Source organism: Rhinoraja longicauda, chromosome 31 (assembly GCF_053455715.1).
Source record: "Rhinoraja longicauda isolate Sanriku21f chromosome 31, sRhiLon1.1, whole genome shotgun sequence".
Lineage (NCBI taxonomy): Eukaryota > Metazoa > Chordata > Chondrichthyes > Rajiformes > Arhynchobatidae > Rhinoraja > Rhinoraja longicauda.
The window spans coordinates 589600-872936 of record NC_135983.1 but is presented as its reverse complement, the minus strand read 5'-3'; the positions used below and the strand labels follow the sequence as shown (position 1 = coordinate 872936).

At 45.2% G+C, this 283337-nt stretch overlaps 3 protein-coding genes across 4 annotated transcripts; 1 reads left to right on the top strand and 2 right to left on the bottom strand.

Annotated features, from left to right (window-relative positions):
* Positions 1-27853: 27853 nt before the first annotated feature.
* tor2a (torsin family 2, member A) lies at positions 27854-53465 on the top strand. Its single transcript, XM_078426046.1, has 5 exons — positions 27854-28066; positions 36554-36819; positions 39788-39963; positions 42796-42923; positions 51012-53465. Exons 1-5 carry the CDS (start codon positions 27889-27891, stop codon positions 51254-51256), a joined length of 993 nt encoding a protein of 330 aa, XP_078282172.1. The 5' UTR covers positions 27854-27888; the 3' UTR covers positions 51257-53465.
* A 3158-nt stretch (positions 53466-56623) lies between these two features.
* nelfb (negative elongation factor complex member B) lies at positions 56624-98611 on the bottom strand. Of its 2 annotated transcripts, none has more exons than XM_078425802.1 (13): positions 98511-98611; positions 96336-96499; positions 94213-94312; positions 92069-92299; positions 88963-89148; positions 87931-88043; positions 84292-84394; positions 76501-76596; positions 74126-74268; positions 70668-70774; positions 62990-63128; positions 57935-58043; positions 56624-57511 (listed from the first exon to the last, which is right to left on the bottom strand). In XM_078425802.1, exons 1-13 carry the CDS (start codon positions 98511-98513, stop codon positions 57371-57373), a joined length of 1635 nt encoding a protein of 544 aa, XP_078281928.1. In that variant the 5' UTR covers positions 98514-98611; the 3' UTR covers positions 56624-57370. The 2 variants fall into 2 exon arrangements, with proteins under 2 accessions (XP_078281928.1, XP_078281929.1); XM_078425803.1 differs by lacking the exon at positions 98511-98611 and adding an exon at positions 97818-97991.
* A 14234-nt stretch (positions 98612-112845) lies between these two features.
* Positions 112846-274969, bottom strand: LOC144608395 (protein Niban 2-like). Its single transcript, XM_078426111.1, has 14 exons — positions 274596-274969; positions 206713-206843; positions 196707-196835; positions 170461-170566; positions 167376-167543; positions 161512-161627; positions 159875-159979; positions 153764-153926; positions 152107-152294; positions 142562-142723; positions 127018-127134; positions 120306-120413; positions 117992-118103; positions 112846-115221 (listed from the first exon to the last, which is right to left on the bottom strand). Exons 1-14 carry the CDS (start codon positions 274648-274650, stop codon positions 114536-114538), a joined length of 2346 nt encoding a protein of 781 aa, XP_078282237.1. The 5' UTR covers positions 274651-274969; the 3' UTR covers positions 112846-114535.
* Positions 274970-283337: the final 8368 nt, after the last annotated feature.

The window sequence follows — 283337 nt, the reverse complement described above, 5'->3', positions numbered from 1 at the left end:
CGCCTGCTTACTGACTTCAGTCAGTCTACTATCACCTTAAGAATATCTCAAGGGTTAAAGGACTTATGGCTCAGCAGGATAGCTGCAGCGGGTTTCAGAAGCAGCCACTCAAGTTTCACTAAGGCCAAGAAAGTGAATCACATCATTCCAGTTCTGAGGTCTCACACTCGAATCCAATCTATCAAAGAATTAATTTCAAAATACTACTGTTGATTCATAAAGCACTGAATGGTTTAGGGCCAAAATACATTTCTGATCTTCTGCTACACTATAAACCATCCAGACCTCCCAGGCCTTCTGGGACAGATCTGCTCTCTGTCCCAGAGTCAGAAATAAACCTGGAGAAGCTGCGTTTAATTTTTTATGCACCACATATATGAAACAAACTCCCAGAAAACTGCAGGTTCGCTGCAACATTCAGTTCCTTTAAATCGAGGCTGAAGACTTCTGTTTGACGCTGCCTCTTATTAAATCAAATAATTATTCATTCTAACATTGCACTGTAACCTTTATTCTGGTATTTTATACCTGTCTTATTCTATTTCAGCTTCCTGCTCTTTAATGTTTTATGTAAAACACTTTAAATTGCCTTGTTGCTGGAATGTGCCATATAAATAAACTTGCTTTGCCTTCGGCTTTTACATTCCATGCTTCCCCCACGCTGACCATCCTTCGTCTCCTAATCTCTTGGTTACAAGCTGATAACTGTGTGTAATATGTACGTTTTTCAGGGTCTAAGTAACACATATCCCCCCTTCCCCTCCAGGAGGGAAACTCGGTTAACACACTGACCAATTTATAAAGTATTTCTACAGACCCCATCCTCCCTGGGACGGGTTACTCAATTTAAAGTCTCCAATTCATAAAACTTTCTTACTGGCTTATTGGCTTCTATGTGACCACTGTGTTCCCAGGAACCTTTTTCAGGAGTCCAGACACAAAGGATCTGATAGTGCACTTTTACTCCCTTCAAGGTCCCGGTCAGACCACAGCCACTTACTCAGTTGTTGGATATAATTTCAGCAGGACTCAGCTGTGCTTCCCCAGCCGGGGTGATACGTATCTGGAACAGGGCTACGTGAAGTAATTTGACCCATGTAATTCCCATTTCACCCTGTAGTTGGCCAATTTACTTTTAAGGTCTGATTAACCCTTTCAACTAGTCCGGCAGCCTGAGGTCTGTAGACACTATACAACTATTACTGGATGCCCATCTGGGTACAGAATTCCTTGTTTATTTGACCCATGAAATAAGAGCCGTTGTCTGAACTTAATCGGCTTGGAATTCCATACCTGGGAATAATCTCATTAACACTTCACGACAGTAGAGGCTTTGTTATCCCTTGTCAGGTGAGCCTCAATCCATTTACTAAACTCATCTACAATAACTAATACATATTTATAACACTGACATCTCTCCAGCTCACTGTAGTCCATCTGGAGGGTCTCAAAGGGACCCACGGACAATGGTGTTTTACCCATCTCACAAGGTACACCCTTTCCAGGATTACGTTGCTGACAAATCAGGCAACGATTGCTAATACCTTGAGCCAAAGATTGTAACCGTGAATGCCAGCATGTGGCTAGGAGCATATCACTGGTTGCTTTAGCACCACAATGAGTTGCAAAGTGTATATATTCAATAACCCACATTGCTAAATCATCTGACATACAAGCCTGTCCAGCAGGGGTGATCCACAGTTTAGATTCACAATCAACTGTACACCCGAGCTGTTTCCACAGTACCTTATCCCGGTCAGGAGCGTCCTCCTGTGATTTAATGACGTCTTGGATGGTTGGCATTCCTTTCCAAGGGAGACTTGCTTTTATTTGAGCTTTAAGTCTGGCCCATCATTTTAGGCACAACCACCCGCTGTCCCCGGGACGCCTCTCTAGCTTCCTAAACGGTTCCCTACATCCACCGGTGTTTGACCTGTTGTGTGGGAAGATCATTTCATAACGGAAATCTGCTCTGTTGTATTAGGACAACTAGTTCAGCTGGCTGAGCAGAATGCTCAAAGCTGCTGACTCCAGTTTGCCATCCTGACAACATATGGGGGATTTAGGGACTTCAGGCAATTCTGTGATTCCATTCATCCAAATCAGGAAACAAACAGTCTCCCTTCATTCGGGGAAAGCCAGCCATTGGACTACGTAATCCCTTACATCCATATCCCCAGACCCCATCAGGGTCTTACCAGACTTCTGTCTCAAACGTTTCTCATGAGCACATTCCTTCTTTAACACTCCGGCTGATTTAGCCACTCCCCCTTCAGTAATTCCTATTCCCAATTTCAAAGCATTATCCTGCCAACTTGCCAACACTGAAGCTTCCCTTAATTCTTGACAATACTGTTTCCACAGGGCAATAAGTTCCTTTGCCAGAGTACCCCTATTACTCTTCCAAATTATCTACTGAACCTTCTTAACATCATCCAGAGCCTTTATTCCTTCTAATGGCCAAAAGTCATCCCCTAATTTCTTGTTTAACTCCCCCGACAATTGTCTGAATTGCTCCGATTTGTCAGGATACCGTTCACATAAGATTTGCAAAGCACTGTTTGATTCAGTTGTAGTATCCAAACGATTACCCATCTTGCTGACTGATAATTCAACACAGTGCGTTGCAAATGACACAAATTACACAGTCGCATTCCAAACGTCACAAATCTTAATACCCCCCACAACACTTCACACAAGCTCACACACCTCACAACACTTTCATACACACAATCGGACCCAATCTTACAGCGACTGTAACCCACGCTTTCAGGACTGAAACCTGAACAACGTCCGCACTTTCAGGACTGAAACCTGACCTGTGCCCCACTCTATCAGGACTGAAACCTGACCCAGTGGTATTGATATCGATATCATTTAATTATAGTCGACTCCCAGTGATACCAATCACTGACCAAAATATCTGCCGCTTCCAGTATTCACCAGACTGACCTGATTTCGTCAAGACATCACACAAGAGTTAACGAATGGCCAATTCGTCATCAGACGACAGATCAGAGGAAACCGATGCAGTAAAACAAACCACTTGCATCGGGGGCCCAATTCCTCTCTCTGCCTCCGAGACTTCTCAGCTCCTTGACCGCGAACTCGTGGTAATTGTCTTTTGAAATCACACCGCTGCCACCAAATGTTAAATCAAATTCTTTACCTTCAGTCTGAATAATCACACGTGATACTGGATTAGCACATCAGATTTATTCCACCATGGGGTTCTTCCCGAGAAGATCTCCAGACACAACACTAGTGTCTGAAGAGAGCTCAACTCAGGGCAGGGGAAGAACAACTTCTCCACCATTGTTTACTTTTTTATACAGAAAAAGAGAGGTGTGACAAAAAGAAATCAAGGACCAATTACACATCTAATACAATGACCAATTACACATCTAATACAATTCCCATGGTTACAGAGAAGACAAAATCATTGATACAGGTCACATGCTCAGAAACCAAACCATTAATATAAGTCACATGTTTTTAGAGAAACGTATCAATTTACCTAGAGTGGATTCAAAACTTTTCCTACTTTCACACGCACCCAAATAAGGAGTTGTTACTAAGAAAGAAACTTTCTTATCTCAATAGACGAGCAATCTCGTAGCTGCATGACCTTGCTTTACTGTTTCAATACACAGCACTCGCAGTCAGACAGAGTAGTGGGAGAGGACAATAGCCCATCTCTTCTGTACACTCCTTATCATTCGTAAAGGGACAAACACATTCTGTTCCCAAGGATAACATTTCTGCCACAAGCATCCATCTTACTGCTTTCCACTAAAATAAGCATTCATTTTATATTAGCTAAAACAACAAAAGAAACCATCTCTACTACAACAAAATATAATATCTCTAATTGACTATATCAGCTAATAACATAGATTCTCATTTGCACGTGCCAGTGTCAGGGTGGCGTTGGTGTGGGTTGGGTGTAGGTGCCAGGGTGGGTTGGTGTGGGTTGGGTGCAGGTGTCAGTGTCAATAGACAATAGACAAGCCCTTCGAGCCAGCACCGCCATTCAATGCGATCATGGCTGATCACTCTCAATCAGTACCCCGTTCCTGCCTTCTCCCCATACCCCTTCACTCCGCTATCCTTAAGAGCTCTATCCAGCTCGCTCTTGAAAGCATCCAACGAACTGGCCTCCACTGCCTTCTGAGGCAGAGAATTCCACACCTTCACCACTCTCTGACTGAAAAAGTTCTTCCTCATCTCCGTTCTAAATGGCCTACCCCTTATTCTTAAACTGTGGCCCCTTGTTCTGGACTCCCCCAACATTGGGAACATGTTTCCTGCCTCTAATGTGTCCAATCCCCTAATTATCTTATATGTTTCAATAAGATCCCCCCTCATCCTTCTAAATTCCAGTGTATACAAGCCTAATTGCTCCAGCCTTTCAACATACGACAGTCCCGCCATTCCGGGAATTAACCTAGTGAACCTACCTACCTCAGGGTGGGGCTGGTATGGGTTGAGTTTGTGAAGAGTGTCATTGAAAACATCATATCCATATGAGATGGAGAGATTGCTGTGAGTTTGTGCAGTGGCTGGGTTGACTCACGGATAAAGGTGACACGCTTTACAGACGTAATCAAACGATGTAATCTTGATGGGTTGAGCGTGTGATTCAAACCTGACCAAGGTTGAGCTGAATTGAATTTATGAAGCATGGAGCTGAATCTTTGATGATGGTCAAACCAAGCAACTTTGTTCCCAAAGATAGACACAAAATGCTGGAGCAACTCAGCGGGTCAGGCAGCATCTCTGGAGGAAAGGAATAGGTGATGTTTTTGGTCGACATTCTGATGAAGCGTCTCAACATAGAAACGTGACCTATTCCTTGAAAAGAACACAAGTTCCCAGACTTTAGTTGAGACACATGAGACTGCAGATGCTGGAATCTTGAGAAAAAAATCAAGGTGCCAGAGGAACTCAGCGGGTCAAGCAGCATCTGCGGGGAGAATGGGCAGGCAATGTTTTGGGTTGGGACCTTTCTTCTGAGTAGTGGGGGTAGAAAGCTGGAAAAGAGAGGTATTGATGGAAGCAAAGCCAGGCAAGTGAGAGGTGGATAGTGAAGAGGGTGATTGTCAAATGAGCGGAGATAGTGACAAAGACGAGGTGAAAAGGAGATAAAAGGGTGTCAGATAAGGAAAGGAGGAGTGTAAAGCTGGAGGGATGGATGTGGGTGGAAGGGGATGGGTCTGGGGGAGGGGGTGTGGAAGAGGCTGGGATAAAGGGGAAATGGGGGAATTGGTGTGCGCATGTGTAAGGGGGTGCATGGTTGGGGGATGGTGTGCATCAGTGTAAGGGGGTGCATGGTTGGGGGATATGGAGAATTCAACATTTATGCCATGAGGTTGTAGGAAAATGAGGTGCTGTTCTCCCAGTTTGCATGTGGCCTCACTCTGGCAGTGCAGGAAGCCAAGGACAGAACGTTGGGTCTGGGAATGGGAAGGAGAGAGGATTTTCAATTGGTAAATAGACTGAGTGTTTGGGGAACCTGAATCAGCCATGTAGACAATGTAATTTTGCCCTCCAACCGAGTTGGCTGTGTAATTAGAGCCTTAAAACACAGAAGGTTGGAATGAGACAATGTATTTGGAGGATGAGACCTCTGACAGGGCAAAATCACAATCATCTGCAGTCTGTGCAAGTGATAGTGCAACAATGAAAGGCCTGGGTCAAGTGGATGTGGGGTGGATAGTGGTACAGTCCAGGACCAGAGGATTTGAGGAGGAATTTATTTAGTCAGAGGTGATGAATCTGTGGAATTCATTGCCACAGACGGTTGTGGAGGCCGTCAATGGATATTTCTAAAGCAGAGATGGATAGATTCTTGATTATTACAGGTATCAGGGGTTATGGGGAGAAGGCAGGAGAATGGGATTAAGAGGGAAAGATAGATCAGCCATGATTGAATGGCAGAGTAGACTTGATGGGCCGAATGGCCTGATTCTGCTCCTAGAACCTATAAACTTATGCATGGTTAGAAACACACCACAAAGATCGGTTAAGATGATCAAGACTTTATTTGAGAGCATCAATTGCAGAGATCACCGGGTGCAATCTTAGTGGACCGCTCACTGAACAAAGGTTTGTCTGAAGAACGGTCTCGACCCGAAACATCACCCATTCCTTCTCTCCAGAGATGCTGCCTGTCCCGCTGAGTTACTCCAGCATTTTGTGCCTATCAAAGGTTCGTCTGCTCCTAAAATACAGAATTTTCCTTTGATGTATTGTTTATTGTTGCAGGCACTTAAGCATTTGTCGTTCTTCTAAATGGTCTTATAACAATTAAAAATCACGCAGCTCCAAAAGACATAGATCAACAAACACATCTCAATACCCCATGGTAGAAAAGATACCCTGTTACCCTTTCCATCTCATGTTATAGTTTTAACATTCCATTTGCCCTTCACAATTTGCAGTCTGTGCATGGTTAGTGGGATCAGCACCCGTGCATGGTTCGTGGCATCAGCACCCGTGCAAGATTGGTGGGATCTGCAGTCATGCATGGTTAGTGGGATCAGCACCCATGCATGGTTAGTGGGATCACTAGCCATGCATTGTTAGTGGGATCAGCACCCCTCAGTGGGATTAGCACCCTTGCATGGTTAGTAGGATCAGTACCTGTGCAAGGTTAGTGGGATCAGCACCTGTGCAAGATTGGTGGGATGTACGTCCGTGCATGGTTAGTGGGATCAGCACCTGTGCATGGTTAGTGGGATCAGCACCCGTGCATGTTTAGTAGGATCAGTATCCGTGCATGGTTTGTGGGATCAGCACCCGTGCATGGTTCTTGGGATCAGCACCCATGCATTGTTAGTGGGATCAGCACCCGTGCATTGTTAGTGGGATCGGCACCCGTGCATTGTTAGTGGGATCTGCATCCGTGCATGGTTAGTGGGATCTCTGCAGTCCATGCCTGCTGCAAATAGTCATTGTCCAAAGTGTAGCAGCTTCTTCTTGCAATATTTCCATCCAGTGACCCTACATGATTATTGCAAGGATTAATTTGCTAACTACTGACTGTTGTTTATGCTTTATACTGCAGTTTTTGTGCCTTAATAATCCTCAGTACTTTTTTTTCCCTCCTACACCTCCTGCTGACTGAGTAGATTGTTTATTTTAATCTGTTTATTGATTGTAAAACCTCTTACTGAATCCATGCCAGGAATCTCCTCACTATTGATGTTGGCTCAGTGGCCTGTACCTTAGTTTAGAGATACAGCGCGGAAACAGACCCTTCGGCCCACCGAGTCTGCACCGACCAGCGATCCCCGCACACTAACACCATCCTACACACACTAGGGACAATTTACATTTTATACCAAGCCAATTAACCTGCAAAACTTTACGTCTTTGGAGTGTGGGAGGAAACCGAAGATCTCGGAGAAAACCCATGCAGGTCACGGGGAGAACGTACAAACTCCATACAGACAGTACTCATAATCAAGATCGAACCTGAGTCTCTGATGCTGTAGGCAATTCTGCCACTGCACCACTGTAACGCCCTGTGTAGTTTCACAGTTTATCTCTACTGCCCTTTTTTTTATAAGGAAACATGAGTTATCCTCCCAAATCTTACCGGAGGTTCACAAGGATTCAGAATTCTCCGTCAGAACCCCAAAATTTCCTCGAAGATAGACACAAAATGCTGGAGTAACTCAGCATCTCTGGAGAGAAGGGATGGGTGATGTTTCGGATCGAGACCCTTCCTCAGACTGAGTGTCAGGGAAGAGGGAGATACAGAGATAAGGAAGTGTAAGAGATCAAAAGAGATGCAGATTAACGAAAATGTAGAATCGACCATTGTTAGCGAGGAGAAGGTGACAACAAACAGACAGAGATATAAAGTAATCAGAGGGGCAGTGATGCTGGTCGGAGACCTGGGAAGGGGTAGGGATGGAGAGAGAGGGAAAGCAAGGATATCCTTGGGATTTATCCTTAATGTGTGTCACCCTCTGTCACATCTCATCAGTAGTAACCTCATCAGTAGTAACCTCATGAGGAGTAAATATCACCAACTTCTCCTGGACCACCACATTGAAGCAATGGCAAAGAAACCACACCAACGTCCCCACTTCCTCAGAAGGCTTAGGATGTTCAGCATGTTCCCAACAACTCTCACCAACTTCAACAGATGCGCCGTAGAAAGCATTTCATCGGGATGCATCACAGCTTGGTTTGGGAACAGCTCCATCCAAGACCGAAGAAATTGCAGAGAATTGTAGACACAACCCAGACCATCAGACAAACCAACCTCCCTTCTATTGACTCCACTTACACCTCACGTTGCCTTGGCAAGGCCAGTAGCATAATCAAGGACGAGTTACACCCCGAAGCTAGGCACAAAATGCTGGATTAACTCAGTGGGACAGGCAGCATCTCTGGAGAAAAGGAATGGGTGACGTTTTGGGTCGACACCCTTCTTGAGACCTTTCTTTTAGATGGGTTGGGTTGAGTACATCCTTTTATTTTGTGCTTGTGCCCTCTGGTCTTAGACTCTCCCAATAGTGAAAACATCCTCTTCACATCCACTCTATCCAGGCCTTTCACTATTCGGTAAGTTCCAATGGGGTTCCATCTGATCCTTCAAAACTTCAGCGAGTGCAGGCCCAGTGCCATCAAATGCTCATCATATGTTAACCCACTCATTCCCGGGATCATTCTAATCATCCTCCTCCAAACCCTCTCCAGCACCAGCACATCCTTCCTCAGACCCCGGGCAGCACGGTGGCGCAACGGTAGAGTTGCTGCCTTACAGCGCCAGAGACCCGGGTTTGATCCTGACTAGGGATGCTGTGTGTACGAAGTTTGTACATTGTCCCCGTGACCTGCGTGGGTTTTCACTGAGATCTTCGGTTTCTTCCCACACTCCAAAGACGTACAGGTTTGTAGGTTAATTGGCTTGGTATAAATGTAAATTGTCCCTAGTGTGTGTAGAATAGTGTTAGTGTACGGGGATCGCAGGTTGTCTTGGACTCAGTGGGTTGAACGGCCTTTCTCGTGCTGAATCTCTAAACTAAACTAAATTAAAATATAGCGCTTAAGAAGCTGAATAATAGCTGAATAATAGAAAGGGGAACGGATGTGGTACAACATCACCCAGGGAGGGAACATCCACTGACACAAAATGGGTCAAAATAAGGAATGACTTAATCACTACCAATGGCAACACAATGACATAAAAGCAATCTGGTTCTGAGCATTTGCCAATTGTTGATGTCATTACCTGAAACTATTATTCAGCTTTTGTGTCTGTCTTATCTTCACCAAGTGTGTGTGTGATTGCTGCAATGTCATAATCCCATGCACTGCTCCATGCTCTGAGCTCATCGTTCCCCCCGTGACACTCCCTGCAACAAAGAAAATGCAGTCTCCCAGCCCCCTGCAGGTTCCCCTCGTCTCTCTGTCGGCTCTGACCACTGGACTCCCCTGCTCTATTTTCCACATGTGATGCTGACCCTCCCCACCAGCCACACTATCATTCTGGATCCCACGCGACCCCTCATCCACCGCCCCCTAGTTTAAATCCTCCTGAGTCGCACACGCAACCCTCCCTGCAAGGAAAGGCAAAAGCGCTGGAGTAACATCTGCGTACAAAATCACAAGAGGAGTAGATCGGGTAGACGCACAGAGTCTCTTGCCCAGAGTTGGGGAATCGAGAACCAGGGGATATAGGTTTAAGGTGAGGGGGGAAAGATTTAATATGAACCTGAGGGGTAACTTTTTCACTCAAAGGATGGTGGGTGTATGGAACGAGCTGTCAGTGGACGTGGTTGAGGCAGGGACTATCGCAACGTTTAAGAATCGTTTAGACAGGTACATAGATAGGATGGGTTTCGAGGGATATGGGCCAAATGCAGGCAGGTGGGACTAGTGTAGATGGGAAATGTTGGCCGGTGTGGGCAAGTTGGGCTGAAGGGCCTGTTTTGATGCTGTAAGACTCAATGACTCCATAACTCAGCAGGCCAGGTGACATCTCTGGACAACTTGAACAGGTAACATTTTGGATCTGGACCCGTTTTCAGTGGGGTCCTCACCAGAAACGTCATCTATCCACGTTCTCCAGAGATGCTGCCTGATTCGCTGAGTTACTCCAGCACTTTATGTCCTTTTGTGTTTTAACCAGCAACTGCAGTTCCTTGTCTACACACCCTGCAAGAATTTAGATCCCCCTCCAATTTAGGTATAACCCATTGTTCTAGTACAGATCATTCCTGCCCAGAGGAGATCCCAACGATGTAAGTACTTGCAGTCCCCTCACCACCACCTCACTCCACCAGTTCTACAGCCATGCATTCAGTTGTCCCAGCTTCCTATCCCAATACTCACCAACATGTGGTACAGGGAGTAATCCCGAGATTGCAACCCCTGGGATCCTGCTTGTCAACCTTCCACCTCAACCCTTACATTCTCAGGCAGGACCTCCTCTCTCTTGTCACCATGTCAATGTTACGGACATAGATTATGAGCAGTGGCTGTTCATGCCACTGTTCCACAACATTCAGGAACACACACAGCCACAGAAACACGGCACTGTGTGGAGTTTGTACCTTCTCCCTGTAACCACGCCGATTTCCTCTGGGTGCTCCGGTTCCATCCTGCATCTCAAAGGTAGAATATAGAAGGGTATAGCACAAGAACTGACCCTTCAACCCACAAAGCTTGTGCCAAACAAGATGCCAAATAAAACTGATCTCATCTACTTGTACACGATCCATAACATTTGGGAAGTCTAACATTGACAGGACCTACACAGAAAATGGTAGGGCTCTGGGTGGTATTGTAGAGTGCAGGTGCATGGTTTCTTAAAGGTGGAGTCACAGGCAGATCGGGTGGTCAAAAAGGCTTTTCGCACATTGGCCTTCATCAGTCAGAGTATTGAGTATTGAGTATAAGGTTGTTTACGTATAGGTTTAAGGTGCGGGGGAAAGGATTTAATAGGAATCTGAGGAGTAACTTTTTCACACAAAGGGTGGTGGGTATATGGAACAAGCTGCCAGAGGAGGTAGTTGAGGCTGGGACTATCCCAATGTTTAAACCTGTTAAATATTTTCTCCTTCACCTTAAACCAATGTCCTCTGGTCCTCGATTCACCTACTCTGGGCTAGAGACTCTGCATCTACCCGATCTAGTCCCTTCATGATTTTATACACCTCTTTCGGATCACACCTCACCCTCCTGCGCTCCAGGGAATAGAGTCCCAGCCTACTCAACCTCTCCCTGTAGCTCAAACCCTCTAGTCCTGGCAACATCCTCGTAAATCTTCTATACCCTTTCCAGCTTGACAACATCTTTCTCCTTTAAACTTTGCCCCTCTCACCTTAAAGCGACAATTTAAATGCTAACTGGTCAATGTAAATTTCCAGAGTACGGAGGTGATTGGTAGGATTGTGGGAATGGGAGAATGGTCAATGGAAATGTGGAGCAAATCTGATGGAATTAACGTAGGATTGGGCTTAACTGGTCAGCGTAGACTGAGGGCCAAAGGGCCTGTTTCCCTGCTGTATAATTCAATGTAAGTAATTTTGTTCTGTGGTAGAGCTGCTGCCTTACAGCGCCAGAGACCCGGGTTCGATCCTGACTACGGGTGCTGTCTGTATGGAGTTTGTACGTTCTCCTCGTGACCACGTGGGTTTACTCCGGGTGCTCCGGTTTCCTCCCACACTCCAAAGACGTACAGGTTTGTAGGTTAATTGGCTTGGTATAAATGTAAAACATTATCCCTAGTGTGTGTAGGATAGTGTGTGGGGATCAATGGGCCGAAGGGCCTATATCCTCGCTGTATCTCTAAAACTAAAATTAAATACTTGAATAGGCGACATTTTGGATCGGGACCCACTGGAATCATCACTTTTCCATGTTCTCCAGAGATGCTTCCCAACCAAATGAACTAAACTAAACCTACTTTTAAATCAGCCCTCATCTCCTGACAGTTGTTTACATGGATATTTTGAAATTCTACAGGCATTTGTTGTTTGTCAAACCAGGAAACATAATTGGAGCCAAAATAAATGTCACCCACCCAACTTAATTCAGAAATGTGATTTGCCGATTTGTTTTGTTCTGTCTGCAATCCTTGGATTGCATGATAAAATGTAGCTCGTTCTAGGCCCAAATACAACATTGACTTTACTTTAAAGATACAGCGTGGAAACAGGCCCTTCGGCCCATTGGGTCTGTGCCGACCAGTGATCCTACACACGCGAGGGACAATTTACAACTTTTTTCTCCCAAAGCCAATTAACCTACAAACCTGCACGTCTTTGGAGCGTGAAACCCGAGCACCCGGGGAAAACCCATGTGGTCACGGGGAGAACGTACAAACTCCGTACAGACAGCACCCGTTGTCAGGATGGTACCTGGGTCTCTGGAGCTGTGAGGCAGCAGCTCTACCGTTGCGTCAATGTGCTGCCCTGGTGTTGATTATTTCCCCACACTACTGAATTGGAAAAAAAAGAGATTCAGGTGAATAAACAAGCTGGTCTAATGAATCTAATGATGCTCATCGCATCTTTGTCAAAATACCATTGCGTAAGTGGAAAGTTTTGTGCCTCAGACATCATGGGTGTTGTGTATGCATGTGAGCCTGTGACAGAATGTGACTTGGTTCTCACATGACCATGGCAGTCATCAATCAGTAAAGGGAAACAGGGCCTGTCAGGGGATTTTGCCTCAGTTCCAGCTTCAATATTAATTGTTAATAGAGGCTCCATAAACACTATCCTAGCGATTGTCATTCCTGCACCTTCAAATCAATTGGCTCTAAACTTTTTGCACAGCTAAAGACGATGTGAGCATTTCTTGGGGAGGTGAAATCAATTTCAACCACACTCTTTCCATTCAGTCCAGCAGCAAATCGATGTGGAATTTGCAAACTGCAACTGAACTGCAAGTTCCTATGCCAAAGCTACATATTACAGATGGGGTTGGTGGACTGCAGAGGGACGGTGTAATTTCAGTCATGAACTTTGGCTCAATGCAATCCCCAGCAGACGGGCTACAGGGTCCATGCTACATGTGTTGGCTCATGGTCCATCACTTAGCCCCCCCTGCACACACCATCTCACTCAGCCATTGTACCTGCTGGCAGTGCAGGAACAAGCCTTTAACCAGTCAGCAAAAGAAGAGCTAAGAAACTACCAGGTCACAGCTGCAGAGCAGAAGACCCTTCAGCCCATCGTCTATGTGCTAGCCCTTTGGTAGATCTACCCAATGAATATCACTCCTCAATATACTCAAAATTGGCCTGCATTTGTCCCACTACCCCTCTAAACCTTTCCAAATGGAGCTGTCCAAATGTCTTTTAAATGCTATTAATGTACCTGCCTCAGGTACCTCCTCTGGCAGCTCTGGCTACCTCCTCTGGCACCCAACACCCTGAGTGAAAAAGTCTCCCTTCATCTTTCCCCTCTCACCTTAAACCTATGTTCTCTTATTCTTCATTCCCCTACCCTGGGTAAAATACTCTGTTCATTCACTCTATCAATTGCCCTCATGATCGTATACACCTCTATGAGATCATCCCCATAGCCTCCTGCGCTCCAAGGGATAATGTCCTAGCCTGTCCAACCTCTGCCTGTAGCTCAGGCCCCCAAAATCTGGCAACACCCAAGATGCAGGACAGAACGCCACAGGAGATCCTTCTTCCCTGTGGCAATCAAACTGTACAACTTCTGCCCCTTCTGTCATGGGGCAGACTGACTCACCCCCCACTCCCCAATCTCTGCACATCCTCAATCATTTCCACTCGTTACTTTAATTTCATGTTTAATTTATTTTGTGTTTTTTATGACTGTTGGCAGATCAATTTTCCTCCTGTGATAAATATAACCATATAACCATATAACAATTACAGCATGGAAACAGGCCCGTTCGGCCCTACCAGTCCACGCCGACCACTTTCTCTGACCTAGTCTCATCTACCTGCTCTCAGACCATAACCCTCTAATCCCCTCCCATCCATATACCTATCCAATTTACTCTTAAATAATAAAATCGAGCCTGCCTCCACCACTTCCACCGGAAGCTCATTCCACACAGCCACCACCCTCTGAGTAAAGAAGTTACCCCTCATGTTACCCCTAAACTTTTGTCCCTTAATTCTGAAGTTATGTCCCCTTGTTGGAATCTTCCCCACTCTCAAAGGGAAAAGCCTACCCACGTCAACTCTGTCCGTCCCTCTTAAAATTTTAAAAACCTCTATCAAGACCCCCCTCAACCTTCTACGCTCCAAAGAATAAAGACCCAACCTGTTCAACCTCTCTCTGTAGCTCAAGTGCTGAAACCCAGGCAACATTCTAGTAAATCTCCTCTGTACCCTCTCCATTTTGTCGACATCCTTCCTATAATTTGGCGACCAGAACTGCACACCATACTCCAGATTCGGCCTCACCAATACCCTGTACAATTTCAACATTACATCCCAACTTCTATATTCGATGCTCTGATTTATAAAGGCAAGCATACCAAACGCCTTCTTCACCACCCTATCCACATGAGATTCCACCTTCAGGGAACAATGCACAGTTATTCCCAGATCCCTCTGTTCCACTGCATTCCTCAATTCCCTACCATTTACCCTGTACGTCCTATTTTGATTTGACCTACCAAAATGCAGCACCTCACACTTATCAGCATTAAACTCCATCTGCCATCTTTCAGCCCACCCTTCCAAAAGGCCCAAGTCTCTCTGTAGACTTTGAAAATCTACTTCATTATTAACTACACCACCTATCTTAGTATCATCTGCATACTTACTAATCCAATTTGCCACACCATCATCCAGATCATTAATGTAAATGACAAACAACAGTGGACCCAACACAGATCCTTGGGGTACTCCACTAGACACTGGCCTCCAACCTGACATACAGTTGTCAACCATTACCCTCTGGTATCTCCCATTCAGCCATTGTTGAATCCATCTTGCAACCTCACTATTAATACCCAACGATTTAACCTTCTTAATCAACCTTCCATGTGGAACCTTGTCAAATGCCTTACTGAAGTCCATATAGACAACATCCACAGCCTTGCCCGTATCAATTTCCCTGGTAACCTCTTCAAAAAATAAAGTTCTATTGTATCGTAAATCTTCTCCACTCTTTTCCAGCTTAACAACATCCTCCCCAATGCAAGGTGACCGAAACAACACAATGAATCAAATGGAATTGGAAATTGAGGGTATTTTAATAGAGAGGGTTTCGAGGGGAGAAGGGTGAGTGGTTGATTATGATAGTTAAGATGTGGGGAAGGGTCATGCCAACTGGCTGGACAGGGAATGGAGAGCAGTGGAGAGGACCTCTGAACAAGATTGGGCTATTCATGCTCTTTGATAGAAGGAGAAGGATCTGAGGAAGGGCCTCGACCTGAAACATCACCTCTTCCTTCTCTCCAGAGATGCTGCCTGACCCATTGAGTTACTCCAGCTTCTTGTGTCTGTCTCAGGCTCTTGGATTTAATCTTTGTCCTGTAGTTATCTGCTCTGTTGTAAGTAAAATAATTAGTCTTTATTTAATCTATTGAAAATGAGTCACTTTGAAATTTCCCCATCAACCTTCTAGAGGATGGTTCCTGGTCCCTCCAGATAACACACAATATCCATGCTGAACATGATGCCAAGTGACACTGATCTCATCTCCCTGTACATGATCCATATCCTTCTATTCCCTGCATGTCTGTGTGCCTCTCTAAAAAGCCTCTTAAACCCCACTATCGTATCTCCCTCTTGCCCCGTACAACTCAATTAAACATTCCCCCTCTCAACTTATAACTAATCCCTCTGGTGTTGGACATCTCCAACCTGGAAAAAAGATTCTGACTGTCCACCCTATCGAGGCCTCGCATAATTTCATATACTTCTATAGGGTATCAACCGACGAGTCGAACAAAAGTCTCTAAACCAAGGAATAGTGCAACTTAATCTTTATTAACACTCGAGTTACTTCAGCATGCATGGAAACCTCTGACTTCTAATAGCTCATTTGACTTACTGTCCCAACATATCATTTCTTACACTAAATCACAAGACATAACCTGGACTTACATATTACCCGTATGAATGAGTTGGCTAGTTTCACTCTGTTGCTGGGGGTGGTCTTCCCTGAGCTCTGAACACAGGCCCCTCCTTCTCTCGATGTTTGTTCCTGGTTGTGGTTAAGGCTGCTCAAGACTGCCCTTCTTAAATACACATTTTCTTTCAATCTTCTAAAGAAAGCCTTTGTTCTAACCCAAGGCTCTCACAACACTGCAATCAATCATTTCAAGTTGTCACTCATCCAAGGGCTGAATAAACAAAATGCATCTTCGTTCCATATCAGGCCAGAGTTCTTAATTATGTTGCCTGTTCATATTTTAATTCTCATCATACAGTCCCTTTGCAAATTGGCCGTTTCCCGACACCTTATCTTCTCAAGGCCACACTACACAGCCATGAACTACTTCAGCTTTTCTCCCACCAGATGTCCATTACGTGACCATTTGTACAGTGCTTCTTTGTTCTCCTGGTCCCAGCATTTCTCTCTGTCTCTCTCCAGCAAGCAACATACTCCCAAAGCTAGTTGGGATACTTGACATCAAGTCTCCGGCTACACTTCTTTCAAGTCTATCCTCAAACGCCAACATTCCAGAAAAAACAATCCAAGTGTGTCCAGCCTTAACGCAAATTGGAGGAAGAGTATCTCATATTTCACTAGAGCAGCTTACAACCCAGGGGTATGAATATTGATTTCTCTGACTTCAAGTAACCCCGGCATTCCCTCTCTCTGTCACTTCCCCACCCAAATCACACCAGCTTTTCCTCGCACGATAACGCTATCCTATGCACACTAGGGACAATTTTTACATTTTACCAAACCAATTAACCTACAAACCTGCACGTCTTTGGAGTGTGCGAGGATCGCTGGTCGGCACGGACCCAGTGGTGCCGGAGGGCATGTTTCTGTGCTGTATCTATAAACTAAAATAAAAACTATACCTCTCAATACAGGTACATTTTGTGATGTCCTTCAACAGTAACTGACTGAGTCTCATCACCTCTACCACCAAGAGAGACACAAAATGCAGGAGTAACTCAGCGGGACTGGCAGCATCTCTGAAGAGAAAGAATGGGTGAGGTTTCGGATCGAGACTTCTTCAGACTGAGAGAATGAAAAGTTGGTGTGATTTGGGTGGGGAAGTGACAGAGAGAGGGAATGCCGGGGTTACTTGAAGTCAGAGAAATCAATATTCATACCCCTGGGTTGTAAGCTGCTCTAGTGAAATATGAGATACTCTTCCTCCAATTTGCGTTTAGCCTCACTCTGACAATGCAGGAGACTGAAGACAGAAAGGTCAGTGTGGGAATGGGAAGGGGAATGAAAGTGTTTAGCAACCGGGAGATCAGGTAGGTCTAGGCGGACTGAGCGAAAGTGTTCAGTGAAACGATCGCCCAGTCTGCGTTTTATCTCGCCGATGTATAAGAGTCCACATCTTGAACAGGTTTGCCTCCATCCCCAAGCTCCATTTTACCCAAAGGATGTCCAAGCCTCACGGAGAGCCTGCAGCAGATTTAATGCTGCTTTTATTGTCACATGTGCAAAGTGCCTACACAGTGAAATTATTGATCTCACAAACATGCCATACCGCCGCTCCCCGATTAGCAGCGTACAGGAATAGTCTACTCAGCTGCATGCACGGTCTCCGTTCTAGTGTCATGAGCAATGCCTGTTCCATTGAAGATTAAATATGTAGGAACTGCAGATGCTGGTTTAAAGCAAAGATAAACACAAAATGCTGAACGCTATGTCCCACTTCTCGCTCGTCCACCTTTGTTCCCCGGGGGTGCCCCCACAGCTGACCTTGAGGGCCCGGTTGGCCAGACCTTGGTTCCCTCTCCTCTCCTCCCGGCCTCGCTCCTCACGCATCCATTGTCGTTACCCCCTGCATCCTCCCGGTCCCTGGCCTTTGAGGGACGAGCAGGGGGCGGCACGGAGGCTCCCCCCTTCCAGGCTGCAGTCCGCAGGGTCCAACGAGCAGGGAGCCACCTCCACCCGCTCACCCTGAAGCCACGTGAAGGTGGCTGGAAGAGGGCCGCGGCGTCCTGGGAGCGATTAGTTTAGGGATACAACATGGAAACAGGCTCTTCGGCCCATCTAGTCCATGCCGACCATCGATCACCCGTTTACATTAGTTCTATGTAATTCCACTTTCTTAGTTTAGTTTTGTTTAGTTTACTTTATTATTGTCACGTGTACCGAGGTACAGTGAAAAGACTTTGTTCGTCCGCTACCCAGTCAAAGAAAAGACTATACATGATGACGATCAGGCATCCACAGTGTACAGATAAATGATAAACGGTACAACATTTAGTCCAAGATAAAGTCCGCCTCCAAACACATTCGGGGCAATTTACAGAATCCAATTAACCTACAAACCCGCAGGTCTTTGGGACATGGGAGGAAACTGGAGCACCCAAAGTCCATGCGATCACAAGGATAATGTACAAACTCCATACAAACCACCTGAGGTCAGGATTGAACCTGGTCACATGCAAACTGAAGGAATAACACCTCAAATTCTGCAGCGGTAATTAACAATCCAATTGAGTACATTACAAACCTACAGGGAGAGACTTTAGACTGAGGGACAACGCAGAAACAGGCCCTTTGGCTCGCACCATCCAGCGGTCACTGTGAGCACTAGCACTATCCTGCACACTAGACACAGTTTACAATCTTTACTGAAGCTAATCAGCCAACAAACCTGTATGTCTTTGGAGTGTGGGAAGAAACTGGAGCACCTGGAGAAAACCCACGTGGTCATGGGGAGAACGTACAAACTCCGTACAGACAGCACCCATAGTCAGGATTGAACCCGGGTCTCTGCCGCTGTTGGGCAGCTGCCACTGGGCCACTGTGCCCCTGGGCCACTGTGCCACCGTGCCACCGTGCCACCGGGCCACCGTGCCACCGGGCCACTGGGCCAGTGTGCCACTGGGCCACTGTGCCATTGTGCCCCTGGGCCACTGGGCCATTGGGCCATTGTGCCCCTGGGCCACTGTGCCATTGGGCCACTGTGCCACTGGGCCACTGTGCCACTGGGCAATTGGGCCACTGTGCCATTGTGCCCCTGGGCCACTGGGCCATTGGGCCACTGTGCCACTGGGCCACTGGGCCACTGTGCCATTGGGCCACTGTGCCACTGGGCTATTGGGCCACTGTGCTGCCCCAAAGGCTGGACACACTTGGATTGTTTTTTCTGGAATGTCGGCGTTTGAGGATAGACTTGAAAGAAGTGTAGCCGGAGACTTGATGTCAAGTATTCCAACTAGCTTTGGGAGTATGTTGCTTGCTGGAGAGAGACAGAGAGAAATGCTCGGACATAGATTGAATCTACTCTGCCATTCAATCATGGCTGATCTATTTCTCCCTCCTAATCCCATTCTCCTGCGTTCTCCCCATAACCCCTGATACCCGTAGGGCCGTCCTCAAGTATATGTCGTTTCCATCCTGAGAAAAGGTTTTGAGTATCGAGGGTGTTTAGGGATGCTGCCATGAACTGAATACTCCCCTCTTTATTTACTGCTCATCGCACTGGCCTTTGAGAAGATGGCGGTGTGCTGCCCCCTTCTGGTGAAGCAGTTGGCTCAGGATTTCAGCACCTGGAGCCAGCGATGCAGAAAGAATGGTGACACACATCCAAGTCACAATGTTGTGGCACTTGAAGGGAACATACAGATGACAGTGATTTTTTTCCCCCCAGCAGATGCCTGAAACCGGAAATAAAATCAGAAAATGCTAGAAACACTCAGACGGTCAGACAACATCAGTGGAAAGAGGAACAGTTCTGGTTTTCAGATCTAAGGTGGTTTGTCAGAACTGGCAGAGAGAGGTTTGCGGTCACTGAGAAGGTGGGGAAGAGATGGGTAGCTCTGACATGGGAAGAGATTACGAGACGACAGAGGAAAGGATTTCAGGACATGTTCAGCGTTTCCTTGGAGAAATTCATCTTCACGTTTGCCGACGACACCCCCATTGTTGGACAAATTACAGATGGTGATGAGTCAAAGTATAGAAGTGAGATCGATTGACTGACCAAATGGTGCCAGCTCACCAACCTGGCTCCCAATGTCAGTAAGACCAAGAAACTGATTGTGGAGGAAAGAACTGCAAAAGCTGGTTTAAATCGAAGGTAGACACAGAATGCTGGAGTAACTCAGCGGGACAGGAAACATTTCTGGAGAGAAGGAAAGGGTGACGTTATGGGTCGAGACCTGAACCAAAACGTCACCCATTCCTTCTCTCCAGAGATGCTGCCTGTCCCGCTGAGTTACTCCAGCATTTTGTGTCTATCTACGAACTGATTGTGGACTTTGGAAGAGGAAGGATGAGGACCCACAAACCTGTCTATATCGATGGGATGATGGTGGAGAGAGTCAAAAGCTTCAAATTCCTGGGTGTGCATGTTTCTGAAGATCTTTCCTGGACCCAGAACACTGATGCTATTCTAAAGAAAGCACATCAACCCCTCTACTTCCTGAGAAGGTTGCAGAGATTCGGTACGTCAGAGAGGATTCTCTTGAAATTCTACAGGTGTACAGTATATTGACTGGTTGCATCATGGCCTGGTTTGGCAACTTGAATGTCCAGTCCATCACAGATTCTGACCTCCCCACCATCGAAGGGATTTACCAGAGTCGCTTCCTCAAGAAGGCAGCCAGCATCATCAGAGACCCACACTACCCTGGCCACACTCTCTTTTCACCCCTGCCTTCGGGAAGAAAGTACAGGAGCCTGAAAACTGTAACGTTCAGGTTCAGGAACGGCTTCTTCCCTACAGTCATTAGGCTATTAAACACTATGACCTCAAATAAGCTCTGAACTACATAGACTTGGGACATTGGTTTTGTGTTTTTGCACTATAATTGATTGTTTATATTTATCGGTATGTGTGCGTGTGTGAAATTTTTTTTCTCGTTTATTATATTGTTTCCATATTCTGCTGTGCTGCTGCAAGTAAGAATGTTATTGTTCTACCTGGGACATATGACAATAAAACACTGAACTAGACTCTAGAAATGCAACCTTCCTGTTGACTCATGGTGACCACCAGCCTATGGGTGCTCGTACCCAGGAACCGTTCGGGATGAATTGGGATCCTCGGGATCTGTGTCAGGAGCGCCGAGAGGATGTGTGAATGTGGGTGGAAGGACACACTACCTGCCACTGCCCCATCTGGGCAGGAGTTTGCAGACCGCAGGGTCACACCCATGCGGGCAGCACATTGGCGCAGCGGTTGAGCTACTGCCTCACAGCGCCGGAGACCCGGGTTCCATCCGGACCACGGGTGCTGTTGGTACGGAGTTTGTACATTCTCCCCGTCATCTGTGATGGTTTTGTCCGAGATCTTCGGTTTCCTCCCACACTCCAATGATGTATAGGTTTGCAGGTTAATTGGCTTGGTTACAAATGTAAAATTGTTCCAAGTGTGTGTAGGATAGTGCTCGTGTGCGGGGATTGCTGGTCGGATTGGACTTGGTGGGCTGAAGGGTCTGTTTCCGCGCTGTATCTCTAAACTAAATTAAAAATCACACATTGGTCTCATTAGCCGTCTCAGAGGCCACTGGAATGGAAGCACCCCCAGTGGGGGGGTCATCGGGTGTGGATGCCCCCTATCCTGGGGCAGATGTTCCTGTCCCAGGGCAGATTTCCCCTGATCTGGGGCAGATGTTTCTAAGTTTCTGGCAGGCAGGTTTGCTGGTGCTACACGGGTGGGTTTAAACTAAACAGCGGGGTGGGGGGGGGGGGTGGGGTGTGGAGTCAACAACGAGGAAGCGTATGCAGCAGTTAACGGGAAAGAGAGTGTAGGAAAGGTCACTGTAGCAGTCATCCTCTCGTCCATCAATTAGCTCCCAAAGCTGCCACTTGCATAGATTGGGTGAAACGATAAGCTTTAATGACTCGAGCTAATCAATAACAGAGACCTTCTCGACGTTTGAATTAGTTAGTCGTCTTTATTTGAAATCGCAATAAACATATTGGCATATCTCTTGTCATGGACTGGTTATTGATTCGCTAGGTAAAATTCCATATCTTACCACAGTCTATGCGATCGATACGAATTGCCAGATTTAACTTCAGCGGAAATCTGTATTAAAATTCTTGTCAATAAGGTCTACAACCATCTTGGTCTACAACCGTCTTACATCTTGGCTAATGATTTTTTTGACGGAGACTTTGGCTGAACCTCTGTCAGCACTCTTGGCTCACATAATAATAATAATAATAATAATACATTTAATTTATATAGCACTTTTCAAGAAACTCAAAGACGCTTTACAGAGCAAAGACAAAAACAAACAAACAAACAAAAGATTTGTCCAGACGGACATACACTGCCAGCCCGTACCAAACTGCCCTAACTCTAGCTCCGCCCAGCCCATACGTAAGCATCGCATTAACTCTATAGTGTCCAAACTACAGCAGGATACAAGGTAATAATAATAATATGCAAAAATAACTAATAAATCCACTAATGGCTCCTACAGTCGCGTTTAAACTAACGGGCAGGGGGATGGGAACCAATGCAAGGAGACAGAGGGACATAAAAGGACAGAAGCAAAAGGTAAAAGGGAGATAAGAAAAACAAACCTGAAAGCTTTGTGCCTTATTGTGAGGAGCATTCGTAATAAGATGGATGAACTGAATGTGCAGTTAGTCGTTAAGGAATATGATATAGTCGAAATTACGGAGACATGGCTCCAGGGTGACCAAGGCTGGGAGCTAAACATAGAAACATAGAAAATAGGTGCAGGAGGAGGCCATTCGGCCCTTCGAGCCAGCACCGCCATTCAATGTGATCATGGCTGATCGTCCCCAATCAATGGCCTGCCTTCTCCCCATATCACTTGATTCCACTAGCCCCTAGAGGTCTATCTAACTCTCTCTTAAATCCATCCAGTGATTTGGCTTCCACTGCCCTCTGTGGCAGAGAATTCCACAAATTCACAACTCTCTGGGTGAAAAAGTTTTTTCTCACCAGGTAGGGGTACTCAATATTCAGAAAGGATAAACAGAAAGGAAGAGGAGGTGGGGTGGCATTGCTGATTAAAGAGGAGATTAATGCAATATCATGGAGAAACATTAGCTTGGATGCTGTAGCATCGGTATGGGTAGAACTGCGAAATAGCCAAGGGCAGAAAACGCTTGTTGGAGTTGTATACAGACCACCAAACAGCAGTAGGGAGGTTGGGGATAACATCAAGCAGGAAATTTGTAGCCAAGCGTGTAGCAAAGGTACAACAGTTATCATGGGTGTCCAATCTACATATAGATTGGGCCAACCAAATTGGTAGCAGGGTTAAGGAGGCGGATTTCCTAGTTTTTTAAACCAATATGTAGAAAAACAGACTAGAGGACATGCCATCCGAGACTGGGTATTGTGTAATGAGGAAGGATTAGTTAGCGATCTTGTTGTGCAAAGCCCCTTGGGCAACAGTGGACATATCATGGTTGAATTCTGCATTAGGATGGAGAGTGACACAGTTAATTCAGAGACTAGGGACTTGAACTTAAAGAAAGGAGACTTTAAAGGTATGAGACGGGAATTGGCTCGGATAGACTGGCAAATTACACTTAAAGGGTTAACGGTGGAGATGCAATGGCAAAGATTTAAAGCCCACATGGATGAACTCCAAAAATTGTTCATCCCTACCTGGCGAAAAAATAAAACGCGGAAGGCGGCTCAACTGTGGCTAACGAGCGAAATCAAGAATCGTGTTAAATCCAAGGAAAAGGCATATAAATTGGCCAGAGAAAGCAGCAAACTAAAGGACTGGGAGAAATTTTGAATGCAACAGAGGGGGATAAAGGGGTTAATTAAGAGGGGGAAAAAAGCATGAAAGAAAGCTTGCGGGGAATATAAAAACTGACGGTACAAGCTTCTTCAGATATGTCAAAAGAAAAAGATTAGTGAAGACAATCAGAGACAGGTGAATTTATAATGGGAAACAAAGAAATGGCAAAACAGTTAAATGAGTACTTTGGTTCTTTCTTCACTAAGGAAGACACAAACAATCTCCCAGAAAAATCTAGAGGACTGAGGATCTAGTGGGAGGGAGGAACTGAAGGGAATCCACATTAGTCAGGAAATGGTGTTAGGTAAACTGTTGGGACTGAAGGCAGATAAATCCCAAGGGCCTGATGGTCTGCATCCCAGAGTACTCAAGGAGGTGGCCCTAGAAATCCTGGATGCACTGGTGATCATTTTCCAATGTTCTCTCAACTCTGGATCAGTTCCTGTGGACTGGAGGGTAGCCAATGTAACCCCACTTTTTAAGAAAGGAGGGGGAGAGAAAATGGAGAATTATAGCCCAGTTAGCCTTACATCGGTAGCGGGGAAGATGCTTGAGTCGATTGTTAAAGATGTTAAAGAAGTGACAGGATCGGTCAAAGTCAGCATGGATTTATGAAGGGGAAATCATGCTAGACTAATCTTCTGGAATTTTTTGAGGATGTAACAAATAGAATGGATAAGGGAGAGCCAGTGGATGTGGTGTATCTGGACTTTCAAAACGCCTTTGTCAAGGTCCCACACAAATGATTAGTGTGCAAAACTAGAGTACATGGTATTGGGGGTAGGGTATTGACATGGATAGAGAACAGGTTGGCAGACAGGAAGCAAAGAGTAGGAATTAACGGGTCCTTTTCAGAATGGAAGGCAGTGACTAGTGAGGTGCTGCAAGTTATGGGACCCCAGTTATTTACAATATATATAAATGATTTAAACGAGGGAATTTAATGTGGCATTTCCAAGTTTGCATATGTCACAAAGCTGGGTGGCAGTGTGAGCTGCGGTGAGGATGCTATGAGGCTGCAGGGTGACTTGGATAGGTTGTGTGAGTGGGCAGATGCATGGCAGATGTAGTATAATGTGGATAAATGTGAGGTTATCCACTTTGGTGGCAAGAACAGGAAGGCAGATTATTATCTGAATGGTTTCAGATTAGGAAAAGGTGAGGTGCAACGAGATCTGGGTGTGCTTGTACATCAGTCACTGAAAGTAAGCATGCAGGTACAGCAGGCAGTGAAGAAAGCTAATGTTGGCCTTCATAGCGAGAGGATTTGAGTTTAGGAGGAAGGAGGTCCTACTGCAGTTGTACAGGGCCTTGGTGAGACCACACCTGGAGTATTGTGTGCAATTTTGGTCTGCAATTTTGGTCTCGTAATTTGAGGAAGGACATTATTGCTATTGAGGGAGGTTCACCAGGTTAATTCCCAGGATGACGTGACTGACATATGATGAAAGAATGGATGGATTGGGCTTGTATTCACTGGAATTTAGAAGAATGAGAGGGGATCTTATAAAATATAAAATTCTTAAAGGATTGGACAGGCTAGATGCAGGAAAAATGTTCCCGATGTTGGGGGAGTCCAGAACCAGGGGTCACAGTTTAAGAAAACACAGTTTCCTCATTTAGCACTGAGATGAGGAAAAACCTCTTCACCCAGAGAGTTGTAAATATGTGGAATTCTTTGCCAGAGGATCTTGGGGGGTAGAGGAACTGAAAGAAATTTGCATTAGGCGAGAAATAGAACTGGGTAGACTGATGGGACTGATGGGTGATAAATCCCCAGGGCCTGATGGTCTGCATCCCAGGGTACTCAGGGAGGTGGCTCTAGAAATAGTGGATGCATTGGTGATCATTTTCCAATGTTCAATAGATTCAGGATCAGTTCCTGTAGATTGGAGGATAGCCAATGTTATCCCACTTTTCAAGAAAGGAGCGAGAGAGAGAAAACGGGGAATTACAAACCAGTCAGCCTGACATCGGTAGATGCTGGAGTCAATTATTAAAGAGGTAATAACGGTGCATTTGGATAGCAGTAAAAGGATAAGTCCAAGTCAGCATGGATTTATGAAAGGGAAATCATGCTTGACTAATCTTCTGGAATTTTTTGAGGATGTGACAAGTAAAATGGATGAAGGAGAGCAAGTGGATGTAGTACATCTAGACTTTCAGAAAGCCTTTGATAAGGTCCCACACGGGAGATTGGTGAGCAAAATTAGAGCACATGGTATTGGAGGTAGGGTGTTGACATGAACAGAGAATTGGTTGGCAGACAGGAAGCAAAGAGTAGGAGTAAACGGGTCCTTTTCAGAATGGCAGGCAGTGGTGAGTGGAATGCCGCAAGGCTTGGTGTTGGGGCTGCAACTGTTTACCATATATATTAATGATTTGGATGAAGGAATTAGAAGTAACACTAGCAAGTTTGCGGATGACATAAAGCTGGATGGCAGTGTGAACTGCGAAGAGGATGTTAGGAGGTTGCAGGGTGACCTGGACAGGTTGAGTGAGTGGGCAGATGCTTGGCAAATGCAGTATAATATAGATAAATGTGAGGTTATCCACTTTGGCGGCAAAAATAAAGAGGCAGATTATTATCTCAATGGTGTCAGGTAGGGGGGAGTGCAGCGAGACCTGGGTGTCCTTGTACACCAGTCACTGAAAGTTGGCGTGCAGGTACAGCAGGCAGTGAAGAAAGCTAATGGAATGTTGGCCTTCATTACAAGAGGATTTCAGTATAGGAGTAAAGAGGTTCTTCTGCAGTTGTATAGGGCCCTAGTAAGACCACATCTGGAGTATTGTGTACAGTTTTAGTCTAATTTGAGGAAGAACATTCTTGTAATTGAGGCAGTGCAGCGCAGGTTCACGAAATTGATCCCTGGGATGGCGGGACTGTCATATGAGGAAAGATTGAAAAGACTAGGCTTGTATTCACTGGAGTTTAGAAGGATGAGAGGGGATCTTATAGAGACATATAAAATTATAAAAGGACTGTACAAGCTGGATGCAGGAAATTTTTTCCCAATGTTGGGCAAGTCCAGACCAGGGGCCACAGCCTTAGAATAAAGGATAGGCCATTTAAAACTGAGGTGAGAAGGAACTTTTTCACCCCGAGAATTGTGAAATTTGTGGAATTCTCTGCCACAGAGGGCAGTGGAGGCCAAATCACTGGATGGATTTAAGAGAGAGTTAGATAGTGCTCTGGGGCTAGTGGAATCAAGGGATATGGGGAGAAGGCAGGCATGGGTTATTGATTGTGGATGATCAGCCATGATCACAATGATTTGGCTCGAAGGGCCGAATGGCCTCCTCCTGCACCTATTTTCTATGTTTCTATGCCACAGAAGGCAGTGGAGGCCAATTCACTGGATGTTTTCAAGAGAGAGTTAGATTTAGCTCTTAGGGCTAAAGGAATCATGGGATATGGGGAAAAAGCAGGAACGGGATACAGATTTTAGATCATCAGCCATGACCATATTTAATGGTGGTGCTGGCTCGAAGGGCTGAAAGGCCTACTCCGGCACCTATTTTTCTATGTTTCCGTGTTCCCCTGTTCCGGCAGATGTTCCCGTCCCAGGGGATGATCCTCAGGGGAGATGTTCCTGTCCCAGGGCAGATGATCCTGTTCCAGGGCATATGTTCCCCTGATCTGGGGCAGATGTTCCCCTGTCTCAGCTATAGGAAGGATATCAATAAGATGGAATGATGCAGAAGAGATTCATCAGGGTGTTACCTGAACCTGTGAACCAGTTATAGGGAAAGATTGAAATGCTAGGACATAGGAGGTTGAATCTTACAAGGGAGGGTTTTCCTAAATTAAGCCCAACGTTTCTTCAGGTCAGTGCACAATACATGGGTGAATAATCACAATTCACATTAGACACAAGGAACTGCAGATGTTGAATCACAAAAAAATGGGAGAAAAGGAATGTGGGAGGGAGGAATGAAGGAGAGGAACAAAAAGCGCGCCACTTACGCGAGCGTCGCTCCATGGGGTGACGTCACCGGGTGGGAGGCGGAAGCGGAAGTGCCGCGGCGCCATGGTGACGGGTGCGTGCGGCCTGCGGCTCCTGGGCCTCTGGCTGCCCCTCGCCCTCGCCCTCACCCTCACCCCGGGCCCGGCCACCGCCGCCACCTGGGAGCTCAGCCGCCCTCTCCGCGCCGTGTACTGCCAGCTCTCACACTCCTGCCCCTGCGCCTTCCAGCCCCGCCTCGACGGTGAGTGGCTCTGCCGCCGGGGGTCGCGGGCAGGTGCAAGGCCGGCCCAAGGCAGGGGGCTGCTCAGTGCGGGCACTTGTGCAAAGGGCTGTTTATTGCGGGCACTTGTGCAAGGGGCTGCTCAGTGCGGGCACTTGTGCAAGGGGCTGCTCAGTGCGGGCACTTGTGCAAGGGGCTGTTTATTGCGGGCACTTGTGCAAGGGGCTGCTCAGTGCGGGCACTTGTGCAAGGGGCTGTTTATTGCGGGCACTTGTGCAAGGGGCTGTTCAATGCGGGCAATTGGCCGCTTCATCTTTGATAGTTTATTCATGTGCAGACTAATAATTTAAGGGATTTTGTTTTAATGTGTTGGAAGATTGTCAAAGTGATGCAGTTTTATCCTCTGATGCACAAAAGTGTTTATACCTCTCATAACAGTCTTAGATGGCCTTAACTTGGCATAGACTTGGATCTACTAGAAATAAACAGCATGCCTTTCAAAATTAGTTAAAGGCTTTGTTGAGTGACTTGTCTGTTGACTCACAAAGGCTCTTTAACATCTTCAGACAAGTGGGGAATGTACTGAAATAGACTCAAGTTGGCTGGTTGATTATTGCTGTAAGGATCTCGATATTGGTTGGGCAAAGCACTCCATCCATCATCTTAGACTGCTCACAGAGGAGATGAGGGATCAATCAATGAGGGTCGAGGGACATGTTTCCCAAAGGAAGAGGCATCTCTAATATCCCAGAGTGGGAAGCCTCCTCTTGGGACCAGATGTGGTGGAGATCATGAAATTGAGAGTTGGGAATAATGTCTTTGCAAGAGACAGGGTGGGGGGAACTGTGGTCCAGATAACTGGCAGTGGATTTCCAGATAACTGAGGGAGTCCTCTTCCTTCAGGGGTTCCCCCTGGCTGTCGTAGATGGATCCTGTACCCATGTCTCCTCTGTGTCCCATAGTTCTGCTCTCACTCCCTGTCCCCCAGACGGAACGAGGATTGAGCTCCCTTGGTCCTCACCGTTCACTGCACTATCCTCTGCATCCAACAACCATCCTCTGACATTTTGTCACCTCCAACGACATCCCACCATCAGTCACATTTTCCCATCCCCACCTCTTTCTGCCTTCTGCAGAGACTGCTCCCTCCACAACTACTTGGAGAACATCGAGTTCTCTGATTTTAGGTAACTAAAGTAGAAAAACCTATTCCCCTTCCCCCCCCCCTCTTTTCCCTGTGCCTCACCTGGATGTGAACCCTTTTCTCCCTTCTCCCCCTGACCCTTTCCATTTACTTGCCTTACCCTGAGTTCACATTTCACACCTCTTCTATCCTTATTTCACACATATTTCCTTTTCATCTCTGGCCTTTGTTCACCCATTTGCCAATAGCCCCCCTCCCCTTCACCTGTATCGACCTATCTTTTGCCAGACTTGCCACTGCTCTTTTTGCTTTCTCCTGCCTACTACAATCAGTCTGAAGAAGGATCCTGACCCAAAATGGCTTTTATATCCATGTCTTCCATAGATACAGCCTGAAACATTGAGTTACTCCAGCTCTTTGTGTCTTATTTCTAAACCAGCATCTGCAGTTCCTTTTTGTCTAAATAGTGTTGAAGTTGGTACATTATGTTAGTCATATAAAATGTTGGTAAGGCCGCATTTGGAGTACTGTATTGTGTTCAGTTTTGGTCATCCTGCGATAGGAAGGATGTCATGAAGCTGCAGAGAGTGCAAAGAAGATTTGAGGATGTTGCCAGGACCCGAGGCTAAGGGATGATATTATAGAGGTGTATAAACCATGTGGAATTAGATTAGGTCGGATGCACAGTCTTTTATCCAGGCCAGGGGAATCAAGAACCAGAGGACATGGTTTAAGGTGAGAGGAAAAAGATTGAATAGGGGTAACTTTTTCCACACACAAGGTGGTGGGTATATGGAACGAGCTGCCAGAAGAGGTAATTGAGACAGGTACTATAACAACATTTAAGAAACATTTGAACAGGTACATGGATAGGAAAGGTTTAGAGGGATATGGGCTTAACATGGTTAATGGGTTTAGTTTAGATGAGGGATCTTAGTCATCATGGACGAGTTTTTGTTCTGTCTCTCTGTGTCTCTCAGTTCTGGTTTGTAAATAACAGATGCCAACTATTCTTAGGACTAAACAGCACCACCGTGGATGAGGTTCTCACTATTAATGTATTGGTGTTAGGCACTGACCGACAGTTTAATTGGATCTATTGTGTCACTTAGATCCCTAACTTAGACATCTTACTTAGACCCCTAACTTGGACGAGTCGGACCGTGGGCTGTGACTCTCTGACTTTCTGTTCTGCAGGTCACCTAGCAAACAGCTAATAATGGCCTTTCCTTTATCATTGTTACTTTTTTGCATATCTTTCATTCATTTGTTCTATATCTCTCTACATCATCTATATCTCTCGTTTCCCTTTCCTGTGACTTTCAGTCTGAAGAAGGGCCTCGACCTGAAATGCCACCCATTCCTTCTCTCCAGAGATGCTGCCTATCCTGCTGAATTACTCCAGCATTTTGTGTCTATCTTCGGTCAATTTCCAAAGGAACTTGAAGTGGTTCTTCAGTTCCTGGAATCGGGTGTTGAGGAATTTGCAGCGAACACTTGAATGAAATACTGGGGCAGCGTGTGGATTAGCTGCAAAGTTCACATGCTTACATCTATGTTGAAGATTAGTTTTGTTACAAATAGTTTAAATGCTCCTGGGACTAGAGCAAAGGTTATTATTTCTAATCAGGCAATCACCCTGCTGGAAGCGTCAGTGCAAAGGTCTGGGCAAAGCTGGTGCCTGGGATCTGGGTTTCTGTCACAGAACAGCATCTAAAGATGAGTAGTGGAAGGAATGGGTTCAGCAAGCAGTGCATACATCACAGCATGCACGTCAGGTTTAGATTTAATATTGTCACGTGTACTGAGGTACAATATGCTTTCTACAATGCCTCGGGAGAAGGTTGTAAGATTCTGGATTTCTGCTGGTGAAGAGCATCTAAAGATGGACCGTGGAGGGAAATGGTTGGACAGATTGTGCACACAATGCCACAGCGGTAGAATTGCTGCCTCAGTGCCAGAGACCTGGGTTTTATCCTGACTATGGATGATGTCTGTGTGGAGTTTGCACGTTCTCCCTGTGACTGCATGGGTTTTCTATGGGTGCTCACATATTCCTCCCATATTCCAATAACCTGTAGGTTTATAATTTAATTGGCTTCTATAAAGTCCCTAGTGTGTATGATAGAACTAGTGTAGGAGTGGTCGTTGGTCGGCGAGGACTCAATGGGCCAAAGGGCCAGTTTCCACGCTGTACCTCTCAACTAAACTAGAGCAGACATCAACTACAAGGCTGCTTCTGCTTAAAAACAAGACCATGAACACATGGCAGAAGACTTTAAGCCTGTTCTACCCCATACTTGGTTAATGAGTGTGAAAGTATTGGAGAGTGGTCGTACAGCCCAGCATTCCCGCATTGACAGGATGTTGTGGTTTGACCGTCTCCGCACCCACCTGCGGCAGGCTGGGGCTTTTCTACCCGGCCGGCGTGTAGGAGGCTGTGGGGGTTTACAAAATCATGAGGTGAATGGTCAGTCTTTATCCCAGCACTGCGTGTCTGAAGCTGGCCGGCAAGGGTTTAAGGGGAAAGATTTAGAGGGGCATTTGTTTTTGCCACAGAAAAAAGGAGAGTATGGAACGAGCTGCCAGAGGATGTGGTACAGGCAGGTACAATGACCATATTTAATAGCTATTTGAACACAGATAGAAAAGGTTCAGGGACAGACAACACAGGCAAGAGGGACTAGTTTAAACTTGGTCAGCATGGACAAGTTGGGCTAAACAGCCAGTTTCTGTGGCGTTCACTCTCTGAATAATTCATACACATTAGAATGAGTGCACTATTAATTGCACCTTTGCACCAGGGTGGCACAGCGGTGCTGCGGTAGAGCTGCTGCCTTATAATGCCGGAGATCCAGACTGACTGCGTGTATTGGCTGTATGCAGTGTGTACGTTCTCACTGTGACCTTGTGGGTTTTCCCCGGGTGCGCCGGATTCCTCCCAGACTCCAAAAACGTACAGGTTTGTAAGTTAATTGGCTTTTGTAAATTGTCCCGAATGATTGCTGGTCAGCGCGCACAAGGAGGGCCTGTTTCCACATTTGTGTTTGTAAAGTAAAGTCTGAAGTGATGAAGAAGTAATTTGCCGTGGGCACGGGCAGACTTTTAACCCTGCCATCTCCCTCCCGGACACCACACAACAGTTGTCTGTTCTCCAGGGTGAGCTGTTCTCCTCACACTGACATCAGCAGCAAAAAGGCAGTGCGATAGGGAGCCCAGGAACATCCTCTGACTAAGGCAGACACAAGGAACTGCAGATGCTGGGTTACAAAAACAAACACAACATGCTGGAGTAACTCAGTGGGTCAGGCAGCATTTCTGGAGAATATGAATATGTGACGTTTCAGGTCAAGATCCTTCTTCAGACTGATTGGGAGGAAGAAAGAAAGTTGCAAGAGAGGAGGGGCAGGATAAAGCCCGACAGGTGTTCTTTATCCTTCGGGTTCGAAGATGACCATGACTTCACTTTCCGTTGGAGGATTGGTGACTGTGGGTTCGGAAGTGACTGGTGAGGCCAATCCGGGCCCGGAAGGCACGCCAACACGTAGGACACAAGTGGATGGGTGCTGCAGTGGAAGTGGAGATAGCCCGGGCCTTGCGCGCGGTGCGTTTCCTCTGGCCCTCTGCAGTGCTTCTGTTCTCTGCTGCACGGGCTCCTGTGGTGAGCTTGCTACACCAGGTTGGATGGTCCAGAGCAAGAGACTCCCAAGTGCTGAGGTTGATGTCCAAGTCTTTGAGGGACACCTTGAGGCAGTCCTTAAACCGTTTCTTCTGTCCTCCTACTGAGTGCTTGCCCTGACACAGTTCTCCATACAGAAGCTGTTTTGGCAGTTGACTCTCGGGCATTCTGACGACATGGCCTGCCCATCTGGCTTGGGCTTTCCGTAGGAGGTTGTGGATGTTGGGGATTCTGTTCCAAGACCTCTGTGTCGGGAACTTTGTCCTGCCACCTGATGTGAAGGAGTCTGCGTAGGCAGCTCAAGTGAAAGTGGTTGAGCTGTTTGGCATGTCTGCTGTAGACAGTCCAGGTCTCACTGGCATAGAGAAGAGTGGTGAGTACCACTGCACGCTAGACCTTCGGCTTGGTGGTAAGGCTGAGTCCTCTCCGCTCCCAAACATTCTCACGAAGTCGCCCAAAGGCAGCGCTGGCATTGGCAATCCTGTTGTTGACCTCAGCGTCAATGTTCACCACTCGCGAGAGTGTACTACCCAGATAGGTAAAGCTATCGACTGCCTGTAGATTCTGCCCCCTGGTAGGGCTTTCCAGGCGCGGACATAACTTCAGACTTTTTGGTGCTAATGGAGAGACCAAAGTTGTGAGAAGCAGTCCATTTCAGGCTGCATCTTCTGCTCTGCTGGCGTTGGGGGCGCAGTCATCAGCAAACAAGAAAGAGAGGAGGGGCAGGATAAAGCCCGGCAGATAACAGGTGGATAGACACGAAAAGCTGGAGTATCTGTGGTTCAGGCAGCATCTCTGGAGAAAAGGAATAGGTGATATATTGGGTCTGGACCCTTTTTCGAGCACAAGTATTTGGCAAAACAGTTGCCGAGTCTCGACCCAAAAGTCACCTATTCCTTTTCTCCAGAGATGCTGTCTGACCTACTGAGTTATCCAACCTTTTTGTGTCTATCTTTGGCATTAATCAGCATCTGCAGTTCCTTCCTACACCGGTAACAGTGGATACAGATAAGGGGAGTTTTTGATAGGCAGATGGTTAGACAGAGATGAAAAAAAAGCCAGAAGGTGTAAGACAGAAGGATTGAAATGTTGCAAATTGTGAAGCTAGAGGAAGGAATGTAGGGGGAAGGGAGAAATAGGTGCGAGTCCAGGTGGGGCATAGAACAGAGGGATGGGGAGACAAGGGGGTCTGGAAGAAGGGTGTGGGGTTATTGTAGTTGCCTAAAATTGGAGGATTTTATGTTCATACCATTGGGTTGTAAGCTGCACAAGTGGAATATGAAGTGCTGTCCCTCCAGTTTGCATGTGGCCTCACTGGCAACGCAGGAGGCCCTGGTCAGAAAGGTTGGAATGGGAGTTTAGTTTAATTTATTGTCATGTGTACAGTGAAAAGCTTTATGTTGCGTGCTCTCCAGTTTGCGAAACGACTATACATGATTACAATCGAGCTGCCGCAGTGCACAGATACTGGATAAAGGATGCAAGATAAAGTACAATAATGTCCAATTAGAGATAGTCCGAGGGTTACCAATGAGGTCGATGGTAGATTAGGACCGCTCTCTAGTTGGTGAAAAGATGGTTCAGTTGCCTGATGACAACTGGGCAGAAACTGTCCCTGAATTTGGAGGTGTACCTCTTGGCTGATGGCAGAGGGGAGAAGGGGAGTGACTGGGGTGAGACTGGTTCTTGATTATGCTGGATTGTGTGACAATTCTCTGCATTTTCTTGCGGTCTTGGATGGAGTTGTTCCTGGACCTTGCTGGGTTCCATCCTAATAAAATGTTTTCTATGGCGCATCTGTAGAAGTTGGTGAGAGTTGTTGGGGATATGCCAAACTTCCTAAGCCTGCTAAGGAGGTAGAAGCGTTGGTGTGCTTTCTTGGCCATTGCCTTGATATGGGTGGTCCAGGACAAATTATGGGCGATATTTACTCCTAGGAACTTGAGGCTTTCAACCATTTGTACTTTGGTGCCATCGATGTGTAACATGGTACATGTACCACTTTGCTTCCTGAAGTCGATCACTATCTACTTTGTCTTGCTGACATTGAAGGAAAGGTTGTAGTCTTCACTCCAAGTTTTGAGATTTTCAATCTCCTTCATGTACTCCTTCTCATCATTGTGTGATTTTTGGCCCATTACGGTTGTGTCATCTGTGAATTTGTAACTTGAATTTGTACTTGGCTGCACAGTCATGAGTGAATAAGGAGTAAAGGAAGGGGCTGAGAACACATCTTGTTGAGGATTATCGTGGAGGATGATTATTAATCCTGTGCATCTTAATCTTCTGAATCTGCCTTTATCAAAAGCCTTACTAAAGTCCATGTGGATAACATCCACTCTGTCTTCAGCAATCTCCTTTGTCACCAAAGTAAAATGAGGAAAAGTTTTTACAAGCAGAATAATGAAGAATGATGGTGGTTGTGTTTGGGTGGAGCAACAGATACCGCTGTTGCCTGAGAATTTCCTCAGCCTTGGTTCAGTGCTGACCGCTGATGTCTGTGTGGAGTTTGCACGTTCTCCCTATGACCATGCGGAATGCCTCCATGTGCATCAATGTCTACTTGCATCCCAAAAACGTGTGGTTCAGTAGGTTAACTGGCTACGATAATCTGCCTCTGGTTTGTAGGCAATGGTGGAATTGGCTGAGATAAGTGGAATACAGTGAAAATAGAATGGGATTTGTGGGGGGTTAGTATGAATGAGTGCTTGATGGTCAGTGTGCGCACAGTGGGGTGAATGGCCTGATTCCGTACGGTATGATGTGCTTAGGGTCTTGTGCGTCCATTCGCCACTCTGCCAGAAGTACACAATCTGGATTCCAAATTCAATCTTAATTTTTCACCAAACCTTTTTTCTGTGAATAAATCGTTAATGGTGATGCGGATTAACAATGGCGCAGCGGTAGAGTTGCTGCCTTACAGCGCCAGAGTTCCATCCTGACTATGGGAGCTGTCTGTATGGGAGCTGTCTGTATGGAGTTTGTACTTTCTCCCTGTGACAGGGTTTTCTCTGGGTGCTACGGTTTCCTCCCACATTTAAAAAAAGTGCAGGTTTGTAGGTTAATTGGCTTCTGTAAAATGCAGGATAGAACAAGTGTTTGGATGATCACTGGTTGACACCGACTTAGTGGGCTGAAGGGCCTGTTTCCACGCTGTATCTCTAATCTATATACTAAAACTCTTGTTTGTTTGTTCCTGAATTACAACCAAAACGGTACATGATAGCACGACAATTTTAGGCCCACCTAACTCACCGTCATCCCTTTGGTGCTAATGGAAGAAGTTTCATTGAAATCGGTGTTATATTTTTAAAGCTATTCACTTTTTAAAGTTTAACTCTATCTCCGAGGGAGGGAGGAGGGAGGATAAGGGGGGTTGACGGGGATAGACAATAGACAATAGGAGTAGGCCATTCGGCCCTTTGAGCCAGCTCCGCCATTCAATGTGATCATGGCTGATCATATTGGATGGAGTGGGGGGGGGGGGGGAGGGGAAAGGGGGGAGGGAGGAGGGTAGGGGGAGGAGGGGAGGAAGGAGGGAGGGGGGGGGGAGGAGGCGGGAGTGGGGGAGGAGAGGGTGCTGCACCAATGAGGAGAGGTTTGGGCCCAAAGGGTCCACTTGGTCTAGTCTAAACTAAAATAAAGAGTGAAGGTGTGATTTACTGTTTGTGAATCTTCCCTCTAGATCTGGAACTCGATCTGTATCGCTATGTGTTTGGACAGCACCTGGCTAGAGAAGTGATCATTGGTGCCATACGACGGTTTACGGAAGACAGCACACCGATGAAGCCACTAGTGCTCTCGTTTCACGGCTGGTCAGGGACTGGGAAAACCTACGTCGCCTCATTGCTAATGAGGAATCTGTACCGGGAAGGAATGAAGAGTTCCTACGTGCACCAGTTTATACCTACATTGCACTTTCCTCATGCCTGCCAGATCCACACCTATAAGGTAAGACATCTCTTTACAGGATTGTACAACATTTATTTCCAGTCATATGGCCAAGAGTCAGAGATTTGGGGTGTAGACGCAAGGAACTGCAGATGTTGGAATCTTGCGTAGAAAACAGTGCTGGAGTAACTCAGCGGGTCAGGCAGCATCTGTGGAGAACATGGAAGGGTCAGGCCCCTTCTTCAGACTGGCAAAAGGCTGCGGTGGTATTCCTTGGTGTGATTTCAGCAGTGTCCCTCTCTATTCCCTCGTGCTGCAGTGAGCTCTGTACCAATGAGAAGTGAACATCTAGAAACAAGGAGCTGCAGATGCTAGTTAATATACAAAAGGACACAGAGCGCTGGAGTAACTCAACAGGTCAAGCAGCATCTGATGAGTACATGGATCGGCCCTTGCTCCTCCCGTCGAGACCCTTGTTCAGACTTCTCTTGGGGACACTTTGGTCGAATCCTTCAAACTCTGGTACTTTGAGTTTATATATGTTTTCAACACAAAGATCACAAAAGTCCAGAAATGAAAATTGTGTTGAACAGGCCCAAGTAATTTCCCGTTAAGTAAAGTACGATCCCAACCCAAGACCTGAAGGCTTGGCGGTCCACAGTACTGAGAGGGGGCTGCTGGAGATGTCGGACGCGAGGAGCAAGGGCCGGTAGGACGGTGAACCATCAGCTAGACTACAGGAGGCGCCCCCACGATACAAAGATGGCTAGGCGAGGAGAGGGACGTCAGTTCGAGGGCTGATTGAGTTGAAGGCGATGGAGGGAGGCCCTGCAGGAGCCTAGGGCTTGTCAGGATCCGCTCCAGTGGACTGAGCGCATGGGCAAACCAGACTTTGGAAATGGCGGTGCCTGCATGTGTAAATATGCAAAAATAATTTCACTGTAGTTGCAAACGTGACAAATAAAGCATTGAACCACTGAGGTGCTGCCTGACCTGCTGAGCTCCTCCAGCAGTACCTTGATCAACAGAAGCATTGAACCACTGAGGTGCTGCCTGACCTGCTGAGCTCCTCCAGCAGTACCTTGATCAACAGAAGCATTGAACCACTGAGGTGCTGCCTGACCTGCTGAGCTCCTCCAGCAGTACCTTGATCAACAGAAGCATTGAACCACTGAGGTGCTGCCTGACCTGCTGAGCTCCTCCAGCACTTTGAGTTTTGCTGAAGATTCCAGCAGTTCCTTGATCAACAGAAGCGTTGCACATAGTCGCATCATCCCAGTGCACCTGGTGTGGAGGAAAAATCTGCAGATGCTGGTTTAAATCGAAGGTAGATAAAATGCTGGAGTAACTCAGCAGGTCAGGCAGCTCCAAATATGTACAGGTTTGTAAGTTTATTGGCTTAAGTAAAATTGTCCCTAGTGTGTGTCGGATAGTGTTAGTGTGTGGGGATCGCTGGTTGGCATGGATCGGTGGGCTGAAGGACCTGTTTCTGTGCGGTATCTCTAAATTAAACGAAAAACATTCTGGGCATGTTGGTGTTGAATGGTGGTGTGTTTTCTCCATAATTCGTTGTTTGACTTTCACTGAGCTTTGCAAGAACAGCTGGTGTAGTGGTGGGTGCAGGGCCAGTGATCCTGGAACTGGTGCGTTAGTCAGTGAGATGGGGGCAGATCATGCTTGGACCAGGGCAATGCAGTTATGCCGATGAATGTTTCGTTTAGAGATACAATGTGGAAACAGGCCCTTCGGTCCACCGAGTCCCTGCCAACCAATGATCCCCGCACACTAACGCTATCCTTCATGCACTAGGGACATTTTGTTTTACAATTATACAAAGCCAATTAACCTACAAACCTGCATGCCTTTGGAGTGTTGGAAGAAACTGGTGATCCCAAAGAAAACCCACGCAGGTCACGGGAGAATGTACAAACCCCGTACAGACAGGAGCCGTAGTCAGGATCAAACCTGGTGTTGTAAGGCAGCAACTCTGCTACTGCGCCATGCCGGATTCAGACCTTTCCAACTGCTGATCGAAATCACTCATTCTTTCTATTAAACGGATCACCCCTTATTCTAAAACCATGACCCCTTATTTTAGACCCTGCATGAGGGCAGCAACATCTTCCAGCATCTACCTTCAACTTCAATCTGGTCATACCTTCCCTTTGTGAAGTTTGGTAATCAATATCAATCATTTGCTTGCCTAGTATTTCTGTTGTGTGTGAACTTGCTCCCTCACAAACTGCATGTATGCTCTAGCACTCCAGAGCGTAGATGTTGGTCATCTCCATCGGTGAAACCCACTACCACACTGATAAGTGGGTACCCAAGATATATTTAGTGTAGCTTTTTTTTAATGAAGCTGTGACAGGAAAGGTTTGGAGAGATGTGGGCCAGATGTGACAGGTGGAACTAGTGCAACTAGTGCAGGTGTGGCACCCTGGTCAACATGGGCAAGTTGGACTGAAAGGCCTGTTTCCATGTTTAGTTTAGTTGAGAGATACAGCACAGAAACGGGTATTTTGTCCCACCGAGTCCACGCCGACCAGCGATCCCCACACGCTAACACTATCCTACACAAGGGACAATTTACACATACACCAAGCCAATTAATGTACATACCTGTATGTCTTTGGAGTGTGGGAGGAAACCAAAATTCTCGGAGAAAACCCACATGGTCACGGGGAGAACGTACAAACTCCGTACGGACAGCACCCGTAGTCAGGATTGAACCTGGATCTCTGGCGCTGCGTGCTGTAAGGCAGCAACTCTACCGCTGTGCCACCGTGCCATCCTATGCTGTTTGTCTGATCATCCTTCCCTCACTCCATTCCTACTTTTTCAAGGTTATTTTGCTTTTATTAGGAGAATGATCTAGTTTCTGTTCCTTTTTTTAAAAACTGACCTCGTTTTCAGAAAATTGACCTGCTGACTGCAGTGAATTTTGTGCTCTGCATTATCACAAACTCATTGTTGATGCACTGTTGTTGAATAAATACTTTGCTTTATCATATACTTGTCTTCTCAGGAACAATTGAAAACTTGGATCAGTGGCAATCTGAGTGAGTGCAGCAGATCGGTGTTTATATTTGATGAGATGGATAAAATGCCTCCTGGTTTAATCGATGCCATCAAGCCCTTCCTGGGCTACACACATGTTATGTTTGGTACGGATTATCGCAAGGCAATGTTTATTTTTATAGGGTAAGTAATGTGCACCTACAATGACCTACACTGACACTATTCTCATGCACAGAGGAAAACATAGCATTTTTTATTACTTTTCAGGAGCCATTCTGGTCGTACCTTAACCACCTCCTTCCCAAGGAAAGAGCACCAGCTGTCCCTGATGTTTGTTTTCTCTGGACCAATCCCTAAATCTCTTCTGCACCCTCACCAGTGTTTCTTTATTGCTGTTTTCTCAGTCTATAGCTGACCTGTGTATGATGGTGATGATACTTTATTGCCACGTGTACCTAGGTGCAGTGAAATTCTTTGTTTTAGCATTCAAAGTACACAAACAAGTCGCCACGAAGGCGCTGACAAAATTACAACATTGCTTAGTAAAGTTGGTCCCTTCTTCGACCCCCCGCCAGGTCCCCCTTCGTTCTCGGTGCCCCCCCACCCCCGCTGAGTCCCCCTAATAATATCCGTTGCCGGAGCTGATACCCTGTGTGTAAACCCTAGTGACGTGATACTGTAGTATTCTGGGGTTTGCTGGTGTGGTGACCAAGGGCCCAGACTTTGTTGGCTACCACATACCAACCCCTCCCTAAAGGAGAGAGGCAACTGGGGGTCGACTCAATGCATTTCCCGATTCGTAGCTGGCTGTGACAGCTGACTTCTGACAGTGAGCCATAACATGTGAAAGACAACTTCCTTTATCCCATCTTCCACACATTGAGGATGCGTGAAAGTGGTGTACGCTGTTTAGGCTAGAGATACAACACGGATACAGGCCCTTCGGCCCACTGACGCCACACTGACCAGCGATCACCCCATACACGAGCACTATCCGACACGCTCGGGACAATTTTACTGAAGCCAATAAGCGAGTTTGGTATTTCGACTGAGCATGTGCCTGTCATAGGTCGCACGGGCTAAGCATTCTCGCCGGCTGAGCTGCTGCATGTACACAGACCTGCGTTTCATCTGTATTTTCCAGTTTTGCTTCGTAAAGGTAAGAAAATACTGCTTTAAAAATATTAATTAGGTGTATTTATGGTTAATTTGTACTCCGGTTGACACAAAATGCTGGAGTAACTCGGGCAGCATCTCTGGAGAGAACGAATGGCTGACGTTTCAGGTCGAGACCCTACAGGAAGGCCCAGAGTAGACACGAGCGCCGCACAAACTCACCCTCACTCCACACAAACCTCGCTCCTCCTCCCCTACGCCGCTCCCAGGGATGGCAGTGCCAGCAGCGGCTGCGGTCACCACGCTGGGCCCCTGTAGCCGGTTGTCTGGGTCTTGGTCCCTTGACCACACCCCCGCTGTGCGTATCCGATTACAACACCTGACGGAGCGGCACCGACAGGCTCAGTCCCCACAGGCAGCGCTGCTGTGAGAGTGGTCCCCGCGACAGGCGGGCATCTACCTCCCACATCTGTCGGGAGCAGATCTGCAGCCCGGGCCTGGGCTGACAGCTTGGTGCCTAGCTCGGAAATGGAGCCCGGTCATTGGTGGCACTGAGGGGGAGGGGGTGTCTATCAGACTGTGCGGGGGAGAGGAGACAGCAGTGCAGAGGACAGGAGCGGCACCCGACAGGTGTGGGAGGTAGATGCCCGCCTGTCGCGGGGACCAATCTCACAGCAGCGCTGCCTGTGGGGACTGAGCCTGTCGGTGCCGTTCCGTCAGGTTACAGGTGTTGTAATCGGAAACGCACAGCGGGGGTGTGGTCAAGGGAGCAAGACCCAGACAACCGGCTACAGGCGCCCAGCGTGGTGACCGCCATCCCTGGGAGCGGCGTAGGGGAGGAGGAGCGAGGTTTGTGAGGGTGAGTTTGTGCAGTGCCCGTGTCTACTCTAGACGGCGGCACAAATGACATTGCCTGGGGTGGGAGAGAGCTCTGTAACCCGCAATGAAGCACCAAGCCTGGGCATTTTTTAACGTGTAAGAAGGTGCTGTAGACGCTGGTTTACACCGAGAAGGAATGGCTGATGTTTCAGGTCGAGACCCTTCCTGTAGGGTCAGCCATTCCTTCTCTCCAGAGATGCTGCCTGTCCCGCTAAGTTACTCCAGCATTTTGTGTCTACTGGAGTACAAATTAACCATAAATACACCTAATTAACATTTTTAAAGCAGTATTTTCTTACCTCTACAAAGCAAAACTGGAAAATACGGATGAAACACAGGTCTGTGCACACGCAGCAGGCACATGCTCAGTCAAAATACCAAACTCGCTTATTTACAAACCTGTACATCTTTGGAGTGTGGGAGGAAACCCAAGCACCTGGAGAAAACCCACACGGTCACTGGCAAACTCCGTACAGACAGCACCTGTAGTCAGGATCGAAGCTTGAGTCTCTGGCACCATAATGCAGCAACTCAACCGCAGCGCCACCATGCTGCGGTTTAAGGATAAGGCAATCATCTAGAACGTTCCCACTCCTGCTGTTCAACTTGCTGATGGATAGATGGGGGGGGGGGGGGGGGGGGATGGCCTTGAGAGGATGGATGCAGAAAAAAAACACATCAAATATTAAAGCCATTGTTGATTTGTTCCTGTGATAATTCAAAATGTAGTTTTCACAAACTGATTGCACTTGTTAACTGCCCGTTCAGATACACAATACACCTTTAAATGTCACGTTCGAACCAAAATCCCGGTTGCAGAGGAATAGCGGTTTCTCGGCGACAGTAGTGCTGAGTAAAGGACAATTTCTGACCTGTCGACACAGGCTGATTGATCTCAGAGCCGGCGTGTAGTACACTTATACCCCACACCTCAGCACTCTACTTACCCATAGCCGCCGTCTTGCCACAGCCAGCAAGTGTGCCTGCCAGCCTCACTGTGAGCCTGTGTTTTGTAACCAGCAATGCCGGAGGGGAGCTGATCAATCGGGTGGTGCTGGACTTTTGTAAGAATGGCAAGGACCGTGAAGAGATCCAGATGGAAGATTTGGAGTCCAACATCTCCAGAGCCGTTTTCAATAACAGAAACAGTAAGTCTTCTCCCTCCTCACAGAGTTGTATGGCCAGAGGGACTTAGGCCCACAGCCCACCCTCTGTTGCACTGACCCCTTCCCACCAGGTTTGGCACTTTGCAGTGGGCTACTAACCTACCAACCCGCACATTTTAGTTTAGTTTAGAGATGCAGCGTGGAAACAGCCCTTCATCCCATGCTGACTAGCAATCGCCTGTTCACGCTGGTTCTATAAACACAAAATGCTGGAGTTACTCAGCATCTCTAGATAGAAGGAATAGGTGACGTTTCGGGTCAAAACTCTTCAGCCTGAGAGTCAGGGGAGAGGGAAATGAGAGATATGGAAGGGTAAGGTGTGAAAACGAGAGATCAAAGGAGACGGAGTTCAAGGAAAATATAGTATAGATCTTTTTTAGCTAGGGGAACGAGGCACCCATTCCTTCTCCAGAGATGCTGCCTGTCCCGCTGAGTTACTCCAGCATTTTGTGTTCTCTCTTTGGTGTAAGCCAGCATCTGCAGTTCCTTTGTACACACACTAGTTCTCTGTTATCCCACTTTCGCATCCTGTGCCTTTAGGGGCATTTTGCAGAAGCCAATTAGCCTGCAAACCCGCATGTCTTTGGGATGTGGGTGGAAGCCAGAGTGCCTGGAGGAAACCCACGCGGTCACAGGAAGCATGTGCAACTCCACACAGACAGCACCCGAGGTCAGGATCAAGCCAGCATCTTTGGTGCTGTGAGGCAGCGGCTCGACCACCTGTGCCACTGCCCCCCCTGCTCTTCTTTTGACACAAATCATACACTCTAATCCACCCTATAAAGACCCCCCAGTTTCTAGCGATATCCCACTCTTCCAAATTCCAGTAGCTAGAAGCCTCACCTGTAATCTACCCACAGGTTTACCTGACTGATACCCAGAACAGGTAGATTGCCCATAGGATAGACGATGGGGGAGGGATGGATAGATGAAAGGGAATATCTCATCGGGTGAGACCAAATTTGAGTGCTGGTCAGGCAAAGCAGCAGCGAGAACGACCGTTGGCTGGACTTGGTGAGTCACAGGTAGAGCAGGAATAAAGAGAGTGCAAACGGCAGGTTGGCAGTCTTTGAGTGCAGGTCGGGCAAAGCACATACCTTCAAGCTCATCAGAGGAAGGAAGGTTAGGAGTGAATGTGTGAATTTGCTGATTGGAAGATTGCTAAATTGGACAATTAGTCAATTTAGCAACTGATATAAGCAAGGCTTGCTCAAGGGCTGCAGTCCTGTCGAGGGGAGTGCCCTGTGTGAAAAGTGCGAGTCTTTGGCTGTGAGTCTTCAGCAAGGAGGCTGAGGGAGGACGCCACACCAATAGATGGAGAGGGTGAGACGCAAGAAGGAAATGTCAAGCAAGCTGATTCAATGTGATGCTTGCGGGATGTGGGAGGTCAGGGACACTGCTGGTGCCTCTGGCTGCTACAAGTGTGAGAAGTGTATCCAGGTACAGCTCCTGAAGGATCGTGTTGGGGAACTGGAGAAGCAAGTGGATGACCTCAGGTCCGTCTGAGAAACTGAGTCGTTCCTGGACAAGTCCTACAGTGAGATTGTTACACCGAAGGTACTGGAAGAGAGAAGGGTGACGGTGAGAAAGGGAAGGAAACAAGGAGTGCAAGGGACCCCGGGTGTTGTACCTCTTGAGAACAGGTTCACCTAATTGGAAGCTGTTGGGGAAGAAGATGTTGCCACTCTGAGCGGCAGACTGGTTTGCGACGCAAAACGTGCTGTTGAGCCAAAACCAAAGTGACCGACGTCAGGCAACGCTGTGGTAGTACAAGTCTCCATTGTGAGAGGCACGACAGGGGTTTCTGCGGCAACAGGTGGGATTCTAGGATGGTGTGCTGCCTCCCTGGTGCCAGGATCCAGGATGTCACGGACAGAGTGCAGGAAATCCTCAAGGGCGAAGGTGAACAGCCAGAAGTGGTAGTGTATGTCGGCACAAACGATGTCAGAAAGAAGGGGATGGATATTCTGCAGCGTGACTTTAGAGAGTTCGGAAAAATGCTGAAAAGCAGGACTTCCAGGGTGGTTGTCTCCGGTTTGTTTCCAGTTCCTCGTGCTGGTGAGAGCGGGAACAGGGAGATACAGGACCTGAATGTGTGGCTGAGGAGCTGGTGCAGGGGGCAGGGATTAAGATTCTTAGACCACTGGGATCTGTTTTGGGGTAAGGGGGAATTGTACAAAAGGGACGGATTGCACCTTAACAGGTGGGGGACCAGCATTCTGGCAGGCAGGTTTGCTACTGCTACATGGGTGGTTTTAAACTAAATAGTGGAGGGGGGGTCAAATGGGATAGACAAGGATGGAGCTAAAGGGAAAGAGTAAAGGGATAGTTAATGACCCCAGAATTAACAGGAAAGCTCACAAAGGGATAGGAGAGAATGGCCAAGTGTAATAGGGATCGATGTGAAGGGTGAGATGAGTAAGGAATTAAAAGTATTGTATATGAATGAGCGAAGTATAAGAAGTAAAGTAGATGAACTTGAGGCTCAGTTAGAGGTTGGTAGATATGACATTGTGGGGATTACAGAGACGTGGCTGCAGGAGGATCGGGCCTGGGAACTTAATATTCAGGGTTATACATCCTATAGAAAGGACAGGTAGGTGGGCAGAGGAGGTGGGGTAGCTCTGTTGGTGAGGGACGAAATTCAGTCCCTTGCGGGGGGGAGACATAGGGACTGACGAGGTAGAGTCACTGTGGATAGAGTTGAGGAATTGTAAAGGTAAGAAGACATTAATCAGTGTTATCTACAGACCCCCAAATAGTAGCCCGGATGTAGGGTGTGAGTTGCAGCAGGAGTTAAAACTGGCATGTAACAAAGGTAATGCCACTGTGGTGTTGGGGATTTCAATATGCAGGTAGACTGGGAAAATCAGGTTGGTTCTGGACCCCAAGAAAGAGAGTTTGTAGAGTGCCTCCGAGATGGATTCTTAGAGCAGCTTGTAATGGAACCTACCAGAGAAAAGGCAATTCTGGATTTAGTGTTGTCCAATGAACCAGATTTGATAAGAGAACTCAAGGTAAAGGAACAGCTTGGAGGTAGTGATCATAATATGATTAGTTTTAATCTGCAATTTGAGAAGGAGAAGGTTAAATCGCAAGTGTCAGTGTTGCAGTTGAACAAAGGGGACTATGAAGGCATGAGCGAGGAGCTGGCCAAGTTTGACAGGAAAGGGATGACGGTGGAAAAGCAATGGCAGGAATTTCTGGGCATAATCCGGAAGACGCAGGATCATTTCATTCCAAAGAGGAAGAAAGATTCTAAGGGGAGTAGGAGGCAACCGTGGCTGACAAGGGAAGTTAGGGATGGAATAAAAGTAAAAGAAAAGATGTATAACACAGCAAAGAGTAGTGGGAAGCCAGAGGATTGGGAAACTTTCATAGGACAACAGAAGGTAACGAGGGGATGCTGGCCAAGAATATAAAGAAGGACAGTAAAAGCTTCTTTGGATATGTTAAGAGAAAAAGAGTAGCAAAGTCAAATGTGAGTCCCTTGAAGGGAGACACGGGTGAAATTATTATGGGGAACAAGGAAATGGCAGAAGAGTTGAACAGGTACTTCGGATCTGTCTTCACTAAGGAAGACACAAACAATCTCCCAGATGTACTAGGGGACAGAGAATCTAGGGAGGTAGAGGAACTGAAAGAAATTTGCAATAGGCGAGAAATAGTATTGGGTAGACTAATGGGACTGAAGGATGATAAATCCCCAGGGCCTGATGGTCTGCATCCCAGGGTCCAGGTGGCTGTAGAAATAGTGGACGCATTGGTGATCATTTTTCAATGATCAGTCTGAAGAAGGGTCTCGACCCAAAACGTCACACATTCCTTCTCTCCTGAGATGCTGCCTGACCAGCTGAGTTACTCCAGCATTTTGTGAATAAATACCTTCGATTTGTACCAGCATCTGCAGTTATTTTCCTACATTTTCCAATGTTTAATACATTCAGGGTAAGTTCATGTGGATTGGAGGATAGCTAATGTTATCCCACTTTTCAAGAAAGGAGCGAGAAAGAAAACGGGGAATTACAGACCAGTTAGCCTGACTTCGGTGGTGGGAAAGATGCTGGAGTCAATTATTAAAGAGGTAATAGCAGTGCATTTGGATAGCAGTAAAAGGATAAGTCCAAGTCAGCATGGATTTATGAAAGGGAAATCATGCTTGACTAATCTTCTGAATTTTTTTGAGGATGTGACAAGTAAAATGGACGAAGGGGAGCCAGTGGATGTAGTGTATCTAGACTTTCAGAAAGCCTTTGATAAGGTCCCATACGGGAGATTGGTGAGTAAAATTAGAGCACATGGTATTGGGGGTAGGGTGTTGACATGGAAAGAAAATCAGTTGGCAGACAGGAAGCAAAGAGTAAACGGGTCCTTTTCAGAATGGCAGGCAGTGGCGAGTGGAGTGCTGCAAGGCTCGGTGTTGGGGCCGCAACTGTTTACTATATATATTAATGATTTGGATGATAACTAGCATGTTTGCGGATGACACCAAGCTGGGTGGCAGTGTAAACTGTGAAGAGGATGTTAGGAGGTTGCAGGGTGACCTGGACAGGTTGAGTGAGTGGGCAGATGTGTGGCAGATGCAGTATAATATAGATAAATGTGAGGTTATCCACTTTGGCGGCAAAAACAAGGAGGCAGATTATTATCTCAATGGTGTCAGGTTAGGGAAGGGGGAGGTGCAGTGAGACCTGGGTGACCTTATACACCAGTCACTAAGTTGGCGTACAGGTACAACAGGCAGTGAAGAAAGCTAATGGCAAGTTGGCCTTCATTATGAGAGGATTTCAGTATAGGAGTAAAGAGGTTCTTCTGCAGTTATATAGGACCCTGGTAAGACCACATCTGGAGTATTGTGTACAGTATTGGTCTCCTAATTTGAGGAAGGACATCCTTGTAATTGAGGCAGTGCAGGGTAGGTTCACGAGATTGATCCCTGGGATGGCGGGACTGTCATATGAGGAAAGATTGAAAAGACTAGGCTTGTGTTCACTGGAGTTTAGAAGGATGAGAGGGGACATGTAAAATTATAAAAGGACTGGACAAGCTAGATGCAGGAACATTTTTCCCAATGTCGGGCAAGTCCAGAACCAGGGGCTGCAGTCTTAGAATTAAGGGGAGGCCATTTAAAACTGTGAGAAGAACTTTTTCACCCAGAGAGTTGTGAATTTGTGGAATTCTCTGCCACAGAGGGCAGTGGAGGCCAAGTCACTTGATGGATTTGAGAGCGTTAGATAATGCTCTAGGGGCTAGTGGAATCAAGGGATATGGGGAGAAGGCAGGCACCGGTTATTGATTGTGGACGATCAGCCATGATCACAATGAATGGCTGTGCTGGCTCGAAGGGCCGAATGGACTCCTGCACCTATTTTCTATGTTTCTATCAAATGTTTTTATGCAGCAGTTGGAATCATTGTGCGCTTTGGTTCAATGGTGCTTTTAATGTCACGTGCAAACACACAGTCCAGCGCAGTTCCGCCATACCTAAGCACATCCTTGTAATCAAGTGTATGGAAATAGTCCACTGAGCCCGTTTGCAAGAGGTGCCATGTTGTAACGTAATTTCCAAAGTGCTGTCCGTGCTCCAGTTGTTCTAGGCTGTGCCCGATCCAGGTGAGCCCAGGCTGCTGCTGCCACGTCCATCTCCTCGCCCATCCATCTTTGTGCCCCGGTGGTGCCTCCTGCAGCCAACGTCGAGGGTGCAGTATGCCAGACCCCGGTTTCCTCTCCTTTCTTACCGGCGTCGTTGTCACCAGCTCCATCCTCCCGCTCTCTGATCTTCGAGCAGGGACCGACTCACAGGCTGGCACATCAATGGAACTATCCATGAGATGGTGCCTGAGCTGCTGAACTATTTGTGTGTTGGGCTTGGGTCGTGTTCAGCAGACCAGACAAGAGAGAGAGACAAGCTGATCCAAAATGACAACATGTAGAAATGACCAGTGGATGCGGGTACAAGGAAAGAATGAGCTACCAAGACTGGACAATGGAAGGGTGCAACAGTCCAGGTGAAGACCTGCATTGGAACCCTTCAGAAACCACAGTCCTCCCTGCCTTCTCTGCCACTGAACACCAACCTGCCTCTCTCCCAGTTCTAATGAAAGGTGCTCGACCTGAAACATTGATTATTGCTCTTTCCGCAGATGCTGCCTGATTGGCTTGAGTTTTTCCAGCACTTTATGCATTTATTTCAAATTTCCAGCATCCACTATTTTAAACTTTTTAGATTGAATATATTATTATTGTTAGCTAGTTCTGCTTTCACATCCTCATAACCTATCAACCGTGCTAAGTACTCGTTTAGTACCTCACCTTTTCTTCCCAGTTGTTTCTTACCAGCTTCTGGGACAGTTTCTTCCCGGCTGTTATCGGACAACTGAAGCATCCTATCAACAACTAGAGAGCGGTCCTGAGCTACCATCTACCTCACTGGAGACCCTCAGACTATCTTTAATCAGACTTTATATTGCACTAAACGTTATTCCCTTCATCGTGTATCTGTACACTGTGGACGGCTCGAATGTAATCATGTATAGTCTTTCCGCTGAGTGTTTAACACACAACAAAAGCTTTTCACTGTACCTCGGTACACGTGACAATAAACTAAATTAAAAACTGAAAGTACATCCCTAGACTACAAGCACAAATTCCCTCTTAGACACAAAAAGCTGGAGCAACAGTGGGTCAGGCAGCATCTCTGGAGAAAAGGAATAGGTGATGTTTCGGGGCGAGACCCTTCTTCAGACTGAGAGTCAAGGGAGAGGAAAATTAGAGATGAAAAGGTACAAAGAACAAATGAATGAAGAAGGGTCTCGACCCGAAATGTCACCCATTCCTTCTTTCCAGAGATGCTGCCTGTCCCGCTGAGTTACTCCAGCATTTAGTGATACCTTCGATTTGTACCAGCTTCTGCAGTTTTTCCTACACAAATGAATGAACGGTATGAAAAGAACAGATCAAAGCCAGCAACGATGCTCAAGGGTAGGTAGAGCCTACAGTGGTCAATAGTTAGCTGTGGAGAAGGTGATAACGAGTGGATGCAAACATTGAAACTAAGCTAGTAGGACGGCTAGGGTGGGGGATGGACGGAGAGAGGGGATGCAAGGGTTACTTGAAGTTAGAGAAATCATCGTTCATGCCGCTGGGTTGTAAGCTGCCAAAGCGAAATCTGAGGTGCTGTTCCTCCAATTTGTGTTGGTCTCACTAACAATGGAGGAGGCCAAGGACGGAAAGGTTCGTACGGGAGAGGAAAGGGGAGTTCAAGTTTTTGGCAGCCGGGAGTTCGCGTACGCCATGGCAGACTGAGCGAAGGTGTTCAGCGAAACGACCGCCCAGTCTGGCAGTTCCTTAGATTCATAGAGTCACAGAGTGATACAATGTGGAAACAGGCCCCACTTGCCTGCACTTGGTCCATATCCCTCCAAATCTGTCATATCGATGTACCTGTCTAACTGTTTCTTAAACGATCGGATAGTCCCAGCTTCAACTACCTCCTCTGGCAGTTTGTTCCATACACCCACCACCCTTTGTGTGAAAAAGTTACCCCTTGGATTCCTATTAAATCTTTTCCCCTTCACCTTGAACCAATGTCCTCTGTCCTCGATTCCGCTGCCTTCTGTGGCAGAGAACCCCACAGATTCACAACTCTGGGTGAAAAAGTTTTTCCTCATCTCTGTCCTAAATGGCCTACCCCTTATTGTTAAACTGTGACCCCCTGGTTCTAGACTCCCCCAACATGGGGAACATTTTTCCTGCATCTAGCCTGTCCAATCCCTTAAGAGTTTTCTATATGATCCGCTCTTATCCTTTTAAATTCCAGTGAATACAAGCCCAGTCGACCCATTCTTTCATCACATGTCAGTCCCGCCATCCCGGGAATTAACCTGGTGAACCTACACTGGACTCCGTCAATAGCAAGAATGTCCTTCCTCAAATTAGATCAAAATTGGGCATAATACTCTAGGTGCGGTCTCACCAGCGCCCTGTACAACTGCACACAGTGTAAATGGTGGTGGATTTCATTTCTGTCCTGTGTTTGCTACATTAACGTGTACCTGTGTTTGTTTACAGGTGGGTTCTGGAACTCTGACATTATAAACGAGGAGCTAGTCGATTACTTTGTACCATTCCTGCCCTTGAAGCGGCATCACGTGAAGGAGTGTGTGAGGAGTGAGATGCTGTCCAGGGGAATCGCACTCCAGGCTGATATCATCTCTGACGTGGTGAATTCCATGATCTTCTTCCCAGAGGATGAGAAATTATTTTCTCAGATGGGCTGCAAGACAGTGTCGACCAGGTTGGACTATAGCTTGTAGGAGAGGCTGTCTAAGGATTTGTATCCTGTGCGCATCATTGGCACGTGACTGATAGAAAGGGAAGAGCATAACGTGCTCAACTAAATGATTTGATGATTTACCGTGAACTTTTTGATCAATGTCCTGTTTTAGGGATTTAATTTTTCTGTTTCAAATGATGATTACATCATTTACTGGATTAAAAAAAAAAATATATATCAGTTTAATTCAGAAAAATGAAGATGACTACCCTGTGTCATCAAGGATTTGGAGTGCAATTTGCAAGCAAAATGTTGTTTATTCTGAATCAGATTTTGAGAAATGGACGATGAATAATAGGCCCATCCTGTCCCCACAGTATTGTGATCGGTCTCCAACCTGTCAGTTAATTTACAGTGCAGTCAGGCAAAGTTGCCTCTGTTAGAGGCAAACCTTGATTCACTGCATTAACTTCATAAGTTGTAGGAGCAGAATTAGGTCATTCGGCTCATCAATACATCACCATTCAATTATGGCAGATCTATCTTTCCCTCTTGGCCCCATTCTCCTGCCTTCGCCCCATAACCCTTGACTCCCTTGAACAAGGTGACACAGTGATGTAGCTGGTAGGGTGACAGCGCCAGAGACCCAAGTTTGATCCTGACCACGGTGGAGTTTGCATGTTCTCTCTGACCACGTGGGTTTTCTCCCACTTCCCAAAGGCGTGCAGGTTTGTAGGTTAATTGGCCTCCGTAAATTGTCCCTAGTGCGTACGGAATGGGAAAGTGGGATAACATGGAATGGGATGAACGTGGACTCGGTGGGCCTAAGGGCCTGTTCCATGTTGCGTCTCTAAACTAAACTGAACAAGGGTCTGAGCCACTGAGTTACTCCAGCTTTTTGTGTTTAAACCAGCATCTGCAGTTCCTTCCTAATCAAAATAGTATTGCCCTTCAGGAAGAGAGATTGAATAGAGATCCAAGTAAAGACTGAATGAGAAACGTATAACTGCTGTAAATTAGAAACATCTGGTCTTCCAAGAGAATTTAATTTAAATATTTGCATGTCTATTAGTATATCTGTGAGATCAGCAGTCTGAAGAAGGGTCTCGATCTGAAATGTCACCTAAACAGTCCTCCAGAGGTGCTGCCTGACCTGAGGGCTTCACGGAACGGACTGGAAACTGGGCGGGATTAATGGAAGAGACCGTGTGTGGGAAGGGTTGCAGTGTTTTTTGGGAGGTGTTTTGGGAGGCAGCGGCCTTGTGTGGACTGGTCCCACAGAGGAAGACGCTGTGCAGTAAATTGCTGTGTTTTGCTCGCTCCTCCATTAAGTGAGTAAACGTGGAGATCCAGTTGCCTCTGACCTCTCCATAACACGCCGAGGGAAACCGATCATAATTCACCCCCACCCCCACCCTCTGCAACAAAAAAAAGTCCTATCAGTTCTGTTTGGCAGACTTTCTATTCCCAAGTGCAAATTGAAACATTTTGCCACCCAATGTTGGCATGAACTTTGCAGTTCATGTCAGCACTTCAAGGTGTTCACTTAAAAAACTTAGTTATGTTGAAACAATGATCAGTGTTTTTGTGTAGGCCCCTTATTCCTGGCCCAATGCACGCACCGTGACTGCTGGCCCATGCTGTGACCGCTGGCCCATTCCGTGACCTCTGGCCCACGGCACCCACCGTGACCTCTGGCCCACGGCACCCACCGTGACCTCTGGCCCACGGCACCCACCGTGACCTCTGGCCCATGCCATGACCTCTGGCCCACGGCACCCACCGTGACCCCTGGCCCACGACACTCAGGTGACCCTTGTCTGAGGGGGATTCTCCTTCCCTGCCCCCTAGCGCCTGTGAGACCACTTGCCTTATGTGGCAGACAGGATGGATCCCAGCATAAAAGGTATTTAGTGACTAGTGGTGTGTCCCACTGCAAGTATTCCACTATTGATGCTAGCATCTCTCGAATCCAAATCGGGCGGCTGCTTTTCTGTAAATCGGTAATTTCTGTGACACAAAATGGTAGACATCCCAAATTTGAATGGTAGACATGCCGATGCTTTGCATATTTACTGATTTGTGAAATGGTTCTGTTTAACATTTCCAGTATTAAATTCTTCTTATGTTGAACAGGACTATGCCAGCAGGAGAAAACAGTGGCAGCTGATCACCTCCTCACTGTGTATTCAATGTTTATACATGATTTTTAAATTGTCAATGTGCAATACTATTTATAAAAATGTTCAAAAGGCTTTCTGTTTTATTTCTTAAACGTCTGCATGCATTTAGTTTCAAATCTTGTTTCTCAACTGGAGCAAGAATAAGGACGGATATTTTTGATTAATCAGTGGCTTGTTCCATCTGTCGTCTGGTAAGTCTGTGGGTGGGGAGGATACGACGGTTCAGGCCTCAGCAGATTTGTGTAGAGAGACACAGACTCCATGCTTCAGACCCAAAGCCCTTCAGAAGACATGGAAAAGTGTGTTTTTGCAAAGAGTGGGAGGATAGAGATAAGAAAGGTCCATCATACAGTGGGGACCCAGTTTGACCAGGAAACATTACTTTTAGTGCCAGAGGTTACAGAAGGGAAAGAACTGCAGAAAAGAGATGCAGAAAATATTTGTTCCAAAGTTGAAACAAAAGAGAAATCTTGGGGGGGGGTGGGGAAATAGAGTTCCTACACCTCACGGATCCAAGATGCTTTTCTCTCTAATTATAGACAATAGGTGCAGGAGTAGGCCATTCAGCCCTTCGAGCCTGTACGCACCGCCATTCAATGCGATCATGGCTGATCACTCTCAATCAGTACCCCGTTCCTGCCTTCTCCCCATACCCCCTCACTCCGCTATTCTTAAGAGCTCTATCCAGCTCTCTCTTGAAAGCATCCAACGAACTGGCCTCCACTGCCTTCTGAGGCAGAGAATTCCACACCTTCACCACTCTCTGACTGAAAAAGTTCTTCCTCATCTCCGTTACTAGAATTGAGCGTGGCATTGCCTAGACAATCTTGGTTTTCACACTCAGGCATGTCTTCTGCCCTCTCCACCTTCTGTCAGTGCAAGTTAATTTAAAATAAGCTTATTTTAGAATCATACAGTTGTACAGAGTGTGAACAGGCCCTTCAGCCCAATGTGTAGGAAGGAACTGCAGATGCTGGTTTAAATCGAAGGTAGACACAAAATGCTGGCGTAACTCAGCGGGACAGGCAGCATCTCAGGAGAGAAGGAATGGGTGACGTTTCGGGTCGGGCCCAATGTGCCCATACTGACCAAGGTGCCCCATTTACACTAGTCCCACCTGTCTGCATTTGGCCCACATCCCTCAATACCTTTCCTATCCATGTACCTGTCCAAATGTCTTTTAAATGTTATGACACTAACTGCCTCTTCTGGCAGCTTGTTCCATGTACCCACCACCCTCTGGGTGTGTGAAAAAGTTGCCCCTCTGGTTCCTATTAAATCTTTCTCCTCTCACCTTAAACCTATGCCTCTAGTTCTTGACTCCCTATTCTAGATAAAAGACTGCATCTACCCTATCTATTCCCATCATGATCTTATGCACCTCAATAAGATCACCTCTCATCCTCCTGTGCTCCAAGGAATAAAGTCCTAACCAGCCCAACCTCTCCCTATAAGCCCAGACCCTGGCAGCATTCTCAAAACCTTTTCCATACTCTTTCCAGCTTAACATCATCCTTTCTATAGCAGTGACCAGAACCGACCATGATTTCCAAATATGGCCTTGCCAATGTAATGTCCAACTGTAACATATCATCCCAACGTCTATACTCAATACCGTGACTGATGAAGGCCAATGTGCCCAAAGCCGCCTTTACCACCCTATCTGTAAGGCAGTTGAAAGCTGCAAAAGGGGAGAAGCAAGACAAAGCGTGGCCGCTAAAAGGACATGTGAGGATTTTTTTCATGGCAGATGGTTGGAACAAGAGCCAGAGATAAAAGCAGGTTTATACTGCTTTGCTGAACACTTGTGCTTGATCCCCCTTTGCCTCTGTCCACCTTCCACTCTTTGTCCTGTCCCTCCTCTCTTCCAGTTTTCATCTCCCTCCCCCAACGGTCTGATGAAGGGTCGCGACCCAAACCATCACTTGTCCATGTTCTTCAGAGATCCTGTCTGACCCGCTGAGTTACTCCAGCACTTTGTGTCCCTTTGTGTAAACCAGCATTAGCAGTTCCTTATTTCTACACTGCTCCTTAATGTTCCTCATTCCTGAAGCTGGTTTAAAAAATCTCTTCTGCGCCTTCTCCAAATCTTCACATTCTTCTGAAACTGGTGCCGAGAAATGGAACAACACATCACTGATCTACTCGAGCATTGTTGTTGGGTTTAATAAGCTTATGTAGGCAAATTATAATTCAATATTTCTACAATGGGTAAGAGTGTTTCTCAAAGAGCAATTGTCTAAGTTGTAACTTTTTACGATGTTCCTTCGGCTATTATTTCTTCCTTGAGGATTTCACATCAACTTTCAACAAAAGCACAAATTAGCCTGTAGGCAGGCAGGATTCTTTTTCATACCATTCGAATGAACTTTTCAGTGTTAGTCCCTTCAATCAAGTCAACATTTCCAATGTATAGAGCAGCATGGATTACACGAAATAAAGTGGTTTAGAGCCAGTTCCTCCAGTTAGTTGCAGTGGAATGAAACATAACGTGCCACGGTGGCATAGCGGTAGATTTGCTGCCTTACAGCGAATGCAGCGCCAGAGATCAGGGTTCGATCCCGACTACGGGTGCTGTCTGTACAGAGTTTGCACGTTCTCCCTGTGACCTGCGTGGGTTTCCTCCCACATTTCATATACGTACAGGTTTGTAGGTTAATTGGCTTGGTACAAGTGTAAATTGTCCCAAGTGTGTGTAGGGATCGCTGGTCGCCGTGGACTCAGTGGGGCCAAAGGGCCTGTTTCAGCGCTGTATCTCTAAACTGAACTAAATAACTATCTTGCATTAAAAATACCAAATTAGCCTGTTTATAGAAAGTACAATTATTTTGCAAACTGAATTAACTTTTCGGTAGTAATCTCTATAAATCAATGTAACATTGCCAATTGATTCAGGAGCAGGAATTGCATGAAACAAAGTGGTTTATGGCAAATTACCTCAAATTTCTCATTATTCAGTGGCAGTTGAATGAAACATAAGTACTTTGCATTGGAAGCACCAAATGTGCCTGCTTGCAGCAAGTAGATACTTTTGCATATTGTTTGAATTATCTTTACAGTAGTGGAGTCTCAGACAAATAACAGCATAATTGCATTCAGGAGCATGAACTACACAAATCAAAGTGGCTTACAACCAGTTACTTCAGTGTTTTTAAAAAATTTTGTGGCAGTTGAATGAAGCTAAACTACTTGCATTGTACTTAGCTTGTTTGCAGCAAGTAGCATTATTTTTCATACTGTTTTTATTTATTGTTCAGTAGTAGGGTCTACAGTCAAACACAGGAGTCCACATTTTTAATTGACCACAAACACAAATTTACAACTATCTACAAAGTATTCTTTTACTTTAAAATCATTAAGTTTAGGTAATGCATTAGATAACACAATGTTTCTCACTTTACTGCTGTAAAGTGACACCTCTCAGGGAGTTTTAAAACAAAATCACAAAGGCCAGTTGTTAAAAGTAGTTTAAAAAACGTGTAAATCTGAAGTTTGGTTCACAAAAATATTTTTTGTTTCTTCCTTTGTAACCAGCTACTCCTCTGGTCTGCTCACGATGGACAAATTAAGATAATATAAACCAAAAAATGTAGAATGAAGTGTAAGCATAAATAATAAAGCATTCAAAAATGTGCCACCAATATTGCAATAAAAATGACCTTCAGCAACATAGCTATCGTACGATCAACTGTGTCATTGGCTATGATATGAACATATTACTGCATAGTTCTCTTTTGCTCCAGATTATGAAAGGCACAGCTGCATCCAACAGGTAATTCTGGTCTGATGGGACAATTTATGACAAGTAGAAGTAACAAATGTACTATTTTACACTAATATTTATGAATCTACAAAGAATGAGCTAATTGAACAGTGGAGTTTCTGTGCCTCACGATTCTTCTTTAAACAGCGAGTAGATATTAATCTCTAAAGCACAGTAATACTTCAATCGTAATGGTGATCTGGATCCATCAGATGGCAGCAGCCGGTGCAGACACTGTCCGCAATGGCAGTTCCAGTGGTGGAGTCTCCACCATTTCTGTAGGACTCTGCTTAAGATTCTCAATCTTTTCAGTAAGTTGAGTATGCAATTCCTTCACTGCGTCAGTGCTCTGAAAGCAAAGTGTCAGAGGAAACATTAACTTTTTTTTCACAAGGTCAAACACTTCCCATTTGAAACTCATTCACCCAACTAAAGGATCCCACCTCCACCATCAAGTTGATGATTCCAAGTTTCTATCAGTCCAAAGTTAAGAGCATTACTTTCTCTAATTTAAACTTGCATTCTCTTTCAAAACTTTCAATCACTTTGGTGAGATTGTATATAAATGTCTGCCACACCTTTTGTTTCTTTGTCTGTCGTAAGTCTTGAAGAAAAGGTCTTGCTATTATGTGACTGACATTTGGTGCAGACGACAGTAATCAGGCTTGAAGCTGATTGCTCTGGTATTACCACTCTTTAGTGGGAAATTGAATTATTCATTCAACTAATCCTATCTTGCATTGTGCCACACTTACTGAAGTAAAGGCCTCACCTGTTTGGTGGGTTCCAGTGCCTTCTGCAGGGAGATCATCTTTGAAGGAACCACCTTATGGTGAAGATGCAGCAGCAGACGGAGGACATGCCTGTGGACATTTTCTTTACTGTAATGGAATGAGAGTCAGTGGGTACCATTACAGAGAATTACAAAAAGCCTTATCCCTATTAGGAATGGTTTTCTGGAGAAATGTCTTCCATCATCACCGAGTCCAAATCGTGAAACTTCATACCCAACTGAACTGTGGGAAAGGACACAGTGCTGGAGTAACTCAGCAGGTCAAGCAGCATGTCTGGAGAACATGGATAGGTGGGACATGAACAGTGGGAATATCTTCACCAGAAAGGTTCACCAAAACATTATTCCAAATGCAGTCTCACCAATGTCTTGCACACTGTAACATAACATCCCAAATTCTATACTCAATATCCTGACTGATGAAGGCCAGTCTGACGAAAGCCTACCTGTAACGCCACTTTCAAGGAACCATGTACTCTGGTCATAGAGTGAAGCATGCAAAATTGTCAGGAAAGTTACAGGATCTTCCAGCATCGCTGGCAGAACAATATCTTCCAGTAAAATTACCAGTTGAGGTGGATATACCTCTCATACCTACTTGAACAGGCCCTTTATCGAGCAGCTTGTATGTCTGCAAACACTAGCTAGTGAACTAGCTAATGATCCCAATTTCTGGCAACCGGATACACATGGAGGAGTTTGTGTACGCCCGGCCAATGATGCATCATGCTCCAGGCACATATGATCAAATTAAACCTGGAGCATGAACATCCAAATGCATGGAAAGGAAACTTTCAACACTTGTATGAGATGACATGGTACCTAACGAGAGTTAGCCGACTGCATAGAAAATTGACTTCGTGAAGGCAGAAGGTTATTTTTCAGACTGTAGGTCTGTGACTAATGGTGTGCCTCAGGGATCGGTGCTGGGCCCGTTTCTGTTTGTGGTTTATATCAATGACTTGGATATAATTCCACAAGGCACGATTGGTAAGTTAAGAGATAGAAACATAGAGTGCAGGAGGAGGCCATTTGGCTCTTCGAGCCAGCACCACCATTCATTGTGATAGACAATAGGTGCAGGAGTAGGCCATTCAGCCCTTCGAGCCAGCACCGCCATTCAATGCGATCATGGCTGATCACTCTCAATCAGTACCCCGTTCCTGCCTTCTCCCCATACCCCCTCACTCCGCTATCCTTAAGAGCTCTATCCAGCTCTCTCTTGAAAGCATCCAACGAACTGGCCTCCACTGCCTTCTGAGGCAGAGAATTCCACACCTTCACCACCCTCTGACTGATCATCTACAATCAGTAACCTGTGCCTGCCTTCTCTCCACATCCCTTGATTACACTAGCCTCTAGAGCCCTATCTAACTCTCTTTTAAATTCATCCAGTGAATTGGCCTCCACTGCCTTCTGTGGCAGAGAATTCTACAAATTCACAACTCTGGGTGAAAAAGTTTCTTCTCATCTCAGTTTTAAATGGCCTCCTCTTTATTCTTAGACTGTTCTGGACTCCCCCAACATTGGGAACATTTTTCCTGCATCTAGCTTGTCTAGTCCTTTTATAATTTTATACTTCTCTATAAGATCCCCTCTCATCCTTCTAAACTCCAGTGAATACAAGCACAGTCTTTCCAATCTTTCTTTATATGACAGTCCCTCCATACCAGGGATTAGCCTCGTAAACCCACGCTGTACTGCCTCAATAGCAAGAACGTCCTTGCTCAAATTAGGAGACCAAAACTGCACACAATAGTCCAGATGTGGTCCAGATGTGATACAACTGTAGAAGGACTTCTTTGCTCCTGTACTCAAATCCTCCTGTTATGAAGGCCAACATGCCATTAGTTTTCTTCATTGCCTGCTGTACCTACCTGCACGCCAACTTTCAGTGACTGGTGTACAAGGACACCAAGGTCTCGTTGCACTTCCCCTTTACCTAATCTGACACAATTGAGATAATAATCTGCCTCCTTATTTTTGCCACCAAATTGGATAACCTCACATTTATTTGCATTATACTGCATCTGCCCACACACTCAACCTGTCCAAGTCAGATGATACAAAGCTGGGTGGTAGTGTGAACTGTGAGGAAGATGCTATGAGGTTGCAGGGTGACTTGGACAGGTTGAGTGAGTGGGCGGATGCATGGCAGATGCAGTTTAATGTGGATAAGTGTGAGGTTATCCACTTTGGTGGTAAGAATAGGAAGGCAGAGTATTATCTGAATGGTGTCAAGTTAGGAACAGGGGACGTACAACGAGATCTGGGTGTCCTAGTGCATCAGTCACTGAAAGGAAGCATGCAGGTACAGCAGGCAGTGAAGAAAGCTAATGGAATGTTGGCCTTCATAACAAGAGGAGTTGAGTATAGGAGCAAAGAGGTCCTTCTGCAGTTGTACAGGGCCCTAATGAGACCGCACCTGGAGTACTGTGCAGTTTTGGTCTCCAAATTTGAGGAAGGATATTCTTGCTATTGAGGGCGTGCAGCGTAGGTTTACTAGGTTAATTCCTGGAATGGCGGGACTATCATATGTTGAAAGACTGGAGCGACTAGGCTTGTATACACTGGAATTTAGAAGGATGAGAGGAGATCTTATCGAAACGTATAAGATTATTAGGGGGTTGGACACGTTAGAGGCAGGTAACATGTTCCCAATGTTGGGGGAGTCCAGAACAAGGAGCCACAGTTTAAGAATAAGGGGTAGGCCATTTAGAATTGAGATGAGGAAAAACTTTTTCAGTCAGAGTTGTGAATCTGTGGAATTCTCTGCCTCAGAAGGCAGTGGAGGCCAATTCTCTGAATGCATTCAAGAGAGAGCTGGATAGAGTTCTTAAGGATAGCAGAGTCAGGGGGTATGGGGAGAAGGCAGGAACGGGGTACTGATTGAGAATGATCAGCCATGATCACATTGAATGGCGGTGCTGGCTCAAAGGGCCGAATGGCCTCCTCCTGCACCTATTGTCTATTGTCACCCTGCAACCTCCTAACATCCTCTTTGCAGTTCACACTGCCACCCAGCTTTGTGTCATCTGCAAAATTGCTCGTGTTACTTCTAATTCCATCATCCAAATCATTAATATATATTGTAAATAGCTGCGGCCCCAGCACTGAGCATTGCGGCACTCCAAGGCTGGAGAAGATGTTCAGAGGAGTTGACTGCCTTAACCATTCCTTGGCCCACTTGCCCAATTGATCAAGAACCTACGGTAATTTTTGATGACCACCTTCACTGCAATACCAACCACTAAAGTGGTTAAGGCAGTTAATGTAGATAAGTGTGAGGTGTTGATTTTGGGAAGTTAAACCAACACCGGACCTACAGTATGAATGGCAGGGCTCTGCAGTATTGTAGAGGAGAGGGATTTAAGAGTGCTGGTACATAGTTCCTTGAAAGTGCATCACAGATAGGCGTTCGGCGCTGTGTGACTCTATGACCATGGTTCAGGATCTTAACTCGAGGACCAATGCTGTCTGTTTCCATAGTGCACAGGAACAGACACTTCATCTCAGTATATTTGTGCTACCATGATACCAATCTAACAAATCCCATCTGCCTGCGCATGGTTTATATTCCTCTATTAATTGCCTGGTCACGTGTCTGTCTAAATTCCTCTTAAATGCTGCTATTGTGTCTACTTCTAACAGCAGCCCTGACAGTGCACTTCAGACACCTACACATTCTTTGTATAAAATCTGCCTTGTAAAGCTGCTGTCAACTTTCCCACTCTCAATTATGTCCTCTAGTATTTGACATTTCCACCCTGGGAATAAAGACTGAGTATCTATCTATGCTGCTCATAATTTTATATACTTTTCAGATCGCCCCTCAGCTTCCAATGTGCTTGAAAAAACAATCCGTTTGTTCAATCTCTCCATATAGCTAATACTCTCCAATCTTGAAAACTTCCTGGTGAAACTCCTCTGAACATCTTCTCCAATGGCATCTCATCCTTCCTCTCATGTGGCATGCTATACACCCTCTTCATCAATCACCCTGTCTACTTGTGCTGCCACTTTCCTGGAGCCATGGACATGCACCCCAAGGTCACTCTGTACATCAACGCTCTCAAGGCTGTTGCCATTTACCGTGTACTTCCTTCTTACATTTGACCTCCCAAAATGTATTAACATGCGTTTGGCCACCATGAAGCTTTCCAAATTATGACCATTGTCATAAAATGGTTCCTCCACAGATATGGCGATCACTTGCCTATCCTCTTTCCCTAAGAATGGGTCAAGTACAGCCATTTCCCAAGAACGATTACATTCCCACTACATTCTGCTTTAGAAAATATTCTTAATTGCATTTTGTAAATTCCTCCCCATCTAATCACCTTGTGCTGAGGCAATTCCATTCATTATTCAGAAAGTTAAAAACCCCTGCTACTCATGCTAGTATCCCATTGCTTTAACAATTATTTTGTTTTTATACTTTTGTCATATTTTATTTGTCGACTGTTTAAATTTCCAAAATTTCTCCAGAAACAGACATCTTGATTTATCGGGTTTATGTTAAATTGGAGATTAAACAGTAATCACTGGCTGAACTCAAAATATCTCATGGAAAATATCTGATGTTGGAAGCTAAAAGCTTAGCAAATGGGCATTGATTCCAATAATAAATCCGACTAGCAGGAATTAGAAATTTATAGCACAGTAAAAATCACTGTCCTAAATTCCCAGGATATTTTATATCCTCTCAATAGTTAAGACCTCAACTTAACTATTCCAATAGTTATACTATTACCCATTATAGTAACTATTCCAACGTGTAAGTTAAAAGTGAGCATTGATTTTCTGTCCCAATATTCCCTCCCTCAGTCGGCCAATGGAAATGTTTTCAAGAACATCTAATTAACACTCTACTTTTGGAATTAACTTTGGGAACATATTCAAACTGAACACACTCCTAAACAGTTTCAGCTTCGATTTTACAAAAATATAAAGTGAGCCAATTGTTTTGTGTTCAGTCCTTGTTTCAAAATATTCTTTCAAAGAATCTGACGCATATTTTTCACTTATTTTTACCTGGAGAAGGTTGTAAGGAAGCCATCAAAAAGAGCAGTGCAGAAATCTTCTGCAGCAAATTCCTCTGTCAACAGTGTTAGATGACTTGTGAAGAGGTGCAAGAAAATATCGCTAAATGCCATGCCGTTGTATGTTTCCACTGCAATGAAATAAAAAGCACATTTAACCTCTTAGATTCAATGATTTTTAAAACAGGATTTTCAATATCAGGAAAGAAAATCTATAGATACAAAACACTGATTAGAAATATTGCCTCACAGTTATACGAAATAAATTCAAACATTTCTGTGAATTTCATCAATGGGAAGGACATCGTGAATAGTAAGATCAGGGAAGGCTACGAATTTATTCTATGCATCTCTTGACTTCACAGGTCGTCTAACAGTAGACTTTGTCATCCTTCCATGTTCTCCAGAGATGCTGCCTGACCCGTTGAGTTATTGCAGCACTGTGTGTCTTTTTTTGTAAACTAGCATCTGTTGTTCCTTGTTTCTTCCTTCTTCACCACCCTGTCTAATGGTGCTGCCATTTTCTGGGAACCATATACTTGTACCTCTATGTGGCTCTGTTCTACAACATTTCACAGGACCTGCCATTTACTGTGCAACACCTGCACTGATATAACTTACCAAAATGTGACACTTCACACTTGTCGAAGTTAAATTTTATATGTATTTTTCCGTGGCCCACTTTATCAATTAATCCAGATCTTGTTTAATGTTAAATAACCTCCTTGACTGTCCACTATGCCACCATCTTTGATGTCATTCGTAAAATTAAAAACCAAGCCAAGTACACTTTCATCAAATTGTTAATATAGATTGTGAACAGTGGACCCAGCACCAATCACTGCAACACACACACTGGTCAAAGGCCTCCAATCTAGAAACAACCCTCCACTACCAACCGCGGAATCCTCCCACAGCCAATTTTGGATCCAGTTAGACACGTCACCCTGCTTCCCATGTGATTATAAATCTATTATGCATGACTTCCTAAAGTCGACACAGAAAGCATTTACCACACTGCCCTTGCCAATCCCTTTGGACACTTCTTCAAAACGCTTAAATCAAATACCACACTGAGTGAAAAGGTTGCCCTTTGGTTCCTATTAAATCTTGATACATAATTTCCCATGCATAACATCATGCAGAATATGCCTAAATAGTCATTTTCCAAAGGTAGACACAAAATGCTGGAGTAACTCAGTGGAACAGGCATCATCTCTGGAAAGAAGGAATGGGTGACCCGAAACGTCACCCATTCCTTCTCTCCAGAGATGCTGCCTGTCCCGCTGAGTTACTCCAGCATTTTGTGTCTGCCTTTGATTTAAACCAGATCTTTCCTATACATTGCTTTTCCAACTTTGTTTCTTTGAATCCACTCCAATAACTTTCCCAGACCGACCTGCAGTTCTTTGCCTCTTTTTTGCAGTCCTTCTTACATAAAGGCATAATAATAGCTACCGTCTGGTCGTCTTCTTCATTGGCAGACCTCAGAATGAATTGGTAACAACACTTCCTCCTTGATAACTATCACCACCGGAGCATGTTAAGGCTGTGTGGTGAGTCCCCTACTCCACTTTCTCTATACTCATAAGTGTGTAGCCACACACAGCTCCAACTGCATCTTTAAATTCGCCAACATTATCATTGTTATTGGACAAATATTGGATAACAATGAGTCAGAGTACAGGATGGAAATCAATAATCCGATTGATTGGTGCCGCAATGTCCGCAAGGCGAATCTTGCTTTCAATGTTCACAAGATCAAAGAGTTCATTGTTGACTTCGGGAAGGGAAAGTAGAGGATGCATGAACCCGCCTTACTGGCAGGATAGCTATATGTTCATTAGCATGCGCATCTCTGAAGATGTGTCTCTTGCCCAGCTCATTAATGCAATCACAGAGAAAGCTAATCAATGCCTCTGCTTCCCCAGAAATGTGAGATTTGGCATGTCGCTGAACACGCTCATAAACCTTTACAGATGTTTGGTAGAGAGCATTTTGCCTGGTTGCATCATGGTAACTCAAACGCCCAAGAATGAACGAGGTGGGAGTAAGTAGTGAACAATGTCCAGTCCATCACAGGTACTGACCTCCCAATCATCGAAGTGCTGCCTCACAAAGGTAGCCAATATCTTTAAAGACACACACCATGGTTTCATTTTGGTGTTAACATCAGGAGGAAGGTGGTACTGGAGCCTGAGAACCGTGACCCCCCAGATTCAAAAGCAACTTATTCCATCAACCACCAGGCTCTTCAACCCTACCTCAGCATCGATCTATTGTGGACACTGCGGATTTGCACAATGGTAGTTTGGTTACCTGGTATTACTGATAATTCACAGTATAATTATTTGCTGTTGCGTTAATGTGCTTGCAAAGTTGCAGCAAGTAAGGATATTATCATTCCATTCCCCATATATATAATCAACTAAACACTCTTGACTGTATTTTTGCACTAATATCCTGTTGTTTTGCAGAGTTCAGTTCACTGTCTTGGAGAATGTGTGCAATTTATGATTTTGTGTTTGAGTCTATGTGACTTTGATGCTGTTGCAAGCAGGTTTTCCACTGTACCTTTCGTCCATGTGGACAATGTCAAATACTAGACGGCATGGATTTCAGGTGAGAGGTGGACGGTTTAATTGGCATGTATGGGGATAGTCCACCCGCAGGCAGATGGGGCTGGTTTAAATTGACATCATGGTTGGCACAGACATCGTGGGCCGAAGGGCCTGTTCCCGTGCTGTACTGCTCTATGTTCTATGTTCTATGTTCTATGCTCTGCAGGTCAGGCATCACAAATTCTCCCTTCCTTAACAGAATGGTATGAAGTTATTGGATTTATTCCAAAATAGTTCTTTGGAACATGGGTATATTACCTGTAATTTTCTGATCCTTAACACTATCCCTGAATCCCCAGATATTTGGAAGATTATAATCAGGGCTTTTGTAATCTCCTCCTGTATTTCTCTTTGAAAATCATGATGCATTCCATTTGGACAATTTACCTACTTTAAACCCACCCAATTTTGGCCCACAATATCCTTGGCGCACCTGACGCCGAGTTAAACTAATCTCCCCTGCCTCCATAATCTCCATATCCCTGGGCTTATATGAAGCCACTTAAATGCCACTATCATATCTACCTCCACCACCACCCCTGGCAACAGGTTCCAGGCACCCACCACTGAGTGTGTGTAAATAAAGGCCCAGTGCATCTCCTTTACAAGTTGCCCCTCTCACCTTAAAACTATGCCCTTGAGTCGCTGACATTTCCACCCTGGAAAAAAAATCTTCTAATTGTCAACACTATCCTAATTTAACACACTTCTATCAGATTTCCCCTCAACCTCTTATGTTCCAGAAAAAAACAATGCAAATTTGTCCAACCTGTCGTTATGGCTAATAAAAGACATTCTGACAGGTACATGGATGGGAAAGGTTCAGTGGGATATGGGCCAAACATTGGCAGGAGACGAGTGTAGATGGGGCATCTTGGTCAGCATAGACAAGTTGTCTCCATGCCTGATAATCCAAGCAGCATTCTAGTAAGCCACATCTGCAACTCCAAATGCTGCACCGCCTTCCTGTAATTGAGCAGCCAGAGCTGCAAAGAGCTTCCAATGCAGCTTACGTTTAGGTTTATTATTGTCACATGTACTGAGGTACAGTGAAAAGTTTTACTTTGCATGCTATCCAAACAGATCAGATATACCATACATAAGTACAATCAGTACAAACTCCATTACAATAGATTGAGCAAAAGGGAAGATACGGGGTGCAGAATATAGTTCTCAGAATTGTAGATCATCACCTCCATGGACAAAGTCTAATGTCCATAATGGGGTAGAGGGACTCATCAATAATCCCACTTTCAATAATCCTTCTCTGGCATTTCCAGCACCTACAACATGATCCTACCACCAGTCACATCTTCCCATCCTCTCCCTTTTCCATCTTCCACAGAGCCCTCTCCATCGGCAAATCCTTCGTTCACACATTCCTTCCACCATCTTAACTATCGACAGTCTGTCTATGTTCTTGAGACCTGCTGCTGACCCGCGAGTTACACCAGCACTTGTCTTTTATTGTTAATCAGCATGGGATGGCGCAGCGATAGAGTTGCGGATTCAATTCTGACTACGGCTGCTGTCTGTACAGTTTGTAAGTTCTCCCTGTGACCACGTGGATTTTCTCTGGGTGTCCAGTTTCCTCCCACACTCCAAAGACATGCTTCTGTAAATTGTTCCTCGTGTGCAGGATAGAACTAGCATATGGGTGATCATTGGCCAGCAGGACCCGGTGGGGCGAAGGACCTGTTTCCACACTGTATCACTAAACTATGCATCTGCAGTTCCTTGTGACTACAATAACCCATTTTGTTTTGTCCACATTCCATCATCACCCTCCTCCCAGATTCCACCATGCTGGGAGTAATTCACACTGGCAATCCATGTCCAACAATCCTACCTCTCTGCAAAGTGGGAGAAAAACAGAGCATCTGGTGGAAATCCAGCAGGTCACAGTGGAATCAGAACACACGTTCTTGCATCCATGGTCCAGTACCCTGGCAGCTAGTCTAGTAACGTAGTTACGAGGCTATGGTACACATATGTAGAAATTACAGCTGCGTTTATACATAGTCCCCTCATTTCAGGGCACCATAATGTTTGGGACACATGGCTTCACAGGTGTTTGTAATTGCTCAAGTGTGTTTAATTGCCTCCTTAATTGCAGATATAAGAGAGCTCTCAGCACCTAGTCTTTCCTCCAGTCTTTCCATCACCTTTGGAAACTTTTATTGCCGTTTATCAACATGAGGACCAAAGTTGTGCCAATGAAAGTCAAAGAAGCCATTATGAGACTGAGACACAATAAAACTGTTAGGCTTACCAAAATCAACTGTTTGGAACATCATTAAGAAAGAGAGCACTGGAGAGCTTACTAATCACAAAGATACTGGCAGGCCAAGGAAGACCTCCACAGCTGATGACAAAAGAATTCTCTCCATAATAAAGAAAAATCCCAAACACCTGTCCGACAGAATAGAAACACTCTTCAGGAGAGCGTACAGAGGAGATTTACTAGAATGTTGCCTGGGTTTCAGCACTTAAGCTACAGACAGAGGTTGAACAAGTTGGGTCTTTATTCTTTGGAGCGTAGAAGGTTGAGGGGGGACTTGATAGAGGTTTTTAAAATTTTAAGAGGGACGGACAAAGTTGACGTGGGTAGGCTTTTCCCTTTGAGAGTGGGGAAGATTCCAACAAGGGAACATAACTTCAGAAATAAGGGACAAAGGTTAAGGGGTAATATGAGGGGTAACTTCTTTACTCAGAGGGTGGTGGCTGTGTGGAATGAGCTTCCGATGGAAGTGGTGGAGGCAGGCTCGATTTTATTATTTAAGAGTAAATTGGATAGGTATATGGATGGGAGGGGATTGGAGGGTTATAGTCTGAGAGCAGGTAGATGAGACTAGGTCAGAGAAAGTGGTCGGCGTGGACTGGTAGGGCTGAACGGGCCTGTTTCCGTGCTGTATTTGTTATATGGTTATATGGTTATATAGGAGTCGGGTATAGATTTGTCATTGACCACTGTCCGCAGAAGACTTCATGAACAGAAATACAGAGGCTACACTGCAAGATGCAAACCACTGGTTAGCCGCAAAAATAGGATGACCAGGTTAGTTTGCCAAGAAGTACTTAAAAGAGCAACCACAGTTCTGGAAAAAAGGTCTTGTGGACAGATGAGACGAAGATGAACGTATATCAGAGTGATGGCAAGAGCAAAGGATAGAGGAGAGGAACTGCCCAAGATCCAAAGCATACCACCACATCTGTGAAACATGGTGGTGGGGGTGTTATGGCTGCTGAAGGTACTGGCTCACTTATCTTCATGGATGATACAACTGCTGATGATAGTAGCATAATGAATTCTGAAGTGTTGACACATCCTATCTGCTCAAGTTCAAATAAATGCCTCAAAACTCATTGGCCGGCGGTTCATTCTACAGCAAGACAATGAGCCCAAGCATACTGCTAAAGCAAGAAATTTTTCAAATCTAAAAAATGGTCAATTCTTGAGTGGCCAAGTCAATAAACCGATCTGAACCCAATTCAGTATTTTATATACTGAAGAGAAAACTGAAGGGGACTAGCCCCCAAAATACAGGCCTGGCAGAGCATCACCAGAGAAGACACCCAGCAACTGGTGATGTCCATGAATCACAAACTTCAAGCAGTCATTGCATGCAAAGGATATGCAACAAAATACTAAACACGATTACTTTCATTTACATGACATTGTCAAGTCAAGTCAAGTTTATTTGTCACATACACATACAAGATGTGCAGTGAAATGAAAGGTCACCTACAGTCCAGCAATAGAGCAATAAAAATAAACAATTTCACACACAATCACAACCAACACAAAACAAAAAAAAAGAAACATCCATCACAGTGAGTCTCCTCCAGTCAGTTCCTCACTGTGATGGAAGGCCAGAATGTCTTTTCTCTTCCCTTGCCGTCTTCTCTCGAGGTCAAGGCTGTTGACGTTGCCACGTTCCAGGCCGCGCCGGATGGTGAAAGGTCCGCAGCAGGCCGACCCAAGCCCCGCGATTCGGGGGGGGGGGGGAGCAAAGACACTGCCGACATTGAAGCCCCTGCCGGGTGGAGAAAATCCCGTGGCCTATTTTAGGCCGCGCCAGACGGTGAAAGGTCCGTGGCGGGCCAACCCAAGCCCCGCGATTCGGGGCGGGCGAAGACGCTGCCGGTGCTCCCGATGTTGGCCCCCACCCAGGGGGCTGTGAGCTTCCAACGTCCACGCGGCCCGCGCCGAAGCCTCCGAAGGCGAGTCGCAGCCACTCCCGCAGCGCCACCATAGCCTCCGAAGGCAGCCAGCTCCGCAGATGGCAAGTCCGGTCCGTGCGCTCTGCGAACCAGAGCCCCAGGTGGTCCCAGCTGGAGGCCGCCAGCTCCAGGTGTTTGGTCGATGGTAGGCCGCAGCGGGAACGGAGACACGACCCAGAAAAAGGTCGCGTCTCTGTTCGGAAGAGACAAGTTTACAGTCCCCCCCCCCCATAATACCCAACCACAAAAAACTACATCACATCTAAACACTACAATCAAGACAAAAAAACAACATAAAACACAAAGACAGTCGGACTGCAGGTGAGCCGCAGCTGCTGTGTCCCTAACATTATGGTGCAATGAAATGGGGGGGACTTTGTATAAACACCGCTGTAATTACTAAATGGTGAAACCAAAATGTATAAAAATGGCCTTTATTAAAATCTGTCAATGTGCACTTTAACCACATGTGATTTTTTCTATTACAAATCTCGAATTGTGGAGTACAGAGGGAAATAAATAAATGATGGGTCTTTGTCCCAAACATTATGGAGGGAACTGTATCTGTCCAAATGTCTGCTATACGGTTAGGAGGGGCTTTTTGGGATACTGGCCAAAGGCAGGCAATTGGGACTAGCCCAGAACATCAACTTGGTCGGCATTGACAAGATGGGCTGAGGGGCTGCTTCCTTTAACTCTATAACACACAAACCCAGGATTGCTCACAATCCCAGCAAGAAAATGAAGAGATAAAGCAGAAATGGTAAAATATTTTGGCAAGAATTCCCCTGAAATAATTGTTCTGTTGTTGACACAGAGACTCACCCAATGAAGGCAGTAATCGGAGAATGGCATTCTTATTCCTCTGCTTTGTGATGTGCAGGACATAGTACAATGCGATTTCACAAGCTACACGATTCTCCAGGATGAACCTAAGAATGGAAGAAACATGAAATCTACATTTGATATCCAACTGTTTTTTATTAGATTGCCGTCTTCATGTGCTGCAACATTAATTTTATTAAAGGTGTCTCACTATTTGTTACCTTCTTTTGAAATTCTTTCAAATTTTTAAAATATTTGTGCTCACATTATATTTATTGTTAACTGCAACACACACTGGTTCCATTAGTTGCAAAGCCAATACACATTTTTGCAGTATGAACACAATAGGCTAAGTATCTGCTGTTCCAGGTGTAGACTCCTATATGTCGCAGACTGGGTGATGGTTTTGCTGAACACCTTCGCTCATTCTGCCTTGGTCTATCTGATCTCCCGGTTGCCAAATACTTTAACTCCCCTTCCCGTTCCCACACTGACCTTTCTGTCCTCGGTCTCCTCTACTCTTCAGAGTTGGAGGAGATTGGAGAACCAGCTTGAACAGCTTACAACCCAGCGGTATGAATATTATTTCTCTAATTTCAAGTAAACCTTGCATTCACTCTGTCTCTGTCCCTCCCCCACCCAAGTTGTACTAGTTTCATTGTTGTCCTGTTGAGTTTCACTGTCTGTATAATCACCTAGCCCACAATGTCTATGTCTATTGTGGGCTCCACCTTTCCTTGATCATCGTTACATTTTGCATATCTTTCATTTATTGCAATCTGGCAACCAATAAATCAACCCTAGCTCTGCAGTCTTAGTTTAGAGATACAGCGCGGAAACAGGTCCTTTGGCCCACCGAATCTGCACCGACCAGCGACCCCCACACACTAAGACAATCCTACATACTAGGGACAATTTACATTTGTACCGAGCCAATTAGCCTGCAAATCTGTACTTCTTTGTAGTGTAGGAGGAAATTGGATCTCCCAGAGAAAACCCACGCAAGTCATGGGGCGAAAGTACAAACTCCGTATAGACAGCACCCATATTCTGGATCAGACCTAGGTCACTACCACTGTGAGGCAGCATCTCTACCGTTGTACCACTGTCCTGCCCTGTCACATCTGGTTGTAAATTGTGTGGGCTATTAAATGGGCTTCCAAATCCATCCCAGTCTTTAACAATGGCAGGGTCCAGCAAAGAGTCAATGACAAAGCTCAAGTAGCTACAGTCTGAAGTGCTGAGTAGATAATCCGTCTCGGCTTCCTCCTGAGAGCTGACCAACACAAAATCTCATCTATGCCAATTCAGTCCACTCTATGTGATCCCATGGAGCAGCTGGGAGAACTGGATTTAGAGCAAGTGATGGGACTATACCAACTGAAGAAATGAAGATTTGCACAGCTCCAGCCAAACTGTTCCAGCATAGTTACAACACTGGCATCTACCACCTCCACCACCTGGGTACCCAGATTCTATTCAGGGTACAGAAGCAATTCGGGGTTGTTAAATGTTCTGAAAATTTAGGAAAACGGTGAATGGAAAAACATAACCATTATTTGAGATAAAACAAGTTTAAGTGTTACAAATTTAAAATTTGTTCTCCAAAATTTATGGTAAAAGATTCCTCTACTATTGTGGGATTTCTGCCAGTTTCCTTTTATCTATTTAGTTTCTTAAACTACCAAGGAGCCAAGTGCTCTGTATTTTGCTGTTCAAAGTGTGTGGCCATTTTAGTTTAGTTTTAGAGTTTAGAGATACAGCGCGGAAACTGGCCCTTCGAGTTCATGCTGACCAGCGATCCCCGTTACACTAGCACACCCTACACACTAGGGATAATTTACAATTTTAACCAAAGCCAATTAACCTACAAACCTGTACATCTTTAGAATGTGGGAGAAAACCAGAGCATCAGGGCAAAACCCACACGGTCATGGGGAGAAGGTACAAACTCCGTACAGACAGCACCCATAGTCAGGATCGAACCCGGGTCTCTGGCGCTGTAAGGCCATAACTCTACCACTGCACCCCCGTGCCGACCGTATTTTAATACCACGCAATGTAGGGATCGGCTTTGGGGCCTTACTTTCTACAACCCTTGCAAGTAGCCTGGATGAAAATGATGGTCCGGTTGCCACGTTTGCTGATGACACAAGATTGACAGGAAATAAAAATGTGAAGAGAAAACTATATAGGCATGCAAATGTCTAGTGAGTGGCAAAGATGTGGCAGATGGAGTATAATGGAGAAAAAGTGGAATTGGAAGAGAAAACCCCCCCCAAAAAACCCACTTTATTTCAATGGTGAGAGATTATCGAGCTCAGAAATGCAAAAGCATTTTGTCTGGGTTTCCTAGTGCTGGATTGGCAAATGGCTGGGCTGCAGTAAAGCAGGTAATTAGCAAAGTTAACAATGCTTATATGCTTATAACAAGTTTATTGCTAGGGTGGGGAATACAAAAGTAGTGAGGTTATGGTGAACCTACACGTGGAATATCATGCACAGCATGATCCCCCTATTTAAGCAAGGACACTAAATGCAGTAGAAGCATTTTAAAGAACATTTACCAAATAAGCATGTGGAATATTCCCGACTTTGTTCCTAGAAACACAGGGGGATTTGAGGTGATGTAATAGAGGTGTGTAAGGTCCAGAGGGAAATAGATAGGGTAAGTCTTTTACCCAGGGTAAAGGAATCAACAACCAGAGGACATAGGTTTCAGGTGAGAGGGAAAAGATTTAATAGGGACTTGAGGAGCAGATTTTACACACAAAGGGAAGTGGGTATATGGAACGAGCTGCCGGAGGAGGTAATTGTGGCAGGTGCTATAATAACAACATTTAAAAGTCTTTGGACAGGTACATTGATAGGAAAGGTTTAGGGCATTACGGACAAAACACGGACAAGTTGTACGTGTAGATAGGGCATCTTGGATAGCATGGACAAGTTGGGCTGAAGGGCCGCTTTTGCGGCCTACAAGGGCAGGTTGGCCAGCTACGCTTGTATGGAGTTTGGAAGAATGACATGCTATCTGATTACAATACAACGAATACAGGATACCAAGGGATCTTGACAGAGTGGATGTGGAAATAAAGTTTCTATTTATTATAGAAACTATGGCTAGAATCTACGGCGAGCTATAAAAAACAAATGATCTTCAGTTAAGACAGAGATACACTGGAATTTATCTCAGGGGTTCATGAGCTTCTGGAACTTAATTCCATGACATTTGAGGGAGAAGAGTCTTTGAATATTTTTACGGCAACAGTAATATTCCTAATAAACCGTGTAAAAAGTTACTTTGGGTGTAGATGAATATGGAGTCAGTTACAATCGCACATGTGCTGCTCTTAATTTATATATGTGCAAATATTGTGCAATGCTTCCAATGTTATCACAAAAATAATAAATTTAGTTTTGCATTTCAATAGATGAAATTTACAGTAAGAAAGACCTACTTGATAAAGGATTCTGGAAGACTTGTGGGGTACAGGTTTGCAGCTTTCTCCTCCGTTGGCAGTTTTTGGTCCACGTTGAAACTGTGATCATCTACCACAAAGGCCATTAGGTTTGGTAAGAATTTGGTGATGAGTTCTATCTCCTGCATAAGGACCACAGGTAGAATTTCTGGTTGGAAACTATTATAAAATATTACAGGCAGTGAATATTGTAGTCAACCCTCATTATTACAGACTTCTTTATAACAGATTTTGGATATTGCAGACAGCCTCTTTAAGAACATCGGGTGCTAGTTATACTGCAAAGGCTGTTGAAATTGAAACGGCATAGAAAGTGACATGCAATTGCTTCCATCGACAATTTGCTCTATTAAGCAACGCAACATACAGCTTTAGTATTTATAGCTTGCAGTAACAAATATGATTTTTTTAGCTGTTAAAAAAAACTCTGAAAAAGAACAGCAGGTTCGGTAGGTTAATGTCTTTGAAAGGAGACAATAGACAATAGGTGCAGGAGTAGGCCATTCGGTCATTCGAGCCAGCACCGCCATTCACTGTGATCATGGCTGATCATTCACAATCAGTACCCCGTTCCTGCCTTCTCCCCATACCCTATCTTTAAGAGCTCTATCCAGCTCTCTCTTGAAAGCATCTAGATAATTGGCCTCCACTGCCTTCTGAGGCAGAGAATTCCACAGATTTACAACTCTCTGACTGAAAAAGTTTTTCCTCATCTCTGTTCTAAATGGCCTACCCCATATTCTTAAACTGTGGCCCCTGGTTCTGGACTCCCCCAACATTGGGAACATGTTTCCTGCCTCTAACGTGCCAATCCCTTAATAATCTTATGTTTCAATAAGATCCCCCCTCATCCTTCTAAATTCCGATGTATATAAGCCTAGTTGCTCCAGTCTTTCAACATACGACAGTCCCGCCATTCCGAGAATTAACTTAGTGAATCTACGCTGCACTCCCTCAATAGCAAGAATGTCATTCCTCAAATTTGGAGACCAAAACTGCACACAGTACTCCAGGTGCGGTCTCACTAGGGCCCTGTACAACTGCAGTAGGGCCTCTTTGCTCCGGTGCTCAACTCCTCTTGTCATAAAGGCCAACATGCCATTAGCTTTTTTCACTGCCTGCTGTACCTGCATGCTAACTTTAAGTGACTGATGAACAAGGACACCCAGATCTCTTTGTATTTCCCCATTTCCTAACTTGACACCATTCTGATAATAATCTGCCTTCCTGTTCTTACCACTAAAGTGGATAACCTCACATTTATCCACATTAAACTGCATCTGCCCACTCACACAACCTATCCAAGTCACCCTGCATCCTCATAGCATCCTCCTCACAGTTCACACTGCCACCCAGCTTTGTGTCATCCGCAAATTTGCGAATGTTACTTTTAATCCCTTCATCCAAGTCATCAATATATATTGTAAATAGCTGCGGCCCCAGCACCGAGCCTTGCGGTACCCCACTAGTCACTACCTGCCATTCTGAAAGGGACCTGTTAATCCCTACACTTTGCATTCAATCTCTGAATGTGGGAATTAGCAGCAGAGGCAGCGGTTATTGCCGTTCTCCGGCTGGGCTGGACAAGGTGGTGCTGGGCGGGCGGCCTCCTTGGGGTGAGGGAGGTCCCACTGGGCTCTCAGTGACGGGGCATGCAGGATTCTGCGGCACCCGGGCACTGATATCAATGGGGGACAAACCCTTACTCGGTCATAGCGGACAATTGGCAATAACGGAAACGAGGGTTTACTGTACACACATTGTTGAAGATACCAGCATAGGTCCTGTATCAAGTCTTTCTTTGTGCCTCAAATGTCGATGATGTAATCTATTTTTAAACCTACAAATTAAAAAACTGTTTCTATGCAGCTTCAGTCTATTAAATGTGTACTTGACTTACACAGTCAAACTTAGAGAGTCTAAGATTTTACCAGGACGAAAAGCTATGAATTCAACTATTAACTCACATTTGGTTTCACAAACAAAGACTTTATCAAACAAATTATAATGTGCAATTCTTCTCTTATTTTAAACTTTGCTTTAATGGGAAAATATAATCAAGGTGAAAACATGTTTACAATTTATTCTATCATGTGGCACGTCCAAAGGGCACTCTAGTGACCACTCAGGACTTCCACATTAAAACATTATAGGCAGATGTTAAGTATTCAAGAAAATCCAAAGCAGTCTGTAACAGTTTGATAGCTGAAGTAAACAGCAGAATAAATTGGATTTAATATGCAAGAAAGTAATTTTAAATCAAGTTAGCTACTTACAAATAATTTCAGTAACCTATCAAAATGTAGAATATTTGCAATAAATATATTACACAATAATTAGATTTTCTAACTTACCATTTTTGGTTCCTTGAAAACCTGACTGTCGATCATATCCCAGGCCCCTTGTCCCAGGGAGAGCATTCGCAGCAAGAGGAGCAGGTCTGCACTGTCCTGATCAATTACACAATTTACAACATTTTTATTTGTTAGATATCTAATATTGCGACAGAGACTGTCACTCCCGCATTGGTCTCTTCAGCCACAAGCGACGCTGCTCTAGCCGAGGAGTGGAGCAAGCAGACAACTAGGATCCATCACCCATGGTCAGCCATGACCGGGGGGGCCTAAGTAAAGATGCTACCAAAAATCACACAATGCTCGAGAACACTATGCAGAGAGCTTGGAATAGCGCAGGCCTCTATTTGCATACAAGTATTATTACACCAAAGCCTGTATTTTTATCATACATGCAACGCGGCAAATCATCTCAGGGTTTCACACTCCCGACTATCAAAAAACTGGCGTGAAAGCAGATATTAAAAACAGAAAAATAGCTTGTTCAATTCACTTTTAAAGAGGAGGCCAGAAAAAAATCAATCTGGAGTTATTGCCCTCAACACAGCAATAAAATCCTCAGGGAGAACGCAACATTTTCATTATCAAAAATGTTCTGGTAGCTCTGTAATGGAGTCAAAATTATGCTTTCATAGTGTCTTTATTTCAAGATAAAAATGCTTCTGAAATTATAGATAGGGAATTATGAGCTATTCACACAATGACAGGTCTGTTGGCTTCAAGAACCTCCTCTTTATTTATGGAGACTTGTACTGGAATGTCCCTTCACTGAATCCTCCAATTAAAAGTCTGTATATATGGATGAAAAGTATTCATTTAGTACCTAGACATTCTGGATCCAAGCAGTTTACCCTGTGCCACTAATGGTTATTCTTTTTCCCTTAATATACTTAGAACATAGAACAATGGTGCACAGGAAGAGGGCAACAGCCCAGAATGTCCGTGCTGACCATGATGCCAACATCAACTGATCTCATCTGCCTCCACGTCAACCATGTCCCTCCATTCCCTGCATATCCATGTGCCTATCTAAAAGTCTCTTAAGCGCTATGATCATATCTGCCTCCACCACCACCCCTGGCAGCACACTGCAGGCACCAACCACCCACTGTGTTAAACATTGCTCTGCACATTCTGGTAAACCTTTCCTGCATCCTCTCCACTACCATCGCACATTTCCTGTAAGGGCCGACCAGAAATACACGTAATATTCCAAATGAAGTCTAACCAATTTTTATAGAACTGTATCATGACTTCCTGGCTCTTACAGTGCTACTGTTTGAGCTATGACTTTGGATCCCAAGATCCCTCTTTACATTACTGCGGTTGAGGGTCCTACCACTATGCAGACCTAACTGCATACTTTCTCCTTACTTTGACATTCCCAAATGCAACACCTCCTACTTGCCCAGATTAATTGCTGTCTGCCATTTCTCAGTTCATGTCCATAACTGATCCATATCCAACTGTATCCTTTGATAAAAATAAGAGGAAGCATATTTATTTTTCAAATTGCAGGGGCTGGGGGATTGGTGATGGTGTTAGGAGGTTGGGGACAGTTAGAGAATAGAAGGGATATGCAGTGCCCTCCAGATATGCAGCGCCCTTCAGTGCCTGAGACAAAGACCCATCATTTATTTATTTGCCTCCACAATTTGAGATTTGTAATAGAAAAAAATCACATGTGGTTAAAGTGCACATTGTCAGATTTTATTAAAGACCTTTTTTATACATTTTGGTTTCACCATGTAGAAATTACAGCAATGTTTATACATAGTCTCCCCATTTCCAGGGCACCGTAGCGTTTAGGACACATGATTTCACAGCCATGTAATTGCTTGTAATTGCTCACGTTGTTTAATTGCCTCCCTAATGCAGGTTTAAGAGAGCTCTCAGCACAGTTTCTCCTCCAGTCTTTCCATCACCTTTGGAAACTTTTATTGCTGTTTATCAACATGAGGACCAAAGTTGGGCCAATGAAGGTCAAAGAAGCCATTATGAGACTGAGAAACAAAAATAAAACTGTAAGAGTCATCAGCCAAACCTTAGGCTTACCACAATCAACTGTTTGGAACATCATTAAGAGATAGAGCTTACTAATTAATCGCAATGGGACTGGCAAGACAAGGAAGACCTCCACAACTGCTGACAGAAGCATTCTCTCTATAATAAAGAAAAATCACCAAACACCTGTCCGACAGATCAGAAATACTCTTCAGGAGTCAGGTGTTGATTTGTCAATGACTACCGTCCGCAGAAGACTTAATGAACAGAAATATAGAGGCTACACTGCAAGATGCAAACCACTGGTTAGCCGCAAAAATAGGATGCTCAGGTTACAGTTTGCCAAGAAGTACTTAAAAGAACCACAGTTCTGGAAAAAGGTGGACAGATGAGACGAAGATTAACTTATATCAGAGTGATGGCAAGAGCAAAGTATAGAGGAGAGCAACTGCCCAAGATCCAAAGCATACTACGTCATCTGTGAAACACGGTGGTGGGGGTGTTATGGCCTGGGCATGTATGGCTGCTGAAGGTACTGGCTCACTTATCTTCATTGATGACACAACTGCTAATGGTAGTAGCATAATGAATTTTGAAGTGTTTCGACACATCCTATCTGCTCAACTTCTAACAAATGCCTGAAAACTCATTGGCCGGCGGTTCATTCTACAGCAAGACAATAATCTAAAATATACTGCTAAAGCAACAAACGAGTTTTTCAAAGCTAAAAAATTGTCACTTCTTGAGTGGCCTGTGATGTATACATGCAACAATATGGCAAAGCTGCATGTGATGTACACAATATGGTAAAGCTGTGCTTAACAGAGTTAAAATGGCGATCTTGTGTCCAGACAACTTAAGTCTCCAACTTAATGCGTGCTTTAGAGAATGATACTGAGTAGAACGTATCATTAATTGGCAACGAGGATAAACTTGTTTTGAAGTTTCGTCTGGTGACTTGCTGTTGTGGCTACAATGGCTATTTTTTAGCTCAATAGGGGAATTTGATGTTGCACATGGCGACTGGGTGCAGTACGCCGAGCGCATTGAACATTACTTCCGAGCCAACGACATTACAGATGCAGGAAAGAAGAGGGCCATATTGCTTTCCGTGTGTGGAGGACCAACGTACAGACTCATCTCGAGTTTACTTGCCCCACAGAAACCTGGGCAAGTCGAATATTCTGAGATTGTGTCAACAGTCACGAATCACAAGGTCCCGAAACCATCGGTCATCGGTCATCGTCCAGCGTTACAAATTCAACTCTCGTCATCGTCAACCGGGTGAGTCAGTCGCTGATTATGTGGCCGAGTTACATCACCTCGCTGAACATTGTGCTTATGGTTCGAATCTCAAGGAAATGTTACGTGATCATTTGGTGTGTGGGATTGATGATGACCGCATTTAGCGTCGATTATTGTCGGAAGCCACGCTGGATTTCGACAAGGCACTCGGTATCGCCACCGCTATGGAGACGGCAGACCGCAATACGGCTGATCTCCGTGACGGGAAACAAAGGCCAAGCGAAGCGATAAACAAAATCGCAAAATCAAGGGGGCCTCACAGTGGTCCCCAAGTGGGGAACCGTAAGAGGATCTTCGTGTTATCGCTGTGGTGGCTCTCCCCACGCTGACCTGAACGACTGTCCAGCAAAACAGGAGTGTTTCAACTACGGTAAAAAAGGGCATTTCTCACGGGTGTGCAGGTCGAGTGGGAAAAATGCTCAGCGTGGAAGGAAAAAACAGCAGAAAAAGCAGTCAGCCGGAAAAACGGAAAAAAGCCACCAACTGACAGAGGAAGGTGATGTGTATGGTCTTTAGCATACTGAAAGTGAGAAGAAGAAAGTTACTCCTTTCACTGTGGACATGTGTGTGGGGGGGAAGACTATCCCCATGCAAATCGACACCGGAGCTGGAGTTACGCTTATCAGTGAAGAGACGTGGAAGGCCCAGTGGGGAAAAGGTGAAAGGTTACGCCTTCGTGATAGCACCGTGGTTCTCCGTACCTACACTGGAGAGAAAGTGGAATTGTTGGGAGAATGTTCGGTGCCTGTCTCTCACAACCAGCAAACAGCGACGCTCAAGCTGCTGGTAGCGAAGGGGGCGGGGCCAAGCCTACTTGGCCGTGAGTGGTTGAAAGTTCTGCGACTCAACTGGCAGGAGGTGAACCAGGTCAACGTGAACGACCGCCTGCAGAGCCTCCTCTCCAAATAAGGTGACCTCTTCAAAGCGTAACTCGGGATGCTCAAAGGCATCGAAGTCGACATCTACATCGACCCGGCCGTAGCACCGAAATTCAGCAAGGCTCGATCAGTGCCGCTGGCCCGTCGCGATCATCGCCAATTAGATCGCCTACAGGAGAAAATCATAGAACCCGTTCCACACTCGAAATGGACATCGCGTACAAACCTAGCTCAGCCAATGCCAAGCAGACCCGCTTAGCTGACTCCCACGACGAGCGACGGTATCGCAAGCGCCAATACCAGGAGAAATCGCAATTTCATTTTTAAGTGCCTCCTACACTTTTTATACTCTTTAATTCTCGAAATCTGCCCTCCGATTCCTCTTTGCTCTTTATCCTACGCCTGATATCGTTCAACATCCAGTGTTCCCTGTACTTGTTACCACATGCCCTGTGCTTTTACCATTACAGGACACTATTTCTCCTTTAAATGTTTCCCATTCCCATGTAGACTTACTTCCAAGCTGATGCTCCCAGATTTTTGCCCAATCCTCCCAAATGTCCCTGAAGTTTTGCCCTCCCTCAATTTAAGACATTTAGTTTAGTTTAGATATACAGCGCGGAAACTGGCCATTCGGCCACCGAGTCCACACTAGACTAGCACTATCTTACACACTGGGGACAATTTACAATCTTTACCAAACCCAATTAATCTACAAACCTGTACGTCTTTGGAGTGTGGGAGGAAACTGGAGCATCCAGGGAAAACCCACGCGTTCACGGGGAGAACAAAAACCATGCAGACAGCAGCCATAGTCAGGATTGAGCCCTGGTTTATCGCTGTGATTTCCATAAGAACGTTGAAATATATGGGGTTGTGGTCACTATCTCCAAACTATTTCTCCACAAACTCTCCCTCTACCTAACCAGTTACACTACTTAAGATAAGGTCTAGTAATGTTTCTTTCCTTGTTAATCTATCTACTGACTGCGTTAAAAAGCTCTGCTGGATACACCTCAAAAATATGAAAAACAATCCAAAACATATTCTAAAACAATCTGTTAATATTCAAGACGTTGAAACCACTTTGTACTATAACCCTATTTTATTACCTTTGATATTTCTGAAGCTGGAAAGTACAGAGAAACTTGACAAGGATGTTGCCCGGACTCGAGGGAGGATGGGGGGTAATCTTGGAGAGGTGTATAAGATCATGAGGAGAAAAGATAGGTTAAATGTACAAAGTCTCTTATCCAGAATAGGGGAATCAAGAACCAGGGACATAGGTTTATGGTGAGGGGAAAGATTTAATAGGGACCTGAGGAGCAACTTTTCACTCAGAGGGTGGCTGCGTGGAAGAAGCTGGTGGAGAAGGGAGTTGAGGCAGATACTACAACAACATTTACAAGGCGTTTGGACAAGTACATAGATAGGAAAGGTTTAGATGGAATGTGTAGGAAGGGACTGCAGATGCTATTTTTAAACCAATGATCAATGGTGGTGTAGGAGCCATGTGTGTTTATGTTAACTAATTTAGCATATTATTTTGTATCTTGCTGTATTATTTTTGCCCACTTGGCGGTTGTCGTGAGATGAATAGATATATGGGCATAATGGACAGGGAGGAGCCAGAATTAGGAGTATATCTGGAACTAGAGACAGGAGGGGGCAGACACTGGGAGTATGGAGAGATATAGTTCTTACCAGACCCGTGACGAGAGTTGAATTCTTGGGGAGTTACAGACCTGTTTTGTACAACTACTTCAATAAATTACTAATTAAACTGAAACGTCTTGAAGATCTCTCTGCTGGGGCTCTGCGTCAAGATCGATCACTCCTACTCTCTGTGAAGTAATGGCAAGCGAAAAGTGGCTGAAGTTACCATCACAGGTGGAATAACTTAGCGGAACAGGCAGCATCTCTGGAGAGAAGGAATGGATGACGTTTCGGGTCGAGACCCTTGACCTGAAACGTCACCCATTCCTTCTCTCCAGTGCTGTTGCCTGTCCTGCTGAGTTACCCCAGCATTTTGCGTCTATCTAAGGTTTAGAAGGATACTAGCAAAGAGGGCCCGTTGGGCCCGTCCCCACACCCCCCATTCTCTCCTCCCCCAGCCCCACTCTTACTCTCCAAGTGTGCCACACCCCCCATTCTCACCTCCCCCAACCCCAATCTTACTCTCCCCACACCCCCCCTTTCCCCACGACCTCCCCTTTTCCCAGTACCCCTATTTCCCCCACCAACAAGCCCCCTCCGGACGACCCCTGTTGTCCCCCTCCCCAGTCCCCATTCTCAGACCCCGCCACCATTCTCTCTCCCCCAGACACACTCTTACTCTCCCCCACCCCCCCTTTCGCCAGCACACCCCTTTCCCCTACTCTCTCTTGCCCCCAGCACCAACAGGTCCGGGGGGGGGGGGGAGCGCATCAGTGAAAGGTCGGGGGGGGAGGGGGGAGCGCATTAGTGAAAGGTCCGGGGGGGGGGGAGAGAGCATCAGTGAAAGATCCGGGGGGGGGAGATAGCGGGGAGAGGATCTCTCGGGTGTGGGAGAGAGGAGAGAAGCAAGGGGAGAGAGGGGCACAGACGCACAGCAGCGCCACGCTGAAAGCCTTCAATAAATCAGTAGGAGGGGGGTGCATGGGCATTTTGACGTCACACGCTGAAGGCCATGGAAAAGACGGCTGGAATTTTTTTTTAAAAACTAAAACCTCTGTAACTTAAAAAATATACGACCGAATCAAATAAAAATATCATTTTCCAGCAGCGTTCAGCGTGGTGATTAAGGCGGTGCAAACATCGTGGCGGTACGGTTCACCGTTTTTGCCGAAAATCAGCCGAAAAAATGAGAGATTTAAAAAAAGACTTTTAAACCTCTGTAACTTAAAAAATATACGACCGAATTAAATAACAATATCATTTTCGGCAAGCGTCCAGCGGTGTGATTAAGGCGGTGCAAAAATTGTGGCGCTACGCCTCACCGTTTTGCAGAAATCAGCCGAAATCACTGTCACAAATATACATACAAGTCAGAGTTTTAGTAAGATTAGATGGGAAGGTCGGAGTATTGTAGATGGGGCATCTTGGTTGCCATGGGCTTTGGGCCAAAGGGCCTGTTTCCGTGGAGGACTCTATTTGCGATTTGCTCCCAGTGACCATTAGCAGGTCTGCAAAGTGACAACACTTTATTTTTGTTTTAATCTCTACCTGTATGGTTTCATTTGAGGAGTTAACGGGGCTATTCTCCCTCAATACTGAAGTAATGCATTCCTTGACCAACCGTGCAGTACTGTCACCTTTTTTTATTCCCTTTTGTCTATGAAGTCTTGCTCTAAATATATTCTCTATTTAGCCTTTTTTAAACAATTACTGCCATTAAAGTAGCAGCTGACAAATTTTGAACACTATTTAATAACCAGTTACACATTATAATATGTCAGAAGCTACCCTTGGAGGGTGTCAGAATATTTTAAATATCAAAATGTGTCTAAATCTATTCTGGAAACTACCTGGGTACAAACGTGTTAAAATTATGAAGGTCAAGTTCAAGTGAAACATGGCTGAGACAAGGCACCAGGTTTCAGAAAAGATGCCAAACAGTACTTACTCTGGGTAATGCATCCTGGCTGACCAACTCCTGTAGGTTCTTCACAGTACTCAGAGCCAATGTATTTATTGCAAACGGGTCACAGAGGATCATTGAGAGGTCACTACAACAGACAGAGTGGTAACTAAGCATTCCACATCAAAGTGGCCCCAGATGCATATAATAAACAAAAGGAGTAGGAAGCAATATTATGTGACAACACATCAAATATCCCAACAGGCTTTGGGAGGAATGCAGAAACAAGGAACTGCAGATTCTGGTTTATGAAAATAAACATAAAGTGCTGGAGTACCTCAGCAGGTCATGCAGCATCTCTGGAGACCATGTAAAGGTGAAGTTATGAGTAGGGACCCTACTTCAGACTCTAATGCGTGGACCGTGGAAAGTGCGGACAGGTAACATAATTATGTTCTCACTAGTCTGATAAAACAATAGACAATAGGTGCAGGAGTAGGCCATTCGGCCCTTCGAGCCAGCACCACCATTCAATGTGATCATAGCAGATCTTTCCCAATCAGTACCCCGTTCCTGCCTTCTCCCCATACCCCCTGACTCCACTATCCTTAAGAGCTCTATCTAGCTCTCTCTTGAAAGCACTCAGAGAATTGGCCTCCACCGCCTTCTGAGGCAGGGAATTCCAGATTTACAACTCTCTGACTGAAAATGTTTTTCCTCATCTTCATTCTAAATGGCCTACCCCTTATTCTTAAACTGTGCCCCCTGGTTCTGGACTCCCCCAACAATGGTAACATGTTTCCTGCCTCTAACGTGTCCAACCCCTTAATAATCTTATATGTTTCAATAAGATCCCCGCTCATCCTTCTAAATTCCAGTGTATACAAGCCTTGTCGATCCAGTCTTTCATCATTAGACAGTCCCGCCATTCTGGGAATTAACCTAGTAAACCTATTCTGCACGCCCTCAATAGCAAGAATATCCTTCCTCAAATTTGGAGACCAAAACTGCACATAGTACTCCAGGTGTGGTCTCTCCAGGGAACTGTACAACTGCAGAAGGACCTCTTTGCTCCTATACTCAACTCCTCTTGTTATGTAGGCCAACATTCCATTGGCTTTCTTCACTGCCTGCTGTACCTGCATGCTTCCTTTCAGTGACTGATGCACCAGGACACCCAGATCTCGTTGTTCGTCCCCTTTTCCTAACTTGACACCATTTAGATAATAATCTGCCTTCCTATTCTTACCACCAAAGTGGATAACCTCACACTTATATACATTAAACTGCATCTGCCATGCATTCGCCCACTCACACAACCTGTCCAAGTCACCCTGCAACCTCATAGCATCTTCCTCACAGTTCACACTGCCACCCAGGTTTGTGTCATCCGCAAATTTGCTAATATTACTTTTAATCCCTCCATCCAAGTCATTACTGTATATTGTAAATAGCTGCGGTCCCAGCACCGAGCCTTGCGGTACCACACTAGTCACAGCCTGCCATTCTGAAAAGGGACCCATTTATCCCCACTCTCTGCTTTCTGTCTGCCAACCAATTTTCTATCCATGTCAATACCCTACCCCCAATACCATGCGCTCTAATTTTGCCCACTAATCTCCTATGTGAGACCTTGTCGAAGGCTTTCTGAAAGTCAAGGTACACTACATCCACCGGCTCTCCCCTGTCCATTTTCCTAGTTACATCCTCAAAAAATTCCAGAAGATTAGTCAAGCATTATTTCCCGTTCGTAAATCCATGCTGACTCGGAACGATCCTGTTACTGCTATCCAAATGCTCCGCAATTGTATTTTATAATTGACTCCAGCATCTTCCCCACCACTGATGTCAGACTAACTGGTCTATAATTTCCTATTTTCTCTCTCCCTCCTTTCTTAAAAAGTGGGATAACATTAGCTACCCTCCAATCCACAGGAACTGATCCTGAATCGATAGGACATTGGAAAATGATCACCAATGCGTCCATGATTTCTAGAGCCACCTCCTTAAGTACCCTGGGATGCAGACCATCAGGCCCTGGGGATTTATCAGGGATTTAAAAGACAATGTGTTTTGTTTACTAAGCCTTTGGATGAGTGATAACATGAGAGTCATGGGTGCCCTGGGTAAAACAAATACTTCCTTTGGAAGAATGCAATAACATTGATGGCGACAACCGTCACAAGAAGGAGGGAGCCAGATTCAAAGCTCAGTAAAGCAGGTCCCAATCCAAAACATCACTTATCCATGATCACCAGACATGCTGCCTGAACCGCTGAGTTGTTCCAGCATTGTGTGTCAGGCTTTGGGAGGATGGATTTATGTAGAGAGAGAAATGCTGAACCATGAAAACAAACAAGTACATTGAAATAGGTCACATGATTAGCATCTATGAGAGCTAAAGCTACAAGGTTATGTAGTGTGGCCTTAAGATATGGTGCCTGGGAACAACCATCTTCCAAAAGATTGTATGATGAGAAAGAATGTGTGGACAGGCAACATAATTACGATCTCTCTCGTCTGATAAGGATAGAAGTTGTATTTTGTTTATTCAGCCTTTGGATGTGACAACTTGAAATGATTGATGTGGGCGTCGTGAGAGCCCTGGATTCCCATGGAAGATTGAAGGAAAAAAATCATGTAAAAGAAAGGCGGTCTTGGACATCGATGGCAACAACCCGGGAACAACCATCGCAAGAAGGAAGGACCGAATTTCTGCTAACGGGAAACACTCCACGTCAAAGTTGGATAGCCTACAATTGCTAAATGTCATGCAGGAGAACTTTTTATTCTGAATATAGAAGCCCAGCGAGAGGTTGGGCGGGAGTGTAACAACTTTGTTTTTAATTTGTGGGAATGAAGCTGGCTGGGTGGAAGGTGCATCAGCAGAACATTTTTATGGCAGTTGTCATAATTCAGTTAGATGTGGCAAAGTTGTGGAAAAGGACAATTAGGAATAAAGGTTGTAAATTGTGGGATGGGAAATTTTACTAGACAGACATAGAAGGTTGAATCTTATTACTAAAACTCTCATCTTGTTTGTCCGTTGTCCCTTTGTACGTACCCGAAATACAGCCAAAATGGTACACGATACCGCAACAATTTTAGGCCCACCTTACTCTCCATTGCCTGCGGTTCAAATGGTTGTTATATTTTTAAAGTTATATTCACTTTTTAAACTTTAATAAATTTGATTGGCTCTACCACCTCCCCCTCACTTGGGGCGCATCCTGATTGGCTCCCTCCGTGTTTGACGTCACATTGGGAACCCAACGGGTCCGCGCCTGCACAGTTGGGGCCCGTTGATCTAATACTTATGTAAGATGGCCGCCGGATCTGCGCATGCGCAGTTGGGGGAGGGTTGCCCCTTGGAGGGTGGCGGGACCCGCCCAAGTGACGGGAGTGGCGGCCAATGTGGGGGGGGGGGGCAGAGCTCTCCTGCTGCTGGCCGATGAGATGGCCGCCCGGGTCTGGGATGAGTGGCTCCCTCTCCCCTTTCCTCTCCCCCCTCGGCCCTAGGGGAGTTTTAAGGGGGGATGAAGTGGGTGAGTGTCGTCAGTTGGGGGGAGGGTTGGACTGGGCTCGCAGGAGAGATTTGGACACAATGGGTCCAAGCCCGGCTAGTGTTATAAATGTTCTGTGGATTCTATGTAAGGAATGGTTGTTCAATGAAATCGTACTCACCCCAATACCTGCTCCTGGCCCTTCTTAACTCCATCCAAAAAACCCTGCAGCTCTCGAGCTCTCTTGGCATCAACAAATCTCTCTCTAATGCAAGCATCAAGGCACCAGGTAAACTGCAAAGAAATAGGTCAACTATTTTATGCATTGCTGGCTGCAAGATTTGTTAAATTACACGTCAGAATTTTAAAAAAAAGATATTAACATTGACCAAAATTGGACAGTATGAAAGTTTGTTAAAGCAATGAAAATCAAAATTGTAATCTAATTTCTATAATACCTTGGAATAATATAATTTTTATGCTTTCTTTTATTATGTCAGTTTTTCTTAAAACACTCAGGTATGAACTAGCACTATTTTTGAAAGGCAAAACTGCAGATGTCCTGTATTACAATATATATATATATATATATATATACAAGAAAATAACTGCAGATGCTGATACAAATCGAAGGTATTTATTCACAAAATGCTGGAGTAACTCAGCAGGTCAGGCCTGACCTCCTGTATTACAATAATTAATGCAATAACAGTGTGGAGAACATATCCCCATATCAAGTGCACTGATGGATTTCTGAAATAATTACGAGAGCATTAAGGGTACATCTTGATTCGGAAGCCTTTCCTGGAGATAAGTTATGTTAAAGCTCCAGAATTAGACCATTCGGCCCATCAAGTCGGCATGGCAAGAAAACCCAGGAACAATCATAGCCAGTTTGTCACTTTACTTTCCCCTTTGCTGCATTAGCTTTGTTTTCATAATTGTGAAATTAGAAGGAAGGGAGATGGCTTCACAAGTTATTTTGTGAAGCCATATTCCTCCAAACCTTGCCTCTCCATGTACCTGTCCAAATATCTTTTAAATGTTGTAATTGTACCTGCCACTAACACTTCCTCTGCAGTTCCTTTAACTATTTCTACTCTCACACAGCATCTATGCCCTCTAGACTGAGATTCCTCTACCCTGGGAAAAAGACTGTAACCATCCACATTTTCTATACACCTCATGATTTTATAAACATCTGTCATGTCACCTTGTGACAAGGATCCACTGAACATATTTCACTGATATCGAGGTCATGCAAAGACATCAAGAGCTCTGCCCGCAGCGTGCAATAATGGACATTTCTTGTGCGTAGGAAGAGAGTCCGTAGGAACTGGAGCACCATGTCATACAACTTCACATTTTTCCCAATCATGTTGGTTAATTTCTGAACCACCTATACACAGAGAGAAAACAAAAACATGAGAATATTGCAAACAACGGGCTTTCTCCACATCTTCAATTAAACTTAACACGTTAGAATATATATATTGACTGCTATAAAGTGATACAGTGGGGAAACAGGTCCTTTGACCACAACATGCCTCAGCTACACTAATCCCACCTGACTGTGTTTGGTCCATATCCCTCCAAACCTGTCCTATCCATGTACCTGTCTGTTTCTTAAATGTTGGGATAGTTCCTGCCTCAACTACCTCCTCTGGCAGCTTGTTCGATACACCCTCCGCTCTTTGCGTGAAAAAGTTACCCCCTTAGATTCCTATTAAATCTTTTCCCCTTCACCTTAAATTTATGTCCCCTGGTCCTTGATTCATCTACTCTGGGCAAGAGACTATGTGCATCTACCCCATCTATTTCTCTCATGATTTTATACACCTCACATAAGTAGTCTGAAATGAAGTTAACCATATCATACTATATTCTTTACAATAATTGAGATATAGTCAAATGCGAACAAATCTGCCAATTTTGGACCCAGTTTCTCCAAGATATCTTGCACCCTAACTGGACTAGTCTACCATATGGACCTTGTCAAAAGCATTACTAAAGTCCATTTCTCCCTCTCAGCCTTCAGCAATCTTCTATGCTACTGCTCCAAAATACTCAATCAGATTTGTGAAACATTATCTCCTCTGCACAAAACCACGTTGACTCCTGATCAGTAGGCGTCTATTCAAGTTAACATAAATCGTGCCCCTTAGAATATTCAACAACTTACTATCAAAGATGCAATACTCATCGGTGTAGTTTTCAGGCTTATCCATACTGCCCTTTTTTGGACAAGATGATTTTAACTGTTCTCCAGCTTTCTGGAACCTCACTGGTAGCTCAAAGGTGCAGCAATCTCCATCAGAGCCCCAGCAATCTCCTCCCTTACTTCCCTGAACATCCTGGGATAGATCCCATCCTTCCCTGAGATTTATCCTCTCTAATGTAGTCCATTATTCCTAGAACTTGCTCCTTTCTGGTACAGACATGCTCTAGAATATCATTGTGTTCCTCCCTTAACTCTCCAGCCTCCAAGTAATTCTCCGAGTGAATACGAACAAGGAGTATTCGCTTAGGATTTTGATCATTTTCCATTGGCTCCATACAGCATCTCCTCCTTCCCCTTTCCTGTTATCTATGCTATTCACTTCCACCAGTTGTGCATTTCAACACATAGCGGGAAAATAATTTCCCATTAGATTACTTGATTATTTTTTTTTAAAAGGCAATTATTTTATTTTTCTCCACAAATGGACTATTCAACAGCATTGGAATATTCATAAATAATAATACTACATTTAATTTAATTGATCTCAATCACGTCACATAGGGGCACCCAGTACACTGACGATAATGAAATATTCAATAAAGCATTCACATTTCCAGTGAACTCAAGTATTCTATTCTTTCCTGATGGATATCATCATTCTTTTATTAGTCTTCTAAAGCTCTTTTGTATTTTCCTGTACCTCTCATTAATTTTGTACATGAAGAGAAGAATGAGGCATGCTCCAAGTATCTTCTAATTGCAGTTTCACTTTAACCTACCTAGAGATTATAGTCATGTATCATGGCAACAGGCCCTTAGACCCAACATGCCCATGAAGCCTCAACTTCACTAGTCTCAGCTGGCCACGTTTGGCCCATATCCTTCTAAACGTTATCTATTCATGTACCTGTCCAAATGTCTTTTAAATGTTGTCATGGTACCTGTCTCACTACCTCCCCTGTAGCTCGTCCCATATACTCACTTCCGTTAGGTTCCTATTAAATCTTTCCCCTCTCACAAACGTATGCATTCTTGTTCTCAATTCCCCTACCCTAGGGATAAAATTATGCATTCACACTATCTATTCCTTCATGATTTTATACACCTCTATAAGATCACCCCTCAGCCTCCTGCACTCCAGGGAATAAAGTCCTAGCCTGCCTAACCCCTCCATATAGCTGAGGCCTTCAAGTCCAGGCAATGGGACTTTCCATCGCCCGGTGGGGGCTTCAAAAGTTGGGAGCCTCGATCGCCTCGTGGCACCACGGGAGAAGAATGAGGAGGAGATAAGACTTTTCTTTGCCTTCCATCACAGTGAGGGTGTGCCTGGAGCAATCACTGTGATGGCTGTTTGTGTTAAAAATTGTAATTGTGTGTCTTGTGTTCTTTATTGTCTACTGCCGGAACCTGACGTGAGAGGACGCTGGCGCTATTTGTTCGCCGCTTCTCCGTCAGGACAGTTCGTTTGTTTGTTTTTATGTCTTGACTGTTTTTGTAAAGCGTCTTTGAGCATTTGGAAAAGCTCTATAAAAAATAAATGTTTATTATTATTATTATTGTAATATCTTTGCCAATCTTCTCTGCACATTAATCCTCTTAGGTCTGCTTTGCCACAAATGTTACCTTGGTCTGAAAGAGAGTTACTTCACTCTCCTCTTTAAAATTCAATTTTCTTTGCCCATATTCAGTTCAGAATGTGTAACCAGGGCAGGAACAAGCTGTTATTGGTTTGTGTGTACTGTATGCCACCACTGAGGGGAACACCATCCATTGAGAGCGAACCGGGGCAGTAGTTGGATTGATTGGAAATACCTGGGTTGAAGGTGGATTCATTCTTGTACAAAAAAAAACATGCGATTTGAAAGATTATGTCATATTCCACATGTACGAACTGTATTCCAGGATATTAATGAATCACAGGAATTGCAATTTGAGAACAATGAATGACACCATATGCAAAGACTTACACTGTCTACTAATAGACAAAATTATGCTTGCCACTGAAATGCATTCCTTCTATGTTGCCAAGAACTTTAAATGGCTAGTGCACAATTGTAAACTTTTCTGGCAGGAACGATAATGCTATTATAATCTGTACCTCTCCCTGGCGTCTGGTTTTGGGGGATGCCGAGAAGAAGTTATGCAGGACGGAAAGTTCGCTGCTGAAGAGTGCGTTTTCTTTCTCAATTATGTACTGTTTCAACAATGGGGAGACTTCATCTCCAAATAATGCCTGGTTATCCTGCCAGATCTGACGCTTGACCTCCGTGGCACATATCTTGTAGAGTTCCTTATCTGCCATTACTAGCTTTAGCTTTTCTTCCGGCACCTATAACAAAGAATGCAAGGCAGGATTGTTATGAAAAAGCAAAGCAAAAATTAGGTAAGCTAGGGGTGTGAATTCTGGATATCCAGCATGGGTGGCCAACATCCTTCCCTCCAATAATTCTTTCAAACATTAGTTTGAAGAATGTATTCCCAACTTGACAAAAATTAGGGAACAAAATGCAGCACGGTGGTGCAGCGGTAGAGTTGCTGCCTTACAGCGAATGCAGCACCGGAGACCCGGGTTCGATCCCGACTACAGGTGCTGTCTGTATGGAGTTTGTACATTCTCCCCGTGACCTGCGTGGGTTTTCGCCGAGATCTTTGGTTTCCTCCCCCACTCCAAAAACGTACAAGTTTGTAGGTTAATTGGCTTGGTAAATGTAAAAATTATCCCTAGTGGGTGAAGGATAGTATTAATATGCGGGGTTACTGGTCGGCGCGGACCCGGTGAGCCGAATGGCCTGTTTCTGCGCTGTATCTTTAATCTAAACTAAACTAAAACCAAAAGTCAAGATTACCTTGGTACGATTGATTTAGATAAAAAAGACCAATGTGAAGGGAGCAAGATCACAATTAAAGAGCGGGAACTGCAAGGTTGTAAGCTCTGGGTTACTTCCGGAGACATTTGCGTACGTTTATGGGAATAGGATGAAAGGCGAGGTGAATGTGGGGCTAAAGTGTAGGAAGGAGGACTCACATTTTTGGATCATTGGACAGTTTCTAGCAAATGTTTCTAGCATAGTATTAGAGATTCATAGAGTTATACAACATGGAAGCAGGCCCCACAGCCCAATATACTCATGCCGGCCAAAATGTCTAACTGGATGATGAGGACATTAGGGAGGCTTATTTTGATATTCTCGGGGATCTCAATATTAAGGTAATAGTGTTAGGTATCTTGAAATACATTAAGATCCTCAGTGACAGATGGAATCTATCCCAGGATACGAAGGGAAGCAAGCAAGGAGATAACTTGAGTGCAAAAGATGGGACATCATGATGCTGCAGTGTAAGTCACTGGTGAGACTTGGATTACTGTGTGCAGGTCTGATCACCCAGATATAGGAAGGGTATTAATAGATGAGAATGTACAAGGCATGATTAGTGAGTTTGGAGATGACAGTAAAAAAAAAAGTAAAGTGGGTGGTATCGTAGATAGTGAAGATGATTATCAGAAATTACAGCAGGATCTGCTGGGCTAATGGGTTGAGGAATGGATAAAGGAGTCCAATGTACACAATTGGGTAGAGGTGAAGGGCAGTAACATTGCTTAAGGAAAGACCATTCAGAAGCTGAACAAAGTTGATCCCGAGTCTGACAGAGCGCACTTTCAGGTTTCTGCACCTTTTGCCAAGACTCGATGACCTGAGCTATGGGGAAAGGTTGGGCAGGCTAGGAGTTTATTTTGGAACACAGGAGGCAAAGGGGTGATCTTATAGGGATGTAGAAAACCACAAAAGGATCTGATAGGGTTAATATAGGCAGTTTTTTAAAATCCTGGGAAGAGGAATCAAGAAACAATGGACATAAGTTTAAGCTGAGAGGGGAAAGATTTAATAGTAACCCGAGAGGCAACTTTTTCAGAGGGTGGTGGGTATATGGAACGAGCTGCCAGAGGAGGTAGTTGAAGCAGGTACTATGACAACAGTTGAAAGACATTTGGACAAGTGGATGGATCGGAAGATTTTGAGGGATATGGGTCAAATGCACGCAAATGGGACTAACTTGATGGGGCATCTTGATTGGCATGGACGAGTTGGGTCGAGGGGCCCGTTTCCGTGCTGTACAACTCAATGATTGGTTTGGATATTGTAGGCCGCAGGACCTCTTTCTGAGCTGTGTGACTGTGACCTTAAAGACCCTCGAGCTCAAATTGAGTTCAATAATAACGTCATTTTCTGAAACTATTCTGACCTTGGGCAAGTGCTTCATCACACACATTACAACGGGTTGTATCGAGGGGACTTTAACCAATGGAAAGCATTTCCCCAGCAGATCTTCCAGCTTGTTGTACCTAGGGAAAATGATCAGAAAATATTATTGAATTATAGTACAAATGTGCACAAAAGTGAAGATAGACAAAGAGCTTTCTTGTGTGTAACTATATTTTTAAAAAATTACAAATGCGATGTGTTCCACCCTTGTGAAGTCCCAGATGACATACCATTCCAGGTACTTTTCAATTTCACCTTGTACCAGCAGAATTTTAATTGCCAATATGTCTTGTTTCTTCAGACTTCAATCATCCAATCCACCAAACAACACCGAACAAGAGTCAATGGCAGTAAGCTGTTTGGCATTGGCAGAGAAGATTTGGCAGATCTTTCATGGGCGCAACCCACATACTCAGCTCTGCTGCTCATCCCACAAATGCATGTTCGTTACAAATGTGGCACCATTTAAAAGGGAAATAAACAGGCCTTCCAACGGTATAAGATTTATTGCCAAGAAGCATTGTTACAACAAAGAAATAATCTACCAAACACAAATTTCCTTACTTTTTGTGCTATGTTTAGTTCCTTGAAAGCATCTGGGCCATTCTTAGTCACGTGTGTGACCAAAAATGTGAAAAACTGTGGAATACATCTCTTCTAAATCTGAAAGCATTACAGGTTTATTGTTTTGTACTATATATATGACTTATATATGTCGAAGTTTATCAAGTGAAATTTTTATATGTTATACTGACAATATTTGTTTAGGGTCAGAGGTCAAATGACTGGTCACGTGTGCGACATGTGAGGTCATACACGTGACTAAGAATGGCCCATCACAGGTACAGTGCCCTCCATAATGTTTGGGACAAGGATCCATCATTTATTTATTTGCCTCTGTACTCCACAATTTGAGATTTGTAATAGAAAAAAAATCACATGCAGTTAAAGTGCACATTGTCAGATTTTATTAAAGGCCATTTTTATAAATTTTGGTTTCACCATGTAGAAATTACAGCTGTGTTTATACATAGTCCCCCCATTTCAGAGCACCATAATGTTTGGGACACATAGCTATACAGGTGTTTGTAATTGTTCAGGTGTGTTTAATTGCCTCCTTAATGCAGGTATAAGAGACCTAGTCTTTCCTGCAATCTTTCCATCACCTTTGGAAACTTTTATTGCTGTTTATCAACATGACCAAAGTTGTGCCAATGAAAGTCAAATAAGTCATTATGAGACTTAGAAACAAGAATAAAACTGTTAAGAGACATCAGCCAAACCTTAGGCTTACCAAAATCAACTGTTTGGAACATCATTAAGAAGAAAGGGAGCACTAGTGAGCTTACTAATCGCAAAGGGACTGGTAGGCCAAGGAAGACCTCCACCGCTGATGACACAAGAAATCTCTCTATAATAAAGAAAAATCCCCAAACACCTCTCCAACAGATCAGAAACACTCTTAAGGAATGAAAACGCACACCAGATTCAGGGACAGTTTCTTCCCAACTGTTATCAGGCAACTGAATCATCCTATCACAACCAGAGAGCAAAGCTGAACTACTATCTACTTCATTGGTGATCCTCAGACTATCCTTGTTCGGACCTTGCTGGCTTTCCCTTGCACTGAACGTTATTCCCTCATCATGTATCAATACACTGTGAATGGCTCGATTGTAATCATGTACTGACGCGACAAAAGCTTTTCACTGTACTTCAGCACACGTGACAATAAACTAAACACAAACTGAAGTATCAGCACGATGATCAACACCCTCTGCTTGAGGTTGAGTAAATAACTGCAGATGCTGGTACAAATCGAAGGTATTTATTCACAAAATGCTGGAGTAACTCAGCAGGTCAGGCAGCATCTCAGGAGAGAAGGAATGGGTGACGTTTCAGGTCGAGACCCTTCTTCAGTCACCCATTCCTTCTCTCCTGAGATGCTGCCTGACCTGCTGAGTTACTCCAGCATTTTGTGAATAAACACCCACTGCTTTATCAGCCCATCCTGTCTCCCACCTACAGCATTAGTACCTGAGAACATTGAGCTGCCAGTCCTGTTCCTACCTCTGCCTCATGCGTGTGTGATCTGTAACCTACCTGTCACCATCCTTTCCTTCTGATGCTATGGTGGCAACTTTATCCAGCAGTTTTTCTCGTAGCTCATCAAATACAGACTGGTGGAATTCCAGCCGGGGAATGCTGTGCAGGTCCAGGAAAGGCAGAGCCGACTGCAATGATGGCAGCAAGATTCCATTTTCAATCTGAGTGTTTGGAAAGGGATAATAATAATGTTCAAAAATGAACACGGGTTAGGGGGGGGCGGAGGGTGAAGGGGAGAGGAATGGATGGGGGAGGGGAGAGAGGGATGGGGGAGGGAGAGGGATGGGGGAGAGGGGTGGGGGAGGGAGAGGGATGGGGGAGAGGGATGGGGGAGAGGGATGGGGGAGAGGGATGGGGGAGAGGGATGGGGGAGAGGGATGGGGGAGAGGGATGGGGGAGAGGGATGGGGGAGGGGAGAGGAGAGGGATGGATGGGAGAGAGGGATGGAGGAGGGAGAGGGATGGGGAGAGGGATGGGGAGAGGGATGGGGGAGAGGGATGGGGGAGAGGGATGGGGGAGAGGGGTGGGGGAGGGAGAGGGATGGGGGAGAGGGATGGGGGAGAGGGGTGGGGGAGAGGGGTGGGGGAGAGGGGTGGGGGAGAGGCGTGGGGGAGGGGAGAGGAGAGGGATGGATGGGAGAGAGGGATGGAGGAGGGAGAGGGATGGGGGAGAGGGATGGGAGAGAGAGTGGGGAGAGGGGTGGGGGAGAGAGTGGGGGAGAGAGTGGGGGAGAGAGGTGGGGAGAGGGGTGGGGGAGGGAGAGGGATGGGGGAGGGAGAGGGATGGGGGAGAGGGGTGGGGGAGAGGGATGGGGGAGAGGGATGGGGAGAGGGGTGGGGGAGAGAATGGGGGAGAGGGGTGGGGGAGAGGGGTGGGGGAGAGGGGTGGGGGAGAGGGATGGGGGAGAGGGATGGGGGAGAGGGGTGGGGGAGGGAGAGGGATGGGGGAGGGAGAGGGATGGGGGAGGGAGAGGGATGGGGGAGAGGGGTGGGGGAGAGGGATGGGGGAGAGGGGTGGGGGAGAGAGTGGGGAGAGGGGTGGGGGGAGAGAGTGGGGGAGAGAGGTGGGGGAGAGGGGTGGGGGAGGGAGAGGGATGGGGGAGGGAGAGAATGGGGGAGAGGGGTGGGGGAGAGGGGTGGGGGAGAGAATGGGGGAGAGGGGTGGGGGAGAGAATGGGGGAGAGGGGTGGGGGAGAGAGTGGGGAGAGGGGTGGGGGAGAGAGTGGGGGAGAGAGGTGGGGGAGAGGGGTGGGGGAGGGATGGGGGAGGGAGAGAATGGGGGAGAGGGGTGGGGGAGAGGGGTGGGGGAGAGGGGTGGGATAGAGGAGGATAGAGCCTGACATTGTTGACAAATCATGGGGTCCCCTGGTGCTGCTCACTCTCGGCCCCTCTCCACCTGCACAGTCCCCATGCCCACCCTGCCTCCTCTTCACCACACCCTGAGCACTCCAATCCCCTCCCCTCCACCGCCGCCCCGCACCTGGAACTGGTCGATGGCCTTGAGCGGCTCTGCGCAGTTGGTCAGCGTCTCCTTCAGCTCGTCCCCGCTGGCAATGCCGAGCTCCTGCAGCCCCGAGAACATGGCGGCGCCCCGGCGCGCTCCCGCCATAGCGCGCGAAACCGCCGCCGTGCGCGCTCCCGTCATAGCGCGCGAAACCGCCGCCCCGCCCCCGTCATAGCGCGCGAAACCGCCGCCCCGCCCCCGTCATAGCGCCCCCCCGTCATAGCGCGCCCCCCGTCATAGCGCGCCCCCGTCATAGCGCGCCCCCCGTCATAGCGCCCCCCCCCGTCATAGCGCCCCCCCCGTCATAGCGCCCCCCCGTCATAGCGCCCCCCCGTCATAGCGCCCCCCCCGTCATAGCGCCCCCCCCCCCCCCCCGTCATAGCGCCCCCCCGTCATAGCGCCCCCCCCCGTCATAGCGCGCCCCCGTCATAGCGCGCCCCCCGTCATAGCGCCCCCCCCCGTCATAGCGCCCCCCCCCGTCATAGCGCCCCCCCGTCATAGCGCGCCCCCCGTCATAGCGCCCCCCCCGTCATAGCGCCCCCCCCCCCCGTCATAGCGCCCCTCCCGTCATAGCGCCCCCCCCCCGTCATAGCGCCCCCCCCGTCATAGCGCCCCCCTCCCGTCATAGCGCGCGGAACCGCCCCCGGTGCCGGCTCCCCTCACACTGACCATCAAAGGTATTTATTCACAAAATGCTGGAGTTACTCAGCAGGTCAGGCAGCATCTCAGGAGAGAAGGAATGGGTGACGTTTCTGGTCGAGACCCTTCTTCAGACTGATGTCAGGGGGGCGGGACAAAGGAAGGATATAGGTGGAGACAGGAAGATAGAGGGAGATCTGGGAAGGAGGAGGGGACGGGAGGGACAGAGGAACTATCTAAAGTTGGAGAAGTCGATGTTCATACCACTGGGCTGCAAACTGCCCAGGCGAAATATGAGGTGCTGTTCCTCCAATTTCCGGTGGGCCTCACTATGGCACTGGAGGAGGCCCATGACAGAAAGGTCAGACTGGGAATGGGAGGGGGAGTTGAAGTGCTCGGCCACCGGGAGATTAGGCGGACTGAACGAAGGTGTTGAGCAAAACGATCGCCGAGCCTGCGTTTGGTTTTGCCGATGTACAGATGTTGACATCTGGAACAGCTGATACAGTAGATGAGGTTGGAGGAGGTGCAGGTGAATCTCTGTCTCACCTGGAAAGACTGTTTGGGTCCTTGGATGGAGTCAAGGGGGGAGGTAAAGGGACAGGTGTTGCATCTCCTGCGGTTGCAGGGGAAAGTGCCCGGGGAGGGGGTGGTTTGGGTAGGAAGAGACAAGTGGATCAGGGAGTTACGGAGGGAACGGTCTCTGCAGAAAGCAGAAAGGGGAGAAGATGGGATGATGTGGCCAGTAGTGGGATCCCGTTGGAGGTGATGGAAATGTTGGAGGATAATTTGTTGTATACGCTGGCTGATGGGGTGGAAGGTGAGGACGAGCAAGTGTGGAGCTGTGGGATATAGAGGAGGCCCTAGTGAGAGCCTCGTCTATAATGGAAGGCGGGAAGCCCCGTTTCCTAAAGAATGAGGACATCTCTGTTGCCCTAGTGTGAAACACCTCATCCTGGGCGTAGATGGAGGAATTTGGAGTAGGGGATAGACTTTTTGTAGGAGACAGGGTGGGAAGTAGTGTAGTCAAGATAGCTGTGGGAGTCAGTGGGTTTGCAGTAGATGTCGGTCACTAGTCTGGCTCCTGTGATGGAGATGGGAGATGTCGGAGATGGTCCAAGTATATTTAAGAACAGATGGAAATTAGTGGTGAAATGTATGGTCAGTGAGTTCTGCATGGGTGCAAGAGGTAGCACCAATGCAGTCATCAATGTAGCAGTTAGAGTTTGGGGATGGTGCCAGTGTACGTCTGGAACAGGGAATGTTCGACATACCCTACAAAGAGGCAGGCATAGCTAGGGTCCATGCGAGTGCCCATAGCTATGCCTCGGCTTTGGAGGAAATGGGAGGAGTCAAAGAAGAAGTTGTCGTACACTGACCATGATCTTCAGCTGTTGTAGTTCGTGACCTATTAACAGAATAGTCAGACAACCAAAATCATTTAACCTCTTTATTCTACTCACCCAGGTGGGAGAGAGCTTAGATACCGGAGCGTTTAGAAACGCTCAGGAAGCTAGTGTAGTCTCTCTCCCCGAAAGCTTACATTTAGACACCTTTTATACCCAAAATACATGTGCCAGTATTTTTCCATCACTGCCTTATATGGCAAGTTTACAATGCCCTATAAATCTTTATGTGTCTTTCAGGACCTCCGTGTCCGTCGTGTCCATCATGACTTCTTCTTTCTTGGGAACAAAGGGCAGTCCATATGGCAAGATGTTCTTCTTAACACTTCAAAGCTTTGAGGCCAGTTGCTGATATCAGAGGATACGATCAGCCATAAACCGCGCTTCCATGCTGACAACAGGATGCCCCAGGAATAACCGAGCTGGAGCTTTTACACTCCTGCAATAAAACCCACATAGCTGCATTCGTAATGTTAGTCCCTGTTTGATTATGCTATAATCACAGTCTTTTAAAGTGGCCGATTGACAAATATTTGGCATATACATAGACCGAAGCAATAACAGATTAACAGAATCACAACAATTAACGCAATGATACTCCCATAATGGAGAATCGGCCCCCACAAATATCCTAAACCAAACCAATCCCATCCTGAAGCATTAATTCGATCTTGGGCTAAATCTGGCCCTATTTTCCTAGTTAAGTCAAGTCAATTTTATTTGTATAGCACATTTAAAAACAACCCACATTGACCAAAGCGCTGTACATCAGTTCAGGTACTAAGAACAAACATACAATGGCACACAAACATAACAGCACATACATAAACAGTTCACAGCACCCCCTCAGAGGGCTCAAACGCTAAATGCTCTTTCTATAACCTCCTTCACATGCCCCACGATATTGGTGATATTAGAGGATACATCTGGTACAAATGTACAACATTCTTGCTCTATCATAGCACAGGTGCCCCCTTTCTTGGCTAGCAGGAAATCTAGGGTCATATGATTCTGGAGAGCGACAAGACGCAGGGCCATCATTTCAGCTGTTAGCTGGCCTATTTGTTCCTGAGTCTCGTACAGTCCATCAGCAGTACAATTTGCTAATTGTTCCAGGGCACTAGCTAAGTTTCTAATTTCAGTTCCCGCCCGAGTGGTTTCCCATCTCGGGAATATTATCCACAAAAACCTCTCAAACTCCGATACAGCTCGCCACTCTGGATGCTGTAGAGGATGATTTATGATTCGTAAATGTGGGATTACAAAAGCTAGATAACAGCACCCTGTCCAGGTCTCATAAGATCCCTGATCATACCGTGGCAAAAGTCCTGGTAGTCAGACATATGCTCAGCTCCCACATATTAAGTAAATCTCATTAAGAGGTCTTGGGGTAACTGCAGTACTGATATGGGTGCACGTGCTGAATCCCACAGACAGGCTACATTTGGTCTAGATCCCATTCTACAGAAACAGGTTGTATTTATTGGTGTTTCTGGAGAGCCATGAGGAGAATTAACTTGTATCCGGGGCCAATTCTCCTGTGTTTGATTAAGATAGGGTCTCAAGGACCACCCATTAAAACATTGACATCCACAGTCATCTGATTGGTTGTCATAATCCGTACACCAATTATTGGGGCCAGAGTGATTAAAAAAGAACCGGGCAGACCTGACTTCACTCGGAGTGAAGGGGACCGGGTAAAGAGGCATCATGCTTTTACCATGTGTTGGAACCTGGAGCGCACACCCAACAGGCAGACCGTTCCACCTGGGAAGCGTATGTCTGACATAAAGAGAGGAAACGATTGGTTCGCCAGAGATCCGAGGTTCGTCCTTCTATCTGACTACCGAGGGTCAATATAATCCACAATCCCATTTTAGCCTCATGTTGTCCCGTGGTTTCTGGGCGTCTCGGACCTGAGAATGCTAGGCTGATAAAGATTGGGTTAATAATTTCATATATTCAATTAAACGCTCATCCAGGTCGTGCAGTTCATGGAGGTTGATGCACCCCTCTCCCTTCACCCCCCAAGGGGTTCGGAGTGGTTTCCCGTATAATACCTCAGCTGGGGTTAATCCTGTAGTAGAGTGGGGTTATTTCACAAAATGCTGGAGTAACTCAGCAGGTCAGGCAGCATCTCGGGAGAGAAGGAATGGGTGACGTTTCGGGTCGAGACCCTTCTTCAGACTGCTAGAGTGGGGTTATACGCATAGAAGTTTTCTAAATGTGGTCCTCAGGCATTGAATAAATGAAAAGCAAAATACTTCCTTTAAATATCTTATGTACCCACTTACCCAAGTAAATAGGCTTCAAAGGCTAATTTATCAACTAAGCTAGCACAAAATGGGAAGGGTCCACAATTCCAGCACAATTGTAATCTTCAATTCATTCTCAAATATTCAATTCATCCAGTTAAAAAAACAAATGTTGAAATGTGAAGCCAAAGGTACAGATCCCAGTTCGTTTAGACCATCTACACTAGTCCAGCAGTCTTGTGCTCAAGTTTCCTTCTTTGTTATATCCCTGTATGAAGGGGTACCTCAATGAGAAATGCTGAATTATTGCATGCACATCCTGAACACGTGGAACAGCCAGAATACTGGACGTGTGTAGAACAGCTGCTTTCAACCGTTTTTGTTCCTGCAAAAACTGGCATTCATAATCCTTGGGTGACAACATCAGCTCTGTCACATGCTGACCTGGTGTTCTAAAACACCAGCTCACCCTCCGAGCAAATGGTTATCGTTCTCAATACTAGGCAGTAAATAAGTCAATAGTAAAGCGTGCACGGAATAGGAGTAAGGAAAGGTGTTATCCATAAAATAGTTCACCATGACGTCGCTATGCCTGATTAAAAGCTTTGTCAACTTGTAACATGAATTTAAAAATACCTGGACTGAAAGACAAAAACAAAATTCCCGTGTAACCTCCAATTTTTCCAAAGTACAAGGCCAATTTATTTCTTAGTGTGCCATTTGCTCGTTCCACTATACCTGCAGCTTGTGGATGTTGTACGCAGTGGAACTGCTGACGGATATTTAACTGTTCGCACATTTCCTCATTAACTTTGGCTGTAAAATAGGGTCCATTGTCCAAAGTGCTCAATGTACACAGTAGTCCAAACCTCGGCACTATTTCTTTCATCATACAGTGGGTGTAATTCGACTTTAACTCCGTTTGATTCTGCATTACCCTTTCCAGTTCTTTTTCTACCTCTTCATTCCTCTTCATTCTGTCATCCTGAAAATTGCATTTCTTGTAATCCTTTATCCCAAGCATTTCGTAGTTTTATTCCTTCTCCCATCAATCCTCCTCCTGTCTGTATCTTATTTTGTAGGGTCTCTATATCGAAGGAATTTAACGTTCCTATTCAGTTCCAACACCTCCATTGTAATGTCAGAAACGTTACATTCGCTCTGCTTCCTGGATTCATATTCTATCCTGACGGTCAAATTGAACACATTCGGGGATCTAACCATTGGGGTACAAGTTGTATACATTCGCCTTAAATGTCCTACATTGGATTCTTCCTGGGTATTCTCTCGTACTGACCAGATTATTACTAGGGGGTGCCTTCCTTCTATCTGGGTAGCATTGGTACACGCCAACCAATCATCTTTCTTTAGAATGTAAGTGCTGCTACTTGCCCCCAGCCGTTCCAGCCCTTTCTGCTCCATTCCCTTAATGCAGTTTGATTACTCAACCATGTTAGCCCTTACACAGCCGCCGTCCATGGCCCGGCCTGGCCCGGCCTCGCACATCTTGCTGGGCAGTCTCCTCCCCATATTTAGCCGCGCTCAGAAATTCATGGACTGCGTAAGGGTGTGACCTGAAGCAATGCATTCCCCATAGACCCAATGTGGGAAAGAACTGCAGATGCTGGAGTAACGCAGCGGGTCAGGCAGCATCTCTGGAGAGAAGGAATGGGTGACGTTCCGGTCGAGACCTTTATTTAAACTGAAGTCAGAGGAGAGGGAGTTACATAGATAAGGATGTGTAATGTGTGAAAATGGCACAAAGGAGATATAGAATAGATCATAGTTAGCTGGGAGAGGGGAACAACCAAAGCAAACAGATAAAATGTAGTCAGAGACAGTCAGACTGGTTGGAAAACTAGGAGGGGATGGAGATAGAGGAAAAGGAAGGGTTACTTGAAGTTAGACATAAAGCTAGAGAAACTCAGCTGGGCAGGCAGCATCCCTGGAGAAAAGGAATGGGTGACGTTTCGGGTCGAGACCCTTCTTGTCAGTGGGTTTAATTATAATGTCAGGGTTGTTGCAGAGTGAGCGGAGGGCTATACATTGATAGGGGGTGTGGTTGGAGTAGGTAAGGGGAGTGGAAAGTTGAGACAGTTGATGTCATGCCGACAGTTAGAAATGAAAAGGTCATTCCACCCGAAACATCACCCATTCCTTCTCTCCAGAGATGCTTGCCTGTCTCACTGAGTTATTCCAGCTTTTTGTGTCTATCTTCGGTTTAAACCAGCATCTGCAGTTCCTTCTTACATAAGGGTTAGTTGAAGTTAGAGAAGTCAATATTCATACTGCTGGGTTGTAAGCTGCCCAAGCGAAATATGAGGTGTTGTTCCTCCAATTTGTTCTCTTTAGACCCAATGTCATTGCAAACTAGTGTCAAACAAAATGAGTAAGAAGTGACTGCAGATGCTGGTCTACACCAAAGATAGACACAAAATGCTGGAATAACTCAGCGGGACAGGCAGCAACTCTGGCAGTCTGAAGAAAGGTCTCCACCCAAAATTAGTCATCCCCTGTGGAGGCAAAGAGATAGTCAGCATTGCAGGTTGTGACTCTGCTTCAGGACTATAACCTTGACCATCCTTTTACCTGCACTTCCCCTCCTTAACCCGCTGAATTCCACCAGCAGTTTGTTTTTTGCAGCAGCAATTGGGCCATACACTTCATCGCCACAAAATATCTATTGCATATTGCCAGCTCTGAACAATACAGACCACTCTACATCTTTCAGGAGCCAGTTCTCAAGACCCTAAGACATAGGAGTAAAATAAGCCATCAAGTCTACTCCATCATTCAATCATGGTTCATCTATTTTTCTTTCTCAATCCCATTCTCCTGTCTTCAACCCCTACAGAGGCAAACACTGATGATGAACTACCTCTCATCTTCAGTACAGCAGCATGATCTCTGGCCATCTGATAAAAGTGTGTTTGAAGGCCAGGAAGTCACGATGTGGCTTTATAGGGCTTTCAGAATGATGCTTGGATTGGGAGGTATTAGCTACAGGGAGCAGGTGGACAGAATTGGATTGATTTCTCTGGAACCTCAGAGGTTGCAGTGAGCGCTGATAGAGATATATAAAATTATGAAACACAGATAGGATGGACCAGGGGTATCAAACTACCAGCCCGCAGACTGCATCTGGCCCGCGAAGGGGTCCAATCCGGCCTGCGGGATGATTTGGGGGAAACAAAAGTTAACTCGTGACCATTTATTATGTATCTGCATGGCAGCCTCTCTCTCTCTCCCTCGCCGCTCTCCCTCTCCCTCGCCACTCTCTCTCCCTCACCGCGCTCTCTCTCCCTCTCCCTCTCTCTCTCCCTCCCTCGCCGCTCCCTCTCTCTCCCTTTCTCTCTCTCCCTCTCTCTCTCTTGCACACCGCTCTCTCTCTCGCCGCTCCCTCCCTCGCTGCTCTCTCTCCCTCCCTCGACGCTCTCTCTCCATCACCGCGCTCTCTCTCTCCCTCTCTCTCCCTCCCACACCGCTCTTTCTCCCTCGCCACTCTCTCTCCGGGGACAGGGCATGTGGTGATGCGGGCGGGAAGGGGCCGGCGCTGGGGAAGGTGGGGAGTCCCAGCGTTGTTGTGGATACCGGGAAGTGCCTGAGCTGCCGTTACAGAGACCGCCACCATGTACCTGAGACCCAGGTGAGTGCGTGGATAGGTGGGGAATCTCAGAGCTATTGCCGCCACCATGTACCTGAGACCCAGGTGAGTGCGTGGATAGGTGGGGAATCTCAGAGCTATTGCCGCCACCATGTACCTGAGACCCAGGTGAGTGCGTGGATAGAGGCTGGTTGGAAGTCGCTGCGCTGTGAATGGGGCCGCAGCCAGCGATCCACAATCTGAGCTGCTCTCCAGGGTGGGGGCTCTGTGTTTGGGTTAAGGTTGGGTGGGATGTGAAGACACAAGGTAGTTATGTTATAGGGAAGGGAAGGGTGAAGGTGGTGGTAAAGGAAGGGGAGGGGGAGCAGATTTTGTTTATTCATGTCATGTAAAGCGTCTTTGAGTGTTTGAAAAGCGCTATATAAATGTAATGCATTATTATTATTATCACACAACTGTTTGCCAATAGCGAGCAAATTTTAGTGCTACGTTGGCCTCTGCAAGATCCTTCACAGTGCATGTGTCATGCAGCATGTCACAGCTCAGGAGATGTTCCATAGTCTGGAGGCCCCATCCGCACTTGCAGTCTGCCGCATCTTCAGTATATCCCCACTTCAGCATGTTCGATTTGCTCCTCCCCATGCCTGCCTGCGGTCAGGCGGACAGGCATGTTGAGAATGTTGAGACTGCGCCAGGTTATCTATGGTTGGTCTGAGCCTGGTGGGAGTTTATCAGAGGGATAGATTGCCATGTGAATGTCTTCCAGAGATTTCTCTAGTCTCTCTTCCCAGAGTTTGAGCCTTCTGGACGATGCGCTGCAGTCCAGAGGATGGACAGAAGAGAGGAAACTTCTGCGTGATTTCAAACGCTGAAGTAGCAAAGGGTAGTCATGTAGGGGGTGTCTTTCATCCTGATTGTCCGAGGCGTTCTTTTTGAATGGCTACAGCTCTTCTGATTCCAGGAGGTGCAATGCCAGAGAGTAGGTAGATGTTGTCAGTCTTGGTCGGTTTCATGCATCCACTGATGCAGCGACTGCTTGTGTTCAGCACAGGATCAATCTTCCCATACTACGCGGGCATACTCAGCAGTGGACAAGCAGAGAGCCAGAGCTGTTGATCGAATGGTTTTAGAATTTGCTTCTCATTTTGAGGTACCCAGCTTGCTAAGAAGAGCATTTCTGGAACTGACTTTTACTTTAAGCTTTGTAGGTCAGAGATGGATCAAGAGTCACACTGAGATAGACTGGATTGTCACAGTGCTCCAATCTGACTCCATTCCATGTGATCTTCAACCTTCGATTTGCATACTTGTTCTTCAAGTGGAAGGCACAGACTTGGGTTTTAGATGGATTGGCTCTCAGGTGATTCTCTTTGTAGTATGAGGACAGGTTGACTAAAGCCTCACACAAAGCCTCAAGGAAGTCAGCATTTTGGGTTGTAATACACAGGTCATCTGCATAAAAGAAAATCCTGGTGTTGGGCTGGTCGTGAACATAGATATTGAACAAGGTGGGTGCCAGGGCTCTTCCTTGAGGGAGGCTGTTTTTCTGCCCGTGCCAGCGACTTTTCTTTCCTGACAGCTTGACAAAGAAGCGTCTGTTTTCGACCAGAGTCCTCACCAGGTTGGTTAGATGCAAGTTGTGTGTCAAACTAAGTACTTTGTGTAACAGTCGGCGATGGTTTACTGTATCATAAGCGGCTGAAAGGTCTACAAAAACAGCGCCTGTGATAACACCTTCCTGAAAGCCATCCTCTATGTGTTGGGTGAGATTGAGAAGTTGACCTGTGCAACATTCCCAGGCCGGACCCTGCCTGCTCCTTTGTTAGGGATGGCTCTATCACCTGGCTGAGGTGAGTCAAGATGGGTCACTCAAACAGCTTGTAGGTGTGGCAAAGAAGTGATATTGGCCTGTAGCTCTTTGTTGCTGAAGGATCTTTGCCTGGCTTCAGCAATGCTATGACACGTTTTCGTTGCGGTCCCTGTTAGATTCTACAAGTATCTGTGAATCCTGCTACCACACCACACACTGTATCCATTGCTACAAACTACTATTCCCCGATCCAGAGGCAATGTTACCTCAAGAACAAGACAGAAGCTCCTTTTCAGGACCAGCAATCACAGTTCTGTCTTTCAATGTTGAAGGTAATTTCAGCAGCTAAACAGGAGCTACTAGGTGACATCTGTGTCAGGGGGAGCAGATGAGGGAAGGGAGGGTTTTTAGGGATGAGGAAGGGAAGAGAGGGTGGCGAGGGAGGGGAGTGGGGGAGTAGGTGGTAAAGGAAGGAAGTAGGGAGGGAGGGGGTGAGGATGGGAGCAGATGAGAGAAGGAATGGTGTTTAGGGATGAGGGAAGGGAGGGGATTTAGGGACGAGGTAAGGAAAGAGAGAGGATGAAGTAGGGGAGGGGACTAGGGGAGTAGTTGGAAGGAAGGAAGTGGGGATGAGAGAAGGGATAGGCTGAGGAAAAGGAGAGGCAGGTGAGGGAGAGGGTGAGGGTAGAGAAGGTGGGCGGCACGGTAGCGCAGCGGTAGAGTTGCTGCTTTACAGCGAATGCAGCGCTGGAGACTCAGGTTCGATCCTGACTACGGGTAGGCTGGTCCAGTAAGTTAGATCACATACAATCCAGGCTGAACGAGCCAATTGGCTACAAAATTGGCTTGGTGGCAAGAGTACAAAGGGTGATAGTGGAAGGTTTTTTTCTGATCAAATGTCTGTGTCCATGGGACTTGCCACTATGTCTGGCTGTAGTACACACCGTTCCTATTACAAGTTGTCAAAAGATTGGAGAAATGTCTTGCAGACCATGTCTATGATGACTGTGGTAGTCTCCAACTACAATGATTTCCTCCTGGCATCATCCTCGGCACAACTATCTTCAGCTGCTTTAGCAGCTGATACTTCAAGACTGAGATTGCATTTTCTTTAGAAGGCGAGTCTTCTCCTGAATCCACACCCATCATCTGCAAGGCTATATCATGCTGGTAATGATGGCACTTACTACCCTAATTACCCCTAGACTGTGGAAGCAATGAACCAGTCATAATGTGTGAGTATAAAAGTTACTGTTACTAAAATTGCTGTTTTTTCTTCCACATTTTAGATTTACATAAATTACTTAGATTCTCTAGGTAAAATGGGTTTCAGACTTACTGTATGTCATGGGACACTTCAAAAGAAGTGGTGGTGTAACTCAGCAGACCAAGCAGCATCTCTGGAGAACATGGCTAGGTGACATTTCGGGTCGGCATGCTTCTTCAGACTGCACATATGCAGGTGATGGCAGTGTACACTATCTTCGAGACGACGCTGCCAGCACTTTTCCAAACTCACAACTCGTTCCATCAAGCAGGACAAGTACCTGAGAATACCTCAACCTAATGGTAGCTTTCTAATTTATGCAGCATCTACCTTCACCAAGTCAAAATCTTATAACTTCCTCCTCAAATCTATGATATGAATGAGGGGTACATTGTGAAGGGAAAATGAGGAAGTTTGAGTTACAATCACTGGGACAAAGAATGAGAGGTGATCTCATGAAGACTGAGTGAATGAAGATTGAGTGAGACTGGATTTTTCCTGAGGCTGGAAGTCTGGAACTCCAGGTTAAGAATGCCTGACTCGTGTATAAGCGAGAGTTAGGGAGATGGAGTCAGCCGCTATGGGGCTGGAGGCATCTTCGGTCCAGCAGGAACTTAGTTCACAGCAATATCAATATATTAACAATTTAGACGAGGGAACTAAATGTAACATCGACAAAATTGCGGATGACACAAAGCTGGGTGGCAGAGTGAGCTGTGAGGACAATGTTATGAGGCTGCAGGGTGACTTGGATAGGTTGGGTGAGTGGGCAAATGCATGGCAAATGCAGTATAATGTGGATAAATGCGAGGTTATCCACTTGGTGGCAAGAACAGGAAGACAGATTATTATCTGAATGGTGTCAAATTAGGAAAAGAGGAGGTGCAATGAGACCTGGGTGTGCTTGTACATCAGTCACTGAAAGTAAGCATGCAGGTACAACAGGCAGTGAAGAAAGCTAATGGCATGTTGGCCTTCATTGCGAGAGGATTTCAGTTTAGGAGCAAGTAGGTCCTACTGCAGTTGTACAGGGCCCTGGTGAGACTGCACATGTGTGCAATTTTGGTCTCCTATTTGCGGAAGGATATTCTTGCTATTGAGGGAGTGCCGCGTAGGTTCACCAGGTTAATTCCCGGAATGGCGGGACTGATATACGAGGAAAGAATGGGACAACTGGGCTTGTATTCACTGGAATTTAGGATGAGAGGAGATCTTATAGAAACATATATAATTCTTAAAGGATTGGACAGGCTAGATGCAAGAAAAATGTTCCCCATGTTGGGGGAGTCCAGAACCAGGGGTCACAGTTTAAGAATAAGGGGTAGGTCATTTAGGACTGAGATGAGAAAAAACATTTTCACCCAGAGTTGTGAATCCGTGGAATTCTCTGCCACAGAAGGCAGTGGAGGCCAATTCACTGGAGTTTTCAAGAGCGAGTTAGATTAAGCTCTAAGGGCTAATGGAATCAAGGGATATGGGGAAAAAGCATGGTACTGATTTTGGATGAACAGCCATGATCATATTGAATAGCCAAATGGCCTACTCCTGCAACTATTTTCTATGTTTTTATCTGAATGGATGAGTTGGACGCCCTAGTTTAATCACACGTTGTCCTTCGTTAGCTGATTTTTCTTCAAATAAATTGTTGGGCAGCCGCATTTCTGACTTGTGAACTGTTTGGGTTACGAATGGTTCTCAGGAACAGAACCCTGGTATAACCTGGGGAGAACCTATACTTTTGTAGTTGTGATGCTACAGGAGGCCATTTGTCCCACTGGGTCCATGTCCATTCACTTGGGTGAAGCAAATCAGTCTCATTCCCCTCTCTGTAATTCCTACCCCCTGCAGCTGCTTTCTGCCCCATTCCCCACAAGCTCTCCCAATTTCCAGTTCATTAATCAGACAAAAATTATTTGCTTCAACTGCTGAGACAGCACAGCTGCCACTTCACAGCATCAGGGACCCAGGTTCGATCCTGACCTTAGGTGCTGTTTATGTTAAGAATGTACTTCCTCCCTGTTTCTACTGGGTGCTCCAGTTTCTACTGGGTGCTCCAGTTTCCTCCCACATCCCAAAATGTGAGGATTTGTCTGCTAATTGGTCTCGTTAAATAGAGTTTAGTGTGGATGAGAAAATGGGATAACGTAGAACTAGTGTTAACAGGTAATCAATGTTTGGTGTGGATTCGGTGGGCTGAAGAGCTCGTTCCATACTGTATCTCTTAAATACTAAAACTATTTCATGTAGTTATATTCCTACAGTCTGAGATTGCACAAATAGAATTCCTCGCGCCATTTATTTTGGGCACACAACACAACGGCATCATGACAAAAGTAAAATATCATTCTTAGAGCCAAGTTACGATTAAACAATTTCGTATGTTGAGCTGAATTTATATCAATATACTAAAACTCTCGTTTGTTTGTTCCTGAACTACAGCCAAAACGGTACACGATAGCGCGACAATTTTAGGCCCACCTTACTCACCGTTGTCCCTTTGGTGCTAATGGAAGAAATTTAATTGAAATCAGTGTTATATTTTTTAAGTTATTCACATTTTAAAGTTTAAATCTATCTCCTAGGGAGGGAGGGAGGATAAGGGGGGTTGAGAGGGATGGAGTGGGGGGGAGGGGAAGGGGGTTGGAGGGAGGGGGAGGAGGGAAGGGAGGAGCGGGGGTGGGGAAGGAGGGGATGCTGCACCAATGCAGGAGAGGTTTGGGCCCAACTTGGTCTAGTTCTGAAAAAAAGGAGTGGTGCTAGGTATCATGACACATTTTAACGATATAATATGAAAGAGTTCAAGAGGTATGATATGCTCACAGAATACATTGAAAGTTGTGGAGAAACAAGGAACTGCACATAAGGGTTTACAAAAATAAACAGAGTGCTGGAATAATTCAACAAATCGGGCAGCACCTCTGGAGAACATGGATAGATGACGTTTCACAGAGTGCTGGAGTAACTCGGGTCGGGCAGCATCTCTGGAGAACGTGGATAGATGACGTTTCACAGAGTGCTGGAATAACTCAGGTCGGGCAGCATCTCTGGAGAACATGGATAGGTGATGTTTTGGGCCGGGACCCTTTTTTAGAAAGTTATGTTGAGACAGTGGAACCCACTGAGAATGTGCAAGCTTGCTGGTTGAAATCTAAATTTACCAAGTGTTTGAATTATTTAGGATACCAAGAGAGGTATAATTTTGCAATTATGAGGAATTACTTATATTGCACACACCTTTCTTTTTGGATATCCCTGTATATGGGCAGAGATTTTCGTCTGTGTAGATTCTAGACCCATGTACATAGACAAAGCCAAAAGGTTATGGAGTGGGTCCAAATAACGATGAAGCTAGTAATTTCCTGCATTCTAATTCATGCAGGTTCTGTCCATATGTTCACTGATAAGGTACAAATCCCAAGGCCACCTGGTCTTGCATTGGTTCCAGCTCCCGAGGTAGAAATCGCTGAAACGTATCCACTCTCTTTTCTTTAGACTTCAGAGATACACTATGGAAACAGGCCCTTCGGCTCACCGAGTCCGTGCTGACTAGCGATCACCCCTGTACACTAGCATTATCCTACACACTAGAGGCAATTTATAATTTTACCAAAGCCAATTAACCTACAAAACTGTATGTCTTTGGAGTGTGGAAGGAAACCGGAACACCCGGAGAAAACCCACATGATCATAGGGAGAAACTACAACTCCATACAGACAGCACCCGTAGTCAGCTTTGAACCAGGGTCTCTGGCGCTGTAAGGCAGCAAGTCTTATCGCGGCAACACTGTGCCGCCCCACTCTCGAAATTACTTACAAAGTCTTCCAAGGTATCACAAAATGCTGGAGTAACTCAGCGGGTCAGGCTGACCCGCTGAGTTACTCCAGCATTTTGTGATACCTTCGATTAGTACCAGCATATGCAGTTATTTTCCTACAAAGTCTTCCATATCATTCTGTGTCTGAGCATTGCAGGCAGGCAAAACTGTATTTAATCACATGCACACAGAAACAGATTGGTCCCAATGAAAACTTTATTAAATGTATACTGTTAAAAGCGACTTAAAATAATCTGAGCATCCATGGGAAGGAGTAAGCAGGTATCATGATTATCAATAATGTTTTTAAACCCATCAAGTTGAAACCCCTTCAATAATAAGAACTAAACGAGGTGTTAAGTAAGAAACTGCCTCTAAGTGGGATTGTTTAAACATCAGATCATGCATTTTCATTATTTCAATTCATTTTCCGTATTCAGTTAGCAAAACCTGTTGAACATAAAATATGATATAATAGAGATCCCACTTAATTTCATCCAAAAGGCCACCAATATTTAATAGTTAAATAAGCATTCAAGCTAAATAATATGAAATAAAATTCTCTTAAATAAAAGTAATTTTCCAATAAGCCTGGCAGCATGTAGGTCATGTAACATTTGGCCTAAGAATCAAGGCACACAATTGGGAGAATGCAATCGGTTCAATACTTTAGGCCCCGATCCAGCAATAATTCTTAGCTCTGCTCAATGTCAACATATAAACTAATTGACTAAGTTCACTGGATTGAGCATGAAAGGGCAGATGTTGTATTGGTTATATTCAGCTATGCAGCAAAAGGTGAAAGCGAACATCTACCCTAGTCATATATTATGAAAAATTGATAATCATGTAGATAGCACAATTTAAATGTGTTTCTAAACTTTTATAATAAACTTCCAGGATTACTTCAGAAAGATGTAACCAGAGATTGTGCAATGTTTGCTGTGGTTTTCTATGATGATTTGTAATTTCTTTAAACGTTTATTTGCCTTGCATTATTTAATTAATTATCAGAGTAAAAGGTTTCCAAACCAGCTGGTCAATCTTGTAAGATAAATCTGATGATATTTCTGTATTGGTTATTGCTGAACAACTATTGAAGGATCTTATGTTGTGAAACAGACAGTGTAACATAATTAATTGCACATAAGTACTAATTGTTGTTTCAAATGTGTGTTTCGGTTTCAAGTACTTTGGAATAGCTAGCAGTCATTATATTTTTGTCAAGTTTCCTGTTTTTGACTAGTGTCATAATTTAGAAAATGTAGCATTCTCAATAAAGTTGACAACCAAAAGCACTTTAAAATTATTCTTATGTGTTTCATTTGTTGTAGAGAAGTGTAATACCTTGTCATTAAGTGACAATTAGACATTTTGACCTCAATATGAAGCATCTTTCTCAGTTTAGACAACTGTCAAGAGAATCCATCTTTGAATATCAGGGTGAAGCGAATTGTGATCTTACATTGTTGATTGAGCACTTATGCAGGCACTTTCATTGTCTGAGAGTGGTGCTGACTATGAAAATAAAAAAATTGCTAATGTAAAAAAATTGAGATTTAAAAATAATCAAAAGCGAAATCTTTTGTAAATATTTGAAGTGCCAGAAGATAAAATAACATAATAATAGGAAGATATGGAGGACATAGAGATAAAACGTGTTACAGAACTTTCAAACAGATTGTCAATCCTATGGGGAAATTTCACATACATAGAAACAGAAACAATAGATGATCCCCGGATTTCTGAACTTACAGTCAAAGAATGATCACTTTCCTACTGAGTTTTCTGATATAACTGATGTATCAGGAAAAAAATGCATTCTAGGCTAATAAGCCACAGAATTGTTTGATTATTCATTACAGTACCAACGGCAGCCAATTTCAATTTTTCAGTAATTAAGGTTTTGATGAAACTTCCTCTCCTGTTTCTTTGTCACTAGAATCCTCTTGTTCGTAGACATTAGCTTTCTCTTGGTTTGATTCATCACTTACTTCATTCAAAGCAATTACTGATGAGCTGGTTCTATTTTCTATGTGCTTGGCAGCAGAAGGACTGAGGTCACACTCATGCGAGGACTGCACCGATTCTTGGCAATTCTGGGGCAGCTCATTCTTCGTTTCTTCAGAAGGATTCGATTCGGGCACTATTTCATCCTTGCAAACCGTTCCATTGGTCAGGGAATTATCCTCTGCTGCATTTGCTACAGTTGTTTCAATTTTACCTATTGTTAACAGGTCAAGAATCTCTTTCACACTATCGGGTGACTTGAGTGGACTGCAAAGTTCTGAAGAGCCACTGCTTCCAACCTCCTCTACCTCTGCTATTGGTTTGGCATCAGTGACCATGTCAACTTCATAAGGACGCAAAATGCCGTCATCCTGGATCATGGACACGACTTGCTTCGTTCTTTTCCGTTTCTCAGATGCACTTGCTGAATCATTGCTTTCTTGATTGTCCATCTCATTGTTCCAGTTGATATTTTGGGCTTCTCCGAGAAGGAGCAGGTTGGGGTCGCTGCCGGACATGACAATGCTGTCTCTGAAGAGGTTATGCTTTCTTTGCACGGCTGCTTCCTTCACAGCTAGGAATTGTGTATAAAAAAAAGTATGACATTATCATTACTATAATCAAAAGCTCAGGATAATGCTTTGTGTACAAAAGGATTCTAATTTCTACGAGCAAATATCACTAACGACTTTTCCTGGACCACCCATATTGAAGCAACGACCCTCTGACTATCTTTGATCGGTCTTTGCTGGCTTTACCCTGCACTAAACTTTATTCCCTTATCATGTTTCTATACACTGTAATTGGTTCGATTATAATCTTTCTGCTGACTGGTTCGCACACAACAAGAGCTTTTCACTACACCTGACAATAAACTAAACTGAACTGAGACTGAAAGGATGTTCAGATCAATTATTCAGTCTACTGAAAAAATGTTCAGAATGCTGTAGACAGCATTGGATACAAACCACAAACATGCCAAACTACAAATGTGTGCTGGTCCTATACTTCCATTTGGAAGAGAACGGGCTAATTAGGGTTGGTCAGCAAGACTTTGTCCACAACAGGTCATATCTTATGAATGTGATTGCATTTTTTTGGTGGAGGTGAAAAGGTAATCGTTGAGGGTAGGGCTGTGGATATTGTCTACATGGATTTAAGTAAGGATTTTGATACGGCTGGAAGGTTGATCCAGATGATTAAGATGCATGTAATCCAATGTGACCTGGTCATTTGGATTCAGAACTGGCTTACTTGGAGAATAGATTAGGTGAATGCATAGTTTTATCCCCAGGGTGAGGGAATTAAGAACTAGAAGGCATCAGTTTAAGGTGAGAGGGGAAAGGAACCTTGGGGGCAATTTTTCCCACACAGAGGGTGGTGGGTATATGGACTGAGCTACCAGAGGAGATAGTTGAGGTAGGTCCAATAAGAACATTTAAAATAAATGTGAACAAGTATATGGACAGGAGATAGATATACAGCACAGAAGCAGGCCTTTCCACCCGACGCATCCATGCTGACCAAGTACCTATCTATGCTAATCCTATTTTCCTACATTTGTCTACATATCCCTCTTTCCCTATCTTCTTCATGCACCTGTCCAAAATCCTTTTTAAATGCAGCGATTGCACCTGCCCTAGCACCTCCTCTGGCAGCTTGTTCCATACACCCTTGGTGTATAAAACCTGCTCTTCAGATCTCCTTTAACTGTGTCCACTCACCTTAAACCTATGTCCTCTAGGTTTCGACTCCCCTGCTCTTGGATAGTAGTGACTCTATCTATGCTATTCATAATTTGGTAAACATCTCCACGGTCGCACCCCCACCCCCGTCAACCCCATCTTATAATTGTATGTACTTCCATCGTCTTTCCTCAACCTCCATTGTTTCAGAGAAAACAAAATCAATTCAACTTCTCCCTGTAGCTGAAACCCTCTAATCCAGATATCATTCTTCAACATTTCTAAGGTGCCTGCTATTTAGTGTATCCTGAGCACTCTCTGACTGGACACCTCCTGGAATGAACAATCTAGGAAATTCTGCAGTGACTATGTCTTCCCCCAGTTCCTTGCAGGCCACCCACAATACAAGAAACCTTGGATTGCTTCTCACTTCCCCTTCTATAAATGCTTTTAAATTTGTTACCTGAATAAAATTTCCTTTTTTTTGGAACTCTCGTTTCACAGTCATAGCTACATGTTTGTGACTAAATAACTACTATTTTCTAATGAACAATCCTTTTCTTTAAAATAAAGGGCTGCATCTTGTCATCTACTTCAGTGATTTCAGATGCTTACCAATCACTTCATGCCTACACTCAATAAGGTACTGCCCCTTCTGCCAAACACTCAATGCTCATTTTTGATTGTAAAAAAATAATTGGGATTATGAAAAATGGGATTATGAAAAACTTCCATTAGAAATGGAAGTTAATTACTGGTTTTGAAATGCAATTAGTAATTTCAATTTCCTTCAGACTTCAGTCTTTAGAGGTACAGCACGGAACCAGGCTCTTCAACCCACCGAATCCACGTCAACCAGCGATCACCCCATACACTAGCACGATCCTACACTAACCAGGCCCTTCAACCCACCGAGTCCACGTCAACCAGCGATCACCCCATACACTAGCACTATCCTACACTAACCAGGCCCTTCAACCCACCGAGTCCATGTCAACCAGCGATCACCCCATACACTAGCACTATCCTACACACTAGGGACAATTTACAGAAGCCAATTAACCTATGTTCTTGGAGTGTGGGAGGAAACCGGAGTACCCAGAGAAAACCCACGCGATCACGGGAGAATGTACAAACTTCTTACAGACAGCGCCCGTAGTTAGGATCGAACCCGGTTCTCTGGCACTGGAGGGCAGCAGCTCTACTGCTGTGCCACAGTGCCGTCTCTCAAATCCTTTTGATTTAAAAAATCTTGGAAGGAATTACAAATATTTCGGCAACGTTTTAAAATTTGCTAAACACACCAAAGCTCTCTTGAGCAGGAGATTTTCCAAACACATTGAGGTTGGCAGCTTGGTATTACATTACTAATAATTTAAAGTTTATTGTTGCTTCCATTCTTTGCTAAGTTTGCTGTGTAAAATGTGTCAGCAGTGTAACTGAATCTCTACCTTATGAGGTCTGTGCTGAAATATAATTTTAAAGATAAATGAACTGTGAGGGGCACTGATGAAAGTACCAATAGATGGTGATTATGTTGCAAAACAAACATCCAGTAAAGTTAGAGGGGTGGTAGAGGACTTTAGAACATCAATGCTCTGCTCATACTTAAAGCTCGTCAAAATAACAAATTATACTTTTCCTTAAGATGAATCTTACCCATCATTATGTCTTTGGAGACAGATTGGAGCACCACCTCTTCAAAAATATTATCAACAAGAATAAATTTGGAAAAATCCTCAAAGATGAATTCTTGAAATTTAGGTAGAGCCTGTGGGAATGAAAGAAACATTAATTTTACACGGAAAATATGGAGTTCTTGGTTTGAACTTAATTATGTCTGCCATTTTAGGAAGGATCATAAATGAAGGCACATGAGTCCATGGTGATTTGGTAGATTAGATGCAAAAACTGGCTTGGCCACAGAAGACAGAGGGCAAGTGTGGAGGAGTGTTTCTCTGGTGGAAGATTATGGCTAGTGGTGTTCTGCAGAGATCAGTGCTGAGAAGTCTGTTGACTGTGATATATGAACTTATCCAAGGATATATCCACATATATCCGAGGACACTGTGGTAAGCTAAAGAAGAAATTGTAGGAACCCTCGCTGAGATTTATGAGTCGTCATTTAATACTGGCGAGGTGCCAGAAGATTGGAGGGAGGCAAATGTTGTGCCTCTCTTCAAGAAGGGTTGCAGGGAAAGACGGCAAAGTTACCAGAGAGTATTCTGAGGGATAGGATATAATGCACTTAGATGGACAAGAGCTGATTAGGGATAGTTAACGTGATTTTGTATGTGGGAGGTTGTGTCTCACGTATCTGATTGTATTTTTGAGGATGTGACCAAAAATATCGATGAAGACAAAGCTGTAGACATTGTGTACATGCTTTCAGTAAGGTATTTGGCAAGGTTCCACATGGTAGGCTGCTCCGGAAGGTTAGATCCCATGGGATTCAAGGAGAGATAGCTGAATGGATAGAAAATTGGCTTCATGGAAGGAAGTCGAGGGTGATGGTGGAAGGCTGCTTTTCGGCATGGTGGCCTGTGACAAGTGGTGTGCCTCAGGGTTCGGTGCAGGGCCCGTTACCGTTTCTCATCTATATCAATGCATTGGTTGAAAACGTACATGGAATGGTTAGCAAGTTTGCAGATGACACAAAAATGGGTGGTATTGTGCATATTCTGGTTGTCAGAAATTGGAGCAGGATCTTGATTGGGCAGGTGGGCTGAGGAATGGTTGATGGAATTTAATACAGCGAAATGTGAGGTGTTGCATTTTGGGAACACCAACATGGGCAGAACCTGCACAGTGAACGGCAGGACCCTGGGGAATGCTGTAGAGCAAAGGGATCTAGGAGTACAGGTACATAGTTCATTCAAAGTGGCATTACAGGTAGATAGTGTGGTCAAAAAGGTTTTTGACACATTGGCCTTCATCAGTCAGCGCATTGAGTATAAAAGTTGGAAGGTCATGTTGCAGTTGTATAAGACGATGGTGAGGCCACAATTGGAATATTGGGTTCAGCTTTGGGCACCATGATATAGGAAAGATATTGTCAAGCTGGAAAGGGTACAGAGAAGATTTACGAGGATGTTGCCAAGACACATGGGCCTGAGCTATAGTGAGAGGTTGAGCAGGCGATACAGCAAATAGGTGACATTTGAAGAAGGATATCAACCATTCCAGCAGAACTGGATCAGCTGGGTAAGTGGGCTGAGGAATGCCAAATGAAGTTTAAGTCAGATAAGTGTGAGGTGTTGCACTTTGGGTGGTCAAATTAGCCTATAAACCTGTATGTCTTTGGAGTGTGGGAGAAAACCCATGCAGGTCACGGGGAACACGTACAAACTCCATACAGACAACACCCATGTCTCGGGCTGTAAGGCAGCAACTCTACCGCTGCGACACCTTGCTGCTCGGACAGATAATTGCAGGGATAGATAAAGTGAGCACACTCATCCATTGCCCCGAGTTGGGGAATTAAGAATTAGAAGACATAGGTTTAAGGTGAATGGAAAAAAAATTAGTGGGAACACGAAGGGCAACTTTTTCCACACAGAGTGGTATATTCATGGAATGTGCTGCCAGAAATGATTGCCACAGGCACAATCACAACATTTAAAGTTATTTGGACAGGTACATGGAGAGAGAGATTTAGAGGGATCTATGAATCAAATGCAAGCTAGCAAAATGACCAGCTTAGATGTGCATCTTGGTTGTTTGAGTTGGACAAAAGAGCCCATTTCCATGTTCCATGTTGTATGACTTTGAGAAAGAATTTCATTATTCCGATTCATATCAAATGACAAATAAGCATAATTAATATAAGACAAATAATTATGACAAATAAGCATAATTAATGAAAAATAATGCCTTTCGAGGTAAAAATCACCCTCGGGCTCCTCTGTTCCAAATATACACTTCACTGTGAGCGAGACATCGTACACCACTTTAGTGCAGTTAAGGACCTCACCGTGTTAACGGATGCAGAGAGGTTCTTCAGCAGGTATGGAATTGTGATCTGGAGCAGTGCTTCTCGGAAAAACTTTTTTCTGACGGAACTGCTGTCGTAGTCATATTTCTAGGAAAAACATGCATTTCAAGTCAGAGTGAAGATTTTATCAAGACGTCTAAGATTGCAAATATGTAATATAAAATTACAGAACTTCAGTTGACATCTTGAATACAGTACGTTTTTTTTAATCAAGTTATAAATTTACTGTAGCCATCAAAAATGTAACAAAAAGAAATGAAAGTGAGATGAACAAAAGAAAGTCAATAATGGATAGTGTTAATGAGAAAATACTGTAATCGCAAAGATCAGTCAGTATCTGTAGGGAGAGAAAAACAGTTAATGTTTCAGGTCCAGGACTCTTCATTAGAATGAGGAAAGAGAAAACAAGTTAATTTTCAAAAATTACAACGGCAATTTTCAGAAAATTAAATGGCAACACAATTAGATAGATTAGACAATTAGATATATGGTATGCTTACTTTCACAGGTTGGGGCATTGAATATAAGGGTCAGGAAAACATGATGCAACTTTATAGGGATCTGGTTAGGTGCATTTGGAGAATTGTGTGCATTTCTGGCCATCCCATTACAGGAAGGATGGGAGGCTTTGGAAAGTATTTAGTGGAGGTCTACCAGAATGATGCCTGGATTTGGGATTATTAGCTACAGGTGAAGATTGAACAGACCTGGATTGTTTTTTTCTGGAATGCCAGAGATTGCAAGGTGACCTGATAAAATTAGCCGTCCCCAGCCGTCTCGACTATGTCTTGCTGCTGGAACCCGATAGGCCGGGACGAGAGAGTGAGGCCGACGATCTGTGCAACTCCCCCTCACTTAAATCCAAGTCAAGCGCAAGTCATGACTTCAACCCCATACCGTGCAACCTCAAGTCCTGTGGCGATGGGAGAGTGGCGAAGCAGCAGGTGTGGATACACTGGAAGCTGTAGTCAAAAACCTGCACACAGGCGGCCCAGGGCATATGGTCGCTCTCTACTGGACCGAAGCAGCAGTGGAGTTCGGCAGCCCCCCGGGTGTCTGAGCAGCCCTCTTTAGGATTCACTCTGCTCACCTCCAAGGAGGAAGGGGCTAGAAAAGGTGCCTCAATCATAGCCTGCTTCACTTCACCTTGGCCAGCATACCGCGGCTGGCGGGGATCTCAATCAGCGGTCGAAATAATAAGAATAAGAAGAATAAGAAAAACAAGTTGAAGGTGCTGAACCTGGGCACGTGGAACGTGCGAACCCTGCTGGATAACATCAAGGCAGATAGACCAGAAAGAAGAACTGCACTGGTCGCCAAAGAACTAGCTCGCTACAACGTGGACATAGCAGCACTCAGTGAAACTCGCCTTGCAGACAAGGGTCAGCTCTCAGAACTTGGTGGTGGGTACACCTTCTTGTGGAGTGGTCGCAGCGGCGCTGAACGGCGAGAGGCAGGCGTTGGATTTGCCATCAGATCCCACCTCGCCCGAAAACTTGCCAAGCTTCCAGAGGGCATCAATGATCGCCTGATGACACTTCAACTCCCACTTGGAAACAAGAAGAGTGCAACGTTGATCAGCGCATATGCCCCAACAATGACCAACCCGGATGATATCAAAGATAAGTTCTATGAAGAACTTGACGCCCTCATTGCAGCAGTCCCACAGTCAGCGAAGCTTATTGTCCTCGGGGACTTCAACGCCAGAGTGGGGGCAGATCACTAGACTTGGGAAGAGATCATTGGACGACACGGCACCGGCAAGTGCAACAGCAACGGCGTTCTACTCCTGAAGATGTGTGCCTCACATGACCTAGTCATCACCAACACACTCTTCCGTCTCCCCACCCGTAAAAAGACATCTTGGATGCACCCACGCTCCAGGCAATGGCATCTGATTGATTATGTCATCACCAGGAAGAGGGACAGGCAGGACGTGAGAGTGACAAAGGCCATGTGTGGTGCCGACTGCTGGACTGATCATCGCCTCATCGTGTCCAAACTCAAGCTTCGCATCGTGCCCATGAGAAGACCCCAAGGTCAGAAGACTGCAAAGAGGCTCAACGTCTCCAAGCTGAAGAGCAGCAAAATTGCAGAAGAAATCTCCAGAGACCTTGGTGGCAAGCTGGTGGACACACCCCATGATGACCAGGACAGCTCTGACGAACAGTGGGTGGCCTTCAGAGATGCAGTCTACTCCATCGCCCTCGAACACCTCGGGCCAGCATCCCGCAGAAACCAGGACTGGTTCGACGAGAACGATGAAGAGATACAGGCACTGCTATCAGAGAAACACCAACTGTTCAGAGCACACCAGAACGACCTCACGTCACAAGCAAAGAAAGATGCCTTTGCCAGTGCAAGACAAAAAGTACAGAAGAAACTCCGTGAGATGCAGGACACATGGTATAGCAAGAAGGCCGATGAAATCCAGGGCTACACAGACAGTCACGACACCAAGCGTTTCTACGACACATTGAAGGCTGTGTATGGACCCCAGTCCTCTGGCTCCTCTCCCCTCCTCAGTGCAGACGGGACCCAGTTGCTGACAGAGAAGAAGCAGATTCTGGAGAGATGGGCTGAACATTTCAACCAGGTCCTCAATCGCCCTGCTAATATCAACGACGAGGCCATCACTCGCCTACCTCAGATGGAGATCAATCAGGACCTTGACAACCTCCCGACAGAAGAAGTCACAAAGGCCATCAAGCAACTTTCCTGTGTAAAGCACCAGGATCAGATGCAATTCCTGCTGAAGTGTACAAAACAGGAGGCCCTGTCATGATGCAGAAGCTGAGTGAACTCTTCCAGTCCATGTGGAATGAAGGGAAGGTCCCACAACAGCTGAAAGATGCCAGCATAGTCCACATCTACAAGAGGAAAGGCAACCGCCAGTCTTGCGACAATCATCGAGGCATCTCCCTCCTGTCCATAGCTGGGAAGATCTTGGCTCGAATCCTGCTCAACCGTCTCATTCAACACCTTGAGCAGGGTCTCCTTCCAGAAAGCCAGTGCAGTTTCCATGCTGGACGTGGAACTGTCGACATGATATTTGCTGCACGCCAACTCCAGGAAAAATGCCAAGAGCAGCACAGCGACCTGTTCCTGACCTTCATCGATCTGACAAAGGCCTTCGACACTGTCAGCAGAGATGGTTTGTGGAAGATAATGCAGAAGTTTGGCTGTCTCAGCAAGTTCATCACGATTGTCCGGCAGTTCCATGACGGCATGATGGTAAAAGTGCTAGATGATGGAGACGAGTCGGAAGCCTTTCCAGTGACAAACGGCGTGAAGCAAGGTTGTGTTCTTGCCCCTACACTCTTCAGCATGGTCTTCTCTGCCATGCTGACTGATGCATTCTGTGACTGTCAGGATGGAATACACATCAGGTACAGGACTGACAGCAGGCTGTTCAACCTCAGGAACCTGCAACCTGTTACAAAGGTGAAGGAGACCATCATCAGAGATTTCTTATTTGCTGATGACTGCGCCCTCAACGCCAGCACAGAGCAGAAGATGCAGCATGAAATGGACTGCTTCTCACAAGCCTGTGACAACTTTGGTCTCTCCATTAGCACCAAAAAGGTCTGAAGTTATGTACCAGCCAGCGCCTGGAAAGCCCTATCAGGAACCACACATCACGGTGAAGGGGCAGAATCTACAGGTAGTCGACAGCTTTACCTATCTGGGTAGTACACTCTCGTGAGTGGTGAACATTGACGCTGAGGTCAATAACAGGATTGCCAATGCCAGCGCTGCCTTTGGGCGACTTCGTGAGAATGTTTGGGAGCGGAGAGGACTCAGCCTTACCACCAAGCTGAAGGTCTAGCGTGCAGTGGTACTCACCACTCTTCTCTATGCCAGTGAGACCTGGACTGTCTACAGTAGACATGCCAAACAGCTCAACCACTTTCACTTGAGCTGCCTACGCAGACTCCTTCACATCAGGTGGCAGGACAAAATTCCCGACACAGAGGTCTTGGAACAGGCCGGAATCCCCAGCGTCCACACCCTCCTACGGAAAGCCCAAGCCAGATGGGCAGGCCATGTCGTCAGAATGCCCGAGAGTCGACTGCCAAAACAGCTTCTGTATGGACAGAAGAAATGGTTTAAGGACTGCCTCAAAGTGTCCCTCAAAGACTTGGACATCAACCTCAGCACTTGGGAGTCTCTTGCTCTGGACCGTCCAAGCTGGCGTAGCAAGCTCACCACAGGAGCCCGTGCAGCAGAGAACAGACGCACTGCAGAGGCCCAGAGGAAACGCACCGCGCGCAAGGCCCGGGCTACCTCCACTTCCACTGCAGCAGCCATCCACTTGTGTCCTACGTGTGGGCGTGCCTTCCGGGCCCGGATTGGCCTCACCAGTCACTTCCGGACCCACAGTCACCAATCCTCCAACTAAAAGTGAAGTCATGGTCATCTTCGAACCCGAAGGACGAACAACAAAACATATAATATTATGAGAGACAATGACAGGGTAGACAGTCAGAATATTTTCTCAGGATGAAAAATCAAATACCAGCTTTAAAGTGAGGGGGGCAAAATTTAAAGAGATGTGCGTGGCGATATTTTAAAAGGCAGAGGATGATAAGTTCCTGGAACCTGCTGCCCGGGCTGGTGGTTGAAGTAGATGCATGAGTGCATTTAATAGATTTTTGTACAGGTTGAAACAAAGAATTACAGATGCTGGTTAATTCACAAAAGGCCACAAAGTGCTAGAGTAACACAGCTGATCAGGCAGCATCCCTGAAGAACATGGATAGATGATGTTTCGGGTAGGGGGCCTTCTCCAGACTGATTGCAGGGGGAGAAGAAAGCTGGAAAAGGGTGGAGGGAGAAACTGTATGGCAGGTAATAGATCGACAGGGTGCTAGGGAGGAGGTGGGAGCAGCTTGTTGGAACAAAGGCCGAAGACAAGAAAGGAAGAAATGTGTGAGACAGGTTTGAAGAGTTGAGGTTTGTAAAGCCTGAAAATTAGAAGGGTGGAGGGATGGGGTTTGGAGGGGAGAAATAGGTGGGAGTCTAGGTGTTGCTCAGGGGAGGAAAGGGGGGAGGGGGAATAGGAGTGGGGGGGTTATGAGGTCACCTAATATTGGAGAATTCAAGGAAACCCCAGTAGTCCTTCCTGGTGACTCCTCTAACCTCATCTACTGCATCCAGTGCTCTCAATGTGGCCTCCTGTACCATCGGCAAGACCAAACGTAGGCTTAGTGACCACTTTGTTGGACACTTGCACTTATTAAAGCATTTATTAAAACCCATGCAGAGTGAACAATACATAATGTTGCACCCTCGTATCAACTTACAGACTACTAAACTAAGGGACGAGCAGGCTGTTATCAGTGGCTGCAGTCCTACTCAAATCCCGGACTGGATTACACGGTGGAATGTGTATCATGCATAAGATATGTGGTGAAGGTCATATTGACAGAGATAAATATGGTTGATCTACACCATTTCAACTCACCTTCCCATTTCCACACTGACTTTTCTGTCCTGGACCTCCTCCATTGCCTTTGCCTTTCAGGTTTGCAGATGACACTCAAATAGGTGGCATCGTGGACAGAGGAGGTTATCAAGAATTACAGCATGATCTGGATCAGCACTGTAACCGGCTGATCAAGCTTTAATTTTAACTTTAATTCGGATACGTGTTAGGTGTTTGTAGGTAATGCCCTCTAGTCCAGGCAGCATTCTGTTAAACTTCTGCAGTCTCTCCAAAGCCTCTACATTCTTACTGTAATAGGATGACCAGAACTGCACATTCGTAATACTCCAAATGTAGTCCAAGCAAAGTTCAATAAAGCTGCAACATGATTTCCTGACTCTTGATGTCAATGCCCCAACCGATGAAGGCAAGCACCACCAATGTCTTCTTTACTACTCTATCTACTCTCTATCGACATTAGAAACCATGGATCCCCTGGGTCTTAATCTTCTGGGTCAGCCTACTATATCAAATGTCTTACTAAAATCAAAGTACACAACTTCCACTGCCCTACCCTCGTTGATTAACTTTGTCACCTCCTCAAAAAATTCAGTCAAGCAACACATGACCCTCCATGGACAAAGCCATGCTGACTGTGCCTAATTAGTCTGTTCCAGATACAAATAAATCCTACTCCGAGGAATCTTCTCCAATAGCTTCCCTGTCACTGACATGAGGCTCACCAGCCTATAATTTCCTGAATTATCTCGACTTCACATCTTAAGCACAGGAGCAACGTTGGCTACTCTCCAGTGCTCCGGCAAGTGAGGGTACAAAGATCATCATGGCTCCTGCAATCTCCTCTGTTGCTTCTCTTAATTACCTGGGATAGATTCCATAATGTCTTGGGGAATTTATCCATCTTAATGCTCTACAAGACAGCAAAATCACCTCCTTCGTTATCGCAAACTGCCAATAGCATAATTGTCTTTTCCACACTAACCTCACTGCCCTCTATATCCTTCACCATGCCGAATATAGATGCAAAGTACTCGTTTAGTGCATCAGCTACATCCTCTGACTAAATTCCCTACTTTATCCTTGAGCAGCCCTGCCTTCTCCTTGGTAACCCTATTATTTTTAATTTCTATGAATATTTCTCCTAATACCAGCATTTATTTGTAATAAAGATTCTTCCTGTGAAGAGTCATCAATAGCATGATAGAACTCATGCTCACGTTCTCCTCGGATACATATTCTCACCTTCAACACTCTCTCTTGAATGCGTTGGATTGTCTGGCATATTTGACCCTTCTCAGAGGAGTTACCAAGACTTTGGTGTAAAAGTTGCTCAAATGTATACACCGCATTATTCAAAATCTAAGGGAGGAATAAGATGGCATTAACAATGCTGAAATTAGGTATTTTCCATTAGCATCACAAATCAAAGCCAAACTCTCTTCCCCAGCCTCAGACCCCAATCACTCTCTCAACATCACAGAAAAGGGTAAAGAACATTTTAGGGGATTTTATACAAGAGATTGGGGCAACAGAAGAAATAATTAAAAGACACCAATCCTTAAAATAACATGAAAGCCAATTTAAAGTCGCACTGGAGATGCTGGGAGAGATTGTTTAAACCTCTTTCATTAAGATAAAGAAAATTAGTTATCAAGTTCTGGAAGCGTAGTGGAACATATACCCCAATCAGCATCAATGGCGGCAAAGTGGAAATGGTTCCTTGGTGTTAATATTACCATGATCTGTCATGGACCACCACACTGAAGCATCAGCCAAGAAAGCACTCCAACACCTCTACTTCCTTAGGAGACTGGGGACATTCGGCAAGTCCTCATTGACTCTTACAACTTCTATGGATGCATCATAAAAAGCATGCTGTCGGGTTGCATCACAGCTTGATTTGGGGACAGCTCTGCCCAAGACTGCGAGAAGTTGCAGAGCACTGTGGATGTAGCCCAGTCCATCACATAGACCGGACTCCCAACCTACACCATCTCCATCTACACTCAATGTAGCCCCGGTGAAAACAGCCAACATAATCAAAGATTTGTTCCACCATGTCATTCCTTCTCCCCACTCCCGGTGACAGAAGATCCAAAAGCTTGAATGCGTGGACCACCAGACTCAGGAACAGCATCTTCTCCTGTTATCAGGCTTCTCAATGGTCCTTCCATAAACTAGAGAACTGTTCAATTTACCTCTACTCCATTGCAGACGTTGGACTTTGTTCGTGGAACTGGTGCGCCCCAATGCTGACAACTACATTCTGCACTCTGTATCTGCCCATTTGCATTACCTATTGTACTTGAGTTACTATTGTACTTGAGTTTGACTTGATTGTATTCATGTATAGTATTATCTGATCTTATTAGACAGCCTGCAAAAGAAAGCTATTCACTGTAGCTCGGTATCTCCCTTAAATCTGCAGTATGATAAATCTGTATTATCATGACCTCCTACCAGTGACCAAAGATGAATCTGAGCTTCATTTGCCTCTTTGATTCTCTGTACACTCTAAATCCAATCTTTGTTTTTGACCTCCCTCCTAGCTCTGGCTATGCCCAATGTAAGCTCAGGGAACGATTTTAACAATTTTGGGTATTCACTTTTCTTTTGTTCCTCTCTATAAATATGGCTGTACTTGTTTCAAGGTAGCGCAGCGGTAGAGTTGCTGCTTTACAGCGAATGCAGCGCCGGAGACTCAGGTTCGATCCTGACTACGGGTGCTGCACTGTAAGGAGTTTGTACGTTCTCCCCGTGACCTGCGTGGGTTTTCTCCGAGATTTTCGGTTTCCTCCCACACTCCAAAGACGTACAGGTATGTAGGTTAATTGGCTGGGTAAATGTAAAAAAAAAAATTGTCCCTAGTGGGTGTGGGATAATGTTAGTGTGCGGGGATCATTGGGCGGCACGGACTTGGTGGGCCGAAAAGGCCTGTTTCCGGCTGTATATATATGATATGATGATGATATCTTTTCCCCTTGAAAAACTGGCACCAAAGTAATTGTTACTTTTACAACTTTGATCTCAGCACTCAACTAAATATATCCCTTCTACTCTTTCTAACTGTCCCCAACCTCCTAACACCATCACCAATCCCCAGTCTCTGCAAATTGAAAAATAAATATGCTTCCTCATTATTATCAAAGGATACAGTTGGATATGGATCAGTTATGGACATGAACTGAGAAATGGCAGACAGCAATTAATCTGGGCAAGTAGGAGGTGTTGCATTTGGGGATGCCAAATGTAAGGAGAAAGTATGCAGTTAGGTCTGCAGAGTGGTAGGACCCTCAACCGCAGTAATATACAGAGGGATCTTGGGATGCAAAGTCATAGCTCCCTTCAGGCTGCAATACAGTAGATAAAAGTCATATGGTATGATTGTTTTCATCGGTCAGGGCATTGAATACCAGAGTTATCAGGGCATTGAATAAGTTATGGTTTTGGTTAGGCCGCATTTGAAGTACTGTGTACAGTTCTGGAAGCCCATTACAGGAAAGATGTGTAGGCTTTGGAGCGGATGCAGAGGAGGTTTATAAGAATGCATGGTATTAACTACAGGGAAAAATGATACAAACTTGCATTGTTTTCTCTGGAGCATCTGAGGCTGAGGGGAGACCTGATAGAAGTTTTTTAAATTATGAGAGGCATAGATAGGGCACACAAACAGTATTTTCCCTCTCTTACGATTATGGGGGAAAGTTTCTTGGTATCTTGGCCTTCATCAGCAGGATATTGAGTATAGACGTTGGGATGTTATGTTGCAGTTGTGGCAACTGTGGCGTATTTGTTCAGGTCTTTTGCTGAGTCCTTGTGTTGTCTCAAGTGCTGATTAATCATATTCATTAGATTTCTCCACCACCCACCAACTTTACTATATTTAATGTTCACTCACTGGCTTGTGATTAACGGGCTTGTCCCTGCTGCCCTTCTTGAATAAAAATACATGCTGCGCTGTGGTCATCTTGCTCCTTGCCTGTGACCAGTGAAGATGTAAGTTTTCATCAGACTCCTGGCAACCTGCTACCTTTATCTCCCAGTTTGGCTTATTGGACCATTGGGATTTATCCATCTTCAAGTCTGCTAAAAGATCCAATGTCTCCTTCTTTTTAATGGTAATTTGGTCTAGGGTTTCACTCTCAGAATTATCCATTGTTTGTAACCTAACATCTGCAGTTCTTTAGGTCTTATTATATCAATTGCCTCTTTGGTCTCTCATGGGATCCTTTTGCTTTTAATATATTTAGAAAATGCTTTGTGATTTTCCTTAACCTAGTCATCCAGGGATATTACATGTTTGCCTTTTTGTTCTCCTAATTTATTTTTCCAATACCCTTCCTTACAATTTCTGTACTTGTTTTCAGTTTCCCCAATCTTCAGTTCTCCAACTTGCCTCAGAAGTGTTCCCAGTCAGGGGGGGGGGGGGGGGGGGGGGGGCGGGAGCTGAAATTCCCGACGATAAAACACTATTATTCTTACACTTCTCTGTGATGTTCCTGCATTTCTGCTTTATCTGCCACTGAATATTAAGATGCCTAAAGCACATTCCCAATGCCTTTTTCATTTTAAGCTCTACCCATTAGGTATTATTTGACATTTCCTTTACATCCCCTATCCTGTTTGAAGATTCTATGCTCTGAAATGTGAGTTGCCAGTTCTGTTTATCTCTCAACTATGTCGCTCTGATAGCAACAATATAGTTTTTTGCATATTTTAATCATCACCTTAAGTTCATCAGGCTTACTTGTCAGATTCCTTGCAACGAAATAGATACAATCCAGCCTCGCATTTCTCTCCTGTAACTGGAAACTTGGCATCCCTTCTATATTTGGCTGTTCCTCACTACCACCTGAACTCTTCTTCTGGTCCCATGCCCCATTACCCCACCAAATCATTTTAAGATACTACCTTACTCTCCCACCATTCCCCTACTTCCACACCGCTCACCCCACAAGAATACTGGATTGGTTTCATTTCAGGTACAAACTATTCATCTTATAGCAGTTACTTCTTCCCTCGAAACAGTCTTGTCAATTCAGAAATCTAAAGCCTACCTCCTGCACTATCTCTTCAGCCTCATTATCACTTGGCTTGCCCTGTCAGAGAGGCTTAGATAGGACAGGCAGTCAGAACCTATTTCCAAACATGGAAATGTCAAATACGAGAGAACATAGCTTTAAGGTGAGAGGAGCAAAGTCTAAATGAGATGTGCCGGGCAAGTATTTTTGTTACAGAGAGTAGTGATTGCCTGGAATGTGCTGCTGAGAGTGGTGGAGGAGGCAGAAATGAGAGTGGCATTTAAGAGACCTTTGAATAAGCACGTGGATATGGAGGGAAGGAAGGGATATGGATTATGTGCAGGCAGATAAGGGTTGGTATTATCATCATGTTCGGCACAGACATTGTGGGGCAAAGGGCTTGTCCCGGTGCCGTTCTATTCTATGTTATTGCAGCACTTAACACTGCAAGTAATCCACAAATTCAACCTTGCTTTTTAATCTGCTGCTGACTTCCTAAATTCAAATTGCAGGACCTCACACACATTGGACAAGAAAAACATCCCCTATATGCTGCAGGAATGTTTCTCCACTGGTTAGCCTAATTTATGTGTAGAATAATGGCCTCCTTAATTACATTTGCACATGCTTCTAATTTCCTGTCTAATGTTACCCCTCTCTTCACCACCTGCCAGGGGGTCTTTATATAACTCCCTTTAATGTTTCCTGGCCCTTGGCATTCCTTAGCTCTACCCATTCAGATTCCACATCATCTGAGCTAATATCCTTCCTCACTAATAAATAAATCTCTTTAATTAGTCTCCTTCTCCTTCCTTGCCTATTCTTCCTAAATATCCTTGCATGGTCAGTTCCTATCCACAAGTCATCCACAGATGCACTCCTGTATTCCAATTGCATTTAAAATCCTTTAATACAGTATGTTTGGGGCTTTGGTAGGATCAGGGTACCAGATTTTATCATTCTAATTATGCTCTGTGAAATATTTAATTCACATTTTCTTTAAATGTTACAGTAAAATAGAGCAAAGGTAATAAGGCTCAAGTTTGAAGAGAATGTGGGAAACAGAACCAGGTAGGTTTCAAGGACATACAGTCAACAATTTAGAGTTTAGTTGGAGTGCAGGATCTGGAGTCTTGATGAGTGGATGGAGTGTGCAGCAAGCTCCAGGTAATCAAAAGTACATTTTAAAATGTAGAACCTGTGCATATGCCTCAATTCTTTCTTCTTTAGACTTCACAGATACAGCGTGGAAACAGGTCCTTCAGCCCATCGAGTCCGCACTGACCAGCGATCACCCCTTACGCTAACAAGAGGGACAATTTTACCAAAGTCAATTAACCTACAAACCTGTACGACTAGAGCGTGGGAGGAAACCCGAGGATCCGTAGAAATCTCACGCAGTCACAGGGAGAATGTATCAACTCCGTACAGACAGCAACCGTGGTTAGAATAGAACCCAGGTCTCTGACGCTGTAAGGCAGCAACTCTACCACTACACTACTATGATATCGATCCACGGGGATTTCCGATAATCTGCTATCTGACTATTTGGAGTTTTATTGTATATAATATATAACATATAACAACTACAGCATGGAAACAGGCCTGTCCGGCCCTACCAGTCCACGCCGACCATTCTCCCTGACCTAGTCTCATCTACCTGCACTCAGACCATAACCCTCCAATCCCCTCCTATCCATATACCTATCCAATTTACTCTTAAATAATAAAATCGAGCCAGCCTCCACCACTTCCACCGGAAGCCCATTCCATACAGCCACAACCCTCTGAGTAAAGAAGTTCCCCCTCATGTTACCCCTAAACCTTTGTCCCTCAATTCTGAAGCTATGTCCCCTTGTTGGAATCTTTCCCACTCTCAAAGGGAAAAGCCTACCCACGTCAACTCTGTCCGTCCCTCTCAAAATTTTAAAAACCTCTATCAAGTCCCCCCTCAACCTTCTACGCTCCAAAGAATAAAGACCCAACCTGTTCAACCTCTCTCTGTAGCCTAAGTGCTGAAACCCAGGCAACATTCTAGTAAATCTCCTCTGTACCCTCTCCATTTTGTCGACATCCTTCCTATAATTTGGCGACCAGAACTGCACACCATACTCCAGATTCGGCCTCACCAATGCCCTGTACAATTTCAACATTACATCCCAACTTCTATACTCGATGCTCTGATTTATAAAGGCAAGCATACCAAACGCCTTCTTCACCACCCTATCCACATGAGATTCCACCTTCAGGGAACAATGCACAGTTATTCCCAGATCCCTCTGTTCCACTGCATTCCTCAATTCCCTACCATTTACCCTGTACGTCCTATTTTGATTTGTCCTACCAAAATGCAGCACCTCACACTTATCAGCATTAAACTCCATCTGCCATCTTTCAGCCCACCCTTCCAAAAGGCCCAAGTCTCTCTGTAGACTTTGAAAATCTACCTCACTATCAACTACTCCACCTATCTTAGTATCATCTGCATATTTACTAATCCAATTTGCCACACCATCATCCAGATCATTAATGTAAATGACAAACAACAGTGGACCCAACACAGATCCTTGGGGCACTCCACTAGACACTGGCCTCCAACCTGACATACAATTGTCAACCGTTACCCTCTGGTATCTCCCATTCAGCCATTGTTGAATCCATCTTGCAACCTCACTATTAATACCCAACGATTTAACCTTCTTAATCAACCTTCCATGTGGAACCTTGTCAAATGCCTTACTGAAGTCCATATAGACAACATCCACAGCCTTGCCCTTATCAATTTCCCTGGTAACCTCTTCAAAAAATTCAAGAAGATTAGTCAAACATGACCTTCCAGGCACAAATCCATGTTGACTGTTTCTAATCAGGCCTTGATTATCCAAATAATTATATATATTGTCCCTAAGTATCTTTTCCATTAATTTTCCCACCACAGACGTCAAACTAATAGGTCTATAATTGCTAGGTTTACTTTTAGAACCTTTTTTAAACAAAGGCACAACATGCGCAATGCGCCAATCTTCCGGCACCATCCCTGTTTCTAATGACATTTGAAATATTTCCGTCATAGCCCCTGCTATTTCTGCACTAACTTCCCTCAATGTCCTAGGGAATATCTTATCAGGACCTGGAGACTTATCCACTTTTATATTCTTCAAAAGTGTCCGTACCTCCTCTTCTTTAATCCTCCTAATTTCCATCACTACTCTACTTGTTTCGCTTACCTCACATAATTCAATATCCTTCTCCTCGGTAAATACCGAAGAAAAGAAATTGTTTAATATCTCCCCCATTTCTTCCGGCTCAGCACATAGCTGTCCACTCTGACTCTCTAATGGACCAATTTTATCCCTCACTATCCTTTTGCTATTGACATATCTGTAGAACCCCTTGGGGTTTACTTTTACATTACTTGCCAAAGCAGCCTCATATCTTTTTTTCGCTTTTCTAATTTCCTTTTTACATCCAGTTGTTTGATGAATTATTGCAATTTCCCACATATTACAACATAGGCATACCTTTTTCACTTTCTTCATCCTCTTAGCATTATGTTAAGCTACAGCCTTGTTTGTTTTTGCCCCTGATTTATCTGATCTGAATAGTTTCTTCTACCCATCCTAATTTTTGTGTCCCCTTGTTTCAGCTCCCTGAATTAGGTTACCATCAAAGATACTAGAGGAGCAAGATGAACCACTCCGTTGAAATCGTGTATACTGAAGTGTAAGTACGCAAAGGAGCGGAACGTCCGCCATTTTAGTAAGCAAAACCTGCCGTTCGCTCTGCCTCTCGCAGTGTAATCAGTGTTTTGGGGGAACAGTATGTGTGATGATACCATAAAAATGCAGAATATATCTCATCTATCAATTCACAGATTTTTGTTATTTTTCTTTTAAAATGTTTCTGCACTAAAATGGCACCATGACATATTACGGTTATTAGGGTCGAGTGGTCTATCTTGCTCTGTTCTATTATCTTTGACAATAGACAATAGACAATAGGTGCAGGAGTAGGCCATTCAGCCCTTCGAGCCAGCACCGCCATTCAATGCGATCATGGCTGATCACTCTCAATCAGTACCCCGTTCCTGCCTTCTCCCCATACCCCCTCACTCCGCTATCCTTAAGAGCTCTATCCAGCTCTCTCTTGAAAGCATCCAACGAACTGGCCTCCACTGCCTTCTGAGGCAGAGAATTCCACACCTTCACCACTCTCTGACTGAAAAAGTTCTTCCTCATCTCCGTTCTAAATGGCCTACCCCTTATTCTTAAACTGTGGCCCCTTGTTCTGGACTCCCCCAACATTGGGAACATGTTTCCTGCCTCTAATGTGTCCAATCCCCTAATTATCTTATATGTTTCAATAAGATCCCCCCTCATCCTTCTAAATTCCAGTGTATACAAGCCTAATTGCTCCAGCCTTTCAACATACAACAGTCCCGCCATTCCGGGAATTAACCTAGTGAACCTACGCTGCACGCCCTCAATAGCAAGAATATCCTTCCTCAAATTTGGAGACCAAAACTGCACACAGTACTCCAGGTGCGGACTCACCAGGGCCCGGTACAACTGTAGAAGGACCTCTTTGCTCCTATACTCAACTCCTCTTGTTATGAAGGCCAACATTCCATTGGCTTTCTTCACTGCCTGCTGTACCTGCATGCTTCCTTTCAGTGACTGATGCACTAGGACACCCAGATCTCGTTGAACATCCCCTCTTCCTAACTTGACACCATTCAGATAATAATCTGCCTTTCTATTCTTACTTCCAAAGTGAATAACCTCACACTTATCTACATTAAACTGCATCTGCCATGTATCCATCCGCCCACTCACACAACCTGTCCAAGTCACCCTGCAGCCTTATTGCATCTTCCTCACAATTCACACTACCCCCCAGCTTAGTATCATCTGCAAATTTGCCAATGGTACTTTTAATCCCTTCATCTAAGTCATTAATGTATATCGTAAATAGCTGGGGTCCCAGCACCGAACCTTGCGGTACCCCACTGGTCACTGCCTGCCATTCCGAAAGGGACCCATTTATCCCCACTCTTTGCTTTCTGTCTGTCAACCAATTTTCTATCCATGTCAGTACCCTACCCCCAATATCATGTGCTCTAATTTTGCCCACTAATCTCCTATGTGGGACCATCTCCTTTGGTTACCATCCCCTTGTCACTTTAGTTTAAACACTCCCCAAAAGCAGCAGCAAACATGGACCCCTTCCACCCCCCCAAACATTAACCACAGTCAGCATTCTCCAGAGAGGAGGGAAGTGGAAAATGGAGAATACAAATTATGTTGTGTGAACAACAGTATGTTTCAATATTCTGCCAAGTACTTTGATGAACAACACCAGCATTCATCTACCAACTAACATCAGAGGTTTCAGTAATGGCCTGGAGCTGTTCAACTTTAAAAAGACGATCGAAAAAGTAGTAGGCTGCAATCCATCAATGGAAAACATTGAAAATATGTAATTACTGTAACGGACTTTATTAACCTCTTAAAGAAGGGTTTAAAGGTAATCTTATTGGGGTGTATAAAAGCACGAGGCAATTGATAGGGTTAATCCAGTCTTTTACCCAGTGTAGGGGAATAAAAAACACAGAGCACATAGGTTTAACGTGAGAGGGGAAAGATTTATTCAAAATCTGAGGGACAACTTTTTTACTCAGAACATGGTTCATAAGTACATAAGCATTAGGAGCAGGATTAGGCCATTCAGCCCATTGGGTCTGCTCCAACATTCAATCATGGCTGATTATCTTTCCCTCTCAACGCCATTCTCCTGCCTTCTCCCTGCAACCTTTGACACCCTTACTAATCAAGAACCTGTCGATTTCTGCTTTAAAAATCCCAATGACCTAGCTTCCACAACCATTTGTGGTAATGAATTCCACACATTTACCACCCTCTGGCTAAAGAAATTCATCCTCATCTCCTTTCTAAAGGTATGTCCTTTGGTTGGTAATATGAACTGAGCTGCCAGAGGAGGAAGTTGAAGCAATAAATCTTGGATAGATCCCATCGGGCCCTTGCGAAGTATCCATCTTAATGTTTGTCAAGAGACCCAACACCCCTCCCACATCTCAAGATATTCAAGCATTTTATGAAATTAACAAAAAAGTACACTCGCTGGAAATCTAAAAGAAAAACAGAAAATACTGGAAAAAATTCAGCAGGTCAGGCAACATCTGTTGCAAGTGAAACAATTAATGATCCAGGTCAAAGGCCTTTCATCAGAACAAGATGTAGCAGAGAAGGCAGGGGTGTGAGTGTGTGAGAGAATATTATAGGCTCCGCAAAAGTCCGCAAGAATTAGACGAGCAGATGGGCCTGGATAGGGGTGAATGTGAGAGGATGTTTCCACTGGTGGGAGAGTCGAGGACTGGAGATCACAGCCTCAGAATTAAAGGACATTCCTTTAGGAAGGAGATGAGGAGGAATTTCTTTATTCAGAGGGTTGTAGCGGTGTCGGGTGCGAAATGAGGCTAGACGCCGGTTGGATTCAGGAAAGCTGTTTATTTACATCTGCTCTTCTCCAAGCCACGAGGCAGACAAAGGGATGATCTCTGCCCCTCCGGGAATCCCCGTAGCAAAGGGCCATCCCCCCAGACCTGTCCACCTAGTGCCGAGAGGTTTGACCCAGGGAGTAGCCTAGTCCCCAGAGACCGCCACAGGACCCCACCCCCAGAACTGGAGGCACACAACGGGCAGGGGGCAGCAGGAGCCACCTAGCCTGAGTGCGCACCCCCAACAGCGCAGGAACCGATGCAGGCCCAGATGGAGGACAAGGAGCCGGAGGGCAGCCCTGAGGCTGAGAAACCCGACATCCACATGAGCCGGCTTCAGCTGCACGACCGACACCGTCTCACGCCGACCCCCCATGTCCAGCACGAAAGTGGTAGGGCCATGCTGCAGCACCTTGAAGGGACCCTCATACGGCCGCTTGAGTGGAGTGCGGTGAGCATCCCAGCGTAAGCACGTAGGCACAGTCCTACAGTGAGAGCAGAAGGGCCCATGGTGTGACGTCGGGACGGGAGCAAGGGTACCAACCCGGTCACGGAGGCGCATCAGGACGGAAGATGGCAGTTCCTGCTGGTCCCGCGGTGACGGGATGAATTCTCCGGGACCGTGAGCGGAGCACCGTAAACCAGTTCAGCGGAGGAGGTGGCCAAGTCCTCCTTGGGGGCAGTGCGGATACACAACACCCACGGCAGGGCATCAAGCCAATCCGGATCCGTGAGGCGAGCCTTCAGGGTGGCCTTGAGCTGACGATGGAAGCGCTCAACGAGACCATTGGCCTGTGGGTGGTATGTGGTGATATGGTGAAGCTGTATCCCCAATAGGCGAGCCATTGCCGACCACAGCTCAGACGTGAACTGGGCACCCTGGTCGGAAGTCATTTCCAGAGGCACGCCGAAACGAGCAATCCAATGGGCCACCAGGGCACGTGCACACGTGGCCGTAGATGTCTCAACCAGGGGAATAGCCTCTGGCCACCGCATGAAGCGGTTCACCACGATGAGGAGGTGGGTGATGGCGGGAGGGGGCCCACAATATCCACATGGATGTGGTCGAAGTGCTGACGGGGGACGCCGAACTCCTGCAGAGGGGCCCGGACATGACACTGGACCTTGGAGGTCTGACATGGAATACAGGTGCGAGCCCAGTGACCAACCTCCTTACGCAACCACATAAACCAAGCGGTTACCATAGCTGTCGTCGCCCGGATGGAAGGGTGGGCCAACCCATGAATTACGTCAAACACCCTCCTGCGCCAGCTTGCTCGGACGATGGGCGCAGCTGACCCGTTGAAACGTCACACAACAGCGTTGCCCCTCCTGGCCCAAAGGGGACATCTACCAGACGGAGGCTCGAAATGGCGATCCGGTATGTGGACATTTCCATATCCACCAGCTGAGCCGCCTCCAGAAAATAATGGAAATGGTGCACCGCCAAGTACAGGGCGAGGAGCTCGCGATCAAAGGCACTATAGTTGCGCTGAGCGTTGGCAGATGATGGCTGAAGAAAGCCAACGGCCGCCAGCACCCGTCCACTAGCTGCTCCAACCGCCCTACTCGGACGCGTCCACCGTGAGGGCAGTTGGTGCAATGGACGAGCATCGTGGCGTGGGCCAGCACTTCCTTGGCCCCATCAAACGCCGCCTCTGCCTCGGCAGTCCACTGCAGGTTCTTTCGCTTGCCCATCAACAAATGAAACAGCGGGCGCATGAGCCTGGCTGCTGAGAGAACAAAACGGTGATAAAAAGCAACCATGCCGACAAATTCCTGCAGACTCCGCAATATTGACGGGAGGGGAAACCGGGGGCCGGTAGTCGGAATATGGGGCACCATGCCGTGTTGCGGGTTGGCATGGCTGAACTGGGGCTGGAGGATGGCAGGGAACTCAGCCAGCACCTGGGCGTAACAGGCGTCCACAGATGACAACGGGCCAGCAGGCGGCGCTACAGGGTCCCCCAAACGCAGGGCGATGGGCTCCATAGTAGCAGAGTGCACCAAGCGCTGACCCGAACGTCCACTAGGAGGCAGTGTGCGCAGAGAAAGACCGCTCCCAGCAACGGCTGGGAGACGTCCGCGATGGTGAACTACCAGGTAAAGTGGCTGGTCCCAAGGATGAGAGGCATTGTGCGGACGCCATACATGGGGATGGGACTCCCGTCACCGCGGTGAGTGCAGGCCCTTTCTTACCCGCCCGCAGGTCCGCAGAAGGGGGAAGGACACTCAACTCAGCGCTGGTGTCCACGAGGAAGCGACCTCCCACATGAAAAGGCGCTGGATCTGGCCGGCCGCAGCAGGGAGTACTGGCGGCGTGCCCTGGCGTTTCCCGGGAAGGAGCACGGCAGGCGGCAGAGGCAAGCTGCAGCGCCCCAGTGCCGATGGTAGTAGCACCAGCGAGTGCGGCCGGTGGCGGCTGGAGCAGACTGCGGGGCCAGCGGCTGCAGAGGAAGTCGGAACGGTCGCGGGAAGAGGGTGTGCAGGGCATCGAGGTGCAGCGGAGACCCGATCGATGGACAGACCAACCTATGGTTGGACTCCCGGAGCCACGGAGGCGAGATCCAGCGCATTGACGTCCCGCCGACAGGCCATCCAAAGCATATCGGTGCGCTTCCCCAGCGCCTGCGGGTCGGCAAAGGAGTTACCAGCCAGCTGCAGGCGGATGTCGTCGGGAAGCTGCTGCAGGTAGGCATACCGAAACAAGAAGCAGGGCGCGTGGTCGCTGAGGAGGGAGAGCATCTCATTCAGCAGGGCGGACGTGCGCCGATCGCCGAGGCCGTCCATGCGAAAGATCTTGGCCGCTCGTTCAAACTCACTGAGGCCGTAGCGCCTTCAGGCCGGCGTATTTGTTGTCGACCGGCGGAGCTTGGAGGTCGGGTTTGTTGCTGTGTGCGGTAGCCTGATCGAGGGCCCCGACTACGTAAAAATCGACCGTTACGGTCATTACGCCCTGGAGGTTGAATTGCGCCTTCGCCTGCTGAAACCACATGTCTGGTTCAGCCGTCCAAAACGCGAGTAGTTTGAGGGAAACAGCGTTGAGGTTGCCCTGGTTAGCCATCGGGTCCGCGTTGGCATCCATTATAAACAATGGAACGTCGGGTCCCCAATGTAGCGGTGTCGGCAGCGAAATGAGGCTAGACGTCGGTTGGATTCAGGAAAGCTGCATAATTACATCTGCTCTTCTCCAAGCCTTGAGGCTGACTAGGGGATGATCTCTGCCCCTCCAGAAAACCCCACAGTTAAGGGTCATCCCCTCAGACCTGTCCATCTAGTGCCGAGAAGTTTGACCCAGGGAGTGGCCTAATCCCCACAGGATGGCGAATCTGCGGAATTATTTGCTACAGAAGGCTGTGGAGGCCGTCAATGGATATTGTTAAGGCAGAGATAGATAGATCCTTGATTAGTAATAGTTTCCGGGGCTTATGGGGAAAAGGCAGAAGAATAGAGTTGAAAGGAAAAGATAGATCAGCCATGATTGAATGCCGACTTGATGGGCTGATGGCCTAATTCTGTACTTAGAACGTATGAGCTGTAAGAATAATAATGTAGTACTAATGGGAGATTTTAACTTCCCTTATACTGAGTGCAAAGGGCTTGAACAGGATGGAATTTGTTAGATGTATCCAAAAAAGCTTACTTAATCAATATAAAGAGGGCGTGACAAGAGAGGGCCAACAGCAATGTTATAGACCAAGTAGTTTGGTTGCCAAATATAGTGGCTGCCTTGTCAAAGATTTCATCCATATTCTTATCATTGGTTTCTCTGCTCATCCCTTTCCATAACAAATCAAAAGCATGTAATGATCAGATAATTTTTTCCTAAAACAACAGGTTAATGCTTGCCTGTCTGGCATCAATTAACCATTTTCATCTATCATATCATATCATATCATCATATATCTACAGCCGGAAACAGGCCTTTTCAGCCCTCCAAGTCCGTGCCGCCCAGTGATCCCCGTACATTAACACTATCCTACACCCACTAGGGACAATTTTTACATTTACCCAGCCAATTAACCTACATACCTGTACGTCTTTGGAGTGTGGGAGGAAACCGAAGATCTCGGAGAAAACCCACGCAGGTCACGGGGAGAACGTACAAACTCCTTACAGTGCAGCACCCGTAGTCAGGATCGAACCTGTGTCTCCGGCGCTGCATTCGCTGTAAAGCAGCAACTCTACCGCTGCGCTACCGTGCCGCCATGTATTTTTTTAAAGAACCATTAAACATGAGTAGATAGCGTCCTACAGCAAAGAAACAGGGCCCTCGGCCCAACTTGCCCATGCCGACCAAGATACTCCATCTGCTCTTGTCCCACCTGCCCATGTTTGGCCCATATCCCTCTAAACCGTTCCTACCTGTCCAAATGCCTTTTAAATTTTTCTATTGTGCCTGCCTCAACTACCTCCTCTGATAGCTCGTTCCATATACCTGCCACCCTCTGTGCAAAGCAGTTGCCCCTCAGGTTCCTATTGAACCTTGCCCCACTCACTTTAAACCTATGCCCTCTGGTTCTTGATTCCCTTACTCTGGGTAAAAGACTATGCATTCACCCTATTTCCTCTCAAGATCTTACACACATCCATAAGATTACCCCTCATCCTCCTGCGCTCCAAGGAATAAAGCCCTAGTCTGCCCGACCTCTCCCTATAGCTCAGGTCCTCGTGTCCTGGCAATACCCTTGTAAATCTTTTCTGTACTCTTTCCATCTTAACGACATTCTTCCGATAACAGGGTGACCAAAACTGAACCAAATGTTGCCTCACCAACATCTATTATCAATGTAACATAATATTCCAACTTCTAAACTCAATACCCTGAGTGATGAAGGCCAATGTACCAAGGGGCTTCTTGATCATCTTCTGTAACATTACTATGTACTTGCACTCGATTCCTCTGTTCTACAACATTCCCCAGGGCGCTACCATTCACTGTGTAAGTCCTGCCCTGGTTTGACTTCGCAAAATGCAACACCCCACACTTTTTAACATTAAACTCCATTCCATTAATGTTAGCCATCTTCAGCCACAGTGTTTGACGTTATTCAGAGCATGAGCACTATATCTAAAATATTTCACTTGGTCCAACAAAAAAAATGTTAAGTGAAACAGATCATTATACTTGCAAACTCTCCCAAAAAAGCACCATCTGGGAAGCAGATGATGATGTGGGTTGGTTCAGTGCTTTATAGCCAACAACACATTTAAATTATTAGGTTTTGTTTACCTCACCAAGACATACCTCTCTCAATAGAATCTGACCACGTTGGACAAAGACTGCTGGGCTGGAAAATTCAAATCGATGCTGAAGTTCCTTGAGTTGTGGCTGTAGCTGTTCAAGCTGTTCATAACAGCTCTGCATCTTCACTGGGTGATAAGGCAGCAGGCTCAGCTTCTCCATGTACTTCAAAACACAAAGTAACAAATCAGCAACTACTCTGGCCACTTTGGTACTGATCATCTTACATACAATTGAATTTAAATACAGATTTTAAACAATCAAAAATAGACAGCAAAGTTAATGCAATGAAAAGTGAGATTTCCACATTGTATTTGGGATCTCAGTATCTAACTGCCCATCAAAAAATAAGACACATAATTTCGCATGAAGATGACCAAATTTTGGGAAAACAGTGGCTGAAGTACAAGCTATTTCAGTATGAAATACAATACAATATACAAGTCTGAAGTATATTCAGTCTGAAGAAGGGTCTCGACCCGAAACGTCACCCATTCCTTCTCTCCCAAGATGCTGCCTGACCTGCTGAGTTACTCCAGCATTTTGTGAATAAATACCATCGATTTGTACCAGCATCTGCAGTTATTTTCTTATATACAATACAATACAATATATCTTTATTGTCATTGTACAGGGGTACAACGAGATTGGGAATGCCCCTCCCATACGATGCAATAATTTAATTAGCTAGTCAGTATTAATTTAAACAACAACCCAACGAAACAAATTGTAACAGTTTTAAGACAGAATAAAGTGCAAGTAGATCTGTGCCGGATCACTGTGCGATGTGACCATCCGGCTCAGCAGGACCGGTTCATTGCAGCTATGGCCCTGGGGATGAAGCTGTTCCTGAGTCTGGAGGTGCGGGCGTAGAAGGCCTTGTATCGTCTGCCCGATGGAAGGAGTTCGAACAGACTGTTGCAGGGGTGTGAAGAGTCTTTGTGGATGCTGGTGGCTTTTCTGAGGCATCGTGTGTTGTAGATGCCCTCCAAGGCTGGTAGCTGTGTTCCGATGGTCCTCTGAGCTCTATGGACTACCTGCTGAAGAGCTTTCCTTTCTGCCTCCGTGCAGCTGAGGTACCACACAGGGATGCCATGTGTTAGGATGCTCTCTATAGTGCAGCGATAGAATGTCGTCAGCAGCTGTTGGGGTAGACCAGACTTCTTTAGTGTTCTTAGGTAGAACAGTCGTTGCTGTGCCTTCTTGACCAACGCAGCAGTGTTATTGGACCATGTTAGGTCCTCCGAAATGTGAGTGCCCAGAAACTTGAAGCTGGACACTCTCTCCACACTGATAAAGATCGGGGCGTATTCCCCGTTATGTGACCTACGGAAGTTGATGATCAGCTCCTTGGTCTTGGTGGTATTTAGGGACAGGTTGTTATCAGAGCACCAGTCCGCCAGGTTCTGCACCTCCGCTCTGTATTTTGTTTCATCACCATTGGTGATCAGCCCGATCACCGTTGTGTCGTCTGCAAACTTGACAATGGTGTTGGTGTGGAATGCAGGAACACAGTCGTGTGTGAAGAGGGAGTAGAGCATGGGGCTCAGAACACAGCCCTGTGGTGTGCCGGTACTCAGGGATATAGTAGAGGACAGGTGCGGGCCCATTCTCACTGCCTGCGATCGCTCCAGCAGGAAGTCCAGGATCCAGTCACATAATGACGAGCTGAGGCCTAGCTGGTGGAGTTTGGTGATGAGCTTGGTGGGGATAACCGTGTTGAAGGCAGAGCTATAGTCAATGAATAGCATCCTCACGTACGTGCCCTATCTCTCCAGGTGAGTTAGGACAGTGTGAAGAGCCAGAGAGATGGCGTCCTCTGTGGATCTATTTGCCCTGTATGCAAATTAATGTGGGTCCAGTGAGTCAGGGATGCTGGATTTGATGTGTGAGAGGACCAGCCTTGCAAAGCACTTCATGACTATCGGCGTTAGGGCAACCGGACGGTAGTCGTTCAGGTTGGTGATCTTTGCTTTTTTCGGCACCGGCACTATGGTAGCCGATTTCAGGCACTTGGGAACCGTAGCCAGAGATAGTGACAGGTTAAAGATCCTGGTGAGTACCTCAGCCAACTGTTCAGCACAGTCCCTAAGTACCCTTCCTTGAACTCCATCTGGGCCTGCAGCCTTGCGTGGGTTGACCCTTTGCAGAGCGCGTTGTACTTCCTGTGTGCTCAGTTGCAAGACCTGTCCCTCCGCCTCGGCTGGGGTTCTTCCACTCAAGGTGGTGTTGGCAGTTTCGAAGCGGGCAAAAAAGGTGTTTAGCTCGTTAGTTAGTGTCATATCGCTGTGGGGGCAGGCAGGGCTGCTCTTGTAGCCAGTGATGTCCCTGACACCCTGCCACATGCTTCTGGTGTCCGTGGTGTTGAAGTGGTGTTCCACCCGTTGCCTGTGGGTGTCTTTGGCCCTTTTAATACCTCTGTGCAGGTTTGACCTGGCAACACTGTATGCTGAAGTGCCACCAGATTTAAAGGCATTGTTGCGTGCCCTCAGCAGGTGAATAAGGAGGTACAGAACCTGCTGAGGGCACGCAACAATGCCTTTATACGCTCATCCAAAAGCCTCTTAAATGCATCAATTGTATCAGCTTTAACCTCCTCCACGAGCAGCACATTGCAGACATCCACACCCTCCGTGTAGAGGTCTTGCCCTGCACATCTCCTTTACAGTTTGCTCCTCTCACCTTAAAATTATGCCTTCCAGCATTTGATATTTTCATCCTGGGAAAAAGATTCTGACTGTCTACGCCTCTCGCCATTTTATATATTTCTATCAGAACTCTGGTGTAGGACAGAAAACAACCAAAGTCTGTCCATTTTCTCCTTGTAGCCAATACCATCTAATCCAGACATAATTTGGGTAAACCTCTGCAACCGTGGCAAATCCTCCACATCCTTCCTGTATTGGGGCGAACAGAACTCCAAATGTGGTCTAACCAAAGTCTGATAAAGCTCATAAGGATTTCCTGAAATATACTCAATGCCTCTACAAATGTTGGCAAGTGTACCATTTGCCTTCATTACGACTCTACTTGTGTTGCCACTTTCAGTGCAAAAGTCTTAGACATGAAGGTATTGGAGAGAATTCTTTGAGATACTCCCATTTAGAAGATGATCAGCAAATTAGGGACATGCATTACTTACTTTTAGTATTTTGAGGAAGTAATGAAGGTAGGGCGGTGAATCTTGTCTCCATGGATTTTAGTAACACATTTGATAACCCATGGTAGGCTGACCATAAGATTGAGATGCATGGGATTCACAGTGACTTGGTTATTTGGATTCAGAACTGGCCTTCTAACAGAAGACAAAAAGTTGTGTTGGAAGGATGTTATTCAGGCTGGGGATCAGTGATCAGTTGAGTTCCACAGGGATCTGGTCAGGGACTACTGTTGTTTATGATATATATAAATGACTTGGACATAAATGTAGAAGGGTTGGCAAGTAAGTTTGCAGAAGACCAGCCTGCAAAGAAAGGACAGGCAGGGAGAGGTTCATGAATCTGGGGATAACAAAGGGCTGAAGGGTGTTTACTTCAATGCAAAGAGTATTGTGGGTAAAGCTGATGAACTTTGATCCTGGATCAGTGCTTGGTTGTGAGACGGACATGACTGGTAGCTCAACATGCCTGGGATTCGATTTTTTAAACAAGATAGAGAGCAGGGTTCAAGAGGTAGAAGAGTTGCTTTACCAATCAGGTAGAATGTCACAGTAGTACTCAGAGAGAACTTACAGTGGAAGAGCATATAGGAGATAGTGATCGTAACTCCATACGTTTTATGATTGTTTTGAAAAGAGACAAGTCTGGATGTTGGAGGAAGGTACTTAATTGGAACAAGGCATATTACAATGTCAGTACAAGCTAGAGAGGGTAGATTGGGAGCAGTTGTTATTGGGTAGGTTCACAGCTGACATGTGGGAATCGTTGAAAAGCCAGCTGATCAAAGTGCAGGATCAGCATGTTCCGGTAAGGAGGAGGGATAAGGACAGCAAGGACCAAGGAAGTTGTAAACTTGATCAGGAAGAAAAAGGAAGCTTATGTCAGGTTTTAGAAGGAATATAATGCAAGTAGGTAAGAACTTAAACAGGCAAATAGAAGGGCCAAATGGGGCAACGAAATGTCACTAAACAAGTACTTTGCATCTGTATTCACCGAGGTCTGTATTCAGCGAGATCTGTGTGGAGAATACAAATATGCTCGGGCAGTTTGAGATGGAGGAGGAGGTGCTAAGGCTGTTAAAGAGCATTAAGATAGTTAAGAGGACCTAACATGGTCCAATAACACTGCTGCGCTGGTCAAGAAGGCACAACAAAGACTGTTCTACCTAAGAACATTGAAAAAGTCTGGTCTACCCCAACAGCTGCTGACGACCTTCTACCGCTGCACCATAGAGAGCATCCTAACGCATGGCATCCCTGTGTGGTACCTCAGCTGCACGGAGGCAGAAAGGAAAGCTCTACAGCGGGTAATCCATAGAGCTCAGAGGGCCATCGGAACACAGCTACCAGACTTGGAGGGCATCTACAACACACGATGCCTCAGCAAAGCCACCAGCATCCACAAAGACTCTTCACACCCCTGCAACAGTCTGTTCGAACTCCTTCCATCAGGCAGACGATACAAGGCCTTCTACGTCCGCACCTCCAGACTCAGGAACAGCTTCATCCCCAGGGCCATTAGCTGCTATGAACCGGTCCTGCTGAGCCGGATGGTCACAACGCATAGATCAACTTGCACTTTACCCTGTCTAAAACTGTTACAATTGTTTTGTTGGGTTGCTGTTGTCTAAATTACTTAAATTATTGCATCGTTTGGGAGGTTCATTCCCAATCTCGTTGTACCCCTGGGTACAATGACAATAAAGATATATTGTATTGTATTGTATTGTATTAAGTCTCTAGGGCCTGATGGGATCTATCCCAGGTTATTGAAGCAGGCAAGAGAGCAGTTCCTCATGGTAGGCTGATCCAGAAGATTAAGGCAAGATGTTTGGATTCAGAACTGACTTATTTATAGAAGACACAGGGTTGTGGTGGAGGAAGATATTCTGGCTGGAGGTCTGTAACCAGCTGGAGTTCTGCAGTATCTGTGCTGGGAGCTCTGCTGTTTGTGATATGGAAAAACGACCTTGACGTAAACGTAGATGGGTTGGTGAGCAAGTTTGCCTTAAACACCAAAATTAGAGGAATTGTAGAGAGTGATGAAGACTGTCAGAATATACAATAGGATGTAGATCAGCTGCCAATGGAGTTTAAGCCGAGCAAGTTTGCGGTGTTGGGACTTTGGGACGTTGAATGTAAGGGGAAAGAATCCAGTTTATGGCAAGATCCTCAACAGCATTGATGTGCAGAGTGATCTTGGAGTCCAAGTTGATAGCTCACTGAAGGTGGCAGCACAAGTGGATAGGGTGTTAAAGAAGGTGGTCAGTATGTACAGTATTGTACAGTATGCTTACCTTCATTACTAGGGGCATTGAATATAAGAGTCAGGAAGTCATGATGCAATTCTATAGGACTTTGGTTAGGCAGCATTTGGAGTAGTGCGTACTGTTCCGGTCACCCCAATGCAAGAAAGATGTGGAGGCTTTGGAGAGGATGCAGAGGAGGCTTACTAGAATACTGCCTGGATTAGAGGATTTTTGCTACAGGGAGTGGTTGGATAAACTCGGTTTGTTTTCTCTGGAACATCAGAGGTTGAGGGGAGACTTGATAAAAGGATATAAAATGATGAGAGGCAAAGCTAGGGTAGACAGTCCAAATCTTTTTTCCTCAAGGTGGAAATGTCCAACACTAGAGGGCATAGCTATAAGGAATAAGGGGGCAATTTTAATGGAGATGTGCGGGGCAAGTTTCTTTTTCACACAGAGTAATGGGGACCTGGAACACATTGCCAGTGGTGGTGGTGGAGGCTTAAGATCAGCACATGGGCAAATGCAAGCAATAGAGGGATATGGATCATGTCCAGGTAGATGAGATCAATCAAATATTTAAGATGAGAATGTTGGGATGACATAACTACCAGTATTCTGTTCCTGATTTCACTCTAGATCCCTTGATTTCTTTAGCGCTTTGTACCGTATCTAATTCCTTCTTAAATACATTTACTGATTTGCTAGACTACTGCAGAGCCATTGCCTTTAATTTTGAACAATAATCTATTATACGGAACAATGTTGACACCATGTTTTACTTCGATCAAAGATGAACTATTGGGAGGTAGGGAGGTGAAGAAATTTAGGCTGGGAATTTCAGACTTTGGACCTTGGCAGCTGAGAATAATTAAATTTGGTGATTGTCATGAGGCAAGAAATGGAGGTGCAGAGAGACTGCATGTAGAAAAGAGGTGTAAAGATCAGGAGAGGTTAGATTGGAAAGGATTTGAAAATAAGGAAGACGCAACATGCTGGACAATGGCCCAGGCAGCATCTCCGGAGAAAATGCTCAGAAGATATGGGCCCAAATGAAAAACAAACTGCTGGGGGGACTTAGTAGATCAGGCAGCATCTGCAGAGGGAAATGGACCTTCCGGATTGGGACCTTTCAAGATTCAAGTTGATGAGTTAGACTGGAAGACGTGAGAAACTGCAAATACTGGAACCTGGAGCAAGAAACAAACTGCTGACAGAACTTTGCAGCATAAGCAACATCTATGAAGGTAATGGGATGGTCCACTTTTCAGGTCACGACCCTGCATTACGACAGAGTGTCGAGTAGTGTTAGCCAGCACAAAAAGGTGAGAGGGACGGGTGTGGCAGGGTCTACAGGTTGTAGGTGCAAACAGATGTGGGAGGGTGATAGGCAGATGGAACTAGTTCAGCTTTAGTTTAGAGATACAGCATGGAAACAGGCCCTTCGGCCCTCCAGGTTCATGCCAACCATCGATCACCTGTTCCCACTAGTTCCAAGTTATCCCACTTTCTTACCATTCTCTACCCGAGGGGCAGTTTTACAGAGGTTAAGTAACCTACAAACCAGCACATCTTTGGGATGTGGAAGCACCCGCAACGTCACGGATGAACATGCAAACTCCACACAGAGAGCTTCCGAGGTCAGGGTCAAACCAGTCTCTGGCACTGTGAGGCAGCAGCTCTACCAGCTGTGCCACTGTGCCTAAAGGAGGGAGGGGATGGGAAGAATAAGCCAGGTAAAAGATGCTTGCATGTGCGCGATGGGAAGATGGAAAAGGGAAAGGTGAACAGAGGAAGAGAGAACCTAGGTCGACCAGTAGAAGTGGGAAAGGAACCCAATCGATATGGGTACTTGAATTTGGAAAACCCAATCTTCATACAATTGGTTTGCAGGCTACCCAAGGTCAGTTTATTGTCACATGTACCAGTTAAGGTACCCGAGTGTAATGTGAGGTGTTGTTCTTAAGTTAGACAAGACTGGGCGATTCATATAACAGAAATGCCAACACAATAGCACATTACCGTTAATACCAGGAAAAGACTTGCTAATTATTCAGGTCAAGAATAGTCAGAGTTGAAAGCCATTTGTTCCAGAAACACATTTGTTGCATAATCACTTCCCTTCAGCTTGTTCAATTGCTTGATTAAGTTTGTTTCAACACCCATGAGGGAGCATCAAGCTCTTTACAACCAGCTGATAGTGGAGCATCTAGCAGAGCCGCCGCCTCACAGTTTCAGGTTTCAATGTGATCTTGATGCCAACTGTCTGGACTTTGCACATTCTCCCTGTGCCTGCGGCGGTTACCTGTGGGTTTTCTAGCCCCCCACACAACTCAAAGACATGCGGGTTTGTAGGTTAATTGGCCACTGTATAGTGGTCTTAATGCACAGGTGAGTGGTAGAATAAAGGGATCATGATCGGAATATAGGAAGAATAAAAAATGGGAGTGGTGTAGGGTTAGTGTAAATGGTGGTCGATGGCTGTGGCTTAAGGAGCCAGTTCCCCCACACAACTCTAATTCTCAAATTCATCTTAGTCTCCTTTTGTTTAATGACCTAACTAAATGCAATTGCTTATTCAATTAATTGATTTATCCATCTCAGGCGTGTGATAGCATACAGGTTGGCAGTTCCTTTTGCGAATAAGACAAACAACAAATTCATTAAGGAAGTTTTTCATTCCCATTCCTCCAGCCTCACCCCCATTCCTCCAGCCTCACCCCTCACCCTACAGATAGAGGGTGTTAACATAGAAAGAGTAAATGAAACTAAATTCCTTGGGGTGATAATAGATGAAAAAAATTGCTGGAAATTTCACATTAAACATATCCACAGTAAAGTATCTAGAAGCATTTCAGTTCTGGCCAAAGCAAAACATTTCCTAGATAACAAATCACTTCGCATTCTGTTCTGTTCTCTAGTTTCACCTTATTTAAGTTACTGTATAGAGGTGTGGGGAAGTACATATATAAGTTCACTACAACAACTATTCATACTCCAAAAAAGAGCCATTAGAATAATTCATAATGTCGGTTTTTGTGAACACACCAACTCATTATTTATAAAGTCTAAAATAATCAAATTTTATGACATTGTGGAATATCAAACAGCTCAATTCATGTACAAAGTGAGAAACAATTTGCTACCAAGTAACTTACAGGAAATGTTTTATGAAAGAGAGGGGGGGTATAATTTAAGGGGAACATTAAATTTCAAGATTCGCAATACTCGAACAACAATGAAAAGATTTTCTATATCAATCAGTGGAGTAAAGCTATGGAACAGAATGAATGCGGAATTAAAACAATGTTCAAACATCATCCAGTTTAAAAACAAATATAAACACATGATTTTTTCTAGGTACAGTGAGGAGGGGGATTAACAGTCACCAGGGGTCTACATATAATAACACATCATTATTTAAATAAGTATATCTATATGAACATATAAGGGTGTATGAGTATTTTTGTATTAATATCTGACTTATTATACGGGTGGGTGACTATATTTGTATTTATATTTTGTATGTAAATGGTCGGGTATATGTATATATATGATTGGCCTAATGTATGTATATATATCAGATGTAGTTAATATAGACATTATTGTGTAAATAGGTATATTCATATGATTGTAGGGGTGAGTGATTATATATGTAGTTATATATGTATTTTAGGTATTAGTTATTATAGATAATACTTGATAAATATTGATTAGGGAATGGGGGTAGGATTAAATAAGTTCACACTTCTTCCTACTCATTTTCGCACATGTAAAGGCGTTAAGTAATGGATGAAATTCTTTGTATTTCTTCTGTTTTTTTTGTTTATTTTGTTTTTTAATTGATGTCTTTTAACATGTACGAAATAAAATAAAATGAAATTTCTTTCAAAAGACCTAGACAAAAGAGAACAAGGTCATCACTAACCACCTAACGATGAACTTTAGGACCACGATTCAAACTCATTTGTCCACATATGACAGTCACAATCTAATGTTAACACTTTCCTACAGATTTTATCTCAACTAACTGACAGCTTTGGAAAGTTCAAAGGTTCAGTGGCAATTGTGGCAGCAATTGCAACCACTCCGGTTTTATTCAAGGTTTCAACTCAACAAATCTGTCAGCATGTGCATCTCACCTCCCCAAGCTTTTGCTTTCCTCCTTCATTCAGAATATTTTTATTCATTTCCACAATCTCCTTGAAAAATAAGTCTCTGACTTCAGAAAAGCCACCGCTCGTTGGACCCATCAAAGCATCAAGAATGGAAGAGATGCAAGGTTGCACTTTGTTTCGAACACAAGCTTCAGCTTTGGGCATTACAAACACTAAATAGAAACACAAAGGCAAATGGCAATCAATCAGAAACGAGAATGATATCAAAAACAAGCTAAGAATCAATGCAATCAAACTACAGGACCAGATGAATTAAAATATACCATATTTGAAGGTGTAGGTAGATTTGCTCTAATAAAGACACCAAAAACAGTTAAAAGTAACAGCTCCTTAAAAATCAGGAAATGTGATAGGAGTCTGGTAGTTACCATGAAGAGGAGAGGCTGAGAGTGCATAGAACTCTAGGTGATGGCACCATTGTGACTTCAACCGTGAACTGATGATCAAGTTGTAATTTGTTTAGCTGAAATCTAGTAAGGCCATCAAAAGGATATCTTCAGATGTTGTAGTCTCATTTAGGACATTCATTGCAGCTGCATTTGCACATCATAAAAACATGCACCCTGAAGGTGAGCCAAATGAGAGTGAACAACAAATTGTAAAGAGGAAAATGAGAGACCTGATAAGGAAATAAAGCAGGTTTTAGAAATATCAATCAAAGTGATCAGCAAAATTATAGAAGCAGAAAGTAGAGACAATAACAAGAATTCCATGAGAAGTAAAAAGTTATACCTAATCCAACTATGTTTTATGTCAGGAATTTAATAGCACAAAGAAAAGATCTAAAGAATTTCTGGTATGTGTTGGTTCTGTAGTGTGTTTCTTAGGCATTGAAAACAAGAGTAAAGTCATACCTGTATGAACATCTTATCTTCAAACAAAACATTTCATTTACACACTAGCCACAAATTCATACAAATGTATAATTTACAATACAATATACAAAAACTGTAAAATCAAAATATATTCTTTGTGATGATTTTTATTCTCAAATTTGTTTCAACATTTCTGCTCTTTCTTCTGCCTATTTCTTGGTATTTCCAGTAAAAGAAAAAAACCTTGATTTGATTTGGTTTTCACCCTGCAGTGTTAGTCATGAGCTGAGATATTCACTACAAGGCTCATGTCAGATGCACAGGAGTAATTTTGCCCCACTTTCATAACACTTCATTTTGCAGATTAAGATCTGGTATAATGGTTGACACGATTTCTTTTTATTAAGCCTTTTGCTTGTATGATTGTAACAATTGTGGAAACCGCAGTGAAAGAGAGACTGGATTTTGAGTGTTAGGCCTGAACAGTCTTTGCATTGCTGGGAACTAATTCTGTCTTTTCAGTCGGCTCTGCTATAGTATTACCGTTGGCACACAAAATTAATAAATAGGTTTAAAATAAAACTTTTGTTTATAGTAATAGTATTGACATGTTCAAATATTATTGTTTACCTGTACATGTATTGATAATGTAAGCAACAATGGCCCAGTACCAATTATTCAGTAGAAAATAGGACGATACATGAGCCTTCTTATTAGCAGAATTAGGCCATTCAGCCCATTAAATCTATTCTGTCATTCAATTATGGCTGATCTATTTTTCCTCCTGCCCCCAAATGTTTCCAAACCTCTTAGCTTGTTTGCCACATGTTCTTTAGAGCTAATAATTTGATCAAGATCTGGACGAATCCTGCTTTCCAATCCAGAACGGGCGCCTTCACACTTTTGCAAAACAGCTTCATATCGGAATTTTGTCTGCACTTGAACCATCTTTTGCACAGCCTCTGTAATCTATGGGCAAGGGAAAATAAAGTTGAGTTAGTAAAATCATATAGAATGAACCAAATTTCAAGTTGACTATTTTTATTTTCAAATCTACATTTCTCTGTCACAACTGCCTTCAGTACAGCAGCATAATTCTCAAATTCAAAACCAAGATGTTTTTAATTTACTCGGGGTAATATCAAATATACTCTCCGGTCACTCCTCAGTCTCCTCCACTCCAAGGAAAGCAAATGCAGCTATTCAGACTCTCCATATAATTAAGATGCTCCAATCCACGCTAACTATTTAACATAGAACATAGAACACTCCAAAGACGTACAGGTATGTAGGTTAATTGACTGGGTAAAATGTAAAAATTGCCCCTAGTGTGTGTAGGATAGTGTTAATGTGCGGGGATCGCTGGGCGGCGCGGATTCGGTGGGCCGAAGGGCCTGTTTCCGCGTTGTATCTCTAAATCTAAAACAGCATTGCACAGGAATGGGTCGTTCAGCCCAATGTCTGCGCCGATCATGATGCCAAGTTAAACTCTCATCTGCCTGTACATGATCCATATCCTTCTATTCCCTGCAATTCCATGTGCCTATCCAAAAGCCTCTTAAACACCACTATCATATCCATTTCCACCACTACCCCTGGCAATGCACCTTTTGAGGATGTAACTAGGAAAATTGACAAGGGAGAGCTGGTGGATGTGGTGTACCTCGACTTTCAGAAAGCCTTCGACAAGGTCCCACATAGAAGATTAGTGGGCAAAATTAGAGCACATGGTATTGGGGATACTGACATGGATAGAAAATTGGTTGACAGACAGAAAGCAAAGAGTGGGGATAAATGGGTCCCTTTCAGAATGGCAGGCAGTGACTAGTGGGGTACCGCAAGGCTCGGTGCTGGGTCCTAGTGCATCAGTCACTGAAAGGAAGCATGCAGGTACAGCAGGCAGTGAAGAAAGCCAATGGAATGTTGGCCTTCATAACAAGAGGAGTTGAGTATAGGAGCAAAGAGGTCCTTCTGCAGTTGTATAGGGCCCGAGTGAGACCGCACCTGGAGTACTGTGCGCAGTTTTGGTCTCCAAATTTGAGGAAGGATATTCTTGCTATTAATTCCCGGAATGGCGGGACTGTGGTATGCTGAAAGATTGGAGCGGCTAGGCTTGTATACACTGGAATTTAGAAGGATGAGAGGGGATCTTATCGAAACATATAAGATTATTAAGGGGTTGGACACGTTAGAGGCAGGAAACATGTTCCCAATGTTGGGGGAGTCCAGAACCAGGGGCCACAGTTTAAGAATAAGGGGTAGGCCATTTAGAACGGAGATGAGGAAAAACTTTTTCAGTCAGAGAGTTGTAAATCTGTGGAATTCACTGCCTCAGAAGGCAGTGCGAGGCCAAGTCTCTGAATGCATTCAAGAGAGAGCTAGATAGAGCTCTTAAGGATAGCGGAGTCAGGGGGTATGGGGAGAAGGTTGGAACGGGGTACTGATTGAGAATGATCAGCCATGATCACATTGAATGGTGGTGCTGGCTCGAAGGGCCGAATGGCCTACTCCTGCACCTATTGTCTATTGTCTACCCGCACAACTTTCTGTAATCAATACTGTTGAGGGTCACACCATTAATTGTACATTTTCCCTTACATTTGACCTCTCAAAGAGTAACACCTCGCACTTGCTCGGATTAAACTCCATCTGCCATTTCTGTAGCTGATATTTATCTTGCTGTATAACTGACAGTTTCCATAACACCAGCAATTTTGGTGTCATCTGAAACTTACTAACCAATACCTCCATATTTATATCCAAGCCATTTATATATATCACAAACAGCAGAGGTTCCAGCACTGATCCCTGTGAAACTTCACTGTTCAGACTTCCAGCTTGTGGTGCTTCCACCACAACCCTCTGACTTCCATCAGTAAACCAGTTTCATAGAAACATAGAAAATAGGTGCAGGAGGAGGCTATTCGGCCCTTCGAGCCAGCACCGCCATTCATTGTGATCATGGCTGATTGTCCCCAATCAATACCCCGTGCCTGCCTTCTCCCCATATCCCTTGATTCCACTAGCCCCTAGAGCTCTATCTAACTCTCGCTTAAATCCATCCAGTGATTTGGCTTCCACTGCCCTCCCCTTTATTCCAAGACTGTGGCCCCTGGTTCTGGACTCGCCCAATATTGGGAACATTTTTCGTGCATCTAGCTTGTCCAGTCCTTTTAGAATTTTATGTTTCTATAAGATCCCCTCTCATCCTTCTAAACTCCAGTGAATTCAAGCCTACTCTTTTCAATCTTTCCTCATATGTCAGTCCCGCCATTCCAGGGATCAATCTCGTGAATCTACGCTGCACTGCCTCAATTACAAGGATGTCCTTCCTCAAATTAGGAGAGCAAAACTGTACACAATACTCCAGATGTGGTCTTATCAGGGCCCTATACAACTGCAGAAGAACCTCTTTACTCCTATACTGAAATCCTCTCGTTATGAAGGCCAACATTCCATTAGCTTTTTTCACTGCCTGCTGTACCTGCACACCAACTTTCAGTGACCGGTGTACAAGGACACCCATGTCTCGCTGCACCTCCCCCGTACCTAACCTAACTCCATTGAGATAATAATCTGCCTCCTTGTTTCTGCCGCCAAAGTGGATAACCTCACATTTATCTATATTATACTGCATCTGCCATGCATCTGCCATGCATCTGCCCACTCACTCAACCTGTCCAGGTCGCCCTGCAACCTCCTAACATCCTCTTCACAGTTTACACTGCCACCCAGCTTTGTGTCATCCACAAACCTGCTAGTGTTGCTTCTAATTCCCTCTTACAAATCATTAATATATATGGTAAACAGTTGCGGCCCCAACACCGAGCCTTGCGGCACTCCACTCGCCACTGCCTGCCATTCTGAAAAGGACCCGTTTACTCCTACTCTTTGCTTCCTGTCTGCCTACCAATTTTCTATCCATGTCAACACCCTACCCCCAATACCATGTGCTCTAATTTTGGTCACCAATCTCCCGTGCGGGACCATATCAAAGGCTTTCTGGAAGTCTAGATACACTACATCCACTAGCTCCCCTTCATCCATTTTACTTGTCACGTCCTCAAAAAATTCCAGAAGATTAGTCAAGCATGATTTCCCTTTCATAAATCCATGCTGACTTGGACTTATCCTTTTACTGTTATCCAAATGCATCGTTATTACCTCTTTAATAATTGACTCCAGCATCTTTCCCACCACCGAAGTCAGGCTAACTGGTCTGTAATTCCCCCTTTTCTCTCTCTCGCTCCTTTCTTGAAAAGTAGGATTACATTAGTTATCCTCCAATCCACAGGAACTGCTCCTGAATCTATTGAACATTGGAAAATGATCACCAATGCGTCCACTATCTCTAGAGCCTCATCTCTGAGTACCCTGGGATGCAGACCATCAGGCCCAGGGGATTTATCAACCTGCAGTCCCATTAGTCTACCCAATACTATTTCTCGCCTAATGAAAATTTCTTTCAGTTCCTCTACCCCCCTAGATCCTCTGTCCTCCAGTACATCTGGGAGATTGTTTGTGTCTTCTTTAGTGAAGGCAGATCCGAAGTACCTGTTCAACTCTTCTGCCATTTCCTTGTTACCCATAATAATTTCACCCGTGTCTGCCTTCAAGGGACCCACATTTGACTTTGCTACTCTTTTTCTCAACATATCTAAAGAAGCTTTTACTGTCCTTCTTTATATTCTTGGCCAGCTTCCCCTCGTACTTCATCTTTTCAGCCCGTATTGCCTGTTTTGTTACCTTCTGTTGTCCTATGAAAGTTTCCCAATCCTCTGGCTTCTGGCTACTCTTTGCTGTGTTATACATCTTTTTTTTTAGTTTTATTCCATCCCTAACTTCTCTTGTCAGCCACAGTTACCTCCTACTCCCCTTAGAATTTTTCTTCCTTTTTGGAATGAAATGATCCTGCGTCTTCCGGATTATGCTCAGAAATTCCTGCCATTGCTGTTCCACCGTCAATCCTACTAGGATCCCTTTCCAGTCTACCTTGGCCAACTCCTCTCTCATGCCTTCATAGTCCCTTTTGTTTAACTGCAACACTGACACTTCCGATTTAACCTTCTCCTTCTCAAATCGAAGCCATACAACCAAGTCACTGTTAATCCCATACATCTTAATCTTCTGGATCAGCCTACCGTGGGGGACTTTATAAAATCCATGTAGACATCATCCTTCGCCCTACCCCCATTGTGTAGGAAAGAAATGCAGATGCTGGCTTAATCAAAGGTAGACACATAATGCTGGAGTAACTCAGCGGGACAGATGCTGCTCTGGCCCAGCCCTCATTGATCACTTTCGTCACCTCCTCAAAAAATCCGATCAAGTGACTAAGACACTACTGCCCTGTCCTTAACTAACAGTCCTTAACTAACCCATTCTTCTCCAAATTGGAGTAAATCTTATCCGATATCCTGTCTAACAAGCTTCCCTACCACTGATGTAAAGCTCAACAGTCTATTATTCCATAGATCCTCTCTAATTCCTTTACTAAATAAAGGATCAATATTAGCTACACTCCAGTCTTTCGGGACCTCACTGGTGGATAAAGATCCTTGTCAAGGCTCTCGCAATTTCCTCTCTTGCCTCACATGTTTTATGACTGTTGGCAGACAAATATCCCTCCTGGGATAAATAAAGTTCTATCATATTAGATATCACAATAACCTGTGATAAAACCCATCAAGTCCTGGGGAGTCCTAACACCTCCTCCTTAATCTTAAACTGCCCTTGCATTTTAGTATAAGAAAATAACTGCAGATGCTGGTACAAATCGAAGGTTTTTATTCACAAAATGTTGGAGTAACTCAGCAGGTCAGGCAGCATCTCGGGAGAGAAGGAATGGGTGACGTTTCGGGTCGAGACCCTTCTTCAGTCTGAAGAAGGGTCTTGACCCGAAACGTCACCCATTCCTTCTCTCCCGAGATGTTGCCTGGCCTGCTGAGTTACTCCAGCATTTTGTGAATAAAAACCTCGCATTTTAGTGTTCTCCACACTTATCATACTGTCCTCCAATTCCTTCTTGGTGAAAACAGACACAAAGTACTTTCTACAATATATTCTTTATATTCCCTAAGCTCACCATATTTGTTGCTTACCCTTACAGGGACTTGCTGACTCAGAACCTTTACTATCTCACATATAAGTTCCCTATAGTTCCCTTATTATCTCACATATAAGTTCCCTATAGTCCTGGAAATATCCATGTAAATCTATTCTTCATTCTTTCTAGTTTAATGGCATCTTTCCTGAAGCAGGCTGACCAAAGCTGAACATAAAATAGTAAATGTGTGGCCTCACTACTGTCTTGTACAACTATAACTGCAAGTTCCCAACTTCAAATCTCAATTCCCAGACTGATGAAGGCCAACATGTCAAACGCCTTCTTCACCATCCGTGGCATAACTTTATTTTGAGATCTTGACCATGAGATCTAGAACCATAAGCAAGGGGAAATATCCTTCCTGCATCGAAGCCCTAATGAAAATTGTTATGCTTAAATAAGATAATCTTTCTTTTTCTCATTCTAAAAAAAAGAGTACTTCATCTCTCCGGATAATGACAGATGCACCATCCAAGCTACCTAATCAACCTTTGCAGTACTTCTTCTGCAGCAAGAATATACTCTTTGAGCAAGCAGACCAAAATCATATACAACATTCCAGATTTGCTCTCATCAATGTCCTTTATGATTGTTGCAATACATCTTTAATATTCTCCTAAAATACTCTTGCAATAAACGTCCTAACTTCCCGCAGCACTCTAGTGGGCACATTATTTGCTGTGATTTATAATCGCCCTCAAAAATAGTGGAGCTATAAATCCTTCCAGACATTCCACAAAATATAAAACATTACGTTTGTGGAACGACAAAGACAATAATTAATCAAGCTTGTTCAATACTATATACTTACCAAAATCCAGTCCTTTTGACGTTCATGTAATTTGCCCTTTAATTTAGGATGGATCATCGCTCCCAGCTCTGGAAGAAGCTCCTCCATCACTAAATTGGTTGTAATCTGGGGAATGGAGGAAAAGAAAAAAATGATAATGATTGGTAAAACTTTGCTTGTGCTTTGAATCAAATGATTATGGGCTCATGCCTTCTCATTTTCAACAACACCACTAATTTTCAAGTCATCTGCAAACATATAATCATAAATCTGATATCCACTTTAATGTAATAAAAACAAGGAGCAAGGGTCTCTGGTATCTTCATAAAGAGTATGTGAAAGTGCAGGAGGAATGCACCGCCTCCAACACTACCCTTCAGTCTATTCCCTAATCCAGACAGCCCTCACTCTAACAGGCTGTTCCTGAACTATCTCACTTTTAAAGCCACTTACTTGTCAAATGTTCCTTAACTTGCAAACAGCCTCATTATTTTGTGTTATTGTATTAAATTTGTATTAGAATTGTGTGTTTTTTAAAACTTAACAGTGGCTTCACTTTCAACTTATAGGACTCTAACCTGTGGGTTCCATGCTCTGTAGTTCTGCTCTCAGTCCCTCAGTTCCCACCCACAGTAAGCTGTGAGTTCACATTGAGTTCCTCCACATTCAAAGGATAACCTCACAATCTATATTACCTTCATGAGATTATAAAATTTGCAGATGATGCAAACGTTAGTGGTAGTTGATAGCACCTCGCACAAAGGAAGATAGTTCTAGTGGTTAGAAGCCAATCATCTCAGCCACATCTCAGCAGGAGTTCCTCAGGATGGTGTCCCAAGCCCAATCATCTTTAGCTGACTTGTCAACCTTCCTTTAATCCTAAACTAGAATTAGGAATAACTGCTCAATATTCAGCATCATTCACGACTCTTCAGTTAATGAAGCAGTGCACATCCAAATGCTGGATCGGGGCTGCCCCCTGCACCCGTTCAGATCTCTTTGACTTCAAGAACTTTTCCACTATCTTTCACAACCACAGGGGACAGACTATCAACTGACAACTACTCCAAACCCACCGACGTCTAGTTATCTGGGTTACATCTCCTCCCACCCCACCTCTTGCAAAGACGGTATACCTTACTCTCAATTTCTCTGTCTCCACAAGGAGAGGTTTCCCATCCTAGAACATCTGAGATGTCCTCTTTTAGTAAATCCTCCCCCCAAACCCGCTGTCTTAGATGGATCCCTCATTCGTGTCTCCTCTGTGTCATGCAGTCCTGCTCACTCTCCTTCCCCCAGACAGAACAAGGATAGACTTTCCATGGTCCTCACCTTTAATTCTACTGGCCTTTAAATTTCCCCGGTGTGGGACGAATAAAGGAATATATTATTTGCATCCAACACATTATTCTCCAACATTTCTACAACCTCTTTCGTGATCCCACCACCAGTCACATCTTCCCATCCCTATCCCTGCCTCCTTCCACAGAGACGGCTCCATCTACAACTACTTGGTTCACTCATCCTTCGAACCCAAACAAGGTACTTTCCCCTGCAACCACCGGATATATAATACCTGTCCCTATACCTCCTTCCTCATATCCATCTGAGGACCCTCCTCCCTCCTCATAAAAACATAATATAGTAATTTATCAAACCTGTATTTGATTGCCGCACAACATTTCCCAGGTGCCATACTGATCTTTTGACTGACGGTACAGACGGACAGCATCAGAAAATGCTGGAGTCTCCACTTTACAATCTTCAGGTAATCCTAGAGCAGAAATAGAATATGTGATTAGTATACATGTATACAAGAATAGAAGTGTTAGTTTACAAGTATACCTGCAAGGTCCGAGTGAATCACGGTAGGGCTATAGTACGGAAGGGTCTGTAGTGACTCTACAGAGGCAGATCTCCCAACATTTGATTTTACAAATTCAGAATTTTGATGTCCAAAATTCAGAATTTTACATCAAAATTCATAATATGCGCGTAATGCAACTTTTCAGCGTAAAAAAGTAAGCACACCAAATGCACGTACGCGTTGCGCTACACTCACGTGTGAAAAACGACTATTATTTCCAACAGTCTGTAGTTCTTGGACTACATGTACAACGTCAGGCCTATCATGAGTATATTCTACTATTATAGAAAGGTTATTGAACGGAAATACTTTTTACAACAAAGAAAAAATAGTTTTGTTTTATTTTTTCTATTTTGCTTTTTCCTTACACATCCCAATTCTCTTGGTATTGAACAAAAGAACAATGGTCATAAAATGTATGACTAAGTTATGAAGAAAGAGTTTCATTTAAAAAACTGCACATACCTAATTTAATTGAAATCAGAATGGCGGAAATGAAATAAGAAAGCGGAAACTTTCCGCCAAATTGGGAAGGGTTGGGAGGTCTGCATAGTAGTAAAACAGCAAGTCCCACTCTGCTCCTCTCTCATTACAGCCCTGCACATTCTTTCCTTTCAGGTAATTATCTTGGCCCCTTTTCTAAGTTATGATTTTTCCATCTCTGTCTGTGCATTCCTGGCCCTAACCACTTGCTGCGTAAAAATGTTTATCCTCTTGTTGCTTATGGTGATCTTTATTGCCTGTTTTTTGGCCCTGCCAACAATTGAACCAGTTTCTCACTAGTTGCACTGACTGTTCCCTTCATGATTTTAAATAACTCCATCAGATCTCCTCCCCTCCAGCCCCATAAACCCCGTTTCAAGGAAAACAACCACAATTAGTCTATCCACCAATTAAAAGTTGCACAAACTAGTCTATCCACCAGTTAAAAGTTCTCATTCCTGCAAGCATTTGGTAAATCTCTTACGTGACCTCTCAGAAATATTTAAATCTTGTCTAAAGTGTAACACCCAGAACTTGACTCAACATTCCAGCTGTGTCCAAACCAGTCTTTCTTGCTCTTGTATCATATCATATCATATATATACAGCCGGAAACAGGCCTTTCTGGCCCTCCAAGTCCGTGCCGCCCAGTGATCCCCGTACATTAACACTATCCTACACCCACTAGGGACAATTTTTACATTTACCCAGCCAATTAACCTACATACCCGTACGTCTTTGGAGTGTGGGAGGAAACCGAAGATCTCGGAGAAAACCCACGCAGGTCACGGGGAGAACGTACAAACTCCTTACAGTGCAGCACCCGTAGTCAGGATCGAACCTGAGTCTCCGGCGCTGCATTCGCTGTAAAGCAGCAACTCTACCGCTGTACGCCATGCCTCTATTTATCCTTGCCCTGAGTGACTGACCCATTATTTTAAAACAATAACCCCTGGTTCTAGAAGCTTCATCCATAGGAAACATGTGAATGAAACAGGCCTTTTGGCCTAACCCATTCATGTCAACCAAGATGCCCCATCTACGCTAGTCCCAAATGCCCACATTTGGCCCATATCCTTTGAAACCTTTATCCAAGTGCCTGTTCAAATGTCTTTTAAATGCTGTCATAGTACCTGCCTCATAATACATCCTCTGGCAGCTCGTTCAAAAAAGCCAACCGCCCTCTGAGTGAAAGGGCCTTTCAAGTTCCTATTAAATCTTCCCCCCTTCATCTTAAATACATGTCATCTTGTATTTGATTTCCCCATCTCTGGGTAAAAGACTGTATGCATTCCCCTCATCATTTTATACACCTCTGAGATCGTACCTTCAACCTCCTGCACTCAGAGTTAAAGTCCTAGCCTACCCAAACTCTCCCGATAGCTCCCTCAGACTCTGTCAACATTCTCGTAAATCTTCTTTGCGCTCTCTCCAGCTTTGCATTTTCTCTTGATTGCAAGTATATTTTTCCATGGATGGAGAGAGAGAATATACAATATTCCCACTTTAGTTTCACCAAGATATCCTCACTCATACTCAATTCCACTTGCATATCCTTATCTAATTGTTTGCTGTACCTGCATGTAATTTTCAGTGATATATGCCTAAGGACATTTAGGTTCCTCTGAACACTTAAACTTAACAATCCCTTATGACTTATAAAATACTTTTTCTATTCAAGTCATTTCAATTAATTTCCTTCCACATTGTCCTCTAGCTGCTATGTCCTTGCCCTTTCCATTAGCCAATCTAAACCCAAATGAACTACTCTGTGCCCTTGTCATGACACACAGCTTCACCCACATATACATTGGGAAGTATCAGGTCCTCAGCAGATGGAAATAGGCTCTTTGGTCCAACATGTCCTTGCTGACCAAATTGCCTAACTGAACTAGTCCAATTTGCCTGCATTCGGCCCATATACTTCAAAATCTTTCCTACCCATCTACCTGTCTAAATGATTTTTAAATGCTGTCAGTGCACCCACTTCTACCACTTCCTATGACAGTTTATTCCTTTCCGATCAGTGCCTTGATCCAAATAACACGTAATGCATTTAAATACGATGTCATCACCATGGCAATACCCTCCACCCGATGTGTGAAAAGCTTGCACCTCAGGTTCCCTTTAAATCTATCTCCTCTCACCTGAAACCTATGTCCTTAGTTTAGACTTCTCTCCCATGGGAATAGTATGTGAACATTCACCTTAACTATACATAATATTCCAGTTGCAGTCTCACCAATGTAGTGTACAACTGTTAACCTGATGTTCCACTCAATGCCCCGTTCAATGAAGGCAAATGTGCCATTTGCTTTTTTCACCACCTTTTTCCCCAGCATACGGAATATGCTGCTGAACTAGAGGACATAAATTAATGTGAGATGGGAAGGTTAGGAAACTGAGGAGCAACTTTTTCACACAGAGGGTGAAGGATAAATGAAAAGTGCTCTTAGAAGTTGTTGAGGCAGGTACAATTGCAACACTTGAAAGACATGGACAGGTACATGGATAGAAAAGGTTAAGGGTTATGGGCCAGGCATGAACAAATAGGACTAACTTGGATAAGGCATATTGGGCGGCGTGGATGCTTTGAAGAACCTGTTTTTGTGTTGTATGATTCTGCATTTAGAAAGTAATAAAAAGATTAACCTGAGTCAGCAGAGATGATTAATAAGGCCAAGTTTGAACCTCAGTCTGAAGAAGGGTCTCCACCCGAAACGTCACCCATTCCCTCTCTCCTAGATGCTGCCTGACCTGCTGAGTTACTCCAGCATTGTGTGATACCTTCGATTTGTGCCAGCATCTGCAGTTATTTTCCTACATTAATAAGGCCAATGGATGTTGAATATATATATATATATATATATATATAGTGAAGTGTTGCCCTTGGGAGGGCAATGCAAGAGGAAAGTATATAGCAAATGGCAGAACCTTTGGGAGTGTTGATGTACAGAGGGACCTTAGAATGCAAGCCTCTAGCTCTCTGAACATAGGCACACAGGTAGATAGGTGATAAAGAAGCCGTATGGCTTCTTGCCTATATCAGTGGAGGCACTGAGTATAAAAGTTGAGAAGTCATGTTGCAGGTGTGTAAAAATTTGGTTAGGCCACATTTGGAGTATTATGCCTAGTTCTGCATGATACAGAAATGGAAGAGAGGGAGGCATTGGGGAGGGTGCATAACAGATTCAATGGGATGGTACATGGATAAGGGAGTATTAGCTACAAGGAGTGAGACAAACTTGAATTGTTCTCTCTGGACCAATGGAGGCTGTGAGGGCAATCTAATTTTAGAACTATATAAAATTATGTGAGACAGGAACAGGGGAGAGTCTTTTTTTCTTGGGTGCAAATGTCAAATACTGAGACCATAGAGGGAAGGTTTAAAAGACATTTGCAAGGCGGTGGTGCAGCAGTAGAGTTGCTTCCTGAGTACCAGAGATCCTGGTTCGATCCTGAGTACGGGTGCTTGTCTGGAAGGAGTTCTCCCCATGACCTGCTTGGATTTTCTCTGAGATCTCTGGTTTCCTCCCACACTCCAGAGATGTACAGGTTTGTAGGTTAATTGATTTGGTATTATTGTAAATTATCCCTAGTGTGTGTAGGATATCGTGTGCGGGTATCGTTGCATCTAGCGCAGACTCGGTGGGCCGAAGGGCCTGTTTCCGTGCTGTCTCTCAAAACTAAAATGTTAAAAAAGAGCGGCAGGTGCCTAAAACGTACTAACAGCGGAGTGGAAGCAGATATGATAATGTTATTTAAGAAGCATTTAGACAGGGGCATGGATGGTGCAAGCAGATGGGGGTGGTTTAATTAGGTAACATGATTGGCACAGACATGGTTGGCTGAAGAACCTGTTCCTGTGCTGTCATGTTCAACATTCTATGTTACAAAAGGAAAATCATATTTGACTGATCTACTTAAGCTCTTCAAGGATGTATCCAGTAAAGTACATGAGAAATAATCAAAGGATGTGGAGAATTTTGATTTTAAAGCAGCCCTGGAGAGGCTGGTGCTCACTCACCTGCGACCCGTGGTTAAACCCTACCTGGACACTCCCCCCAGCTCGCTTACCAAACAAAGATGGGGGTTGAGAACGCCATCATTCACCTACTCCATCGTTTCGATGATCACCTGGATAAGCCGGGAAGAACTGTGAGAGTCATGTTTTTTGACTTCTCCAGTGCTTTTAACACCATCCGGTGCTCGGCACTGCCCGGGAGCAAACTGATGAAGATGCGGGTGGATGTTCCAATGATGTCCTGGATCACCAACTACCTGACTGGATGACCACAATATGTCAGGCTACAGAACTCGGTCATAGTAGTGAGCAACACAGGGGCCCCACAGGGGACGGTCCTCTCTCCCTTCCTGTCTCGGACTTCAGATATAACTCGGACTCCTGCTACCTGCAGAAGTTTTCAGATGACTCTGCAATTGTGGGCTGCATCAGTGAGGGGAGGGAAGCTGAATACAGAGGTGTAGTCAACGACTTTGTAGAGTGTTGTGGGCTGAATCGCCAGCAGCTCAACACCGACAAGACTAAGGAGTTGGTGGTGGACTTTAGGAGGAAAGGAACACCCCTGTCTCCTGGAGTACCTTCAGCAACAGATTGGTTCCACAAGATGCAGGACGGAACTCCACAGGAGATCCTCTTTCCTTGTGGCTATCAAACTGTGCAACTCCTCCCATTTCTGTTGTGGGGTAGACTCACTCCCCCCCCCTCAATCTTTGCACATCCCCAATCCTTTCCACTCATCACTTTAATTTCATGTTTCATGTATTTTGTGTTTCATGACTGTTGGCAGATCAATTTCCCTCCTGGAATAAATAGTTCTACCGTATCATATCATTTTTAGAAGATATCGCACAGGTTATTGAACACGGTTTGGCACATGGAACTTTGTGTTATATAGTTAATAGATTGAGAGTTTTTCGATATGGAGTGAATGCTGGAAATCTGGCAAACAAAACCTCTGGTCCTAGATTGGTTGGAGAAGAAATAATCAACCAGAGAACTATCTCTGTAATCCTGTTAGAAAATGAAGATATGAGTAACACTGAGCTTAATTAATGGTGTTAACAGTTTGTAGATACCCAACAGTCTACTTTCCAGAAAGGAGGAAATGCGATTTGAAAAAAATAAAAATAAGCCCCAGAGAAGACTCACCATTGTTTAGATGGCGCACACAATCCTGAAAAACAGCATGCCACTTCTGCTGCTCTTTCTCTGATAAAACACAGAAGTAGTGATGATGTCCATATGGATGCCACAAAATGGTACAGTACTCTGTTGGGAATTTCAGAAATGGAGAACTGCTCGCCTTTCCTTTAATTCCTATAGGAGATTAAAAAGAATGGTTCAAATGAAACTCTCTTGCAATGCCATAAACATTTCCATAAGAACAAGAGATAGGCAGGAGCCCCTTCAGGCCTACTCCATCATTCAATGAGATCAGTCTGCTCAGTCATACAGCATGGAACCAGGCCCTTCAGCCCAACTTTCCAATGCCGACCAAGATGCCTCATCTACACGAGTCCCACTTGCTCGTATTTGGCCCATATCCCTCTAAATCTTTCCTATCCATGCAACAACATCCTTTCAACACCAATTTAATGGCCGTTTTCTATCATTCTTAATATTCCAAATGCCCACAAACTGCCTAACTTTAACCCAACAGCTCTGTTGGGCAGACAATCTGAAACTGTAACGACCTCTAGAGAAACTTACTGTTCATCTTTAACAGGCAACCCCTTATTCTGAAACTATGGCCCCTCGATTCTCAGATGACAGGGAAAAGCCTTTCGTGTCTACCTGTTAAGCCTATCAGAAGCTTACACATTCCAATGAAATGTCTTATTTTTTTAAACCCCACATAAAGCACAGACCTAATCTGTTCAATTGTTCAAAGCAATACAACTATTTCATTCTAGGAAACAGCCCAGAAACTTTTTTCTTTGATGCTTCCAATGCAAGCATATCGCCATTCGGCCCTTTGAGCCAGCAAAGGTGATCATGGCTGATCATTCATTGTGATCATCCACAATTCCTGTAACCTGTGCCCAACCTCTCCCCATATCCCTTGATTCCACTAGCCTCCAGAGCTCTATCTAACTCTCTCTTAAATTCATCCAGTGATTTGGCCTCCACTGCATTCTGTGGCAGAGAATTCCACAAATTCACAACTCTCTGGGTGAAAAAGTTCCTTCTCACCTCAGTTTTAAATGGCCTCCCCTTTATTCTAAGACTGTGGCCCCTGGTTCTGGACTCCCCCAACATTGGGAACATTTTTCCTGCATCTAGCTTCTCCAGTCCTTTTATAATATTATATGTCTCTACAAGATCACCTCTCATCCTTCTAAACTCCAGTGAATACAAGCCTAGTCTTTTCAATCTTTCCTCATATGGCAGTCCCACCATCCCAGGGATCAATCTCGTGAACCTATGCTGCACTGCCTCAATTACAAGGATGCTGCCTCAATTACAAGGATGTTCGTCCTCAAACTCACTGGATGTTTTCAAGAGAGAGTTAGATTTAGCTCTTAGGGCTAAGTGAATCAAGGGGTATGGGGAAAAAAGCCGGAACGGAGTACTGATTTTGGAGGATCAGCCATGATCATATTGAATGGCGGTCATGGCTAGAAGGGCCGAATGGCCTACTCCTGCACTTATTTTCTATGTTTTTACCCAATCTATTCCTCTCATGATTTTATACACCTTAATAAGATCACCCCTCATCCTCCTGCATTCCAAGGAATAGAGTTCCAGCCTACACAACCTGTCCCTATAGCTCAGACCCTCAAGTCCTGGCAACATCCTCTTAAATCTTCTCTGTACCTTTTCCAGCTAGACAACATATTTCCTATAACATAGTGCCCAGAATTGAACACAATACTCTAAATGTGGCATCACTAATGTCTTATACAACTGCAACATGACCTCCCAACTTCTATACTGTGATTGCATTAGGTTTTCCCAGTTTGCTGTGTTTTTGTCCCACATTCCAGAGATGTTGGCTGATGGGATAATTTGCTGCAGCAAATTAAGCTATGTACAGATAAACGGCAAGAGAATCAGGGATGGGGGGGGGGGGGGGGGGGGGGGAAGCAGAAGTGCGCCAATCAGCCCTTTAGCTTGCTGCATCATTTAACACAAACGTTAATTTTTGCTGCTTAACCTGCTCAGTTTCCAACATTTTCCACTTTTTTCAGATTTCCAACAGATGCATTTTATAATTTTCATTTATTCTGCACTTTTCTCAATGAGCAGTATCTAATTAATATTTTTTTCTGGAATGTTTTGGTAATAAGAATAAAGGCATAGATTATTTTCTAAATGCTGAGAGAATTCAGAAATCAGAGGTGCAAAGGAACTTGGGAGTGCTGGTGCTGGACTCCCAAAAAGTTAATTTACGTCGAATCGGTCGTAAGGAAGGCAAATTCAATGCTGGCATTTATATCAAGAGGACTGGAATACAAAAACAGAGATCTAATGCTGAGGCTCTATAAGACGTTGGTCAGGCTGCATTTAGAGTACTGTGAGCAAATTTGGGCCCCATATCGGAGGAAGGGTGTGCCAGCTCTGGAGAGGGTCCAGAGGAGGTTTACAAGAATGATTCCAGGAATGAGTGGGTTAGCATATGATGAGCGCTTCACAGCATTGGCTGGAGTTTAGAAGGTTGAAGGGGACCTCATTGTAACTTACAGAATAATGAAAGGCATAGATAGAGTGGATGTGGAAAGGATGTTTCCATTGGTTGGAGAGTCTAGGACCAGAGGTCATAGTTAAAGGGCGCTCTTTTAGAAAGGTGAGGAGGAACTTCTTTAGTCAGAGGATAGTTAATCTGTGGAACTCATTGGCACAAAAGGCTGTGGAGGCCAAGTCAGTGGATATTTTAAAGACAGAGGTAGACAAATTCTTTATTAGAACGGGTGTCAAGGGCTATGGGGAGAAGGCAAGAAAATGGGATTAAATGATTAAATGGCAGAGTAGACTCGATGGGCCGGATGGCCTAATTCTACTCCTATAACTTGTAGACTTGTTAACTAGAGCTCATTTCTAATTTCAAACCACCACCTCAATATTTTGTCTAATGCCTTTCCCGCATTCCTCCCATCCCTAAACCATACCTTGCCTTCCGAAAAATACTTGAAGATTTGACTAGTACTCCCGTCAGGAAAGGCAATGATATTTCCTGCCAGTCATATTACCTGTTCCATTCCCTTCTCATTTTCAGAAATGCCCTGGTATTTACCTGGCATATTGCTATTAATCAGTTCCAGATACTGATCCATTGTGTTCAGCACCTTGTAGCCTGCAGAATTAATAAGTCCCTTTGGACTGGCTCCTCTGTCAAAGGCCTGCAAGCAAAAATTTGATTTACAGAATGTTAAGGTACATTTACTTTCAAACAATTTCTATCTTAAATAATGGTTAGAAAAATTACCAAATGATATTGTTTAACTTTCCTAAAATAAATCATAGAACTGGTGTTTCCATGGCCACAGAAAATTCATGGCCACTTCTGTGACACCAAGTACAGCAGATGTATGTAGCAGGGTATCGGGTCCATCACGGACTATAAAGGAGCATCACATTCCAACAACAGCGATGCCTCCCTTCTGGACAAGCCAAATGACTTTAATGCGCGCTTTGAGGCGCTTAACACCATGCCTGGGAGGAAGTCTACCCCTACATCCGAGGAGCAGATAATAATCCTGGATTCAGCCGACGTGTGGAGAGCCCTAACCAGGATTGACCCACGGAAAGCCCCACAACCAGACAACATACTGGTCGTGTGCTCAAGGAATGTGCTAACCGGCTGGTAGATGCCCTCACAGACATGTTCAACATCTCCCTGAGCCTGGCTTCAAAGCCACCACCATCATCCCGGTGCCAAAACAGTCATCTGTCTCCTGCCTCAATGACTACCGTCCCATGACACTGACCCCCATCGTGATGAAGTGCTTCGAACGGTAGGTCACGGGACACATCAAGAATAACCTCCCCACCTCCCTAGACCCCCACCAGTTCGCATACCACCCTAACCACTCCACAGAAGACACCATCTCCTCCACCCTCCACGCTGTCCTCACTCACATAGACAACAAAATAAAACCTACCTAAGTGAGAATGGTATTTATTGACTTCAGCTCGGCATTCAACACGATCATTCCTCAGAAGCTGGTGGGGAAGCTCTCTTTGCTCGGTCTCTGCAACTGGATCCTGCACTTCTGAACACATCGACCACAGTCCGTGTTGGCAAAAACACCTCAAACACCATCATCCTGAACACCCCAAGACTGTGTGCTTAGTCCACTACTATTCACACTACTTACCCACGACTGTGCCGCCAAACACACCAACCAAATAATCAATAGAGCTCTTAATGTTAGCAAAGTCAGGGGGTATGGGGAGAGGGCAGGAACGGGGTACTGATTGTGAATGATCAGCCATGATCACATTGAATGGCGGTGCTGGCTCGAAGGGCCAAATGGCCTACTCCTGCACCTATTGTCTATTGTCTAAATTCGCAGATGACACTACAGTGGTGGGCCTCATCAGAGACAACAATGAGATTGCCTACAGAAAGGAAGTGGCGCAGCTTGTGAACTGGTACGAAGACAACAGTCTGTCTTTGAACGTCACCAAGACCAAAGATATGAGTGTAGACTTCAGGAGAACGCAGGCTCTCACTCCCCCTGCACATCAATAGCTCCATCGTGGAGAGCGTGAACAACATCAAATTCTTAGGGGTGCACCTTGCTGATGTCCTCTCCAGGTCTCTCAACACTACACATCTGGCCGGGAGGGCTCAGCAGAGGCTGTACTTCCTCAGGAGGCTGCACCGAGCACTGCACCGAGCGTCATGACCAGCCGCATCACCGTCTGGTACGGGAACTGCACCGCATCTGGCAGGAAGATCCTGCAGCGATTAGTCAGCACAGCAGAGAACATCATCGGGGAGCCTCTCTCATCCATTCTGGACATTTTCAACAAAAGATGCCCCCGAAAAGCCTCCAACATTATAAAGGACTCCTCCCACCCCTCCCATGGACTGTTTGCCCCTCTGCCATCCAGCATGAGGTACCGGAGCATCAAGGCCCTCAACTACCCGCTGAACAAGCCGGATTTCGACGTGGACGCTGCACCGCCCACCAAATAGTCAAGTTGACCAATGACATCGAAGACAGTTTGGAAAAGGGTGACAAGGCGGGCATCACACTGGTGGACCTCACCGCCACCTATGATAATGTGTGGCACCAGGGCCTGATCATGAAGCTCCTCTGCACCATCCCTGACCGTCATTTAGTGCGGTTCCTTGCCAACATCCTTGCCAACCGCAGTTTTGTACTCAAGACCAGCGACGGACAATCTAGCCAACTGCGATGCCGAAGAAATGGAGTCCCCCAAGGCTCGGTACTGGCCCCCATGCTCTTCAACCTCTATATCAGCGATCTGCCACGCACGACCTCGCGCAAGTATGGATACGCAGATGACTTGGCCCTACTGCACTCGGACAAGAGTTGGTCAAATGTTGAGGATGTGCTCTAGGCGGATATGGAACTTGTCGCAGGCTACCTTAAGACTTGGAGACTAAAACTGAGTGTGGCAAAAACCACCACCATGGCCTTTCACCTGAACAACAAGGAAGCTCAACGCCAACTAACCGTCACCCTCAATGGGTCACCCCTACCCTACAACCCATTTCCTACATACCTCGGGGTGAAACTAGATCGGCCGCTGACCTACCAGCAACACCTTGAAGTCAAGTCAAGTCAAGTTTATTTCCCACATACACATACACGATGTGCAGTGAAATGAAAGTGGCAATGCCTGTGGATTGTGCAAAAAAATTACAATTACAGCATATAAATTTAAATTAATACAGAAAAAAAAAATGTAGTCCCTGGAGTTATGATAGTTAACAGTCCTGATGGCCTGTTGGAAGAAACTCCGTCTCATCCTCTCCGTTTTCACAGTATGACAGCGGAGGCGTTTTCCTGACGATAGCAGCTGGAACAGTCCATTGCTGGGGTGGTAGGGGTCCCCCATAATCTTACTTGCTCTTGAACTGCACCTCCTGATGTATAGGTCCTGCAGGGGGGCGAGTGTAGTTCCCATGGTGCGTTCTGCCGTAGAAGCATTGAAGGATCCTCAGAGACACTCTGAATTTCCTCAGCTGACTGAGGTGGTAAAGGCGCTGCCTTGCCTTACCCACCAGTGCGGCAATGTGCGTTGTCCATGTCAGATCCTCTTTGATGTGGACTCCCAGGTATTTAAAGCTGCTCTCCCTATCCACAGTAGACCCATTTATTTCCAGTGGCATGTACGTCCTTGGGTGTTGAGCCCTTCTTTTAGATTTAGAGATACAGCGCGGAAACAGGCCCTTCGGCCCACCGAGTCCGCGCCGCCCAGCGATCCCCGCAAGTCCACAATCAGCTCCTTAGTTTTTGTGACATTCAAGAGGAGACTATTGTCCCGACACCAGAGTGCCAGATCAGCCACCTCCTCCCTGTAGGCCTTCTCATCGTTGTTGGAGATCCGGCCCACCACCACAGTGTCATCAGCAAACTTGATGATGGAGTTTGAGCTGAACCTGGCCACACAGTCATGTGTGTACAGGGAGTACAGTAGGGGGCTAAGGACGCAACCCTGGGGGATCCTGTGTTCAGGGTGAAGGGGCTAGATGTATGTTCCCCCATCCTGACCACTTGGGGCCTGGCGGTGAGAAAGTGCAGGACCCAGGCACACAGAGGGGTGCTAAGCCCCAGTTCCAGCAGCATCTCAGCAGGTCTGGTGGGGACTATGGTATTGAAAGCTGAACTAAAGTCAATGAACAGCATCCTCACATAGCCCCCCTTCTGGCTGTCCAGATGAGAGAGAGCGGTGTGCAGAACCTGGGAGACCGCATCATCCGTGGACCTGTTCGGACGGTATGCGAACTGTAGTGGGTCCATGATGCGAGGAAGGAGGGCACAGATGTGGTTCTTGATTAGTCTCTCGAAGCATTTCATGACAACCGAGGTGAGGGCCGTAGTCATTCAAACAAGCTGGAGAGGCATTCTTTGGCACCGGTACAATAATGGATCTTTTGAAGCATGCAGGGACCACGGACTTGGCCAAGGAGAGGTTAAATATTGTGGTGAGCACTGGAGCAAGCTGAGTAGCACAAGGCTTTAGTACTCGGCAAGCTATACCATCTGGGCCTCCAGCTTTCCTCGTGTTCACACACGTCAGAGCCCTCCTCACGTCGTGCTCGGACACCGAGAATGTGTGCACATCCCCGGCGGTGGATCCCCCTCCAGCCTCGCTAGCCAGCGCACTGTCGGTGTTGTTTTTAGACGGCGAGCTAGGGGTGATGTTGCCCGTCTCGAACCGTGCGTAAAAAGAGTTCAGGTCATCAGCTAAGGAGGTGCCGGCACTTCCGGTTGAGGTGGGGGGGTTGCACCGGTAGCTAGTTATAGTCCTTAGCCCCTGCCAAAGGCGCCTGGTGTCCTGCTGCTCCATCTGCGACTCCATCATGTCCCTGTACCTCCTTTTTGCGTCCTTCACCACCCTTCGCAGTTGGTAGGACTCTACCTTGTAGTCGTCCATATTGCCGGATGCCAGACCAGAGTTGTAAGCAGCGGTGCGAGCATTCAAGGCAACGCGAATAGACCTGTCCACCCAGGGTTTTTGATTAGGAAAGATACTAATCCTTGCCGTGGTGACGATGTTATCGGCTATTGTTGCAATGAAGGCCATAACCGTTTCCGCAAACTCACTGACGTCTCTGGAACTTGCTTGGAACATATTCCAGTCGACATCGCTCAGTGCATCTTGCAGCATGGCATCTGAATGGTCAGACCACTGCTTTACGTCCCTCGTCACTGTCGTTTCCCGTACTATCCGTTGTTTATACTCCTGGAGCAAGAAAATGGCTAAAGTCTCGGCACGGAACAACCTCCTGCGTTGCTTGGCCAGATCGTCATGGGGTGCCAGGACATCTACTCTTCGAACCAGTGCTCTTGCACTCGTGTACAGCGCCGCTGAGTACGCCGCCCCAGCATGGTGCCTCAGCGCTCATACTAGCAAGCTAGACTCCACCCTCAACGACACCATGCGGATCATCACTAGCTGCCTACGCCCTACTCCGACGGATCTCCTGCCGGTGCTCGCAGGTATCGCACCTGCCAAGCTTCGCAGAGAATTCTTCACTCATAGGCTGGTGTGCAAGGCCCCATCGGACGCCAAACATCCTTTGCATCACCTCGCCCAGGATTCACAGCAACTGGGACCTCAACGCCTGTCATCTCGTCACCCTTTCTCCCGTCATGCAGCGACCCTCTGTGGCTCCGGTTTCAACATACTAGGAGCATGGAGAACCAGCTGGGAACAGACATCGCGACCTCCTCAATTCACTGTTGCACCGAACACCACAGCCCCACCCGGCTTGGACATGCCCCGCAAAGAGTGGGTCGCCCTGAACCGGCTCCGCACAGGGGTTGGCCGGTTCAATGCCAACATGCATCGTTGGGAGTTGCGTCCATCAGCAGCCTGCGTGTGTGGAGCAGACCAGCAAACAGCGCAGTTAGTCATTTTCGACTGCACTGTCCTCCGCTGAACACCCTGCTGCTCCCCAACACACACACACCCCTCACCTAAAACACACACACGCGCTGCACTGGCACCTTACATCAATATCAACCACTATGCACCTTGCACCTCAGCCCAGTGAGGAACAACATTTTGTTCAAATGTATACTTATATGTTTGAATGACAAATAAATCATTGTTATTATTCAGTGATATTGAGAAGCTACAAGGAGGAAGATAACTTTCCAAATAGCCCCTTCAACTGCACTTAAAAAGATCATGCCTGCCTTTTACCTCACTTGCCTGCACTGACCTCATACCTCTATATTCCCTCAATCTTAATAAATGACTCATCTGCCTTGATTATACTCGATGATTGAAGCTCCACAACCAAAGAACATAGAACAGCAGAGCACAAGATAAGGACTTTTCGCCCAAAATGCACATAATCCATATCCTTCCATTCCCTGCATATCCATGCAAAAGTCTCTTAAATGCCAATATCATACCTGTCTCAATCACCACCCATCTTGGGTAGAGATCTCTAAAGAGTCACTAGCCTCTGGATGAAGAGATATTTTCTGGTTTAAACCCCAGGTGACTCCTGTTCTGGGTATTCTAGCCAAGGGAAACAATAACCTTTCACACATCAATAAGATAATTTCTTATTAGTGCCATAGAGTTGTACACCACATAAATGGGCCCTTCGATTCACCTTGTCCATGCCAACCTTTTATGCCCAGCTACACAAATCCCATCTTCCCACATTAAGAGTCATATAATTTGTATGATTTTATCTAGCTCTACCACCTCAATACGCATCAAATTCCAGATATCAACCATTCTCTATGTAAAAACGTACTCTTCAAATCCTCTTTAAAACATCGTCCTTAAACCATTAAATTTATGCCCCAGTGAAATTATTCCTTCTGTGACAGGAGGAAAAAAAATCTGACTATATACCTATGTATCTTAGAGGTTTAAATACCTCTCTGATCACCATTCAGCCTCCTTTGCCCCAGCTAAAACAAACTCTCTCCCCATATGTAAGTATACTAATCCATGCAACATAGAACAGTTGGCCTGCAATGTCTGTGCCGAACATGATGCCAAGACCATCACTCATCTACCTGCACATAATCCATATCCCTCCATTCCCATCATATCCATATGCCTATCCAAAAGTCTCTTAAATGCCACTATCACAAATGTCTCAACCACCACCCCAGGCAGTACATTCCAGGCACTCACCACTATGTGTTAAAAAATTGCCCCACATATTTCCTTAATATTTTGCCCCTCTCACCCTAAAGCGATGCCTTCTAGTCTTTAATTTTTCCATCTTGGGAGAGATTCTGACTGTTTACCCAACCTACGCCTCTCCTAATTTTATATACCTCAATCAGGTCTCCCTGCAACCTCCGGCGTTCCAAAGAAAACAATCCATGTCTGTCCAATCTCTCCCTGTAGCTAATACCCCCAAATCCAGGCATCATTCTGGTAAACCTCCACTGAACCCTTTCCAGATTTTCCACATCCTTCCTGTAATGGGGCAACCAGGCTGTACACAACACTCCAAATGCTGCCTAACCAAAGTTGTATAAAGCTGCATCATGACTTCCTGATGCTTATAATCAATGCCCTGACTCATGCTGGGAAGCATACCATCCTGGTGAATCTCCTCCGCACTTTCTTCAGTACAACCCACATCTTTTCTACAATGTGGTAACCAAAATTGCACACAACACTCCAAGTGCAGTCCAACAACGTTTTGAAAAATTTGCAACATATAGTTTAGTTTAGAGTTTAGAGATACAGCCTTTCTTTCCACGCCACAAAACAAGCCCTTCTTTCCAGGCCACCCATCAGTTACCCGTTAAAACGAATTCTATGTTATTCCACTTTCTCATCCATTTCCTACACCTTTGGGGCAATCTTGGTGCTGTGAGGCAGCAGCTCTACCAGCTGCACCACTGTGCCACTTAATATATGTCATAAAGAACAAGGCCCCAGCATTAATCTTTATGGAACACACTGCGCACAGGCTTCAAGTCACAAACATATCATTGCAACCCAATTTTAGATTAAATTTGCCTGCTTACCTTGGACACCATGTACCTTAACTCTTTGGACCAACTTACCACGGGACTTTGTCAAATGCCATTCTAATCTTGACTCCGTCTACTGCCCAGCCCTCATTCTTCCTCAAAAACATAGAAACATAGAAAATAGGTGCAGGAGGCGGCCATTCGGCCCTTCGAGCCAGCACCGCCATTCTTTGTGATCATGGCTGATCGTCCCCAATCAATAACCCGTGCCTGCCATCTCCCTATATCCCTTGATCCCACTAGCCCCTAGAGCTCTATCTAACTCTCTCTTAAATCCATCCAGTGATTTGGCTTCCACTGCCCTCTGTGGCAGAGAATTCCACAAATTCACAACTCTGCGTGAAAAGGTTTTTTCTCACCTCAGTTTTAAATGGCCTCCCCTTTATTCTAAGACTGTGGCCCCTGGTTCTGGACTCGCCCAACATTGGGAACATTTTTCCTGCATCTAGCTTGTCCAGTCCTTTTATAATTTTATATGTCGATCAAATTAGTGAGCCAGGATTTTCTCTGCAAAACGCCAATCTGACTATCCTTGATCAGCCCAAGCCTTTCCAAATGTAGATAAATACTAACCTTAAGGATTTTTTTTCCAAACAATTCCCTACCACTAATGCAAAGACCGTCTGCCTTTACCTGGTTTACCCATTCTTAAAAAAGGAGCAATATTTGCTTACCTACAATCTTCTGGCACCTCACCTGTGGATAACGTAGGTGCAATATCTCTGCCAGGGCATATTATCTCCTACCTTGCTTTGCACATCATCTGGTCTTGCCAATTTATCAATTATGCATCTTTTGCCATCTAACGCTTCCTGCTCCAGATCGTCCACGTACAAAATTCGATGGAATACTGGCCTCAGCTTAACGTCTCCTCAAATAATAAGCCAGCTATTATTATAATAAGCCAGCTACGAGATGAGAAAACATTTCTTCACACAGAGTGGTGAGTCTGTGGAATTCTCTGCCACAGAAGGTAGTTGAGGGCAGTTCATTGGCTATATTTAAGAGGGAGTTAGATTTGGCCCTTTTTGCTAAAGGGATCAGGGGGTATGGAGAGAAGGCAGGTACAGGTTACTGAGGTGGATGATCAGCCATGATCATATTGAATGGCGGTGCAGGCTCGAAGGGCCGAATGGCCTACTCCTGCACCTATTTTCTATGTTTCTATATTTCTATTCCATGAATCACCTTGGTGTGATTTTGCTGCTGCACTCCCTCTATCTGCTTTAGTTAGGGAAGCTAGATCTATGAAATAGATTGTGAGAACTGGGATCCCAGCACTGCAGTGCCCAACTTGTCAAAGGCTTTCAGTTTGAAAATGACCTGTTTATTCCTACCCAATCCCCGAAACAATCCTCAATCCCATAACTTTTCTGCTAATTTTGTTTAATCATCTTGTGTGGTACCTTAAAGGCCGTCTGAAAAGCCAAATACATCACGAGGGGGGGAAAGTAGCGGGGGGGGGGGGGGGGGGGGTGGATGAGAGAACTAGATAGGAGTCCAGGCGGTACCCAGGGGAGGGAAGCTGAAGAAAAGAGGGGAAGTATGGGGGAAAAGGGGGAATTGTTTTTCACCCAATTGTTGGAAATTTTGAGGTAACTTTCCTCCCTCCCAATTCCCCCATCCATTAATCCATGCTGTCTCTGCTGTATTCATATTTTAGTTTTCAAATGCCCTGTACCACGAATTTCCATGGTCCAAGTTAAGCTGATCTCCTCTGCCTGTACATGATCCATTTCCCTCTATTCCCTGCACTTCCATGTGCCCATCTAAAAGCCTCTTAATCGTCACTATCGTATCTGACCCTACTACCATCCCTGGTAATGTATTCCAGGCCTCCACTACTATCTGTGTAAAAAAAACGCGCCTCATAATCTCCATTAAACTTTCCCCCTCTCACTTTCCTTTCTTAAATTGTTGGGAAATTGGCAAATGACTTCTATTGATCTTTGGCCTCTGGGAATTGAATTGCTCAAACACAGCATTTAAAAAATTGTGAAAGACTAAGTATTCAACCCAAGGGTATCACAGAAGCAGACACAGGAAAGAATTGCTTATAATTAGATAATCATCTTTTTGTTAGAAACTTATTGGATTCAATCCAAACCACATAATTATTTGCTGGAAATGTCATTACTTCTTTCTGTTTTCTGATGCAACTTTTAAATGCAATTCCTATACATTCACTTTCAACAAAGGCTCAGTACATTGAACCCTGCAATGCACTGGCTTGAATAAGCCTGATGCATTTGGTTCCACGAATCAATAGTCTTAAACAAGCTGAGTGAGCATGACCAGTGTTTTTGGCAAAGGGAGAAAGATAATACTGGACTAAATGATATTAAAGTTATTTTTCTTCAAATAGCTTTCCTTGCAAATTAGCTGGATCAGATTTCAACAATAAGACATTTATATTTTTGTTATTCAAAGCCAAAAGGAATGGAATCAGGAAGTTGCCACAATGCTCTTAAAACATCACTATCACTTAACATAACATAACATAACATAACAACACTTTATTGTCATTCGGCACAACACCGAACGAAATTTCAGCAGTCACAAGACACAGCAAAAAAGAAAAGAACACAGGACACCCGACCCCAACACAAACATCCATCACAGTGACTCCAAACACCCCCTCACTGTGATGGAGGCAACAAAACATCCCCTCTCTTCCCCCCACACCCACGGACAGGCAGCTCGACCCCTACCGAGGCAACCGACACGCACAGCCCCCGCAAGAGGATGGAAGTCCCTGCGGCCGAGCCGCCCCGGGCACCGAAACGTCCCGCGGCCGCACCGGGCGATGTTAAGTCCAGCGGCCGAGCTGCACCGGGCACCGAAACGTCCCGCGGCCGAGCCGCACCGGACACCGAAACGTCCCGCGGCCGAGCCGCACCGGGCGATGTTAAGTCCAGCGGCCGAGCCGCACCGGGCACTGAAACATCCTGCGGCCGAGCCTCGCTGGCGATGTTAAGTCCAGCGGCCAAGCCGCGCCGGGCACCGAAACGTCCCGCGGCCGAGCCGCACCGGGCACTGAAACGTCCCGTGGCCGAGCCGCGCTGGGCACTGAAACGTCCCGCGGCCGAGCCGCGCTGGCGATGTTAAGTCCAGCGGTCAAGCCGCGCCGGGCACTGAAACGTCCCGCGGCCGCACCGGGCGATGTTAAGTTCAGCGGCCGAGCCGCACCGGGCACTGAAACGTCCCGCGGCTGAGCCGCGCCGGCGATGTTAAGTCCCACAGCCGAGCCGCGCCGAGCGATGGATGGCCCCGCGGGCGAGCTGCGCCCCGGGGAAGAGACCTAATAAAAGAAAGGTTTCCCCCCGCCCCACCCCACCCCCACCACACATACACAGCCAAAAACAGAAACAAAAACCATCCCAACACCGACACAAACAAAAAAAAAGAAAAAAAGACAACAGACTGCCAGAGAGCCGCAGCCGTTAGGCGCAGCCAACTCCTCCCAACTTAAGGAGAAGAGACAAAGATGACAAAATAAGGGAACCTGGGATGACCAAAGAAGTTGTAAATTTTGTTCAAAAAGAAAAAGGAAGCGCAGGCAAGGATTAACTGCATGGAATCAGACAGGACCTTTGAGGAATATATAGAAAGGACACAAATAATCTCCCAGATATACTATAGGACAGAGAATCTAGGGGGATAGAGGAACTGAAAGAAATTTGCATTAGACGAGAAATAGTATTGGGTAGACTGATGGGACTGAAGGTTGATAAATCCCCAGGGCCTGAAGGTCTGCATCCCAGGGTACTCAGGGAGGTGACTCTAGAAATAGTGGACGCATTGGTGATCATTTTCCAATGTTCAATAGATTCAGGATCAGTTCCTGTGGATTGGAGGATAGCTAATGTTATCCCACTTTTCAAGAAAGGAGCAAGAGAGAAAATGGGGAATTACAGACCAGTTAGCCTGACATCGGTGGTGGGGAAGATGCTGGAGTCAATTATTAAAGAGGGGCATTTGGATAGCAATAAAAGGATAAGTCCAAGTCAGCATGGATTTATGAAAGGGAAATCATGCTTGACTAATCTTCTGGAATTTTTTGAGGATGTGACAAGTAAAATGGATGAAGGGGAGCCAGTGGATGTAGTGTATTTAGACTTTCAGAAAGCCTTTGATAAGGTCCCACGCGGGAGATTGGTGAGCAAAATTAGAGCACATGGTATTGGGGGTAGGGTGTTGACATGGATAGAGAATTGGTTGGCAGACAGGAAGCAAAGAGTGGGAGTAAACGGGTCCTTTTCAGAATGGCAGGCAGTGGCGAGTGGAGTGCCGCAAGGCTCTATGTTGGAGCCGCAACTGTTTACCAAATATAATAGACAATAGACAATAGACAATAAGTACAGGAACCAGCACCATCCATTCAATGTGATCCTGGCTGATCATTCTCAATCAGTACCCCGTTCCTGCCTTCGCCCCATACCCCCTGACTCCGCTATCCTTAAGAGCTCTATCTAGCTCTCTCTTGAATGCATTCAGAGAATTGGCCTCCACTGCCTTCTGAGGCAGTGAATTCCACAGATTTACAACTCTCTGACTGAAAAAGTTTTTCCTCATCTCCGTTCTAATTGGCCTACCCCTTATTCTTAAACTGTGGCCCCTGATTCTGGACTCCCCCAACATTGGGAACATGTTTCCTGCCTCTAACGTGTCCAACCCCTTAATAATCTTATATGTTCCTATAAGATCCCCTCTCATCCTCTCATCCTTCTAAATTTACAAGCCTAGTGGCTCCAGCCTTTCAACATATGACAGTCCCGCCATTCCGGGAATTAACCTAGTAAACCTACGCTGCACACCCTCAATAGCAAGAATATCCTTCCTCAAATTTGGAAACCAAAACTGCACACAGTACTCCAGGTGCGGTCTCACTAGGGCCCTGTACAACTGCAGAAGGACCTCTTTGCTCCTATACTCAACTCCTCTTGTTATGAAGGCCAACATTCCATTGGCTTTCTTCACTGCCTGCTGTACCTGCATGCTTCCTTTCAGTGACTGATGTACTAGGACACCCAGATCTCGTTGTACGTTTGATTTTCCTAACTTGACACCATTCAGATAATAATCTGCCTTCTTATTCTTATCACCAAAGTGGAAAACCTCACACTTATCCACATTACTCGATGCAACTGCCATGCATCCGCCCACTCACACAACCTGTCCAAGTCACCCTGCAACCTCATAGCATCTTCCTCACAGTTCACACTACCACTCAGCTTTGTATTATCTGCAAATTTGCTAATGGTACTTTTAATCCCTTCATCCAAGTCATTAATGTATATTGTAAATAGCTGCGGTCCCAGCACCGAGCCGTGCGGTACTCCACTCGTCACTGCCAGCCATTCTGAAAGGGACCCATTTATCCCCACTCTTTGCTTTCTGTCTGTCAACCAATTTTCTATCCATGTCAGTACCCTATCCCCAAAACCATGTCCTCTAATTTTGCCCACTAATCCTATGTGGGACCTTGTCGAAGGCTTTCTGAAAGTCGAGGTACACCACATCCACCGGCTCTCCCCTGTCAATTTTCCAAGTTACATCCTCAAAAAATTCCAGAAGATTAGTGTAGCATGTTAAGGCGCTATGCACACGGCAGCCAGCCAACAGTCGCTTGTCTTTTTCTTTTTTTCTCTCTATTAAGTTAATTTCTATTTCAAATTTTTGTGTACCTTGTGTGTTGTGATTGTTGGCAGACCAATTTCCCTCCGGGGATGAATAAATTTTATTGTATCGTATCGTTTCATTGATAAAGTCCCCCATGGTAGGCTGAAGATGCATGGAATTAACAGTGACTTGGTCATATGAATTTGGAACTGGTTTACATAGACAAGGGTTGTGGTGGTAAATCAATATTCAGGCTGGAGATTTGTGACTCGTGGCTCTGTGCTGGGATCTCTGCTGCTTGTGATAAATATGAATGACGTGGACAGATTGGTTAGTATGTTTACAGAGAACACCAAGATTTCTGGGATTGCGGACTACGATGAAGGCTGTCAAAGTATGTAGCAGCATATAGATCAGCTACAGAAATGAGGGGAGAAATGACAGGTGGAGTTTAATCCAAGCAAGTGTGAAGTGTTGCACTTTGGATAGTCAAATGCAAAGGGAAAATATGCAATTAATGGCATGACCCAACAACATTGATGTACAGAGGGATCTTGGGGTCAAAGTCCATAACTTCTTGAAAGTGGCAACATGAGTAGATAGAATGGCAAAGAAGGCATGTGGTATGTTTGGCTTCATTGGTCAGGACAGTAAGTATGAGAGTCAGGAAGTCATGTTGTAGCTCTAGAAAACTTTGATTAGACCGTGCATTTTCAGTTGCCCCATTACAGGAAGGATGCGGAGGCTTTAGTAAGGGTGCAGAGGAGCTTTTCCAGAATGATGCAATTAAAGGGTATTAGCTACACGTTGAGCAGACTTGGATTGCTTTCTCTGGAACACCGGAGGTTGCGGGGAACTAGGTGAAAATATATACAATTATGAGAGGCATAGACAGGGTAGACAGTCAGAATTTTTTCTCCCAGTAAGGAAAAATCAAATATTAGTAGAGGGTATAGTGTAAAGGTGAGGGGGCAAAGTTTAAAGGAGATGTGTGGGGTAAGTTTTTTTACACACCCAGTAGGTTATGAGTGCCTGGAATGCACTGCTAGAGGTCGATATGATAGTGGCATTTAAGAGATTTTTGAATAGGCATACGGATATTTAGGGAATGGATATGTTACTTGGAAGTAGATAAGAGTTGGTGTTGGCATCATGTTCGGTACAGACACTTTAGGACAGTCTGTTCTTGTGCTGTGCCTCTCTATATTCCATGTTTCTACGCCTACCACCATCCCTGGCAACACGTTCCAGGCACCTACCACTATATGTACCAGAGTAAAAAAAGAGTTGCTGTACACATCTTTAAATTTTTCCCCTCTACGCCCTATGGTATTTAACATTTCTACCCTGGGAATAAGTCTCTGACAGTCTGCATTATCTGTTCCAGTTATAATTTTATAAACTTCTTCCAGGCCTCCCCTCAGATTCCGATAGTTCAGAGAAAACAATCCAAGTTTGTCCAATCTCTCCTTATAGCTAATATCCTTGAATCCAGGGAACATCCTGGTGAACCTCTTCTGAACCCTCTTGCAAGCGTCCACATCTTCCTGTAACGAGAACTGCAAACAATAATCCAAATGCGGTTGAAGTGAAGTTTTATATTCCTTCATCTCAGAAAGGAATGGCAACTCCTTATCTTGAGTTTTGCTCTCAAGTTCTCAATTTCTTTTCCATGCTGTAAACTCATCTCCATTCCATTAATTCTCATTCTTTTAAACCTGACAATACAACCTCATTTGCCTCAATTTTTCCTCATAAGATACAGTGATCATTTGGAACCCAAGTGAACATTCATTCATCCAATTACGAGAATAACTACTGCCTGTCACCGAAACCAATTTATCACTTTCATTGGCTCTCTAGAAGATTTTACTTCCTGTTCTGTAGGAAATTGTCAAACATCTTAAGAGTCATACAGACATAGAAAGGTAGAGCACAGAAACTGGCCCTTCAGCCCATTAAGTTGTGCTGACTATCAACCACACTATTTACGCCAATCCAACATTAATCCCGGGGTCTACGACCACACCCATTTGTTTTTAAAGAAAACAATTGCATTAAATTACCTATCTTCCAGTCCATCAGTTTTGACTACACTTGCCCTAAAAGATGACCTGTAAATCTGCAGGTTATGTCTTGTTCCATTGCTAGGCAACTTTTCTATCTCTGGCTTAGGTTATCTGGTGATGCATATTTATCAGTACAACAGTCAAAACTAGCTGGTTTGCCAAGGTGTGGCTTAAGTATGCAGTTTAGTCATCTGAAATAATTGAACTTTCATGCTTCTTTTCAGAATTATGGACACTCCCAAAAGATTGCCATAAAGAATCTTTGTATCATGTTTTATTGCTATGATATTTACATATTGTGTGATGCCACAAAAAGATTGTGGGATAAAACATGTCCATTTCTAAAGACTGTTTCACTTTAGATATTTGGTATCAATGAGCCATCTAAATCTATAAAAGCTATTTTATTAAACACAATTGTGCTAATATTCTGACAAAAAGCAACAAGAATATTTAAGCAATTTTTTTAATGGATATCATAAATTCTACATTTGAAAAAGAGGAATAACTGAGACAGAACAAATAAATGGCTAAAGTATGGATAGAACCAAGCCGAGTGCAATTATGTTGTTTTGTGCAATAGCTTGGGAACATGTACAACAAATGTATTTTGCCTTAATGCAGAAAGTATGTCAAGAATTCTCTTAGACAAAGTCTTGTAATGTTGGTACAGTATGGGTGTTACTACAGCAACGTGAAAGACAGAGGAATGCATTGAATCATACGGCATACTTCTGCCAAACTCGTCCATGCAATCAAGGTATCTTCCCGAGCTAGTCCCATTTGTCTGCATTTGGCCCATTACCCCTTCAAACATTTCACAACCATGTTCCTTCCCGAAAGACTTAACATTGTAATGTCTGGAGCTTGGGGTAAAGTCTAAATTGGGGTAGGGCAAATTACAATAGATAGGAACTCAGAAGAGTAAATTGGGAGCAGCTGTTATTGGATAAGTTCACATCTGACATGCAGAAGCCTTTTAAAAATCAGCTGATCCAAGTTCATGTCCAACATTTTCGAATGAGGAGGAAAACCAAGGATGGCAAGGGAACCTTGAATGGCGAGAGGCTCAAAATGAAGTCTGGTCAAAATGGAAAATGAAGCATAAGCAAGGTATAGGAAGATGACATCAGGCAGGGCCTTTGAGGCATATAAACAATTTGGACACAAATATAGATGGTGTGGTGAGTAAATTTGCGGCAACACCAAAATTCGTGGAGTTATGGACAGCAAGAATGGCTGTCCATGTATACTGCAGGATACTGATCAGCTATAGATAGAGAAACAGAAACATAGAAAATAGGTGCAGGAGGAGGCCATTTGGACCTTCGAGCCAGCACCGTCATTCATTGTGATCATGGCTGATCATCCACAATCAGTAACCCGTGCCTGCCTTCTCCCCATATCGCTTGATTCCATTAGCCCCTAGAGCTCTATCTAACTCTCTCTTAAATTCATCCAATGATTTGGCCTCCACTGCCCTCTGTGGCAGAGAATTCCACAAATTACTCTCTGGGTGAAAAAGTTCCTTCTCACCTCAGTTTTAAATGGCTTCCCCATTATTCTAAAACTGTGGCCCCTGGTTCTGGACTGCCCCAACATTTGGGAACATATTTCCCACATTTAGCTTGTCCAGTCCTTTTTATAATTTTATATGTCTCTATAAGATCCCCTCTCATCCTTCTAAACTCCAGTGAATACAAGCTCTAGTCTTTTCAATCTAGATGCTAGATGCAGGAAAAATATTCCCAATGTTGGACGAGTCCAGAACCAGGGGCCACAGTCTTAGAATAAAGGGGAGGCCATTTAAAACTGAGGTGAGAAGGAACTTTTTCACCCATAGAGTTGTGAATTTATGGAATTCTCTGCCACAGAGGACAGGAAAGGCCAAATCACTGGATTAATTTAAGAGAGAGTTAGATAGAGCTCTAGGGGCTGGTGGAATCAAGGGATATGGGGAGAAGGCAGGCATGGGTTATTGATTGTGGACGATCAGCCATGATCACAATGAATGGCGGTCCTTGCTTGAAGGACCGAATGGCCTCCTCCTGCACCTTTTTTTATGCTTCTATGTTTCTGTACCTGCACGCTAACATTCAGTGACTGGTGTACAAGGACACCCAGGTCTCACTGCACGTGTTACTTCTAATTCCTTCATCCAAATCATTAATATATATGGTAAATAGTTGCGGCCCCAACATCGAGCCTTGCGGCACTCCACTCGCCACTGGTTCCTGTACTTATTGTCTATTGTCTATTATATATGGTAAACAGTTGCGGCCCCAACATAGAGCCTTGCGGCACTCCACTCGCCACTGCCTGCCATTCTGAAAAGGACCCGTTTACTCTAACTCTTTGCTTCCTGTCTGCCAACCAATTCTCTATCCATGTCAACACCCTACCCCCAATACTATGTGCTCTAATTTTGCTCACCAATCTCCCGTGTGGGACCTTATCAAAGGCTTTCTGAAAATCTAGATACATTACAGCCACTGGCTCCCCTTCATCCATTTTACTTGTCACATCCTCAAAAAATTCCAGAAGATTAGTCAAGCATGATTTCCCTTTCATAAATCCATGCTGATTTGGACTTATCCTTTTACTGCTATCCAAATGCACCGTTATTACCTCTTTAATAATTGACTCCAGCATCTTCCCCATGTCAGGCTAACTGGTCTGTAATTCCCCATTTTCTCTCTCGCTCCTTTCTTGAAAAGTAGGATAACATTAGCTATCCTCCAATCCACAGGAACTGATCCTGAATCTATTGAACATTGGAAAATGAACACCAATGAGTCCACTATTTCTAGAGCCACCTCCCTGACTACCCTGGGATGCAGACCTTCAGCCCAGGGGATTTATCAATCTTCAGTCCCATCAGTCTACCCAATAGTATTTTTCGCCTAATGCAAATTTCTTTCAGTTCCTCTATACCCCTAGATCCTCTGTCCTCTAGTACATCTGGGAGATTGTTTGTGTCTTCCTTAGTGAAGACAGATCCAAAGTACCTGTTCAACTCTTCTGCCATTTCCTTGTTACCTGTAATAATTTCACCCGTGGCTGCCTTCAAGGGACCCACATTTGACTTTGCTAATCTTTTTCTCTTAACATACCTAAAGAAGCTTTTACTGTCCTTCTTTATATTCTTGGCTAGCTTCCCCTCGTACTTCATCTTTTCAGCCCGTATTGCCAGTTTTGTTGCCTTCTGTTGTCTTTTGAAAGTTTTCCAATCCTCTGGCTTCCTGCTACTCAATGCTGTGTTATACAAATGGCAAATGTGGGTCCCTTGAAGACAGAAGCAGGGGAATTTATTATGGGGAATTAGGAAATGGCAGATGAGTTGAACCGGTACTTTGGATCTGTCTTCACTAAGGAAGATACAAACAATCTTCCAGATGTTCTAGTGGCCAGAGATCCTCGGGTGATGGAGGAACTCAAGGAAATTCACATTAGGCAGGAAATGGTGTTGGGTAGACTGATGGGACTGAAGGCTGATAAATCCCCAGGGCCTAATGGTCTGCTCCCAGGGTACTGAAGGAGGTGGCTCTAGAAATTGTGGACACATTGGAGATTATTTTCTAATGTTCTATAGATTCAGGATCAGTTCCTGTAGATTGGAGGGTAGCTAATGTTATCCCACTTTTTAAGAAAGGAGGGGGAGAGAAAACAGGAAATTATAGACCAGTTAGTCTGACATCGGTGGTGGGGAAGATGCTGGAGTCAATTATAAAAGACGAAATTGCAGAGCATTTGGATAGCAGTAACAGGATCGTTCCGAGTCAGCATAGAGTTACGAAGGGGAAATCAAGCTTGACTAATCTTCTGGAATTTTTTGAGGATATAACTAGGAAAATGGACAGGGGAGAGCCGGTGGATGTAGTGTACCTTGACTTTCAGAAAGCCTTCGACATGGTCCCACATAAGAGATTAGTGGGCAAAATTAGAGCATATGGTATTGGGGGTAGGGTACTGACATGGATAGAAAATTGGTTGGCAGACAGAAAGCAAAGAGTGGGGATAAATGAGTCCCTTTCAGAATGGCAGGCAATGACTAGTGGGGTACCGCAAGGCAAGTTGCTGGGACCGCAGCTATTTACAATATACATTAATGACTTGGATGAAGGGATTAAAAGTAACATTAGCAAATTTGCAGATGACACAAAGTGTGAACTGTGAGGAAGATGCTATGAGGTTACAGGTGACTTGGACAGATTGTGTTAGTGGGCGGATGCATGGCAGATGCAGTTTAATGTGGATATGTGTGAGGTTATCCACTTTGGTGGTAAGAATAGGAAGGCAGATTATCTGAATGGTGTCAAGTTATAAAAAGGGGACTTACAACGAGATCTGGGTGTCCTAGTGCATCAGTCACTGAAAGGAGGCATACACGTACAGCAGACAGTGAAGAAAGCCAATGGAATGTTGGCCTTCATAGCAAGAGGAGTTGAGTATAGGAGCAAAGAGGTCCTTCTGCAGATGTACAGGGCCCTAGTGAGACCGCACCTGGAGTACTGTGTGCAGTTTTGGTCTCCAAATTTGAGGAAGGATATTCTTGCTATTGAGGGCGTGCAGCGTAGGTTTACTAGGTTAATTCCCGGAATGGCACGACTGTCGTACGTTGAAAGACTGGAGCGACTAGGCTTGTATACACTGGAATTTAGAAGGATAAGAGGGGATCTTATTGAAACATATAAGATTATTAAGGGGTTGGACGAGTTAGAGGCAGGAAACATGTTCCCAATGTTGGGGGCGTCCAGAACCAGGGGCCACAGTTTAAGAATAAGGGGTAGGCCATTTAGAATGGAGATGAGGAAAAACTTTTTCAGTCAGAGAGTTGTAAATCTGTGGAATTCTCTGCCTTAGAAGGCAGTGGAGGCCAATTCTCTGAATGCTTTCAAGAGAGAGCTAGATAGAGCTCTTAAGGATAGCGGAGTCAGGGGGTATGGGGAGAAGGCAGGAACGGGGTACTGATTGAGAATGATCAGCCATGATCACATTGAATGGCGGTGCTGGCTTGAAGGGCCGAATGGCCTACTCTTGCACCTATTGTCTATTATACATCTTTTCTCGGCAGAGAAACGGCAGATGGAGTTTAATCTGAACAAATAAACGGTGTTGCGCTTTGAAACAACAAATGTAAGGGGAAAGAATACAAGCATCAATCAAGGGGTCCAACTGCAGAGCTCACTGAAAGTGGCAACACAAGTAGATGGAGTGGTAAAGAACGCATATTGCCTTCATCAGGGCATTAAGTGTAAGATTCATGCATTGAGTATAAGAATCATGTTTAGTTTAGAGATACTGCATGGAAACAGTATCTTTGGTCAACCAAGTCCACACCAGTTCTATGTTATCCTGTTTTTTGGGGTTGTTGTATTGCAGCTTTATACGACTTTGATGCCGCTGTCTTTGGAGAATTGCATGCAGTTGGGGTCACCCCATTACAGAAAGGATGTGGAGGCTGTAGAGAGGGTTTGGAGGATGTTCACCAGAATGCAACCTGAATGATAGGGTATTAGCTACAAAGAGGTTGGACAAAGTTCGATTTTTTTCTGGAGTGTTAGTGGCTGATCAAAGACATGCTAGAAGTACATAACATTATGAGAGGCATAGATAGTGTAGTCAGAATCTTTTTCCTAGGGTGGAAATGTCAAAAACTCGAGGCCAGTGGTTTAAGGTGATGGGGCCGACATTTAAAGGAGATGAGCAGGGCAAGGATTTTTTTACGCACAAAAAGCAATGGGTATCCTGAACATGTTGGTGGTGATGCAAATATACAGTGGCATGTAAGAGGCTTTTAGATAGGCACATGGAAATGCAGGGAATGGAAGCATGTGGATCACTTGCAGGGTGAGGACATTAACTTAATCTGGCATCATGTTTGACGTGACCATTGTAGTGTTCTACGTTTGCAGAATCATGAGGGCCAGAAGAGGGAATGAAAAATCGTTGGCAGGTCAGATTAAAGAGAAACCCAAGGCTTATAACCCAAGACATAAAATAAAAACAAGTGGGTGACTAGGTAGAAGATAGAACCCATTGAAGGATATAGGTGGGAATTTGTGCTTGGGGATCAGATGATTTAATTTGGTGCTTTGCATCAATTTCACCAAGGAGGTCATGGTGGATAATGAGATCCATGTGAATATGGGTGAATATGCAAGGGCATTGTGAGATCAAGAAGGAGTTGCTGTTGAGTTTCTTGAAGAGCAAAGGTTAATAAGTCCTCAGGGCTGATGGGATCTAACCCAGGTTATGCTGGAGGAGAGATTGTTGGGGTCTTGATGAAGATTTTTATATCCTCTCATAATGGTTATTTAAGATTACAACAAGATCTAGAACAGTGAGCCAAAGATTGGCAGATGGAATTGAAGCCAAGCAAGGGTAAAATGTTGTATTTTGGTCAATTAAACCAAGTTAAGACTTGCACAGTAAATGACAGGGTCATGTAGAGTGTTGTAGAGCAGAAACCGAGAGGTACAAGTTCATTGTTCCCCGAAAGTAGTGACACAGATAGCCAGGATGGTGAAGGCATGCTTGAGTACAAGAGTGGGGCATCATATTACAACTGTACAAGATGTCAGTGAAGTATTCTGTGCAGTTTTAATCACCAGGCTACAGGAAGGGTGTCATTAAGCTGGAATGGGTGCAGAAAATATTTGGCAAGGATGTTATCACTACTCACAAGGAGATATGGTGGTTCTGTTTATCTTGGAGTGAAAGACCTGAGGAGCAATCTTACAGAGGGATATAAAACATGAGGAACATAGATATGATGAAAGGTTACAGTCTTTTTCTTAGGGTATAGTATAAACTAGAGATAATAAATAGACTTAGCGCGACAGGGGAAAATTTTAAAGGAGGCCTGAGGGACAACTTTTTAATACAGAGGATGGTGGGTATATGGAAACAGCTGCCAGAGGAACTGGTTGAGACAGATACAATTGCGATGTTTAACACATTTTGGCAAGTACAATGGTAGGAAAGATTTAGGAAGATACGGAATCAACACAGGCAAAATTGTGCGGCACAGTGGCGCAGCGGTAGAGTTGTTGCCTTACTGCGCCAAAGAACCGGGTTTGATCCTAACGGCTATCTATACGGAGTTTGTACATTCTCCCGGTGACTGCGTGGGTTTTCTCTGGGTGCTCCAGTTTCCTCCCACACTCCAAAGACATGGAGTTTTGTAGGTTAATTGGCTTCGGTAAAATTGTAAATTGTCCCTAATGTGTAGGATAATGTATGGCGATCGGTGGGCCGAAGGGCCTGTTTCTGCACTGTAGCTCTAAACGTTAAAGCAAAATCTAAATGGGACTAGCTCAGGTAGGCAGGTTGGACTGTCATGGGAACGTTGGGCTGAAGGACCTGTTTCCATGCTGTATAATTATGACTTTAATATGTGTTTTGAGAGCATCATTTCAAATGAAAGAGTAGCAAGTGGAGAAAGGAAAGGTCCAAGAATATTCTCAAACTTCCTTGCAGAAATGTAATATCCGCATTTGCTCGTTGAAAACGCTAATCCATGACCATGACGACGTGTGGCTTTAAACTAAGTAGTGGGGGGGAGGGGTTGACAAATTGGGAATATGAAGATGGAGTTAAAGGGGAAGCGAATACAGGAGAAATTGCAAAGGACTCTCGAATAAATGGGAAGAGAAGTTCTGGATGGGATAAGAGAGTCAGGTCAGGATCAATTGTGACGGGTGTGAGAGGGGAGGTGAATAACGAAGTTAAAGTGTTGTATTTAAATGCGCGAAGTATGAAAAATAAAGTGGATGAGCTTGAGGCTCAGTTAGACATTGGCAAGTATGATGTTGTGGGAATCAAGAGGACCAGGGCTGGGAACTGAATATTCAGAGGTACACAACGTATAGAAAAGACATTTATTCACAAAATGCTGGAGTAACTCAGCAGGTCAGGCAGCATCTCGGGAGAGAAGGAATGGGTGACGTTTCGGGTCGAGACCCTTCTTCAGACTGAACCAGCATCTGCAGTTATTTTCTTATACTTTTCGTATAGAAAAGACAGACAGGTGGGCAGAGGGGGTGGGGTCACTCTGTTGGTAAGGAATGATATTCACTCCCTTGCAAGGGGGGGACATAGAATCAGGAGATGTAGAATCAGTATGGATAGAAATGAGGAATTGTAAGGGTAAAAAGACCCGAATGGGAGTTATCTACAGGCCCCCAAACAGTAGCCTCGACATAGGGTGCAAGTTGAATCAAGAGCTAAAATTGGCATGTCGCAAATGTAATGCTACGGTGGTTATGGGAGATTTCAACATGCAGGTAGACTGGGAAAATCAGGTTGGTAACGGACCCCAGGAAAGGGAGTTTGTGGAATGTCTCCGAGATGGATTCTTAAAACTGCTTGTACTGGAGCCTACCAGGGAGAAGGCAATTCTGGATTTAGTGTTGTGCAATGAAACTGATCTGATATGGGGACACGAGGTAAAAGAGCCATTAGGATGCAGTGATCACAATATAATAAGTTTTACTCTACAAATTGAGAGTGAGAAGGGAAAACCGGAAGTGTCAGTATTACAGTTTAGCAAAGGGGATTACAGAGGCATGAGGCAGGAGCTGGCCAGATTTGACTGGAAGGAGGCCCTAGCAGGGAAGACGGTGGAACAGCAATGGCAGGTATTCCTGGGAACAACGCAGAAGTTGCAGGAACAATTTACCCAAAGAGGAGGAAAGATTCTAAGGGGAGTAAGAGGCACCCGTGGCTGACAAGTGCAGTCAAGGACAGCATAAAAATAAAAGAGAAGAAGTATATCATAGCAAAGAAGAGTGGGAAGCCAGAGGATTGGGAATCATTTAAAGAGCAACGGAAGAAAACTAAAAAGGCAATATGGGGAGAAAAGATGAGGTACGAGGGTAAGCTAGTCAATAATATAAAGGAGGATAGTAAAAGCTTTTTTAGGTATGTGAAGAGGAAAAAAATAGTCAAGCAAATGTGGGTCCCTTGAAGTCAGAAGCAGGGGAATTTTTTATGGGGAACAAGGAAATGGCAGACGAGTTGAAACTGGATCTGTCTTCACTAAGGATGATACAATCTCCCAGATGTTCTAATGGCCAGAGATCCTAGGGTGACAGAGGAAGTGAAGGAGATTCACATTAGGCAGGAAATGGTGTTGGGTAGACTGATGGGACTGAAGGCTGATAAATCCCCAGGGCCTGATGGTCTGCATCCCAGGGTACTTAAGGAGGTGGCTCTAGAAATTGTGGACGCATTGATGATCATTTTCCAATGTTCTATAGATTCAGGATCAGTTCCCGTGGATTGAAGGGTAGCTAATGTTATCCCACTTTTTAAGAAAGGAGGGAGAGAGAAAACGGGAAATTATAGACCAGTTAGTCTGACATCAGTGGTGGGGAAGATGCTGGAGTCAATTATAAAATACGAAATTGCGGAGCATTTGGATAGCAGTAACAGGATCGTTCCGAGCCAGCATGGATTTACGAAGGGGAAATCGTGCTTGACTAATCTTCTGGAATTTTTTGAGGATATAACTAGGAAAATTGACAGGGGAGAGCCGGTGGATGTGGTGTACCTCGACTTTCAGAAAGCCTTCGACAAGGTCCCACATAGGAGATTAGTGGGCAAAATTAGAGCACATGGTATTGGTGTTAGGGTACTGACATGGAAAGAAAATTGGTTGACAGACAGAAAGCAAAGAGTGGGGATAAATGGGTCCCTTTATGAATGGCAGGCAGTGACTACCAGTGGGGTACCGCAAGGCTCAGTGCTAGGACCGCAGCTATTTACAAATACATTAATGACTTGGATGAAGGAATTAAAAGTAACATTAGCAAATTTGCAGATGATACAAAGCTGGGTGGTAGTGTGAGCTGTGAGGAAGATGCTATTAGGTTGCAGGGTGACTTGGACAGGTTGTGTGAGTGGGCGGATGCATGGCAGATGCAGTTTAATGTGGATAAGTGTGAGGTTATCCACTTTGGGGCTAAGAATAAGAGGGCAGATTATTATCTGAATGGTGTCAAGTTAGGAAAAGGGGACGTACAACGAGATCTTGGTGTCCTAGTGTATCAGTCACTGAAGGGAAGCATGCAGGTACAGCAGGCAGTGAAGAAAGTCAATGGAATGTTGGCCTTCATAACAAGAGGAGTTGAGTATAGGATCAAAGAGGTCCTTCTGCAGTTGTATAGGGCCCTAGTGAGACTGCTCCTGGAGTACTGTATGCAGTTTTGGTCTCCAAATTTGAGGAAGGATTTTCTTGCTATTGAGGGCGTGCAGCGTAGGTTTACTAGGTTAATTCCTGGAATGGCGGGACTGTCATATGTTAAAAGACTGGAGCGGCTAGGCTTGTATACACTGGAATTTAGAAGAATGAGAGGGGATCTTATCAAAACATATAAGATTATTAAGGGGTTGGACACGTTTGAGGCAGGAAACATGTTCCCAATGTTGGGGGAGTCCAGAACCAGGGCCACAGTTTAAGAATAAGGGCTAGGCCATTTAGAACGGAGATGAGGAAAAACTTTTTCAGTCAGAGTTGTAAATCTGTAGAATTCACAGCCTCAAAAGGCAGTGGAGGCCAAGTCTCTGAATGCATTCAAGAGAGAGCTAGATAACTCTTAAGGATAGCAGAGTCAGAGGGTGTGGGGAGAAGGCAGGAAAGGGATACTGATTGAGAATGATCAGCCATGATCACATTGAATGGTGGTGCTGGCTCGAAGGGCTGAATGGCCTACTTCTGCACCTATTGTCTATTGTCTAAACGATGAAGGAGCCTTCAGGATGTCACAACGGATCTCAATGTCAAGTATTGGGTGCTCAAAGAAGTCCTACATAAACAGCCATGGATCACCTCACTACCCACCCTTCTGATCAGACATCATCTGTCCCAGGTATGTTAAAGTTTACATTGGCTTCATCAGTCACCAATGAATCAGTCATGGGAAGCAAGTCAATCATAGTTTCCAAGGACAACCTTAGATGATTCCATTAGACACGCCACAGCAGTAGTCATTGAGATAAGGCATATATGGATGTACAGTGTCCCCAGTTTACATCAATTTTCCTAAAAACAAAAAATAATGTGATTATTTGTGTTACATGCATTGCTCTATAATACCACAAAGTAATGAAGTTCATACCACTTTTCTGTCATAGTACGCCACGCTGTAGTCTTCGCAGATAACAAAATGTCTATTCTTCCACTTCCTGTTTACTTCCAAATACTGGTAGAGGTTGCCAGAAAATATAATTTTATCCTTCAATGGTGTCTACAGGAGAAAAGAATAAATACAAAAATATATTAGTCTTTCAGAGTCAAAGAGCCATAGTCATACAGCATGGAAACTGGCCCTCTATCTCAACTTGTCCAAGCCCAAGATGCCCCATCTCTGCTTGTCCTAATTGCCTGTGTTTGGCCCATATATCCCTTTAAATCTTTGCTACCATGTACCTGTCCAATGTCTTCTCAACCTGAAACATCACCTATTCCTTTTTGGAAAAGACCATGACCAATTAGGATCAGCCACAAATGACCTCAGGCAGGGTAAGGCCTGGTAGGCCCATTGTTGGCTAGGGAAGGTGTAGAGGCGTCGGTTCTGGCCAATAGCAACCGCCTCTATGTACGATCGGTCGAGGCATTTCCCGAGAAGGTGGAAGGTGAGCGGCAGTTGCGGGCTTCTCCACCCCATCGCAGATGATAATAACACCAGCCGCGCTTGTGCGGATCTTTTTGGTGGGGTTTTGAAGAAATGGCGGGAGTCGCGGCGCCTAATGGTGCCGAGACCCTGTTGATCGAACTGTGTTTTTTCGATTTGGACGCCATGAGAGCATCGGCTTTCTCCGCATATGCCACGGGGTCCTTAAAAGAACAATCCGTGAGCATAAGCCTAACATCTTCTGGAAGTTGCTCTCGGAATGCCTGCTCGAACATGAGGCAATCCTTGTGCTCACCTGCCAGCGCCAACATTTCGGCCATGAGGGCGGACGGCAGCCGGGCTGGGGAGGAGGGAAATGTGGGGATGGGAGGGTGGGTGGAAGGGGGACAGTAGGGGTGGGAGCCGGGGTGGGGGCAAGAGAGAGTGGAGGTGGGGGGGAAGGAGAGACTGGGGGGTGGGGGAGGAGGGGGAGCAGTGGGTGGGGGGAGAGTAGGGTTGGGTAGGAGGGTGGGGTGGGGAGTTGGCAAGAGTGGGGGGGGATGGAGGCAAGATTAGGGTGGCGGGGAGAGTGGGGTGCGGGCAGGGAGAGTGGGTGTCAGGAGAGGGGGGTGAGGTGAGGGGAGGGGGAATAGGGGTGGGGAGGGGGAAGGGGGGTGGAGGCAGGGTTTGGGGGAATGGGGGTGGGGCCAGGGGAGGTGCAAGTGGGGGTGCACAGGGGGGATGGAGTTGGTCTGTGGGGGGAGGAGAGGGATTGAGTGGGAGTGGAGGGTGCTACACCAATACAGGATCCAGGGCTCCACACCCTCTCCCCTTCCCTGTACCCGCTCTACGAGGAATGGGCCCAACTTGGTCTAGTATATGGCGGCGCTGCCATAGCAGCTGCGGTTTACCTGCGGTCCGTTTGTCTTTGTGTTTTGTTATCTATTTGCGTTCCCACCTTCAAGAATCAGTAATTTGTATGGCACAATTTGAAACAACTCTCATTCAAATTGAAGCTACAGTTTTAAAGCTAGAGACATTTTAAAGTTTAAAATTTCCTTTCTAACCCATTTAGAGTTAGGTGAGGATTTGATGAGGATTCCCCACAAAGTGAGTTGCATTCATTGGAAAAACAGGTCATTCCATTTTTTGAGAGCAAAGACATGGCTATCCAAAGAAATAACATCGTCTGAAGAAGGGTCTCGACCCGAAACGTCACCCATTCCTTCTCTCCCGAGATGCTGCCTGATCTGCTGAGTTACTCCAGCATTTTGTGAAAAAATAACATCGTGGCTTGTCACATTCTTCCTCGGAAGAATACCAAAGTGAAGCCGGCAATCATAATTCGGGAAAGCTGAAGAGCACCTTACTAAGAAGAACGCAAATATTGCTAGAAACGCACGCATCTTGAAAAAACACAAGCTACAGGCAACATGGACGAGAAATTGTAAAGTATAGATAAAACTGAACAGATCACCGGAAGAGGCAAAAGCGATAGTGGTGAGAGAACTAAAAGACTTGGATCAATACAGATGACTACACGTCCTGACGACAGTGGACAGAATGGAGGACATTGCTTTCGTGTCAAATGGATTAACATTAAAGGAATTTTACCAACGAATGGATGAAAGGATTGGATAATGATTATCTATTTCCGTTTGGAAACACTGAGGATGAGGAGTTTATAGACAATAATTCAAATGATGTGGAAAGTTTGCACAACTTACATAAATGTGAACAATTAAGCTTTAAGACTTTCGACTATACAGAGCATAAATTGTATGACATTGAGAATGGCATTGACCCAGAGAACCATTTCTACAACAACATCAACAACAACTGTAAGTACTACACTGAAGATCAGTTCAACTGTAATGTGAAACTGCAAGGAGTATTATCATTAATACACCTCAATAGCAGAAGCCTCTACACTAATTATGGAAAAAAAACAAAGAATATTTGAGACAATTTGATGAGGTTCAATGTAATTGCGATATCTGAGACTTGGCTTAGTGGAGACCAAGATGTTGATGTTGAACTGGAGGGATATGAGATGTTTTGTGTAAATAGGACCAACAAAAGAGGAGGGGGAGTTGCCCTGTATGTTGATACAGACCCCAAATGCAAAGTTGAAGATAGCATGGCAACAACCATAGACAATATAATGGAATGTATAACTATTGAAATTGATGTGGAAAAAGCCAAAAATATAATCTTAAGTTGTGTATACAGAACACCAGGATCAGACATTGATCAATTTAAGGATAAGATAGCTGAAATGTATAAGATAAATGAGAATAAGGTGGTATTTATATGTGGTGATTTCAATATCGATTTGTTAAACCCAAAAGGTCACACAAAGACAATAGATTTTATTAACACAATGTTCAGCATTAGCCTATATCCCATGATTATAAAACCAAGTAGAATAACAACAGACAGTGCAACATCCATAGATAACATATTTACAAACGTGATTGATAGGGAACTGGTGGGTGGATTGCTTATAAATGATATAAGTGACCACCTATCAGTCTTTCCATTCTGCAGAAGAACCTTAGATTCAAAGCTGATACTAATGCACGCAAACTGGTACAACACAGAACACAGGAAACCATCGATGCATTTAAGGAAGACTTAACGAAACAAGACTGGAAAGACGTTTATATTGATGAACCAGACAAAGCCTACAATGCATTCCTGGCTATATTAACAGAACTATGAAAAAAATTGCCCATTAAAAAAATCCAGTGAGGAGCATAAATATGTAGATAAACCATGGATCACAAGGGGGCTGCAGAATGCATGCAAGAAGAAAAATGTACTCTACAGGAAATTCCTAAAATGTAGAACAAACGAAAATGAAAATAAATATAAGAGATATAAAAATAAATTGATAAGCATTATGAGATGTAGCAAGAAAGAGTACTATAGCAAATTGTCGGAAAAAAATAGAAGTAATATTCAGGGAACATGGAAAGTGATTAACAACATAATTAAAACAGGTATTGGGAAAACAGATTACCCTAGTTACTTTGTTAAAAATGATAATATAACTATAAATAACATAAGAGGTTGCAGATGAATTTAATGACTACTTTGTAAAAGTTGAGCCTACCTTAGCAAATTAGATTACTAAACCGAGTAGCAAGGAAGGTCTAGAACATGAGAGCTCTGATAGAAATGCTCACTCCATGTTCCTCAGTGGAGTACACGGAAATGAAGTCATTGATATTGTTAAAAAATACAGTAACAAAAAGTCTACTGATTACAATTCCATTGATATGACACTAGTCAAAAATATTATTGAATGTATAGTAAAACCGTTGACACATATATGTAATCAATCCTTCCCCACAGGCACTTTTCCCAACAAAATGAAAATAGCGAAAGTCATTCCTGTCTACAAGAATGGAGACAGACATTTATTTTCAAATTGCAGGTCGATATCTCTGCTTCCTCAATTCTCAAAAAATATTGAAAAATTATTTGTACAAAGACTTGAAATCTTTATTGATAAATATAACATACCAAGTGATCACTAGTATGGATTTTGTGCTAAAAAGTCTACTCACTAGCGCTAATGGAACTAGTAGAGAATATTTCAACTGCAATTGATAATAAAGAATATACTGTGGGAGTATTTATAGATCTCACAAAAGCGTTTGATACTATAGATCATGGGTTACTCCAGCATTTTGTGAATAAATCGATTTGTACCAGCATCTGCAGTTATTTTCTTATGTTCAAGTAAATAATTTTGATTCAGAACTTATGAAGGTTACCTGTGGGGTTCCGCAAGGCTCGGTGCTGGGCCGAAAGCTCTTTATACTCTATATAAATGATATTTGTATGGTGTCAAAATTGTTACATTTAATTATATTTGCAGATGACACAAATTTATTTTGTTCAGGGAAAAACATGAAGCAACTTTTGGACACAGTTAAAGGGGAATTGGAAACCCCAAAGAAGTGGTTTGATACTAATAAATTGTCATTAAATCTAAGTAAAACAAAATTTATTGTGTTTGGAAATCGAAAAATAAATTTGGAGGTAACACTTATAATTAATGATGTAGAAATTGAAAGAGAGTATGAAAATAAATTCTTGGGAGTGATAATAGATCATAAACTCTGTTGGAAACCTCACATAAAACATATCAAATCAAAACTGTCTAAATCCATTGCAATACTGCACAAAACTAAGGCCATCTTGAGTCAAAATTCACTATTTACGTTATATTGCTCACTCATTATTCCATATATTACAGAAGTATGGGGAATCACCTACAAAACTAGCACTCATTCATTCTTTATATTGCAAAAAAGAGCTATAAGAATTGTCAATAAGGCTGGTTATAATGACCCAACCAACCCATTATTTATGAAATCGTATGCCCTAAAATTTATGGACCTAGTAGACTTTAAAACTCTACAAACAATGTTTAGAGCAAAAGAAAGAACACTTCCTGACTGTATCCAAGGTTTGTTTTCAGTGAGGGAGAGCAGGTATCCACTCAGGGGTAAATATATATTTGAAAAAATGAGGGTAAGAACAAATGTGAAAAATAAATGTGTGACTGTTAAAGGGGTCAATTTATGTCACAAAGGGGTCATAAAGTTGCAACAATGAATTAAAAGAGTGTAGTAATATGTGTAAATTCAAGAATATGTTCAAAAATATTATATTTGAAAGATACAAAATATGTGATCAGCACTGAGAAATGACACATGATAGAAATGGTGGTTCTTGACTATATTTGTGTTTCTTTCTATGTTTTGTTTATCTGCTTCTGACCTATGATGTGTTTTTAAAAAAATTATATTTTGTTAAGTATTAAGGGTAGGCATAATAAGCTTTGGCTTTTGCCTACACCTTTATTTTTTTCAGTCAGAAAATGTGTGATTATATAGTTTTATTTTTTTGATACAATGTTCTTTTTGCACTATTTAACTTTCATATCATATCATATATATACAGCCGGAAACAGGCCTTTTCGGCCCACCAAGTCCGTGCCGCCCAGCGATCCCCGTACATTAACACTATCCTACACCCACTAGGGACAATTTTTACATTTACCCAGCCAATTAACCTACATACCCGTACGTCTTTGGAGTGTGGGAGGAAACCGAAGATCTCGGAGAAAACCCACGCAGGTCACGGGGAGAACGTACAAACTCCTTACAGTGCAGCACCCGTAGTCAGGATCGAACCTGAGTCTCCGGTGCTGCATTCGCTGTAAAGCAGCCACTCTACCGCTGCGCTACCGTGGTATGGTCAATCTGTTGTATTGTATTGACCGGAAAAAAAAAAGAAAGAAAAAAAAATGACGGATTTCTTGAAAGTGCTCAGAGTATGATGTCACAATGGGCCACGTACGACTTCATTTGCTCTTCCCTCCTCACTCGCCCAAACAAGATGGCCGCCGGCAGCGGGGCCGCCCGCCCGGGGTTAGTGGCCCCCTCGCCCGGCCCCAGGGGAGACCTGCACGCCAGCAGTCAGCGATGTGCGCACGGGCACTGGTAAGCGGCTTTCGCCGCCAACGGGTCCAAGGAGGGGAGTGGGCTTGGGGGCCGAGTGGGTGGAGGTAGGGGGGTGGGGGAGGAGAGAGTGGGTGTTGGGGGAGGAGGGGGTGGGGAGGAAGGGGGACAGTGGAGGTGGGGGGAAGAGAGAGTGGGGGTGGGAGGGAAGGGGGACAGTGGGAGGCAGGAGAGAGTGGGGTTGGGGAGGAGGGGAGAGTGGATGTGGGGAGGAGGGCAGAGTGGGGGTGGAGAGAGTGGGGGTGGGGAGGAGGGAAGATTGGGGCTGGGGGAGAGGGGTGCGGGCAGGGAGAGTGGGGGTGGGGGAGGGAGGTGGGTGAGGGGAGTGGGGGGGAATAGAGGCGGGGAGGGGGGAATGGGGGTGGAGGCAGGGCTGGGGGAGTGGGGGTGGGGGCAGAGGAGGGGCAAGTGGCGTTGGGGTTGGGGGGATGGAGTGGGTCAGTGGGGGGAGGAAGGGGGATAAGGGGGATTGAGTGGGGGGGGGGATTGAGGGTGCTACACCAATACAGGAGAGGCTTTGGGTCCAGGACTCACTCAGACACACCCTCCCCCCTTCCCCGTTCCCCCTCTACGAGGATTGGGCCCAACGGGTCCACTTGGTCTAGTATTTTATAAAGTTGGACCATGATCTCCCTGCTCTTGTATCCTATCTAATGAAGGCCAGCTTCCCATGAGTCTCCTTGCCCACTTTATCTATTTGCGTTCCCACCTTCAAGAATCAGTAATTTGTATGGCAAAGCACTCAATACTCCCTAGGACATTACCATAAACAGTATATATCCTAGCCTCATTAGTACTCCCAAAATATACTGATATATATCTGGATTAAATTCCATCTGCCATTTCTCAGCCCAGGTCATGAACACATCCATGTCATCCACCACACTATCATCAACTCCACCAATCTTCATGTCAACTGCAAACTTACTGATCACACCTCCTACATCCACATTTCTCACATACATTGCAACAGGAAGGCCCCCAACGCTGATCCTTTGGAACACCACTGGTCACAGGCATCAAATCACAAAAACAATCCTCTATCCTCTGTTAACTATTACCAAACTAGTTTTGATCCAATTTTCCAATGCTCTGGATCCCATGGGGCCAAAGCCTTTTGGCCAGCCTCCTACGTGGGACCTTGTGAAAGGTTGTCCATTTCCTCCACAGATGCTGACTGGCCTACTAAGGCCCTCCAGCACAGTTTTTTGCTCAATGTTCCAGCATCTGCAGTGTTGTGTCTACATGTAAACTGCATCGACTGCTTTGTCCTTGTCAAGACACTTTGTTACCTCCTCAAAAAAATCAATTGGATTGGATAGACAGGATCTGCCTTGACAAAGCAATATATCTGGCCAGTGTCTGTTTTTGCAAACAATCATTAATGGTGCCCCTCAGCATTTTTTTCCAATAACATTCCTATTACCATGTTAGGCTACATTACCAGGATTTTCCCTTTTGCTCTTTTTGACAAATTGCTGTCCTCCAGTCATTTGGTACCTCATTTGTGGCAAGTGAAGATTTAAAAATCTCAGCCTGAGCCCCAGCAATCCCTTGCCTCCCATAACAATTTGGGATAAATCCCATCTGGCACTGTGGACTTATCAAGGCATCAAGTATTTCTGCTTTATTTATAGGGATGCACTAAAATTTCACCAAGTTTTCCAACAACAAAGTTATTTTCTTTTGTGAACACCGATGAAAAGTATTCATTTGGGACTTCACCTACATCTTCTGCCTCCAAGCACCAATTGCCTGTTATCCTTCATGGTCCCATACTTTCCCTCATTTTTCTTTTGTCCTTAATATAGTTATAAAACAGTTTGGGATTTATTTTCTATCTGCCATTGATATTTTGTGACCTCTCTTTGCCTTCCCAATTTGCTTATTAAGCACAATCCTATATATGTTATACCCCTGGCAGGCCATTCCTCCTTTAATTCTCTACTCATGCTATATATTTTCTTTTTCCTCTTGCTCCAACCCGCAATATCTCTCAACATTCAGGATTCCCTGTACTTGTTACCTTTGGTTTTCATCCTTACAGGAACATGTGGGCCCTCAACTATTGTTATTTTGATTTTGAATTTTCCCACAATGCAACTGTAAAACTTAATTACACAGATATTTCCAAATCCTGTCTTATTTGAATGAAATTGGCCTTTTCTCCCAATTTAAAGTTTTAGTAATGATTTATCATTAACATTTCTATAATAACTTTGAAATGCATCCGTAACTTTTCAACAACTACTTTGAAAAAACAAAGTCACCATCGCCATCAGCAAGACAAAGGAGTATTCAACTTCAGGAAGCAAAGTGGTACACATACCCCAGTCTTCATTGACGGCGCCGAGCAGAGATGGTTGAAAACTTCTAATTCTGATGAGTCAATATCACCAACAATTTCTCCTGAACCACCCATATTAAAGCAATAACCAAGAAAGCACACCCCCCCCCAAACCCCTCTCAACATCAACGGGCCTCACACTCCGCAGCGAGCCTAAGCCAGCAGCGAGGCGAGCGGCGAGGCCGGGCCAACGGCGAGAGGTGAGGCCAGCGGCGAGCTGTGGCTAGGCCAATGGCGAGGCGAGGCCGGGCCCGCGGCGAGACCAGCGGCGAGGCGAGACCAGCGGCGAGGCGAGACCAGCGGCGAGGCCAGGCTAGCGGCGAGGCCGAGGCGAGAGAGCGGCGGGGCGGGGCGAGGCAAGCGGCGGGGTGGGGCACGCAGCGAGGCATGTGTTTTGTGGAAAAATGTGAATGCGAAATCAGAATGGCGGAAATGAAATAAGAAAGCGGAAACTTTCCGCCAAATTCGGAAGGGTTGGGAGGTCTGTTACATCTTCAGGAAATCCAACAAAGATTATAAGCAGTGAGTGAAGACCGAAATGTTAGCTTAGACAATCAGACTGAAGTTTGCCTTAGAGATGGCTATATCAAAAAAGAGTGGTGAACCAATGCAGCTTTGAAATCTGAAATGAGTTAAATGGAAGGCAGTTATCAAACAAAAAAAACAGCTGATTTCAAAGTTGCAGTTACGTAAAAATAGTAAGTATGCCTTCTCCCAGACAAAACACATGTTGTTTTTTGGTCCTTATTGTACAGGTAATTTGTACCCTTTTGTTTCTCTTTTTCTGCATCTGCATCACGTGGCGGCGCCTAACGGCAGCGGCTGACTAGCAGTCTGTCCGTCTTTTTTTCCCTTTTTTTTGTTGTGTGTCGGTGTTGGGATGGTTTTTATATATATTTTTTTGGTTGTGTATGTGTGGGAGGGGGTGGTGGTGTGGGTGGGTGGGTATGTGGGGGGGGGGGGGGGACTTTTCTCTTCCTCACGGCGCGGGGTGCGGCTCGGCTGCGGGGCCTAACATCGCCCGCTGCGGCTCGGCCGCTGGACTTTACATCACCCGGTGCGGCTTGGCCGCTGGACTTTACATCCCGGTGCGGCTTGGCCGCTGGACTTAACAGTGCCCGGTGCAGCTCGGCTGCGGGGCTTAACATCGCCCGGTGCGGCTCGGCTGCGGGACTTTTCATCGCTGGTGCGGCTCGGCTGCGGACTTGACATCGCCCGGTGCGGCTCGACCACAGGACTTTACATCGCCCGGTGCGGCTCGACCACGGGACCTAGCTGCGCAAGGCTTGGTCGCGGGCCTTTCATCGCCCGGTTCGGCCGCAAGACGTTCCAGCGCCCGGTGCGGGGACTGTGCGGGTCGGTCGGGGACGAGCTGTCTGTCCGTGGGCGTGGGGAAGAGAGTGGAAGTTTTGTTGCCTCCATCACAGTGAGGGGGTGTTTGGAGTTATGTGTCTTGTGTTCTTTTTTTTCTTTTTCTATGACTGCTATGTAGTTTCGTTCGGTACTTCGGTACCGAACGACAAATAAAGCTCTGTTATACCTGTTATACCTGTTATGAATACATTTCCTCTTTCTTTTTATAATTTGATATTTAAGGGAAATTTATAACGGTCAGGTCACTTACCTTTCTTTGAAGAAGTTGAGGCTGCGGGCCACCATTATCTTCAACCTCATATCGAATTTTATTGAAGAGAGCCAATGGGTACTGCTCCTCGTAGAACTGAAAATACTCATCCAGAATCTTCCCAGTCCTTTCTGTAAAATAGGCCCATAGTTAATAGGGTCAAGTACTAATTTCAATTAGCTATTTAAATATCCTAGAGAATGGTACAAGTGAATCACCCTCTAGTTTCATTTTTCTATAAGGCTGAATGCCTGAAATGTTTAGTAGAAATGTTATAATTCAAAGTTAAATTCAAATGTTTCAAAGATTTCTGGTCAATATTCTCAGTTGACCAGAAATCCAGTCCTTTCAAGTAACCTCAATGCCACACTGTCAATTCTGTGTTGAAAAGTCTCTTAATATTTTTATTGTATATTGTATATAATATGTTTATTGAAAATGATTGGTCATTGAGATGAGAAAAGGTTATAAAACGACTGTGAAAGGAAGTACCCATGCAGAACTCACTGACTTCATACACTTCACTTCCAATTTCCTTCCTGCCCTTAAATATACCTGGACTATCTCCGACTTCTCCCTCCCGTTTCTGGACCTCACCATCTCCATCACAGGAGACAGACTAGTGACGGACATTTACTATAAACCCACTGACTCGCACAGCATTCTGGACTACACTTCTTCCCACCCGGTCCCCTGCAAAAAGTCTATCCCTTACTCCCAATTCCTCCGTCTACGCCGCATCTGCGCCCGGGATGAGGTGTTTCACACTAGGGCATCAGAGACGTCCTCATTCTTCAGGAAACAGGCCTTCCCCTCTTCCATTATAGATGAGGCTCTCACTAGGGTCTCTTCTACACCCCGCAGCACCGCTCTTGCTCCCCCTCCCCCCACTCGTAACAAGGACAGAATCCCCCTCGTTTTCACCTTCCACCCCACCACCCAGCGTATCCAACAAATTATCCGCCAACATTTCCGTCACCTACAACGGGACCCCACCACTGGCCATATCTTCCCATCCCCTCCCCTCTCTGCGTTCGGCAGAGACCGTTCCCTCCGTAACTCCCTGGTCCACTCGTCCCTTCCTACCAAAACCACCCCATCCCGGGGCACTTTCCCCTGCAACCGCACGTACTGCAACACCTGTCCCTTTACCTCCCCCCTCAACTCCATCCAGGGACCCAAACAGTCTTTCCAGGTGAGACAGAGGTTCACCTGCACCTCCTCCAACCTCATCTACTGCATCCGCTGCTCCAGATGTCAACTTATTTACATCAGCGAAACCAAATGCAGGCTCGGAGATCGCTTCGCTCAACACCTGCGCTCGGTCCGCGTTAACCAATCTGATCTCCCGGTGGCTGAGCACTTCAACTCCCCCTCCCATTCCCAGTCTGACCTTTCTGTCATGGGCCTCCCCCAGTGCCATAGTGAGGCCCACCGGAAATTGGAGAAACAGCACCTCATATTTCGCCTGGGCAGCTTGCAGCCCAGTGGTATGAACATTGACTTCTCCAACTTTAGATAGTTCCTCTGTCCCTCTCTTCCCCACCCTCTTCCCAGATCTCCCTCTATCTTCCTGCCTCCACCCATATTCTTCCTTTGTCCCGCCCCCGACATCAGTCTGAAGAAGGGTCTCGACCCGAAACGTCGCCCATTCCTTCTCTCCTGAGATGCTGTCTGACCTGCTGAGTTACTCCAGCATTTTGTGAATAAATACCTTCAATTTGTACCAGCATCTGCAGTTATTTTCTTATACTGTGAAAGGAAGAATTACTTGAAGAATGCACAATGGTAATAATATTTGATTTTAAAATATATTGCAGAGGCTTGGTTAACAATCCAGAGCAAAGCAATCCAATTGAATGTTGCCAGGTGCAACATTCTCAACATTTATTCCCTCCACTACTGGTGCATGGTGGCTGCAGTGTACGCTACCTCCAAAATACACTTGTCAAGGCTTCTTACACAATAGCTCTTGCTTCTAGGTGAAGAAAGCAGGACTGTTGGAAACCATTACCACAAACACCGTATATATTCACACACACACACACACACCACCACGGTTTATAATATATATATAGGCCATAGAAACATAGAAAATAGGTGCAGGAGGAGGCCATTTGGCGCTTTGAGCCAGCACCGCCATTCATTGCGATCATGGCTGATCATCCACAATCAGTAACCTGTGCCCAACTTCTCCCCATATACCTTGGTTCCTCTAGCCCCCAGAGTATATCTAACTCTCTCTTAAATTCATCCAGTGATTTGGCCTCCACTGCCCTCTGTGGCAGAGAATTCAACAAATTCACAACTCTCTAGGTGAAAAAGTTCCTTCTCAGTTTTAAATGGCCTCCCCTTTATTCTCAGGTCCTTCATACACGATCAAAATAATGGCATTCACTACTCAATGTAACATTCTTGCAAAATAACTGCTCGAAAATGATCATTTCTAAAACAACCTAATCACCTCAACATGCTATTCAATCAGATCACCATTACCCACACCATAACCAACCAGTGCAACATTTAACATCTGAGGAAGTGATTAGGGAGAGGGATATCACTTACCCAGAAACCTAGCCTTACCAAGCCTATGAATATTGTGATATAGGTGCGCAGGCAAGAGACTTGCAATGAGTGCCTCACCTACCAACCTACCAAACGCATTTCCGTCAACCAAGGTATAAGTCAGGAACGTCATAGGGGCTCCAACAGCACTCAAGGAAATCTACCCATTTGCAAGCACACAGCAGCTCCAGTATGTTTTGTAGATATTTAAAAAAAGTTAAGCACAAAACACTACATGGAGAGCTGATCTTCAGGGACAAAATGGTTGATGGTTCCACCTACTTAATGACATTGCAACAAATAAGATTACGAAAAGTGGTGAACGCTGCCCAGTCCAATACGGATACTGATCTGCCCACCATCAAAGGGATCTATAAAAGGCACTGCCTCAAAAAGGCAGTCAGCATCATCTCAAAGGCCCACACCACCCTGGCCATGCTTTAATTTCACTCCTGACACCAGGAAGAAGGTATAGGAGTCTGAAAACAGTAACATCCGGATTCAGGAGCAGCTTCGTCCCAACAACCATCAGGCTATTGAACATTATGAACTCCAACTAAGCTCCGAACTACAATCTGTTGCACTAGGGACTACGCTTTGTTTTGCTTTTGCACTATATTGGATTTTTTATTTACTGATTTTTTTTTTTTGTGTTATTATCTATCGAGTACTCTGTTTACAAACCTGTTCTACTGCTGCACGTAAGAATTTCATTGTTCAGTTTCAGTACTAATGACAATAAAGCATTCTTGACACATTAATTGGTTACCATCAAGCAAATAGACTTGTTCCACCCCAGACACAAAACAGTCATCTAATCCCAGTAAAACAATAGAGAAAAGCAGAATGCCTACTCTACCTTGTAATGTGATCATAGATAGACACTAAAAGTTGGAGTAACAGCGGGTCAGACAGCATCACTGAAGAAAAGGAATAGGTGATGTTTCAGGTCGAGACCCTTCTTCAGACGTCTTCAGACATGATCATGACTGATCATTTTATTTTAGTACCATTTTCCAGCTATTCCCTCATAGCTTGATCCGAGCTGCGGGCTCGCTGGCAATCTGTTGTCTTTTTTCCCTTTTGTTTGTGTGTTGGTGTTGGGGTGGTTTTTTTTGTTTTTGTTTTTGGCTGTGTATGTGTGGGGTGGGGTGGGGGAAACCTTTCTTTTTTTAGGTCGGGGTGAGGCTCGGCCGCGGGGCCTTCCATCGCCTGGCTTGGCTCGGCCGCGGGACTTAACATCGCCCGGGGCGGCTCTGCCGCGGGACTTAACATCGCCCGGCGCGGCTCGGCCGCGGGACTTAACAGCGCCCGGTGCTGCTCGGCCGCGAGACCTTCCATCGCCCGGCGCGACTCGGCCGCGGGACTTAATATCGCCCGGGGCGGCTCGACCGCGGGGCCTTCCATCGCCCGGAGCGACTCGGCCGCGGGACTTAACATCGCCGGTGCGGCTCGGCCGCGGGGCCTTCCATCGCCCGGTACGGCTGCGGGACGTTTCAGCGCTCGGTGCGGTTCGGCCACGGGGACTTCCATCTCCTTGCAGGGGCTGTGCGGGTCGGTCGCCTTGGTAGGGGTCGAGCTGTCTGTCCGTGGGCATGGGGGTAGAGAGGGGAAGTTTTGTTGCCTTCCATCACAGTGAGGAGGTGTTTGGAGTCACTGTGATGGATGTTTGTGTTGGGGTCGTGTGTCTTGTGTTCTTTTTTTTTGTGTTCTGTGACTGCTGGAAAATGTAATTTTGTTCGGTATCTCGGTATCGAATGACAATAAAAGAATACAATACAATACAAAAGCACCAAAAACAATTTCTAATTTAATGATCAGATTTTAAATGTTTTGGTCGTAGATCATAAGTTCATAAGATCATAAGTGATAGGAGCAGAATTAGGCAATTCGGCCCATCAGGTCTACTCTGCCACTCAATCATGGCTGATCTATCTCTCCCTCCTGTCCCCATTCTCCTGCTTTCTTCTAATAACTTCTGACATCCATATTAATCAAGAATCTATCTATCTCTGCCTTAAATATATCCACTGATGGCCTCCACAGCCTTCTGTGGTAAAGAATCCCACAGATTCACCACCCTCAAAATAAAGAAACACCATTACTGATTTCATCACTTCTGGCTGTCTGCCTTCCACAGCCTCCAACTTTATCGTTTCCCAGCCCCGCACAGCCCGTTTTTACCTTCTCCCCAAAATCCATAAACACAACTGCCCTGGTAGACCCACTGTTTCTGCCTGCTCCTGTCCCACAGAAATGATTTCCACATACCTCAACTCCATCCTATCCACCTGGTCCAATCTCTCCTGCCCTATGTCCAAGATACCCCACATGCCCCTCGTCTCTTTAATGACTTCCGCTTTCCGAGCCTCCACTCCCACATCATTATTATGGACGTTCAGTCACTCTACATCTCCATCCCCCACCAGGAAGGCCTTAAAGCCCTCCGTTTCTTCCTCGACCGCAGAACCATCCAATTTCCATCTACTACCACTCTACTCCGCCTAGCGGAAATGGTCCTCACCATCAACAACTTCTCCTTTGACTCCTCCCACTTCCTCTAAACCCAAAGCGGAGCTATGGGCACCCACATGGGCCCCAGCTATGCCTGCCTCTTTGTAGGGTACGTTGAACAATCCCTGTTCCAGGCGTACACTAGCCCTATCGCCAAGCTCTATCTCTGTTACATTGATGACTGCATCAGTGCTACCTCCTGCACCCATGCAGAACTCATGGACTTCATTAACTTCACCACCAATTTTCATCCTGCACTCATATTTACTTGGAGCATATCAGACACCTTCCCACCCCTTCTTGATCTCACAATCTCCATCACAAGAAACAGACTATTGACTGACGTCTATTACAAACCCACTGACTCCCACAACTATCTCAACTACACTTCTTCCCACCCTGCTTCCTGCAAAGACTCTCTCCCCTACTCCCAATTCCTCCGTCTACGCCACATATGCGCCCAAGATGAGGCGTTCCATACTAGAACATCCGAGATGTCCTCATTCTTTAGGGAACGGGGATTCCCCTCTCCCATCATACTCAAGGCCCTCACTCGTGTCTCCTCGGTACCCCACAGCTCCGCCCTTGCTCCCCCTCCCCTTAGTCGCAACAGAGACAGAGTCCCCCTAGTCCTTGCCTTTCACCCCATCAGCCATCGCATACAACACATAATCCTCTGAAATTTCTGCCACCTCCAACGGGATCCCACCACTAGCCACATTTTCCCATCTCCACCCCATTCCACCTTCTGCAGAGACCATTCCCTCTGCAACTCCCTGGCTAACTCATCCCTTCCCACCCAAACCATCCCCTCCCCAGGTACCTTCCCCTACAACTGCAGAAGATGCAACACCTGTCGCTATACCTCCTCCTTCGACTGTCCATGGACCTAGACAGTCCTTTCAGGTTAGGCAGAGGTTCACTTGCACCTCCTCCAACCTCATCTACTGTATCCGTTGTTCAAGATGTGGACATCGGCGAGACCAAACGCAGACTGGGCGACCGCGGAACACCTTCGCTCAGCCCGCGTGAACCAACCTGATTCCCGGTTGCCGGACACTTTAATTCTCCTTTCCATTCCTACACAGACCTTTCTGTCCTCGGTCTCCTCCATTGTCAGAGTGAGGCTAAATGCAAATTGGAGGAACCCAATCTCATATTTCGCTTGGGCAGCTGACAGCCCAGTGGTATGAAGTTGATTTCTCTCACTTCAGATAGCCCCGGCATTCCCTCTCTCTTTACCCCTCCCCCACCCCATTCGTACTAGCTTCTCATTTTCACCCTACAAACAGCTTAAAATGGCCGGTTTCCTTTATCATTGTTACTTTTTTTGCATATCTGTTAGTCATTGTTCATCTCTCCACATCATCGTCTATATCTCTCGTTTCCCTTATCCCTAACCAGTCTGAAGAAGGGTCTCGACCCGAAACGTCACACATTCCTTCTCTCCAGAGATGCTGCCTGTCCCGCTGAGTTACACCAGCTTTTTGTGTCTATCTTCGGTTTAAACCAGCATCTGCAGTTCCTTCTTACACAAATTCCTCCTCATCTCCTTCCTAAAAGAACGTCCTTTAATTCTGAGGCTGACCTCTAGTCCTAGACTCTCCCACGAGTGGAAACAACCTCTCCACATCCACATAGACAATTCCACAGGCTGGGAGAAGAAATGTTTGCTCATCTTAATCTTAAATGGCTGATCCCATATCCTTAAATTATGACCCCCTGATTCTAGATACCCCCTTTAATATCGACCAGAACAACAACAATGTACAGGAAAGTACAGGAAAAATGAAGAAACAGGAAAAATGAAGTACAGAAAAGAGATTGAGAACCTTTTGACTAGGCATCAGCACAATAACTGAATGATAAAGATGGAAACAAAATGCTGGAGTAACTCAGCGGGTCAGGCTGGAGAAAAGGAATTGGTAACATTTCGGGTTGAGACCCTTCTTCAGACTGAGAGTCAGGGGAGAGGGAATCTCCTGACCCGCTGAGTTACTCCAGCATTTTGTGTCTATCTTTGTGTAAACCAGCATCTGCATTTCCTTTGTACACAAACCGAGTGTTAAAGTTGGTCCATAGAAGTGAGAGGGTGAACACAACGCTGACCTCATCAGCAGAGCTACAGTCAACAGTTATATGTTCCCCAGATATTAATATTACTGGCAACCTAACCTGGTCGTCTCACATTGTTGTGATCATCAATATATTCACGTTCATCAGCATCTGAGAAGATTTGACCCATGTACATAAATATTATTTCCAATTTCTTTGATGCGCATATAAAATATTGTGACAGGATGCATATTAGCCTCTGCATAGGCAACTGCTCTACTCTCTTCTGCATGAACCAGCAGAGTGGTGAACACAGCTGAGTCTATCACAGGCTCGTCACTTAAGAGTCACACAGCACGAAAACAGACCCTTCAGCTCAACTTGCCTATGCTGATCTAGATGTTCCATCACACCACCCAATTGTCTGTGTTCGACCCATATGGCTCTAAACCTTCGCTATCCATCTACCTGTCCAAATGTCCGAGCCTGCCACACCTCTCCCCATAGCTCAGCCCCTCGAGTTCTGCAGCATCATTGTAAATCTTTTCTGCACTCTTCCAGCTTAACAACATGGGGCACAGAGAAGAATGGTAGGGGAAAAGAAAGGGGGATGGGGGTGGAAAAAGGGGGAGCGGGCAGGGGTGTTTGTTAATTGTCTAAAATTGAAGAATTCAATGTTCATATCGTTGGGCTGTAAGCTACCCAAGCGGAATATGAAGTGCTGTTCCTCCAGTTTGCATGTGGCCTCACTCTGGCAATGCAGGGAGCCCTGGACAGAAAGCTCAGTATGGGAATGGGAAATGGAGTTAAAATGGTAAGCAACCAGGATATCCGGTAGGCATTGGACGACTCAACAAGGATCTGGTTCGGGAAGGCTGAGGCAGGAGCGGATAGCCAAGGTGGGGAAGAAGCTGGAGCTGTAGAAGCAGCGCTCCCTCTCCTTCACAGGGAAAATCTGGTCATCAGGTGTGAGGTGTGAGTGTGGTCCGTCCCTCCCTCCTACGCCACGGGGATCACCCGGGCCGTCTTCCGCTTCATTTGGGTGTCGACGATGGACCGGGTGCGACGAGCCACAATGCACAAGTCGGCAGACAACGGGGGTAAAAGTGTGCCCAACGTCGCCCTCATCCTGATGGCCACCTTCGTGTGTGGCTGCATCAGGCGGAGCGTAGAGCCAAGGCACGTGGGCACCAAGGGCCACTACCTGCTGAGGTTCTACCTGTCCCCGGTGTTGCGAAGGATGGGCCTGGCGCAGATGCCACGCAATGTGCCAGTCAGCTGGACATTGCCGCACCATCTGTCGCTCGTGGAAAGGTTCTTCCGGACCAACACCTTTGACCACAAGTCCATCGAGCAGTGGTCAGCACGGAACGTCCTGCAGGCACTGCAGGAGCATGACTCCATGGATCCTGTGGCGTGGTTCCCAGAGCAGACTGCCCAGCTTGTCTGCCAAAATGCCTCATCGCCAGAACTCACCAACAACTGGCTTGGCTGGCGGTGAGGGGATCCCTCCCAGTCAGATCCTTCTTGCACCGCCGGAACCTCACTACCAGCGCAGAGGAATGTTGCCGACTGGCCCGCTGCAGACTGCAGGAGTACGTGCTGAGGGACACACTGAAGCTCGGTGCAGCCAACGCCAAGGCCCTGTGGGGGAGGACCACAGTCTAGGGTCCTTCTGCTGCTGGACATGGGGGGCAGGGTGTGGTGGAGACGCCCCTCCAAATAAGGGATACTGTGTAAATGTCTGTAAATTTGGAAATGAATGCCTGTATCGAATGTATAACCTCCGGAAATGTTGGATGGGTTTGTTAAAAATGAAGATGTTTTGTAAATATTCATTACTTCAATAAAGTATTTTTGATATAATTTTATTTTTTTTAATTGGACGATTGAACAAAGTGTTCGGCTAAACAATTGCCAAGTCTACATTTGAACTCGCTGATGTATACGGGACCACATCAGGCATAGGTGTAAAGATGCAGCCTTACAGCTGCAGAGACCCGGGTTTGATCCTGACTACGAGTGCTCATCTGTACAGAGTCTGTACGTTCTCCCCGTGACCTGCATAGGTTTTATCCGGGATCTCCGGTTTTCTCCCACACTCCAAAGATGTACAGGTTTGTACGTTAATTGGCTTGGTACAATTGTAAATTGTCCCTAGTGTGTGTAGTGTTAATGTGCGGAGATCACTGCTCGGAGCAGACTCGGTGGACTGAAGGGCCTGTTTCCGTGCTGAATCTCTAAACTAAACTAGAAATGGGAAGAGCGGAAGCAATAGACGAGGTTGGAGGAGTCCAATAAAGCTGAATCATAACGTCCTGGTGCCTCTGCAAATTTACTGACTAACCCGTCTTGGTGACTATTCCCTTGGGAATGTCCAGCAACCACTCAGAGACATCATTAACCCTGCACTCAGTAGGCCACATACCATTCTGGGATCTCACTCACACAAATGTTCTGTCTGTCTCCCTCACATGATAGTCCTTATCACTTCTTGACTCCTTAATGACTTGATCCTTTTCTGCTGTGCATCAGACATTGTGACATCGTCCGTCAGATTTTAATCCAGAAAGGTATAAAATGAAGCATTTTCTCCGCCACAGAAGCAGTCAAAGCCAGGTCATTAAATATAATCAAGGAGGTATTAGATAGTGTATGAAGGAACTGCAGATGCTGGTTTAAATCAAAGATAGACATAAAATGCTGGAGTAACTCAGCGGGACAAGCAGCATCTCTGGAGAGAAGGAATGGGTGAGGTGTCGGGTCGAGACCATTCTTCAGACTGATGTCGGGGGGGGGGGGGGGGGGGGGGGGGGGGGGGAGATAGATAGATAAGGAAGTGTGAAGGTGTGAAAACTGGGCAACGGGAATGGAGATTAAGGAAAATGTAGAATAGATCATAGTTAGCTGGGGAAAGGTAACAACAAAGCAAACAGATAAAATGTAGTCTGAGACAGTAAAACTGGTCGGAGAACTGGGAAGTTAGAGAAGTCAATGTTCATACCGAAGGTATTTATTCACAAAATGCTGGAGTAACTCAGCAGGTCAGGCAGCATTATTTTGTGAATAAATACCTTCGATTTGTACCAGCATCTGCAGTTATCTTCTTATACTCAATGTTCATACCGCTGGGGTGAAAGCTGCCCAAGCAAAATTAAGGTGCCGTCCCTCCAATTTGCGCTGGGCCTCACTCTGACACTGGAGGAGGCCCAGGACAGAAAGGTCAGTGTGGGAATGGGAGGGGGAGTTAAAGTGTCCAGCAACCGGGAGATCAGGTAGGTTCAGGCGGACTGAGCAGAGGCGTTCAGCGAAATGATTGCCAAGCCTGTGGTTGGTCTCGCCGATATACAGGAATCCACACCTGGAACAGTGGATGCAGTAGATGAGGTTGGAGGAGAAGCAAGTGAACCTCTGCCTCACCTGAAAAGACTGTTGGGATCCTTGGACGGAATCGAGGGGGGATGTCTAGGGACAGGTGTCGCATCTCCTGTGGTTGCAGGGGAAAGTACTTGGGGAGGGGGTGGTTTGGGTTCGAAGGGACGAGTTGACCAGGGAGTTGCGGAGGGAAAGGTCTCTGCGGAAAGCGGAAAGGGGTAAGATGGGAAGATGTGGCTAGTGGTGGGATCTTGCTGGAGGTGGCGAAAATGTTGGGGGATTATGTGCTGTATGCGACGACTGATGGGGTGCAAGGTGAGGACTAGGGGGACAGACCCTGTTACAACTGAGGGGAGGGGGAGTACGAGCGGTATTAGGTCTTGTTCTTAGAGCTACTCCTGCAATTATTCTTCTATGTTTCAAAAGCTAAAAGAGATGTCCAATACATCATTATTTAATAGGGGTTTGCGGAAGCTGGGTGGCAGTGTTAGCTGCGAGGGGGATGCTAGGAGGCTGCAGAGTGACTTGGATAGATTAGGCGAGTGGGCAAATGCGTGGCAGATGCAATATAATGTGGATAAATGTGAGGTTATCCACTTTGGCGGCAAGAACAGGAAAGCAGAGTATTACCTGAATGGTGAACGATTAGGAGAAGGGGAGATGCAACGTGACCTGGGTGTCATGGTGCACCAGTCATTGAAAGCAAGCGTGCAGGTGCAGCAGGCGGTGAAGAAAGCGAATGGTATGTTGGCATTCATAGCAAGAGGATTTGAGTTTAGGAGCAGGGAGGTTCTACTGCAGTTGTACAGGGCCTTGGTGAGACCGCACCTGGAGTATTGTGTGCAGTTTTGGTCTCCTAATCTGAGGAAAGACGTTCTTGCCTTAGAGGGAGTACAGAGAAGGTTCACTAGATTGATCCCTGGGATGGCGGGACTTTCATATGAAGAAAGACTGGATATTTAGAAGACTGAGGGGGGATCTTATAGAAACATATAAAATTCTTAAGGGGTTGGAGAGGCTAGATGCGGGAAGATTGTTCCCGATGTTGGGGGAGTCCAGAACCAGGGGTCACAGCTTAAGGATAAGGGGGAAGTCTTTTAGGACCGAGATGAGAAAACATTTCTTCACACAGAGAGTGGTGAATCTGTGGAATTCTCTGCCACAGAAGGTAGTTGAGACCAGTTCATTGGCTATATTTAAGAGGGAGTTAGATGTGGCCCTTTTTGCTAAAGGGATCAGGGGGTATGGAGAGAAGGCGCAGGTACAGGTTACTGAGCTGGATGATCAGCCATGATCATATTGAATGGCGGTGCTGGCTCGAAGGGCCGAATGGCCTACTCCTGCACCTATTTTCTATGTTTCTATGTAACACTAATACTGACTATGGATTAAACAAATTAACGGAGAATACATTGCAAGCTGAATTCAATTACTTTAACTCAGAAATCGAGCAGGCAAGTTATTTCCGTAATGTGTCAGATTACAGTCTCTGACATAACAAATAGCAATATTAGTCTTATCCTTCACTCCTCAGATGAACACAGGGCACCACTGTTTTCTTCTACAAAGTACAAATTATTCCATTTTATATTCTAAATAGTACAGTGGTTTCTTAGAGGATGACTCATCTGTAAAAATGTTACCATGTGTGCTCCTATGATAGTCTTTCAAACCACAATGATGTTAAGTTTTCCAGCATTTTGAGGAATGGATTGCAAAATGTCTGCTCCATTTTACGATCAGAAAAGCTCACTGAAAATATTCATTACTCAATTATTGATGACCAAAGTGACCAAAGAAATTGTTCTCCTTAATCTTACTTTTCAATTCTATTTTCATCATCAGAACTCAAAACTGCAGTCAATTTACAATATATAGTTAACATAGAACAGTACAGCATGTTGGTGCCGAACATTATGCCTAGTGAACTAATCTTATCTGCCTACACATGATTCATATCCCTCTGTTCCCTGTACTTCCATGTGCCTATTTAAAAGCCTCTTAAATGCCACTATCGTATCAGCCTCCACCACCACGGCTGACAGTGCGTTCCAGGCTCCCTCCACACTCTCTATATAAAACTTGCCCTGCACATCTCCATTAAACTTTCCCCCACTCACCTCAGAGCTATGCCCTCTAGTGTTGAACATTTCCACCCAGGGATAAAGGTCCTGACTGTCTACCTACCCCATCTTATAATTTTATATACTGCGGCACGGTAGCGCAGCGGTAGAGTTGCTGCTTTACAGCGAATGCAGCGCCGGAGACTCAGGTTCGATCCTGACTACGGGTGCTGCACTGTAAGGAGTTTGTACGTTCTCCCCCTGACCTGCGTGGGTTTTCTCCGAGATCTTCGGTTTCCTCCCACACTCCAAAGACGTACAGGTATGTAGGTTAATTGGCTGGGTAAATGTAAAAATTGTCCCTAGTGGGTGTGGGATGGTGTTAATGTGCGGGGATCGCTGGGCGGCACGGACTTGGTGGGCCGAAAAGGCCTGTTTCCGGCTGTATATATATGATATATGATATATCAAGTCTTCCCTCAAACTCCAACGTTCCAGAGAAAACAATCAAAGTCTACCCAACCTCTCTCTGTAGCTGAAACCTTGTAATCCAGGCAGCATTCTGGTGTGGTCTTCTTGCCCGTGTCAACCTCCTTCGGTACTTCTTCCAAAAAATGACATCTAATTCATGGGATACAATTTCCCACGTACAAAACCATGCTGACTCTGCCTAATCAGCCTATGTCTACCCAAATGCATATATATCTTGCCCCTCAGAACCGTCTGCAATAAATTACCTACCACGGATGTCAGGTTCACTGCACTATAATTCTCAGGCTTTTCTTTGCATCCCTTCTTAAATAGAGACACTGCATTAGCCATCCTCCAGTCATCCAGCACCTCACTTGTGTCTAATGATGATTTGTATATTTAAACCAGGGTCCCTGCAAATGATTTTCTAGCTCCCAGAGTCCTTGGATATATCTGATATCTGGGAGATTTAATAACCTTCATACATTTTAGCATGACCAGCACACATGCTGTCTGTCCTCAAGACACGTGTTATCTAAAGAGTCTTGGCTCCTTGCCAAAACGCACTGAAAAAAGACAAAGTTGGGTATCATTGGGGCAGGAAGGCTTAGAAACTTCTAGATTTAACTGTGCCAGCTGGAATTTGTCTTAAGACATTGTAAAATTCTTTACAATCCAAAGCTTAAGTGGGTAAAGATATGGGAGCAACCTGGTGAAAACAAAACAAGATGCCAATGAAATACATCAAATCAAGAGATATAGAGAAACACCCAGTAACGCAAATCGATCCATGATTTGCTGTCAACAAAAGATTGCTTAATAAATGGCCTGCGGAACTGAGAGCAATCAAGCCGAAACGCCTTTGAAGACTAAAATACTCAAAATACACCTGGCATCCAGATCGTATTACTATTTGATCCTTACAGAGGAATCCCCAAACTGTCAAAGAAAACTTAACTGGGTGATTACGCAGAGTCAAAATGATTTTTCACCTCCCAGAATACTCAATCTATCATGATTCACTACTGGTCTGACTATAGCTGGAGGCACAGATTCTTTCAGCCTTCACAGAACATACATTTTAGCACAGCAACAGGCCCTTCACCAAATGTCTGTGCCAAATATAATGCTAAAATAATCTCATCTCCATATCCATGTCATTTTAGATTTAGAGATACAGCGCAGAAACAGGCCCTTCGGCCCACCGGGTCCGCGCCGCCCAGCGATCCCCGCACATTAACACTATCCTACACCCACTAGGGATAATTTTTACATTTGCCCAGCCAATTAACCTACATACCTGTACGTCTTTGGAGTGTGGGAGGAAACCGAAGATCTCGGAGAAAACCCACGCAGGTCACGGGGAGAACATGCAAACTCCGTACAGATGAGCACTCGTAGTCAGGATCGAACGCGAGTCTCCGGCGCTGCATTCGCTGTAAGGCAGCAACTCTATCGCTGCGCCACCGTGCCGCCCAATATGCAATTTTTATTTTAATATGCAATTTTTTTTAAACAAATGCTGGAAATAGTCAGGTGGTTAGAGTTAACATTGCAAATTGATAACATTTCTCCAATTTCCTTGTGTGTAAAAGACTACCAACCCGAATCATTATCTCCGATTTTCCTTTTGTAGATGCTACACAACCTGCTGAATATATATCCAACAATTGTTTTTACTTCAAATTCTAGCATAATGAATATCTCGATTATTACTGTACTCTTTCCCATTTTGCTTTTAAGTTCATTAATATGATAATGCAATACAACAGTTTTTTCCAATAAGACTTTTGTTGAGGCAAGGAATGGCATAACACCCCTCAGTTGCTTTGTTTATTTAAAGGAACGGCTTAATCCAACATTTTAAAGGAGAACAGTCCGTGGCAAAACTTGAACTAATTATCACATATTTGGTACAGTTTTCAAGTCTCGGATCAGAAATGTGCAGAAAAATCTGCACTGACATTGGGCAGCGCACTAGTGCAGCAAGTAAGCATAACAGACGGTTGATGTTGCACTGGTAGTTGGAAATAAAAAGGCCCAGAAAGGGGATAAGACTGACAGGAGTCCGAGACAGTTGATGTCACGCTGGCAGTTGGAAACACGGTTGATTTTGTGTCGTAGCTAGTAGAACTGCTACCTCACTGCTCCAGTTACCTGCTTTAAGCCGAACCAGTGCTGTCTGTGCTCAGTTTGCCCATATAGGTTTTCTCTGGTACAGCCATACAGTACAGAAAGAGTACTCTTATGATTTTGTACATTTCTCAACCTCCTATGCTCCAGGGCAAAACATTCCAACTTATCCAGCTACTTATAACTCAAGTCCTCGAGTGCTGGTGAATCTTTTCTGCACCCTTTTCAGCTTCATCACATCCATCCTCTACATGGGTGACCAGAACTGCACAAAAAAGTCAAAATGGGATCTCACCAATGTCTTATACAATGGCAACATGACATTCCAAATCGTGTACTCAATGCCCTGACTGAAAGCAGCATATCTTCTTCATCACGGGATGGCGGGATTGTCATATGAGGAAAGATTGAAAAGACAAGGCTTGTATTCAGTTGGAAACACGGATGAGAGGGGATCTTATAGAGACGTATAAAATTATAAAAGAACTGGACAAGCTAGATGCAAGAAATATGTTGGGCGAGTCCAGAACCAGGAGCCACAGTCTTAGAATAAAGGGGAGGCCATTTAAAACTGAGGTGAGAAGGAACTTTTTCACCCTGAGAGTTGTGAATTTGTGGAATTCTCTGCCACAGAGGGCAGTGGAGGCCAAATCACTGGATGGATTTAAGAGAGAGTTAGATACTCTAGGGGCTAGTGGAATCAAGGGATATGGGGAGAAGGCAGGCACGGGTTATTGATTGTGGATGATCAGCCATGATCACAATGAATGGCGGTGCTGGCTCGCAGGGCCGAATGGCCTCCTCCTGCACCTATTTTCTATGTTGCCATGTTTCTAACACCCTGTCTATCTGCATTTTCATGTTCAGGAGACTATGTAGCTGTATCCTTGGAACTCTCTTCGACGGCCCTCTCCATAGCCCTATCATTTTCTGGATAACTCCTCCCTGGTATAATTTACCACAGTGCAACGCTTTGCGTTTGTCCACGTTAAATTTTATCTGCCATTTCTTAGCCTACTTCCCAGTACATCTAGGAATGTTAGTATCCTGTTAGTAATCTGAGATAGCTGTATGTTATACCACCAATTTTGTTGTCATGGGGCAGTGAACAGTGCAATGTAGAAACAGATTCTTCAACGCACAATATGTATGCCAACTATGATAAACTAATCTCATCTGCCTGCACATGATCCATATCCATCCCTTGCACCTATGTAAAAGGCTCTTAGCTGCCACTATTGTATCTGTCTCCACTGCCACCCCTGGCAGATCGTTCCAAGTACCCCATATGCTGTAAAAAAAACCTTACACCACACATCTCCTTTAAACTTTGCCCCTCTCACCTTAAAGCTATGCCCTCTAATTTTTGTCATTTCCACCCTGAGTTCTGACTGCCTCCCCTATCTATGCCTCTCATAATTTTATATACTTCTATCGGGTCTCTCCTCGATTCCAACGTTCCAGAGAAAACAATCCAAGTTTGTCCAGCCTCATCTTATAACTAATATTGTCTAATTAAGACAACATCCTCTAATCAACTGAACTCAATATTCCAAATGCAGCCGAAAGCCCACCACCCAGAATTATCCCCTTGCACCAAAACACTTTAAGAGTGACAAGTCACAATGAATCCTGGGCATAATCTTCTGGCTTGGCCTATCATGAGGCTTACTAAAATCCATGCAGACAACACTCACTACCCTGCCCTCATCGATTACCCTCATCACCTCCTCAAAAAAACTCGATCAAGTTAGTAAGATATGATTTGCAAAGTACAAAGCCATGCTGAAGTAGCCCTTTCTCTTCCAAATGGGAATAAATCCTACATCCCCCGAAGCCTTGATCTCACACAGCTGCAGTCCCAACTGGGACCACCAGGCCCGTCCGAGCGAGGGTCCCAAAGCCGGGGAGACACCAATCCAATTCAATCTCCAGCCCTCAATCTCCCGGAGCACCTGACGCTATATGCCATGTCGAGGCCCAACTAGGCCAAAGACCCAAGCCAATGGATGGGTTTGATGCTGCCACCTCTCTCCTAATTTGAGGAAGGACATTCGTGCTATTGAGGGAGTGCAGCGTAGGTTCACCAGGTTAATTCCCGGGGTGGCGGGACTGACATATGATGAACGAATGGGTCGACTGGGCTTTATTCACTGGAATTTAGAATGATGAGAGGGAATCTTATAGACACATATAAAATTCTTAAAGGATTGGACAGGCAAGATGCAGGAAAAATGTTCCCGATGTTGGGGGAGTCCAGAACTAGGAGTCATAGTTTAAGAAAAATGGGTAGGCCATTTAGGACTGAGATGAGGAAAAACGTCTTCACCCAGAGAGTTGTGAATCTGTGGGGTTCTCTGCCACAGAAGGCAGTGGAGGCCAATTTACTGGATGTTTTCAAGAGAGAGTTAGATTTAGCTCTTAGGGTTAAAGGAATCAAGGGATATGGGGAAAAAGCAGGAACGGGGTACTGATTTTAGATGATGAGCCATGATCATATCGCATGGCAGTGCTGGCTCGAAGGGCTGAATGGCCTACTCCTGCACCTATTTTTCTATGTTTCTGTTTCTATCCTTGGGCAAGATTAAGGATGAAGAATAGAAACAAGGAACTGCAGATTTCTTGTGTAAGACAAAAAGTACTGGAGTAAGTTAGGGGGTTGGGCAGCATCTCTGGTGAATAGGGATAGTGACATTTCAGGTTGAGGTCCTTTGCCAGACAAAGAAGGATCCCAACCCAAAACGTGACCTATTTATGTTCTCCAGAGATGCTGCCTAACCCGCTGAGTGACTTCAGCACTTTGTGTCTTTTTTTAAAGGGTAGAGGGGTCTGCTTTCTAATTAACTGCATGGTGCACGGACATGGCAATCCTGGTGAGCTCCTGCTCCCCAGAACTGGAATATCTTAAAGAAGTGCCATCTCTACTACCTGCTGTGGGGGAATTCACTTAGGTCATCCTGACAGCAGTCTACATCCCACCCCAAGCCAATGTGAAGCTTGCACTTGAGGAACTGCACACACTCACCAATAGGCTTGAAACTAAGCACACCAAAGCCTTGTTCAGAATAGCCAGGAATATCAATCCGGCTTACCTTGAGAAAGTGCTGCCAAAAAACTATCGCCAAATCTCCTGCCCAACCAGAGGCCCAAACACTTTCGATCACTACTACACAACCATCAAAGAGACTCACGGTTCCATTCCCTGACCACAATTTGGTAATTCTGACTACCTGGCTGTGCATCTATTCCCTGTTTACAGGCAGAAACTGAAGCGGGATGATCAGTGGACTGATCCTATTCAAGGAATCTGCAGCTAACCTAGATGAATGTACCAATGCAGTCATAGACGTCATCAGCAAGTGTGTAGAAGACTGTGCACCAAAGACACCGATACATGTGTTCCCCAACTGGAAACCATGGATGAACCATGAGGTTCACTCCCAGGTGAAGTCCAAATCCACAACATTCAAGTCAAACAATCTGTAAAGTAACAAGAAATCAACCTACGACCTGCACAGAGCCATTAAGGCCAAGAGAGAATTCTTGTACAAGCTGGAGTCCTGAGGCAATGACATGGATACCCATAGATTGTGGCATGGCTTTCATGCTATAACGGGTTACAAAACGAAGGTGTGCAATATGGCTGGGAACAATGGGTTCCTTCCTGATGAACTCAGTGCATTCTATGCCTGCCTTAAGCAGACGATCGGTGGAGGAACATACAAATCCATGAGAGATGACAAATAATAGTAGATCCAGTACCCATCCCTGAGGAACATCGCTGGTAACAGTCTGAAAAACATCCTTCCACTACCACCTCAGACTCCTGCTACCAAGCCAATTTTGTATCCAATTGGCTTGCTCATCCTGAATCCCATGTGATCTAATCTTCTGGACTAATCTGCATGTCAAAACTTATCAAAGATCTTGCTAAATTCAATGTGGACCATATGCACTACTCTGTCCTCGTACATTCTCTTTGTAATAGTCAAGGCAAAATAGTCAAGGCAAATGTGGGCCTCTTGAAGTCAGAAGCAGGGGAATTTATTATGGGGAACAAAGAAATGGCAGAAGAGTTGAACTTTGGATCTGTCTTCACTAAGGAAGATACAAACAATCTCCCAGATGTTCTAGTGGCCAGAGATCCTAGGGTGACGGAGGAACTGAAGGCGATCACATTAGGCAGGAAATGGTGTTGGGTAGACTGATGGAACTGAAGGCTGATAAATCCCCAGGGCCTGATGCTCTGCATCCCAGGGTACTTAAGGAGATGACTCTAGAAATTGTGGATGCATTGGTGTTTCCAATGTTCAATAGATTCAGGATCAGTTCCTGTGGATTGGAGATAAGCTAATGTTATCCCACTTTTTAAGAAAGGAGGGAGAGAGAAAACAGGAAATTATAGACCAGTTAGTCTGACATCAGTGGTGGGGAAGATGCTGCAGTCAATTATAAAAGACGAAATTGAGGAGCATTTGGATAGCACAAACAGGATCGTTCCGAGTCAGCATGGATTTACAAAGGGGAAATCATGCTTGACTAATCTTCTGGAATTTTTTGAGGAAAATTGACAGGGGAGAGCCGGTGGATGTGATGTACCTCGACTTTCAGAAAGCTTTCGACAAGGTCCCACATAGGAGATTAGTGGGCAACATTAGAGCACATGGTATTGGGGGTAGGGTACTGAAATGGATAGAAAATTGGTTGACAGACAGAAAGCAAAGAGTGGGGATAAATGGGTCCCTTTCAGAATGGCAGGCGATGACTAGTGGGGTACTAGCAAGGCTCGGTGCTGGGACCGCAGCTATTTACAATATACATTAATGACTTGGTGAAGGGATTAAAAGTACCATTAGCAAATTTGCAGATGATACAAAGCTGGGTGGTAGTGTGAGCTGTGAGGAAGATGCTATGAGGTTGCAGGGTGACTTGGACAGGTTGTGTGAGTGGGCGGATGCATGGCAGATGCAGTTTAAAGTGGATAAGTGTGAGGTTATTCACTTTGGTGGTAAGAATAAGAAGGCAGATTATTATCTGAATGGTGTCAAGTTAGGAAAAGGGGACGTGCAATGAGATCTGGGTGTCCTAGTGCATCAGTCACTGAAAGGAAGCATGCAGGTACAGCAGGCAGTGAAGAAAGCCAATGAAATGTTGGCCTTCATAACAAGTGGAGTTGAGTATAGGAGCAAAGAGGTCCTTCTGCAGTTGTATAGGGCCCTAGTGAGACCGCACCTGGAGTACGGTGTGCAGTTTTGGTCTCCAAATTTGAGGAAGGATATTCTTGCTATTGAGGGTGTGCAGCATAGGTTTACTAGGTTAATTCCCGGAATGGCGGGACTGTCATATGTTGACAGCTTGTATACACTGGAATTTAGAAGGATGAGAGGGGATCTTATCGAAACATATGATTATTAAGGGGTTGGACACGTTAGAGGCAGGAAACATGATCCCAATGTTGGGGGAGTCCAGCACCAGGGGCCACAGTTTAAGAATAGGGGGTAGGCCATTTAGAACGGAGATGAGGAAAAACTTTTTCAGTCAGTTATAAATCGGTGGAATTCACTGCCTCAGAAGGCAGTGGAGACCAATTCTCTGAATGCATTCAAGAGAGAGCTAGATAGAGCTCTTAAGGATAGCGGAGTCAGGGGGCAAGAACGGGATCCTGATTGCGAATGATCAGCCATGATCACATTGAATGGTGGTGCTGGCTCGAAGAGCCGAATGGCCTACTCCTGCACCTATTGTCTATTGTAATTTCTCAAAAAATCTCTCATCTCTCTTAATTTTGTGAGACATGATTTTCCATGCACAAGGCCACGCTGACTTTCTCTAATTAGTCCTTGCCTTTCTAAAATGGTGGCTGACCCTGTTCCCGCAGAATCCACTCCAGTAACTTTCCCACCGCTGATATTAAGATCACCAGCCTGCAGTTCCCTGGCTTATAAAATATATAGAACAGTACAGGAGAGAAACACACCTTTGGCCCACAATGTCTGTGTTGAACATCCTGCCAAATAAAATGAATCCCCTCCACTTGCATGTGATCCAGATTTGTTCACATTCATGAGCCAATCTTAAACCCCACTCTTGTATTTACTTCCATCACCACAGTTGTGGCATCTTGGTTGGCATGGGCATGTTGGGCTAAAGAATCCTGTTTCTATGCTGTATGACTATGATTTTCTATGACCCGGCAGCTCATTCAAGACGCCTATCACTTTGTGCAAAAAAACTGCCCCACACATCTTCTTTAAACATTCCCCTGTGACCTTAAAGTGATGCCCTCTAGCACAAGATATTTCCACCCTAAAAAATATTCTGACTGTCTATCCTATTTATGCCTCTCATAATTTAACAACTTCTATCAGGTATCCCCTCAGCTTCTGATGCTCCAGAGAAAACAATGCATTTTTGTCCAACCTCATAGCTTATACTCTAATCTCGGCAGAATTCTGGCAAATCCTGCTCTGAAAAAGGGTCCCAACCTGAAACATCACCTGTCTATTTTCTCCAGAGGTACTACTTGACCCGCTGGGTTGCTCCAGCATTTTGTATCCTTCTTTAGTGTCCTGTAAAACCTCTTCACAGTTTCCATATCCTTCCTGTTATCGGGTGTAAGAACTGGGCAGAATACTCCAAATGTGGCCTAACCAAAGTTTTAAACAACTGCAATACGACTTCCTGACTTTTATATTCAATTGCATGACTGATAAAGACAAGCATACCATATGCTTTCTTTAGCAATACACTTGTGTTGCTTTTTTCAGGAAGTTATAGATGTGGAGCCCCAGATCTTCTGTACACCAATTCTGTAAAGAGTCTTGCAATTAGTCCTATCACCGAAAACAATATAAACATTCTCAGTGCCTGAAAACAGAATCAATGTTTTCAGGCCAAAGACCCTTTTTCAAAGGAGAGAAAGAAAGAAAAAAGTTAGTTTTAAAGTACAGAGGCCTGCTGCAGATAAATTACTGATGAAGCCATCTAGTTGATTTTAACACTGAAATGGGCAACAATATTGTCAAGATTTGATATAAAACAATGTGAAACCTTTAAGGTAGTGCCCAGAGTGCGGGACAAAATACACTCTACTAAGAGGAATATACATGAGACTCCATGGATGAATAAAGACATGGTGGCACAAATGAAGGTAAGGAAAGATATCAACATTAAACATACAGAAGTGTATAATATGAAAGAGTATTAAACTCAAAATAATTAGGGAGGAAAAGAGAACTCTAAAACTAAATTGATAACAAAAAAAGTAAAATTCTAGAAATATTTAATGGACACATGCAAAGGTTGGGATGGGAAGAGGGCACTAAGGGATAGGCAAGACAATACCACAGGTCTGAGATATTAATTTATTTTTCTCATTTTAATTTACAAGCAAGATGAATAGGTATGTAGGTTAATTGGCTGGGTAAATGTAAAAATTGTCCCTAGTGGGTGTAGGATAGTGTTAATGTACGGGGATCGCTGGGCGGCACGGACTTGGAGGGCCGAAAAGGCCTGTTTCCGGCTGTATATATATGATATGATGATATGATATGAAGAACATGGGATTATGACATTAAATGATGAGATGATCAATAAGATTATAATTTCACACAGAAAAAGAACATTTAATTTATACATTTTTAAAAAGCAAAACCAGTGGTCAAGATGTAAGACATCCATGTATTTTAAGAGAATACAGGAATGAATAAAATATGTAGTGTTAGTGTACTGGCAGGTAACAGGTGCAAAAAACTACATTTATGAAGCAAGAAAAGATGTATCTGAAGAATTTAGACCAATCAGCCTGGGATTAATGTTTGGAAAAGTAATGGAACACCCACGAAGAGCACCTGAAAATAAAAAAAGTTAAAAATGAAAAGATAACAGGACAGATGAACGTATGCAGTAAACTTTTCTAAACATTCTAAAAGCTTTTGTTGACATCTGTCATGCACAAATAAACCTAGTGAAATGGATAACGAAGCAGAACGGACTGATTGAATGATTCAATGACACTTTATTGTTACAGTGAAATGCTTTGTTTTGCACACAATCTTGTAAAATCATGTAGCAGACCTCACCCAGTCAGTACACAAGTGCCGCCACGTTTTGGCGCCGACAAAGTTTTTGTTGTTCGTCCTTCGGGTTCGAAGATGACCATGACTTCACTTTCCGTTGGAGGATTGGTGACGGTGGGTCCGGAAGTGACTGGTGAGGCCAATCCGGGCCCGGAAGGCACGCCCACACGTAGGACACAAGTGGATGGGTGCTGCAGTGGAAGTGGAGATAGCCCGGGCCTTGCGCGCAGTGCGTTTCCTCTGGGACTCTATAGTGCGTCTGTTCTCTGGTGCTCGGGCTCCTGTGGTGAGCTTGCTACACCAGGTTGGAAAGTCCAGAGCAAGAGACTCCCAAGTGCTGAGGTTGATGTCCAAGTCTTTGAGGGACACTTTTAGGCAGTCCTTAAACCGTTTCTGCTGTCCTCCTACACAGTTCTCCATACAGAAGCTGTTTTGGCAGTCGACTCTCAGGCATTCTGACGACATGGCCTGCCCATCTGGCTTGGGCTTTCCATAGGAGGGTGTGGACGCTGGGGATTCTGGCCTGTTTCAAGACCTCTGTGTTGGGAATTTTCACCTGATGTGAAGGAGTCTGCGTAGGCAGCTCAAGTGAAAGTGGTTGAGCTGTTTGGCATGTCTACTGTAGACAGTCCAGGTCTCACTGGCATAGAGAAGAGTGGTGAGTACCACTGCACGCTAGACCTTCAGCTTGGTGGTAAACATTCCGCTCCCAAACATTCTCACGAAGTCGCCCAAAGGCAGCGCTGGCATTGGCAATCCTGTTGTTGACCTCAGCGTCAATGTTCACCACTCGCGAGAGTGTACTACCCAGATAGGTAAAGCTATCGACTGCCTGTAGATTCTGCACCTTCACCGTGATGTGTGGTTCCTGGTAGGGCTTTCCAGGCGCGGGCTGGTACATAACTTCAGACCTTTTTGGTGCTAATGGAGAGACCTGTGAGAAGCAGTCCATTTCATGCTGCATCTTCTGCTCTGTGCTGGCGTTGAGGGCGCAGTCATCAGCAAACAAGAAATCTCTGATGATGGTCTCCTTCACCTTTGTAACAGCTTGCAGGCGCCTGAGGTTGAACAGCCTGCTGTCAGTCCTGTACCTGATGTGTCCTGTACCTGATGTGTATTCCATCCTGACAGTCACAGAATGCATCAGTCAGCATGGCAGAGAAGACCATGCTGAAGAGTGTAGGGGCAAGAACACAACCTTGCTTCACGCCGTTTGTCACTGGAAAGGCTTCCGACTCGTCTCCATCATCTAGCACTTTCACCATCATGCCGTCATGGAACTGCCAGACAATCGTGATGAACTTTCTGAGACAGCCAAACTTCTGCATTATCTTCCACAAGCCAACTCTGCTGACAGTGTCGAAGGCCTTTGTCAGATTGATGAAGGTCACGAACAGGTCGCTGTGCTGCTCTTGGCATTTTTCCTGGAGTTGGCGTGCAGCAAATATCATGTCGACAGTTCCACGTCCAGCATGGAAACTGCACTGGCTTTCTGGAAGGAGACCCTGCTCAAGGTGTTGAATGAGACGGTTGAGCAGGATTCGAGCCAAGATCTTCCCAGCTATGGACAGGAGGGAGATGCCTCGATGATTGTCGCAAGACTGGCGGTTGCCTTTCCTCTTGTAGATGTGGACTATGCTGGCATCTTTCAGCTGTTGTGGGACCTTCCCTTCATTCCACATGGACTGGAAGAGTTCAGTCAGCTTCTGCATCATGACAGGGCCTCCTGTTTTGTACACTTTAGCAGGAATTGCATCTGATCCTGGTGCTTTACACAGGAAAGTTGCTTGATGGCCTTTGCGTCCTTCTTCTGCCGGGAGGTTGTCAAGGTCCTGGTTGATCTCCATCTGAGGTAGGCGAGTGATGGCCTCGTCGTTGATATTAGCAGGGCAATTGAGGACCTGGTTGAAATGTTCAGCCCATCTCTCCAGAATCTGCTTCTTCTCTGTCAGCAACTGGGTCCCGTCTGCACTGAGGGGGGGAGAGGAGCCAGAGGACTGGGGTTCATACACAGCCTTCAATGCGTCGTAGAAACGCTTGGTGTCGTGACTGTCTGTGTAGCCCTGGATTTCATCGGCCTTCTTGCTATACCATGTGTCCTGCATCTCACGGAGTTTCTTCTGTACTTTTTGTCTTGCGCTGGCAAAGGCATCTTTCTTCGCTTGTGACGTGAGGTCGTTCTGGTGTGCTCTGAACAGTTGGTGTTTCTCTGATAGCAGTGCCTGTATCTCTTCATCGTTCTCGTCGAACCAGTCCTGGTTTCTGCGGGATGCTGGCCCGAGGTGTTCGAGGGCGATGGAGTAGACTGCATCTCTGAAGGCCACCCACTGTTCGTCAGAGCTGTCCTGGTCATCATGGGATGTGTCCACCAGCTTGCCACCAAGGTCTCTGGATATTTCTTCTGCAACTTTGCTGCTCTTCAGCTTGGAGACGTTGAGCCTCTTTGCAGTCTTCTGACCTTGGGGTCTTCTCATGGGCACGATGAGGCGCTGATCAGTCCAGCAGTCGGCACCACACATGGCCTTTGTCACTCTCACGTCCTGCCTGTCCCTCTTCCTGGTGATGACATAATCAATCAGATGCCATTACCTGGAGCACAGGTGCATCCAAGATGTCTTTTTACGGGTGGGGAGACGGAAGAGTGTGTTGGTGATGACTAGGTCATGTGAGGCACACATCTTCAGGAGTAGAACGCCGTTGCTGTTGCACTTGTCGGTGCCGTGTCGTCCAATGATCTCTTCCTAAGTCTGGTGATCTGCCCCCACTCTGGCGTTGAAGTCCCCGAGGACAATAAGCTTCGCTGACTGTGGGACTGCTGCAATGAGGGCGTCAATTTCTTCGTAGAACTTATCTTTGATATCATCCGGGTTGGTCATTGTTGGGCCATAACGTTGCACTCTTCTTGTTTCCAAGTGGGAGTTGAAGTGTCATCAGGCGATCATTGATGCCCTCTGGAAGCTTGGCAAGTTTTCGGGCAAGGTGGGATCTGATGGCGAATCCAACACCTGCCTCTCGCCGTTCAGCGCTGTTGCAACCACTCCACAAGAAGGTGTACCCACCACCAAGTTCTGAGAGCTGACCCTTGTCTGCAAGGCGAGTTTCACTGAGTGCTGCTACGTCCACGTTGTAGCGAGCTAGTTCTTTGGCGACCAGTGCAGTTCTTCTTTCTGGTCTATCTGCCTTGATGTTATCCAGCAGGGTTTGCACGTTCCACGTGCCCAGGTTCAGCACCTTCAACTTGTTTTTCTTATTATTTCGACCGCTGATTGGGATCGCCGCCAGCTGCGGTATGCTGGCCAAGGTGAAGTGAAGCAGGCTATGATTGAGACACCTTTTCTAGCCCCTTCCTCCATGGAGGTGAGCAGAGTGAATCCGAAAGAGGGCTGCTCAGACACCCAGGGGGCTGCCGAACTCCACTGCTGCTTCGGTCCAATAGAGAGCGACCCTATGCCCTGGGCCGCCTGTGTGCAGGTTCGTCACTACAGCTTCCAGTGTATCCACACCTGCTGCTTCGCCACTCTCCCATCGCCACAGGACTTGAGGTTGTACGGTATGGAGTTGAAGTCATGACTTGCGCTTGACTTGGATTTAAGTGAGGGGGAGTTGCGCAGATTGTCGGCCTCACTCTCTCGTCCTGGCCTATCGGGTTCCAGCAGCAAGACATAGTCGGGACGGCTGGGGACAGGTCAGGATGCAGTGGATGGTCAGAAGTGTCCTACGTATCTCACTCTGCTCTGTTTGCGCTCCACGACGCTTTGCTGGGATCGTCTTTCTGCCCGTTGAACCTTCTAGTGGTTTCCTCCGTACAATCCGCCGAACCGAGGCTTCACATGCTAGGTAGACAAGCCCTAAAGCCGCTGGAACCAATGACTTGCCGACTGTACATGTGGCATGCACACAAGACAGTGGAGACATCGTGGGGACGGGGTCGTCCAACTCCCGTACAAGTCCCATTTAGGACTTGCCCCACTGTCCAAAGTTACAAAAGTACCGAAAATCCTATCTACTGCCTGCCTTCGCACATGTATTTTGGTAGGAAATAAAGGTAGGTCACTTATCACTTAAAAATACACGTCTAGGTGCGGCAGAGGAACAAAGCGTTCTCATTGTACAAATACACCCATCAAAAGTTGTACTACAGGTTAGAAATGTCATAAAAGAAATCAAACACGAGGGTTGATATCTAAAGAAATAGAATTGAAAAATTGAGAAGTAATGCTCAACATGTGTTCAAACCTGGTTAGAATGCATTAAAGAGTAATGTTTTATTTAAAGAATAAAGCAGACGTGGAAAGAATACAAGGATATCAGCAATGCAAGGTTACACATTTCGGGTAAGAATGGACGGACTGTTTTTTAAAGAAAAATTTGAACAGTTGTCTGTTCAAAGGCGTTTAAAACTATGAAAAGTTAGGATAAAGCGAATACAATGTTTCTGCTTGTAAGGAAGGGCATTGCTACAGGCTATAAAATAGCCATTGAAAACTCTAATAGAAATTTCAGCTGGATGGACCTTATGTTTGAAAGTCAAATAAAACTTAGTGTAATGCATCACTGTCACACTGAAGAGTTGAAGGAGGGAGTCCGAGTAAGAATGAAACAAGGACTGCAGTATGTATCCCACAAAAAGGCAGGCCCATGCTAGTTTAATTGTGCTCATTTTCATCAAGAGAAAATAGGTGGAGTTACAGTGGAAGTTGTTCAATGTGAGAACATGTTTAGGCAGGCAAATTAGTCTGTTTGTAGAGAACTGGCTGAATCTCTCACGAAAGAAACAGAAGACCCTCAGACCATACCAATAGTTCCCAATGTTGTTCCTAATTTCACAGCCTTTACATTGTGACATTTTCTTTCTCTCTTTAACTACTCTCATTAACCTATTAATCAAATGGCTTCATCACAGTATCTCTCCATGCCATCTTTGACCTAGCCATATTTCCTTTGTTTTAGCTATCTATTCCATACCCTTTCTGCAACTTAAAACTAATTGATGCTCTCTCATTCGCAGCTCTATCAAACTATCTTGCATTTGCATTTCAAACTTTTTACGTTCTTTAACACTTCCCTCTCGCAAATCATTCGTCAAGTAGCATTTCCATCAGAAAATATTTCCATCTCAGCATACAATACCAAGGAGAGGATACAGATTTCTCTGAATCGACTTGAATTGTTTGAGTAATTAAAAAGATTAGCACAACTCTACCTAATAAACAATCATAACAAGAGCTTCATGGGAGGTGTTTCAGAAAGCTAACCAAATAACTCCACAAATAGTGGGAGTGGGCTTGAGCAAAAAAAATTCCATTCAGTAATCTCCAATATTGACAGGAATAGTAATCTTCTAGACCAAGTGCCCAAACCTCTCCTGTATTGGTGCAGCACCCTCTTCTCCCACACTCCCCCCCTCCCTCCATCCCCCTCAACCCTCCTCCCTCACCCCCCCCCAGGAGATAGATTTAAACTTTAAAATGTGAACTTTAAAAATATAACCGATTTCAATTAAACTTCTTCCATTAGCACCAAAGGGACGACAGTGAATAAGGTGCGCCGAAAATTGTCGCGCTATCGTGTACCGTTTTGGCTGTAGTTCAGGAACAAAGAAACAAGAGTTTTAGTGAGTGTGTGTATATATATATATATATATATATTATATATATATATACTAGACAAAGTGGGCCCGTTGGGCCCATTCCCCACTCCCCCATTCTCTCGTCCCCCATCCCCACTCTTACTCTCCCCACACTCTCCCCTTTGGCCCGTCCTCTTAGGGTTTCCATTGTATCCGGGAGGGGGTGAGGGAGTGAAGGGGGGAGGGAGGGAGAGGGAGGTTTTGGGGAGGGAGGTGTGGAGTGATCGAGGGGGAGGGAGTGGTGGAGGGAGGGATGTGTTGAGGAGGGAGGGGGGGAGGGTGATGAGAGATGGGGTGGTATTTGTGGATGGAGGGAGGGGGGGGGGAGAGAGTGGGGAGGGAGGGATGGGGGAGAGGGGAGGGATATGGACCTCCCCTTTTCCCAGTACCCCTCTTTCCCCCACCACCAATTCTCCTCTGCACTACACCTGTTTTCCCATTCCCCATTCTCAGCCCCCCCCCCATTTTCTCTCCCCCAGACACACTCTTAGCATCAGTTAAAGGCCCGGGGGGGGGGGTGCGGGTGATCTGATCTTTGAAAATTCCGGTGGGGGGGTGGGCTTATGGAGATCGCATCATTCAAAGGCCCGGGGGGGGGGGGGGATAGCGGGGAGATGAAGAGAGGAGAGAAGCAAGGGGAGAGAGGAGAGTTGAGCCGGTCGGGCTGGCGCCGCTAACGTCGTCCATTGTTTTGGTGCGAGTGAGGAGATGCCGCGCATGCGTGCTGAGTACAGAGTGAGGAGATTCCGCGCATGCGTACTGAGCACTGCCGGACCGCAGCGCCCCCCTTCTGTCAAAACTTCGATAAATGAGGGGGGGCAGCACTTTTAGACCTCTGTAACTTAAAAAACATGCGTCCGAATTAAATAAAAATATCATTTTCCAGCAGCGAACCGCATGCTGATTAAGGCGGTAAAAAATCGTGGCGCTACGGTTCACCGTTTTGCCGGAATTGCCGTATTCAGCCGACATCAGTGGAATATATATATATATATACATCTGAGTTTGATGTGTGTGTGTATATGTGTATGTGTGTATATGTATATATGTGTGTGTGTGTGTGTGTGTATATGTGTATATATATATATATATATATATATATATATTCACAAAATGCTGGAGTAACTCAGCAGGTCAGGCAGCATCTCAGGAGAGAAGGAATGGGTGACATTTCGGGCCGAGATCCTTCTTCAGACAATGTATAATGTGTAATGTACAATATATAATATATATATGCTTTGCATCTGTATTCACCAAGGAGAAGGACTTGGAGGACTGTGAGATCAAAATGGAGAATACAAATGTAATCTGAAGAAGGTCCTCGACCTCAAACGTCACCCATTGCTTCTCTCCAGAGATGCTGCCTGTCCTGCTGAGTTACGCCAGCATTTTGTGTCTATCTACAAATAAGCTGGGGCAATTTGAGATGGAGGAGGTGATGCTGAGGCTGTTGAAGAATATTGAGGTGGATGTCCACAGGGCCTGATGGGATCTATCCCAGGTTACTGAGGGAGACAAAAGTGGAGATTGCAGGGGACTTGACGGGGATCATTTTTTCTTCTCTTGCCACAGACGAGATTCCAGACGACTGGAGAGCGGCCAGTGTTGTTCCTTTCTTTGAGAAGGGAAGTGGAGAGAATCCAGGGAACTAGGCCGGTGAGCCTCACTTCAGTGGTAGTGGAACAATTGGAGGGAATTCTTCAAGATATGATTTACTCATTTAAAAGCGAATGGGCTAATTAGGGATATATGCAGCTGGTTGTGTCTCACTAACTTGTTTGAGTTTTTTGAGGAGGCGACAAAGGAGAATGAGGAAGGTAGGGTGGTGGATGTTATATACATGGATTTTAGTGAGGCTTTTGATATGGTCCCTCATGATAGGTTGATCAAGAAGATTAAGATGTACGAGATTCACGATGACTTGGTTGTATGGATTCAGAACTGGCTTATTCATAGAAACCAAGGCTCACACAGTTCCCTGTAAGTGGTTTCACAGGTAGTCAAGGTGGTTGGCAGGCTGACCATCATCAGGGCATTGACTATTGAAGTTGGGATGTTATCCTGAAGTTGTACTAAACTTTGGTGAATCCACATTTGGAGTATTGTGTTCGGTTTTGCTTATCTGCTGTAGGATGCATGCCATTATGCTCAAAAGAGTGCAGAAAAGATTTATGAGGATGCAGCCAGGACTCAAAGGATTGAGTTATATGAAGAGGTTGGGCAGTCTATGACTTTATTCCTCAGAGGGCATATTTAAGGTGAAAGGGGGAAGATTTAGTACTTCTGAAGTGAAATTCCAGAGGAAGTAGTTGAAGTAGGTACCAAAACGATATGTAAAAGATGTTTGGACAATTAAATGGATAGCAAAGATTGGGTCAAATGCAGGCAAATGGATGAGTCAGGCATATTGGTCAGCATGGCCGAATTAGGATGAAGGACCTATTTCTGTGGTGTAAGACTGACTGAAAACTATAAACACACCCATCCTGCATCAACAAAAGTCACACAATGGAAGTATTGCACACAGGCTTCCAAACCAGGCAGCTATCCAAAAAAGTCCATTGTTGTGCAAGAAGTAACCATTTCTTGGATTGGGCAAAAGCACAACTGAATTTTCTCACCAAGTTAGTTCCTGTGCAGTGGGAGGGAAAGTGGGACTGGGGAGGAGGGTGGGGAGGAGGGAAGAGTGGGGATGGGGACAGCAGGGGTGGGGGGAGGAGGGGGTGGTGGTGGGGGGATGAGAGAGTGGGGGTGTGGGGGAAGGGGGACAGTGGGGGTCAGGGAAGATGGGAGAGTGGGGGGGATAAGGGTGATTGAGTAGGGGGTTGAGGGTGCTACACCAATACAGGAGAGGCTTTGGGTCCAAGGCTCGGTCACACCCTCTCCCCTTCCCTGTACCGCCTTTAATTGCGCTACCCCTCCCCTGGAGGAGCACGGCACCACAGTGATGGAGAAAGAAGATGGCCGATGGCAGGACGGTGTCAGTGGCTCCCTCTCCCCTTTCCACTCCCCCACCCCATTCCCCCTCCCCCACCCTTTCTCCTCCACCCACCCCTCTCCACCCCCGCCCCTCCTCTCCCCCCATTGAGATTCATTTCATTTTTTTTAACAGACAATTTATTTTAAAGAAAAAACGTGATTTCCCCAGGTCACTATGGAAACACTACGAGGAACGGGCCCAACGGGCCTTTGGTCTAGTAACCCTTAAAACTCTTATGCCGTTCAAAGTATTTGTGTTGTGCGCATTAGTTATGAAATTCTGTAAGCACTTAAAGGTTTGCCTGCAGCTGGTAATGTGGACCATTCAAGATATCAACTGCATTCTGGCATACTGCGAAAATTACTTATTCTGTAATCAGGTGTCTTTCCTGGAGCTCTGAAAATAATGGAAGGTTCTCTGTTTTGCCCAGTACGTTTCACATTTAATGAGAGATTATCAACAGGGCTAAGAATTTAAAGATTTCAAAATAAATGAACGGTTATTTTCATTAGATTAGATCAGTGGGAACACACTGAATATGCAAGGTATCTATTTTCTATGCTCACCCAGGCTGATTACAGTATAGTTTTAAAGTTGGTAAAATTTCATCAGTACTCATCAAAGAAGGATTTCAACTGGGACACCTTAGTTAGAGTGTGAGAATTTTTTTTCCGATTTAGAGATAAGGCGCAGAAACAGACCCTTCTGCCCACCGGGTCCGCGCCGACCAGCGATCCCCGCACACTAACACTATCCTACACCCACTAGGGACAATTTTAAAAAAAACATTTGCCCAGCCATTGAACCTACATACCTGTACGTCTTTGGAGTGTGGGAGGAAACCAAAGATCTCGGAGAAAACCCACGCAGGTCACGGGGCGAACGTACAAACTCTGTACAGACGGCGCCCGTAGTCAGGATCGAACCTGAGTCTCCGACGCTGCATTCGCTGTAAGGCAGCAACTCTATCGCTGCGCCACAGGATATTGGGGATGTGAGTGATAGAGCAAAGCTGTGAGTGCTTTTGGTCATGTACATTGCTTTTGGGAAATATTGGACCTGAGCAGTTAGATATTGTAGATTAGAAATGAGACATGTGTTGGTAGTTTGGTTGTAAGGTGAATCTGACAGCACGAATCTGGGACTGCAACATGAATCTGAGATTTAACAATGCCTGAGATTTGGAAGAAAATGGACTAATGGGTCAGGGTTTTCCTGCAAACTTGATTGAGTTTTGTTGAAAAAGGTGATTGATGAGGATAGGACAGTAGCTATTATCCGCATGAATTTTGTTAAAGCATTTGATAAAGTCCTTCATTTTAGGCTGATCCAGAAGATTAAGATGGGCTCCATGCTAACTTGGTAGTTTGGATTTAGAACTGGCTTACCATAGAAGACAAAGCAGTGGAAGGGTGTCATTTTGGCTGGAGGTCTGCGACCAGTGGTGCTCTGTAGGGATCTAGAGGGGGGGGAGGAAGGGGAAGTGGGGGTGGAGTGGGGGAGGTGGAGTGGGGGGGGGGGGGTTGCGGGGGGAGGGTGCGGGGGAGGGGTGTGGGGAGGGGGGGGTTGGGGGATGGAGGGGGAGGAGAGGGTGCTGCACTAATGCAGGAGAGGTTTGGGTCCAACAGGTCCTCTTGGTCTAAGAAAATAACTGCAGATGCTGGTACAAATCGATTTATTCACAAAGTGCTGGAGTAACTCAGCAGGTCAGGCAGACCTGCCTGACCTGCTGAGTTACTCTAGCACTTTGTGAATAGGTCCTCTTGGTCTAGTATTATATATATATATAAATTAATGACTTAGACGAAGGGATTAAAAGTACCATTAGCAAATTTGCAGATGTGGCGGCACGGTAGCGCAGCGGTAGAGTTGCTGCTTTACAGCGAATGCAGCGCCGGAGACTCAGGTTCGATCCTGACTACGGGTGCTGCACTGTAAGGAGTTTGTACGTTCTCCCCGTGACCTGCGTGGGTTTTCTCCGAGATCTTCGGTTTCCTCCCACACTCCAAAGACGTACAGGTATGTAGGTTAATTGGCTGGGTAAATGTAAAAATTGTCCCTAGTGGGTGTAGGATAGTGTTAATGTACGGGGATCACTGGGCGGCACGGACTTGGAGGGCCGAAAAGGCCTGTTTCCGGCTGTATATATATGATATGATATGATATGATATGATACTAAGCTGGGGGGTAGTGTGAATTGTGAGGAAGATGCAATAAGGCTGCAGGGTGACTTGGACAGGTTGTGTGAGTGGGCGGATACATGGCAGATGCAGTTTAATGTAGATAAGTGTGAGGTTATTCACTTTGGAAGTAAGAATAGAAAGGCAGATTATTATCTGAATGGTGTCAAGTTAGGAGGAGGGGGAGTTCAACGAGATCTGGGTGTCCTAGTGCATCAGTCAATGAAAGGAAGCATGCAGGTACAGCAGGCAGTGAAGAAAGCCAATGGAATGTTGGCCTTCATAACAAGAGGAGTTGAGTATAGGAGCAAAGAGGTCCTTCTACAGTTGTACCGGGCCCTGGTGAGACCGCACCTGGAGTACTGTGTGCAGTTTTGGTCTCCAAATTTGAGGAAGGATATTCTTGCTATGGAAGGCGTGCAGCGTAGGTTCACTAGGTTAATTCCCGGAATGGCGGGACTGTCGTATGTTGAAAGGCTGGAGCGATTGGGCTTGTATACACTGGAATTTAGAAGGATGAGGGGGGATCTTATTGAAACATACAAGATAATTAGGGGATTGAACACATTAGAGGCAGGAAACATGTTCCCAATGTTGGGGGAGTCCAGAACAAGGGGCCACAGTTTAAGAATAAGGGGTAGGCCATTTAGAACGGAGATGAGGAAGAACTTTTTCAGTCAGAGAGTGGTGAAGGTGTGGAATTCTCTGCCTCAGAAGGCAGTGGAGGCCAGTTCGTTGGATGCTTTCAAGAGAGAGCTGGATAGAGCTCTTAAGGATAGCGGAGTGAGGGGGTATGGGGAGAAGGCAGGAACGGGGTACTGATTGAGAGTGATCAGCCATGATCGCATTGAATGGCGGTGCTGGCTCGAAGGGCTGAATGGCCTACTCCTGCACCTATTGTCTATTGTCTAAAGCCTTGGGAGTTTCCTTAATCCGACTTGCCAATGACATTATGTGTAGGAAAATAACGGCAGATGCTGGTACAAATCGAAGGTATCATAAAAAGCTGGAGTAACTCAGCGGGTCAGGCAGCATCTCAGGAGAGAAGGAATGGGTGACGTTTCGGGTCGAGGCCCATCTTCAGACTCATTGTATGACTTTTGTGATACCGCCAATGACATTTGGTCCTTATATTCACCTGCTTGAGTACTTTCCTACTCGCTTTATATTCCTCAAAGCCCTATCTAATTCCTACTCCTGCTTGCTTCAGTCTCAGATGAACATGCAGGTCTTGAACTCTTGCTATCTTACTTTTAAAAACCTCCCACTTGCCAAGCCTCTCTTTGCCACCAAAATCTAGTCCAATTTGCCAAAACCAGTAACATAGAGGAAATAAGAACCATTTCAAACATCCTGCTGCCAATATGCTTCTGGATGGCCACGTCATGTTGCTTTTTGAGCAATTGTACAGGTGCAACATGACATCCCAACTCATACTCGATGCCTCGACATATGAAGGCAAGCATGCTAAATGCCTCCTTCACTATCCTAAAATCCCTCTCAACACTCTACATCGACCCTCCTGAGGTATCTCTTGGTAATATTTAACCTCCCAAAAATTCTATTACCTCACAGTTATCTGAATTAAATTCTGTCTGCCACCACTCCATACAACTTTCCTTCCGATTTATCTCGCTTCGTAATCTCTTTCAACCTTCTTTGCTGTCTTCTTTTGCTATTGTCAGCAAACTTAGTAATCACTAATCAGCCTACATGTATTGTAGTTGAAAAGTATACATGACAAATAACAATGGTCCCAGTACCAATCCATACAATATTCTTCCTTTCATAGGTGAGGGCATTGAGTATAACAGTCAGGAAGGCATGATGCAGCTTTATAGAATTGTGATTCCAGAACCAGGGGGCCACAGTCTAAGAATAAAGGGGAGGCCATTTAAAACTGAGGTGAGAAAAAACTTTTTCACCCAGAGAGTTGTGAATTTGTGGAATTCTCTGCCACAGAAGGCAGTGGAGGCCAATTCACTGGATGAATTTAAAAGAGAGTGAGATAGAGCTTTAGGGGTTAGTGGAATCAAAGGATATGGGGATAAGGCAGGCACAGATTACTGATTGTGGATGATCAGCCATGATCACAATGAATGGCAGTGCTGGCTCGGAAGGTCAAATGGCCTCCTCCTGCACCTATTTTCTATGTTTCTATGATTAGGCCACATTTGAAGTATTGTGTGCGGATTTGGGCACCCCATTACAGGAAGGATGTGAAAGATTTGGAAAGGGTGCAGATGCAGTTTATCAAAATGATGCCTGTATTAGGTGGTAGTAGTTACACAGGGAGGTTGGACAGACTTGGATTGCTTTCTCTGCAAAACCAGAGATGCTGGGGAGACCAAATAAATATCTACAAAATGATGAGAGGCATACCACATGGCCGTGGTGTTAACACTTTCCCAATTAGGGAGAAAATATTTCAGTTTGTACTTACACAGAATTAGAAAAGCACAACACACAATGAGCACAGAATAAAATATGTGTAAGATTAGGCCGTCAGGACTCTCAAGCCTACTCAATATGATCATGGCCGATTTACGCTGGCCTTGGTTTCTCACCTGTAGCATGCTTTCATCTGCTGTAGGTCCACGCAAGCCTTACCAATGGCTTAATCAATACGTGAAATTAATGAAGAATATCAAAGGAGTACTGAAATAGCTTAAACTGAAGACCTTGTTCCAAGTAACAATATCGCAGGGATTCACAAATATTTACATTTTGCTTTCCTTTCTTTCACAATATTTTACAGATTTCTACACAACACGTGCTTTAATTTAGGCAAAACCTTAGCTACCAAGATCAAATTAGGCAATGTGGAACGTTTTCCTGCAGTTGATTACAATAAAATCCTGCCGCCTGTGCAAGACCTTGTCCCAAGTAACAACATGGTTATTAACTGAAGATCACAGGTAAATGTAATGTGAATCCCCAGTGCAACCATTGTTTGTTATGCCAATTCAATTTGACATGAATTTAGGTCAAATCTCAAGCATAATCTTGTAGTTGTGTCTGTGGGCAGGAGAGCTGAGCTCCAAACAGGGAGCTAAGCTCCTTCACAATGAACGGTAGGACCCTGGGGAATGATGTAGAGCAAAGGGAAATAGGAGTACAATTACATAATTCATTGAAAGTGGTGTCACAGGTGGACAGAGTGATGAAAGCAGCATTTAGCACATTGGTTAGAAACATAGAAAATAGGTGCACGAGGAGGCCATTTGTCCCTTTGAGCCAGCACCGCCATTCATTGTGATCATGGCTGATCATCCACAATCAGTAACCTGTGCCATCCTTCTCCCCATACCCCTTGATTACACTAGCCCCGAGAGTTTGATCTAACTCTCCTTTAAATTCATCCAGTGAATTGGCCTTCACTGCCTTCTGTGGTAGGAAATTCCACAAATTTACAACTCTCTGGGTAAAAAAGTTTTTTCTCACCTCAGTTTTAAATGGCCTCCCCTTTATTCTTAGACTGTGGCCCCTGGTTCTGGACTCACCCATCATTGGGAACATTGTTCCTGCATCTAGCTTATCCAGTCCTTCTATAATTTTATACATTTCTATAAGATCCCCTATCATTCTTCTAAATTCCAGTGAATACAAGCCATTGTCTTTCCAATCTTTCCTCATATGAAGAAGGGTCTCGACTCAAAACGTCACCAATTCCTTCTCTCCTGAGATGCTGCCTGACCCGCTGAGTTACTCCAGCATTTTGTGATACTTTCCTCATATGACCGTCCCGCCATCCTGGGAATTAACCTCGTGTACCTACACTGCACTGCCTCAATAGCAAGGATGTCCTTCCTCAAATTAAGAGACCAAAACTGCACACAATACTCCAGATGTGGTCTCACAACTGCAGAAGGACCTTTACTCCTAAACTCAAATCCTCTCGTTATGAAGGTCAACATGCCATTAGCTTTCTTCACTGCCTACTGTCCCTGCATGTTTACTTTCAGTGACTGGTGTACAAGGACACCCAGGTCTCATTGCACTTCCCTTTTGCCTAACCTGACACCATTGAGATAATAGCCCACCTCCTTGTTTTTGCTGCCAAAGTGGATAACCTCACATTTATCTACATTACACTGCATCTGCCATGCATCTGCCCACTCACTCAACCTGTCCAAGTCACCCTGCAACCTCCTAACATCCTCTTCGCAGTTCACACTGCTACCCAACTTTGTGTCATCTGCAAATTTGCTAGTGTTACTTTTAATGCCATCATCCATCATCCAAATCATTAATATATATATTGTAAATAGTTACGGCTCGGAGCCTGCCATTCTGAAAAGGACCCGTTTATTCCTACTCTTTGCTTCCTGTCTGCCAACCAATTCTCTATGCATGTCAATACCCTACCCCCAGTACCATGTGTTCTAATTTTGCCCACTAATCTCCTGTGTGGGACTTTGTCAAAGGTTAGGGCATTGAGTATAGGAATTAGGACATTATACGTTACAGTTATACAAGACGATGGCAAAACCACACTTAAGAGTACTGCATATAATTTTTGCTCACTCTGCTTTTAGAAAACCATCATTACGCTGGAAAGAGTGCAGAGAAAATTTAAAATTATTCTGCTAAAATGGGAGCCTGAACTACAGGGTTGGCTAGTATTCCTTACAGCACAGGAAGATGTAGGGTGATCTATAAAGGTGTATAAATTCATAATGGGAATATTTAGGGCAAATGCACAATGTTTTTCCCAGGGTTAGGGAATGCAGTAGCTGTGGCATGTACAATAACACAATTTCAGAAATTTAGACAGGTACATGAATAGGAAATGTTTATGAATATGGGCCACCAGGGCAAATACAACTAACTTGGATGAGGCATCTTGATTTTTTTTTTAGATTTAGAGATACAGTGCAGAAACAGGCCCTTCGGCCCACCGAGTCCGCGCCACCCAGCGATCCCCGCACATAAACACTATCCTACACCTATGAGGGACAATTTTTACATTTGCCCAGCCAATTAGCCTACAAACCTGTATGTCTTTGGAGTGTGGGAGGAAACCGAAGATCTTGGAGAAAACCCATGCAGGTCACGGGGAGAACGTACAAACTCCGTACAGTACAGCAACCGTAGTCAGGATCGAACCTGAGTCTCCGGCGCTGCATTCGCTGTAAGGCAGCAACTCTACCGCTGCGCCACCGTGCCGCGATGCCGATTGGCATGGACGAGTTAGCCCAAAGGACCAGTTTCCATGCTCTATGACTATGAGAGATCAGATGAAATCAGTTCATTTTTAACCTCAGATGCTGTGTGTGTATCATCCGCATGCTCTCCGACAGTGTGGATTTCTTCCTGTTTATTCCATCACAAAGATATGCCAGGTGGTTTATTACCTATTCTAGATTACCTTTTAGTAGATAAATGGCTAAAGAATCAAGGGGAGTTAATCGCCATACAAGTGTTGCAGGCTTATAAGGAAATGAAGTGAGTGGGAATGGGACTGATGGGAGCTGGCATGGATTGTTGGGCTGAATCCCCTCCATGGGACTCACAGCAAGGTAATTTGTGATGATATGAAACAATATATTACTTACTGCCCTGAAATTTTGCAGTTTATGACAGCGTAGAGAACAAAGCACAAAAAGCGTTAGTCTTTAGAAAGTATCAAAACATACAATTGTAGTTCAAAAGTATAATAATTTTTTTCTTGGACAATATAATGAAAATTCAACTTACTGTGAAAAAAAACCCCATTAATCAAATCTTGGTGTATTGTCATTTGAATGTAGAGCAACACATTTGTTCAGAGCGCTACTGACAGGAAATGTATTCCAGAGCACTGGAATGTTTGGAAACATTCTTAAATTCCAGTCTATGCTGAATGTTTGTTCAACCATTAAAAACAACAAAGCTTTGGCTGAAACAGTTATTTTAGGAGGCAGCTCAGAACCTTCAATGCCTTTTTGAAAATGATTTGGTTGTATCACACGGGGGGGGGGGGGGGGGGGGGGGGATGCAGCATTAAACAAAGAACTGATCACCTTTGCAGTTTTAGGTTTTCATAAATGGTGCCCATTATGGCTTTTTCTCAGTCTAAAATGCCCTGTTGCACACTAAATAAAAAGTAAACATTACTCCTACAAGCTTTAAAATAGTTGGCCAATCATCTCAAAACTGAAGTTGAATGTAATAACTGAGAATGTTGCAGCCCATCGACAAGTTTTCTTTTATTTCATTCAGCGATCTGATGTTACTGGAAAATTAAATGAGGTCAAAATACATAGGAAATTATTAATAATTCAAAAATATTTTCCTTACAAATTAAAGCACTTATTTATGAAACATTTCATCCACATAATGCACTTTAAATAGTTTATAACTCAGAATAATTAGTACTTAGAGATGACAAAATATTCACCTTTTTGTGAAATTAGAATCGAGGCACTGAGAAAATAAGTGTTTTAACTATGTACAGTGCATTCAACAAACAGCTGCACACAAAAGGGTGAACAAAATCATTGAGGGGTTCAAGCTTAGTTTAGTTTAGAGATACAGCACAGAAACAGGCCCTTCGGCCCACCGGGTCCTCACTGATCAGCGATTCCCCCATATTAACACTATCCTACACCCACTATGGACATTTTTTACATTTACCAACCCAACCTGTACGTCTTTGGACTGGGAGGAAACCGAAGATCTCGGAGAAAACCCAGGCAGGTCACAGAGAGAACGTACAAACTCCGTACAGAAAGCACCGGTAGTCGGGATTGAACCCGGGTCTCCAGCGCTGCATTCGCTGTAAGGCAGCAACTCTACTGCTGCACTACTCGAGCCGACCAGAGAGAAGGCAATTCTGGATTTAGTGTTGTCCAATGAACCAGATTTAATAAGGGAACTCAAGGTAAAGGAAACGTTTGGAGGTAGTGACCATAATATAATTAGTTTTAATCTGCAATTTGAGAGGGAGAAGGTTAAACCAGGAATGTCAGTGTTGCAGTTGAACAAAGGGGACTATGAAGCCATGAGAGGAGCTGACCAAGGTCGAATGGAAAAGGATCCTAGCAGGAATGACGGTGGAACAGCAATGGCAGGAATTTCTGGTCATAATCCAAAAGATGCAGTTCATTTCATTGCAAAGAGGAAGAAAGATTCTAAGGGGAGTAAGAGGCAATCATGGCTGACAAGGGAGGTTACAGATGGAATAAAACTAAAAGAAAAGATGTGTAAGATAGCAAAGAGTAGCGGGAAGCCAGAGGATAGGGCAACTTTCAAAGGACAACAGAATATAGCAGAAAGGGCAATAGGGGATGAAAAGATGAGGTATGAACCGAAGCTGGCCAAGAATATAAAGGACATTAAAAGCTTCTTTAGGTATGTTAAGAGAAAAAGATTAGTAAAGACAAATGTGGGTCCCTTGAAGGCAGAAACGGGTGAAATTATTATGGGTAACAAGGAAATGGCAGAAGAGTTGAACTGATACTTCGGATCTGTCTTCACAAAGGAAGACACAAACAATCTCACAGATGTACTAGTGGACAGAGGATCAAGGGAGACAGAGGAACTGAAAGAAATTTGCATGAGGCGAGAAATAGTATTGGGTAGACTGATGGGACTGAAGGCTGATAAATCCCCAGGGCCTGATGGTCTGCATAACTCAAGGAGGTGGCTCAAGAAATCGTGGAAGCATTGGTGATCGTTTTCCAATGTTCAATACATTCAGGATCAGTTCCTGTGGATTGGAGGGTAGCTAATGTTATCCCACTTTTCAAGAAAGGAGCGAGAGAGAAAACGGGGAATTATAGACCAGTTAGCCTGACATCAGTGGTGGGGAAGATGCTGGAGTCAATTATTAAAGAGGTAATAACGGCACATTTGGAAAGCGGTAAAAGGATTGGTCGAAGTCAGCATGGATTTATAAAGGGGAAATCCTGCTTGACTAATCTTCTGGAATTTTTTGAGGATGTGACAAGTAAAATGGATGAAGAAGAGCCGGTGGATGTAGTGTATCTAGACTTTCAGAAAGCCTTTGTTGCGGTCCCACACGGGAGGTTGGTGAGCAAAATTAGAGCACATGGTATTGGGGGTAGGGTATTGACATGGATAGAGAATTGGGTGGCAGACAGGATGTAAAGAGTAGGAATAAACGGGTCCTTTTCAGAATGGCAGACAGTGGAAAGTGGAATGCTGCAAGGTTCGGTGATGGGGCCGCAACTATTTACAATATATATTAATGATTTGGATGATGGAATTAGAAGTAACACTAGCAAGTTTGCAGATGACACAAAGCTTGGCGGCAGTGTGAACTGCAAAGAGGATGTTAAAAGGTTGCAGGGTGATTTGGACAGGTTGAGTGAGTGGGCAAATGCATGGCAGATGCAGTATAATGTAGATAAATGTGAGGTTATCCACTTTGGCGGCAAAAATAAGGAGGCAGATTATCTCAATGGTTAGGTAAAGGGGGAGTGCAACGAGACCTTGGTGTCCTTGTACACCAGTCACTGAAAGTCAGCATGCAGGTACAGCAGGCAGTGAAGAAAGCTAATGGCATGTCGGCCTTCAGAACGAGAGGATTTGAGTACAGGAGCAAAGAAGTTCTTCTGCAGTTGTATAGGGCCCTGGTGAGACCACATCTGGAGTATTGTGTGCAGTTTTGGCCTCCTAATTTGAGGAAGGACGTCCTTGCTATTGCGACAGTCCTTGCTATTGCGGCAGGTTCACAAGGTTAATCCCTGGGATCGAGGGACTGTCATACGAGGAAAGATTGGAAAAGCTTGTATTCACTGGAGTTTAGAAGGATGAGAAGGGATCTTATAGATACGTATAAAATTATAAAAGGACTAGACAAGCTAGATGTAGGAAAAATGTTCCTAATGTTGTGGGTGTCCAGAACACAGTCCAAGAATAAAGGGGAGGCCATTTAAAACTGAGTTGAGCAGAAACTTTTTCACCCAAAGTTGTGAATTTGTGGAATTCTCTGCCACGGAAGGCAGTGGAGGCCAATTCACTGGATGAACTTAAAAGAGAGTTAGATAGAGCTCTTGGGGCTAGTGGAATCAAGGGATATGGGGAGCAGGCAGGCACAGGTTACTGATTGTAGATGATCAGCCATGAACACAATGAATGGCGGTGCTGGCTCGAAGGGCCAAATGGCCTCCTCCTGCACCTATTTTCTATGTTTCTATGTTTACCATCAGGCAAATAGACTTGTTCCACCCCAGACACAAAACAGTCATCTAATCCCAGTAAAACAATAGAGAATTGTATGTAGGTTAATTGACTGGGTAAATGTTAAAAAAAAAATTAAAAATTGTCCCTAGTGTGTGTAGGATAGTGTTAATGTGCGGGGATCGCTGGGCGGTGCGGACTTAGGTGGGCCGAAAAGGCCTGTTTCCGCGCTGTATCTGAAATATGAAAATAATATGGGGGAAAAAAAGCAGAATGTCTACTCTACCTTGGATTATGATCATAGATAGACACAAAAGGTTGGAGTAACAGCGGGTCAGGCAACATCTCTGGAAAGAAAGAATGGGTGACATTTCAGGTCGAGACCCTTCTTCAGACAGGTATTAGGTTAAAAGAGATATTGGACAAACTTAGATTAGTTTCTCTCGAGCATCAAAGGTTGAGGAATTACTGATAGACATACATACATACAATTATGAGTGTCATAAATAAGGCAGACAGTCAGATCTTTTTTTGCACAGGGTGGAAATGTCAAAGATTAGAGGGCATAGCTTTAAAGTGAACCAATGTTTAAAGGAGATGTGAAGAGTTACACAGAGATTGGTAGGTTCCTGGAATGCACTGCCAGGAGTGGTAGAGGAGGCAGATACGTTTAAGGGCCTTTTAGATAGCCATATGGAAATGCTGACGATGGAGGGAATGATCATTTGCAGGGTGCAGAGGAGATTAGCTTAACCTGACATCATGTTCGGCACAAAAACTGTGCGCCTGTGCTGTGATAGATATGTTCTATCTGCAGAGTAGATGTTACAAGTCAATCAGTGCTTTAAAAAAGCAATTGAATGGGCACTATTGAAAAAATAATTAGCAGGGCTGTAGGAAAAGAGTTGACAGAAAACAAAAATGGATAATGGGGTCAGATAGCCTCCTGCACCATAACAATTGTGAGGGTTTGATCTTTTTGCACATGATATTAAAAAAAATCTGCAAAAAAAGTTATTTCATATATATGTGATAATAAAAATACTATTGAACCAACATTTTTTTCCAGTTCATCTGCCTAGATTTCAAGTCTCCCTAATTGTGGGATGTGTCATAATAAAAGGTAGAAGGCAAAAACTAGCAGCTTGTCATTCAAATGAGTATTATTTGCATAGTAATATTGGTACAAGATCTGGCCTTGGTGAAGCAGTAATTGTCGACATGCCTAATCCTGCCTTAAATGAACAAACATTCAGTTCCTGTTGATTATGTTCTGCATCCAAGGTTCATTTCAACGTGTCTAAAGCATTAATGCATGGTTCACACTTCAAATAATTATTGATGGGACCCCGCTGGATATATAGATTGTTAAGCAGAATGAGGTATCACTACTACAATTATACCCTCACCAGGTAAAATATTACTCGATCCACAGCAATGAAAATAAAATATATCCATTTGATTTTCTTACAACAAAGAAGGCAGCCCTTCAGTCCATTGCACCTGCACGAGCTGTGAGCATTTCCACAAAAGTACACGGTGCTGGAGTACCTCAGCAGGTCGGATAGTATCTCTGGAGAACACGGATAGGTGTCGTTTGAGTCGAGACCCTTCTTCAGACCATGCATTTTCAGCCATCCCATTCTCCCATTATTTCCTTATAACCATTTCTCTCTCTCACATGCCCATCAACAACTCCCATGCACCACAATAGAACATAGAACAATCCATGACAGGAACAGAATCTTTAGCCAACAATGTCCTTCCGAACATTGCTAAGTTAAACTATTCTCCTCTGCCTGCATCCTTCCATTTCCTGCACCTCAAAGCCTCTTAAATGCCATTATCGTAACTACCCCTAACACCACCCATAGCAGCACATGCTAGGCACCCGCCACTCAAAAAAAACATGTTCTGCACATCTCCTTTAAACTTTGCCCCTCTCACCTTAAGCATAGGCCATCTCATCCTTGACGGTTCCAGCCGTCTACCCTGTCTATGTAGAAACAAAGAACTGCAAATATTGGTTTATACCATAGACACAGCATGCTGGAGTAACTTAGCAGGTCAAGCAGCATCTCTGTAGAAAAAGAATGGGTGACGTTTTGGGTCAGGACTCTTCATCAGACTGAATGTAGGGGGTAGAGGGGAAGTGAACAACTGCAGGCAAGACCAGAATCCCTGGAGTCGAGGGAGGAGGTACAAGGACAGGTGTTTCATCTCCGAAGGTTGCAGGGGAAAGTTCCTGGGGAGGCGGTGGTATGGGCGGAAAGGGATGAGTGAACAAGGGAGCGGTCCCTGAAGATGACGGAAAGGGATGGAGATGGAAAGATGTATTTAGTGGTGGGATTCCTTAGGAGGTGACGTAAATGTCGGAGGATAATGTGTTGGATGTGTTGACTGGTGGAGTGAAAGGTGAGGACCAGGGGAAATCTGTCCTTGTTATGTCTGGGGGGAGGGTGACCAGGAGCGGAATAACGGGACACTCTGCCCTAGACCCTATCAATATCTCTCAAGTGTATACACTTCTATCAGGTCTCCCTTCAACCTCCAATGTTGAAAAGGAAATAATCCAAATTTGTCCTGCCTGCGCACCATCAATCATCCCTTACCAACTCCAACCTCATTCCATCGGAACACATAGGTCTCCGTTCACTCATCACAACATCGTTATTAAACCCACAGACAAGAAAGGTGTCGTTATAGTGTGGTGGGCTGACCTCTAACGTGCTGAAGCCAGATGACAACGCACCTCCTCATACCCATTCCTTGACCCCACTGAAAAGCACCAGGCCATCGTCTCCCAGACTTTCTGATCTCATAACCTCTGGTAATCTCCCCTCCATAGCCTCTAACAGTATCATTCTCCAGCCCTGCACTGTCCACTTCTAACTTCTTTACAAACAGGACTTACATAGAAACATAGAAAATAGGTGCAGGAGTAGGCCATTCTGCTCTTCAAGCCAGCACCGCCTTTCAATATGATCATGGCTGATCATCCAAAATCAGTACCCCATTCCTGCTTGCTCCCCATATCTCTTGATTCATTTAGCCTTAAGAGCTAAATCTATCACTCTCTTGAAAACATCCAGTGAATTGGCCTCCACTGCCTTCTGTGGCAGAGAATTCCAGATTCACAACTCTCTGGGTGAAAAAGTTTTCCTCATCTCAGTCCTAAATGGCCTACCCCTTATTCTTAAACTGTGACCACTGGTTCTGGACTTGCCCTGGCAGACCCCTTGTTTCTGCCTGTTCTTCCTCCACAGAACCCATTTCCAAATACCTTGATACTACTCTATCCCCCTTGACCAATCCCTTCCTACCTAAGTGCGGGCCACATCACACATACAAGATTATTAAGGGGTTGGACACGTTAGAGGCAGGAAACATGTTCCCAATGTTGAGGGAGTCCAGAACCAGGGGCCACAGTTTAAGAATAAGGGGTAGGCCATTTAGAACGGAGATGAGGAAAAACTTTTTCAGTCAGAGTTGTAAATCTGTGGAATTCAGTGCCTCAGAAGGCAGTGGAGGCCAATTCTCTGAATGCATTCAAGAGAGAGCTAGATAAAGCTCTTAATAATAGCGGAGTCAGGGGGTACGAGGAGAAGGCAGAAACAGGGTACTGATTGAGAATGATCAGCCATGATCACATTGAATGGTGGTGCTGGCTCGAAGGGCCTACTCCTGCACCTATTGTCTATTGTCCTCCAACTCTTCAATAGCCTTAAATTTCTACGCCCTCATTGCCTCATGTTTACTATGGAAGTCTAGTCCATTAACACCTTTCTGGTGAGGGATGGAGGTGTAAAGGCCCTCTGGATCTTCCTTGAATCAAGACCCAATCAATTTCCCTCGGCAAATACTCTCCTCTGGACTTGTCCTCACCCTCAACAACTTCTCTTTTGACTGCTCTCACTCTCGTTGTTAAAGGTGTAGCCTTGGGCACTCACATGGCATCATCCCCCAACTCTTTCATACACTACATTGACAACTGCTTCGTGGCTACCTCCTGCACCTGTGCAGAACTCGTTGATTGCATTAACTTCACCACTAATCTCCACCCTGCCCTCAAATTCACGGACTATCCCTGACACCTCTTTCCCCTTTCTTGATCTCCCTATCTCCATTATTGGTGTGATAGCGCCCCTTCCCTTGGATGCTGCTCTGATCCCCATCACTGGCGGACATGCCAGGAGAGGCCAATTCCCAGCATCATTGGTAACAGTTGGGTCCAATTAGCGAATGTTGGTTTGGCCACATGAACCTTGTCAGCATACTCCCTATAAAAACCCAGGCATTATAGCCAGAGGAGGACGAGGGAGGGTGAGAGAAGCAGGAGAGTAAGTGGGGCGCCTCCTTGCTAGCCATATTCCCCTGTTGCATGTTCAAGGAAGACTGAGCCACTGTGACAAATCCAAGACATCCAGAACCACTGTGTGATCAAGACTGGACAGCTGGAAAGAAGTCCTAGACAGCCAGCGTGGCTAGACAGACAGCCTGAGTGGCGGGGTGGGGGCAAACCTGAGACACCAGTGTTGCTTCCTGCCCATGGACAACAAGGGACTGCGCCCACACACACACAGGCTTAGACGGAGCCACCAAGATAATCCAGAGACCATCAACGCTGCTTCTTCAAGCCCCAAAGCAGTCACCAGGATAAATCCAAAGACTGGAAGGCGATACTCATCCACAGATTGTGATAGAACAAAGTCCACAGGCTGACAGTTCTGAGCGATGTACTTTATCAACGTTAACATCCTAACATTTAATTTTTAGAAAACACAAAAGTGGAATATAAATGAAATCTTGGAGGTACAATAAACTCCAGATGCAGGAACCTGCAGCGAAAAAAAAAGGAGAGTTGCAGGAGGAACTCAAAGGGTCAGGCCGCATCTGTAGACAACATAGAAATCGTAATTGGATACCAAGTCTCATTGGTTAACCAAGAAAAAAACCTAACCCAATTAATCAATAAATCTAAATGAATTTGAAGCATGCGAGAAGCATCAGAAGTTAAGCATGCAGCTATCTATCCATCCAACTGTTTTAAACTGTGCCAAAAGAGTCAACAGATCATGAGCAATTAAAGATCAAAGGCAACTTGGATTGAACATAAATTTTCAGATTTGACCTTCCAATTAAGTGAAGAACATATTCACTGAAACCTCTTGTACTAACAATTCATAATTACTTTTTGAATAACTGAAATCTGGATACCTTTCCTCGTGTATGCTGCAATTTCTATATTAAGAAACACGTTTTTCTTGAATATATAGCTTTTGCTTCACACACAAAATTCTGTCAAGTGGGCAAGCGAATCTCACTGTTAACATCATGTGCAAGGTGAACATTTGCACCAAATACTAGGACTTTAGGACTCCACAAGCACTTTATTTGCGTGTTTTCCAGTATCTCAGCTGTGATAAATAGAAAATTGACTCGTATGAAATTTACAAATGCACTGAAAAACAAAGTAGAAGATCAGAAAACAACAAATAATAATTATTATTATTATTATTATTATGGCAGGAACACAATCACTTGTCTTTCACCAAAGCAGCAATCAGCTCCACCCTGCACCATTTAAACTGCCTTTTCAATTTGCGTGCACAAACATACAATCACAAATATCTCCACTGATTAGATTCCAGTTACATAAATAATTTCTAAGCTACACAACATTCCTTATACAGTGTATAATATTAGTAAGACTACTGGTGGCAAACTATGTACACATTTTCACAAAGACGTTATTCATAGAGGACTAGTGCTTTCATTGAAAGGTACAGAACAGAAAAAGGTCTTTCAACCCAATTTGTGGGAGCTTATCTCTTACATCGCTTTCTCCCACCAGATTTTATCACAGCATTAACATATTCTTATATTCCTGTGTTTATCTAACTTCCCTCCAAGAAAAAAATCTTAAATATTGCCAACGGTGGAAAAAACTTTAATACAAAAGCAAAATACTGCGCATACTGGAAAATGAGTAATTTTAATTATAGCCATACCATATTAACTAGCTTTGTCTGTTAGGTAAAAACAGCTGACAAACAAGAATAAATGTTGGGTGTTTCAAGATATTGCTGAACTAGCATTTGCTTTCTGGGATATTTCCAAGCGTATCTCTTACCTAAATTGACTTGTCCCTGCTTGGAGCCACCCTTCAGTCTGAAGAAGGGTCTCGACCCGAAACGTCACCCATTCCTTCTCTCGAGTTGCTGCCTGACACCGCTGAGTTACTCCAGCATTTTGTGTCTATCTTGGAGCTACCATTAATTATTTATAAAAATAGGTTTACATATTTTACCGCAAGATGAGCTGAACAGAATGCTACATAAACGATCTGCATGACACTTGAAGTTTAACCTATAAAAACCCCAGCTAACTTTAACCCAATAACCATATAACAACTACAGCATGGAAACAGGCCTGTCCGGCCCTACCAGCCCACGCCGACCACTCTCCCTGACCTAGTCTCATCTACCTGCACTCAGACCATAACCCTCTAATCCCCTCTTATCCATATACCTATCCAATTTACTCTTAAATAATAAAATCGAGCCAGCCTCCACCACTTCCATACAGCCACCACCCTCTGAGTAAAGAAGTTACCCCTCATGTTACCCCTAAACTTTTGTCCCTCAATTCTGAAGCTATAAATAACCATAAATAATGACATTTTTGATGATACCATTGAAATATGCACATGGCAAACATGAAGGAAATATGGACACAGAATAAAGATAATTAACATTGTGCTTTACATGACAGTCTGCCAGGGCAAAGTGTGCAGGAAAATGCCTGAACATTCAGCCTTTTGTTAGCAGTAAAAAATCAGAAGAAAACTTCAGTTGCTAAATATCTGAACAAAGAACTGTCAATACTAGAAATACCAAGTAGCTCAGACACATTCTATGGAAAGGGTAACATCTCACTCTAAGACTTTTCATCCGCTGAAATAAACTTTATATCCCACTCCATTGATACTGTCTGACCTGCCAGATATTTCAGGCATTTTCTGTTCTTCATTTACGAGTATTGCCTCGACCACTAACCCTTTAATCATATTAATGGTTTAATCTCAAAGATGTACACCTGGCAAACACATTCTGAATTTCTGAGATTTGAACCTCAACATGGGCGGGGCAAGAGATTCAAATCTTTAACTGCATTAAATACTATTGTTAAAAAGCCTCCCCATTCTATATATATTCAGGATAAATGTACCTATCCAAATCCTTGCTTGACTTAATGATAGTCTTAAATTTGTGGTGCCTGATTCTGGTCTCCTACAAATAGAAATATCTTCTCTATATTAACCTTTTTAACCTATGTCAAAGACATTTAAGTGTTTGTGTAATGCTGTAGAAGGTTGAATGAGATAAAAAAAAGTCTTGTGATCATCTCTTGAACTGTTCCAAGAGATTGCTTCTCAAAATTTCCTGTCTAAGTTTAGTTTGTCTTTGGCTTGGAAACAATGATTGTTTGCAAAACTAGGTTATTTTTAGAAATACAATCAATATTTTTTTTATCTGCAAAACAGACGCCCACTGAATTAAGTTTTAAAATAAAATCTGGAATCTTTTTTCATTTAGTTTCGAGATACAGTGTGGAAACAGGCCCTTCTGCCCACCGAGTCTGCTCCAGCCAATGGTTACTCATACACTAGTTCTGTCCTACACACTGGGGACATTTTACAGAAGCCAATTAACCTACAAACCTGCATGTCTTTGGAATGAAGGAGAAAACCGGAGCACCCAGAGGAAACAGAGAGATGTGCAAAATCCACACAGACAGCAACCATAGTCAGGATCGAACCTAGGTCTCTGGTGCTGAAAGGCAGCAACTCTACTGCTGCAACACTATGCCACCCTAATTCTGGAATTTTTCAGCAGATTATGTAGTAGTTGTAGAGATTTACACAGTCACTGTTTCTGCAAAGGTTACATGAAACAAGTTAATAATTGCAAAGGGAGCAGACAGAGAACAAATGGTTCAGTGGAATTGTACATGGTGCTGGTGTCTATTGTTGGTGTTAGTTGAAAGAGAATCTTAGAAGAGTACAACAAATAAACAGTCCACCTCTTGTCCACCTCATTCATGTCAACTGTAATGCTAATCCTATTTGCCCATATTAGGCCGAGTATCTCTACTTTTCTAACTCAAGTACCTATTTAATCACCTTTTAAACATTAATTGCATCTTCCGTTCCTGACTGCTTGTTTCAAATATTCATCAATCTGTGTGATAAACATCTCTCAGGTCCTGTTAAATCTTACTCCTATTAATACACCAATAGACGTTTAGTTCACTTTTTAAAGATGCTATATTTTATAGTAATAGTGTATATTAAAATTCTTGCAAGAAATAGAACCCTGGTGGGTTTAATGGGAGCATGGGAACCAGGATCCTGTATGCCAGATACTGAACTATTAGAATTTGAAAAAAATAGAGTTTTATGATATAACATTTGTCTTTTTCAAATGAATCTCTGGATAGCGCTACTTGCAGTAATGGTGTTTGAATCCTCTAATTAATCCACCAATTGTTAATTTGTTCTTAACAGGAACTAGTTAATAATTCCCAGTAGCGAGAGGAAAAATAAGATTTCAAACAATTTTAGGATTTCAAACATAGAAACATTGTAATTTATTATCAGTATGAAGCAAACAAACATTTTCAGCTAAAGCAAAAGCTTTTAAGACAAGAGATTAAAATTATGACAGTTTTCAATTGCCACCCAATGCAAATGAATTAAACGGTTCCTAGTTTTTTTCTCTCCATCAGTCTATAAATACTTCTGGAAATGCTCACAGGCCAAGAAGTAACTGTGGAGATAAACAGTACATCTGCAGAATTTTGTTTCTAAATTCTCCTGATTCTGTCATTTAGTTCGCTGTCATGTAAGTCGACTGGAAAAGTGATCTTAACATTAAAAAGATCATTTCAATATAGAACATAGAAGATTACAGCAGAAAAACAGGCTCTTCAGGCCACCATGTCCATACCAATCATGATGCCGAGTTAAACTAATCTCCTTTGCCTGCATGTGATCCATATCTCTCCATTTTCTCCATTTCCATATGCCTATCGAAAAGCCACTCAGCAATGGCCCCATTGCATCTGCCTAAACCATCACCCTGGCATCGCCTTCCATGCACCTACCAATCTCTGTATAGAAAACTTGCCCACACATCTCTCTTAAACAGCCCCTCCCACCTTAAGGCATTTCTCTTCTAGTCTTTGACATTTCCACTCTTAGGTGTGTCACCATTGTCTCTTAAGATCATAGCTGCCAGAGAAGCCACATGAGTAAACCAGACTTACGAAACTGACAAGCCAAGTCTGAAGAAGGGTCTCGACCCGAAACGTCCTTCTCTCGAGATGCTGCCTGGCCCGCTGAGTTACACCAGCATTTTGTGTCTACCTTTAAGCCAATCACTACTCTCTATACACCAGCAGGTATATACTCTATATAAATCCAACGGGATACCACTGCAGGCCACATCTTCCCATCTCCACCCCTTTCTGCTTTCTGCAGAGACCGTTCTCTCCGTAACTCCCTGGTCCACTCGTCCCTTCCCACCCAAACCACCCCCTCCCCAGGTACTTCCCCCTGCAACCGCCCTGTCCCTTTACCTCCCCCCATTGACTCCATCCAAGGACCCAAACAGTCTTTCCAGGTGAGGCAGAAGTTCTCCTGCACCTCCCCCAACCCCATCTATTGTATCCGCTGTTCCAGATGCCAACTTCTCTACATCGGTGAGACCAAGTGCAGGCTCTGCGATTGTTTCGCTCAACACCTCCGCTCAGTCCGCCTTAACCAAACTGATCTCACGGTGGCTCAGCACTTCAACTCCCCCTCCCATTCCCAATCTGACCTTTCTGTCCTGGGCCTCCTCCATTGTCAGAGTGAGGCCCAGCGCAAATTGGAGGAACAGCACCTCATATTTCGCTGGGGTAGTTTACACCTCAGCGGTATGAACATTGACTTCTCTAACTTCAGGTAGTCCCTGCTTTCCCTCTCTAACCCCTCCCCCTTCCCAGTTCTCTCACTAGTCTTCCTGTCTCCTACTACATCCTATCTTTGTCCCGCCCTCTCCCCTGACATCAGTCTGAAGAAAGGTTTCGACCCAAAACGTCACCCCTTTCTTCTCTCCAGAGATGCTGCCTGACCTGCTGAGTTACTCAAGCGTTTTGTGTCCACGCTCTATATACACCGATCAGCCAAAACATTATGACCACTGACAGGTGAAGTGAATAACATTGATTATCTTGTTACAATGGCCCTGTCAAGGGATATATTAGGCAGCAAGTGAACAGTCAGTTCTTGAAATTGATGTATTGGATGCAGGAGAAATGGGCAGGAGTAAAGACCTGAGCGACTTTGACAAGGGCCAAATTGTTATGATCAGACGACTGGGTCAGAGCATCTCTGAAACAGCAAGGTTGTGGGGTGCTCCCAGTCAGCAGTAGTGAGTACCCACCGACAGCGGTCTGAGGAGGGACAAACCGCAATCCAGCGACAGGGTGTTGGGCACCCAAGGCTCATCAATGTGCGAGGGCAATGAAGGCTATCCCGTCTGGTCCGAACTGACAGAAGGTCTACTGTGGCACATGTCACAGAACATTTTAATGGTGGTCACAGGAGGAATGTGTCACAATACACAGTGCATCGCACCCTGCTGCGTATGGGGCTGCACACGGACGACCAACAGCAAATTAGGTAGGCGATCATAATGTTTTGGCTCATACGGTCATAATGTTTTGGCTGATCGGTGTGTACACAATCATTGTCTCCTCGGTACCCCGCTGCTCCACCCTTGCTCCCCTTCCCCTAGTCTCAACAGAGACAGAGTTCCCCTAGTCCTTACCTTTCACCCCATCAGCCGTCGCATACAACAAATTTTCACCACCTCCAACGGGATCCCAACACGAGTCACATCTTCCCATCTCCACCCCTTTCTGCCTTCCGCAGAGACCGTTCCCTCTGCAACTCCCTGGTTAACATCCCTTCCCGCACAAACCACCCCCTCCCCAGGAACAATAGACAATAGGTGCAGGAGTAGGCCATTCAGCCCTTCGAGCCAGCACCACCAATGTGATCATGGCTGATCATTCTAAATCAGTACCCCGTTCTTGCCTTCTCCCCATACCCCCTGACTCCGCTATCCTTAAGAGCTATCTAGCTCTCTCTTGAATGCATTCAGAGAATTGGCCTCCACTGCCTTCTGAGGCAGAAAATTCCACAGATTTACAACTCTCTGATTGAAAAAGTTTTTCTTCATCTCCATTCTAAATAGCCTACCCCTTATTCTTAAACTGTGGCCCCTGGTTCTGGACTCCCCCAACATTGGGAACATGTTGCCTGCCACTAACGTGTCCAACCCCTTAATAATCTTATATGTTTTGATAATATCCCCTCTCATCCTTCTAAATTCCAGTGTATACAAGCCTAGTCGCTCCAGTCTTTCAACATACGACAGTCCCGCCCTTCCCCTCAACTCTGTCCAGGGACCCCAACAGCCCATTCAGGTTAGGCAGAGGTTCACTTGCACCTCCTCCAACCTCATCTTCTGTATCCGTTGTTCAAAATGTGAGATCAAACATAGACGGGGCAATCGTTTCGCTGAACACCTTCGCTCAGTCCGCCTGAACCTACTTGATCTCCCAGTTGCTAAACACTTTAATTCTCCTTCCCATTCCTACCTTTCTGTCCTGGGTCTCCTCCTTTTTCAGTGAGTCTAAATGCAAATTTAGAACAGCATCTCATATTTAGGTTGGGCAGCTTACAGGCCAGTGGTATGAATTTTGATTTCTCTAACTTCAGGTAGTGCCGGCATTCCCTCTCTCTCTCTATCCCTCCCCCACCCAAGTCGCACTAGCTTCTCATTTTCACCCAACAAACAGCTAACAATGGCCTGTTTCCTTTATCATCGTTAGTTTTTTAACAAATCTTTCATTCATTGTTCTTTATCTCTCTCTACATCATCGTCTATATCTCTCGTTTCCCTAATCCCTAACCAGTCTGAAGTAGGGTCTGGACCTGAAACGTCACCCATTCCTTCTCTCCAGAGATGTTGCCTGTCCCGCTGAGTTACTAGTTTTTTGTATTTATCTTCGGTTTAAATCAGCATCTGCAGCTCCTTCCTACACTTAAACAATGTAAGTAAACATGCCTGCTCTATTTACTACATATGCTTTTCTGTCCCTTCCTGTAACACTATCATTTTGAGTCCCACACCCATGTCACTTGTTTAAACCATCACAAGCAGTTCTGGCAAGCCATCCCTGCCAGGATATTGCTACCCCATTAGCTTAGGTGCAAACAGTCCTTGTACAAGTCATCCCTGTCCCAGAAGAGATTAAAATTATCCAAGTATCTAAAGCTCTGCCACCTGCATCAGATCTATAGTCACACATTAAGCTGTTCTATCTTCCTATTGTTGAACCCATAGTTACTTAACACAGAGAGTAATCCTGAGATAACTACCCGATATCCTGTTTTTTAGCATACTACCCAACTACTTAAATTCCCATTGCAAAACCGCATCTCCCTCTTTTTCACCTATATGCCAACATGGATTACGACTTCTGTCCACTCATCTTCCCCTTTCAAAACTGTTTGATGTCACTTAGACCCAGGAAACAAAAAGGTAACACACTATCCACAAGTCACACTCACAACCACATATCTATCTAGAACATCAAGCAGTTCAAAAAGGCAACAAAGTGCAGAAGCTGATAGAACTGCTGCCTCATAACACCAGAGACCCAGGTTCAATCCTGACCGCCAGTGCTCTTTACATGGAGGTTGTACCTTCTCCTTGTGACTGCATAATTTCCCCAAACATCCCAAAGACGTGCGGGTTAGTAGTTTAATTGGCCTTATTATTGCTTTATCTTTCATTTCAATAGCCTCGGGAACAGACCCATCCGCCACAATGTCTGTGGTGGACATGAGGACAAGTAAAACTCATCTCCTTTGCCTACGCATGTTCCCTATCCCTCCATATTCAGGTGCATAATCTAAATGCCCCTGAAACACCACTATCATATCTGGCTTCCAGCCAGTGCATTCCAGGCACCCAATGCAATTTGTAAAAACAAATTACCCTGGTTAAAGTGCACATTGTCAGCTTTTAATAAAGGCCATTTTTATACATTTTGGTTTCACCATTTAGAAATTACAGCTGTGTTTATACATAGTCCACCCATTTCAAGGCACCATTATGTTTGGGATACAGCAATGTAATGTAAATGAAAGTAGTCATGTTTAGTATTTTGTTGCATATCCTTTGCATGCAATGACTGCTTGAAGTCTGCGATTCATTGACATCACCAGTTGCTGGGTGTCTTCTCTGGTGATGCTCTGCCAGGCCTGCATTGCAGCCATCTTTAGCTTATGCTTGTTTTGGGGGCTAGTCCCCTTCAGTTTTCTCTTCAGCATATAAAAGGCATGCTCAATTGGGTTCAGATCGGGTGATTGACTTGGCCACTCAGGAATTGACCATTTTTTAGCTTTGAAAAACTCCTTTGTGCTTTATTTGGGCTCATTGTCTTGCTGTAGAATGAACCGACGGCCATTGAGTTTTGAGGCAAGTGTTTGAACTTAAGCAGATAGGATGTGTCTATACACTTCAGAATTCATTATGCTTGTACCATCAGCAGTTGTATCATCAATGAAGATAAGTGAGCCAGTACCATCAACACCCCCACCACCGTGGTTCACAGGTGAGGTGGTATGCTTTGGATCTTGGGCAATTCCTTCTCTCCTCCGTACTTAGTTCTTGCCATCATTCTGATACAAGTTAACCTTCGTCTCATCTGTCCACAAGACCCTTTTCCAGAACTGTGGTTGCTCTTTTAAGTACTTCTTGGCAAACTGTAACCTGGTCATCCTATTTTTGCAGTTAACCATTGGTTTGCATCTTGCAGTATAGCCTCTATTTCTGTTCATGGTCTTCCGCGGACCATGGTCATTAACAAATCCACACCTGACTCCTGAAGAGTGTTTCTGATCTGTCGGACAGGTGTTTGGGGATTTTTCTTTATTATAGAGAGAATTCTTCTGTCATCAGCTGTGGAGGTCTTCCTTGGCCTGTCAATCCCTTTGCGATTAGCAAGCTCACCAGTGCTCTCTTTTTCCTTAACGATGTTCCAAACAGTTGATTTTGGTAAGCCTAAGGTTTGGCTGATGTCTCTAACAGTTTTATTTTTGTTTCTCAGTCTCATAATGGCTTGTTTGACTTTCATTGGCACAACTTTGGTCCTCGTGTTGATAAACAGCAATAAAAGTTTCCAAAGGTGATGGAAAGACTGGAGGAAAGACTGGGTGCTGAGATATAAATCTGCATTAAGGAGGCAATTAAACACACCTGAGCAATTACAAAGACCTGTGAAGCCATGTGTCCTAAACGTTATGGTGCCCTGAAATGGGGAGACTATGTATAAACACAGCTGTAATTTCTACATGGTGAAACCAAAATGTATAACAATGGCCTTTAATAAAATCTGGCAATGTGCACTTTAACCACATGTGATTATTTTTCTATTACAAATCTCAAATTGTGGAGTACAGAGGCAAATAAATAAATGATGGGTCTTTGTCCCAAACATTATGGAGGGCACTGTATATAGGGCAGACAGTCAGAACCTATTTCCAGAACAAAGAATGCAATGTTGGGTATGGTTTATATAGGAGTTTTTAGATAGGCACATGAAAATGCAGGGAATGAAGGGATATGGATCAGATGCAAGCAGATGAGATTAGCTTGGCATTATGTTTGTAACAGACATTGTGGGCCCAAGGGCCTGTTTCTGTGCTGTACTTTTTAATATTCTGTGTTCAATGTTCAATACAGGGACAGCACCCCCTCAGGTGCTACCGGTCTATAACTAGCTACCGGTCCAGCACCCCCTCAACCGGAAGTGCCGGCTCCTCCTTAGCTGATGACCTGAACTCTTTTTATGCACGGTTTGAGACGGGTAACACCACCAGCTCGCCGTCTAAAAACAGCACCGAAGGGGCGCTGGCTAGCGAGGCTGGAGGGGGATCCACCGCCGGGGATGTGCACACATTCTCGGTGTCCGAGCATGAGGTGAGGTGGGATCTGACGCATGTGAACACGAGGAAAGCTGGAGGCCCAGATGGTATATCTGGGCGAGTACTAAAGTCTTGTGCTACTCAGCTTGCTCCAGTGCTCACCACAATATTCAACCTCTCCTTGGCAAAGTCCGTGGTCCCTGCATGCTTCAAAAGATCCATCATTGTACCGGTGCCAAAGAATGCCTCTCCAGCGTGTTTAAATGACCTCCGACCGGTGGCCCTCACCTCGGTTGTCATGAAATGCTTTGAGAGGCTAGTCAAGAAGCACATCTGCGCCCTCCTTCCTCGCAACATGGATCCACTACAGTTCGCATACCGTCCGAACAGGTCCACAGATGATGGGGTCTCCCAGGTTCTACACACCGCTCTCTCTCATCTGGACAGCCAGGGGGGCTATGTGAGGATGCTGTTCATTGACTTTAGTTCAGCATTCAACACAATAGTCCCCAGCAGACTGGTTGAGAAGCTGCTGGAACTGGGGCTTAGCACCCCTCTGTGTGCCTGGGTCCTGGACTTTCTCACTGCCAGGCCCCAAGTGGTCAGGATGGGGGAACACACATCTAGCTCCCTCACCCTGAACATAGGATCCCCCCAGGGCTGCGTCCTTAGCCCCCTACTGTACTCCCTGTACACACATGACTGTGGGGCCAGGTTCAGCTCAAACTCCATCATCAAGTTTGCTGATGACACTGTGGTGGTGGGCCGGATCTCCAACAACAATGAGAAGGCCTACCGGGAGGAGGTGGCTGATCTGGCACTCTGGTGTCAGGACAATAGCCTCCTCTTGAATGTCACTAAAACAAAGGAGCTGATTGTGGACTTCAGAAGGGCTAAACATCCAAGGACGTACACGCCACTGGAGATAAATGGGTCTATTGTGGATAGGGTGAGCAGTTTTAAATACTTGGGAGTCCGCATCACAGAGGATCTGACGTGGGCAACGCACATTGCCGCACTGGTGGGTAAGGCTAAGCAACGCCTTTACCACCTTAGACAACTGAGGAAATTCAGAGTGTCTCTGAGGATCCTTCATTGCTTCTACTCTGGGGCTGTAGAGAGCATCCTGTCCGGCAACATTACAGTCTGGTTTGGGAACAGCTCTGCCCAGGACAGGATGGCCCTGCAGAGTAGTGCATCGGCAGAACGCACTATGGGAACTACACTCGTCCCCCTGCAGGACCTATACATCAGGAGGTGCAGATCCAGAGCAAGCAAGATCATGAGGGACCCCTGCCACCCCAGTAACGGACTGTTCCAGATGCTACGATCAGGCAAACGCCTCCGCTGTCACGCTGCGAAAACGGAGAGGATGAGACGGAGCTTCTTCCCACAGGCCATCAGGACTGTCAACTTTTATAACCCCAGAGACTAAATTTTTGTCGACACTAATAGTAACTTATTAACTTTATTTATATGCTGTAACTGTAATTCTTTTTTGTGCACAACCCACAGGCATTGCCACTTTCATTTCACTGCACATTGTGTATGTGTATGTGACAAATAAATTTGACTTGACTTGACTTGACTTGAGCACAGTGGCGAAGTTGGTTGAGCTGGTGCCTCACAGCACTGGAGACCCAGGTTAGATCCTGACCTCGGGTGTTGTTTGTGTGGAGTTTGCACTTCTCCCTGTGACTGTGGATTTTCCTACATTTCGCAAAGACGTGCAGGTTTATAGGTTAACTGCCCCTAGTTCGCAGGGATTGGATGAAAAAGTGGGATAACATGGAACTAGTGAGAATGAAGAACGATGGGTGGCATGGTGTCAGTGGGCCGTAGAGCCTATTTGCATTTGTTTCTCTAAACCCCAAATGCAGCCTAACCAAAGTTTTAGAAAGCTGCAACTTTCATTCAATCTCTTGGTCTCCACCAAGTTCTCTGTCTGTACATTTTTTTCCAGTTCTGATATAAGATTATCAACTGGAGGATTAAGAGGCAAATGGGCCAAGAGAAACCACTGGGTAACAGGTTACCAAGAGTCAGTATGGACAAATTTGGCCAAAGAGTCTTTGCCTAAGTTATATGGCTCTATAACTTGAGACTTTAACTTTGTTGCTCACTACTTCCTGACTTGCTAATATTCAAAACAACATAATTTTTTAATATTGCACAGTACAAAAGTGGTCAAATTTGCTAAAACTCATCATTCTACCTCAATACAGCAGTGAGGTATTGTGAGCATTCTGATGCAGAAATTTGGCTGGTGCTTGTATTCAAATTTCCATATTAAATCCCGCCCTTTTGGTCAACAAAGACCATAAGTTTTGAACGATAAATAAAATACTTTCTTCTTCTCCATGTAAGAAGGGGTATTTAGGAGTGCTAATTTCCCCAAAACAATTTTCTCTACAAAAAGAGAACTGTCAGTACAGGCACGGTTACTACATAGAAAATAGGTGCAGGAGGAGGCCATTCCGCCCTTCGAGCCAGCACCACCATTCATTGTGATCATGGCTGATTGTCCCCAATCAATACCCTGTGCCTGCCTTCTCCCCATATCCCTTGATTCCACTAACCCCTAGATCTCTATCTAACTCTCTCTTAAATCCATCGTGATTTGGTTTCCACTGCCCTCTAGCATATCATATCATATCATATCATATATATACAGCCGGAAACAGGCCTTTTCGGCCCTCCAAGTCCGTGCCGCCCAGTGATCCCCGTACATTAACACTATCCTACACCCACTAGGGACAATTTTTACATTTACCCAGTCAATTAACCTACATACCTGTGGCAGAGAATTCCACAAATTCACAACTCTCTGGGTGAAAAGGTTTTTTCTCACCTCAGTTTTAAATGGCCTCCCCTTTATTCTAAGACTGTGGCCCCTGGTTCTGGACTCCAACATTGGGAACATTTTTCCTGCATCTAGCTTGTCCAGTCCTTTTATAATTTTATACGTCTCTATAAGATCCCCTCTCATCCTTCCAAACTCCAGTGAATACTGTGCGATGAATTGGTACAGAATGAACAGGCTGAATGATCTCCTCATTGTCATGAAACTACTCTCTTGCTGCTCCCCCTCTGATTTCTCCTGCCCTCCTACTCTACGACCAACCTGTGGCTCCTCATTGTCATGAAACTACTGGAACATGCAAAATCCACCTGATACACTGGTGCCCTTCAAAGGGGGAAATTTGCTTGCTTGACTTGTATGTGTATCCAAACCTGCCAATATCGTGATCTCTGAAATAGTTCAAGAAGCCACTTATGCACTTATATGCCTTACCTGCCAATGACAGGCAGTTTCTGAGAAGAATAACAATAAATAAAATATTCCATAATTCTGAGTAGAGAATCGTTTGTTTTATTCCCTAAATTTTGTATACCAGAATTTGCTGTCTGTACTTGAGCCAAGGCTGCCCAACAAGTGCTCGTGTGCAGTCCTTAAAATGTTTTTATGGGTGTGAAACTCCATGCAAGTGTGTGTGATTATGTTTATATATATATTTTTTTGCTGATTTATCTGCCTTCAACATTATGGGGCCTATAGGAGAACTCCGAACACAGACAGCTCCTTGACAAGTAAATAAGAACATTAATATTTTGGAGAGGGAGGAGGAGAAAGAAAGACAAGTCAGGAAAACAGAATGGTAACGAATCACTCCCTGGAGACATTTAGGGGACGAAGGAACACGTGTAGGAAATTGGGAGATCAAAAAAGGTGTCAGGAGAACGCTTTTAACATTTAGCGTTTAAAATTAAGGAGAACCCAAAGAGATTTCACAAGTACATTAAGGGAAAGTAACTAGAGAGAGAATAAGGGCATTCAGAAACCAGAAGGTCATCTATTTGTGGAGCCTGAGATGGCCAAGGCAATTAATGAATATTTCACCTCGGTTTTTACCATAGAGAAAAACATGGCGAGGAAACTTGTGACATTAATGTAAATATTTTGAGGAGGAGCTGGATGTCCTAAGGCATACAAAGGTAGATAAATCTCCTGGCCTGATCATTTCTGCCTAATGTTGTGCCCCTATTTAAGAAAGGCTAAAAAGAAAATTCTGGGAATTATAGACCAGTGAGCCTAATATTTGTGGTAGGTAAGTTTTTTTGAGAGGATTCTGAGGGATAAGATATATATGCATTTGGATAGACAGGGATTGATTAGGGATAATCAGCATGGTTACGTTTGTGGGAGTTTTTTGAAGTAGTAATCAAACCCATAGACGTTATCTTTATGCACTTCAGCAAGGCATTTGACAAGGCTTCAGGCGACATTGCACAAGCAGATGACATTGACAGATGACAGTATCATAGATGAAGAAGATGGTTATCAAAAGTTATAGCAGTCACTTGATCAGTTGGGCAACTGGTGGAGGAATGGCTTATAGGGCTCAATACAGATAAGTGCACGAAGTGACATTTTGGGAACTCAAGCCAGGAAAAGACATTTACTGTGAAACGGAGGGCCCTGGAGAGTGATGTTGAGCAGTGGGATGTAGGAGCACTATACATAGTCCCTGAAAGTGGCATCACTGGTAAATAGGGTTTTCAATGAGGCTTTCAGTACATTGGGCTTCATCAGTCAGGGTATCGAGTACAAAAGTTGGGACATAATGATACTGTTCTACAAGATGTTGCTGAGGCCACATTTGGAGTACTGTGTTCAGTTTTGGTCACCCTGCTATAGAAAGGAAATCATTATGAATGCAGAGAATATTTACGAGGGTATGGCCCAGATTGAGCCTGAGCTAAGGGGAAAGATTGGACTGTCTAAGACTTTACTCCTTGGAGCGCAGGAGGCTGAGGGGTGACCTTATCGAGGTGTATAAAATCATGATGGTCATATATAGGGTGAATGTAGAGCATTTTACCCAGGGTATGGGAATCAAGAATCAGAGGACAAAGGTTTAAGGAGGGGCAAGATTTAATGGGAACCTGAGGGGCAATTTTTTCACTCAACGTATATGAAGTAAGATACCAGAGGAGACATACAAACAGCATTTAGACGTACAAGGGTAGGCAAGGTTGAGAGGTACATGGCCAATGCAGGCAAATGGGAAAAGCTCAGATGGGGCATCTTGATCGGCATCAATGATCAAAGCGCCTTTTTCCATGTTGTAAGACTCATGGCTTGTGAAAGAAACCATCAGGAAACATTCACTACAATCATATTGATAAGGACTATCGAGACATGGGATTGCATATGCTGGAATGTGGAGCAAAAAATAAACTGCTGGAGGAATTCAATGAGACAGTCAGCATCTGTGCAAGTAAAGGGAATATAAAAACCTTCATACATTGTGTATATATTCAGTAGTGTGTGCAACTGACTTTACTACCCCTGCTACTCATGTAGCGTCTTTGGGTGACGTTGCCTCAGCAGAAAGACATCAGACAGTGGTCCTTCCCCACAGAGTCTTGGTGTCGGCCGCGCCAAGCTTAACTGCATCGTCCGGCTTGTACTCCTGCAGTCTAGAATGGGCCATTCGGCAACATTCGGGCTGCAGATTGTGCAATCTGATAAGAAAAGTGCAACCAGATAAGGGAGGGATGGTGGGCAAATGGGAACTATAGGGGGAGGGGATAGGGGGCACAGTGGGCTTAGTGCGCGGGTGATAGGCAAATCATAAAGGTGATAAGTGGAACAACATAAGGGAGGGACAATCAGCAAATAGGGGGAGGGGATAGGGGACCAGTGGGTTGAGTGCATGGGTAAAATGCAGATCAAAGTGGTAGGGGAAGGAATGGAGGGTAACAGAGGGACAGTAGGAAAGAAGATGATATGCGAGAGGACTTGGTCGATCAAAAGGATAGAGAAAGGATCAGAGGAGTTGCAGGTTATCTGACATTGGAAACTTCTATGTTCATGGTCTTGGATTGGATTGACGGAATATGAAAAAAACCTACAAAGTGCTGGAGTAGCTCAGCAGGTCAGGCAGCATCTCTGGAGAACATGCCTGGATTGGTGCCGCTTCAGATCAGGCCTCTTCTGAAGTCTGAATGTAGTGGGGGAGGGGTGGGGGTTGGGAGAGGAAGGTAGAGAAAGCTGTAAAATAAGTGGGTGGGGGATAATGGGAGCCTACCTAGGTCAGGCACAGGAAAGAGAAGGGGAAAAGGCGAGGAAAATATGCCGTTATAAACTGAAGTTGAAGAATACAATATTCATACCATTGGATTGTAAGATACCCAACCAAAATATGAGGTGCTGTTCCTACAGTTTGTGTGTGGCCTCACTCTGGCAATGGAAGAGGCGCAGGCCAGAAATGTCGGTGTGGGAATGGGACAGGGCGTTAAAATGGTTAGCAACCAGGACTGTTCAGTGAAACAGTTGCCTTGGCTACACTTGGTCTTGCCGATGTAAAAAGGCCACACCGGGAGCACTGATTGCAGTAAACGTCAGAGAACCCCATCTCCTTCCACCTTTCTCCCTTCCTATGCCTTCACATGTGAAACTCTGCCTTACATGGAAGGGCTGCTAGGGTTCCTGGATGAATGTGAGAGAGGAGGTGTTGGCAGAGGTGATGGTGCAGGGGAACGTATCTGGTGACGTCTGGTTTGGGTGGAAAGGGATGAGTGAACCAAGGAGTCATCTCTACGGAAAGGCACAGGAGCCCACTGGTAGAGACAGACACTCAGATTTAATCCTGACCTTGGGGGGCTGTCTGTATGGAGTTTGCATGTATTCCATGTGACCATGACACTTCCAGGTGCTGCACATCCCAAACAGGGTTTGTAGATTAATTTGCTTCTGTAAAATTGTGCCTAATGTAGAGGGAGTACTCAACATGAACTTGTGTGAATGTGTGATCAATAGTTAGCATGGACTTGGTGGTCCACTAGGCTCATTTCCATGTTGTGTCTCTCTAAACTACAAACTAAAACTAAACCCATATCCCTTCCTCTGGCTTTACAATTTACTCCTCTACTCTCCTGTTACAGCCTTGTTTTTCTTTACATCTCTAGCCTTTGGACATCCATCTGCCTCACCTGTATCTACCTATCACCTGTGAGGCCTTGACCTACCACCACCTTTTTTCTCAGCTTTCTCCCTCCTCCCCACTACAATCAGTTTGAACAAGGGTCCTGATGCAAAATATCACCAATCCATGTCTTCCTGCCTGATCCACTGAGGTACTCCAGCACTTTGTGTCTTTTGCCATTCACGGATCTTGGGTAGGAAACAGAAAGAGGTGGTATGGATTTGGTTTGCAATCAGATTGAAAGCAGTGGGGGGGGGGGGGGGGGGGAACGGGGCGGGGAGAAGAATAGTACTATAGAATCATGTAGCAGGGAAACAGACCTTTCGACCCAACTTGCCTATGCAAGATGCCCCATCTATACTAGTCCCACCTGCTCGTGTTTGGCCTATATTCCCCTTTTGTATCCATATACCTGTCTAAATGTCTTTTAAATGTTGTTATAGTAGAAACTTAGAAAAATAGGTGCAGAAGTAGGCCATTCGGCCCTTCGAGCCAGCACTGCCATTCAATATGATCATGGCTGATCATCTAAAATCAGTACCCCGTTCCTGCTTTTTTCCTGTATCTCTTGATTCCTTGAGTACCTGCCATAACAAACTCCTCTGGCAGCTCGTTCCATATACCCACAATCCTCTCTGTGAAAAGTTGTCCCTCAGGTTCCTATTAAATCTTTTCCCTCTTACATTAAAGCCTATGTATTCTGGTCCTTGATTCTCCAAATCTTGGTATTAAACTCTGTGCATCTACCCTATTCCCCATTATCTTAAACACTTCTACAAGGTCACCTCTCATCATCCTGTGCTCTAAGAAATAAAATACTAGCCTGCCCAACCGCTCCCTATAGCTCAGGTTCATGAATCCTGGCAACATCCTCAGAAATGGTCCTTGCACTCTTTCCAATATCTTTCTAATTGTAGTGTGAGCAAAACTGAAAATAATACTCCAAATGTGGCCTCATCAACGTGTTGTACAACTGTAACATAACGTCCCAACTTCTATACACTGACTGATGATTGCCAATGTACCAAAAGCCTTCTTCACCATCCTATCTAACCAAAAAACGATATACCTGCACTCCAAGATCCCTCTGCTCCCCAGAGCCCCGCCATTCACTGCGAAGGTCCTGCACTCCTGACTTCCCAAAATCCAACACCTCACATTTATCTGCAATAAAGTACATTAACCATTCCTCAGCCCACTTGCCAAACTGATCAAGAAATCTCCTTAAAGGTTTAGATCTTGGGATGGTTTGGGAGACAGTGGCCTGATGTACATTTGTGGAGACATGGTGCAGCAGTAGGTAAGAGAACTTACCGTTCAAGCACTACTGTTCAAGAACTGTCCTCTAGCCTCGGCAAGTTAGAGATCACCAGACCACAATGGCACCGCCCTTGTCTTAGGGTAGATCAGGACTGTTCTAATTTAAGCTCCTGTCTTGTGGCCAGTTAGTCATTCTCATTTGTACATCGGTGACTCAGCTGAGTTGGCAAAAAAAGCAGTGTGATCGGATGGGTGAGCGCCTCAACTGCGCAATTTCAATCAGAAAAAAGGCATAAAATGCTGACTAACTCGGCAGGTCAGAGAACACAGGTCTGGAGAACATGCAAATGTGACGTTTGAGATCAGGACACTTCTTCAGTCTGATACTGCATGACACTAATTTACTCCAGCACTTCGTCTCTTTTTGTAAATCATCATCCCCAGTCCCTTGTTCTCCTGGTGGAGAATGTATGAAAAAAATTACAGCTTAAAAAAAAAGAACACCCTCTTCGGTGTCCCTAAATATACTCGGCCAATACTAACCAATACCAATACAGCTAATACCAATCCGTTACATCAATCCGAGTGAAAAATGTGAAAGATTGTGACTTCAGGACTTCATTCATGCCTTTTCCATTCCAAGTACCACCCTCCTTGTTCCACTTCAAACTGATCTGTAACTTTCCATCCACGCATCCAATTCCACAACCACTATTTCTAACATTGGCCTGACCGTACTGTACCCGTTCCTGCAAATACTTATGAGCAGGACATTTACACAACTTACGGGGGGGGGGGTGAGCAGAGGGACGGGGGGTGGTGGGCAGAGGGTCGGGGAGAGGTGGGCAGAGGGTCGGGGAGAGGTGGGCAGAGGGTCGGGGAGAGGTGGGCAGAGGGACGGGGTGAGGTTGGCAGAGGGTCGGGGAGAGGTGGGCAGAGGGACGGGGAGAGGTGGGCAGAGGGACGGGGAGAGGTGGGCAGAGGGACGGGGAGAGGTTGGCAGAGGGTCGGGGAGAGGGACGGGGAGAGGTGGGCAGAGGGACGGGGAGAGGTGGGCAGAGGGACGGGGAGAGGTTGGCAGAGGGTCGGGGAGAGGTGGGCAGAGGGACGGGGAGAGGTGGGCAGAGGGACGGGGAGAGGTGGGCAGAGGGACGGGGAGAGATTGGCAGAGGGACGGGGAGAGGTGGGCAGAGGGTCGGGGAGAGGTGGGCAGAGGGTCGGGGAGAGGTGGGCAGAGGGACGGGGAGAGGTGGGCAGAGGGACGGGGAGAGGTGGGCAGAGGGACGGGGAGAGATTGGCAGAGGGACGGGGAGAGGTGGGCAGAGGGACGGGGAGAGGGGAGGGGGAGACGGAGGTGGGCGGCGGAGGGATGGAAGGGAGAGGAGAGATGCTCCATGGCGACCACTTTACCTGAGATGAAGAGCCGTTTGTTTTCGTCCAGGTGAGTAGAGATCACATCGCCCATGGCCGAGGCTTGGGCTGCAGCAGAGGCTGGGCAGGAACTGTCGGCTGGCCCCGGGCGCTACCTCAGGTGCGCTCCCTCTCTGTGCTCCAGGTGCGCTTCCTCCGGGTCTCGGCTCTCCCTCCCCGTGCTCAGCGATCTATCCGTACGGCGCTCCCTCGCTGTACTAGTTGCTACCTCCCCTGCCTCCTTGGACTTCAGGTGCGCTCCCTCACTGGGCGAGTAGTTCTCTCCCTGACCTTCGGTCTCGCTCTCTCAGCGCGCGCTCCCTCCCTCCGTCGCCTTGTCCGTTGGTCCCAGGGCGGGGCGCGCGCTCCCCTTACATTCCCGCGCGGGGTGGAGCACGGCCCAGACGACGCATGCGCCGCCCGCACGCATTCCTGGCCGGCGGCCGGGCGCCGGTTCCGCCGTTCCCGGACTTCCCGCCATCCCGCTCCATGGCGGCGCCGCTCCCAGACTCCCCGCCATCCCGCTCCATGGCGGCGCCGCTCCCAGACTCCCCGCCATCCCGCTCCATGGCGGCGCCGCTCCCAGACTCCCCGCCATCCCGCTCCATGGCGGCGCCGCTCCCGGTCCCCCCGCCGACCCGGTAACCAGGACATCAATGCTGGGCACACCCCACTCTTAGAACCGCGGAGGTGGGCACCTGTGTGCGGTAGTGAGGGAGCGCCGCACTGGATGGGCGATAGTGAGGGAGCGCCGCACTGGATGGGCGGTAGTGAGGGAGCGCCGCAATGTGGAGGGGCGGTAGTGAGGGAGCGCCGCATTGTGGAGGGGCGGTAGTGAGGGAGCGCCGCTCTGCAGAGGGCCGGTAGTGAGGGAGCGCCGCAATGTGGAGGGGCGGTAGTGAGGGAGCGCCGCTCTGAAGGGCAGTAGTGAGGGAGCGCCGCAATGTGGAGGGGCGGTAGTGAGGGAGCGCCGCATTGTGGAGGGGCGGTAGTGAGGGAGCGCCTCTCTGCAGAGGGGCGGTAGTGAGGGAGCGCCGCTCTGCAGAGGGGCGGTAGTGAGGGAGCGCCGCTCTGAGGGGTGGTAGTGAGGGAGCGCAACACTGGGAAGGGTAGTAGTGAGGGAGCGCCGCATTATGTGAGGGAGGGGTAGCACTAAGGAATGCCGCCCTGAGTGGTACTCTGGAGGAACGCCGCACTTTTTTTAACCTAAAAATAAATTTAATTAATTTTTTACAATAATGTGTATACGATATATACAAAACAATACAAACAAACCCACCACCTTAATACAAGTAAAACAAATATTCTTAATACTGAACATTATTTTATTATTTCACCATCAGGAGAGTTTTCTCAAGCAGTATGTAGACACGTGAGAGGGCAACACGTGAGAGGGCAACACGTGAGAGGGCAACACGTGAGAGGGCAACACGTGAGAGGGCAACACGTGAGAGGGCAACACGTGAGAGGGCAACACGTGAGAGGGCAACACGTGAGAGGGCAACACGTGAGAGGGCAACACGTGAGAGGGCAACACGTGAGAGGGCAACACGTGAGAGGGCAACACGTGAGAGGGCAACACGTGAGAGGGCAACACTAGATCTAGAATTGGGAAGGGGAAGTTAATGAAGTGTTTGTGGAGAAGCCTTTTGGGACCAGTGAGTGACCACAATTCGATTAGGTTTAAGATTATTATAAATTTATATAAGAACAGAGAGGGCCCACGTATTAAAATGCTCAACTGGGGTGACCAACTTTGAGGATTTGAGAGGTCTCGCTCAAGTTGACTGGAGCAGGTTATTTAAGGGGAAAGGAACATCGGCCAAGTGGGATGTTTTGAAAAGTGTGCTGACAAAAGCTCAGGATACATACATCCCCGTTAGAGTGAAGGGCAATGCAGGCAAACGTAAGGAAGCTTGGCTGACGAGGGAAATTGAGGCATTGGTCAAAAACAAGAAGGATGCATGGGACAGGTAGAGGTAGCTGGGATCAAGTGCATCCCTGGAGGAGTTTGTCTGTATTTACTGAGGAGAAAGACAATTGGATGGAACGGGGCAGTCAATGGAAGTGTCTTGAGAGCAGTCAGTGTACCGTCGAAGAAGCACTGAAGGTACTATCGTGTAGGAAGGTAGATACGTGGGAGGTATCTGATTGAGGTTTTCACAAATCTGATTGAGGTTTTTAAAGACGTGACCAAAAAGGTCGATGAGGGCAGAGCTGCAGATGTTATATACAGATACAAGGATTTCAGTAAGACAAGGTTCCATATGGTAGGCTGCGCTGGAAGGTTAGATCGCATGGGATCTAACGAGAGATAGCTGAATGGATAGAAATTTGGCTCCATGGAAGGAAGCAGAGAGTAATGGTGGAAGGTAGCTTCTCTGACTGGAAGCCTGTGACTAGTGGTGTGCCTCAGAGTTCGGTGCTTGGCCCATTACTATTTGTCATCTACATTAATGATTTGGATGAGATCATGTAGGGCAAGATTAGCAAGTTTGCTGATGATACAAAAGTGGGTGGTTTTGCAGATAGTGAAGATGGTTGTGAAAGAATGCAGCAGGATCTGGATCGATTGGCCAGGTGGGCTAAGGAAATGGTTGATGGAATTTAATACAGAGAAGTGTGATGTGTTGCATTTTGGGAAGTCTTACATGGGCAGGACTACACAGTGGTGGCCTCTCGGGAGTGTTGTAGAGCAGATGGATCCAGGAGTGCAGGTGCATGGTTCCTTGAAGGTCGAGTCGCAGGTAGATAAGGTGGTAAAAAAGGCTTTTGGCACATTGAACTTGATCAGTCAGAGTACAGAAGTTGGGAGGTCATGTTGCAGTTGTATAAGATGGTGAGACCACAGTTAGAATATTATGTTCAGTTCTGGGCACCAGAAAGATATTGTGAAGCTTGAAAGGGTTCAGAGAATATTTACGAGGATGTTGCCAGGACTAGAGGGTGTGCGCTGTAGGGAGAGGTTGAGTAGGGTCTCTATTCTTATATGGAATGCAGGAGGATGAGGGGTGATCTTATAGAGGGATACAAAATTATGAGAGGAATAGATCGGGTAGATGCACAGAGCCTCTTGCCCAGAGTAGGGGAATTAAGGTCCAGAGGAAATAGGTTCAAGGTGAAGGAAAAGATTTAATAGGAATCTGAGGGGTAACTTTCAAACAAAGGCTATGGAACAAGCTGCCAGATGAGGTAATTGAGACTGGGTTTATCCCAATGTTTAAGAAACAGTTCGATAGGTACATGGATAGGATAGGTTTGGAGGGATATGGACCAGATGCAGGCAGGTGGGACTAGTGTAGCTGGGACATGTTGGCCAGTGTGGGCAAGGTGGGCCGAAGGGCCTGTTTTCACACTGTATGAGTCTATATGCAACACCTACCCCCATACCTCCTCCCTCGACTCCGTCCAAGGACCCTGACAGTCTTTTCAGGTGAGACAGAGATTCACTTGTACCTTCTCCAACCTCATCTACTGTATCTGCTGTTCCGGGCATGGACTTCTACATATCGGCGAGACCAAGGGCAGGCTCGGTGATCGTTTTGCTGAATGCCTCCACTCAGTCTGCATAAACCTACCTGATCTGCTGGTTGCTAAACACTTTAACTCCCCCTCCCATTCCCACACTAACCTTTCGATCCTGGGCCTCCTCCATTATCAAGAGTGAGGCGCAGTGCAAATTGGAGGAATATCCCTCATATTTTGCTTGGGCAGCTTACACTCCAGCAGTATGAATATTGACTTCTCTAACTTCAAGTAACCCTTGCTTTCCCTCTCCATCTCTCCCCCTTCCTAGTTCTCCGACCAGTCAGACTGTCCCCAATTATATTTTATCTCTGCTTTGTTGTCATCTTCTCCCAGCTAACAATGATCTATTCTACTTTTTCCTTGATCTGCATCTCGTTTGATGTCTCGTTTTGACACCTTAACCGTATCTCTGTGTCTCGCTCTCCCCTGACTCTCAGTTTGAAGAAGGGTCTCAACCTGAAACGTCACCTATTCCTTCTATCCAGAAATGCTGTCTGTCCCGCTGAGTTACTCCAGCATTTTGTGTCTATTTTAGGGTTGTACATGTTGGCTCAAATTCTGATGGTTATAGAACAGTAATTGTTCCTGAACCTGATAGAATGGCACTTCAGACTTCTGTATCTCCTGCCAGATGAGAAAATGGCATAACCAGGATGATAGGGGCCCTTCATGACAGATGCTAGCTTCTTGAGGCAGCAGCTTGAGTAGGTACTTTTAATGGTGGGGAAGGCTGTGTCCCTGGTGGACTTGCTGAGTCCATCTGCACCCTTTTGGATTCCTACATGTTGGAATTGCCAAACCAGTCTATGATGCAACGAGTCAGGATACTTTACAGTACATCTATATTAGCTTGTTAGAGTGTTCAGAAACTTATCGAATTCACATAAATGTCGAAGGGAGTAGAGTTACTGGCACGTCTTCTTGATTACATCTTTGTACTTAACAGGACAGGTCATCCAAGATGTTAATGCCCAGGAATTTGAGGCTGCACTCCTTAGTTTTGAAACAAAATCTTATCAATATACTCAGAGGTAAAGAATTCTAAAGATTCCCCATACACGAGTGGTGAAATATATTCTCATCTCAGTTCTAAACAGCCCAATTCTTGTTCTGAATTAGCTCTTCAGACAGCGAGAGATTCTACCTGCATTTATCCTCTTGTCCTTTAATTTTGCATGTTTTGATGAAATCTTTTCTCATCCCTCGAAACCAGGGACCTCCAAACTTTTCATCCTGTGGGCCACATTATATATTTGGCACTTTTTTGCGGGGCGTAGGAAAAAATAAAGAAGTGTGAGTTTAATAAATTTAATGAACCCAAAAAAGTTTAGACTAGGTTACGTTAGATTAGATTAGGAAAGGTTAAACTAGATTAGGTTTATAAGGCAACAAATAAATAATATTCAATTTTTTAAAAGAGCTTGAAATATTGGAATATATATATATACCGTAGGTATACAATTATTTATAAAACAGAAAAAATACAGTGACCACCACGGGGGAGAGAGAGAGAGAGAGGGGTAGAGGGGAGAGAGTCGGGGTAGAGTGAGCAGCGGGTTAGAGCGCGGGGAGGGGAGGGTGTCAGAGGGTCCAGTGAAGGAGCGCCGCCGCTTGCGGAGGCTGCTCTATCTCCTCTCTCCCAGAGCCAGCGAGGTCTGCACTGCTGCTCCACTCTCTTCCCTGACCCCGTCTCTCTCTTAACGCAGCGAAATAAGAACAAACACAAGTGTTGTAGTTGTTGTTCAGGGGGGAAGTTTCACTTGTGTTTGTTCTTATTTCGCTGCGTTCGAGGGAGACGGGGCCGGGGAAGAGAGTGGAGCAGCGGCGCAGATCTTGCTGGTGCTGGGAGAGAGGAGGGAGGGAGCAGCCCCCGCAAGTGGCGGCACTCCTTCACTGGATCCTCTGACACCCCCTCCCCCTACTCCTGCTTTCACCTGCTGCTCCCTCTACCCGACTCGCTCTTTCCCCCCCCCCTCTCTCTCGGGTGAGTGGCGGCACCAAGGAGGGAAGTTTCTTTGGGTTTGTTGTTTGCGAGGGGGCGCTGCGATCTCTCGCCTTGTCCCGGCTCGGTCGGTGGCGATCCGCTCTCTGGTGAACCTTCGCCGGCAGCTTCTGCCTCCAGTCCCCGCTGTCTAAGAACTTGCTGCGGGCCGGATAAAATCTCGTGGCGGGCCGGATGTGGCCTGCGGGCCATAGTTTGGAGATCCCTGCTCTAAACTCTAATACTGGCCCAGTCTACTCACTACCCTGTCTACATTTTTGCTTTAATATAAGTGGTAGAATACTTAATTCGTTCCCTGTTAGATGAGCTGTTAAATGAGCACTGCCATCTCAAACAAGTGAATCCACTGACACTCATGCTATACATTTGCCACACAGGGCGGCACGGTAGCGCAGCGGTAGAGTTGCTGCTTTACAGCGAATGCAGCGCCGGAGACTCAGGTTCGATCCTGACTACGGGTGCTGCACTGTAAGGAGTTTGTACGTTCTCCCCGTGACCTGCGTGGGTTTTCTCCGAGATCTTCGGTTTCCTCCCACACTCCAAAGACGTATAGGTATGTAGGTTAATTGGCTGGGTAAATGTAAAAATTGTCCCTAGTGGGTGTAGGATGGTGTTAATGTACGGGGATCGCTGGGCGGCACGGACTTGGTGGGCCGAAAAGGCCTGTTTCCGGCTGTATATATATGATATGATGATATGATATGATTATATACACAATCACACTGATGCAACAGCCAAGATGGCACACCAATGCCCTTACTTCCTGAGAAGACTGAGGAAATTCTGCATGTCTCCAATGACTCTTACAAACCTACAGATGCACCATAAAAAGCATAGGGGTTGCATCACAGCTTGGTTTGGGAACAACTCTGCCCAAGACTGCAGGAGGTAGAGAGCCAGGTGTAAACTTAAAGAAGATGTGTGGCACGTCTTTTAGTGCATGGAACACACCGCCAGGGATGGTGGTGTAAAAAGATGTAATGGTAGCATTTAAGAGTCTTTTGGATATAAATATGCATGGAATGGAGGGATATGGATCACATGCAATCAGAGAAAATTAGTTGGCATCTTGTTCGTACGGACATTGTGGACAGAAAGGCTTCTGTGCTGTACTGTTTTACAGGGTTGTGGGTACATGGAAAGAGTGGCCCGAGGAGGTGGTAGAGGCATGTGTAATTGCAATATTTAACAACATTTTATCCAGGCAGTTGATTAAGAAAGATTTGAAGGGAATGGATCAAATGTGGACAGATGGGGCCAGCTCAGATAGACATCTTAGTCGGAATGGTCAAGTTGGGCAGAAGGATATATTGTTTAATTATGACTCCAGTATGTTGAGGATTTTTTCCTTTGTGAAAGATCCCAGAATTGGTGATCCCCCGTTGGAGAAAATCTGCCAATCTTCCAGCATGTTCCGCTCAAGGTAGAGCAGGATGAATCTGCATGAGTACTGCAACTTTTTCTGCATTGGCAGATAGGGGAAGTGGGCTACAGAATAAACCAATAAACAATTATTGGAATAATAAACAGCTAAAAGATATGTCTTTGTTTATAACTCTGAAAAATACAATTAAAAGTTTACTTGTATCATGTTATGCATCAATTGAGTTCAAACATGTAAACTAACATGATTAAACTTAAGAGAGGAAGACACAAGGAACTGCAGATGCTGGTACCATGAGCAAAACACAAAATGCTGAAGTAACTCAGTGGAGGACATTGATAGGCAACTTTTCAGGTCGATACCCTTCTTCGGACTAAATTTGAGATATAAAATTTATAAGAATGAAAAAAAATCGAGCTATTTGGCACCTTGTGCCTACTCCATCATTTACTGAGGTCATAAATTATCTTTACCGCAGCATCACCTTTCTCAAATAAACCCTTTCGATTATTCCCCAAATATCCAGTCAATCAATCCATGTTACATGGATAGTTCTGCTATAACGTAATGTGCAAGATACATCTTCTGGATGCACTGGGTCACAACCTCAGTAATGTGTCCTGGGGTCATCGGGTGTTTTGGGTCTCACAACATCAGACCCTCGCCCAGGCAACCCAGCCGGGGTTGATCAGGCCCCGACTTGCGTCCCAGCAGCAACCGCCCACGGATCAGCCCTCTTAATTCAAAGCCATCTAGTGGCTTTCTCTGCGGTTTCGCTTGCGGAATGAATGGCCCTCTTCTTTGCCAGCCCCGTAATGCCCAATTGGTTGAGGACTTTGCAGAGTGAGTGTCCTGCAAAGTCTCTACAGCCCACCTCTATGGGTTCATAGTATGTCTTCCAGCTTTTGTCCCGGTACCTCTCTACCAGTTCCTGGAACTTTGCGCGTTTCCTTCTTCCATACCCTCTTCCCAGGGCACTGTCAGCTCCAGAATGATCAGCTATTTTGTCACTTCGGAGGTGATGATCATGTCTGGCCAGAGTGATGTTGCTGTGATGTGCTGTGGAAATTTCAGCTGTTTGCTCAGATCGACGTGCAGCTGCCAGTCAGTAGCCGTGTAGAGGAGGCCCGCCCTTGTTTTTGGTTGTGGTCGAGGCTTCTCCAGCTTTGACAAAAGTGATTGATTTCTTTGGGGCGTGGTGGTGTTTGCTGTAACTGATGGCAGTAGCTATGCTCTCAGCAACCACCTTGAGCACCTGGTCATGGCCCCACCGATAGCGACCTTCACCAAGGGGCTTTGGGCAGCTGCTGAGGAGATGTTCTAATGATCCCCTTCCATTGCAAAGCGGACAGGAAGGTGTCTCGCTCTTGCCCCAGACGTGGAGGTTTACTGGGCTTGGTAGGGCACCGTAGACAGCTTGGACAAGGAACCGGATACGCTGGTAGTCTGCCTGCATAATGTTTGACCAGGTAATCCTATGCTGCGGTATGCTCTCCCACCTTGTCCACGCTCCCTGCTGCCTGAGCCCCACTGTCCTGCTCACACGCTCTTCCTCCACACCTGCTCGGACCTCTTCCTGGATGAGATGCTTCCTGGATGAGATAACAAGTGCTTCCATAATACGAATTAGATATAATGAATTGTCGATCGAATATGATTGAGCTTGTTGAAAAAGTAACCAGGAAGGTTGACGAGGGCAAGGCCATAGATGTAACCTATATGGACTTCAGGAACGCCTATGTTAAGGTTCCACATGGTAGGCTGCTCTGAAGGTTATACATCACATGGCAACCATGGAGAGCCAGCTGCCTGGATACAGAAGCAGAGG

Bases quoted from the DNA above. Each gene is read 5' to 3' on its own strand.
- tor2a (XM_078426046.1), top strand. From the start codon at position 27,889: ATGGTGACGGGTGCGTGCGGCCTGCGGCTCCTGGGCCTCTGGCTGCCC. The intron at 36,820-39,787 runs GTAAGACATCTC...TTGTCTTCTCAG, and splicing joins GCCAGATCCACACCTATAAG to GAACAATTGAAAACTTGGAT. The intron at 42,924-51,011 runs GTAAGTCTTCTC...GTTTGTTTACAG, and splicing joins CGTTTTCAATAACAGAAACA to GTGGGTTCTGGAACTCTGAC.
- LOC144608395 (XM_078426111.1), bottom strand. From the start codon at position 274,650: ATGGGCGATGTGATCTCTACTCACCTGGACGAAAACAAACGGCTCTTC. The intron at 161,628-167,375 runs GTGAGTCTTCTC...TTTCTGCTCTAG, and splicing joins TGTGCGCCATCTAAACAATG to GATTACCTGAAGATTGTAAA. The intron at 120,414-127,017 runs GTGAGAATATGT...TGTTTTTCCTAG, and splicing joins TTCAAGAGAGAGTGTTGAAG to AAATATGACTACGACAGCAG.
- nelfb (XM_078425803.1), bottom strand. From the start codon at position 97,982: ATGACGGGAGCGCGCACGGCGGCGGTTTCGCGCGCTATGGCGGGAGCG. The intron at 84,395-87,930 runs GTGAGTACGATT...TGTCTGTTGTAG, and splicing joins GGCCAGGAGCAGGTATTGGG to TGACCTCTCAATGATCCTCT. The intron at 63,129-70,667 runs GTGAGTCTCTGT...ATTTCATTGCAG, and splicing joins CCGATTACTGCCTTCATTGG to TGGAAACATACAACGGCATG.